General features: G+C 40.6%; 2 protein-coding genes across 9 annotated transcripts; one reads left to right on the forward strand and one right to left on the reverse strand.

Moving 5' to 3' along the window:
* Positions 1-4351: 4351 nt before the first annotated feature.
* Positions 4352-38244, forward strand: MSL2 (MSL complex subunit 2). Of its 2 annotated transcripts, none has more exons than XM_059663873.1 (2): positions 4352-4747; positions 34916-38244. In XM_059663873.1, exons 1-2 carry the CDS (start codon positions 4606-4608, stop codon positions 36508-36510), a joined length of 1737 nt encoding a protein of 578 aa, XP_059519856.1. In that variant the 5' UTR covers positions 4352-4605; the 3' UTR covers positions 36511-38244. The 2 variants fall into 2 exon arrangements, with proteins under 2 accessions (XP_059519856.1, XP_059519857.1); XM_059663874.1 differs by lacking the exon at positions 4352-4747 and adding an exon at positions 34779-34802.
* On the reverse strand, positions 24566-194698 carry PPP2R3A (protein phosphatase 2 regulatory subunit B''alpha). Of its 7 annotated transcripts, none has more exons than XM_059663871.1 (15): positions 194552-194698; positions 171079-171265; positions 151613-154057; positions 137256-137522; positions 130943-131046; positions 116093-116195; positions 108726-108800; positions 98572-98658; positions 95723-95879; positions 91395-91443; positions 90814-90903; positions 74769-74944; positions 73940-74058; positions 71844-71950; positions 24566-24590 (listed from the first exon to the last, which is right to left on the reverse strand). In XM_059663871.1, exons 3-15 carry the CDS (start codon positions 153602-153604, stop codon positions 24581-24583), a joined length of 3336 nt encoding a protein of 1111 aa, XP_059519854.1. In that variant the 5' UTR covers positions 153605-154057; positions 171079-171265; positions 194552-194698; the 3' UTR covers positions 24566-24580. The 7 variants fall into 7 exon arrangements, with proteins under 7 accessions (XP_059519854.1, XP_059519848.1, XP_059519850.1 ...); XM_059663865.1 differs by lacking the exon at positions 24566-24590 and adding an exon at positions 39894-42496; XM_059663867.1 differs by lacking the exon at positions 24566-24590 and adding an exon at positions 39894-42496 and having other exon boundaries at positions 171079-171232; positions 194552-194685.
* Between the last annotated feature and the right edge of the window lie 93660 nt (positions 194699-288358).

The raw sequence follows: 288358 nt of genomic DNA on the forward strand, positions 1-288358 counted from the left end.
GATCATTGTTCTTTGAAAGCATCACTACAACTACTTCTGCATTTACTTCATTGTCCACAAAGTGCAATCAATAAATATTTGTTGATGGATTATTCTGAGTGTTTCAAATCAATCCACACTTCTAGTTTTATTAAGGATTTTAGAATTGACATTGATTAAGCTGAAATAAGAACTGTCTTTAAATTTGCAAGACATTTTATATCTCTCCCCAAGGAAAAGCAAATAAGTAAACCTTTGTCCATGCCCATTATGCACCAAACACTGTACTGGAGGTTTTCTTTACAATATTGCATTCCTAGTAACTCATTATTATTTAAAAAATTACTTAGTGCCCATTATATGTCAGATTCTATCCTAGGTGATGATGATAAAAGGCAAAGAAGGAGAAACCCTGACCTTTTAGCAGTTTTAGTATAATGGGGAGAAGATAGGGCCAAATCAAGAACTGTCAAGAACTGTAATTACAACGAAAGAGGTAAGCACTTGGCAATACTGGAGAATAGAAATAAGTTTTAATTTAAAAAGAGTAGGTAATACAGACAATTAGAATGGAACATCTGTTTAAATGAAAATTTTCATTTGTCTGAATAAAAAAATTTTTTTTTTTGAATGACAATTTAACTGGATGCCAAGAGGAGCCTAAGGAGACATGATTAAATGTTGTAGGCCCTGGAGGTCATCCTGGATCAGGAAAATGATATTAGAGAAAAACTGAATAAATGTAAATAGAATATGGATTTTAGTTAATCATGTGTATTACTATTAGTTCCTCAATTGTGACAAATGTACCATACTAATGTAAGATATTAATAGGTAAAATTGGGTGTAGAATATACTAGAACTATTTGATGTATCTGTGTAATAATTCTGTAAATTCAAAACTGTTTTAAAGTAAACATTTCATTAAAATTCTTAAACTTGCATCTTGTATTTTTGTTAGCTCTGGCAACACTAACACTTTACTTCCAAATAATCATTAAGCATAAAATATAAAAAATAATCTTAAATTGATAATTAAGGGATTTGAGTTGTATATAATTTCTCCTAGGTATTTGATCTGAACACTTTATTTTTAAATATAATATTTATTGAAGTAAAGCACACATAGAGAAAAGAGTGCACTAAACATAAGTGTGCAACTAGATGAACTTTCACAAAGTAATCACACTAGTGTGTGGGTGTAACTACAACCCAGATCAGGAAAAGCATGTGACCAGCAGTCCAGAAGCAACCTCATGGTCCTTTCCTATTAAAGGTAATCATTATCATGACTTCTAGCACCACAAATTAATTTGCCTGTGTACCTAACATAAATGAACTCAAACAATATGGACTGCCAAACACTTTATTTTCTATACACAGTTCATTTGTTTTCTTTCTTTCTTTTTTTTTTTTTTTTGGCAAGGCTCAAGCAACCAAATAATTATTAGGGATTATTCTTCAAAGTAGGAAAAAAACTGGCTTAAGTCCCCCCGTCCAATGAACCATCAATAAAATTAATCTTAATTTGGCTTGTGTACATCTCAAGAGATTTTAAAAATACAGTTATGAGAAAATCTGCAAGGTTAAAGCCCTGCAAGTAATCACTTTCCTGGGGTGACTGCTAATTTATGCTGCCTGAATAGAAAACGGTGCTGATTATTTTATTCTTGCTGCTCCTTTGGGAAAGAACCACCTCTGTGTTGTGGAAGAAGACCTTAGAATTTGGAATAAAAATAGACATGTATACTGTAACAGTTTTATTTGAAGAGGAGCTTAGAAAAAATCTTTTATAAAAAAAAAAAAAAGATGGGGATTTTAAGAATGAGAGTGAATTTTAGAATATCTGCCGCTTTCCGGATACAAGACAACCAAACATATTTTGCTCCACTTTAATATCTGCTTTGTTGCGTAACACAACTAGGAAGTTAGTCCTTATTGCTTAATACTTAATTGTTGGTAATATGCTAGGCCTTATAAAGAAAACCTGTTTTCAATGGTAGTAGAAATGATATATCAGAGGTTTATACAGGTTCCCTCAACCTCTTCACTATTCATTTCTCCTCTCAGTGACAAGGCCCTGACACTACCATGTACGTGTGCCACGAGAGATTTCCTTACGTTATACATTCCATTTTGTAAACTTGCAGAGCATCTACTACGTGCACAAAATTATGCTGAATATCTCTGGTATGTCCAGAGATAAGAAACGGTTCCTATGCTGTGCTTCTACTTGTGCTAGTCAAAGGAGGTTTTGTGCTTTTACAGCGGAAGGGAATCCGGTTAAGTGAGATGTTTATTTAATCTGAGTCCTTAGTCTTCTGGAAAAAAAACCAACCCCGTCCCCCCCCAAGAAAAATAAAAAACCCCCCCACAAACCCATAAGGCAAAAGCTTGTTTAAAAACAGATTCTACTTTTAAGGATTTGGGTTCGTTCTAAAGCAGGACCGTGGATTCTTAAGGTTGATTTACACAGAAGGGCTAGGTCTGCCACCGGAGCTGAAAAGGGGGTTCGTGTTTTTCAAACTGGACTGTTCCACGGGGAGCTCCATGCGGCCCTGGACGGCGCCTCTGCAAGGCCGGGCGGCTCCCTTTCGCCTGACTCCCCGGACCAGAGGCCGCGGAAGCCCGGCTCTGGCTGGGGGAGCGGCCTTCGGTCCGGGCCTGCGGGCCCTCAGCCCCAGCCAAGGCCGCCCAGAGCCGCGGGCCGTGCAGCCACGTTGCCTGCGGCCCGCCCTCCCGGCCGGGCGAGCATTAGCGAGCCAGCCGCGGCAGCGCCCTTTCGCGGTCCAGAAGCCCGGTTCCGGGATAAAGGCCGCGGGGGCGGGACTTGGGCTGCGCGGGGCTGTTTCCTCTTCGTGTGGTCCGTCCGGGTGGTGAGAGGCCGCGCCGCAGCCAGGGCGGAGCGTCCCGTGGCGCGACCTCGCCCGGCCTGAGCTGGGGCGGGCACGGAGGAAGCCGTGTCGCGCGGGGAGCCGACAGCCCACACCGGGGAAAGATGGGTCAAGTGGCGGAGGTTCCACCACCGCCCACACGCCCGGGAGAGGGAATTTGAGCGCGCCTGGGGGCGGGGGCGGGGAGAGCGGGCGGCTCTCTGAGAGCATGCTCCGTGCGGAGAGTCTGACATGCGCCGTGAGCCCTGGGTGGGTTGGCAGCGGGTGGAGGGGGGGTGGCTGGTGCGAGCGGGCTGATGTGTTTATCCGGTTTTCTGGGTGGGCGGTCAAAGCGCACGCGTTCAGGGCGAAAGGCGGTGGGGCTGGGCGGCGGAATGCGCACGCGCTGAGCGGGCCGACAGCTCTGGGAGGGCGTGGAGGGGGCTCTGGGAGAAGCAGGGGAAAAGGGAAGCCAAGGGAAAGGGAAGGGCGGGGGAGGGGTGAGAGTGTGCTCTGCGCATGCGTGCGAGCGCCAGCGACGACGGCGGCGGGGGAGTCTCGGGGATGACAGTGGCTTTGCCCGTTGGGGTAACGGTCGTCGTCTCCGGCCGGGCTTGGGGCACCGCACAGACCGCAGGATCCATTAAGGCCGCAGCAGCCCGGGCCCTACCGAGCTAGAGGGGCGCGTGGAGTCGGGGTGAGGGCGGCGAGGCGCGGGGGGAGGGGCCTGCGGCGGGGCCTGCTGTGTGCGCTGGGCGGCGGCGGGCCTGGCTGTGTGAGCGCTCGTCTCTGCCGCGGCCGGGCGGGCTCCGTGGGCGGCGGCGGCCGTCGTGCTTGGCGGAGGCGGTGTCCGTGTGTGCAGCGCGGAGAAGATGGCCGGGCAGTGAGGGGCGGCGCTTGCGCCTGGTGACCTCGGAGCGAGCGATTAAGGAGCGAGGGGTGCCGCCGCGGCCCGGCTGGGCCTGCTCCCCGCCCCCTCCCGCCGCCGCTCCGCCGCCGCCGGCCCGCGAACTTCCTCCCTCCCGGCCGGCCCTCCCCCGTCGGGTGCGGGACGGACTTTCCCGCCTCGACGCCTCCTGGAACAGCGGGGCTGTAATCGCCGGGGCGGAGAGCCGGGCGCAGGCCGGGCCCCGCGTGCGATATGGAGAGCGCGGCGGCGGCCTCGGCCCTCCGCAACAGCCGCCTTCGGAGCCGCCGCGGCTTCGGGCACTAGATCGAGGAAGCTGACCCCGGAGCTGTCGTCCTTGCCGTCGCCGCTGCCTCCGCACCGGGCGCTGTGATGGAGTAGGGGCCCCGCCGCCGGTGAGAAGCGTGCCCGCCCCTCGGACCGGGCCGGGTCCCGCTCCCGCCCAGCTCGACCTGAGGAGATACCTCCGCGTCCGGAGATGCAGCCCGAGCGCAGGCCGCCCGCCGAGCCGCGGGGCTAGACTGTTCGCCGAGCCCCGAAGCCGCCACGTTCTGCGCCCGGCGGCCGCCTGGGACAAACTCGATCGCTGGTTCCTCTACTTTTTTTTTTTCTTTTTCCTTCTTCATCTGCAAGTCTCAGGGACGGAGGAGGGGCGCCGAGGCCCCATGTGTGGGAGGATTGCTTCAGCCTCGCAAACTTGCACGGATTTTGGTGACTACTTTGGCCAGTGGTTCTGCTCTGATTTCCTCCCAATTGTTGCAAATTCGCCATTCTTCCCAGGCTGCTCACAAAGTTGGATCCGGAATTTTTTTTCAACCGGGAGCCAACGGTGTCGAAGTGTCTGCAATGAACCCCGTGAATGCTACTGCTCTCTACATTTCCGCGAGCCGCCTAGTGCTCAACTACGACCCCGGAGACCCCAAGGCGTTTACCGAGATTAACAGGCTCTTGCCTTACTTCCGACAGTCCCTCTCGTGCTGTGTTTGCGGTGAGACACCTTTTATTGTTCCCTTTTTAGGCTTTTTTTTTTTAATACCTTTGGGCAATGGTAACGGGAACGGTTCGAGAACTTGGTAGTTTGCATTATTAAGCTTTTGTTATTTGTGCAGTGGTATACAGTCATTAGTTTTGACACTCCAAAGGACTTTCACCCGGCATTTCAGAAAGAATCCTTCCAAACCGCTTTGTACAGCGGTCTGAACGTTTGAAACTGTTTATTTCATCTTAGGTCACTTCCTTAGCATTTCTGATGATGGTTTTTTAAGTGACGTGAAATATGCATGTATCCTGCTGCCTTTTTTTTTTTTTTAACCTTCGGTACAAGAATTGATTTAATACCTAGCTTAGTTAAATCCGGTTAAAACATGTACATGTGGCGTGTTTGCATTTCCCCAAACTGGTGTTGTGTGTGGGTGCTGGTATAATGTGACGCGCCCACAGCTAGTGAACTCGGTGCGGAACTTGCCCCCAGGTCCTTCCACAAATGCTTTGACAGTTGGACGGTAAACAGTGCGCCAGGGAATACTTGATAGGGTACTAAATACTTTTTAGCTAGTGGGATTTTTACAGGATTACGTTTCGTACTGATTTTGTGGCTTTAATACATTGTGGCCTGGTAGAGGGTTATTTTAGGTATTTTTGTTAAAAAAATGTTAGTGTGGCCCTAGCTGGTTTGGCTCAGTGGTTAGAGCGTCGGCCCGTGGACTGAAGGGTCCCGGGTTTGATTCCAGTCAGGGGCGCATGTCCAGGTTGCGGGCTCGATTCCCAGCGCGGGGTGTGCAGGAGGCAGCCGATCAGTGATTCTCATCATTGATGTTTCTATCTCTCTCTCCCTCTCCCTTCCTCTCTGAAATCAATAAAACTATATAAAAAAAAATAGTATGGTGGGGAGGATATTTTCAAGTTATTTTTGAGAGATGGAGATGCTAAGTTGTTTAATAAATCGAAGTTTCTCAAAAGTAATAATTTGGATTAACTGCATGTATAACTATTACCCCCCCTGCCCCCCCCCCAAAAAAAAAGACACGATGAAAACGTTAATATACAAAGGAAAGGGCAGCTGGCCAAAAAAGCAGTAATATAGTCCACTTCGTATTCTTAATACGACACAAATTTTGAGGTTTTGTTGATCCACTCACTTGTTTAGTCAGTATTTCAGAAATTTAGGCATTTCAGGCTTTCAGGTTGTCTTAAATTAGATAAAGAAGTGTAATTTTGTGATTATTAATTTGAGATTCATCTAGCATTTTCGGCATAGCTCTGGGGGAAGGCACTGAAGGAGTGCAGAAGAGGTGAAGATTGTGTTTTTTTTGTACACCAGGTACTTAATCTCATAAAAATTTAAGTAACTCTGTTAGAAGGTGATTAAGTTCTACTGTGACTGGTTGAATCTTAACAACTTTATAGAGAATCACTTGCCCTGGGCAAATCACTAAACTGCCCTGGGTCTCAATTTTTTAATATAAAAAATGAGTTTTGGGCTAGATTTCAAGTTTCCATTCAGATTAAATTTTACTAATGTAAGCATTAGAATTTGATTGGTTTCAAGATTCCCTCTTACCCCACTGCGAATTTTTATGGAGTGATTTATTTATTTATTTATTTATTTATTTATTTATTTATTTTTGACAGCTTTTGATAGTTTGTGGACTGAGGAAATGGAGCTGCTATACCTTTCTTATCCACAAACCATTCTTGGAGGTTTGGGGGGTGGATTGCTGAGGTAGGGATGAAGTAGGGGAAAGAGTGGACATAGGGCTGCTGGATAGAACAGCAGTAGAGAGTGATGTTATCCAGGTAACACTTGAAGATCTGATAAGTCTCCTTTTTACTAGGTAGATGGGATTTAACTCTCTAAGGGGGGAAATGGTAGTTTTGAATTGTGTAGGTACTTGGATTTGAAGTTCTTATCAGTAGCTTCAGGTTAGTTGTGGTCTAATTGAACATTTCCCCCAGATTCTAACCTGGATTTAAAAAAAAAATTGCCATTAAAGATAAAATTATATTTAAAGAGTCCCCAGGTGTCGTTTTTAAATATTTTTTAAAACTAGTCTTGGCAACACAAGGGGAATTTTTCTGACAAGTGGAGCTTTGTAATTATTTTTTCTTGTTCACTTTCCCTCCCCCTCCATTCTATGGAAAAGATTTGTGGATTCTACTTCCTTGTAACTGAGTAGTTGGCATAAAATCTCAGCAATCTGGATGTAGCTTCAGGCCTCCCTCCTTGGTGCCCCCCCCCACTCCCATGTAGTCTGTGGTTATCAATAGATAGGGGAACAAATCAGTTATTTGAATTCAGATCCAGCATTTAATAAACTTTGTATCAGGTGCTACCCTAGACTCTCTTAGTTGAAAAACATAAACTCATTCAATTCTAGGGCCTGTGCAATTTTCTTTCATGAAGCTAAGTAAAAGTAAAGTGTAATTCTGTCTTGCTGCATGCTGTAAATAGGGAGTTTGTTTCAACAGGCCCTCCAACATATGATGCAGTCCTACCTTTTCAGCCTGTATTCAACTGCTCCCTTACATAATTGCTCTGCTTCAGCCAGGTTGATATTTTTTGCCTTTTGAAACATACATACATGCCTTATGTTTTCCTCTTTTCCCACTAAAAAGTTCTCTTTGTCCTTTGAATCTCTGTAACCTTTTGTTCCAGTCACGGGCACTTAAAACTCTTTCAGTGCAGTTTTTATTTTATTTTAATTTTTTTGTCGGTGCAGTTTTTATAACTAATTCTTCTGATACATTAGGGAAAATACCATGTTTTTGTACATTTTTGTGTTCCTCTTGCCTTATCCTTTCTCTCCTAGCAGTGACTTGCGTGTAGGTGTTGATGAGAGACAGGAAGAAAGTGAGAGTAGGTGAGGGAGGGAAAGTAAAAGGCTTACAAACTTTGTAGTTAGGTTCAAATCTTGATTCTTCTGCTTTTGTGTAGACAAGTTACTTTAAGTTTTTGCCTTAACTTCCTTTATCTACAAATGGAGGATGACTATACCTTCTTCAAGTTTGTTTCTCCAAATTTGTTATATGTGGGCTTGCTTTTTAGTGGGGAAAAACCTTATGACCCTATGAGAACAAGTCTATGGACTTGGTGTCTGGCACATATATGTACTTAATATCCCTTGTGCAGAAGTAGAGAGAGGGAGGAGGAGGTGAGAGAAGAGACTGAACTGTCAGGTCAATTACTGTCAAACTTAGACTATTCTCTGGAACTTCAGGTTTTATTATTGTTTGAAATGTAAATTAGCTATTTATCACGGTTTTGGTTTTTCAATTGCCTTGTATATTTAAACCTTCTGAAGCTTCAGGTGAATGGGATATTGCTTCATAGAATTACTGTACTTTCTAGGCCATAAAACAGAATTACAGTGACTACTACTACTTTTTGTGTCAGTTTTCCCCCCTTGCTCTAAATATTGGCACATGCTTTATCATGTAGCAGGAAGTATAATTTCTTTTCTTTTTTTAATGGCATGGAACTTAAATTCTGTCCTAGGGATTTAAAGTTTTCCATTAAACTTGCAAGTCCTCAAGTAATATAACAAGTTTTATATGTAGAATCAAATCCTTTTAGAGTTGGAAGGATGTGTTGAATGGAAAACTTTTACTTTCTGAGACATTTAGAGTCCTGTAAAGTAATCAGGATCAAATCTCTACTCATGAATATTTTCCTGGTGTTTTTATTTTTTTAGAGAGGAAGGGTGGGGGAGAGAGAGAGAGAAACATCAATGTGAGAGAGTTAACATGGATCGGTTGCCTCCTATATGTTCCCTGACTTGGGATGGAACTCACAACCTAGGTATGTGCCCTGACCGGGAATTGAACTTGGGACCTTCTGGTGCATGAGACAGTGCTCCAACAGAGCCACAGTGGGGCTCCTGGTGTTTTAATTAGAGTCTAACAACGAAGGGGTTTTACCTTTGGATTTACTTAATGTTTTTGGACCTTCTAGACCAGTGGTTCTCAACCTTCCTAATGCCGTGACCCTTTAATAATACAGTTCCTCATGTTGTGGTGACCCCCAACCATAAAATTATTTTCGTTTCTACTTCATAACTGTAATTTTGCTACTGTTATGAATCATAATGTAAATATCTGATATGCAGGATGTATTTTCATTGTTACAAATTGAACATAATTAAAGCATAGTGATTCATCACAAAAACAATATGTAATTATATATGTGTTTTCCGATGGTCTTAGGCAACCCCTGTGAAAGGGTGGTTCGACCCCCAAAGGGGTCTCGACCCACAGGTTGAGAACCGCTGTTCTAGACATTTAATTTCTCATTTACAAAATGGGGAGGGGCTGGAGATTAGTGTTTCCCATTGAAACACATAAAGTGATATAGACTAAACAAGTTTTTATTTTGAATGTGAAAGGACTTAAAGACAAAAGCCTATCTTTTAGGTAGGTAGGTACTTGGTTCCCTAAGGGTGAGAGCCTTGCTTGTTTTGTTTACTATAGTAGCCCAGTACCTGACAGTTACTGGTTTAACTTGTTGAATGGATGAAATTATTAAAAAGACAAAAGTTTCAAAGTAGGAAGGATATGCTCTCAAATGAAGTATTTGCCTTAAAACCAAATAGATTTAGCTTTCTGAACAACTACCTTCACTTTACTTATTTTTCTCTTTTGCCATTGTATGTACCCCACACCCCTGGAATTAGTGGAGTAGATGGCTTAAGAATATCTTCCAGTGTGGAATATTGGAATTAACTTTGGTTTTGACAGAACAAATAATTTATAAATAGTAAGAATCTTCTTAACTGGAATTTGAACATATAGCTTGGAGTATCTTATTGTAAACTACACATTTTTTATTTATTCTTAATATGTTTTTATTTATTTTTAGATAGGAAGGGAGAAAGGGAAAGATAGAAACATCAACTGCCTCCTACACGCCCCCCACTGGGGATCCAGTCCACATTCTGGGCATGTACCCTGAACCTCATGCTTCATGGGATGATGCTCAATCCACTGAGCCACACCAGCTAGGCAAACTACACACCCAACTCTAACAGGATTTGATTCTACAGATCAAATTTATTATATTATTTGAGGTCTTACAAGTTTGCACATTTAAATTAAAAGGCCATTTGAATAATTGTATGTGTTATATTAATATTTTATATTTTTGTCAAGCCTGGATTTATATTTTAACCTGGATTTTAAAAAATTTTGCCATTAAGAAAGAGTTCATTTGATACTTAAGATTTTATTTTTCTTCTACTTAAAGTCACTATAGTTAAAATTTTTTATTATTAGTAAACACATAATATAAAATTTGGTATCTTTTTTTTTGTTGTTAATCCCCACCCACGGATACTTTTCCACTGATTTTTAGAGAGAGCAGAAGGGAGGGGGAGAGACTGAGAAACATTGATTGGTTGTCTCCCGGAGGTACCTTGAGATTGATCTTGCAACATAGGTACATGCCCTTGACCGGAATCGAGCCTGAGACCCTTCGAGACCTTTCAGTCCACAGGCTGATGCTCTATCCAGTGAGCCAAACCAGCTAGGGCTAAATTTGCCATCTTAATAATAATTTTTTTTTAAACCTAAATCTCTGATGGTTAAGTGAACACATGAAATTTTTTAAAATTTATTTTTTGTTTTTACTTATTTTTTAAAATCGATTTCAGGGAGGGGAGAGAAACATCAATGATGACAGAGAATCATTGATCGGCTGCCTCCGGCACACTCCACTCTGGGGATCTAGCCTGCAACCAGGACATATGCCCTGACCAGGAATTGAACTGTGACCTCCAGGTTCATAGGTTGATGCTCAACCACTGAGCCATTCTTGCCAGGCAAAATATTTTTTTGATAGTAGCCATTCTAATGAGTGTGAGGTGATACCTCATTGTGATTTTGATTTGCATTTCTATAATGATTTAGTGACATTGATCATATGCTTGTTGGTCATTTGTATATCATCTTGAAGAATCACCAACTTTTTTTTTTAAATCCTCACTGGGGGATATGCTTATTGATGTTATAGAGAGGGGAAAAAAGAGAGAGTAAGAAGGGGGAGAGAGAGAGGGAGAGAAACAGCGATTGGTCACCTTCTGCATGTGCCCTGACCTGGGGATCAAACCTCAAACCTAGGTATGCACCCTGACTGGGAATTGAACCAGCAGCCTCTTGGTAGATGGGATGACACTCCAACCAATTGAGCCACAGAGATTCACCTGGCCAGGGTGAATCACTATTATTTTTTTATCTTGAAAACTTATTTCACCTACTACGTTTTTATTAATTCTGTAGAACCATTCATAAATTAACTTTATTGCATATGTAAACATTTTAGAAATTAGCCATAAATGAATATTTCCCTTCATATAATTTATTTTTGAATAGCTGTTCTGAGCATCGTTTAAGGACATCTGATTAGTGTTAAAGCAGAGTTGGTTTACCAGTTTTTTGGTGGGGAGGGACTTAAGTTCACCTGTTCTCTCTGATATGGGAAGAATTCTTTAGGTAGCATTTATCTAGTGGGCTGGTAAAGAGGAACAGTAGTTAGTAATTTGCTTGGTAGATGCACTTCTTTTATTTCACACATTTATTTAACCATTTGTTTGGTTTCTTTTCCTAAGAAAAATCTTTTTTTTAAAAATATATTTTTATTGATTTTTTACAGAGAGGAAGGGAGAAGGATAGAAAGTTAGAAACATCGATGAGAGAGAAACATCGATCAGCTGCCTCCTGCACATCCCCCACTGGGGATGTGCCCGCAACCAAGGTACATGCCCTTGACCGGAATCGAACCGAGGACCCTTCAGTCCACAGGCCGACGCTCTATCCACTGAGCCAAACCAGTTAGGACAAGAAAAATCTTTTTACAGTTCCTCTTTTAGTACTGTAAAAATTCTGAAAAGTTAATAATAGTTTGAATAATGGTTCAAGGCTGGCTGTATGGGATGTAGAATTAGGCAGGAGAAATTGTTTCAGTTTAAGTGAAATCTAGGAAGTATGGGGCTTGAGTGGGACCAAGAAAAATGGTGAAGTTAGTTGCTCTTTTTCAGTAAGGCTTGATGGAGAGAACAGTTGGCTTGTTGAGGTTGCAGAAAAGTTTATTTCCATGAAGGGGAGAGACTCCTTGCAGTATAGTGGTTACTCAGGGGCCTTTTGTGTGGGGACCTTTAATGCCAGGCTAAGGAATTTGACATTTATTTTGTAGATGTGTTTTTCTTTTCTTTTTTTCAAGTGTGTTTTAGTTCTGGCTGGATAGCTCAGTTGGTTAGAGCATTGTCCCAATTCGACAGGATTGTGGGTTCAGTCCTGGTCAGGGCGCATAGAAGAATCAACCAATGAATGCATAAATAAGTGGAACAACAAATTGATGTTTCTCTGTCCTTCTTGCTCTCTCTCTCTCCCCCCTTTCCCTCTTTCTCTCTCTCTCTAATGTTGATAAAGTTTTTTAAAAAAGTGTCTTCTATAGGTTGCCGAAATCAAATATAATCTAAAGGGCTTGTTAAAATTCAGATTCCCAATGATCAGACTGATTGAATTGGAATTTCTGTTGGTAGTGCCTTGAGTGCCTTGTAACCTTCATTTAACACCTCCCTCCGGTTTTGATATGGGACAGGGGATTTGTAAATCACTGTTGTAAGCATTTGAGAAACATTTTAACTAGGAGAGGGATGTACTTTAAATTCTGTTTTAGAAAAGATTGATTTAGGAGTAGAATATGGGATTGATTACTGAATAGTGGTGGCAGTGGTAAGGGAACAACATAGAAAATGCTAAGGGAAATTTTTGTCTTATGGTCATCATAATACTTTAATTCTTTGATGTGTACTTTATATATACTTTGTCATATTCCACTATAAATAGATTAAAAAAAATATGTTTGTATTGAGAGGAAGGGAGAAAGAGAGAGAAACATCAATCTGGGCTGCCTCCTCCACTGGGGATGGAGCCTATAACCTAGGCATGTGCCCTGACCAGGAATTGAACCAGCGACCTCTGTGTGCACGGAATGATGCTCAACCAACTGAGCCACACTGGCCAGGGCCTCACTATGAATAGGTTAAATGAGACATTTCCTATTCTAAAATTTATAAACATGTCTAGCACAGTGCTTTCACATAGCATATACTTGATAAAATGTTTTGAATTATATTTAAGAACTGACAAAACCTGGCAGTTTAATACAGATGCATGGGAAAAATTGCAGGAGTCAAAAGTTCATATCAGAAATGAAGTTTGGAAGGACATGAAGAATTTAGGTAGGCTAGTTTGAAATGATATAGGGACAGCCCAATTAAAATATTCTTCAAGGGTTTAGCAATTTGGTGCAGATTTTGGGAGAGGTTGCAGTTAAGATAGAAATTAGAGCAGTTCAGGTGTGGGCCTAAGGAGAATGAAGAGAAGGATGAGACAATGTCGAATAATGTGATGGTGATTGGTGTTTAGGGGTGAGGAAATATTGGAAATATAATTAGGAAAGGATAAAAAGTAATCTAAAAACTTTTATGCCCTTCTCTGGAAACTTTGATTTTAAAGTAATTTTATATACTATTTGATATAGTATAACAACATATCTTCTGAGTCTTGGGGTTGTGGTTATCAGTCCCTCAAGTTAATTTGAACATCCAGGTCTCCTTTCTTTGCATTCCTTATTTTCATATGAGCACTCATATCATATTGATAACATCCATAGCACGCCATCATTCGTTGGTTAATGCCTTATTGTATTGGCTTCTCTCAGTTGACATATCCCTCAGAGTCCACTTAGCTACTTTTATGTATGATTCATTTAAATTTGTTTTTTCGAGTTCTGATGTACTTTGTAAATTTTATCTTTTATTTTAAAAAGTGGTATTTCAAAGTTCTTATTCTAACTTTCACTTTTTTGTGTGTGTCCAGGAGTCACTTTTGTCTTCTTGTCCATTTAATTTCAAACCCTTACTCTTGTTTTTTTTTTCTTTTAAAGATATTATTATTTTTGTTCCCTTGTCAGGAGTAGACTTTCACCTTAATTACTGTATATCTGGCTATTTTCTTGTTCCGACTCGTTCATAATAATTTAGCAGAATTTCCATTCATTACCCTTTTACTCCAGAGATCTTGAATCTTTGCAGAGTTGGAATATCTTTTTTTTTTTTCAAGCTGTTTTAATCTAGTTTTACACCCAGTGTATTTTGTGTGTGCTGATTTTAGTTGTCTTATCAGTTAACATTTGTCTGTCTTCTTTGTTATAACCTACAGAAAATGTGCACTTAAGATGTTGCCTGGTCTATACCTTGGAAATTAGTATGTTTTCTGGAAAGGTGGAATGGTTTTAAAATTCTTTATGTAATATTTATACTTAATCTTAGCCAAAAGGCTGAGAAGCGATTCTTTATATAGTATTTAAAGGCATATCTAAAGTGGGGGTGTGAGTTTAGAGTGTAACAACCTAAGGACTTTGAGCCCCCTACCAATCCTTCTAAATGTTTTTCCCTTGACGTTCAAATCTCTGCCTAAGGTTCTGATATCTAGGACTCTGGCAATATGTAACACAGGAATCTAGGATTAGAAAGCAGCATTCCAATTCAGGTATTCTTGTGATGCATTTCTGAATCCTCTCTACAGTTAATCATTTGGTTGTCCAGCCTGTGACTGAACATATTCAGGATAGGACGTAGGATATAACTATATCAAACTTACCAGAAGCTGTGGGCTGACTCAGGGATCTCTATATGGTGTCACTGAGCCTACCAGCTCAATTTTTACATAGGTCTTACAAGGAAGATATTTACTGGGTTATTCTTCATGATGAGAATTTATAAAGCCTTAGGCATAAGGGATCATATATCGTACAGCTATTTCTTCACATCAAAGAATCCTTTCTGTAGTATTAAAAGTTCATCTAAGCCTTTTCTGAATACTTCTGGGTTAGGGAGCTAAATTCTACTCTGCAGAATAGCCATATCATTGTTTGATAACTTTTTTTTTTCTTTAGAAAAGTTGGTTTAAAGCTCTTCCAATTTACCCAAGTCTCCTTCTCTATAATTGTCTCCTCCTCAGTTTTTTTTTTTTTTTTGGTCCTCTGGACCAATTGAAAAAAGCCTTCGATAAAATTTTACCTTTTCAACTATTGGAAGACAGTTTTCATATCTTCTCTGAGAAGGTAGACATCACTAAGTATCTGTCCTGGAAGCACCCTGAATTCAATTTCTTCTAAAAGTGTGGACCTTTGTGTTCATGTCCAGAGTGTTTTAGATGTGGCCAGATGGTATTGTCTGCCTTGATAATTTGAACAAATTAATTTATCTTAGTTTTATTTTATTGGACTAAAGCAGAGATTTGGTTGTGAATTAGGCCCCCAGGCTCTTTGTTATTGTTGTTAATCCTTACCCGTAGATATTTTCCATTGATTTTTTAGAGAGAGTGGGATGGAGGGGCAGAGACAAAAACATTGATGTGAGGAATTGAACCCTTGACCAGAAGGAGAAATCACAAGTCTGCAGGCTGACTGACACTCTATCCACTGAGGCAAACTGGCTAGGGCCCCTAGGCATTTTTTTACCTTGATAAAAATTTTACTAAATTTGTTGGTCATAGTTTTAAAATCTAGCCTTCATATAAAAATCCAGATTTTAGGCACCCCTAGAAAACTGTAGGGTCTGGCATCAGTGGGTGTACACTTGCTCATGACATGGCATCACTGAGAGTAGTTGAGAGGGGGGTTCTCCCTTTTTGGGGTGGAGGTAAGTAAATCCTCTACAGTTTGCCCTTGGTTCCCTCCCAGCCTTTGTCACTTAAAAAAAAAAAAAAAAGAAACTTTACCTGCATAGCCCTCTAGACATTTGAATTTGTAATTCTTAGAAATAGAGAATTTTGTAAGGTCTCTCGTACTCTCGACATTATTTTGAACCATAAAATTCTACTGTTGGGATCTTGAATTATTTTGTGAACCCTTCTTACCTGGATAAAAATCAGGATTGCTTTACTTGTTTGGCGGTTGTTTGTTCACAATGTTTCTGGTCAATTAAAACATTTTCACAAATTGTTAGTGTTGTTCAAATCTTCTCTACCCTTACTGATTCCCTATTTATTTTGTCTTTGAGAGATGTTGAAATCTCTTAATTATAATTTTGTCAAATTCTCTGTGGAGTTTTAACAGTTTCTGCTTCATGTATTTTGAAGCTTTTATTAAGTGTATACAACAATTTTGAACACATGGACTCTAGTTTTAAGTTTAATTTTTATTGTTCTGCCCTAATTCATCTGTCATTTCTAGGTTATGTTGCTGTTTATGGGTGATAGTTTTCTATTTCTTTGTATGCCTTATTAATTTTTTGTCTTTTTAAAAAATATATTTTTTATTGCATATTGATTTCAGAGAGGAAGAGAAAGGGAGAGGTAGAAACATCATTGATGAGAGAGAATAATTTGATCAGCTGCCTGTTGCATGCCCCCTACTGGGGATGGAGCCTGCAACCCAAGCATGTGCCCTGACTAGGAATCAAACCGGTGACCTCTTGGTTCCTGGGTTGAAGCTCAACCACTGAGCCACACCAGCTGGGCTCATTAATTTTTTTTGGATGCTGGATATTGTGACTTTTACCTTGTCCGTAAAATTTTAATTTGTTGATAGATATTTTTGTTCTTTTTTTAAAAAAATATGTTTTATTGATTTTTTTACAGAGGAAGGGAGAAGGATAGAGAGTTAGAAACATCGATCAGAGAGAAACATCGATCAGCTGCCTCCTGCACACTCCCTACTGGGTATGTGCCCGCAACCAAGGTACAAGCCCTTGACCGGAATCGAACCTGGGACCCTTGAGTCCACAGGCCAGTGCTCTATCCACTGAGCCAAACCGGTTAGGGCTGTTCTTTTTTTTTAATATATATATTTTTTATTGATTTTGGAGAGGAAGGGAGAGGGTGAGACAGAAACATCAAAGTTGAGAGAGAATCATTGATTGGCTGCCTTCTGCAAGCCTTACACTGGAGATCGAGCCCACAACCCGGGCATACGCCCTGACTGGGAATTGAACCATGACCTCCTAGTTCATAGGTCAATGCTCAACCACTGAGCCACGCCAGCCAGGCGATAGATATTTTTGTACTATAATTATTGTTGAGCTTTTTTCTTGGGATGAGGTTATGTTATTTGTAGACAGTTGGATCTTTTTGAGGCTTGTTTTAGCTTTTATTAGGTAGGACCAAAGCAGCCTTTAGGAGCTAATTTTTCTGCAGTACTGAGCAAGATGATGCCTTATTCAATCTGATGCCTTATGAATTATGTTTCTCACTCTTGGTGTTGGGATTAGGAATTATTCTGTTGCCTCTGAATTACATTGGGATTTTCACTTTGTTCCTTTCTGGGTGTTCTTTCTTTAGGCTGAGGTAATTTCCTAATGTGCATAAGCTAATCGGTACTCAGCTGAAGACTTGAAAGGGACCTGGTTTAAATATCTGGAGCTCTTTCTCTGTGCAGCTTTCTCATGTCTAGTACTCTGGCCTGAAAAGTCCAACTGCCTTGGCCTCCAAACTCTGTCTTCTCATTTTAGGGAGATCACTAGGGTGTGTTTGGGCTCTCTTTCCTTGTGCTGCGGTCTGAAAATTATCTCTAGGTATAAGCTGGGGCAGTTGTAGGCTTAGCTTGTTTGTTTCCTATCCCAGGGATCACTGTTCTGTGCTTTCTGTTGCTCAATATCTGAAAACAATTGTTTTGTCCAGTTTTTTGGTTGTTTCAGGTGGGAGAGTAAATTTGATTATTCTCTTTTGTTTGGAAACAGAGTCAGGTTATATTCTAAACCTATGCTGTCCCATACAGCAGCCACCAGTGCTGTGACATTTTAAATTTTATTTAATCTTAATAAACATTCTTGGGCCAGATCTTCAGACATTGAGTCATTTTTGGAGTAGGCCACCTAGATGATTCTAATACTAACCCATGGATGAGAATAGTGACTGTTTAAAGGAATAGCTGTCTTGGAATATTCCTACTGTGAGGTTAATAAGTACAGTTAAAAAAAAAGTGTGCCAATAAATTTAAGTAATGCCATATTAAGCAAGTTTCTTGACAGCTGTAGTGTTCAGTTTTAAGACACTGATATTTTGAGATGACTCTCCAAGAGTGTATTAAAGCAAACCTGTAAATGCTTTCTGGTTCAGTGGAACACCAGTTTGGGAAATTTGTATTTAGATTTATTTTGATGTGATTAAATGTTTGAATGCTCAGCTATATATCAAGGTAATTGTACCTAATTTACAAGCCTGTATTATCTTATTGGTAATATTTTAATGAGACTATCATTGCTTTGTGAAAGTATGAAAATAATAAAATATTACATAAATGCTCTGTAACCACAAAACACTTTATGAAGGGCTACCCTACATAATTATTAAGAAGAATGATGCCTGGCATTCTCTTTTAATTCTTATTAGTATATGAAATGAGGCATGATGAGTTTATGAATTTGTTGTGGTCTCAGTGGTATATATAATTCATTTAATAATCTGTGGTGAGTGTTTGTTGTTTTTTAATCTTTTATTTGTTTTTTACTTTTTGGTTAATCCTTGCCCGAGGATATTTTTTTTTTCTCCTCATTGATTTTTAGTGAGAGTGGAAGGGAGAAACATTGATGTGAGAGAGACATATCAATTGATTGCTTCCCGCACCCAGCCTGACTAGGGCTGGGGATCAAGCCTGCAACCAAGGTACATGCCCATTACTGGAATCAAACCCAAGACCCTCCAGTCTGAGGGCCGACACTCTAATCACTGAGAAAAACGGGTTAGGGCAAGTGTTTGGTTTTTTAGTTTCTAATGGTAGTTGACTGGAGAAACTTACCTTTTATAAACAATTGATATCACTGAGAGTATCAGGAAGTAATTTTCATAGTTTTAGGTTAACCAAAGACATAAAAGTTAAAGAAACTCTAAAGGTTAGCCATTAGGATGTTCAATAAACAGTTGGCTTGAGTAACATTCATACTTTTAAAGTTGCAGTGTTCACTGATTTTCATTTTTCAGCAAACTAGTTGTATTCCTTTTCCCAACTGGAAACAGATTTTTGTCTTTTTTTTCCCCCCCTCATTCTTCACTCCACTCCCCTGGCATACATATTTAGTTAATGATTGGTCTCTAACATGGGTTGGAGAATCCCATGTTAAATGGCAGTGTAGTTAAAGTGATGTAATGAACTTAAAAAAATAATTATTTGGTTAAGTGGTCAAAATAATCTGTGTATCACTATTTTTTGTGATTAATGCAGATCTATCATATTCTCAGTTTTTATTAAAATGCATGTTTTCCTGTTATGATTATTTGTGCTAGATATTTTATTTTATTTTTTAAAATATATTTTATTGATTTTTTACAGAGAGGAAGGGAGAGGGTTACAGAGCTAGAAACATCGATGGGAGAGAGAAGCATCGACAAGCTGCTTCCTGCACACACCCCACTGGGGATGTGCCTGCAACCAAGGCACATGCCCTTTACCGGAATCGAACCCGGGACCCTTCAGTCCCCAGGCTGACGCTCTATCCAGTGAGCCAAACCGGCTAGGGCAATGTGCTAGATATTTTAAAGAAAACAGTTTGTTGGTTTTGGAATCCAGGTGATTAAAGCACAATGGTGGTCTGGGATATAGCTGCTTAAATATTTAGAGAACTAATAAATTTCTTTGAAACCTTAATTTGTCATTTGGATCTGTTGGATTTTTTGAGACATGTATTTGCTTTTTGGTTTACTATTAATAAACTTGTGTGGAAGTTTAAAGGAGTATATTCTAAGGGCTGCTCAATCAAAAATTTAAAAAAGAAAAACAGACCAGGGTTATGAAACCCTACCAGAAGGAAAATGGTGCTGTCTTCTTAGGAGGGTTTTTTCATTTAAAATTCATTTTTCTTTGACTTGAAGTTATTATTATAGAAGTACTCATAATAATGAATTTTGCCAAATCAAAACATTTTAAAGAGGTTTAGACTTCAACATATGCCTGCAAAAAACTATTGGGCACAGGTTCTGCAAGACTAAAAACAAGCTTAAAAAGAAAAGTTTTTTTTTTTTTTATATGTATTCTATTGATTTTTTACAGAGAGGAAGAGAGAGGGATAGAGAGTCAGAAACATCGATGAGAGAGAAACATCGATCAGCTGCCTCCTGCACATCTCCCACCGGGGATGTGCCCGCAACCCAGGCACATGCCCTTGACCGGAATCGAACCTGGGACCCCTCAGTCCGCAGGCCGACGCCCCATCCACTGAGCCAAACCGGTTTTGGCAAAAAAAGAGAAAAGTTTTAATTGTCCAAAAACTGTTATTTCATTTGTGCCCATTTGGTGACACATACGATATTTTTGTGGTGTTGTCATTTTTGTTCTTAGCTGAACCTAGATTATTTTCATGTGTATATGTATCTAGGAGATACTATTGTTTGAAAACTTTGGACTGTAATTTTGGTTCTGGTATTCAAGCTATAAAAAAGGTTGGAGAATCCCGTGTTAAATGACAGTGGCAGTTTAGCATAGTGCTTGGCATACAGCTGAACTCCAGAAATTATTTACTTAAGTGATTGAGGAAAACTACCAGGGAGATTATAAATGGCGGCAGAGTAGGTGGATGCTGCAGGAACAAGCTGGAATTACAACTGAAATATGGAAAGGCTTCCTGAATAATCAACGGAAAACTCACGGGAGAGAACCCTGATACCCAAGGACTGAAGGTGGAGACCATATAGAGACTGGTAGGAGGGGCGGAGGCGAAAAAGGGCTGGCCGGGTGCCCAAAGACAGCAACTGAAGTCCCAGAGAGAGATCTCAGCTGTGTGTGTGGGGGGGATGGTCACTGAGAACTCTGGGATCTAATCCCCAAGCTGGGCTCCCCAGCAGAGAACACCAAATCTGAGGAGGGTACCCATATAACATCTAGCTGTGAAAAGCAGTGGGGTGCTGTCTGCAAGGAGTTTGGGCACCCTCTTGAAGGGCCAATGCACAAAAATTCCCTGAGGAGCCACCCACCTTGTGCTCTGGCAGAGGGAGGGTGAAGTGGACTGGAGCTGTGAGAGCAGAACCCAGGATTGGGGATTCGGGGGGTAGAGCTCAGAAGGCAGACACCCCAAGTTTCCTGGGCTGAGTCATTCCCTCATGCAGCAGAGGACATCTTTCCCACATAGACATTTGCCTTGCCTGGGCGGAACATAGTCCACACACCCTATTGGAAAACACCTTGTCCTGAGGCCACTTAAGAGATTAAAAGAAACAATTAGCCTTTAGGCCAGTGGTTCTCAACCTTGGCTGCACATTAAAATCATCTAGGAATCTTTTTTAAATCCTGATTTCTGGGCCTCATCCTCCGGAAATTCTGTTTCTTTGTTATGGGGTGGGGCGACAACATTAGTAACAAAGAAACAGAATTTCTGGAGGATGAGGCCCAGAAATCAGGATTTTAAAGATTCCCAGGTGATTCTAATGTGCAGCCAAGGGTGAGAATCACTGTACTAGTCTGTAGACAGAGGTGGTCTCTGGAGGCTTTGAGTCTTTCCCTGATCCAATTTGTCAGAAACAGCCTTTAACACTGCTCTGCACTAGAGATTGAGAGGTGTAGAGGACCTACCTAATAGTACATAGTCACAAACCCAGAGAACCAAAATGAGGAGACAACCCCCAAATGAAAGAACTAGAGAATTCTCCAGAAGAAGAGATAAATAAAGCAGAGACAAGAAATTTATCTAAAACAGAGTTCAGAGTAATGATGGTAAAAGTGCTCAACAGTATGAAAAAAGATATAGTAACTATGAAAAAAGAACAGTCTGAAATAAAGAATGAACACAAATAAAGAACACATTGGAAGGATTACACAGCAGATTAGGGGAAGCTGAGGCTCAAATCAGTGAATTAGAAGACAGTTGAAAATATCACTCAGAGAACCAAAAAGTTTAAAAAACAATTAAAAAAACAGAAGGACAGCTTAAGGGAGCTGTGGGACAATATGAAACGTAACAATATTAGAATAGCAGGTGTGTCAGAAGAGGCAGAAAGGGACAAAGGAATAGAGAAGGTGTTTGAAGAAATAATGGCAGAAAACTTCCCTAACCTGATAAAGGAAAAAGACACACAAGTTCAGGAGGCACAGAGAACCCCAAACAAGAAGAACCTAAAACAGACTCATTCCCAGACACATCACAATTAAAATGCCAAAAATTAAAGACAAAGTGAGAATCTTAAAGGTAGCAAGAGAAAAGAAAACTGTTAACCTACAAAGGAACTCCCGTAAGGCTGACACCTGATTTCTCATCAGAAACTACAGGCCAGAAGGGAACGGCATGAAGTATTTAAGCCAAGGTAATGGAAAGCAAGGATCTGAGACCAAGATTACTATATCCAGCAAGGCTATCATTCAAAATAGATGGTCAAATAAAGAGCTTCCCAGACAAAATAAGGCAAAGGAGTTCATCACCATCAAGCCAGCATTATAAGAAATGCTAAAAGGATTGCTGAGAAAAAGAAACAGAGAGAAAGCTAGCCATACAGAATTAAAATGGCTATAAATAAATACCTCTCAATGATAACCCTAAATGTAAGTGGATTCAGTGCTCCAATCAAAAGGCGTAGGGGAGCTGAATGGATACAAAACATGACCCAACTATATGTTTTCTACAAGAGACCTACCTCAAAACAAAAGACACAAACAATGAAAGTGAAGGGATGGAAAATTTTTTTTCCATGCAAATGGAAAAGAAAAAAAAAGCTGGAGTAGCAATACTCATATCTGACAAAATAGACTTTAAAATAAAGGCCATCACAAGAGAGATCATTACATAAGGTCACTATATAATACTGAAGGGATCGATCTAACAAGAGGATATAACCCTGGTAAACATATTTGCACCCAGTATAGGTGCACCTAAATGTATAAGAAAACTTCTAGAGAAATGTTTTCTTAAATGAAGATAGCCTAAATAATTAACTCTTCTTTTGGAAAAAGTGGAGAATGGGAATATTTAGATCCAGTGTATTGGACTATGGAAGGATTATTATTTAGGCCCTATTTCAGGCTTTTGACATCAGTAGAAGAAGTTTATTTTCCTATTCTCTATATGTGCCTTGATATTGCTATTAGAGACTGAATCTAGGCTGAATGGATTATGACTCAGATTCAGTATAATCACTACAGGAATAGGGTATATGTATATATTGGGGTTGATCAGCATCAGTTTATTGCTACAACTAGAAAAAACTCATAGCAATAAGGTGAATAAATAGCTTGGCTGGTGTGGCTCAGTGGTTGAGTGTCGACCCATGAACCAGGAGGTGAGGGCAGATGCCCTGGTTGCAGGTTCAATTCCCAGGAGGGGGCTTTCTGGAGTCAGCTGATCAATGATTCTCTCTCATCATTGATGTTTCTATCTCTCACTCTCCCTTTCCCCTTTTCTCTATGAAATCAATAAAACCGTATTTTTTAAAAGATGAATAAGTAATGCTAACTAAAGTGACATCACTTTGGAAAATGAGCTCATTCTAATCATATGTGTTTAGTATGTACGTATTTATTTTACACATATATTATACATATATACACATATCTTTAATAGGTACACAGACAGTCTTTAGTTAAGATTTCTGATGCTGTAAATTCTTAGTCTGGTATATAGGTTGAGCTTTTTTTGTTGGACTTTCTTTACAAAGAAGATAGTACAATGCTATAGTATACACGCTCAATTGAAATATTTAAGATAAACTTTAAAAAACTGGTGTGTAGAGAATCCAGGCAGGCCTCTTTTGCAGGTTCAGTTTCTGTGGAGTAAAGATTTCCTGACCTCACAAAACTATTGAGCATCCATCCTCCATTTCCTCTCACTCTTCCTGCTCCACTCACTATCCATTATTGCCAGTACCCATTTCTGTTTCTTCTTCCTCCCAAAAGTTTTACAAATCTTGTGGTTTATTATTGCTTCGGCTGTGGCCCAATTTCAATAATCATTCTTTTTGATAAGTGGAAAGAAGCTAAAATCGGTGGATGCTATGGATTTAATAGCAGAGTTAGGGACAGTGTCGGATAACTAGAAAGAATACTCAGCTTCCATTTCTCAGTGCTAGTAACTAGCTATGTAATTTATGAATGTCCCTCTTGATTTAAATGATGCCTTGGAGCAAGTTGTTTTCCAAGGTCACTCTCAATTCTAATGTGCTTTTTATGATTCATTCATTTACACTTGTATTAAGTGCTGGTGTAAGTGCCAACACTGGTTTAAAGATACAGAGATAAATAACTTTCTGGCCTTGAGTAAGTGAATGGTGACAGTATAGGAGAATGTTCATAGTGCTCTTTGAACAAACTTAGGGGCAGGAATTAAGGAGGGCTTCCTCTTGGAGGTCATATTTGAGTTGATTCTTAAAGAATAAATAGCTGACTATGCCAGGAAGGAAGAAGAACATTTCAGGAAAAGCAAATCACAGAGGAATGAGTAAGCATTGCATGTTTTTGGAATGGTCAGTGGCAGATGACAGTGGAAAATAGAGTTTGTGAAGAAAGTTTAATGGCACTAAATAATTGGGTGGGGAGTTTGATGGGAGTCAATTCTGGCCTTATATGTTATCCTAAAAACTTTTGATTTTAAAGACTGAAGGTTTTTGTTTGTTTTGTCAGATTATATTTTTTATTATTTATTTTTTAATATTTCAAGAAAAACAGTCTCTATGTGGTCTCCACTTTCGGTCCTCGGGTGTCAGGGTTCTCTCCTGCGAGTTTTCCGTTGATTATTCAGGAAGTTTTTCTGTATTTTAGTTGTAATACCAGTTTGTTCCTGGGAGCATGTCCACGCAGCATCCACTTACTCTGCCACTATTTTTAATCTGAAGGTTTTGTTTTTGACAGTTTTTAGTTGTGCCTTTATAAAGGGTTTAGAAAAGAAGAAAGATACAATCAAACTTGTGTTTTAGAAAGGTCACTTGGTGGTAGTGTGGAAGATGGACTGATTGGAGCAGGTGAAGTTAAGGCAGGAAGTTAAGCTTGAAAATTCTTGGATTATTCAGGCTAAGAAGTAAATGAGGGTTCAGTAAAGGCAGGAGTAGTCAGTCATGGGGATAAAGCCTGAAGGTGGAATAGGCAGACTTAGAGGCTGTGTGCAGTGAGACTCTGGAAACTGGATGTGGAATGTGGGTGAAGAGAAGAGTCTGGATGGTATCAAGATAATCTGGCTTGATTTCTGAGTGGATGACACTGTCAGCATCCACTGAGAATTAGGGTTGTATTAGAAAGAAGTTTTAGAGGAGATAATTCATGTTGAGCTTGAGTTGTCTGTGTTATCAAAGGAGAGATGAGATTTCTGGTAGACATATATGTGGTTCTAAACTCAGGAAAGATTTGAGCTAGAGATAAAGATTTGGAAGATACCATTTATAAGTGGCAACAAAACCAACTTTATTGGCAAATCACTGTGGAAGGAGAGTGTAGAGCAGTTTTGGGGGTATTATCATATCTCTGCTTCATAAGGGGAAAAGGTTGATGATACCTATGAGATTCTGTGTACAATTCTGTGCTTATGTGTACCAGATTCTCAAAGGGATCTGTGACCCAGTAAAGATTACTATGGAATACTGGAATGGAGTAAGAAGGATACATCTTAATACAGAAGAAACATGGGAATACTGAAATTAAGGAGAGGACAGAAGAAAAGGAGTTGGAGGAGACAGTAGTGTTAGGAGAAAAGGGAAGAGAGCATTTCAAGAAAGAATGATCAACCAGAACTGTCCTTTGGTCTGGGATTAGCAATTTTGCGTTCTATTATAAGACTAGAGGCCCGGTGCAAGAAATTTGTGCACAGGGCGGTGGGAGTCCCTCAGCCCGGCCCGCACCCTCTCCACTCTGGGACCCCTCAGTGGATCGGGCCTAAACCGGCAGTTAGACATGCCTCTCACAATCCAGGATCGCTGGCTACAAACCGTTCGCCTGCCTGCCTGCCTGACTGATTGCCCCTAACCACCTCCGCCTGCCTCATTGTCCCTAGCCACCTCTGCCCTGGCCCTGCACCTGGGATCCAGGATTCCCTCCTCTGGCCAGCCACAGGCACCCAGGACCGGGGCTTCCCTCTCTCTGGCTGGCTGTAGGCACCTGGGACCCGGACAAGCTTTGCCCAGGCTGGCTGCAGCTGCAGGGGACCGTGGGTGAGCAACTTCTCCCTCTCCCTGGCTGTAGCCACAGGCACTGGTGCCTGGGACCGTGAGGCGGGTGGCTTGTCCCTCTCCCGGGCCACAGCTGTAGGCGCTGGTGCCTGGGACTGCAGGGTGGGCAGCTTGTCCTTCTCCCAGGCCATTGGCACTGGGGGCCGCGGGGCGGGCAACTTGTCCCGGGCCCGGCTTTATCAGGAAGGATATCCAGGTAGTCGGGAAGACGTCCGTTCTAATTAGCATATTACCCTTTATTAGCATAGATTGATTCTAGTGAAGTTACTTTAGCATATGAATAACTGGAGAGGAAGTTGCTATAGGAAAGGAAGTTTGAAGTAGAATTAAGAGTGAGTAAATTTAGATGGATATCTAGAGAGGGAAGATGGGAGCCAGAACAGTGGAGGGGGGAGGCTATCTTGAAGGGAAGAAGAAAAGCATGTGTGTGTGGTGGGGGAGGGGGGAGTAGGATGAGAGGTGGGGAGAGAGAGAATATATAAATACATACAGCTTCTGGTAAATTTGAAGGCATAAAATATGGGGTAAGTGGAAATATGCAATTGGATTTTATTTTGTAACTTATAGAAACTTTCAACATACAAAATAGAACTCTGTTATACCTATCACCTCAACAGTTAATGATATCCAAATGCAAGACTTTTGATACATTATTTATAGATATTGTCATAAAATTTTACAATCATCACTTAGAGCTGGAAAGAACCTGAATATTTAGTCGCTTTATAGCTTTAAGAAATAGAGGGTCAAGTCCCTTTTAAAGGTATATCATTATTACTTTTTTTTAACTCAAAATTTATCAGATTTGGACTGTTACAGAATTACTGATTATAGTGAATGCCATGTATGCACCACCCAAAACCCCCACTACAATACTAAAGGACTTTATTTCCTTGGTTACTGGGAGAGTTGCTGGAGCTGTCAGACCTCCCTGGAAATTTGCTTTGGCTGAAGAGAGTCACTCACTCGAGCTCATATCCCCTTCCTGGGAGTAGCCTGCGTCCAAAGACTAGGCCATTGAAGTCCTGACTCACTTGCTCAACATAGGAGAACCCTGTAAGAGCCATCCTAACCTAGCTTCAGAGATCCCTATGGGGTCATCTGAAGCCTTTTTTTGTGATTATATCCCAGCCTAACTAGTTCTTCCTCTGCCCTTTCCTTACCCCCTTGATAAACTTTCAGCACACTAACCTCTCTCCTAAGAGTTTAAGTGCTAACTTTCACCACTGATGAACTTTAAATTTTCTTTTGATTTGTAACAGATTTGCTACACTTTAAAGGGTTTAACATCTTCTAGCTTTTCATGTTTATGAGAAATGTTCAGGTAAATGTTGAAAGATTAGAATCATGTAATATGAAAGAAAATGATTAATTGTATAGTGCCAAAAACTCAGAAAAAAATCATCATCAGGACATGCTTTGGGATAGAACAAAAAGAATACCTACTCAAACATGTTGAACAAAGGTCTTTCTCCTTATTCATTGTTAGTGTTTCTGCTGTTTCATGTTTATTACCTTTTGTAAATTAAAGGTTATCCCCCAATCTCCAAACCCTGTTTGAGATCAGGCTCACGCTTTTATTGACTTTCTTAACTTGAGAAAATTTAAAATAGTGACAAGATTTTTTTTCTTTTCTTGGTCATAACTATAAAGAATGGAAACATCTGAAGTATATTTGAAACAAATATGGCTAGATTGAGTTTTTATAAAAAAAGTCTTGCCCTTACGTTGCAGAAAGTATTTGCCTAGTAGAATACAATACTATATTTCTGAAGATATTCTGTCTGCAACATTTGAGAGTGCCTTTCCAAGATTGAGTATGCAACTTGTCATCATTCAATCAAATGTTTTGTCATTGCTTAATACATTGTATGCGGAAAACGTATTTATACGTTTTACGTTGACTGGTAGTAGAGCACGGGACATGTATTAATATGTTTTTTATAGACTAGCGGTAGAATGCGTACGTAAACTAAAGTTATTGTAATTTTATTGAACGTTGCCATTTGTGCAAAAAATTAGCAAAAATGGCCCACCGCACCTGTTAGTGCGCGATAAAAACTACCTGCAAACAATGTGTTAAGCTACCATCCTGTCCTGTATCAAAGAACTTCAGAGCAATGTGATTTGGTTGGTAACAATTCTTTTTACTATTAATAAGGCCACCCCCCTCTTTCTTATTTTAAATTTCTTTCTGTATATTTGACTATTAGATATACTTAGGTGGCCAATAAAGTTACCTGGGCCATTTGGAAAGGAATAGCTGGCAAAAGTACATTATTTTAATAGCAGTTGCTGAGGAAATTGGTGTTAGAATCAATAACATAAGTGAACCCAGAAAACTTCCTATTTAAGAACTCTACTTTTCCAAATATCTTATGATAACTAGTTAGTACTATTTTTTAAGTCTCCCCCCCCCCTTTGGTAATGATTTTAAGAATATCTCATGGAATCCTATCTAATAATAGACAAACATGGTAATTGACTGTACCTTCGCCACACCTTCCATAGGCTAATCAGCACAATATGCAAATTAACTGCCAACAAAGATGGCGGCTAATTTGCATACTGCCGACAGGGCGGGACAGCGTCAGCCGCTAGCGCGAGCCGCCATCCAGGCGCCCCTGTGCGACCCCAGAAGCCTCCAGCCTGTCGTCCGGGTGTGCGGCCCAGCGGCCGGTGGGGCCTGCAACCTGTGTGTGTGGCCCGCCCCGCTGCCCTCCGGACCTGCAGTCCGTGTGCGATCTGCCTGCCCCGCGCCCTTGCCCGCCTTGCCGCCCACAGGGCCTGCTGTCCATGTGCGTGGCCTGGCGGCCCGCCCCACCCCACCGCCTGCTGGGCCTGCAGTCTGTGTGCGATCCACCTGCCCCGCTCCACCGCCCGCCGGGCCTGCTGTGTGTGGTGGGCAGTGGGGTGGGGCGGCGCGGCAGAGGGCCTGCCATCTGTGACCCAGCGCGGGATCCGGGCCTGCCATCTGCCCCTGGGGAGCCGGCCTAAGCCAGCAGGTGGTTATCTCCCGAGGGGTCCCAGACTGTGAGAGGGCACAGGTCCGGCTGAGGGACACCCCCCACCCTCCCCACCCCCTGCCAGTGCACAAATTTTTGTGCACCAGGCCTCTAGTATAATTATATTTGTGAAGCTTTGTCACTCTTTTCCTCCTTTTGCATTAGAGCTTCAATATGAGTTTCTGGCAGCTTTTTATTTTCTAATTATTTCTGATGTGAGTTCATTTGTTGGGAAGCAAACGTAGGCTGTGATGGAAAGCATATTTTACTGAGTTTAGTATGTTGAAATGTATCTTTTTTTAAAAAATATATTTTACTGATTTTTTTACAGAGAGGAAGGGAGAGGGATAGAGAGTTAGAAACATCGATGAGAGAGAAACATCGATCAGCTGCCTCCTGCACATCTCCCACTGGGGATATGCCCGCAACCCAGGTACATGCCCTTGACTGGAATCGAACCTGGGACCTTTCAGCCCGCAGGCCGACACTCTATCCACTGAGCCAAATCCCTTAGGGCTGAAATGTATCTTTTATGAGACCTCTTCTGTTTCATGTTGCTTGCATTATCAGCAAAAGCAGAAAACTGCTTCCTGTTTTCTATAGGATGCCACATATTTTACAGCTGTTGGGGTCTATACTGTTTTTTTAAAAAAAAACATTTTTATTGATTTCAGAGAGGAAGGGAAAGAGGGAGAGAGAGAGAGAAACAGAATCATTTGATCAGTTGCCTCCTGCATGCCCCGTACTGGGATTGAGCCTGCAACCTGGGCATGTGCCCTCACCTGGAATTGAACCATGACCTCCTAGTTCATTGGGCGATGCTCAACCCCTGAGCTACAACAATGGCTGTGCTGGAGTATATATTATTTCTACTTTTCTCTTTCATTATTTTGGTAAAACTGGTTGAGGTATTATTACAGAGATTTTTTTTCTTTTCCAGATGCTTTTTCATATAGTCCATATATCTAAATATCATTAGATTTGAGTCTTCTTGTGAATTTCCTGACTATTTAGCATTCTAGTTTCCAAGAATGCTTCTTGGAGAAATGTTATTATATTGCTTTTAATCATTAATGACCTGTCTGTGTGTATTTTTTCCTTTCTGAACGTGGCATTTCAGAATGATGTTCTTGTGAGTCTTGGTTAATTTTTCCTGATCCTCAAGTGTCATTTCATTAACAACAAATAAGGTTTATATAAAATTAGTTACATGATTTGAAGTTTTTGCTGTTGTAAAAAAATTATTACTGATTTTAAAGAGAGCGAAGAAGGGAGGGAGAAGAGGGAGAGACGGAGATATTTGTTCTACTTATTTATGCATTCATTGTTTGATTCTTGTATGTGCCCTGACTGAGGATTGAACCTGAAACTTTGGTATATTGGGATGATGTTCTAACCAACTAAGCTATCTGGCCAGGGCCTGATTTGAGGTTTTTGATTAGGCAATCCTGTTGCTGTAATAGAAGCATTACCAAAAGGAGGAATTCTGGAGGGGGGGTGGTGGCAAATAAATACAGTGTTTTGTTGGCTGGTAAATATTCTTTTTGTGTATATATGCCATTTAGGTTAGAATTATATAATGCATTTTTGTCGAGTGCCAAAATGAAGCCATTGAGATAGTTTAATTCTTTAAACCATTTTTATCAATTTTTACTTTACTGAAATTATTTTCTTTACTGAAATTAAAGTGTACACTTCTTTTTTAAAAAATATATTTCATTGGCTTTTTACAGAGAGGAAGGGAGAGGGATAGAGAGTTAGAAACATCGATGAGAGAGAAACATCAATCAGCCGCCTTCTGCACACCACCTACTGGGTATGTGCCCGCAACCAAGGTACATGCCCTTGACCAGAATCGAACCTGGGACCCTTGAGTCCGCAGGCCGGCGCTCTATCCATTGAGCCAAACAGGTTAGGGCTCAAATGTACACTTCTATAATACATCATCTATATATTGTACTGTGTATTCACCACCTAGTCATCTCCTTTCCTCACCATTTATTCCCCCTTTACCCTCTTCTGTCTCCCCACATTCCCCTTAATATAACTATCAGCACTGCCACCAACAATGTAATTACTGAAAACAAACAAAAGAGGATAAGAGGTTTAGAGTTAATATTCTGTGTTATGAAGTTATTTAAAGAAGTTAATATCTGACTGGTTGTATCAATTTGATGTAAAATTACAATTGTTTCATTTTGTTTTTGATTTTGAAGGATTTTCTTTAAAACGCTATAGTTGAGTCATCCCTGTTCACTTCACTTTGTTTAATTTCTCCTACCCAGTTTTAAAAAATGTTCTTACTGATTTAAAAAAACAACATTTTTATTGATTTCAGAGAGGAAGGAGAGGGAGAGAGAGACACATCAATGATGAGAGAGAAGCATTGATAAGCTGCCTCCTGCATGCCCCGTACTGGGGTTGGAGCCCGCAACCTGGGCATGCGCCCTGAACAGGAATCAAACTAGAGACCTCTTGGTTCATGGGTCAACGCTCAACCACAGAGCCACACTGCCTGGCTTTATTGATTTTTTAGGGAGAAAGGAAGGGAGAGGGGTGGGGGGGGAGAGAGAGAGAGAGAGAGAGAGAGAAACATTAATCTGAGAGAGAAACATTGATTGGCTGCCTCCCATACCCACCCTGGGGGACCAAACCTGCAACCTGGGCATGTGCCCTGACTGGGAATTGAACCCTGGATCCTTTTGGTACACGGGACAATGATCAATCATCTGAGCCACACCAGCTAGGGCAGATAATATTTTTTTAAGTGCATATGTACTAGTATATATGCCCTTCCTTAGATTAAGTGAAGGATATTCTAAGAAATTCCAACTACTGGGGCCTTGACTTACTGCTTAACCAACACCATGATATGAGAACATTTTCATCACCTCCAACACCATTACGTAAGAACATTTTCATTACCTCCAAAAAGTACCATTGTGCCCATTTGCAATTAATCCCTGCTCACACTGCTAGCCTTAGGCAGCCACTATTTCTCCTTTTCTGCCATTTGTAGACATTTTATATAAATGGGATAATACAATGACGTATTTGGCATCGGGCTTCTTTCACTTAGCATGTTTTTGAAGTTCATCATATTTTGGGATGTTCCAATAGTTGTTTTTTTTTAATTGTTAAACAGTATTCTATTGTATGAATATACTACATTTTATTTATGTACTCACTAGCTGATGGACATTTGGATTATTTCCAGTTTTTGTCTATTATGAATAATGCTACTATGCATATTCACATACATCTCTTTACATGGAAATATACTTTCATTTACCTTTGAGTAGGTTCTTAGAAGTAGAATTGCTGGTTTGTATGGTAAATGTATGTTTAACTTTAAAAAAAATTACCAGTTGTTTTCCAGTATGATTTACCCTTTTACATTCACACTGATAATATAGAAAGGTTCTAGTTTGTCCACATCTTTGCCAGCTCTTGGTATTATTTGTCATTTTGAATTTATCTGTTCTAAAAGGTGTATAGCAGTATGCCATTAGTTTTTACTTTTTGTTGTTGTTGTTAATCCTCACCCGAGGATATTTTTCCATTGATTTTTAGGGGGAATGGAAGAGAGAGGGAAAGACAGAGAGAAACAACGATGTGAGAGAAACACATCAATTGGTTGCCTTCTGCACTAGCTCCCACCAGGGCCTGGGCTGGGGAGGAGCCTGCAACCAAGGTATGTGCCCTTGACCGGAATCAAACCCGGATACCAAATTGTCTTACATATTATGTTGAAAATACTCACTTTTCTCTATTGAGTTATCTGGGTACTCTTGTCACACAAATCAGTTGACCACAAATGTCAACTGATTTGGACTCTCTGGTCTGTTCCTTTGAGTTATATGCCTGTCCTTTTGATTATCTTGATGTTTGTAGCTTTATGGAAATTTTGGAAATTTGGTAGTTTAAGTCCTCCAACTTTTTGTTCTTTTTCAAAATTGTTTTGGCTACCATACATCCTCTTTGATTCTAGTTGCTTCTAAGTTAGAGGACTTGCTGATTACACTTGGCTATAGCTGGAAGTACCTTCTTTTTCATACCTGAGTCTTAAATTATGGAATGTGTATGAGAAAACACGTGCTGCTGTGAGTTAATTACTAACCATTTGTCCTGAATTGGGAACCAAGGAGCAGTTACTATTTTGTTTTTCCCTTTCTGGCTCATATAAATAGGCCATTTGTAATTTGCGAGTGATAGCAAGTCTGGGGGATCACTTTTACTTTTATACTAGAGGCCTGTTGCACAAAATTCGTGTGTGTGTGGGTTCCCCTCAGCCCAGACTATACCCTCTCCAGTCCGGGACCCCTTGGGGGATGTCCGACTGCCGGTTTAGGCCTGAGCCCCAGGATCGGGATCGGGCCTAAACCGGCAGTCGGACATCTCTATCACAATCCTGGACCTCTGGCTCCTAATCGCTCACCTGTCTGCCTGCCTGGTCACCCCCAACTTCCTGCCTTGCTGGCCTGGTTGCCCCAACTTCTCCCTCCTGCCGACCTGGTCGTCCCTCACTAACCCCCCTGCTGGCCTGGTCGCCCCATGCAGCCTGCTTATTCAGTTGTTTGGTCGTGTCCCTCACTAACCCCCCTGCTGGCCTGGTCGTAGGCAGCCATCTTGTGAGGGCGTGAGAGTTAATTTGCATATTACCTCTTAGTAGTACTCCTTTTTTGCTTTTAATAAATGGACATCATTCTTTTTCATAACTCCATTTTGATTTTCTTAATTTTTGATTAGTATTTATGTATTGAAATCGTTTGAAATTATATCTTTCTGTGAAGATGCCTTTGTACTAACTGATTAGTACCCTCAAACTATGTTTAATGAGGGCGGGAGGGTGGGGGGGTGTGTTTCTTTTGCTCATATCTTTTTCTCATTGTCTAACACAGTGGTTCTCAACCTTCTGGTCCTTTAAATACAGCTCCTCATGTGGTGACCCAACCATAAAATTATTTTCGTTGCTACTTCATAACTGTAATGTTGCTACTGTTAGGAATCGTAATGTAAGTATCTGATATGCAGGATGGTCTTAGGCGACCCCTGTGAAAGGGTCGTTCAACTGCCAAAGGGGTCATGACCGGCAGGTTTAGAACCGCTGGTCTAACACAAAATAAACAATATGGGCCCTGGCTGGGTAGCTCATTTGGTTAGAGCATTGTCATGATACACCAAAGGTTGTGGGTTTGATCCCTGGTCAGGGCACATAACCAATGACTGCATAAATAAGTGGGATAGTAAATCTCCCTTTTTCTCTCTAAAATCACTAAAAATATAAATAAATAACATGATTTTGCTTAATATATTGTAGTATTATGTAGCATTATTAGGTTGATGTCCTAGTTTGTGCTTTTGGTGACTGATCTTTACCTCTTTATAGCCTTAACTGAAAAGTATAAGTGGATCAGAACATACTGTTTGGGGGAGAGACACAGAATCGAGGGAAATTCTGGTTTGATATAAAGGAATAGGGAATATGGCATGAAAGTAAAGTTAGCTACTTTTCATTTCCTGTAAGATGTACAAGATGGGGCAAAGTATGTTTTCAGTTATTTCTATGGAAAATTATACAATAATTAATAAATAATAATACAAGAATAAACTCATTGGCATACTCAGAACTGTAAACCTACTTTTTTTTTTAAATATATATTTTATTGATTTCTTACAGAGAGGAAGGGAGAGGGATAGAGAGTTAGAAACATCGGTCAGCTGCCTCCTGCACACTCCCCACCGGGGATGTGCCTGCAACCAAGGTACATGTCCTTGACTGGAATTGAACCTGGGACCCTTGAGTCCGCAGGCTGACGCTGTATCCACTGAGCCAAACCACTGAGCCAAACCGGTGAGGGCTGTAAACCTACTTTTGCCCCACCCTGTATTTTTTGTTATCTGGTCTGGTTGGTGAGTTTAACCCATCTCAATTTTAATAGCTTACTTAAAAATCTCATTCAGTATATGAAATTGTAAATTTATTTTACTAAAATCTATGCTTTCCTTCCCCCCCCCCCTCTTAGGACATTTGCTACAAGATCCTATTGCACCCACCAACTCCACCTGCCAACACTATGTCTGCAAAACTTGTAAAGGCAAGAAAATGATGATGAAACCTTCATGTAGTTGGTGCAAAGACTATGAGCAGTTTGAGGAAAACAAGCAGTTAAGCATCCTAGTGAACTGCTACAAAAAACTATGTGAATATATAACACAGACTACATTGGCACGCGATATAATAGAAGCAGTCGACGGTTCTTCTGATATTTTGGCTTTGCTTAATGATGGATCATTGCTTTGTGAGGAGACAGAAAAACCCTCAGATTCATCCTTTACTTTGCCTTTGACACATTCCCCTTTACCTTCGACCTCAGAACCCACAACTGATCCTCAAGCTAGTTTATCTCCAATATCTGAAAGCACCCTCAGCATTGCTATCGGCAGTTCTGTTATCAATGGTTTGCCTATTTATAATGGACTTTCAATAGATAGATTTGGTATAAATATTCCTTCCCCTGAACATTCAAATACGATTGATGTATGTAACACTGTTGACATAAAAACTGAAGATCTGTCTGACAGCTTGCCACCTGTCTGTGACACGGTAGCCACTGACTTATGCTCCACAGGCATTGATATCTGCAGTTTCAGTGAAGATATAAAACCTGGTGATTCTCTGTTACTGAGTGTTGAGGAAGTACTCCGCAGCCTAGAAACTGTTTCAAATACAGAGGTTTGTTGCCCTAATTTGCAGCCCAATTTGGAAGTATCCAATGTATCCAATGGACCTTTTCTGCAGCTTTCTTCCCAGTCTCTTAGCCATAATGTTTTTATGTCCACCAGTCCTGCACTTCATGGGTTATCATGTACAGCAGCAACTCCGAAGGTAGCAAAATTGAATAGAAAACGATCCAGATCAGAAAGCGACAGTGAGAAAGTTCAGCCACTTCCAATTTCTACCATTATCCGAGGCCCAACTTTGGGGGCATCTGTTCCTGTGACAGTGAAACGGGAAAGCAAAATTTCTCTTCAGCCTATAGCAACTGTTCCCAATGGAGGCACAACACCGAAAATCAGCAAAACTGTACTTTTATCTACTAAAAGCATGAAAAAGAGTCATGACCATGGATCCAAGAAATCTCACTCTAAAACCAAGCCAGGTATTCTTAAAAAAGACAAAACAGTAAAGGAAAAGATTCCTAGTCATCATTTTATGCCAGGAAGTCCTACCAAGACTGTGTGTAAAAAAACCCAGGAAAAGAAAGGGTGTAAATGTGGGCGTGCTACTCAAAATCCAAGTGTTCTTACATGCCGCGGCCAACGCTGCCCTTGCTACTCTAACCGCAAAGCCTGCTTAGATTGTATATGTCGTGGCTGCCAAAACTCCTATATGGCCAATGGGGAGAAGAAGTTGGAGGCATTTGCTGTGCCAGAAAAGGCCTTGGAGCAGACCAGGCTCACTTTGGGCATTAATGTGACTAGCATTGCTGTGCGCAATGCTAGTACCAGCACCAGTGTAATTAATGTCACAGGGTCCCCAGTAACGACGTTTTTAGCTGCCAGTACCCATGATGATAAAAGTTTGGATGAAGCTATAGACATGAGATTCGACTGTTAAATCAGTGGGTCCTTAAACCTGCCTCTGGTAGGGAAATAGCTACAGTTTAAGGCAGCTATGGTTTTGTTGGTTTAACTTGCCGGAGCTCCTGCATATAGATCACTTGTATCAAGTGTTTTCATTGCTAAGTTATATGTGTTAGTGTCGGGGAAATAGTTTGCAGATAATGGAGGAGTAACCCTACAACTATATGTCCTTAGTTCTTACAGAACCTCATAGTTTGAGAACAAATGCTGATGCAACTGATTTATACAAAATGAACTTTGGCAAGGAAGATAACATTAACCTCATTGTTTATGGTCATGCTTTGTGCATAATCAAAGTTTATGATTAAATGTAAGGAAGTGGTATCTAGTCAGTCCATAAAGATTGTGCTAAGTTTTTGTGAAACGTAGCCATTGTTTGATCAGGAGACTCAGTGCTTGCTATCTTCAGATGCCATTGATGTTTCTCCTGTTGAAAAGCTGATGTGTCTAGCTCAACCTATATGCTGACAATACCATTTCTGATCATGAAAATTGGCTACTGGTGTATGTAGCAGTTCTTAAATCAGCAGTATTATGAAAAAAATTTGCCCCTCATTAGAATGTTAAAGAAATCTGTCTTTTAAAGGTGAACAAACTGAAATTCTGTCAGACTGCCTATGTTTAGTTATTTATGCTACCGAAATTTTGTGAGTTGAGCTCCTTTTTTTAGTGAAGTCTGACTTATTTCTAGGGAAAAAATTCTTGATCCTTTCTTCACTGTGCGCAATGTTCTAATTAGATAAATGAAGTGGAGAAGAACAGTTTTATTCTGAAGCTGATTGAGTTTAGATTATAGTATGTGACAACTAAAAATATGTAAACGTTTTATTTAGAAATTGGGATGTATTTAAAATAATTTTTGAATAATGCCCCCAAATGTATCCAGATTTTTGCATTATACTTAACTGCTATCGGCCACTTTGATTTTTTGTTTCCTCAAATAGTTTGCCACAGATTATTTTAAATATGCTTTTTTTTTTTTTTGGGTGCTATTTGTTATGAAGGCTTCTATATAGAGGCCTAATAAAAATGCCTTTTTTAATGAAGCCTCTGCATTTAGGTAGGTTTGAAGCTAGGATGATTTTCTTTAGAATGCTCTTTTGCATGTAAAGCACAAACTATGTTTCAGTTTAAATGCACTTCTTCCCTTTAATTTTTATGGGGAAGACAAGTGAGTCACAAACATTCTGTTGAAGGGAAGTCTGGTCAGTTGCTTGAAAGAGCACAGCCCAAATAAAACAAGGACTGACTAGGTTGTAAAGAAATGACCTTATGATTTAAAAGAAGAGTTGCTGCTTTGACAGTGCTTATTTAAAGAAAAATACTGCTGGAAAACTTCCAATTTTTACGTTCACCATCTCTCGTGAGATCTGACATATGCTGAAGTTACGTTTTGATTTGGCACACAGCATGTTCAATGATGGTTACTCACCTAGGACAAGACATGGAGAATAAACCTTGGACACAGAGCAGATGACACCTCCTTCTGTTTTGTAGTGTATCCTGGTGTCATTTTCTGTGAGTGTGGTCAGGTAGAGTTGTTTTTCTTGTTGAGCTTTTTTTTTTTTTTTGTCTCGGTGGGGTGGGGGTGGGCTAAAGCCATAGGAAGAAAAATGTGATGTATGTGTCCAGTATGTACTATTTTGTTTTGTTTTGCAAGAAGAGTTGAACTATTTTTGATAACAAGAGTAAATGGTGGAAAATGCTTCTTAGTTGTCTTGTCTTTATTTGCTTTCCAAGTTTTGGAATTTTATTTAATTCCTCAAGTGTTAGCACTGTCTCATGAAACATGTATTTGCCTAAAGTTTGTAACAGTTTTGTGTTGAACCCAGATGCCCTGCTATATATATAAACTTGTAAATCTGTTCTTTATTCATTAATGATCACTGCAAAAATGACTAGAAATGAGATTGTACACATGGATGATTAGGATATATTTTGCAAATCTCCCAATCTTTCCTAATATTATGATCTTAAAAGTCATAGAGTACCTTATTGCTTCCCAAGTTTGATAATCTTAGTTTTATGTTTTTTTAATGCATGGGAGGTTGGCAATATAGAAAAAGTGGAAGTCTTTAGTATGTGAGGGCCTTGATTGTTATGTAATATTGCCAATGATGAATTCAGGTTGTTTTTAGCACAAGTTTCTCTTTTTTATGCTGGTATTCACACTGCCACATTTTGGAAACCTGTATTACACCTTAAATCTATCAATAAATGTTAGTTTTCTAATTCTATGTTGTAGAATACTGAAAAGTTTGGGATAGCATGCTCTGAATGGCCTATATTATATACATTTGGGGAAGTAATACAGTGCCTTGATTTTTACATTGTTTTCCTTTATACCATGAGTTACGGCTAACTAGGGATGATTAAGAAATTATTACTAAAGTAACTGGATTTACTTCATCAGGATTTGATACTACCAAAATAATAACAGCATTTAATATGACATGTTTTCACTTGTTCTTTTGAGTCTTTGTTATTAACATAAGTGATCAAATGATCTTTCATCTTAGGTTATAGAAATTTTAGAGCTGAGAGTTTATCCCTTTGTTAGTTTCATTAAGTGTACATTTTCATGCTGAGGTGTAAGGGTAAGAATTCCTTTTACTTTACTGTGTTCTATCTAGTTTGCTTAAAACAACTCTGCGGTGACCTTGTAGAAGAAAAGTAAGTTTTACAACATATGAAAAGTAAAATTTCCTTCCCCATATCATAGTAACAAATATAAAATGCTTTAAAAAATACTAAATTCAAAGTATGGTATTGGAATCTAACACTTGGATGGTATTTTAACTTTTCTCCCTCCCTTTAATAATGTTTTGTGTGTGTGTGTGTGTGTGTGTATGTGTGTGTGTATTGATTTCAGAGTGGAAAGGAGAGGGAGAGAGAAACAACCATGAGAGAGAATCATTGATCTGCTGCATTCTGCATCCCCCCTACTGGGGATCAAGCCTATAATCCTTGTGCCCTGACCAGGAATTGAACCAGCGACCTTTTGGTTCCTGGGTGGACACTCAACAGCTGAGCCACACAGGCCGGGCTTTCCCTCCTTTTAAAAAGTATTTTTAGGTACCTAAATAATCACATATTCTTTTAAAAGAATGTATTATATATAAGACTAAAGTTCTCTTTGATCCCTGTGAACCTCTCATTCCCAAACCCTGTTCCTTCCCATCCCCCAGAGGAAATCACTTCTCATTTTGAGGTGTTATCCTTACAGATCTTTATCGTTTTCTCAGGGGGCTCAAAGAGTTATTCTCTTTGAAACTCAAGCTTGTTTACAATGTTACTCAGACATAAAAATGAATTCAAGTGTGATTAAAAGCACAGTATGTAGTGATTATCTTAGCAGAATTCATATTTGACAACTTGTCTTTATTTAGTTTTCGTAAAAGGGAAAATAAAAACAAAAGTTAAGTCATGCAGGCTTTTCTATTCAAACATACCTTAACATTTCCAAAAGTTGAGCAAATGACTTATCTCATTTAATCAGTATAGAGTTTTATAAACACTTTGAACAGTATACAATGACGTAGATAAGGTGCAGGGAAAATACATAGAATTTTATTAGTTGATTACTTTGGTAACGTTATGCTATGAAACTCACTTTTTCATTGACTAGCATTAGGATTGCGATAAACTTCAATTGAAACTTTTATCATGGAGACTGGGATATTGTGACTTGAAATTCTCAGTTGGGCGGTAATGATTATATGCAGCATGATCTTTACCAGGAAGTCAAATATATACTTAGTTCCTCAGATTCACATTTCTTGCGTTCAACTCTAGGAAAGGAGTAGAGTGAAACAGATTCTTATGTCTGAAAACGTGATACTTTGGGGTAACCTAAATTAAAATAGTCTTACCTTAAATGGAATGATATTGGTAGCTTGCTTTTATAATAATTACAGACTTTTTGAAATCAAATACCAAAGTGAAAATAAGAGGACTTTAGTAAGAAACAAGGGAAAAATGTAAAGCCAAGTTAAAAAAAAATGTATATTGGAAAATTGGATTTTATTTTTACTTTTTGCTGAGTCTTAGAAATAGTTTAGGTCATTATGGATAATAAAACCTTTAAACCATATCTGGCTTCTAAAAAAAAAAGTAATTGCTTTCCTTTCCTGGTAAAGGTTGAATGGGATAGAATCCGATAGATGGTAAATTTACTATCTGATAGATGGTAAATTTTATGTACCACATAAATATTTTTAATCCTATTTATCAGTATGTTTAGGTTATTGCATGTAGTGTTTCCGCCAAATAGTCACTTTTAAGCTTTTACTTTGTGAATTATTAGATACTAAGTTTTAATAGTTACCATTTTCTTTAACAGTTAAATGGAAGATCAATTCTGATCATGGAGATAAAATAACAAGAAAGTGAGAGTATATTGACAAGGATTGCTTTTACACCAGTTGATAGTACATTTCCTAATTTTCCTTTTCTCCACGTTTTGCCTACCACAACTCAAATGTTTATTTCATCATTTGGCCTTAACACCAGCATGGGAACCAAGTCGGGGTGAGAAGGAAAGCTATTCTGACATTCAGGACTTTTGGTTAAAACACTAATAGGGGAAAAGTTGATGACTTTTCACAGACATGAATATTTTAAAAGGTGGTGTTTTTTTTGGTGTCTTTTATATTGTCAGAAATTTCCATCCTTTTTATAGTTTATTTTCAGTTTTATCTTGAAGGTTATCAGGATTTGGCTGCATCCTGACTTGCTGACAAATGTAGATATCCGTAGTGAATACATCGACCACTATAGTACATGAAATAGCTTTCTTTTTTGGGTGGCATCACTGTTTTCCTCTATTTCTGTGATAAATACTGAAGTGGATGGAATATTTGGAATAGTTTCAACATGAAGTAAGGAATAATGTTTAGATTGAGGCTTTTACTATTGGATTAGTCTGATATTAAGTCATGAAAGGAATATGTCTAGTAAGAGTTTTCATATATCAGTAAGTCTTCAAGAAGGCCTTCTGATAGGAAGTATAGATGGGGTATCGACTAATTTAGAGACTAATTCAATTTTCTACAAATAGTGGATGAGTTAAGAGGAAACTTTTTTTCAAGTATGAATCAAATTCTGTACTTTCATGTAAGAAGTTTTTTCTTTAGATTTTATTTAAGACCCACAGTCAAGATGGGGAAGGGATTATTCAGAGCTTGCCAGCAAAGTTGGAAGGCCCAGTGGTTACAATACCTGAGGATGTAAAGTGACTAGCAGTTTGGCAGGTCATTGTGAAATAATACATTAAACCAAGTAAGTTCAAGATCTTTGAACTCCAGTACACACATAATTAAAAGAAGTCTCTGAGATGTTTCGGCAGTGCTTTTATTACCAGGGCTAATTCAGTTCTGGAGGCCAGGCCCTTAATGCTTTTTCAAGTTCCAGAATTTTTTGACTCAAGTTTTCTGCAAGTGAAAGTTTCTTCTGGGCTCCACAGGAACCCTGAGGGGCCTCAGGGATGCTGGACAACACAGGCAACTCCTTATTACTGTGCTTGACACTGTCCCCAAGAGATCCTTGGTACATTCAGGGTGAAGAGTGCTGGTTCACAGACTTTGGAAGGTGATGTATATCATTGTAATTGCTTCTAAGGAAATCTCTGTAAGAGGTTTGAGGCAAACTGGAGTAGTCTTCCAAATTGAGTGTGTATATCCAGACCTATTGCTTAAAATTTTTTTAAAGTTCCCAGTGCCAATACACACTTGCAGAAATCAAAGCCTTCAAAAAGCAGTTTGCAAACTAAAGCATCTCTTCACAAGAAAAAAAGCATTTAAAATACATATCTCCTTTTCATTATAGACATTGGCAACTATTCTTCATCCACTGACTGAAGCTTTCCACATTTCTCAGAAAGGCTTGAGGTTGCTATTTTGCCTTTGTTTCCAATTTCAGAGGGAGAGGCAGGTTCCTCTGTTTCATAATCTTCAAAAGAACTGAAAGAAACAGCAAAAGTGATTTATTGATTTTTTAAAAGAAAGTGGGTAGAAGTCAATATTGTAAACTAGAGACTGAGCACCAGCTTGTAAAAGCTGTTAAATGGCAGCTATAAACAATTGAGTCCCCCTGGTGAAGGCTGTTCGGGAAGGAAAATATGTTCTTTAAAGCCCAAGTTCATGTTAGAATTTGTTGAAAATGTGCTGTATCAAGGTTTTCCACCCTGGTCGTATGGCTCAGTTGGAGCATCATCCCATATCTCGGTTGCAGGTTCAATTCACAGGGCACATACCTAGGTTGTGGGTTCAATCTTCAGTTGGAGCCCTAACCAGTTTGGCTCAGTGGATAGAGCATCAGCCTGCGGACTCAAGGGTCCCAGGTTCGATTCCGGTCGAGGGCATGTACCTTGGTTGTGGGCACATCCCCAGTGGGGAGTGTGCAGGAGGCAGCTGATCGGTCTTTCTAACTCTCTATCCCTCTCCCTTCCTCTCTGCAAAAAATCAATAAAATATATTTTTTAAAAATCTTCAGTTGGAGATCCAACTGATGTTTTTCTCCCTCTCAAAAAATCAATAACATATCTTTGTGTGAGGATTAAAGAAAAATTAAAAAGATAAAAAGGTTTCCTTAGGAGCCTGGTAGGAATGAGTGTTCTGAATAATGTTCCAGCTAGGTTAGGGAAGGTGTGAAGTCCATAAAGTCTGAGCTTTACATGAATGCTTTCCATGCAAAGTGGGGAACTTTCTTAACTCGCATTGCTTATAACTGCATGGCTTGCAAGAAGTACATTTAGTTGTGCAAGTGTGTACATGGAACAGACTGAAGCCATTCTTTGTAGAACTCCACAACATATTCCCTCTGCTAACTCCCCTTTTACTGATACCCCCACTCCCCTGTTCCATATCCTCCAGGCTACCCCTGAGGGTGGCTTTAGGCAGGAATGACAAATATTTTATCTCTTGGGGGTGATGGCAGCTTGAAGCATTAAAATGATAAATATTCTCAGGCTACACCTGAGCCCAGAAAAATACACATGATCAATGAGCAAAGTCTCTTGTAGTACTTGGCATAACTGGCTTAGCTTTGTTACTCTCTGCATGGGCTTTTTACAACATTTGTGCAGAAATTTCTGTACTTAATAGTCCTTTTACAAAAAGTACCAAGGCTGACTAGTGAGGGAAAATATGCTGAAGCAGGTATACCCCTTAGGTGGCACCTTCTCAACTTTCTAAAACCTTTTTGAAAAGAGGCTTTAAAAAAAGAAAAAAAGGCTATTTGATCTTTGGAAAACTTCTCCCCGAGTATCAGTTTTTGATTCTATCAAGTTATTTTAAAAAATTACAACTTAGTCATTTTGCAAAAATCCTCCAGTACATACTTAATTTCTGTTTCCACCTCTCAATGCTGGATAAGGAGGACAAAACATGGGAAGTGAAGCAGGGTTGATGGTAGAGACTCCATTTCTGGGAATGCAATTCTCAAAATTCTAGCAATGCAGTGTTAGACACTGTGGCTGCTGCTGTCTGTGAGCTCTTAATAAACACCTCAATGCAGATCTGGGAGTAAGTTAAAGAGTTAAGTCTGACCTTAGACTCATTCAATAAATATTTTAGCTCCTGTTGCTAAGCATGAGCCAAGTGCTAGAAATACAAATGATGAAAAGGACTGAAGCAGCGCCTTCCTTACAGTCAAATGGAGGCCATTTGGAATAGTGGCTAAGTGGTTTAGCTTTAGAGCATGGACTTTGGAGGTTCTAATTTCAGTCTGATCACTTAATGTGACTTCGGGTATGTTGCTTATTAACCCCTCCATCAGTTTCCTCAGTTAATAACAGCAGTTCCTATCTATCATAAGGGCTGAGTGAAGACTAGGTGAGAGAGCCTATAAATTATAAGTTCTTGGAAAATGTCAGGTATTATTCTCATGATTGAGAAGTGATAGGATGGTGGCACAAGCCTATATTGGGGGCAGGGTCACAATTTTTGTGTGTATGTCATTTGTGAATAAAAGTTTTATAAAAATACATACTTCTCCCCACTATAGCCTCATACCAGAAATGTGATTTCTAGCAATGGATTATTTATCTTTAACTATTTTCTATTGATTTCAGAGAGGAAGAAAGAGGGAGAGATAGAAACATCAATGATGAGAGAGAATCATTGATTGGCTGCCTCCTGCATGCCCCCTACTAGGGGTCGAGCCTGCAACCTGACCGGGAATCAAACCATGACCTCCTGGTTCATAGGTCAGCACTCAAACACTGAGCCACACGGGCTGGGCTCCCGCAATGGATCTGATATAATCTAGTACATGAAGATATTCCAATGCCCTGAAGGTTGGTTATACTGGAATGTTACCATTTCTTTTGCATTTTCAAGGCACCAAGAGCAGTACCATGCACAGAGATATGGGAGGAATCATGGATTGAGGGGGCTCACTCAGAACCTAATGTCAGTGTCCTTAGTGTTCTGGAGACTCCTCTTACTCTAACTCAGTGGTTCTCAACTGGGAGTGGTTCCCTCCCCTCCACCCCAGGGGACATTTGGCAATGTGTGGAGATATGATTGTCCCAATGGGGTGGGTCCTACTGACATCTAGTGGGTAGAGTCCAGGGATGCTGCTAAACTTCCTACAATGTGCTAGATGCCACAGAACAGAATTATTCAGCTTAAAAAAACATGCTGCTGTTGATAAACTCTGCTTTAACACTTGAGCCTTTAGTGTCAGTGCATCTCAGGGTTCTGGACAAGCTCTTCTCCTAAGTACTTTCCCGGTAATCAGCCTTTGTCATGGCTTTTTCATCTGTGGCTTCTAAATGTACATGTCCAGCCTCGGCCTCTTCCTAAGCTGGAAACCACCATGCATGGTTCTTCTGGTGTGAGAGCTTATACAAACCTGAACTTACCCTTCTCACACTCCTACCCACTCAAAGCCAGAAACCTAGCCATCCCAAATTCCTCTTCCCTCTTCCTGCCCCCTCCCTTCTTCAAATCCAGCCAATCTCTTCTACCACTTTCAGTATCACACAGATATAGTCCTGCCTTTTCTTCTCCATTAGCACTGATTTTTGTTTAGGGCACTATACTTTCATGCTTGGATTACTGTAATAGTTTTCTAGCAATAGTCTTCCGGCTTTCACTCTTGTCATAAACCCTTTGCTACTGCCATACTAGGCTATTTACTGTGTCAGAATGGGTTATGGTCTGGGACCTAATGCTACATGCAGGTTTTTCAGTGTCCTGCAGTGCCCTTCCCCCTTTGGTTTACTTGTGCTCATTTTAAAATCTGAGCTGTCATTTAAAAGTTCCTGATTCCCAGTACCTGAGCTACCACCATTATTTAGATATCTGTAATGGCTTCCTTATTTGACTCCTTGATTCTGTTCTTGCACCTCTACCAATCTAGCAGAGCAAGCTTCAAAATATGTAAGGGGATTACATTAGTCCTTGTTAAACTCTCAATAGTTTCCCTAATTTTTCCAACCACATTTCCTTCTGTTGCTCACTATACCCCAGCAACACTGGCCTTTTAAAGTGTTCTTAATACACTGTTTGTGTCCTGTCTCAGAGCCACTGCACATATTTTTTCCCTCTGCCTAGGAATTTTTGCTCCCTGCTTTTTGCACAACTGTTTCTTAACGTTCTCATCACCTCCTCAGGAAATTCTTCCCTCAGCACCCTTGCAAGCCTCTCTCCATTGTTGGTTCACCCTATTTGTTTCATTCATAACTGTATAATCAAATAGCTGTCTTCCCCCACTGGACTATAAAGTGTCCATTTTGTAACTCATCAATATCCTTGGGCTATACTGTAATACCTGGCACTAGCGGCTTAAAATGAATTGTTGAATGAATTGTCATGTCCTAATGCTCTTGTGAAATGATATGTCAAGTTGTTGGGGAAGCCTGGAATCATAAAATGGTGAAAGTGAGGAGGTGATCTTGAAGTCACTAAGGTCAGAACTAGAAGAGCCTTAATCTTTATCCTGCTCCCCAGGAATTCCTGGGGGAGTTAGTTTCTTGCTAAATGACCTCTTTCAGGTTTATTGGTAGGTCACTGGGATTCCTCTGAGTTCCAATGAAGGTAATTTTATGAAGTATTCTGTTAATTTAATGAGTAAAGCGTTAAAAAAAATAAAGCAGAATTCATAGGGTTCACAAATAGTTCACTGGAAATCCTAGTTGTCATATCCAGCACAAATTCTTTTAGTATAAACATAGTATTGTTAACATAAGGGAGAATGGTTTATATGTGTGTTTGCTAGCAATAAGACTGCATTTAGAAACCTGTTTCTCTAAGTTTTCCCTTTCAGATGAGCAATTTTCTGGGCAAACTTATAACAGCTGGAAAGAGCGGAAATAATGACTGGCTCTTATGTGGTCTGACAAAGGATTTGTATGCAGTTTCAGGTTATTGTCTGGGAGTTGTAGTTTGATTCCAATTTTGGGATTTGATTCTTTACAGGGGCAAAGAGATAGTATAGTTGATTTAGGGCTTGTCTGAGGAAATCTAACACGGTAGCTATAAGCATAGAATAAAATTTTAAGTAGATCTCTAATATGGAGTCTATAATGCTTTAGAAATAGTAGTAGATGAATTTTACCTGTATACTTTTAAATTTTACCTGTATACTTTTAAATTAAAAACAGCCACTGATTTAAGGTGGATTAGCTGAAATACTTGGCAAGTTGGATATTTGGCTAATGAATTTCCCTGCTGACCCATTCAATGACTAGGGAATTTTTTACTTTAACTCTTGTTAAAGTTTCCTAATGTGTGCCATTTTCCTGCCTCAGAAAGTTGATATCACTTCATTTTTGATGGCTGAGGATCTCTACAGTTCCTCAGTGTCATCCTTTTTTTTATTTGGGATGTAGATAGTCAAATACAAGTTTAAATATGATCTAATTATGAACTGGAAAGAAGTGATAGGGTTTCATTCATTTCTGTTATCAACCACTGCTTGGCCTAGAGTGGGTACCAGTGAATATCTATTGAAATAAATTAAAATTGGGCTTTGATTTGTTGAAAAAAATGAAAACATTGTATTAATAATTTAAGGTCCACATAAAGACTCTTTACTGAGCATTATGAAAAAATGACTCAGAACTATTCTACTTTGGCATATTAACTTGTTATTCCTTCTTTTTCTCTTCCCAGGCCCGAATATACACATAAAATGCTGTCACCTCCCTCCTCTGCCCCCAGTATCCCTGCTCCTCTGCTGAATTCTCTCACTTCACTGAGGACAGTCAGGCTCCACACAACCCCTGCTCCAGACTTGACTTTCACTAGCTACATTCTGGAAGATTGCTCCGGTGGGTTTTTGGCTGGCCTTCTTTGCCTATAGCGCCTTATTTTCCAGTGCTAATGGAAGTAAGTGTGGAATTCTTACAAAGAGTAATTCTCTATAGTCTACATTTAATATAAAGGAAAAAATCCACCATTAAAAATTAAAAAACAGTTCTAAACTATCTAAATGTCCAATAATAGAGAAATGGGTGAGTTATTGCTTGAGAGTACCCTGAAGCACTGACAGTCATGTGTATGAAAACACATCTGCGAGGCTCTTCCACATCCCTAACCGTCTGCCAGGTGCTGGAATCACAAAATGAATAAAACAAAGGTTCTTTGCCCTGGAGGAGCCCATGTTGTGATGGAAAGACATGTAACATTAAATGGCAAAAAGAAATATACCAAAGTGTAAATAATGGTTATCTCTAGATGACTGAACCAAGAATGACTTTAACTTCTACATTTTCCATTTTTTTTCCAGCAGCAAACCTGTACTTCTCTACTAATCAGATGAAGACTCTCAGAATAAAAATAATTACATTAATCTAGGTTAATAAAAGGTAAACTGTTGGTGAAATACCAGAATATCTTGTAAGAAAGTATTTTTAAGGTAATGTAAAAACCTCAACTAAATATCTGAAGTAATCAAGTACATATTAGTCAAATTGGCAGAAAAGCTTGTTTCTGATATTGTAGATCTCAGTTTCTTAAGATAGCAACTTGGAGGACCCTTTAGCCTGTTTTACCTCATTTTTAATTACTTTTATTGTAGAAATCCTAAAAATGTTAATGATACATTTGGTGTCATAATCTGTTGTCTTCATACAGGTGATACATCTAGTTGAAAAAATTTATGTAACTGATACCCTGTCTTTCTGGTTTCCCCTATGACCATTCATTAGCTTAGCTGAATTTATACAAACTCTGTTGTATGCTGTGATCATGTTGTGGTGCTGGATATAATGATCACAATGCCTGCATTCTCATACCTATGGAAACCTTTGGCACTCTTTCACCTCACTGAAATCTGGAGTTAATAACAGGTTAGTTATTGGAGACATGACCTAAGTACCAGCCTTGAATTAGGAAGTACAGACACTTGGCACAAGGCTCCCTATGACTGTTGTTAGATGGTAAAGTAGATGGAGAATTTCAAGTTGTTTTTGGAAGGTCAAGTCATCAGAACGCCTGCAGTTTTCCTTGTAGAAGGGCAGCTGCTGGATTACTGCTGCCTCCAGTGCCACTCAGTAAACATCTGCTGAGGCTCTTCCACATCTCTAACCGTCTGCCAGGGGCTGGGATCACAAAAGAACAAAGGTTCTTTGCCCTGGAGGAGCCCGTGTTCTGATGGAAAGACAAATAGCTCTGTTCCCTCCTTTACCCCCCCCCCCCCCCCGCCCCAACATTTGTATGCCAGACACTTATATTTTATACATTATCTCTAATTCTCAGTACAGTCCAGTTCATGCAACAGATATTTATTGTGCCAACTATGTGCCATGTTCTGTGCTCTGGGAATGAGGGGAACAATGTAGGTAGTGGAATGCTAATGCCACAGGTGATTAAATTCTAGTTCATCGGGGTTATGCAGTGTGGCCAAGGTCATAGAAGTGGTACTTGTAATTATTTGTTGGTTAAATAGGCACTATGCCTAAGGGTATAATATAAAGATATTATAATTAATAGGGTGGGGCACTAGCAGGTTTACAGTTGTATGTGAAACACAGAAAACCTTTTTTTTTAAAAAAAATATATTTTATTGATTTTTTACAGAGAAGAAAGGAGAGGGAATAGAGAGTTAGAAACATCCATCAGCTGCCTCCTGCACATGCCCTTGACCGGAATCGAACCCGGGACCCTTCAGTCCGCAGACTGACGCTCTATCCACTGAACCAAACTGGTTAGGGCCAGAAAACCTACTTTTGCCCCACCCTGTACATTGTCTTATTTAATCCTTAAAATAGCTTAGTATGGCAGGTGGTGTCCTCATTGTCATATAGGGGATGTTGAGGCTTGGATGCTTGGGATCACAAAGCTAGTAAGTGATATGTCAAGGATTTGAATTTATGAGGGTGTCTACCTCCACATTCTGTGCTCTTATCCATGATGTTATATTGCATCTCTTCCCATGCAAGGGCAGTAATAGTAGTAATAGATACTATTTATCAGGTATCTGTGTGCCAGGTGTTTATGTATATTATCTTAGAGTCTCACAACCACCTAGGAAGGTAGTTGCTGGTGTCTTCTGAAACTGAGCCTCAGGAGTCAGGTAACCTGCCCAGCTGGTGAGTGGTAGGTAGAACCAGATCTGTCTGGCTCCTAAGCCTCTGCTCTTTCCATGGGACTGGCATTCTTATTCCCTTTCTAATATTTGAGTCTGGTAATTTCTGTTTGCAGACTCACTCTGATTTCCTTGTAAATTCCTTTTATGATGAAGCTCTAGGTGGTATAGCCTTGGGATTCTGGTTCTGGTATTGCTTTTGAACCATGTCAGACAGCTATTAACTACTGTAAACAGTCCTTTTCCTCTGTTGCCATCCTAGAGCTCATCCTACAGGCTGTGACTATTCTAAGACTCCTCCTCTCCCCTCGGGACCTCATCACCTACATATGCGCTGTGTAAGCCTTATCTTATCTCCCACAACATGAGAAGAGGGGTGGCCAGCAGAAGCCTCTTATATATGCGGGTTGAATTTCGCTGCAGCTGGTCTCTACATTTCCTCTCATGACCCCTCACCCGTAGTTCTGTCTGCATCCCTTTGCTTCGCCTCTCCCCTCCCACACACTGGCACTTTTTCTGAGCACTACCACAGCTCGAAAAAACGTTAGTTTGTGCCAATTATTTATTCTCTTAAACTGCCATCAGTTTCTCTTCCTTTTAGACCACCGGTTCTCAACCTGTGGGTCGTGACCTCTTTGGGGGTCGAACGACCCTTTCACAGGAGTCGCCTAAGACCATCGGAAAACACATATATAATTACATATTGTTTTTGTAATCAATCACTATGCTTCAATTATGTTCAATTTGTAACAATGAAAATACATCCTGCATATCAGATATTTACATTACGATTCATAACAGTAGCAAAATTACAGTTATGAAGTAGCAAGGAAAATAATTTTATGATTGGGTCACCACAACATGAGGAACTGTATTAAAGGGTAGGGGCATTAGGAAGGTTGAGAACCACTTTTTTAGACTAATAAACTTTTAAGTGTTTAGGCCTGCTATCTCTATTTTATCCCTCCTTTATTTATTCATTAAAATACATTTTATTGATTTTTTACAGAGAGGAAGGGAGAAGGATAGAGAGTTCGATGAGAGAGAAACATCGATCAGCCGCCTCCTGCACACTCCTTACTAGGTATGTGCTCGCAACCAAGGTACATGCCCTTGACTGGAATTGAACCTGGGACCTTTCAGTCCACAGGCCAATGCTCTATCCACTGAGCCAAACCGGTTAGGGCTATCCCTCCTTTAAAGCAGATTACAAAACAATATGTAGTATAAATTCCATTTCTGTAAAACAAACTACTTACTATTTGCATAGAAATGTCTAGAAAGATATACTCCTAAATGATAAGACAGGCTGTCTCTGAGTGGTAGACTAAAGGTGAAGTTTTTATCACAATTTTCTAACTCTGCAGTGAATACATTACCTACGTAAACAGATAAAGGGGAATAACTTCTTTTTCCTGTTTATAAAAGTAATACAAGTTCATTAGATCAACTTTATAAATTATAAAACAGTACAAAAAGCCAAAATACAATCCACAGCTCAGAGTTAACCACTATTAATATTTTGGAACCTTTTAGCTTGTGTGTACAGGAAAACACATTTTTACTATGGAGGTTATATCACAAACAATTTTGCAAATGTGATTTCTCCATTTATGTTTATGTACAAGCACAAAATTTAAATATCTGCATAATGTGATAGTTAGATACCATGACTTATTTAACCACTCTATTGTATATTTGTGTTGCTTTGAATTTTTCAATTTTAATTACCTGTGACCAATGCTAACTGTTTGGATGAATAATTTCTATCCAAATTTCTGATTATTTACAATAGACACCCAGAATTAGAATTGGCAGTCAACAGATATAAATTCAGGCTATTGCTACATATCGTCAAATTACTTTCCAGGGAGCTTGGGCCAATTTGCAATGTGTGAAAGTGCTTGTCTTACTGCACAGTGAGCCGAGAGTGAGGGTGTCTGCAGTGTGCTTCCTCTATGGGAGAATAGTTAAGACTCTTTAATTGCATCTGTCTATTTTCCCTGCTAAGGCAGGAATCCTATCTGTGTTCATCATTACCCAACACTGCTTACTATACAGTATCAATGCAAATAGTTACTGAATTAATATTATCTTTTAAAAAATTGCTGCCAATTCAGTAAGCTAAACATTTTTGGCTCTTGTGTTTTTAAAATAGTTTTATTTGCCGAAACCGGTTTGGCTCAGTGGATGGAGCATCGGCCTGCGGACTGAGAGGTCCCAGGTTCGATTCCGGTCGGGGGCATGTACCTGGGTTTCGGGCACATCCCCAGGAGGTGTACAGGAGGCAGCTAATCGATGTTTCTCTCTCATCGATTTTTCTAATTATCTCTCTCCCTTCCTCTCTGTAAAAAATTAATGAAATATATTTAAAAAATAAATAAATAAAATAAAATAGTTTTATTTAAGTAAGATTTATATATTATAGAATTCACCAATTTACGTATTCAAAGTGTTTTAGTAAATTTTTAAAACTGCTCAACCATTACCACAATCCAATTTTAGAACGCTTTCATCCCTTGATCTGCCTGTCTTCTCCCTTGTTCCTGTCTGTATTCACTCTCCACTCTCATTCCCAGAACTAGCCAACCACTGATCTGTTTTCTAGCTCTATAATTTTGCCTTTTCTAGAAATTTCATATAAATGGAACTGTATAATATATAATTTTTAGTGCCTGGCATCTTTCACATAGAATATTATTTTTGAGAGATTCATTCATGTTGCACGTCTTAGTAGTTCTTTTACTTATTGAGGTATAACTGACATACAAAATTGCTCATGTTTAAAGTATACAGTTAATAAAATGACTTTAATATATACTTTAAAAGCATCACAACAACTAAGATCATGAAAATATCCATTCCTCCTTACCTAAGTTTCCTCATTCCCCTTTATAGTCATTGAGCCCTACACCATAGGTAATCACTGATTTTTTTTTTTGTCGTTACTGTTAACCCTTGAACATGGCTTTGAACTGGGCAGGCCCACTTATACCTAGATTTTTTTCAATAAATATATAGTTGCCCTCCATATACCTGGTTTTGTGTCCACGGATTCTAAAACCACAGATGTGGAGGAGGACCAACTGTACACAATATTCTATGCCATTTTACATAAGGGACTTGAGCACCTGCAGATTGTGTGTGTGTATGTCCTGGAACCAATTTCCCATGAAGGATGACTGTAGTTGATTTTGGGGAGTCAAAAGTTGTATATGGATTTTCAACTGTGAGGGGGGGGGTTGTGCCCCTAACCCAGGGGTGGGCAAACTTTTTGACTCGAGGGCCACAATGGGTTCTTAAACTGGACTGGAGAGCCGGAACAAAAACATGGATGGAGTGTTTGTGTGAACTAATATAAATTCAAAGTAAACATCATTACATAAAAGGGTACGGTCTTTTTTTTCAATAGTTTTATTCATTTCAAATGGGCCAGATCCGGCCCGCGGGCCGTAGTTTGCCCACGGCTGCCCTAACCTCTGTGTTGGTCAAGGGTCAACTGTATAGTAGATGTTTGCATTTTCTAGAATTTTATATAAATAGAATCATACAAAAATGGAATATACTCTTCTTGTCTAGCTTTTTTCACTTGGCTTAATTATTCTGAGATTCATACATGTTCTATTTATAGAGTTCATGCATCTTTCTTTCTTTTTTTTTTTTTTTTTTCTGCTGAGTAACTTGCCATTAGATGGATAAACGATTTTGTTTATCAGTTCACCAGTTTGGTGGATATTTGGGTTATTTCCAGTTTTTGGCTATAAGTACTACTACTCTAAACGTATATGTCCGAGTCTTTGAGTGAACACTTCTCTTGGGTAGATTCCTAGGAGTGGAATTTCTTTTTTTTTTCTTTTTTTAAAAAAAATATATTTTATTGATTTTTTACAGAGAGGAAGGGAGAGAGATAGAGAGTTAGAAACATCGATGAGAGAGAAACATCGATCAGCTGCCTCCTGCACATCTCCCACTGGGGATATGCCCGCAACCAAGGTACATGCCCTTGACCGGAATCGAACCCGGGACCCTTCAGTCCGCAGGTCGACGCTCTAGCCACTGAGCCAAACCGGTTTCGGCGAATTTCTATATAAATTTTAGGATCAGCCTGCCAATTTCTGCAAAAAAAGCCTGCAGGGATTTTGATAGGGAATGGATTAAATCAGTAGATCAATTTTGGGGAACTGACATTTAAACAATACTGAGCTTTCTAATCCAATTTATTTAGGCCATCTTTAATTTCTCTTAGCACTGTTTTGCAGTTTTCAGTGTGCAAGTATTATAGTTCTTTTGTTATATTTGTCCCTAAGTTTGGATGCTAATATGAATAGAATTATTCTTTTTGAATTTCACTATTTGACTTTTCATTGCACTGTATGGAAACACAACTGATTTTTTAAATATTAAGCCTGCATTCTGAGACCTTGCTAAACTCACTTATCAGATCTGGTAGCTTTTATGTAGATTTCTTAGTATTTTCTACTTAAAGTTTACATAATCTATGAATAGTTATATTTCTTCCTTTCCAATCTGAATACTTTTAATGTCTTTCTTGTCTTACTTCACAAGAAAGGGACTTCACTACAATGTTGAGTAGAAATGGTGAGGAATAGAAACATCCTTGCCTTGTTCCTGATCTTAGAGGCAAAGCGTTCAGTTTTTCACCAGAAATATTATGTTAACTATATATATTCTTTTTTCTTTGGTCTAGTTCAGTGGTTCTCAACCTTCTGGCCCTTTAAATACAGTTCCTCATGTTGTGACCCAACCATAAAATTATTTTCGTTGCTACTTCATAACTGTAATGTTACTACTGTTATGAATCGTAATGTAAATATCTGATACGCAGGATGGTCTCAGGCGACCCCTGTGAAAGGGTCCTTTGACCGCCAAAGGGGTTGCGACCCACAGGTTGAGAACTGCTGGTCTAGTTAAAGATCTTTTTAAAAAATTCTTTCCAAGGAACCAACCTTTGGTTCTATCAGTTCTTTCATGCTGTTTTCCTATTTCCTATTTCATGGATTTCTACTCTGATCTTCATTATTTCCTTCTTTCTACTTACTTTGAGTTTGGTTAGCTCTTTCTTTTTCCAGCTTCTTAAGCTAGAAGCTTATATTATTGATGTTAGACCTTTCAGAGCCATGAATATTCCTCTAAGCACTACTTTAACTGCACCCTCATGCATTTTTGTATTTTGTTTCAAGATAATTTTAAATTTTCCTGTGATTTTTGCTTTGACCCATGTGTCTTTAGAAGTGTTATTTTTAACTTGCAAAAATTTTGGGGTTCCCAGATTTCTTCCTGTTATTGATTTCTAATTTATTTCTGCTATGGTCCAACAACATGCTTCATATATTACGATGACCCATTTCAATTTATTGAACCTTGTTTTACTCATCTAATATATGGTCTGTCTTAGAGAAGTTCCATGTGCACTTGAAGAACATGTATATTTTCCTGTTGTTTTGTTGCATATTTGATCTCCATATTGATTAGATCAAATATGTTGACTATGTTTGAGTCTTCGATTGTCTCTAATTCTATCGATTACTGAAAGAGTGTTGAAATTTCCAATTATAATTGTTGAACTGTCTTACAATTTTTGTTCCATGTGTTTTGGGCCTTTGTTGTTAGGCACATATACAGTTAAAACTGTTATATCTGACCATTATATTTTAACTGTTGATGAAGTAAGAATATTCATGTTTATTTCCTGAGTGAAATTTATGTCTTTTGACTGTTTTAGAATTTGTCAATATTCATGTTATTACTATTGATTTTGAAGAATAAGTGTTATATAAAAGATCACTATTGGTTATATGATCCAACCCAGTTTGTCTGCCTTTTTTTGTGATGCAAAATTTGTCAATTTATAAATTCTAGTATACTTGAATTTATAATTTCCTTATAAATTTCTATTACCTTTATGCTTTCAAAGTCTATTTATATTCTTTTTTTAAAAAATATATTTTATTGAGTTTTTACAGAGAGGAAAGGAGAGAGATAGAGAGTTAGAAACATCGATGAGAGAGAAACATCAACCAGCTGCCTCCTGCACACTCCCCACTGGGGATGTGCCCGCAACCAAGGTACATGTCCTTGACCGGAATTGAACCTGGGACCTTTCAGTCTGCAGGCCAACGCTCTATCCACTGAGCCAAACCAGTTTCGGCTCTATTTATATTCTTGAAGATATTAGTTTAACATGTATATTTTTAACCTCACCACAAAGAGCCAACCTTTTATTGACTAATTGATCTTCTTTTGACACATTTAATACACCATCTTTATAGACTATATTGCTATGCATATATTTTCTTTTTATGCATGGAAATGATACTGGGTTTAATTACTATGGCTTTATAGTAATTATATGCTAACTCTCTTTCACACCCCATAATAACTTTGTTTCTTTTCAAAACTCATTGCTATTCTTATGTATTTATTGTTCCATGTGAAGTTTAGAATTAGTTTATCAAGCTCCACACATGTTTTGGGGGATAATTGGTAAATTTATTTTAACATGGCAAACGGTCTTTATATTTTTTGATGAAATTTTATATTTTCTTCATATATATTTTTCAAGTCACATTTTTTTCTTTTTTTTTTAAATATATATTTTATTGATTTTTTACAGAGAGGAAGGGAGAGAGATAGAGAGTTAGAAACATCGATGAGAGAGAAGCATCGATCAGCTGCCTCCTGCACATCTCCCACTGGGGATGTGCCCACAACCCAGGTACATGCCCTTGACTGGAATCGAACCCGGGACCCTTAAGTCCGCAGGCCGACGCTCTATCCACTGAGCCAAACCGGTTTTGGCAGAAGTCACATTTTTTCTTAATATTTTAGGATTTTTTCCTATTATATTTTTAACTGGTTGTTTCTGGGGTATAGGATTAATACCATTTAACTGTTAAGAAGGTATACTTCTTAAGTTTGCTTAGTTTTAAGATTTTTTCCAAACTAGAAAATACATTAAATTTTGTCATATTTCCCCCCCTCTTTTAATCTATTAATGACAGATCTTTTGTAAAGCTGAACCAGTTGCAGTCTTGGGCTAAAAACGACTTTTATATATTGGTAGATTTGACAAATCTGTAGTCCAGTTTTCATACCTGTAAAATGGGGACAATAGCATCTACAAAATATGTTTTTTTGTGTGAGCACCCAAGTGAATTAAAATATTGAGTAGTGCTTGGCACATAGTATGCTGCATGTGTGTATAAATTAATAGATTTATTTTTGTTTAAATAAAGTTTTTTTAACTTCTTCCTTCTATGTACTTTATTTGGTTCTGTTTTGTCATCCTTTTTAATGCAACTGCAGAGGATAGCCTAGTTCATTTACTTCAGTATACAGGTTATATATTTTCCCTTGTTCATATCCCAGAGATTTTACTAAATACAGGGTGTGTCAAAAGTAGGTCTGTTGTCGTGCGTAGGTGAAACAGTTTATTCTTGTATGATTTATTAATTATTGTATTATTTTCCATATGAACAACTATAAATCTACTTTTCCCCCACCCTGTATAATGTTTTCATTCCTGATTTTAAAAAGATTGTAATTTGTATTTTCTTTACTCATTTCTTTACTAGTTAATAATTAACTATCTTTTTCTAAATATGATTAGGAATTTTTCTATTTTATTTTTTTTCTTTTAGTGATTGATCTTAAATTTTTTTTTTTAAATATATTTTATTGATTTTTCACAGAGAGGAAGGGAGAGAGATAGAGAGAGTTAGAAACATCGATGAGAGAGAAACATCGATCAGCTGCCTCCTGCACATCCCCCACCAGGGATGTGCCCGCAACCCGGGTACATGCCCTTGACCGGAATCGAACCCAGGACCTCTCAGTCCGCAGGCCGACGCTCTATCCACTGAGCCAAACCGGTTTTGGCTGATCTTAAATTTTTAAAACATACTTTAACTCTAGCCATTCTTAGAGAAATATAATTCTATCAGCATCTATATTCTCCATTCTCATAAAGACTCAGCATATTTCTCTGGCCTCTTTCTACCCTCTTATGTTAGAGCCGTGGTTCTCAACCTGTGGGTCGCGACCCCTTTGGCGGTTGAACGACCCTTTCACAGGGGTCGCCTAAGACCATCCTGCATATCAGATATTTACATGACGATTCATAACAGTAGCAACATTACAGTTAGGAAGTAGCAATGAAAATAATTTTATGGTTGGGTCACAACATGAGGAACTGTATTTAAAGGGCCAGAAGGTTGAGAATCACTGTGTTAGAAGTATCTGTGATCAATACTTACCTAGTTCTAAGAAGAAGTTTTACTAATTTTGTTGCTCATGATTGCTTCTTGCATCCTAGTATTCCTCTAGGATCCATTTGCCTTCTTGCTGAAGAATATCCTTTAATATTTCTTTCAGAGACAGTTTGTGTGTAGTAAGCTTTTCACATCTCTGAATGTCTGACAATATCTTTACCTGGCTGTTACATTTAAACAGAGTTCTAGGTTCTAAGTTATTTTCTTTGCAGTATTTAAATGGTCATGCTCTACTTGTTTTTGTATTCATTTTGCGGGTAATCTCTTTTTTCTTTCTGATAGGTTTTCAGTTCTCTATCTTTTATGTTCTCAAATTTCATTCTAGTATGGGATTGGCAAACTACAGTCTGGGTCAAATCTGTCTTGTACAGCCAATGGTTTCACCTTTTTAAGTTTTTTTTTTAAAAAATATATATTTTATTGATTTTTTTAAAAAGAGGAAGGGAGAGGGATAGAGAGTTAGAAACATCGATCAGCTGCCTCCTGCACACTCCCCACTGGGGATGTGCCCGCAACCAAGGTACATTCCCCTGACTGGAATCGAACCTGGGACCCTTGAGTCCGCAGGCCGACGCTCTATCCACTGAGCCAAACCAGTCAGGGCACCTTTTTAAGTTTGAAAAAATATCAAAAGAAGAATATTTCATGACATGTGAAAATGAAATGAAGATATCTCAGTGTCTATGATTAAAATTTTATTGGAACACAGCCATATTCTTTTGCTTAAATAAAGCTTATCTTTCCTACTTTCACACTATAATGGCAGAGCTAAGCAGTTGGGACAGACCTGCAAAGCCTATTTAACTCTCCTTCCTTTCAGTTCCACGCCCGCCCCCAATATTCATCTCCTCCCCTTCCTCCTTTTATTTCTTATTTCAAGCTTTAGCTTTCTAGCTCTCTTAATCTCTGCTCTCCATTTCTCTTTTTCCTTCCTTCTCATCCTTCCTCTCTCCCTCCTCCTGACGTCTACTCTCCCTCAGATGGTGCCTCCCTCCACAGCTTTTCCCTTGCTCCCCCAAAGCATGTGCGTACAAACACACTTTATCTTTTAAACCATGTTGCTGTGGTAACTTTTTTATGTTTAGACACAAAAATAATCGCCATTTTATTTCAATTGCTTATTCAGTACCATAATAGGCTGTACAGTCTTGGAGCCTAGGAGCAATAGGCTATACCATATGGTCTAGGTGTGTAAGCTCGCTATAGCATCTAGATTTGTGTAAGTATAGTCTGTGATGTTTGCACAATGATGAAATGGCCTAAGGGTGAATTTTTCTGAACATATCCCCATTGGTAAGTGACACATGACTGTTTAGGATTTGGCCTAGCTGGATGCTTCTGGTCTCCCTCTTGCTTTTGGTCTCAATCAAATTCTGGTATAGATATCCTTAAATGCTGCTCTCTTTATCTGTAGTAATTATCTTCTGCACCCTCCGCATAGAACATAAGCTCTGGTTCCCTCTTCAATCTGATCCCATCTACTTTCTTTCTTTCCACGGGAAGTTTCTCTTCTTTAAGTGGTGTTCTGTATTTTTTATTTTTATGGTGTAAGAAATGGAAAATGACAGTATGCTTTAAATCAACCTCCTTGAGATGAAAAGCTGGCCTGTAGTATTACTTTTTAGAAATCCACTGATGTTTTGTTTATGGCCTAATATGTATTTAGTAAATGGTCTATGGATAAAGGTATTTTATCTATTTTCAGGGAATAGTTTATTATGACTGCAAATAATTTTTAGAGTCTTGCTTCAAAAATCTGATGTTATTCGGACAGTTTTTGTGTGTGCTCATTCTGTTTTTATTCAACCTTTGCTATCATTCCACAGTTGAACCCTTTTCTTTTAAAAAGTGAGTTTATTCCATTTCTTTTCACTGATCTAAAAATATTTGTCTTTTCTTATTTTTTAGTTTATGATGTGTGGTCTGTGTTTTTATTTTGTGTGTACAGTTTTTTTTTCTGATTGAATTAGAATATTTAGAGTAAGGCTTTTGTTTTTCAAGTGATTATTTTTAATTAATATTATTATTTTTTAAAATAGATTTTATTGATTTTCTACAGAGAGGAAGGGAGAGGGATAGAGAGTCAGAAACATCGATCAGCTGCCTCCTGCACGCCCCCCACTGGCGATGTGCCCGCAACCAAGGTATACGCCCTTGCCCGTAATTGAACCTGGGACCCTTCACTCCCCAGGCCGACGCTCCATCCACTGAGCCAAACTGGTCAGGGCTTAATTAATATTATTAAACTCTAAACTTATCAGCTTTAGAAGGTATCTGTGGAGGCCTTGCTAATTAAACTCAACATATATTTTCTTCTTCCTCTGTACATCCTAATTCAGTTAAGTAGTTATTTCTAGGATGTTACATATATATTTCTTCTTCCTCTCTACACCAGCTTTAGTTACATTATTTTACCCATAATAATTATGGTTCTGATAAATACCCTTTCTACATTGAAATGGATTGATTGCTCATTATTATTTCTTTTTAAACTAAATTTATTAAAGGGCAACATGGGTTAATAACATTATATAAGTTTCAGGTATACAACTTTATAATATGACATTTGTACACACTACTGTGTGCTCACCACTCAAAGTCTAGTCTACCTTCCATTACCATGAATTTGACCTTCTTTGTTTTGCCAATCCCTTTCCCTCTGGTAACCACCATTCTGTTGTCTGTATCTATGAGTTTGTTGCTTTTGTTTTACATCCCACATACGAATGAAATCATGTGGTTCTTGTCCTTTTTTGTCTGACTTATTTCACTTAGCATAATGCTTTCAAGGTCCATCCCGGTTGTCGCAAATGGCAATATTTCATATTTTTTATGGCTAAGCAGTACTCCATTGTATATGTGTACCACATCTTCTTTATCCAATCATCTGATGATGGGCGCTTAGGTTTCCATGTCTTGGTTATTGTAAATAATGCTGTAGTGAACACAGGGGCACATATATCTTTATGAATAAGTGTTTTCATAACTTTTTTTTTTGGGGGGGGATAGATACCCAGAAGAGGGATTGCTGGGTCATATGGTAGCTCTATTCTTAATTTCTTGGAGAATTTCCATACTATTTTCTATAGTGGCTGCAGTAACCTACACTCCAAACAACGATGTATAAGGGTCACCTTTTCTCTACATCTCTAATACTTGTTATTTCTTGTCTTATAGAAAATAGCCATTCTAACGTGTGAGGTAATATCTCATTGTGGTTTTGATTTACTTCCCCTTATAACTAGTGATGTTGAGCATATTTTCCTATATTTGTTGTATGTCTTCCTTGGTTAAGTGTCTATTCATGCCCTCTGCCCATTTTTTAATTGGATTTTGTTGAGTTGTATGAGTTCTTTATATATTAGCTCCTTATCAGAGGTATCATTTGCAAATATCAACCATTTTGTTGGTTGCCTTTTGTTTTGTTTTGTTTTTTTGATGGTTTCTTTTGCTGAGCAGAAGCATTTTAGGTTGATGTAGTCTCATTCATTTGTTTTTGCTTTTAATTCCCTTGTCTTTTGGGTTAAGTTCACAAAAATGCCTGAGGCCAACGTCCATATGTTTATTGCCTATATTTTCTTTTATGTATTTTGTTTCAGGTCTTATATTTAAGTCTTTAAATTCATTTTGAGTTAATTTTTATATATAGCGTCAGAGAGTTCATTGTTTTGCAGGTGGCTTTCCAGTTTTCCCAACACTATTTATTAAAAAGACTTTCTTTTTTAACATTGTGTGTTTTGGGCACCTTTGTTGCAAATTAGTTGCACATATGCATAGGTTTATTTATAGACTCTCAATTATGTTGCATTGGTCTGTGTATCTGTTTTTCTGCCAATGCCATACTGTTTTGATTACTGTAGATTTATAGTATAATTTGACATCAGGGAGTGAGATACCTCCAGTTTTGTTCTTTTTGTTCTCAGGATTGCACTGGCTGTTTGGAGTCTTTGGTGGTTCTATACAGATTTGAGGGGTTATTTTGTTTTCTTTTATTCTGTGAAAAATACCATTGGGATTTTGATAAGAATTACATTAAATCTTTATAACATTTTAATTCTTCCAATCCATGAACACAGAACAGCTTTCTCATTTCTTTTATTTTAAAAAAATAATTGTTTATTGTTGAAAGTATTACATATGTCCCCTTTACCCCCATTCCCCTCTAGCCTCCCCTCCCCTGCTCCCCCCCCCCCAATCCCCACGGCTCCAGGCCTTCAGCACCCTATTGTCTGTGTCCATGGGTTCTGCATATATGCATACAAGGTCTTTGGTTGATTAGCTCCCACCTATCCACCCTCCCCTGCCTTCCCTCTGAGATTCTGCACTGTGTTCCATGCTTCCATGTCTCTGGATCCACTCTGTTCATCAATTTACTTTGTTACTTAGATTCCACATATGAGTGTGATCATGTGATACTTGTCTTTCTCTGACTGACTTATTTCACTTAGCATGATACTCTCAGGTCCCTCCATGCTGTCTCAAAGGGTAAAAGATTCTTCTTTTTTACTGCTGCATAGTATTCCATAGTATAAATGTACCAAACCTTTTTTATCCACTCATCTACTGATGGGCACCTGGGCTGTTTCCAGATCTTAGCTATGTAAATTGTGCTGCTATGAACATAGGGGTGCATACATTCTTCTAATTGGTGCTTTGGGTTTCTTAGGATATATACCTAGAAGTGGTATCACTGGGTCAAATGGCAGTTCCGTATTTAAATTTTTGAGGAAACTCCATACTGTTTTCCATAATGGCTGCACTGTATTCCCACCAGCAGTGCACAAGGGTTCCTCTTCTCCACATCCTCGCCAGCACCTGTCATTTGTTGATTTGTTGATGGTAGCCATTCTGACAGATGTGAGATGGTACCTCATTGTCATTTTGATTTGCATCTCTCAGATAGTGACTTTCAGCATTTTTTCATGTCCGTTGGCCATCTATATGCCCTCTTTGAAGAAGTGTCTATTTAAGGCCTTTGCCCATTTTTAAATTGGATTATTTGTCTTCCTTTTGTTAAGTTGTATGAGTTCCCTGTAAATTTTGGATATTAACCCTTTATCAGCTGTATCATTGCCAAATATGCTGTCCCATACAATGGGATCTCTTTTTGTTCTGTTGATGGTTTATTTGCTGTGCAGCTTTTTTATTTTGATGTAGTCCCATTTGTTTATTTTCTCCTTAGTGTCTCTGCCTTAGGAGATATATCTGTAAATATACTGCTATGAGAGATGTCTGAGATTTTGCTGCCAGCTTTCCATTTCTTTATATCTTCTTCAATTTCTTTCAACTATGTCTTATAGTTTTCAGTGTACAGGTCTTTTACTTCCTTTAAGTTTATTCCTAGGCATTTTATTCTTTTTGTCATGATTGTATTGGGATTGTTTTCTTCATTTTTCTTTATGCAACAGATTTTTGTATAATGAGTTTGTATCCTGCAACTTGACTGTATTTACTTATTTCTTCCAATAGCTTTTTGGTGGACTCTTCAGGGTTTCCTATATCTAGAATTATGTCATCTGTAAGTAGTAACAGTTTTACTTCTTCATTCCCAGTTTGGAGGCCTTTTATTTCTTTTTCTTGTCTAATTGCTCTGGCTAGGACTTCCAGTACTATATTTAATAACAGTGGTAAGAATGGGCACCCTTATCTTGCTCTTGATCTTAGAGGAAAATCTTTCATTTTTTCCCCCAATCGAGTATGATTTTATCATAAATGGATGTTGTGTCTTGTCAAATATTTTCCCTACATGCATTGATAGGATCATATGATTTTTATCTTTTACTCTGTTAATGTGGTATATCACATTGATTGATTTGTGGATGCTGAACCATCCTTGCATCTCTGGAATGAACCCCACTTGATTGTGATGTATGATCCTTTTAATATATTGTATTCAATTTGCTAGTATTTGGTTTAGCATTTTTGCATCCATGTAAACTAGAGCTACTAGCTTGAAATTTTCTTTTTTGGGGGTGAGTTATTTTTGCCTGGTTCTGGTACCAGGGTAATGTTAGCTTTGTAATATGAGTTAGGAGTAGTCATTCTTGTCCAATTTTTTGGAAGAGGTTAATAAGGATTAGTATTAAATCTTTAAAAAATATATATACTTTATTAACTTCAGAGAGGAAGGGAGAGGGATAGAAACATTAATGATGAGAGAGAATCATTGATTGGCTGCTTCCTGCATGCCCTCTGGGTATCAAGCCCACAACCCTGACATGTGCCCTGACCAGGAATCCAACTGTGACTTCCTGGTTCATAGGTTGATTCTCAAGCATGGAGCTACACCAGCTGGGCAATATTAAAAATATCTTTTTAATGTTTGGTAGACTTCACTAGTGAAACCAAATGGCTTTGAACTTTTGTTCATTGTCAGTTTTTTGGGGTTTTTTTTGTAATTAGTTTCAATTTCCTACTAGTGATGGGCCTATTTAGATTTTCCTCCTAGGAAGGTTGTATACTTCAAATAATTTGGCCATTTCTTCTAGCCTATCAAATTTCATGGCATATAGTCTTTCATAGAATTCTCATGTAATCCTTTTATTTTCGTGGTGTCCATTCTAACCTCTCTTCATTTCTGATTTGAGTCTTTTTCATTTATGTAATATCATCTTCCACCTCTTCACTTTGAGCCCATGTTTGTCTGTGAAGCTGAGAGGAGTCTCCTGCAGGCAACTTATAGTTGGAGCTTGCTTTTTAATCTATTCTGCTACTTTGTGATTTTTGATTGGTGAGTTCAGTCCATTTACATTTAGGGTAACTATTGATATATAAGGACTTAACTATATCCATTTTATTTTTTGTTTTCTGGTTGCTCTTATCTCCATTGTTTCTTTCTCTTTTGATTATGTCTGCTATGTCAGTTTGGTAGTTTTCTGTGATTTTTTTTTTTTTTCTGTTTTCTTTTTTTAGGTTTTGTGTCTCAGCTCTGACTTTTTGTGTGTGTTTACCATTAGCCTCATGTAAAGTGCCTCATACATACAGTAGTCCTTTTTCTTCTGATTGCATCTTATCTTCATTCCCTTGTGAGTGGTCAGTCCTTTCCTTCTCCCCTTTCATGAATTTGTTGTCACAAATTATCTCTTTTTATATTGTACCAAATTGCAATAGCTAGTTATTTTTTAATGACATCCCATTCATTTAATCTTTATGTTTAAATTAAGTATTTAATATCTTATTCTGAAGTAGAGTTGCAATTTCCTACTTCTGTCTGATAGTCATCGTACTCAGTTTTATATACTTTATTTTTTGGGTTTTTGGTAGAAGAGCTCCTTTAAAAATTTCTTGTAAAGTAGGTCTTGCAGTAGATTCTCTCAGCTTTTGTTTGTCTGGGAAAGCCTTTATTTTTCTTCATAGCTAAAGGACAATTTTGCTGGATATGTTATCCTTGGCTGACAGTTCCTTTCAATATTTTGAATATTTCCTTCCACTTTCTCCTGGCTTATAATGTTTCCATTGAAAGATGATAATATAATAGAGTTTCCTTTGGCTGCCTTGAGAATTCTTTGTCATTAAATTTTTTTTATCCTCACCAGGAATATGTTTTTTGATTTGAGAGAGAGAGAAAGAGAGAGACATCGATTGGTTGGTTACCTCCTGAATGCACCTGACCAGGAATCAATCCACAACCTTTTGGTGTATGGGAAGATGCTCCAACCAACTGAGCCACTCGGCCAGGGCTTTGTCATTAATTTTTGATAGTTTGAATAAAATGTGTTTTGGAGAAGATATTTCTGGGTTGATAAAATTAGTTGTTCTGTTAGCTTCCTTTATTTCGAAAGTCCAGTTCGTTCTATAGGCTTGGGAAGTTCTCATCAATTATTTCTTTGGGTAAGCTCTTTGTTCCCTTCTCCCTCTCTTCTCCTTCTGGTATATCTATTATCCTTATGTTCCTCTTTCTGACGGAGTCAGATAGTTCTCGTAGAGTTCTTTGATTTTTAAACACTCTTCTTCCTTCTAGTTTCTGTCTTCGTGTTTGCTAATTCTCTCTTAAGCAATTAAGTTCTTCATCTCCAGATTTTCTGTTTGGTTCTTTTTGATAGTTTTAATCTTTTTGGTAAAGTACTCCTTATGTTCATTAATTTTATTTTTGAGGTCATTGAACTGCCTTTCTAAGTTCTCTTGTAACTCACTGAGCTTCTTCACAACTGCAGTCTTAAATTCTCTATCATTTAAGTGACAGTCTTCCATGGCTTCTGGAGGCTTTTCATTTTCTTTAAGTGCTCCCATGTTACCTTAGTTGTTCATGGTATTTTATGGATTGTTTCTCGGACACAAATTTGAGCTATTCAGCTATTTTCTTGTTTAGATACTGTTTTGATCTCAACAATTCAGCAGGTTGACAGGCAGGGTACTTTCCCCCCCAGTAGATGGTGTTATAGCACAAGTTTTTGTTTTCTCTTACTTGCACTATTTGTGCCTCTGGGATTACAGTGGATTGGTATTATTTCCGTTAAGGAAAATGCCATGTATGCACTGGGGTAATGGGTGTCCTCTGTGACTGGCTTGCTTGGGTTATGGGGCATCACCACTGTAATGGGGGGAATAGAGAACTGGTGTGGCAGGCAATGGAGAACTGGCTTTGTGAGCTCCTAGAACTATTTCCTTTTCACTAATGGTCACTGGCCCCACTGCTAATAGAATTGATGGGGCAAGGGAGGCAAGTAGCAATCTTATGGCTCTACCTCTCTGCCAGCAATCACTGTAGGCACTATTGTACAGCTTTCTCTACCTGGCTGTTTGGATGGGTGGGAAGTTTGCCATGTTGTGGCTCCATCCTCTGCCAGCAATGGCTGTTGGCACCACTGTACTGTCTAAGACTTCCCAGCCACTTCTACTGGGGTTTTCCATGATGGGAAGGGAGGAAGGGAGATGCCTTTTCTCTGAGGAACACTGCTTCTGAACCTCTTATACTCTAGGTCAGTGGTTCTCAACCTGTGGGTCATGACCCCTTTGGCGGTCGAATGACCCTTTCACAGGGGTCGCCTAAGACTATCCTGCATATCAGATATTTACATGACGATTCATAACAGTAGCAACATTACAGTTATGAAGTAGAAACAAACATAATTTTATGGTTGGGTCACAACATGAGGAACTGTATTTAAAGGGCCAGAAGGTTGAGAACCACTGCTCTAGGTGGTAGTGTGAGGGATCTAGCTCGACTTCTCCATTACTACCATTCTCTCTGGGGCTGCAGTGGGCACCCAACTGTGTCTGCAGCCATCATCTCTGTCCTTTTCCTTGTCTCGCTTCCATATCTCATTCCAAAAGGCCCACCTTTAGATGTACCATTGGGTAAATCATTCAGGTATGTTTGTGTGTTGAACAGGCAATCCTTTGTTGAGTTATAGTTGTCTGATTTGTTGTAAATTTAAGGATAGAAACAAAGGAATCTTCTTACTCTGCCATGCGGCTGATGTCACACTATTATTTCTTTTCCACCATGGCTGCTCTATGTCTGGGCTCTTTATTGGTTGGTTTCCTGGTTTTATGATTATGTCCTTTTTAAAGAAAAGCTCATGGATGCTATATTCCCTCCAGTTATTACATGTTTGAAAATGTCTATTTGTGTTTTCATGCTTGAATGTCATATTGGGTTAGTGTAAAGTTTCTGGGTATAGACTTTCTATCTCTGAGAAAGTTGTAAATATTGTTTCACAGTCTTCCAGTATTTATTTTTCTGTGGAGGTATCTGAGCCAAGACTGATTTTTGCCCTTGTCTGGTGACTTGCATTTTGAAAAATGAACCCCCTCCCCCATAAGCTTTTATTTACCTTTGAATTCTGATAAATTCACCACACATATCTGGGGTCAATAATTACAAGTATTTCCTAGATTATAAGAGAATCTTGTATAAGAGAATTTGATCTTTCAGAGTTACGTCTTCATTTCAAAAAAGCTTTTTTATTATCTTTGAATTTTTTCCTATTCTGCTTGCCCTATCCAATATATACACTTAGTGGCCAGATTATTATGACCACCCCATCAGTACTTCGTTGGGCCACCTTTTGCCTTCAATACTGAGGCGATTCTTCTTGGCATTGACTCCATGAGATGTTGAAAGTGATGCGAAGAATCTGATACCATGCCTGATGAATACCAGCTGCCTGATGGCTCTTTTAACTTTGTCCCACAAATGCTCAATTGGATTGAGACCTGGTGATTGTTGGGGCCACCTAAGCAAGGTAAAGTCTCCCTCATGTTCTTGAAACCACTCCTGCACAATACGAGCACCGTGGCATGGCACATTGTCTTGTTGGAAGAAGCCATCTCCATTGGGATACACTAACATGATAGGATAAACTTGATCAGCAACGATACTGGGTATTTGTGCTATTCAGATGTTTATAATGGTCTGGCCTTCTAGCAACTTCAGTGCAAAATTATAGCTAATTTGTCTACAAACGTCAGGTGGTCATAATAATCTGGCCACTAAGTGTGTGTGTGTATGTATAAGACCACCATCTTTGTTGGGTTAATTTGCAGAGTCACTCTGATTGGCTGGTGGGCATAGAGTGACACCAATTTGCATGTTTCTCTTTTATTAGTGTAGATGTCAGATCCCTTTTGTTTTTCTTACACTTAATTTTCTTTCTGATACTTATTTTGTTCATAGGATAATTTTATTAATCTTCCTATTAGACACTTAGATTGTCTCAGAGTTTTCACTGTTACAAGTATCCACACACGTTCTTAACAGCAGTGATGTTGCTTCATAAGATCAGTAAAATTGCCCTAATTCTGCCTAAGGATGCTCAGTGTCAAAAACCTTTAAATCAGGTTTGTGAATCCACTTGCCTGTCTTTTCTTTGTATGCAGTCTCGGGATAATCAATGAATGATGAATGATTTTAAGGGTTTCCAGGTCATTATCATAAAAATGAGACCCTAGTTTTGTGACTAAACATATTAAGGAAATCTTCAGATTAAAGAAAGTGGTTTGGTGATGGCTTCTTCATTACTCTCAAAAAAGATTTTGAAGGCTTAATGGTAGGGGTGACAAATGGTATGGTCTCTATGTAGGACTAACTGATGTTATCTATTGAGCTGGATATTCTATTTATTCCACTAGATCTACTCTCCCCCTAGCTCTGTGTCCGAGGAGGGTGACCAAATGGACCACAGCAGTGGGTTCTTATCTTTTGGTTTCTGGTTGGAAGCTAATGGAAAGTGCCAGCAGTATACAGTCAGGTGACTCTCTCCATAGTTACTATCTTCAAGTTCCAATGATGGTTTCATCTCCTTGTCCTTTTAGGCGTAGCAATGGAAATGGCTCCATACTGTTGCTAGTTTTGGATGTCTGCATCATTTCTTGTTGGTTTTTCTAAAATCCTAACGCTTTGCAAGTATGCTATGTTTGCTATATACACATCTAGTAATTTATCCTACATGAGTATAAAGTAACAGGTATATGAAATTATTCTTTGTGGCACACTCTCTCTCTGGGAAGCATGCCCACGCCATTCCCTTCCCCCTCTTCTTCGCCCACTTCTTCCTCATAGGCATGCATCTCATAAACTCTAAAGGACATCGGGAGACTTGCATTTAGGAGAGCAATAGGCAGCAGCAGCTCACCCAGGGCTAACCATATGAAACCATCTCCAAGGCCCTCTTTCCTCTGACTTCCCAGAGAACTAAGGCAGACCAGCCTAGGTCTCTATTGTTGCTTCCTCTATGCTAAGCACTTCCTTGTTTCACTGTCCCCAGCTTTTATAAATGTTCGCTCGTAGTAAAAAAAAAAAAATTATTCATTGCAACATATTTCTAAAGTGAACTATTAAAATATAATGTCCACATACAGAGGATTGTAAAATAACGGTATAACAACAAAGTGGACTATTATGCAACTGTAAAAAACTTAAAACATTCATTAGATATAGCTATGGAATAGTTTCCAATTTATTGGCTTGTTTTTCCCCTCAACCTTCAGTTATTCTTTTATTTTTTAAATATATTTTTATTGATTTCAGAGAGGAAGGGAGAGGAAGAGAGAGATAGAAACATAAATGATGAGAGGGGCCGAAACCGGTTTGGCTCAGTGGATAGAGCGTCGGCCTGCGGACTGAAGGGTCCCAGGTTCGATTCCGGTCAAGGGCATGTACCTTGGTTGCAGGCACATCCCCAGTGGGGGGTGTGCAGGAGGCAGCTGGTTGATGTTTCTCTCTCATCGATGTTTCTAACTCTCTATCTCTCTCCTTTCCTCTCTGTAAAAACTCAATAAAATATATTAAAAAAAAAAAATGATGAGAGGGAATCATTGATTGGCTGCCTCCTGCACGACCCATACTGGGTATCGAGGCCACAACCCAGGCATGTGCCCTTAACTGGAATTGAACCTGGGACCCTTCCGTCCATAGGCCAATGCTCTATCCACTGATCCAAACAAGCTAGGGCTGTGTGTGTGTGTTTTGGGAACATTTAATATGAGCTCTATCCTTTTAATATATTTCGTAAGTGTACAATACCATATTTTTAACTATAGGTAACTATGTTGTATACTAGCAGATCTCTAGAACTTACTCATCTTGTATAATAGAAACTTTATATTATGGAAAAGGCATGGTACCAAGCTGTGGATATAATATGCTACCATATGTGTAAGAGAAAAAATAAAAAATGTATATTTGCTTTTATATACATACACACACACGTGTGTGTGTGTATCTATCTATCCATATATGTACATACATGCAACAGAGAGTGAGAATGTGAAGAAGAGAGTATTTTTGGGTACAAAATAAATAATAACAGTGGTTGTTTTAAGGGAGGAAGACTGAATAGTAAGAAACTTTTGACTATTGTTTTTTTGAATATTAAATTATATGAATGTACTGCTTATTAAAAATGCACTATTTTAATAATAAGTATTCATTGAGAGCCTTAGAGAAACAATGACTAAAGAAGAATTAGAGGAGGAATGCCTAGGTGATAGAAAGAGCCAACAAATTATAAAGTTATGAAATGTTCTAAGCAGTGAAAGTCTCATGATTTAATTTCTTATCATGGTCCTTTTGTGGGATAATACACTATTATAAATTCCATGTAGAAGTTACTTCGTGTTCAGGGTTGAATGCAGAAGACCATATATGATAAAGATTTGTTTTAAACATGATCATCTTTTATTACTTAAAAAAGCTTTTCAGTTCTTCTGGCCTCCTTCCATATTTACAGAATTCACTGACATCACTAACAAAGTAGTATGACTGCACAACAATCTTAGTTTCCAGTGAAAGGTACAACTTCATTAAAGGAAACAGGACATGAGGAGACTCTTCAGGAAATTAAGAAGGAAAGAGAAAGACTGCTGAGGAAAATATTCATTCAACTAAAGTTGTTTAAAATCACTCATGTTTATGATACTCAAAAATTGTAAAAATAGGAAAGGATTACTAGCTTGATTTTTTAAGGTGGTTTTAATATTTCCTGATATGGGTACCTCTCCTAAAAAGGTTCTACAAGACACAGGGAGATTCACTTACCCTTCCTGGAACTGTGCTTGGGCAGACTCCTCCGCTACAAGCGTCTCATACTCCTCAGCAGCAAACCTGTCCCAGTCAGAGGGCTCAGGCATGTCATTCTCCACATCCTGATTGGAAAGAGTACCGCACAGAAAAGAAAAAATAATTAAAGACAAAGAACTGGAGATAGGTTTATGGATCACTGAAAAAAAAACTATCTGAAAATGTTTCATTGTTAAAAGAAGTGCTAAAGTAATAATACTCCTAAAGTGATTTTCCACACCTGCAATCACAAATTATAGTCTACTGTCCATCAGCTAAATTCTTTAGGTCTACATTCTTTAGCCTTGTAATCAGAGACCTTTTTCTAGACACTTCCTCCCTGGCACTTTGCCCAACAGCTATCTGGAGTGACCTGTGGGTTGCATATGACACCTGCATATGCCACCCCTTCCTCTGGCAAATTTTTACTGCTTCTTTAAAATCCAGGTCAGCCCTAGCTGGTTTGGCTCAGTGGACAGAGTGTTGGCCTGCGGACTGAAGGGTCCCAGGTTCAATTCTGGTCCAGGGCACATGCCCAGTGTGCTCGATCCCCAGTGTGGGGTGTGCAGGAGGCAGCCAATCAATGATTCTCATCATTGATGTTTCTATCTCTCTCTCCCTCTCCCTTCCTCTCTGAAATCAATAAAAATATATTAAAAATAAATAAATAAATACAATAAAATCCAGGTCAGATACCATGTCATCTCTGCTGTCTTCCTGGAAACAGCCTTTCTACCTCAAGTCATTGCTTTGCTATAGTATATGCTTGGTTTCCACCTTTTACTATTCTGTCTTTTTCATCTCTATATACCTATTCTTTATATACTAAGTCTTTTTCATTTCTATATAACCAGTGTCTCTTCAACAGTGTCTGGAGTTTAACTGAGCACTTTCTGACTAATCATTTTTTTCTTTTTTTTGCACATCAGAACAAATTTAATTAGCTCCTCCTATAAAGAAAAGTAAAATTTAAAGGTAAAATATAACAGTAAAATTTATAACACAAATAAAAGAAATAAAGGGGGGAAAGGCCATTTTCTTTTCCTTCTATAATATTGACATCATGGATTATATATTCCAGGTAAAATATGTTTTTCTATAATGATAATGGATTAGCATTTTCCTAGGATGTAGGGTTAATTATGCCTAGGAGAATGCAAATACCTAAAAATTGATCATACAATGTGTTAATTATTACACTTAATCCATTTTAGGGACTCCAACCCAACCTTTTAACATTCTGAAATTTGCATGCGTTTTTAGACTTACAATTGGCAATGAGTATTTGTATTTTAGGAGGTGATCTTTGTATTCTTACTACTATTTAGGTCAAAAGGTTATAAACATGTAGAAGGAAAGGAAAAGATTGTAAAAGTTTCCTGTTGTACTCCTGTATGACTCAACTGAAAGTCTTTTTGTATTAACATAATTTTTATTTTTAAAACAGGGGAATGAATGTTGAAGGGGAAGTGGAGATATTCTACTTTTTGTTTGTTTTTGGACATGGGTCGTATGTTCAGGTTTTCTGAGGGTCCATAGGTTTTTGTATAGGGAAGGGTGCTCATCTGTTTTAGGTGTAGAATGATTTCAAACTGATAGTCATGAACAGTGATCACTAACACTTGAAAAAGTGTTACATTATCTGAAGTTTGTTTATCATAGAGAGCTTCTAGTTGTCATTATGATGGGGAAAGCTATTTGCCAGGTCATCCCAGAAATGCATGATACAATTAAATCAAGTCCAATATACTTTCTAATACAGATGTACCTTTTGACATATTTTAAAATTAGAAGTTTTTTCAAACACATCTTTTTGTAACTCGTTTCTAATATATATGTAAATGCACATGGGCCATACAATTCACTCAATGACAGGCAGATGTAGGTTATCTAAACTTGATTAGCTGTCTGAAGAGATGTGCTCTAGGTCCTTTATGCTCTTTTCAGTATGTGATGAAATGTTTTCAATGTTACCTCTTTAAATATCAAGTTCTTGCAGACAGAAACCATATTTATCTGTAGCACACCGCCCCTGATATTACAACCCTCAAATAGAAGTTAAAACTATACTGTACCTTCTGGACTGCAAAGGGATCTCTCTGTTCATGGTCTAAGTATTTCTCCAGATTAAAGAAAGTGTCATAAAAGATGTGAGCCATTCTGCATCTCTTCAGATCTCGTAGAGTTATTTTGCCTATGTAAAAACACAGGGCGGGTAAATTCCAAGACCTGTTTTGGCAAGTGAAAAAAACTTCTACTGAAGTTTAAAAAGTATATGTAAACATTTATCTATAATAATAAAAGCATAATATGCTAATCAGACCAGTCGTCCTTCCGGACAAAGCCGGGGCTGCGAGGGAAGCCCAAGGTCCCCGGTGCCAGAGGGAAGCTGGTGCCAGCAGTTGGGGGAAGAAGGCCTACTCTTGCACGAATTTCATGTATCGGGCCTCTAGTTTTATTATAAAAGTCCCATTTCTTTCCTTTTTTGAGGTAAAATTCACATAACATAAAATTCACTATTTTAAAGTGTTTTAAGTGGCTTTTAGTACACTCAGTGTTGTGCAACCATCACCACTATTGATTTCCTTAAAATTTTCTTCACCTTTCAAAAGGGAACTCCATACTCATCAAGCAATCCCTCCTCCATCTCTTTTTACCCCCGCCCTCAAGCCCCTGGCAATCACTAGTTACTTTCTGTTTCCATGGGAAAAAAATCCCATTTCTTAAACAGGATTTGCATCAAGTGTTGGTTCCACACTAATAGTAAAGGAGAAACCTAAAAACTGTATTTTGGAAGCTTGCATGAAAGACTCTGTAAAGTTAAATAATTTAGGACAATCAGGATTACATGCCCCACGCTATTACAGAGATGACCAGTGAAAATGGCTCTTTATGCAATGTTACCATCACTGGCTGGCTTCACCAGGTCAAGCATCTGACACAGCAAATCATGGAATGGCAAGGGCTCGATGCCCATGGCTTCCATCCGTTCACACTGCTCCTCATAGAAATACTCCAGCTCGTACATGGAGAGCACACCATCCCCATCCACATCCATGCAGCGGAACCAATACTCGATGCTAGGAGAGAGGGACACTCATTAGCAAAGGTCCTTTATTCATTCAGATTTATTATTGCCCACCTTCTTTTTAAATAAAAGTTACATATGTGTGCGATTGCCTCACACCTGTCAGGCTATCATAAAAATATCAACAAACAAGTGTTGATGAGGATGTGGAGAAATGTGGAGAAAGGGAACTCTCGTGCACTGTGATGGGAATGCAGATTGTTGCAGCCACTCTGGAAAACAGTATGGAGTTTCCTCAAAAAATTAAAAATGGAACAGCCCTTCGATTCAGCAGTTCCACTTCTGGGAATATATTTAAAAAAACCCTGAAATACTAGTTTGAAAGAATATATGCTCCTTTATGTTCATTACAGCATTATTTACAACTAGAGGCCCACTGCACGAATTCGTGCATGGGTGGGGTCCCTCGACCTGGCCAGCAATCGAGGCCTATCAGGGTCAATCAGAGCCAGCTGGCCGGGGGGAGGGACTGTGGGAGGTTGGCTGGCCATGGGAGGTTGGCTGTGGGAGCGCGCTGACCAATAGGGGGCAGCTCCTGCATTGAGCGTATGCTCCCTGGTGGTCAGTGTGTATCATAGCTACCAGCTGGTCATTCGGTCGACCAGTCGTAACAGTCGCCTAGGCTTTTATATATATAGACTAGAGGCCCGGTGCAGAAAAATTTGTGCACTCGGGGGGGAAGGGGGGGTTCCTCAGCCTGGCCTGTGCCCTCTCGCAGTCTGGGACCCCTCGGGAGATAACGACCTGTTGGCTTAGGCCTGCTCCCGGGTGGCAGAGGGCAGACCCAATCCCTAGGTGCAGCCCCTGGTCGGGCTCAGAGCAGGGCCGATTGGGGAGTTGGGGTGCCGCCCCCTGTCATGCACAGAGCAGGGCGGATTGGGAGGTTGCGATGCCACCCTCAGTCATGCTCAGGGTAAGGCCGATTGGGGGGTTGGGGCACCGCCCCCTGTCACACTCAAGGCAGGGTCGATGGGGAGGTTGCGGCACCACCCCCGTCACGCACAGAGCAGGGCCAATCAGGGGGTTGGGGCGCTGCCCCCTGTCACTCACAGAGCAGGGCCCATCAGGGGGGTTGGGGCTCCGTACCCTGTCACGCACAGAGCAGGGCCAATCAGGGGGTTGGGGAGCTCCCTCCTGTCATGCTCAGAGCAGGGCCGGGGTTGAGGAGCTCCCCCCGTCACTCACAGAGTAGGGCCGATAGGGGAGTTGGGGCACCACCCCCTGTCACACACAGAGCAGGGCAGATCAGGAGGTTGGGGCGCTGCCCTCTATCACCCACAGAGCAGGGCTGATCAGGGGGTTGGGGTACCGCCACTGTCACACTCAGGGCAGGGCCAATGGGGAGGTTATGGCTCTACCCCATCACACACAGAGCAGGGCCCGTGGGGGGGGGGGGGTTGGGGCACTGCACCCTGTCACACACAGAGCAGGGCTGATCAGGGGGTTGGGGCGCCGCACCCTGTCACACACAGAGCCGCAGGGCAATCAGGGGGTCGGGGAGCTCCCCCCATCAGGCACAGAGCAGGGCTGATCAGAGGGTTGGTGCGCCTTTCCCTGTCACGAACAGAGCAGGGTGGATAGGGAGGTTGTGGCCCCGGCCCCTGTCAGACACACAGCCACAGGGAGATCAGGGGGTTTGGGCGCTGCCCCGTCACGCTGATCCCAGTGCTGGGAGGCCTCGCAGCTCCGCTGATACCGGTGCTGGGAGGCATATTATCCTTTTACTATATAGGATAGAGGCCTGGTGCACGGGTGGGGGCCGGCTGGTTTGCCCTGAAGGGTGTCCTGGATCAGAGTGGGGGTCCCGCTTGGGTGCCTGGCCAGCCTGGATGAGGGGCTGATGGCTGTTTGCAGCTGGTCACACCCCCTTCAGGGTGGGGGTCCCCACTGGGGTGCCTGGCCAGTCTGGGTGAGGGGCTGAGGGCTGTTTTCAGGCTGGTGGGTGACTGAAGCTCCCAACTGCTTCTTTTTTTCTTTTAATTCTGGGCCAGCTTTAGCTTTGAGGCTTGGTTCCAGCTCTTAGGCCTCCGCTGCTGAAAGCAGGTATCTGGTTTGTTTGGGTTCTATAATCGAAACACTGTTTCAACCCCAGCTCTAAGATCCCGGCTGGCTGAAAGCAGGTTTCTGGGGTTTTGTTTAGCTTCTATATTTGTAACAATGTTTCAAACTGCAAGCTCAGAGGCCGGCAGCGGCAGGCGGGGAACGTTGGTTTCCTCTGTCACTGAAGCAAGCAAGCCTCATGTTCGCTTCAAGCTGCCTGGCTGCCGGCCGCCATCTTGGCTGGCAGTTAATTTATATATTGCCCTGATTAGCCAATGGGAAGGGTAGTGGAGGTATGGCTAATTACCATGTTTCTCTTTTATTAGATAGGATAGCCATGATTTGGAAACAGTGCAAGTGCCCATCAGTTGATGAGTGGATAAAAAAGCTGTCATACATTTATACAATGGAATACTACTCGGCTATAAAAATGAAGAAAATCTTACCTTTTGCAACAGCATGGATGAACTTGGGAGAGTATTATGCTAAGTGAAATAAGCCATTCAGAGAAAGACAAGTACCATATGATTTCTCTTATATGTGGAATCTAATGAACAGAATAAACCAAGTGGAGGCATACTTATGGATACAGAGAACAGACTGATAGCTGTCAGAGAGGAGGAGTGTAGGAGCCTGGGTGAGAAGGGTGAAGGGATTAAGCAAAGAAAAAAAAGAAAGACTTATGGACACAGATAACAATATGGCAGAGGGAGGAGATAGAAGAAGGAAAAAGCGGGATAAATAGTGACAGAACACTTGCCTTGGGGTGGTAAACTCACAATATACAGATGATAGAGTTTAGACTTGTATACCTGAAACCTGGATAATTTTACCCCAATAAATTCAATTAAAAAAATAAAAGTTACATATGGGTATAAAGTTCAGACTCAGAGAAATAGTTTTATAAAATTTGTAAGGAGAGTGGAATCTAAGTAACAAAATAAACTGATGAACCAAGTGGATCCAGAGACATGGAGAGGGTGAGTGGGTGGGAGGTAATCAACCAAAGACCTTCTATGCATATGCGTGTAACCCATGGACACAGACAATAGGGTGCTGAAGGCCTGGGGTGGGGTCGGGGGAGGGCTGGAGGGGACCAATGGGGTTAAGAGGGGACATATGTAATACTTTTAACAATGAAGATTTAAAGAGAAAAAAATTGTAAGGAGAAATGGCAGACCCATTCTTTCCTTTATTTTTCCTTCCCCAGAACCAACCACTTTCTACACCTGATTATTATGGTTTTTATCTTATATTTTCAGATAAGAGGCTTATATTACTCCTCTCTTACATTTCTGTTTTAAGAACTGTATATTAATTTCACACTATGAAAGACGAGGTTTCAGCTTTTTTACCACTCATCCCACTTTACCTACATGCCCTTCCCAATCTCTTATTTTAAATTACTGAACATTCAGAATGTATAACTATATTTTATCTCGTATTTGTTTAGTTTTCTGTGTACGTATTACTAATTTAACCCCCCCAAAATCTCTGCCTGTTTTCTACATCCATAATTAGTCCCATCATGTATTCCACTAGTTAGATTTTCTTGATGAAGTATTTCTTGGTTCCTTCTGACCTACTCTAATTTGAACTAGCTGATCTCAGGGATTGGTTCACAGTTTCATTCTAGGGATTCCTTTCACCTTTTTCCTGTTTCTTGTATCGCAATTTTCCTCATTCTTAGTTTACTTCCTTGTTTAGTGTAAACACATCCTTCAGTAGCATGGCAGGTAAATTTTTTGAGACTATGAATAGTTGTAAATACCTTTTATCTGCCCCCTAACTTGGTTGGTATTTTGGCTAGTTATAGAATTATAGCTTGGTGGTGGCTTTTCCTTCAGAATTTTAAAGGCACTGATCCATTGTCCTCTATCTATCTAGTATTGTTGAGAAGTCTAAAGCCATGTTGATACCTGATCCTTTGTAACCTGTCTTTTTTTTTAGTTTTTATTTTCTTTGAAGCCTGTAGAGGTTTCTCTGTGTGGCTAGTATTTTGAAATATTATTAAGTACCTTTATTTGGGTCTAATTCACCTATTTTGCTGGGCTGAGAGCCTGCTCAATCTGGAAACTAGCATCCTTTAAGTTCTTAGATATTTTCTTTTTCTTTTTTAAAAATATATTTTATTGATTTTTTACAGAGAGGAAGGGAGAGGGATAGAGAGTTAGAAACATCAATGAGAGAGAAGCATCGATCAGCTGCCTCCTGCACACTCCCTACTGGGGACGTGCCCGCAACCAAGGCACATGCCCTTGACCAGATTCGAACCCAGGACCCTTAAGTCTGCAGGCCGATGCTTTATCCACTGAGCCAAACCGGTTAGGGCTTAGATATTTTCTTAAAGTATTTTATTTCTTCCCTGCCTAGCATCAAAGAGAAAAATGAATGAAAAAATGAGGATAGTTTAAGGAACTATGGCACAACATTAATCGGAGAAACACTCATATTATCAGGGTTACAGAAGGAGCAGAAAGAGAGAAAGGGGCAGAAAACTTATTGAAGACATAATGGCTAACTTCCCTAACATGGAGAAGGAAACAGACATCCAGATCCATGAAACCCAGAGAGTTCCAAATAAGAGGAATCCAAAATACCCACACCATGATACATTATAATTAAAGTGTCAAATAGTAAAGACAATGAGATAACCTTAAAAGCAGCAAGAGGAAAAACAACTTCATATGTATAAGAGAATCCCGCCGCTCCCCCCAAATACTAGCAGCAGAATATTCACCAGAAACTAGGTAGGCCAGAAGGTGGCACAATATATTCAAAGTGCTATAAGAAAAAATAATTCCAACAAAGAATATCTGAATTACCTATCTGGCAAATATGCCAATCAGAATTGAAGGAGAGTTTTCCAGATAAATGAAGCTAAAAGAGTTCATCACCACTAAACTGGCCTTACAAGAAATGACAAAGGGACTTTTTTTTTTTTCCAAAGGGACTTCAAGCTGAAAAGAAAGGGTGCTACAGTAGGTCCTTGGGTTATGTTGGAGATCCATTCCTACGGCGCGATGTAATGCAATTTTCGCCGTGATGCGGAACCCACCTACATAAGCACCTACGTCACTCACATGGAGCACATACATAGCAGTAATTAAGTGAAACAGTAAAAAAAAATTAAAAGAAAGATAACAATTCCTGACCTTTACTTGTGGTAAATAAATAATAAAAAACATACAGCACATATGTACATATGTTGAAATAACAGAACTTTTTTTAAATAAATAAATGGGAGATGGTGACATAACCACAAAATGACATACGTCGAGTCCTATGTTACCTGAGGACTGCCTGTAATTAGTAATAAAAGTATAAATCTCACTGGTAAAGGTAAACATATAGTAAAGGTATATTAATCACTTATAAAGCTAGTATAAAGGTTAAAAGACAAAATTAGTAAAAATATAACAAATAATTACTTAAGGGATACAACAAAAAGATGTAAAATATGACATCTACACTAATAAAAGACAAAGATGCTAAATAACCTTACCTTGATACGCCCAAGCCATGCCCACCAGCCAATCAGAGCGACTATATGCAAATTAACCCAACCAAGATGGGGGCCAGCAGCCATGGAGCTGGAGCAAGCAGGAGGCTTGGTTGCCCCGGTGATGGAGGAAGCCAAGCTTCCCACATGCTCTGGGCGGCTGTGGCCTCCGCAAAAGGCAATAAAGTTTCAATTATAGAAGCTAAATAAATCCCAGATACCTGCTTTCAGCCAGCCTCCACTGGGAGCTTGGGTGGCTGGGGGCTGTGGCCAGCCTGAAAACAGCCATAAGCCCCTCACCCAGGCTGGCCACACCCTCATGGGGTAAGGGTCCCTGCTGGGGGGCTTGGCCAGCCTGCAAACAGCCATCAGCCACTCACCCAGGCTGGCCAGGCACCCCAGCGGGACCCCCACCCTGATCCGGGACACCCTTCAGGGCAAACCAGCTGGCCCCCACCTGTGCACCAGGCCTCTGTCCTATATAATAAAAGGATAATATGCAAATTGACCCTAACAGCAGAGCGACTGGGAATCGCTGGTCACTATGACATACACTGACCACCAGGGGGCAGACGCTCAATGCAGGAGCCCCCTGGTGGTCAGTGTGCTCCCACAGGGGGAGCTCTGCTCAGCCACAAGCCAGGCTGACAGTTTCCAGTACAGCGGTGGTGGTGGGAGCCTCTCCCGCCTCCTCAGCAGCGCTAAGGATGACCGACTGCTGCTAGGCCTGCTCCCCGCTGGCAAGTGGGCATCCCCCGAGGGCTCCCGGGCTGCCAGAGAGATGTCTGACTGCCAGCTTAGGTCCAATCACCCTGGGGAGCGGGCCTAAGCCAGCAGGTGGTCATTCTCCAAGGGGTCCCAGACTGCGAGAGGGCATAGGCCGGGCTGAGGGACCCTCCCGAGTGCACAAATTTTTGTGCACCGGGCCTTTAGTCTCTCTGTATAAAAGCCCAGTAACCTTTTCAGCGGAACGACCAGAACAAGCAGTTGCTATGATGCGCACTGGCCACTAGGGGGCAGACACTCAATGCAGGAGCTGCCCTCTGATGGTCAGTGCATTCCCACAGTGGGAATGCCGCTCAGCCAGAAGCCGGGCTCACAGCTGGTGAGTGCAACAGCGGTGGTGGGAGCCACTCCTGCCTTCACAACAGTGCTAAGGAGCGGCGCGCAAAGTGGTAAGAAGCCAGCAGGCAGGCAGAAGTGGCAAGCCAAGCGATAAGGATCGAGCAGGTGGGCAGTTAGGAGCGAACAGGCAGGCAGTCAGGAGTGAGGGGTCCCAGATTGCACAGGGTGCAGGCTGGGCTGATGGTCCCCCTCCGCCCCCCCGCCCATGAATTTGTGCATTGGGCCTCTAGTAAAACATAAAAAGCAGAAGGGGGAGAGTAAAAATCTAGAGCATTAGACTATGTTCAAGCTTAAGTTCTTATCAACTGAAAACTTTTAAATATAAGCTTTTATAGGTAAGCCTCATGGTAACCACAAATCAATGATTAAGTATGGTCATCAATAGATGCAGAAAAAGCATTTGACAAAATTCAATATCCATTTATGAAAAGCTGGAAGCTTTCCTGTGAGATCAGGAACAAGACAAAGTATCCACTCTCACCACTTTTATTCAACACAGTACTCGAAATTCTAGCCATTATAATTAGGGAAGAAAAATAAGTAAAAGGCATCAAATTGGAAAGGAAGAAGTAAAACTGTTACTATTTGCAAATGAAAATCCTGAAACATTGTTAGAACTCAAAAATGAACTCAATAAAATTGCGGGATTCAAAATCAATTACAAAAATCTATTGCATTTCTATAATTAACAACAAATTAGCAGAAAGAGAAATTAATATCTCTTTATAATTTCAACAAAAAGAATAAAATACCTGGGAATAAATTTAGCCAAGGAGGTGAAAGATTTGTACACTGAAAACTATAGGGCAGTTATGAAAGAAAATAAAGAAGATACACATAGATAGAAAGATAGTCCATGCTCAAGGATTGTTGGAATATTGTTAAAATGTGCATACTACTCAAATCAATCTATAGATTCAATGCAATCCCTATCAAAATTCCAGTTTTAAAATAAATGCAAACCATGAAAGAATGTGAATAACCAAAGCAATCTTGAGCAACAAGAACAAAGCTGGAGGCATTGAACTACCTGAATTCAAAATATACTACAAAGCTTAGTATTCAAAACAGTATGGTATTGGCAGAAAATCAGAAACATTCAATGGAATGGAATAAAGAGCCCAGAAATAAACCCACACATATATGGTTAACTGATTTATGACAAAGGAGCCAAGAATACACAACGAGGAAAAGGAAAGTCTTTTCAATAAATGGTGTTGGGAAAAGGACAGCCACTACTATCTTACTCCATACACAAAAATTAACTCAAAATGGATTAAATATATGAATGTAAGACCTGAAACCATAAAAATCCTAGAAGAAAAGAGGTGATAAGCTCCATGACATATGTCCTGACAGTGATTTTTAAAAATCTGACACCAGCCAAACCGGTTTGGCGCAGTGGATGGAGCATCGGCCTGCAGACTGAAAGGTCCCAGGTTCGATTCCGGTCAGGGGCGTGTACCTTGGTTGCGGGCACATCCCCAGTGGGGAGTGTGCAGGGGGCAGCTGGTCGATGTTTCTCTCTCATCAATGTTTCTAATTCTCTATCCCTCTCCCTTCCTCTCTGTAAAAATCAATAAAATATATTAAAAAAAAAAAATCTGAAAGGGGGAGAGAGACCAAGATGGCGGCATAGGTTAACGCCGGAGATTGCAGCCTCGAACAACCAATTCAAGGGTACACCTAGGGGACGGAGCGGACATCATCCAGAACCACAGGAAGGCTGGCTGAGTGGAAATTCTACAACTAGGAGTAAAGAGAAACGCATACCGAGACTCAGAGGAGGTGCAGTGCTGAAGTCAAATACTGAGGTGCGGAGTGCGCGCGGAGCGGGCTGGCGGCTGAGGGCGCGATTGGCATTTTCAATCGGGAGGGAGTCGCAGACTCTGAGCTCCAGATCCAGGCGAGTCTTTAGGGACCCAGACTCAAACGGGAGAAGCGGGACTGTCTGGCTTTGGTCGGAACTCGAAGGCAACTTTCTCTCTGAAGTTTGCAGTGGTTGCTGGGACTCAGAGAGGCAGAGCCCCTGGGGACAGGACTGAGAGCCGGCATAACTGCTCTCTCCGGCCCACCCTGTTGATTCTGTGCGACCCGCCCCGCCCAAGCCCTGCACAGAGGCATTTGCCAGATAGCCTCAGGCAAAGGCTAGATTAGCACCACCCTAGAGGACAGAAGTTCTCTCACTGAAGACACAGCTGATTCTCACAGCCAGTTGGCCTGGAGGTCAAATCCCCCCCAGTATTACCTACAACAATCAAGGCTTAATTACAACAAGACTGCGCACAAAGACCACTAGGGGGTGCACCAAGAAAGCATAAAAAATGCGGAGACAAAGAAACAGGACAAAACTGTCAATGGAGGATATTGAGTTCAGAACCACACTTTTAAGGTCTCTCAAGAACTGTCTAGAAGCCACTGATAAACTTAATGAGATCCTCAAGAAATCTAATGAGACCCTCGATGTTGTGATAAAGAACCAACTAGAAATTAAGCATACACGGACGGAAATAACGAATATTATACAGACTCCCAACAGCAGTCCAGAGGAGCACAAGAATCAAGGCAAAGACTTGAAATGTGAAGAAGCAAAAAACACCCAACCAGAAAAGCAAAATGAAAAAAGAATCCGAAAATACGAAGATAGTGTAAGGAGCCTGTGGGACAGCTTCAAGCGCACCAACATCAGAATTATAGGGGTGCCAGAAGATGAGAGAGAGCAAGATATTGAAAACCTATTTGAAGAAATAATGACAGAAAACTTCCCCTACCTGGTGAAAGAAATAGACTTACAAGTCCAGGAAGCGCAGAGAACCCCAAACAAAAGGAATCCAAAGAGGACCACACCAAGACACATCATAATTAAAATGCCAAGAGCAAAAGATAAAGAGAGAATCTTAAAAGCAGCAAGAGAAAGAAACTCAGTTACCTACAAGGGAGTACCCATACAACTGTCAGCTGATTTCTCAACAGAAACTTTGCAGGCCAGAAGGGAGTGGCAAGAAATATTCAAAGTGATGAATAGCAAGAACCTACAACCAAGATTACTTTATCCAGCAAAGCTATCATTCAGAACTGAAGGTCAGATAAAGAGCTTCACAGATAAGGAAAAGCTAAAGGAGTTCATCACCACCAAACCAGTATTATATGAAATGCTGAAAGGTATCCTTTAAGAAGAGGAAGAGGAAGAAAAAGGTAAAGATACAAATTATGAACAACAAATATGCATCTATCAACAAGTGAATCTAAGATTCAAGTGAATAAATAATCTTATGAACAGAATGAACTGGTGATTATAATAGAATCAGGGACATAGAAAGGGAATGGACTGACTATTCATGTGGGTAAAAGGGGTGTGGGAGATACGGGAAGAGACTGGACAAAAATCGTGCACCTATGAATGAGGACAGTGGGTGGGGAGTGAGGGTGGAGGGTGGGGCGAAAACTGGGAGGAGGGGAGTTATGGGGAGGAAAAAGAGGAACAAATGTAATAATCTGAACAATAAAGATTTAATTAAAAAAAAAGAAAAGATAGTGTAAGGAGCCTCTGGGACAACTTCAAGCGTACCAACATCAGAATTATAGGGGTGCCAGAAGATGAGAGAGAGCAAGATATTGAAAACCTATTTGAAGAAATAATGACAGAAAACTTCCCCCACCTGGTGAAAGAAATAGACTTACAAGTCCAGGAAGCGCAGAGAACCCCAAACAAAAGGAATCCAAAGAGGACCACACCAAGACACATCATAATTAAAATGCCAAGAGCAAAAGACAAAGAGAAAATCCTAAAAGCAGCAAGAGAAAGAAACTCAGTTATCTACAAGGGAATACCCATACAACTATCAGCTGATTTCTCAACAGAAACTTTGCAGGCCAGAAGGGAATGGCAAGAAATATTCAAAGTGATGAATAGCAAGAACCTACAACCAAGATTACTTTATCCAGCAAAGCTATCATTCAGAACTGAAGGTCAGATAAAGAGCTTCACAGATAAGGAAAAGCTAAAGGAGTTCATCACCACCAAACCAGTATTATATGAAATGCTGAAAGGTATCCTTTAAGAAGAGGAAGAAGAAGAAAAAGGTAAAGATACAAATTATGAACAACAAACATGCATCTATCAACAAGTGAATCTAAGAATCAAGTGAACAAATAATCTGGTGATCATAATAGAATCAGGGACACAGAAAGGGAATGGACTGACTATTCTTGGGGGGGAAAGGGGTGTGGGAGATGCGGGAAGAGACTGGACAAAAATCGTGCACCTATGGACGAGGACAGTGGGTGGGGAGTGAGGGCGGAGGGTGGGGCGGGAACTGGGAGGAGGGGAGTTATGGGGGGGAAAAAAGAGGAACAAATGTAATAATCTGAACAATAAAGATTGAATTAAAAAAAAAAATCTGACACCAAAAACAAAGGCAACAAAAAGCAAACACTGCTCAGCCGGTGTGGCTCAGTGGTTGAGTGTTGACCTATGAACCAGGAGGTCATGGTTGGATTCTTGGTCAGGGAACATGCCTGGGTTTCAGGCTCGATCTCCAGTAGGGGTCGTGTAGGAGGCAGCTGATTGATGATTCTCTCTCATCATTGATGTTTCTATCTCCCTCTCCTCCCTTCTTTTCTGAAATCAATAAAAACATATTTTACAAATATTTACAAAAAACAAATACTGAGTTGGTCATATAATTTTTATCCATCATTTTGTTAATGTGTTATATGACATTTATTGATTTGTGTATACTGAACCATCCTTGCATCCTAAGGATAAACTCCACTTGACCATGGTGCATGATCACTTTAATGTGCTGTTGAATTCAGTTTGCTAGCATTTTGTTGAGGATTTCTGCATGTATGTTCACCAAGAATTTTGGCCTGCAGTTCTCTTGTAGTGTTCTTGTCTGGCTTTGGTATAAAGGTAATGCTGGTTTCATAAAATGTTTGGAATAGTTCCACCTTTTAAAAATTTTTTGAAAAGTTTGAGAAGGACTGGAATTCTTTAACTGGTAGAATTCTCCTGGGAAGTCATCAGGTCTTGGGCTTTTCTTTTTTGGGATCTATTCCCTTACTCGTTACTGGTCTATTCAGATTTTCTATTTCTTCATGCTCAGTCTTGGTAGGTTGTATGTTTCTATGAATTCATTCATTCATTCTACTATGAACATATATCCAATTTGCTGACGTATGTTCATAGTAATCTCGTGATCCTCTGCATATCTGTGGCATCCTTCCCTCAGGGGAAGAGTGTCTTTCTACATGCTGAGCAGCCTGGGCTTAGGGGATGATTTTCCTTTCTACCTTCTTCAATGCATTTTTTCTTATTTCTGTGCTCCATCTGGATGCTGCAGCCTCTCATCTGGAATCCTTATATCTTGTGAAGGTATTTTTGTGCATCGATAGTTAAAATTGATGCTTCTGGGAAGATATGAGCAATGGAAACTTGTACACTGTCTACCTTGCTGATATGCCTCTTATGGCTAAATTTTAAAATTACACATATCACATTTCAATTTCCAGTTACGTTATTTTTTGGACTGCTTCTCTAATTTTCATATCTTGCCTCTATTTTCTATTGCTTCTTTTTTCTTTTTCTTTCTGAAAGGTTTTCTTAACTTCATCTTCGGAACCGCCCCCTCCCCCCATTTCTGCTATCATAATTTTGATTTTCCAGAGTTCTTTTTTGGCTACCCAAATGTTCTTTTTATAAAAAGTATCATTCTGTTAATGTTCTGTGAATGTAATTTCTCTTATCTCCCTGAGGATATCAAAACAGTTGTCTTGCCTGGCAGGTGTGGCTAAGCGGTTAAGCGTCGACCCAAGAACAAAGAGGGTGCCAGTTTGATTCCTCGTGGTCATATGCCCCAGCTGTGGGCTCGATCCCTAGTAGGGGATGTGCAGGGGGTAGCCTATTGATGATGTTTCTCTCTCTATCCCTCTACCTTCCTCTCTAAAAAGCAATAAAAACATACTAAAAAACAATTAACAGTTGTCATCATTATTGTTGTTGCTGAGGATTTCTTCTCCCTGAATTCTGCTTCAGCTAAGTTACTTTCCTCACCTTCTATTAGTTTGGTTTCTATCTTTTATGTAAGAGGCTTTACTTAGGTATTTAGTGATCCTTTGTTCACTGCTAATATTTAAGAGTAAATGCTAAAAAGCTGAATGAAAGTTCTAACCTATGGGTTTGTGGACTCTGAGCTTTACTGTACAGTGATCTGGCTGGATTGTTTCCTTGGGGATGACCTGATGTCATATCTTCTGTTTTTTATTCTTGGGCTAGTCAGATGTTGCAGAAAAACATCTTTTAGTCTTCTGCCAGATTTAGGATTCTGTAAGTTGAATGAAGAATGAAGACTGGGCATCTCAGCAATCACTACGCACATATTCATCTCATGTGTTTTCAATGTGGACCAATACCTTTAATTGTACCTAGTGCTCCCCAGTCCAGAGGCCCTCTTATTTTACACTCTCCAGGAATAACGCACACAGTCTTCTGCCTCAGTAGAGGAGATGTTCTAGAGATCAACTGTTTCTTTAAACAACTTTCTATAAACTCTCTGATTTTTGGCTCTATCTTTACCTTGCCCCCACTTCCAATGTTTTTGATACCCCCAAGTTCTGACTGTTTGGAGGTTTTTGCTGGGTATATCTAGTTACTTCTTGGTCCTTAATTCTGGTGGCTTAGGATTCAGAATCTGCTAAGTGTATTTACTTTCCAGTTTGCAAATCTTTTTGTTGTTGTTGTTAATGTTCACCTGAGGATATTTTTCCATTGATTTTTAAGGAGGGTGGAAGAGAGAGGGAAAGACAGAGAGAAACACATCTACTGGTTGCCTCCTGCACACACCCCGACCAGGGCCCAGGCCAGGGACAAGCCTGCAACCAAGGTACGCACCTTGAATGGAATAGAATCCAGGACCCTTTCGTCCATAGGCCGACACTCTAGCCATTGAGCCAAACTGCCTAGGGTGCAAATGTTTATCGTTATCTCTTCTCATTTGTTATTATGGATATATTCCTTGAAGAAAATTCTCTTTACTGTCATTAAAGTGAAATTTCAAAAGAGGCCAAAAGTACTACATGTGGTTAAGTTGCTATCTTCACCAGAAGTTCATTCACACTCTATTATGGCTACGTTATCATTTAGCACTGTCACTTAGGATAACAAGTATAGCCATGTCATCAATTAATCACAGAATATGAAGCCAATAGCATTAATTGGTAACAAGGAACAATATCCTATCTAATAACAGACAAACATGGTAATTGACCATACCTTCGCTACACCCCCATTGGCTAATCAGTGAGATATGCAAATTAACCGCCAACAAAGATGGTGGTTAATTTGCATACACAGGCGCGAAGTGGCAGAGCGAAGACTGAAGGCGGCTCTGGTCAGAGCAGCGAAGGCTTAAAGGTAGGCTCCAGCTGGAGCGAAGGCCTGGGTCCCGGGTGCCGGAGGAAAACCGGTGCTGGCAGCCAGGGGAAGGGAAGGCCTATTGCACGAATCTTTTCATGCAACAGGCCTCTAGGTTTTCTATAAAGAACTACTGATTATGGCAAAGTAAAACTTCCCAAGAGAAGATTCTTGAAGACCCTTGATTAAATTCCCAGTTGTAAGCCTTAAGATATATTAAGAGCCTTCATACATTTAATGGTTTTTTAAACTTGTTTGTTTTGTTAATCCTTACTGGAGGATATTTTTCCATTGATAGAGAGTGGAAGGGAGGGGGAGAGACAGAGAGAGAGAAACGTCAATGTGAGAAAGACACATATTATTTCTTTCATGAAACTCGTTTTTTCCACCATGTCTTTCATAAGCCACAAACCTGATTTCTTAAGTGTTGCCTACTACATTTTGTAAAATAAAACTTTGATTTTGATGTAGAGCTATTTTCTTCATTATGCTACAAGTGAAGTTTAATGGTCTTCTGCTCATATTCTGCTTTAGGAAAGCAATGTGAAGTAAAGCACTGAGAACAAATACACTGGGTGGCTAGTAAGTACCACTAGGCACCAAGGAAACAAAGATCAATAAGTCAAAATCAGAAGTAACTTTCTTCTATGATTGGCCACATTTTGAGTCTCTTAAGCAATAAGGAATTTCAGAACACCAAAAGAACTCTCTTTTAGAGATTCCACAGCCTATTTGAGAAGATAGGCATGTAAACATGCTGTCTCGTATGATGAGCTATACATTATAGTGATAAAGAGCCCAGGATTTGAAGTCACACAGACCTGGATTTGAATCCAAGCTAGGTCACTTATTAGGTGTGCAATCTCTCAGAATTCTGTTTCTTCAACTATAAAATGGAACGACTGATACCTCAACTCAGTGACATGAAGATTAAATAAGCTACTGCAAATGAAATATTTGTTACTGGACAAAAAGTAAAACCTCAACAATATGTTAGCTGTTAGGCAGGAGAAAGGCAACATGAAAAGGAGAAAAGGGGCACAAAGAAAGCTTTGGTTCAAAATAACCTCTTTTGACAAAATTTTCTAAGTAGAGATCCAGTGATGTATCTCAAGGTCTGAAAAGTTGATCTGCTTCTGGTAATGACGAACTGAATATTTTGCTTAATCCTCTCTATTAAGAGAATATAGAGGAAAAATTTGTTAATAAGAAAGGGAAAAATTACAGCATCCAGATCTAGAAGGAAATTCAGAGAGAAAGAGCCTAGCATTTGAGATCATCTTTCCCTGGGGGCATCTGCTGATTCTGGGGTCTGAGAAGATGAGAAGTTGAACTTGGACTTGCTAGTTTTTTGGGTCTATCTTCATGAGAGATGCTAATCTGTAGTTTTATTTTCTTGTGTTTGTCTAGTTTTGGTATCAAGGTGATACTGGCTTTATCCACAATTTGCTCTTCTTTCCCTCTCCAATTCACTACTGAACCCATAAAGATCATAAAACAACAGAAACTCACAGTACCTATTCCCACATTCCACATAAGTGCTTGCTAGTCCTACTCATCCCTCAGGATAGCTCACATGCCACTTCACCTTTGTTTCTGGGGATAACAGCACTTTTCTTGATACGCTGTGAGACTCTGGATTCAGTCTGAGAGGAGAGACCAAGTCTAATCCAACTTGGCACCCTGAGGCTGAGTTGGCAATGACTAGGTATACATCATGACTTTTTCAAACTTTGTTCCTGTGTTTAACATCTTGACAAAGGAAACTTAGAAGTCATACCTGGTGGGGTTCCTTTTATCTTCCTCCGATATCAAGAACCAAACAAAATCTGCATAGCTCATTCTTCCCTCTTTCTGTACTGTTTTTCCCCTGGGAAAGGAAAACAAAACACAAGGTTTTAAGTTTCCTGAGTAATTAAATAAATTTAGTAGGATGATAGATAAAGAAATAAGTAATATCTTCCTTTGGAAATTAAGTTAAACTTAAAAAAATAATCACCAGGATCAATACTGCTACCTGCATTTAGATAAAGGCCTAATGCTCATATATTGAAAAATTAATACTGTCTTATATGAAGCCATGACTGTATATATTGCAGAAAGTCTTGTTACAGTTTTACTTGTAGTTCATAAAAAAAAAAAAAACACCTCATTGGAGGATATGTTTTTATTGATTTGAGAGAGAGAGAAGAAAGGAGAGAAACATTGATGTGAGAAAGAAACGCCAATCAGTTGCCTTCCTTACAAGCCCTGACCAGGAATCGAACCTGTCACCTTCTGGTGTACGGAACAACACACTGGCCGAACCACAGTGGCCAGAGCACTTGTAGTTCATTTTTTATTTTCAGAAAATTTTCTTACCTTGTTACTGCCCCAGAGAATATCCTTTCAATAATTCTGTTTGATGAAGCTAAACATAAATAAGAAAGTACAAAGTTAGTTACAAACATGCTCCATAAAGGTAGTACTTTTGGGAAATTTATTTTTAGTAGTTACAAGCTAAAACATAATCATCTTCCACAACAGGAGTAGTTAAAATTTTACTTATGCATCATTTATACTTAAAAAAATAAGAATATGAGGTGGCTTAATCAACAAATCAATAAATCATTTAAAAAAAGAACAAGAAAATGGATGTGCCTGACAGCTAGGATATATTTATATAATTGAACACCAAGTTAGTTTTGGACATCCTGACAACTAAGACAAAAATGTATTGGTTGTTTTATCAAATAAGACAACTTTTCCTCTAAAACAAGACAAATCTTATCCTAGCATTCATTTCAAGGAGGAACTGATCATCGGCTCCTAATATAAGGGATGTTGAATAAAAAAAGGAGATTGTTTTTAAGTAGGATTTTACAAAATATACCAAAAGATACTATAAACATGTATTTCTTAAATTCTCATTCTATAAAAGTCCAGGGTATATAACATGGTTTAATGTATAATTTTTAGAAATTCCATCAGTTTTATTTGAAGAGAGAGACAAGTATATCTTGAGAAAGTATGTTGCTTTTGATAATAGATCCTGGAGTATAGAGTAGCATACCTCATTGTGGGTTCAAAAAACCCCCAAAACATTAGTTTTTTAAAAAAGAAGATGACAATGGATATCAGACCTAGGGATATGGTAAGGACATATCTCTTCTTTTAACAAGTGCCCCAGACAATGGCATGCACACTAAAATTTCAGAACCAAGGATAAGGTCATTAGAGAGCTAGCAGCTAGCAGCAGCTAGCATAAACTTAGGTACAATTAGCATAAAGGTAAATTAGTTTGGCTAAAGAATGTTGAGACTATGGGTGTCAGTACAGTCATGTCTGGCCACGTACTGAAGCTTATATAAGGACCCTCTAGACTTGTTGAGCATTGGTTTATGCAGTTAATAATTTGAACTAGATAGAACAAAAGAGGGCTGAACAGGAAAGGCAAGAATATTTAATTCCAAAGCTAAAGTATTTTTTGAAAGTCTATTTTTTTTTCTTTTCTTTTTTTTTTTAATTAAATCTTTATTGTTCAGATTATTACATTTGTTCCCTTTTTTTCCCCCCCATAACTCCCCTCCTCCCAGTTCCCGCCCCACCCTCCGCCCTCACTCCCCACCCACTGTCCTCATCCATAGGTGCACGATTTTTGTCCAGTCTCTTCCCGCATCTCCCACACCCCTTTCCCCCCCAAGAATAGTCAGTCCATTCCCTTTCTATGTCCCTGATTCTATTATAATCAACAGTTCATTCTGTTCATCACATTATTTATTCACTTGATTCTTAGATTCACTTGTTGATAGATGCATATTTGTTGTTCATAATGTGTATCTTTACCTTTTTCTTCCTCTTCCTCTTCTTAAAGGATACCTTTCAGCATTTCATATAATCCTGCTTTGGTGGTGATGAACTCCTTTAGTTTTTCCTTATCTGTGAAGCTCTTTATCTGACCTTCAATTCTGAATGATAGCTTTGCTGGATAAAGTAATCTTGGTTGTAGGTTCTTGGTATTCATCACTTTGAATATTTCTTGCCACTCCCTTCTGGCCTGCAAAGTTTCTGTTGAGAAATCAGCTGACAGTCGTATGGGTATTCCCTTGTAGGTAACTGAGTTTCTTTCTCTTGCTGTTTTTAAGATTCTCTCTTTATCTTTTGCTCTTGGCATTTTAATGATGATGTGTCTTGGTGTGGTCCTCTTTGGATTCCTTTTGTTTGGGGTTCTCCGCGCTTCTTGGACCCGTAAGTCCATTTCTTTCACCAGGTGGGGGAAGTTTTCTGTCATTATTTCTTCAAATAGGTTTTCAATATCTTGCTCTCTCTCATCTTCTGGCACCCCTATAATTCTGATGTTGGTACGCTTGAAGCTGTCCCAGAGGCTCCTTACACTATCCTCGCATTTTTGGATTCTTTTTTCAATTTGCTTTTCCGGTTGGATGTTTTTTGCTTCCTCGCATTTCAAATCATTGACTTGATTCTTGCGCTCCTCTGGTCTGCTGTCGGGCGTCTGTATAATATTCGTTATTTCAGTCCGTGTGTGCTTAATTTCTAGTTGGTTCCCCAATATAAGATCGAGGGTCTTATTAGTTTTCGTGTAGATCTCATTAAGTTTATCGGCAGCTTCTAAACAGTTCTTGAGAGACCTTAAAAGTGTGGTTCTGAACTCTATTTCTTCCATTGACAATTTTGTCCTGTTTCTTTGTCTCCGCATTTTGTTATGCTTCCTTGGTGCACCCCCTAGTGGTCTTTGTTCGCAGTCTTATAGATAAATCTGGATTGTTGTAGCTAATTCCAGGGAGGGTTTGACCTCCAGGCCAAGTGGCTATGAGAATCAGCTGTGTCAGCAGTGAGAGAACTTCTGTCCTCTAGGGAGGTGCTAATCTAGCCTTTGCCTGAGGCTATCTGGCAAATGCCTGTGTGCAGGGCTTGGGCGTGGCGGGTCGCACAGGATCAACAGGGTGGGCCGGAGAGAGCAGTTATGGCGGCTCTCAGTCCTGTCCCAAGGGGCTCTGCCTCTCTGAGTCCCAGCACCCGCTGCAAAGCTCGGAGAGAAAGCTGCACTCGCTCTGACCGAAGCCAGACAGTCCCGCTTCTCCCGTTTGAGTCTGGGTCCCTAAAGACTCGCCCGGATCTGGTGCTCAGAGTCTGCGACTCCCTCCCGATTGAAAACAACAACCGCGCCCTCCGCCGCCAGCCCGCTCTGCGCACTCCGCACCTCAGAATTTGACTTCAGCACTGCGCCTCCTCTGAGTGTCCGTATGCGTTTCTCTTTCCTCCTAGTTGTAGGACTTCCACTCAGCCAGCGTTCCTGTGGTTCTGGGTGATGTCCCTTCCGTTTTTTGGTTTCACTTTTGAAGTAGTTGTTCAAAGCAGCAAACTCCGGCGTTAACCTATGCCGCCATCTTGGTTCTCCTTTTTTTTTTTTTTTTTTTTTTTTTTTAGATTTGGAAGATTTAGCCCTCTGAAACTGAAGATCATGTTGTCCCATTAAGAACAGGTCAGTGGGTGGGCAATTATGTAGTTTCAGTGGCCCATTCATTATGCAGGTCCAGATGCCTGTTTTTCAAGACTTCATCCCTTTAACATGACTATATGAATTGCTATGTGTAGATATACAATATTTTGGGATGTAATGAGTATTATGTCAGTCAGAGAGGGTGCTTTAGAGCCCCTAGGCTTTTTCATGACCTCTAGCGGCTGGCTCATATTCTACAGATGACCTGACACTGAGAAGGTAATTAGAAGGTGCATCGCTAATAAAGCTGACCCGATGCATAGGTCCATCTTTTTGGTGACAGGAAGGTTATGAGTACTTGAGGAAGTAGTACTAAAATGCTTATCAAATAAGTACATTTGAATATTTTCCTCTTCATGCCTGATGGGCACCTGAGAATCTGTGAGGTAGAACTGTTTCTTAAATATGAAAGTTATATGAAACTTAGTATCATATAGAATGAATCTTTTCTTAAGATGTATACAGACATGCCAAATAGAAGAAGCAAAGTTCAATGCATTTATTTAAGAGTTGTACTCTGCTGCATCTAAAAGGCTTTTAAGGTTGATTTAAGAAAAATCAACAGTGCCTGAGGAGACATTTAAAAACTGAACAGGGACAATCTTATGAGAGAAGAATGAACCACTGTATCTTGGTTAAAGATATTAAGTCACTCGGTTCTAAGTTTTCTACTGGTAAAAATGAAGCAAAAAGGCGTATGTGATATATAATTTTTTGTTTTCTGACAAAAGAAAGCACAAAAAAATTCATCTGCAAAAAATATATATTTTCTGAACTAAATTCCTAAAAGTAAGCTTTTATAAGAGTCCTTCAAAACATTGGCACATTAGAAACATTATTTTCATCCATGGGTGTGTATAAATACTATAAAATGAGAAATTTATAAAGGAATATACATACTCTCTTTCAAATAAACTTCAATTCAATTCATAATCAGAAAGTAAACATCACAGGCTCTCCAATTCATCAAAACTAAGACTCTAATTGCTTACTTACCTCCAAACTCCTTCTCCAACACCTGGCTTCTAAATAAAAAAAATTAGTATTTTCACTTATTCCCACTTAAAAATTCTTGGCCCTTTAGGTTACCGAATTTAAAAAATAGAAATTCTCCATAATGAGGGGGGACAATTTATGTAACTGTTGCCTTCTTCAAAACAGTTAAGTATCAACATCTATAGAAACTCACCCTGGTCATTGTATCGAGACAGATCGGCCTGGCTGATGTAGAGGTCATGATCACTATCTAGTTCCCAGAATTTACAATAAATAACATAAAAATGTTCATAGGAAAAGTAGTCTGTGATTTGGTTTATATCTTCCTCTTCTTCCAAAAGCGCTAGAGTCTGAAATGGTATGAATAAAGAAAATTTATTTATTTTTATTTATTTATTTTTAAAATATATTTTATTGATTTTTTACAGAGAGAAAGGGAGAGGGATAGAGAGTTAGAAACATCGATGAGAGAGAAACATTGATCAGCCGCCTCCTGCACACCTCCTACTGGGGATGTGCCCGCAACCCAGGTACATGCCCTTGACCAGAATAGAACCTAGGACCTTTCAGTCCGCAGGCCGACGCTCTATCCACTGAGCCAAACCGGTTTGGCTTATTTTAAAATTATGAAAACCCAGCTTTGGGCATTATATAGAATCTAGTAAGTTTTTCTTTTAAATTGAATTTAAAAACTTGGTTTTGGTATCAAATCAGGAACTTTAATAGGTAACCTCACTCTCCCTTTAATCACCTGATCAATCTATAAGCATTAATGAGCTCTGTAATATGCTCAGCAAAGGGTTAGATGCTATGGAGGATTTAAAAGCAAGGGAACTGCAGCCTATCCGAGGCCCCCACAGAACAATTAAACAACAGGTTTAGTTACATGGCCACATACTGACATGCTTTTAACTTTTCAGTTATGCAGTGACATCTATTCTATTTCATAATAGAATAGTGGGCATCCACATATAGGGTTTTTCTTTTCTTTTTTTTAATCTTCACCTGAGGATATTTTTTCCACTGATATTTAGATAGAGTGGAAGGGAGGGAGGGAGGAAGGGAGGGAGGGAGAGAGGGGGAGGGGAGAGGGAAGGGGAGAGGGAAAGGGAGAGGGAAGGGGAGAGGGAAGGGAAAGGAAGGGAAGGGAAGGGAAGGAAAGGGAAGAAAGACATTGATTGGTTGCCTTCTTAACTTGCCCAGACCGTGGCTGGGATTGAACCAGCAACCCAGGTATGTGCCCTAGACAGGGAATCAAACCTGGACCCTTCAGTGCTTAGGCCAATGCTCTAACCACTAAGTAATATTGGCCAGGTTGAAACCTGTATGGTTTTATTAATCAATGTCACCCTAATAAATTCAATAAAAAACGAAACACTAAAAAAAACCCAAACACCCAAAAACTCAAAAAACCAGTCATACAAAACCATATAATACATATATGTATGTCTCTATATATGAATAAAACCACAGATAAATGGGTTCCCTCTAGGGACAAGGGGGTGAAATGGCAGGGTGATGAGATAAACAGTGACTTCAGATTATTATTCTAGATATGTTCATGTTATTAGAATATTTTATGAGCATATATTCATGTATAAGAGGAAGGCTAAGGGGGAGGTAGGGAAAAATAGAGGAAAATAAGTCATACTCTAGGAAGCACAACACTTGAGTTCTAGTTCTAATTCAGTCACTTACTTGCTGTTTGATCTTATCTAAGTCATTCTATCATATTTGGGCCTCACATTTTATCACAAGTTTAAAAAAAAGTACTATAATGATTCAGAAACTACGAACTCTAATATGCTTCAGGAATGTGAGATGTAAGGCCTCTTTTAGGGAATTGCCATCTAAACCCAATCCATATTACCTACTGAGAGCCCAGGCATACACAAGGTATGCAATAGATATTAATAATACTGTGATGATTACTGTTCATTTTAGAATACAAAAAGTTTGTGTATCTATTATGGGCTGCAATTTTGCCAACTCTACATTACTTTGTCTCAGATAAAGACAGAAAAAACATAGATTAAATAAGGGTGTCTTAGCCTAAACTACATTTAGTATAATTTATTTTCAAGTGTGAACAATTTTACCTTCTTCAGGATAAGAGGCTTGAATAATCCGGCATGAAGATTATCTCGGTAAAAGGCTCCCACTAGTGGTCAGTACTTTCTCATAAAATAAATAAAATAATTGAATAAAATGTACTCTTTGTTAGAAGGAATTTTTAGTACTTTTCTCCAGCAGGAGCTGGATAAAGAGTCATTGTTGAAACGATCAAGTTGAAATTCTTCTATTTCTTTTGCAAGGCCCTTCCCAACCCCGCTCCATCTCACCCCTCAAGCCTCATCACTGGTCACTCTCTGTGGAGCCTTTGGCCACTTAAGACTGTCCTGTAGTTCCTGAACGTGACACTTTCATGCTTCTGGGCCTTGCGTATGCTGCTTCCTTTATCTGCCCTTTTCTTCTAATTTCTATCTTGGTAAACTCCTGATATCTCCAAGGTCAAGATCACATGCCAGTCCTTCTGTGGTCTTCTTTACATAGTTATACTTTTCTGTGGAATTTTTCAAGTCAGGTGTGGCAGTGCACTTTCTTTCTTTTTTTTTATAATATATTTTTATTGATTCAGAGAGGAAGGGAGAGGGAGAGAGAGATAGAAACAACAATGACAATAGAGAATCACTGATTGGCTGCCTCATGCATGCCCCCTACTGGGGATCGAGCCCACAACCAGACATATGCCCTTGACCGGAATCGAACCCAGGACCCTTAGAGTCCGCAGGCTGACGCTTACCCACTGAGCCAAACCAGCTAGGGCAGTGCACTTTTTCTCTTTTGCTCTGCAGTGCATGTGTTGATGTAAAAATCCCTTGTTATTCATCTTTGTCCCTCCCAACATATCCCAGGTGTCTGATAAATGCATAATGACTGAAAGTAGTGACAGAGCTTCACATACAATAAGCACTCAAATATTTGTTAAATGAAGTAAAATTATTAAATTGTTCCTTATATATGAATTTTAGAGAGGCATACTTGCAAAAAGTTGCTTTTTCTTATCTCTGTCGAAGTAATTTTCCCACTCCAAGATCTGTTCACTGTGTAGAATATCCTCTGAATAACCTGGGCCCAAAGGAAAACAAAACCAGATAAAAACATTAAAGATATCAATTACTTCACCAAAGGCCACTGAATCTTATCAACATACTTTAAATCTGATAAATTTTGGCTTTTTGATGATGTCAAGTATCATTTCTAGTAAAAATTAACTCTTTAAAAAATCTACAGCTATATAATTTGCATCTGCCCCTATCAGTCCAAGAATAAAAAAATGTCTTTCCACAAGTCTGCCTTTGCCCAGCTGCCTACATGTCACTTTCTTAGTTTACCTTTCATCTTATACTGTGATGCCTGATTCAAGTAGTACTGGATGTTTTGGGAAGGTAAATGAGGTGGGAAATATATAGTGGGTTTGCTTAATAATTAATGGGTCAGAAGAATGGCTGCCAGTGTGACAGGATTTGAGAGAGCATTATTTGGTTATTACAGCCTAATTCATTGGAGTCCTTAAGACAGTCTTGCAGGGTCTCTATAAATTCAAATACACTGTAATAATTTACATCCGAATCCTTATTTGGGCTTTAACAATTTTGTTAGCTAGTGTTTTATTGAGTTGAACAGATATGAAACTATGGAGAAGATATTGGACAGGATGGGGCTGGGTAGCAAATGTGTATGAGATTGAGGATGTGTGTGCTGTGGTTTAGGGGATAGTTGGAAAAGAAAGACAAGGCTGCAATGGAGGTAGGAGGCCACAGTGCATTCTTAACAATTTTACTTGGGGTTATTCATACCCATTTAATTTTGATCTATTAGTTATTGTATTTTTTCCTCCAAAAGGAAGCAGAGATGAGGACAATTTAAGCAGATTTTTTTGGGGGTACTTTGGTTTTAATTTTAATTGTCTAAATAACATAGAAATCCTGTATCCTTAGTGGTTTTACCATGAAAGAGGTTAGATTCTTTTAGTTTATTTTAATTTTTAAAAAATATTTTATTGATTTTTTACAGAGAGGAATGGAGAGGGATAGAGTTAGAAACATTGATGAGAGAGAAACATCGATCAGCTGCCTCCTGCACAACCCCCCACTGGGGATGTGCCCGCAACCAAGGTATATGCCCTTGACTGGAATTGAACCCGGGACCCTTCAGTCCGCAGGTCGACGCTCTATCCACTGAGCCAAACCGGCGAGGGCTTATTTTATTTTAATTTTTGTTAATCCTCACTCGAGGATATTTTTCCATTCATGTTTAGAGAGAGAGGAAGGGAGGGGGGAGAGAGAGAGAGAGAGAGAGAGAGAGAGAGAGAGAGAGAGAGAGAGAGAAACATTGATGCAAGAGACACATAGATTGGTTGCCTCCTACATGCGCCCCAACCAGGTCCAGGAATTGAGCCTGCAACTGAGGTATGTGCCTTTGACCGAAATCAAACCCAGGACCCTTCAGTCCGAGGGCCAACACTCTATCCATTGAGCCAAACTGGCTAGGGCAAGGTTAGATTCTTTTAAAATGCTATTTTAGTACAAGAACACAAAAGGAAAGACATTTGAACACCTATCCAAAAAGATCTACTGAGGGACTAAACTACCATTCTGCTTCTGGATTCTTTAGCAGAGTAATTCTCAAACAGAACAGGAAACAACTAGCCTCAGAATGAAGGTCCAGACTTCTGCTACCCAGCATTCCTCACCCCACCCCTGCTATCAGTGCAAACTCCTTCTGACCCTTCAGAATCTAGCTCAATTGCCAACTCCACAGGAAGCCCCAGGGCAGGGGCTGGGGTAGAGCTCCATCTTCTGTGCTCCTGCTGTCATCTGTCTCCTTCAGTCACCCTGTGCTTATATTCTAAACACTGGTGAACCTGACCATCATCACCTCTAAACTCTATTCCATGCAAGTGCCTGACATGGTGCTCTGTTATGTCAGATGGTAAATTGTTTGATAATTTTTTTTAAATTGAGGTTAACTAATATACATTAGTCAGGTGTACAACATAATGATTCAACATTTCTATATATTGTTAAGTGACCACCACAATAAATCTCCTTAACACCTGCTACCATACATGGTCACAGAATTTTCCCCTACTTTGTGATGAGAACTTTTAAGATTCACTCTCTTGGCAACTTTCACATCTGCAATATGGTATCACTGACTGTAGTCACCATGCTGTACATCACATCCCCAGATCTTATTTTATAACTGCAAGTTTATACTTTTTGACTCCCTCCACTCATTTGTCTTTAGTTCTGGCAACCACCAATCTGTTCTCTGTATCTATGAGATTGGTGTTTTTTTGTTTTTTTTTTTTAAGATTCCACATATAAGTGAGAGCATACAGTATTTTCCTTTCTTAGTCTGACTTATTTCACCAACCCTAATGCCCTCCAGGTTCATCAATGTTATCACAAATGGCAAGACTTCATTCTTTTTGTATGGCTGAATAATATTCCATTGTGTGGAATTTTCTTTATCTATTCATCCATTGATGGATGTTTATGTATCTTGGCTACTGTAAATAATGCTGCAATTAACATGGGGTACATATATCTTTTTGAATTAGTGTTTTCATTTTGAGTCATATGGAAATTATATTTTTGATGTTTTATTTAAATTTTTAAAATTGATTAAAGGAGAGAGAGAGAGAGAGAGAGAGAGAGAGAGAGAGAGAGAGAGAGAGAGAAAGAAATACGGAGAGAGAAACATTGATGTGCCAGAGAAACATCAATTGGTTGCCTCTCGCATGCGGCCCAACCAGGGATCAAACCCACAACCTGTGCATTGTGTATGTACCCTGACTGGGAACTGAACCCGCCATCTTTTGGTGCACGGTATGATGCTCTAACCGAGCCACACAGGCCAGGGCTATTTTTAATGTTTTGAGGGACCTCCATACTGTGTTCATAGTGGCTAGACCAATTTACATTCCAACCAACAGTCCACAAGGTTTTCCTTTTCTTCACTGATACTTATTATTTCTTGTCTTTTTGATAATAGCCAGGTATGAGGTGATACCTCATTTTAGTTTTGATTTGCATTTCCCTGATGATTAGTGATGTTGAGCATCTACTTTTTCATGTACTTATTGGCCATCTGTATGTCTTCTTTAGAAAATTGCTTGCTAAATTAATGAGGTAGCATCTCATAAAGTTTCAATGATTTCATACCATTCCTTGACCAACTTTCAGTGGCACACAGTGTAGACTTTTGTGTTACATTTGTGATAGAAATATATGGGTTGGATTCATAGCTAGTTGAATAACTGTTCAGAGTTAAGAATAGAATGGATGCCAACCCAAGAAAAGTCTCTAATTAGTATTTTATATAAAGCAGTATTGTTTTCTATGATTTATAGATTGAATATACAAAGTGTCTGATTTATAGATTGAATATAAAATGTGCAGAAAGGGTTAATATAGTCTAAATTATTGTGAAAGATATTACTAATGTAGTAATGCTTACTCTTGAAGAAAAATTACAGTGTAGATGTGTCCATGATCTGAATGGCTGATTATCAGGTGGAAGAAATGGATAGAAATGCCCTTACACTGAAATGTTTCAATATAAGGAGGAGTTTCCTAAAATTAACTCTCTGAAGCAATGGGCTGTATGAAGAAATGAAGTTTCTTTTCACCACTATTATTTAGGCAGAAGCTGTCAGGATTCCTGCATTAAGTGGGAGATGGAACTGCCTGGCGTTTAATTTCCCAACTGGCCCCAATCACTCCAACTCTGACTGAGGTGTTTCAGGGCAGAGAATGTGTCTTACTTAACACTGTATTCTTAGCACTAGCTTGGCTGAAGTTCATATACAAAAGCTGGAGGACTTTTAGCATAGAAAATATATATATATATATGTATATATATATATATATATATATATATATATATATATATATAGAGAGAGAGAGAGAGAGAGAGAGAGAGAGAGAGATATTTTCATTTGTTGACATATTTTTGTGCTTATTTCTCAATTTTGAATATAAATTTATCTTAAAGTCTAAGTTTCCTATCTCTATAAATTTTGTACTTATATACTCCTCAGATATATTTTGTCTTTTTTGTTTTTATTCTTTCTTTTTATTTCTCCTCAGATATATTACTTATGGAATACTATTACAGTTAAAATTATAAATCTTTAATGTGCATTTTTGCTTCTTATATTACTCCTTTCTTGTTCTATTTTTTGTTTTTTTTGATAGAATTTTTAAAATTTGCAAACATTTATACTGTTAAACATTTCCTATTTTAGCCTCTTCTAACCTAAATATATAGTGCCATAAAAATGTACCTGGAAAAAAAATGTATTCTATTTTCCATTGCCTAAATCTCCTTATTGAATGGCCCCACTTCATCAGCACATTTATGTTTCCACATTACTGATTCAGCATTTTAGCTTACCGAGGTAGGGGCACCATCTAGGGGTTAGAACATGTAGCTGCTGGTTCTACATACATTTTTCCTTCTAATTTTGGTCTACGCTTTTAAGGGAAGTAAAAAAGAAATTACTTATTAAAAAAGATAGAATAAAAATTTAAAGTTAATAATAATAATTATTTACTGCCAGTGAGGGGAATGAAATTTGACAATTTTTCACTAAGAGATCTCTAGTCAACTTGATAGATATTTTGAATTGCAAGTCAGTTTCCTTTCTTTTTCTTTATCTCTGCTGAGTTGGAGACCTCTAATTCACAATTGTAGATCACCAGAAATGGGAGTACATGTTTGGTGGGTCTGTCAGATAGTTTTTGAGGAGTAGATAGAATGCAGACACAAGTTACTGAGAGACTGCTCACTTGAAAGCAGATAAACATACTCATATGTTGGAAGTCTGGCTCTTCTACTTGGCAGGGTGTGATGAATGGATTCCTGATCCACTCTGGTCAATATGGCTCTGAAAAGTACTTCTCCATGGTATCCTGCAGAATTTGAACTTAAAAAAAAATCTACCTAATAAAAATCAGTTCTTTCTTTGTCAAGAGGAAAAATTCTCAAGGGGAAAGAGTTAAACTGTTAGTGGTGAGCAGTCTCCAGCACAGTTTGGTCATCTCAGGAAATACCCGTACCTTGTCCTCAACAATTAAAATCTTGGCATTTCAGTCAGATGTGATGGATTCGGGTCAATTAAGACACTGAATACATCATTAAAACACCATCTGGATGAGCCACAGAAATATCTTTTTATTGTTAGCACCAATGTCATAAAGAAGTATTTTCAATCTCATCACTTATTTTTAAAAAGCTCATGTGAGCACCTCTTTCCTCAAAAGTCAGCATATGCCAGTTGGGATAAGCAGTCTCTTATTTACTGGCAATTTCTCTGCACAGCATGCAAACTCAAGGGCTACAATTTGCTAGTATTTCCAATTTTCATTTTCATTTGCTATCAAGTGGCTTACTTCTCCATTGCCAACTCTTCTCTGGAAATAAAGGAGAACAATGGAGTGACACAGGTGCAAGCTCTTATTTGGGTAGTGACGTCCATATTTACTGTGTGCACAGTTGGTGCTGTCTTTCTAGCCTAAAAATAGCTACAAATAAACAAACAAAAAAACTTTTTTTCCTATAGTATAGGTTTCCAGTGATAAATAGAAAATAAAAGTTGCCCAACTATTCTTCATTGTATATGTGTCACATATAAGCTAATACTGAGTCATACTCTTGTCATCAGTTTCTTCCAACCATAAAGTAAAATAACTGAATAACTCTATCATGCAAACAAAATATACAGGGTGGGACAAAAGTATGGTTTACAGTTGTGAGAACATGAAACACAGTTTATTCTTGTATTATTATTTATTAATTACTGTATTATTTTTCATACCAACAACTGTAAACCTACTTTTGCCCCACCCTGTATTAACTGTTCTACACTGTGTGTCACTGAGATTACATAACATTCAGTAAGGTCATATGATAAATTAATTTTGCTTTTTCTGAGATATTTATCATTAATTCTGAGGCTGATCTTTGTAAATACATTGGGAGTAGAGTGATCTCATCTGTTTTTGCCATGAGAAGGGTAGAGAATTATGCCTCACTAATTTGGCCACTTTTATGCCTTTAATGATAAAATAAATTAATTTTACACTAGAAGGCTTATTTTATATTTTTCTAGAAAAACTCACTGTACTCTGAAATAATGTAAAAGTTTCAATGACTGCATGCCATTATCTGACCAACTTTCATAACAGAAAAGGCACTGGAGAGAAATGATAACCAGTCCAATAACATTTTGTTTTCAGATATTCACTGTGATACTTTTTATTTGTACTTTTCTTTTAATGGATGGTAGTATGAGAGTATCACAACAGCAGATACACTTATCTCAGTACACAGAGATTCACATTCTACCTTCTCAACTGGATCTTGTTTACTGTTTATGTTATAAGTAGAGGCCTGGTACACGGATTTGTGCAGAGATGGGGTCCCTCGGCTGGCCTGTGGGGGTCGGGCTGAAACTGGCTATCTGACATCCCCAGAGGGGTCCTGGATTGCGAGAGGGCAGTTCTCGGGTGATGCACCCCGGAATCAGGCTCCCTCCTCTCTGGTTCCGGGTACATCACCTGAGAACCACAGCTGCCAAGTCGCCACAGCTCTTGTAGCTCCTGCATTGAGTGTCTGCCCCTTGGTGGTCAGTGAACATCATAGCTACCGGTCAGACAGTTGAATGATTGGCCGGTCACTTAGGCTTTGATAGATAAATAGATAGATAGATAGATAGATAGATAGATAGATAGATAGATAGATGCTGTTTTGAAATAATTATCATTATTTCATCATAAGTACTTTATACTTTAATACTACATCTAAATAATGGATTCATTTCTGTGGATCTGGGGTAAAGCAGTATAATACGAATAATAAAGTATAAATTTTAAAGATGTAAATAATAATATACAAATGCGATTGACCAATGTAGTCCTTTTTGATGAATAATTAACACAATAGAATTTCTCAGAAAATGTGAATTCTATGTGAATAAAGTTGTTTCATGGCTTTTCACTCTGAAATTATAAAACTTCCTTGGGGACACTTGCTAGATGACCATCAGACTTAAATACCAAACTAAAAAGTGTAGAGAAATAAAAATTATCTCTACTTTGTGATTCTGTTCTTTACGTCTTTTCAAAGAACAAATTTCAATAAAAGGTCCTCTATAGAGAACATTTTCTGTATTGGTAGAAGTTTGTACTAGATTATCTCAAATTCTTATCCAATTCTTAAGATCCTAGATTATGCTACTAATATACCCGAGTTTATGGAACTGTCAACAATTAGGACCCAATAATTCCTTTTGGGATTGTAGCCAGAATTACTGTGTAGAATTCTTAAGCATGAATAATTTCACTATTCACTCAATAAATATTTACTGTGCATCTATGATGTGCCAGGCACTATTCTAGCTATTGGAAATACAGCAGTGAAAATATAAAGAAGTCCCTGTTCTCATGAAGTTTACATTATAGAGAACGAGATGGACAACAAACAAATAAAAAATTTAAATATCAGACATGAATTCTATGTGAACAAAAAAGAGCTAAGAAGGAAATAAAGTAGAGCAAAGGAACAGGGAGTAAAGGGGAAGGGAGCAGAGGAAGAAGAAGGGCAAAGAATGTAGAGGTGACCAGGAAAGGCCTCACTAATAAAGAAATATCTGAGCACACATCTGGATGAAGTAAGGGAGCCAGTCATGTGGAAATCTGTAGGAAGAGCATTCCAGGCAGAGGAAGGAATAAGAACAAAGCATCTGAGGCAGAAGTTAGTATTTTCCAGACACTGAGGAGGCCACTGTGGCTGAAGGTAGGGCGGTAGGAGATAAGATTTGAGGGCAGGGCATGTGTGGGTGGATTATGGAGAGTCTTGGCAAGGACTTTAGTTTTTACTCAGAGTGAGATGGCAAACCAGTGGAGGGTTTGAGCAGAAGAGTGATATGATCTAATTTACATTTTCAAAGGATAACTCTGCTTTGTGAAGACTAGACTGCAGGGCAGGGGTCCTCAAACTACGGCCCGCGGGCCACATGCAAATACAAATATTGTATTTGTTCCCGTTTTGTTTTTTTACTTCACAATAAGATATGTGCAGTGTGCATAGGAATTTGTTCATAGTTTTTTTTTAAACTATAGTCCGGCTCTCCAACGGTCTGAGGGACAGTGAACTGGCCCCCTGTTTAAAAAGTTTGAGGACCCCTGCTGTAGGGCAATGAGGGTGTAAGCAGAGAGACCAATTAGAAGTAATGCAAGTGAGAAAGAAGGGTGACTTGGCCCAGGTGATTGTGGTGGAGGTAATTTAGTATAGTGTGGTTTACAGGAAAAAATAACTTCTGAAACAGTCTTACATGACAGTGACACCTTCTGGCTTAAAGTCTCGCAAAGTTTTATTGCAGATGAAAACAAATTGTGAAAGTCAAGAATGAAGTTCCTACAAGGATGGAAAAAACCCAGCAGTTTTCTTTAACTCAACAGAATGCAACAAATTCATGGCAAACAAAAAGTACCTTAAGAATGAGAGGGTTTTCCTCAAAGGAGACTGGCATATACTGGGGAATCTGAGCCAGAGACAAGGGCCATCTCACTTGAGTGTGGCCATGAATGTGAAGTGTGAGTGGGGCTCATCTTTGGAATTCCTTTGAAGATAACCTGGGAACTAGGACAGAGAATGCCTGACGTGGCTGCTATATGCATGGCAGGCCTGTGTGCTCTCATTCATAATTCATGGCCTGCCTGTGACTGATCAAATGAGCACACATCTGGATGAAGTAAGGGAGTGTGTCATGTGGAAACAGAATGAGAGAGCACCTCAAAGAAGGAGATTGTAATTATGTTATTGTAATTCTTACATGATTTGTTTTCTAATTACACACAAGCTATTTTTTAAAAATATATTTTTATTGATTTCACAGAGGAAGAGAGGGAGAGAGAGATAGGAACATCAATGATGAGAGAGAATCACTGATCGGCTGCCTTCTGCATGCCCCACACTGGGGATCGAGCCCACAATCCTAAATGTGCCCTGACCGGTAATCAAATCATGACGTCCTGGATCATAGGTCGATGCTCAACCACTGGGCCAAACTGGCTAGGCCACACAGGCTATTTCTTAATACCAAGTCCACTTCTAACTCTGAGGTACTACAGATACATCTTTTTCTTGAAAGACTTGAAAATTCTTTTCAGTATTATATGCAACTGGGTATCAATATTTATGACACAGCAAAAGGTATACTTCTTAAGATCAGACAGAATGAATATATTACTTTAATTTTGTATACAAAAGATCTCTTAAAGCACTGGATACATATAAGAAGGAAACAGATCACCTTCCTTCCTTAAGGTGATCTTAAAATAATCACTATAGCCCATGTTACCTTTTGCATAAAAACCTGAAAGCTTGGATAACAGGTAGTGATAAAAAGGAGACTCATCAACACTAATAAAAGAGAAAAATGGTAATTGGCGTACAAGCTACCCTTTTCATTGGCTAATCAGGGCTATATGCAAATTAACTGCCAACTAAGATTGGCAGTTAACTGCCAACTAAGATTGGCAGTTAACTGACAACAAGATGGCGGTTAATTTGCATATGTAGGCACAATGCAGGGAGGCGAAAGGGAAAGCAGGAAGAAGCCCCCTGCCACTGACAGTGATCAGAAACCCAGGGGGGAGCTAAGAGCTGGGGGGCAGGGCAAAGGCGGCCCTGGGGCCGCCTTTGCCCTGCCCCCCAGCCATGATCGGAGAATCAGGTGCCTTTTCCGCCCTGGCCAGTGATAGCAGGAAGTAGGGGTGGAGCCAGCGATGGGAGCTGGGCACGGTCGAAGCTGGCAGTCCCAGGAGCTAGGGGTCCCTTGCCTGGGCCTAAAGCGAAGCCCACGATCGCGGGGCCGCTGCAGCTGCAGGTCCCTGCTGCCCGGGCCGGACGCCTAGGCCAGAGGCGTCAGGCCTGGGCAAGGGGCCGATCCTGCGATTGGAGGGTGATGGGGGTCAATGCCTGAGGACTCCCAGTATGTGAGAGGGGGCAGGCTGGGCTGAGGGACACCCCCCCGCCCCCCCCACACACACCCAGTGCACGAATTTCGTGCACCGGGCCCCTAGTAGAGTTATATTAAGACAAAAGAGGACTCAGCTTACCGTGGTGATGTAGCGTGAGTGGAATTCTGGAGCATCTTTCAGGAACGTGAGGCCAGGGTGTGTATCCACCACATCCTGAAAAAGAACAAAACCAAAACTAAATTAAACATATAAAACTCCACTAATATGCTTCTTCTTCCTTTCTGTAGAAATATGCTTCCTTTCTGTAAAAATAGTGAGCAAACTCACTATTTTAGAATATTGAACAATGCACTTAAAATTTAATTAATACTTTATTAAATTAAAATTTTATCACAAGCATACTTATGTGTGTTTTCAATATGCATAGTACATTTCAATAAAAAGTTAAAATTTTAATTTAGCTACATTTGGTGATTTATGAATCAAATATTTTAGAGGTCGGTATATACCAGTGATGGTGAACCTTTTGAGCTTGGCGTGTCAGCATTTTGAAAAACCCTAACTTAACTCTGGTGCCATGTCACATATAGACATTTTTTGATATCTGCAACCATAGTAAAACAAAGATTTATATTTTTGATATTTATTTTATATATTGAAATACCACTTAACAAAGAAAAATCAACCAAAAAATGAGTTCGCGTGTCACCTCTGACACGTGTGTCATAGGTTCGCCATCACTGGATATAGTAGTTCTAACATCAAGAATGTCAGGGAAATTCATCCCACAGATCTTGGTAGAGACTGATAAATGAAATTTACACAGAAAGGATGACAGACACAAGCCAGCTGACAGAAATTTTTTGGGGGAAAAAAAGCCACATAACCAAGTAGCTTGAAATCTGTGTTAAGTTGTGTGAGCCAGCTAGCTAATGTCCATCAAAATAACTGTGTGGAGAAACCTGTTTTCAATTTCGAACTTTATTTATTTTAAAATCTGATAATTACCCTGGTGAGCACTGGCCCACTACCGAAGGGTTGCAGGTTCCATTCCCGGCCTCAGTTGGGGCACATACGGGGGTGACCAATTGGTGTGTCTCATATCAATGTTTCTCTCTCTCTCCCTCTCCCCCTTCCCTTCCACTCTCTCTAAAAAAAAAAAAATCAAAAAAAAAATATGAACATGAACATAAGCACTGCAATACCACAACAGTCAATCTGATAACCAAGATGGCTACTAAGTGACTAATGGGCGGGTAACATATACAATGTGGATATGCTGGACAAAGGGATGATTCATGTCCAGGACAGGCTGGCATAAGATTTCATCATGATACTCAGAACGGCCTGCTATTTAAAACTTATAAATTATTTATTTTTGGAATTTTCCATTTAGTATTTTCAGACTGTGGTTGAGCATGGCTAACTGAAACTTTGGAAACCACAAATAAAGATGGGGGACTACTGTAACTCTCTAAGGAAATAGGAGATAAATTTCCTTAATTAAAAAAAATATATACACACATATATATTTTTTATTTCAGAGAAAAAGGGAGAGGGAGATAGGGATAGAAACATCAATGATCAGAGAGAATCGTTGATTGGCTGCCTTCTGTACGCCTCACACTGGGGATCGAGCCCACAACCCACACCTGTGCTCTGACAGGAATGGAACCGTGACCTCCTGGTTCATATGGCAATGCTCAACCACTGACCTACGCCGGCTGGGCAACTTCCAGAGTTTTTAAATATCTTTATTCTAACCTTTTATTTGACTGATAGCTTGGCAGGACATAGAATCCATTTCCCCAGGTTTGCCAATGAGAATCTAATACCACACTAATTCTTGTTCCTTTCTTAAGGTAATTTTTTTTTAATCTCTGGGAACTTTTAGTATTTTCTCTTCATCAGTGTTTTTCTAAAATTTCAAGAGGACATATTTATGTATGCCTTTTCTTATTCATTGTGCTTGGCACTCAGTGGCTCCTTTCAACCAAAAGACTTGTGTACTGTATTTGATTCTGTAGGCAGTGACTAGAGAGAGCATGAGAGGCTGGTGTGAAAGGGTCATATTCTATTTTTAATCAGCCACTTGTTACACAGCGTGCTGTGTTTTCCCCAAGGAGGAAAACAGGAATTCCAAGAATTCGCACTGGGTACCTGCTCTGTGGACCTACCCTATCACCCCAATCTCTCCATCCTGTATTGATGATTCTGTATTATAATTTGACTAGAGGCCCGGTGCACAAAAATTTGTGCACTCAGGGTTGGGAGAGGAGGTCCCTCAGCCTGGCCTGTGCCCTCTCACAGTCTGGGACCCATCAGGAGATAATGACCTGCTGGCTTAGGCCTGCTCCTGGGTGGCAGAGGGCAGGCCCAATCCCTAGGTGCAGCCCCTGGTCGGGCTCAGAGCAGGGCCAATTGGGGAGTTGGGGCGCCGCCCCCTGTCATGCACAGAGCAGGGCGGATTGGGAGGTTGCGATGCCACCCTCAGTCACGCTCAGGGTAGGGCCGATTGGGGGGTTGGGGCACCGCCCCCTGTCACACTCAAGGCAGGGTCCATAGGGAGGTTGCAGCGCCACTCCTGTCATGCACAGAGCAGGGCCCATCAGGGGGGTTGGGGCTCCGCACCCTGTCACACTGATCCCGGTGCTGGGAGGCCTCGCTGCTCTGCTGATCCCAGGACCAGGACGCCTCTCGGCTCCCCTGATCCCTGGCCTGGAGGCCTCTCGGCTGCTGATAACCATGTCCTGTAGGCCTCTCGGCTCCGCTGATAACTGGGGCCTGGAGGCCTCTCGGCTCCGCTGATCTCTAGCCAGGAGGACTCTCGGCTGCTGATAACCTGGCTGGGAGGCTTCTCGGCTCTGCTGATCATGGGTCCGGGAGGCCTCTCGGCTTGGATAATAACCGGGGCTGGGAGGCCTCTCGACTCCGCTGATCACCTGGGCTGGGAGGCCTCTCGGATCCGCTGATCACTGGGGCCGGGAGGCCTCTCGGATCCACTGATCGCGGGGCCGGGAGGCCTCTCGGCTGGGATGATAACCGGGGCTGGGGGGCTTCTAGGCTCTGCTGATAGCGGGGCTGGGCCGACTCTCGCCTCCCTGATTGCGGGGCTGGGCCGACTCTGGCCTCCGCTGATCGTGGGGCTGGGAGGCCTCTCGACTCTGCTGATCCCAGGCCCTGAGGCCTCTCTGCCCTGCTGCTTCAGGGCTGTTTGGCTTCGCTCTGCTTGGAGCCTGAGTATGCAAATTAACCGCCATCTTTTAGCTTCTATAATTGAAACATTGTATCTTTTGGAGTTGTTGCTTCAGGAGCTCAGAGCCCCGCAGCTGCGGGGATCCTTGACTTTCTCCATCGCTGGGGCAACCAAGCCTCCTATTCTCAGCTGCCTGGCTGCCAGCCGCCATCTTGGCTGACAGTTAATTTGCATATCTCGCTGATTAGCCAATGAAAAAGGTATCGGTCGTATGCCAATTACCATTTTTCTCTTTTATTAGTATAGGATAAGTTCCTCCTCTCCATTTTTCTCCTTCTTTCTTCAGACTCCAGTAAGTTAGATGTTGAAACTCTTAAATCGGTCCTCTATGTCTGTCTCTTTCTTTGCTTCTCTCCCTGTGTGTTTGTGCATGCATGCATGCGCATGCCAGAGATATCCTTAACTTCAGTTCCCAGGCCTTACGTTGAAATTTTAAATTTTGATATTTATATTTTAAAGTTCTAACAGCTTTTTTTTGTGTGTGGTAGCATTCTGTTTTCATAACATTCTATTCTTATTTTATATAATATCTCAAAATATAGAAATTATTTTTTAAAAGACTTTAATTTTTAGAACAGTTTTAGATTTACACAGATAATTGAGCAGATAGTACAGAATTCCCATATACTCTGTACCCAGTTTCCTCTAGTATTAACATCTTATATTAGCATTAGTTATAATTAATAAAACAGTCTTGATACATTATTATTACTATTATTAAAGGCTACACTTTATTCACATTTCCTTAGTGTTTACCTAATGTCTTTTTTCTGTGCCAGGATCCCATATTACATTTAGTTGTCATGCCTCCTGAGACGCTTAAGGCTGTGACAATTTCTCAGACTTTCCTTGTTTTGATGACCTTGACAGTTTCGAGGAGTACTGGTCAGATACTGTCTAGCAGTCGCCAAACGGTGGTCTGAAAGGTTGGCGGCCGTTGGTCTACGAGGTTCCTCTATTAAAATTTGTCTTAACATGATTTATTGTTTGTTCTGTTGGTTTGTTTATGTTTTTAAGTACATACCAGGCTATCCTTTATATTTGGGAACCAGGTAAGGAGTCAACTGTCAATTATTCTGTACACCAACCTTCAATGAATCCCCATGTCAAATACTTCTCATTAGATCTACTAACACTGCGTTTATTGCCTCTCTGGGATCCTAACAAGCAGTGTAAAGCAGAGTAGCTCTCTTCTCCACTGCAGCCCATGCACAGTACCCCATTCTGGGCTGTGGTTTCCTTAACCTGCATCTTCTTTCTAAGAAATACTGAAATCTCTTCTACATTGATATTTTTTTCTCCTCTGTTCTTCTCTACCATCCCATTCACTTTCATAGGTTTATTCCTTTTAAGTTTCTATATTTTAACTACAGATTAGTTTAGGAAAATAAATGGAAGGAGAATGTATTTATTCATTCCGTCACCTTTCACCAGAAGACTCCACAATTCCACTTCTTAAATAATAATAAAAATTCTCCTCCCTAGATGGTGTTGCTTAATTGTTAGAGCATTGGCCCATCCACCGAAGGGTTGTGGATTCACCGAAGGGCACATCCTGGATTGCAGGTTTGATCCCTGGCCCTGTGGGAGGCAGCTGATTCATGTGTCTCTTCCACATCGATGTTTCTCTCTCTCTCTCTCTCCCCGCCCCCCCCTCTCCCTCCCCCCTCTTCTTCTCTCTCTTTCCTCCCCTCCCTCCTTTCCACTCTCTCTAAAAATCAATGGAAAAAATATCCCTGGGTGAGGATTAACAACAGCAAAAAATTTTCCATAGACTTAAGGAAATATAAATGTCCACTAACTCATAGTTTTGTTGTCTGTTTGTAATTCTCTTGGTAAAGGCTTAATTTATATTCCTGTCAAAGCTTCTGATAAAACTCAGTCAAGCAGGGAAAAGAATTCACCAAAATGAACCTTTCATGAAGGGACTAAATGCAGAGTCATGGGCAGGTTAAAGGAACAAACAAGGGGATAGTGAGGAACTGAGAAGGAGCAACATAATAATACTGTTACCATCCTAGGACCAAAGGGACAAGAGGAGGAATAGAGTTATGGGAGCTGATACTCTAATACTATGGAGAAGGGGCTATATATAGAGATACAGTTACTGTGCTGAAACAGAAAGTGGGGGAAATGCCAACTTATCTCTCCTCTCCCCTCTCAACTCTTGGCAAGCTATACTTTGGCCAGACCAACCCAGAAGCTAGTCAGGAAAGGGGACCCAAAAGATGGAGTTTGTAGGAGTCAGAGCAGGGCCAAGAATGAATCAAGGGATAAGAGTAGGGGTCCTCAAACTATGGCCCCGGGCCACATGCAAATACAAATATTGTATTTGTTCCCGTTTTGTTTTTTTACTTCAAAATAAGATATGTGCAGTGTGCATAGGAATTTGTTCATAGTGTGTTTTTTTTTTTAAACTATAGTCTGGCCCTCCAACGGTCTGAGGGACAGTGAACTGGCCCCCTGTTTAAAAAGTTTGAGGACCCCTGGGTAAGAGTAAGAAGTGGATTGAAAACTGGTATTAAAACAGAACATTTTAGCCCAGGCAGCGTGGCTCAGTGGTTGAGCATTGACCTGTGAACCAGGAGGTCATGGTTCGATTCCCGGTCAGGGCACATGCCTGGGTTTCACGCTTGATCCCCAATATGGGGCATGCAGGAGGCAGCTAATCAACGATTCTCTCTCATAATTGATGTTTTTATCTCTCTCCCTTCTTCTCTGAAATCAATGAAAATATATTAAAAAATAAACCAGAACATTTTATTAGAAATATAGTTTTAAAATTGAATATTTGAATTTCACAAACTATAAATAGGAATATGCAATGTTGGATATCTATATAATAAAAGCGTAACTGACTGTTACAATGGAACGGCCAGAATGACTGGTCGCTATGATGTGCACTGACCACCAGGAGGCAGATGCTCATCACAGGAGCTGCACCCTGGTGGTCAGTACGTTCCCACAGGGGAAGTGCTGCTCAACCAGAAGATGGGCTCACGGCTGGCGAGTGTTGCGGGGGTGGCGGGAGCCTCTCATGCCTCCGTGGCAGTGAGCTGAGCGGTAAGGAGCAGCGAGAAGGTGGGCGGTAAGGAGTGAGGGGTCCCAGACTGCGACAGGGCCGTCCGACTGCCGGCTTAGGCCCAATCCCTGCGGGGAACAGGCCTAAGCCAGCAGGCAGACATCCCCCGAGGAGGTCTGAGACTTCAAAAAGGTGCAGGCCATGCTGAGGGACCCCCCCCCCCCAAGTGCACGAATTTTGTGCACTGGGCCGCTAGTGATGTATAATGGTCTTGGTTAAATGTAAAAAATAATTAAGAATCCTCCTTCTCATGAGCATTTTTTCAAAGGAACAAAAACATGTAGTAGATGAGTTTAAGGATAACCAGACCCTCATGAAAATTAAAACAAGCTCAAAGACCCTGAATATAAATCATAACCAAACTTCATATTCTAAACATGGGAAATTGTTATTATAATTAAAAATCTATTTCATATGGTGTTAGAAGTCAGGATAGTGGTTACCTTAAGGTGGCAGTGAGGGCACTGGTTTTGTTTCTTGATAATGGGTGCTAGCTATACAGATGTGCTCATGTTATGAAAACTCACTGATTGGTGCATTTGTGATCTATGTGTACATGTTTTTGTGTGTAAATACTATGTTAATATATTTTTCTGTCCTTCTTTAAGGTATCCCCACTAATAGTCAACAGGATTTATCGGCACCAAAAAAAAAACAAAAACAGAAATGAAAGGCAGACCTAGCTTCAAGGAATTTATAGTGAGAAACTAAGAATGAGCAACAGAATAATACTGTTCCTATAGATACAGTAACTATATCTCTCTTTCAGAAAAAGACTAGCGCAATAGGTGTTGATAGGAACCACCTCTTATTAAACCAAATATTTAGACATAAAATTAAGAATATTAACAAGCAATATATCAGGTTATGAAGAATGCTATAGTAAAAACAGATCCTGGTTATAGAAGGTGCTTCAGTGACTGTGGGTGGGCAAAGGAAAGCTGAGTGGCTCCTCTCTTCTGCTTCAGTGGGAGTAGCTCTGTTTTATACTATAGGTTCTGTGTTAATTTTCATTTAACAAAAGGATTTTGCTACTAAAACAATTCTCCTAGAAATATGACCTCTAGATTTGTATACCTCAATTGACATATATTACAGTTGGAAAATTTTAAATAACCTCTGAAACTCTAAGAGTAAAACCCATTTAAAAAAGGAAATGAAAATTACCTGAAGTAAAGGGATAAAATCCTCCTGTTCTAGAGAGCTGCAGCTGGGCTTTGCGAGAAGACAGATAAACTTAGAGGCATCATCATGATGATTATTCAGCAACCTATAAAAGAAACAACTGCTTAGGAAGATCGGCTATGATGAACAATGACTACAACAACAGCTGGTAATTTCAGTCTGATCTGGAAGCCATTTAGATCAAGAATCAAGTGCTTTCCTTTCAATGATTAAATAAAGGGAAAATTCCATTCTTTTGATTTTGTCAAAGAAACATCTAAATAAAAGCTCAACAAGATGGTATATTATTTTTGTAGAATGCTTCTGGGCTGAGACCACAGAGTCAACTGCACTAATGCAGATAACAATACATTGCAGGAGAATATTCATTCAGGTTTAGCACAGAACACCTGGGACCAGAACTCCAGCACTACCCATCAGTCAGGAAGGGCCATTGTGAACCACATGAGACAGAAACCTCTGTTTTCCTAGACTGGCAGACATATTCAGGGCCAACCTGATAGGTGGCTTTTGAAATTACACTTTGAAGGATCAGGCTTAAGACAGAGAGAGATGGGGGGGGGGGGGGGGAGAGAGAGAGAGAGAGAGAGAGAGAGAGAGACACTATATTAAGGCTTTGAGGTCCAAGAATGCCTCACATCCAACTAATTGCTGAACATTTCCATTTGGATTCTATGCTCTGATAGCAAAGTCAAAATATCAAAAACAAAATTTAAAACCTTCCTCCTAAAGTCAGTCCTTTTCATGGATGTTTATTTTTGTTAACGGTGGTACCATCCTGAGTCATTTGGGCTTGAAATTATTTTAGACTTATTTCTCATCCTTATTCTCTATAGCCAATTAGTCACCAAATTTTCTTGTTTTCTTAATTATTTATTGAATGCTAATTGCGTGTCAGGTACTTGTTTGGCCTTGAGGATACTTGGGATACTAAGAAAGTAAGATGCAGTTTTGTACCCTGTGAAAAGCTTATAATGTAGGGAGAGAGCTACACAAATAAGGTTATACTCCCGTGTGACAGCCATGACAGAAGTAATAAGCACAGGGTGTCATAGAAGGACGCAGAGGGCCAGTGAGATTCCCTAAAAAGGGGAAATAGGAAAGGTTGCTGTGGGTCACGAGGGTCACATGTAGATGCCTAGTGTGAGAGTGCACGGAATATGTGGGCAACTACAAGTGCTGGAGTGGTAAGAGATGGGGACACAAGCATGTAGGATCGGATGCTGGAGGCCCCTTTTATGTTAGATCAAGATGCCTGCACTTTAGCCAATTTCACAGACGAATTTTAACTGGACAGTGACATGACCAGATATATTTTTTAGAAATATCAAGCAAATATTTAACCAAGGGTCTGAAAATGGATACTGGGGTGGGAGATAGGAAGGGGACAAATGTGGTTGAAATGAAAGAATGTAGTAATTGCTAGGGGAGTGTGCGGAGCATGGGGTAGGGAGTAGAAGGGAGAAATCCATGATGACTCCCAGGTTTCTAGCTTGGACCACGAGGTGCTTGGAATACAGGATGGGAATACTGGAGACCTGAGGAATATTTCCTCAAAATGTTTTAGGCCAGTGGTCGGCAAACTCATTAGTCAACAGAACCAAGTATCAACAATACAGCAATTGAAATTTCTTTTGAGAGCCACATTTTTTAAACTTAAAAGTATATAGGTAGGTACATTGTTATTAACTTAACTGGAGGCACGGTGCACAAAAATTTGTGCACTCGAGTGGGTCCCTCAGCCCGGCCTGTGCCCTCTCGCAGTCTGGGGCCTCTCGGGGGGCCCCTTCCCCTGGCTGCTGGCACCAGTTTTCCTCCGTTGCCCAGAATCCAGGCCTTCGCTCTTCACCGGGAGGGGCCAGCACGGCAGGCAAGGGGCTTAGCTCCTTGCTCGCTGTGCATGGGCTCCGGGGGTGTGGCAGAGGCCAGCGCACGGCAAGCAGCGAGGAGCTATGCCCCTTGCTGCTGGCCGAGCTTGGGCCCCGGGGGCGTGGCGAAGGCCAGCGCAGCAGGCTTCCCTCTTTGCTCTTCACTTGCCATGCTGGCCTTCTCTCGCTGCTCCTGCCCAGGGCCAGCTGGCTTCGCTCCATTGCTTGGCGCCTATGTATGCAAATTAACTGCCATCTTTGTTGGTGGTTAACTGCCATCTTTCTTGGCAGTTAATTTGCATATCGCCCTGATTAGCCGATGGGAAGCATAGTGAAGGTATGGTCAATTGCCCTTTTTGTCTTTTATTAGATAGGATTAGGGTACTCCTAAGGCTTAGGAAGAGCCACATTCAAGGGGCGAAAGAGCCGTATGTGGCTCCCGAGCCGCAGTTTGCTGACCATGGTTTTAGGCAACTATTCCTTCCTTTCTATTTCCATTGTACCCTCAAGTCCAATTTTCATTATTTCATGCTGAGACTGCTAGAAAGTATGAGGGTCATAGAAGGCTTCACTGTTCACCTAATCTGTATTTATTTATTCAATTATTTATTTTATTGCTTAAAGTATTACGAAGAGTATTATATATGTCTCCTTTTTTTTTCTCCCCTTGACCCTGCCCTAGCCACCCATGCCCCGCAGTGTCTTGTGTCCATTGGTTATGCTCGTATGCATGCATACAAGTCCTTTGGTTGATTTCTCACCCCCCACACCCACCCCTCAACCCTCCCCAGCCTTCCAGCTGTAGTTTGACAGTCTGTTCGATTTTGCTCTGCCTCGGTATCTATTTTTGCTCATCAGTTTATAATGGTCTTAATTATCCACAAATGAGTGAGGTCATGTGGTATTTTTCCTTCATTGACTGGCTTATTTCACTTAGCATAATGCTCTCCAGTTCCATCCATGCTGTCACAAATGGTAAGAATTCCTTCTTTTTTACAGCAGCATAGTATTCCATCGTGTAGATGTACCACAGTTTTCTAATCCATTCATCTGCTGATGGGCACTTAGGTTGTTTCCAGATCTTAGCTATGGTGAATTGTGCTGCTATGAACATAGGGGTGCATATATCCTTTCTGAATGGTGTTTCTGATTTCTTGGGATATATTCCTAGAAGTGGGATCACTGGGTCAAATGGGAGTTCCATTTTTAACTTTTTGAGGAAACTCCATACTGTCTTCCATAGTGGCTGCACCAGTCTGCATTCCCACCAGCAGTGCACGAGTGTTCCTTTTTCTCCATATCCTCTCCAGCACTTGTCGTTTATTAATTTGTTGATGATAGCCATTCTGACAGGTGTGAGATGGTACCTCATTGTTTTGATTTGCATTTCTCGGATGATTAGTGACTTTGAGCATGTTTTCATATGTCTCTTGGCTTTATGAATGTACTCTTTTGAAAAGTGTCTATTTACGTCCTTTGCCCATTTTTTGATTGGATTGTTTATCTTCCTTTTGTTAAGTTGTATGAATTCCCTATAAATGTTGGAGATTAAACCCTTATCAGTGATAACATTGGCAAATATGTTCTCCCATGCGGTGGGCTTTCTTGCTGTTTTGTTGATGGTTTCTTTTGCTGTGCAGAAGCTTTTTATTTTGATGTAGTCCCATTTGTTTATTTTCTCTTTAGTTTCCAATGCCCTAGGAGCTGTATCGGTGAAGAAACTGCTTCGGCATATGTCTGAGATTTTGTTGCCTTTGGATTCCTCTAGTATTTTTATGGTTTCCCGTCTTACATTTAAGTCCTTTATCCATTTTGAGTTTATTTTTGTGTATAGTGTAAGTGGGTGGTCTAGTTTCATTTTTTGCATGTATCTGTCCTATTTTCCCAACACCATTTATTGAAGAGACTGTCTTGACTCCATATTATGTTCTTGCCTCCTTTGTCAAATATTAATTGAGCATATTGGTTCGGGTTGATTTCTGGGCTCTCTATTCTATTGCATTGATCTATATGTCTGTTCTTGTGCCGGTACCAGGCAGTTTTGAGAACAGTGGCTTTGTAATACAGCTTGATATCTGGTATTGAGATCCCACCTACTTTGTTCTTTCTTAGGATCACTGCAGCTATTCGGGGTCTTTTTTTATTCCAGATGAATTTTTGGAGATTTCGTTCTAGGTCTGTGAAATATGCCGTTAGTATTTTAATGGGAAGTGCGTTGAATTTATAGATTGCTTTGGGTTGTATGGACATTTTAATGATGTTGATTCTACCAATCTAAGAACATGGTATGTTTTTCCATCTGTTTATGTCTTCCTCTATCTCTTTTTTCAACGTCCTGTAGTTTTCTGAGTAGAGGTCTTTTACCTCTTTAGTTAAGTTTATTCCTAGGTATCTTAATTATTTTGGTGCGACGGTAAATGGGATTGCTTTTTTAGTCTCTCTTTCTGTAAGTTCAGTATTGGTGTATAGAAATGCCATAGATTTCTTGGTGTTAATTTTGTATCCTGCTACATTGCCGAATTCATTTATTAAGTCTGTTTTTAGGGTTTTTTTATGTATAATATCATGTCATCTGCGAATAAGGACAGTTTACTTCTTCTTTTCCAATTTGGATGCCTTTTATTTCTTCTTCTTGTTCAATTGCAATGGCTAATATTTCCAGTACTATGTCGAACAGGAGTGGTGAGAGTGGGTATCCCTGTCTTGTTCCTGTTCTTAGGGGAAATGGTTTTAGTTTTTGTCCATTGAGTATGATGTTGGCTGTGGGTTTGTCATATATGGCTTTTATTATGTTGAGGTATGATCCTTCTATTCCCACCTTGCTGAGAGTTTTTATCAAAAATGGGTGTTGGATTTTGTCAAATGTTTTTTCTGCATCAATTGATGACTATGTGGTTTTTTCTTTCAATTTGTTTATGTGATGTATCACGTTTATTGATTTGCGGATATTTACCATCCTTGCATCCCTGGGATAAATCCTACTTGGTCATGGTGTATGATCTTTCTGATGTATTGCTGGATCCGATTTGCTAAGATTTTGTTGAGTATTTTGGCATCTATGTTCCTGAGGGATATTGGCCTGTAATTCTCTTTCATTGTGTTGTCTTTACCTGGTTTTGGTATTAGGGTGATGCTGGCTTCATAGAATGAGCTGGAAAGTGTTCCTTCCTCTTGAATTTTTTGGAACAGTCTGAGGAGGATAGGTTTTAGTTCTTCCTTGAATGTTTGTAAAACTCCCGTGAAGCCGCCTGGCCCTGGGTTTTTGTTTGCTGGAAGCTTTTTGATGACTGCTTAAATTTCTTCCATAGTTATTGGCCTATTGAGATTTTTAGATTCTTCCTGATTGAGTTTTGGAATGTTGTATTTTTCTAGGAATATGTCCATTTCCTCCAGGTTGTCTAGTTTGTTGGAGTAGAGTTGTCCATAGTATTTTTTAACAATCATTTGTGTTTCTGTGGGATCTGTTGTTATTTCGCCTCTATCATTTCTGATTTTGTTTATTTGGGTCCTCTCTCTTTGCTTCTTGGTGAGCCTGGCTAGAGGTTCATCAATGTTGTTTATACTTTCAAAGAACCAGCTCTTGGTTTCATTGATTTTATGTATTGTTTTTTTGGTCTCTATGTCATTTATTTCTGCTCTAATCTTTATTATCTCCTTCCTTCTGCTCACTCTGGGCTTTTCTTGTTGCTCTCTTTCTAATTCTTTGAGATGTAGAGTTAGATGATTTACTACCATTTTTTCTTGTTTTTTTGAGGTAGGCCTGTAGAGCTATAAACTTCCCTCTTAGGACTGCTTTTATTGTATCCCATAGGTTTTGGATTGTTGTGTTTTCATTGTCATTAGTTTCCAGGATGTTTTTAATTTCTTCTTTGATCTCATTGGAAACCCAATCAATATTTAATAACATGCTATTCAGCTTCCAAGTGTTTGAGTGTTTTGGGTTGTTTTTATTGTAGTTTATTTCTAATATTATGCCATTGTGGTCTGAGAAGATGCTTGGTATGATTTATCTTCTTGAATTTGGGGAGACTTTGCTTGTGACCCAATATGTGGTCTATTTTTGAAAATGTCCCATGTGCACTTGAGAAGAACGTATATTCCGTGGCTTTGGGGTGAAATGTTCTGAAGATGTCAATTAAGTCCATCTGATCTAGTGAGTCATTTAGGATTGATGTTTCTTTGCTGATTTTTTGTCTAGAGGATTTATCCAGTGATGTCAGTGGTGTATTAAAGTCCCCTACTATGATTGTATTGTTGTCGATCTCTCCCTTGATATCTTCCAGGAGTTTTTTTTATGTATTTGGGTGCTCCTGCATTGGGTGCATATATGTTTATCAGGGTTATATCCTCTTGTTGTATCAATCCCTTTAGTATTATGAAGTGGCCTTCCTTATCTCTTCTTATGGCCTTCACTTTGAGGTCTATTTTGTCTGATATAAGTATTGCTACCCCAGCTTTTTTTTTCATTTCCATTTGCCTGAAATATATTTTTCCATCCCTTCACTTTCAGTCTGTGTGAGTCCCTTATTCTGAGGTGGGTGTCTTGTAGACAGCAACTATATGGGTCATTTTGTTTTTTATCCATTCAGCTACTTGATGTCTTTTGATTGGAGCATTTAGTCCATTTATGTTAAAAGTTATTACTGAAAGGTACTTGTTTGTAGCCATTTCTATTTTTTGTGGCTGTTTTCTTTCTGAGCTTTTTATTTCTTCTTTTTACACCAGTCCCTTTAGCATTTCTTGCATTGCTGGCTTGGTGGTGATAAACTCAGCCTTTTTTTTTGGTCTGTGAAGCTTATTTCCCCTTCAATTTTGAATGATAGCCTTGCTGGATAGAGTATTCTTGGATTCAGTCCCTTGCTTTGCATTACTTTGTAAATTTCCGTCCATTCTTTTCTGGCCTGATGTGTTTCTGTTGAGAAATCGTTTGATAATCTAATGGGAGAGCCCTTGTATGTAACTTTCCGTCTCTCTCTTGCAGCCTTTAAGATTCTCTCTTTGTCCTGAACATTTGCCATGGTAATTATGATGTGTCTTGGTGTGGGTCTTTTCAGGTTCATCTTCTTTGGGACTCTCTGTGCTTGTGTGACTTTTTTCTTCCCCATCTCAGGGAAGTTTTCTGATATTATTTCTTCAAGTAGGTTTTCTAACCCTTGTTCCTCTTCCTGTTGTTCTGGCACCCCTATTATTCGTATGTTGTTTCGTTTCATGTTGTCCCATAGCTCCCTTGGGCTCTCCTCCTGTCTTTTAATTTTTTTCTCCAATTGCAGTTCAGTTTGGGTATGTTTTGCTTCCCTGTCTTCTAATTCGCTAATTATGTCCTCTGCTTCTCCTAGTCTACTGTTGAAACTTTCAATGGTGTTTTTTAATGCAGCTATATCACTCTTCATTTCTTCTTGATTCTTACATAAGTTATTGATTTTTTTCATCCATCTCTTCTTGATTCTTACAGAAGTTGCTCATTTTTTTCATCCATTTCTTCTTGATTCTTGCATAAGTTGTTGATTTTTTCCTCCATGCCTCTGTTTCACTTAGCTGCTTTTCTGGTGAGTCCTTTCCTTTCCTTTGGGGGTTCCTTTGTCTACCCATGTTTGATCTCACTGACAGATCTAGATGTTGAGTCATTCAGGGGCTGCTCCTTGGGTGGCAGTGGCTCCTCGGGCTGTGGTTGCTCCCCGGGCGGTTGTGGTAGCAGCTGCTCCTCAGTTGGCAGCAGCTCCTCTGGTGGGTGCTGTTCACAGCCGTGGTGGCTCCTCTGGCTGGTGAGGGGAGGCTTCTCACACAGCTGCTTTTCCTCAGACAGAGGGTGTGCTGATCATGAGGCTGCTGTTCCTTGGATGGGGGCAGGCTACACACGCAGCTGCTACTCCTTGAACTGGGGTGGACTGCTCAGGTGGCTGTTGTTCCTTGAATGGGGGCTGGCTGCACGCTGCTGTTGTTCCTCTGATGTGGTGGGCTGCTTGTGGGGCTACTGCTCCTTGACTTGGACAGGTTGATTGCGCGGCTGCTGCTCCTCGGACGGGGGTGGGCTGCTTGCGTGGCTGCTGCTCTTCGGACAGGAGTGAGCTGTATGCGTGGCTGCCCCTCCTCGGATGGGGATGGGCCACCCACCCGGCTGCTGCTCGTCGGACAGGTGCAGTCTGTGTGTGGCTCTGCTCCTCGGACCAGTGCGTGCTGCGTAGGGCTGCTGCTCCTCGGACGTGGGCGGTCTGCTCATGTGGCTGCTGCTCCTCGGACCAGGGTAGGCTGCTGCTGCTCCTCGAATGGGGACGGGCTGCTCGCACAACTGCTGCTCCTCGGATGGGGGCTGGCTGTTCACACAACTGCTGCTTCTTGGATTGGGCAGGCTGCTTGGACGGCTGCTGCTGCTTGGACGAGGGCAAGATGCTTGCGCAGCTGCTACTCCTCGGACTGGTGCAGGGTGCGGGCTATGTGCAGCTGTTGCTCCTCAAATGGGGGTGGGTTGCGTAAGGCTGCCTCTCCACAGACATAGGCAGACTGCTCGTGCGGCTACTGCTCCTCAGATGGGTCGGGCTGCTTGCGTGGTTGCTGCTCCTCAGACGGGGGAGCTGGCCGCTCACACAGCTGCTGCTCTTTGGACAGGGGCAGGCCACATGAGGCTGCTGCTCTTAGGCCTGGGGCAGCCTGCTCACGGGGCTGATGCTCCTTGGACAGGAGCTTGCTGTTCACGTGTCTGCTGCTCACGTGGTTGCAGTGCCCTAGACTAAAGCGTTGGACTGGTCGGAGGGGAGCATGCTTCAGAACTCACAGGAACCTGTGCCCGGGGTGGCTGGAGACTTTGTGACCGTGGGACCACAGCCGAGGTGTCAGGTCCCTGGCAGGGGTGGCTGTAGAGTACCAGGTGTTACCTGAGGGCACCCTGGGTGGAGGTGAGGCTGGGATCTCAGTTACATCAGCTCTCTCCTTCGAAAAGGCGAGGCCTCTGAAGAAGAGCTGCCCTCCTGGTCCTGTTTGCAATGGTAGCAGAGGCTGCCTAGTTAGGCTAGCCAGGTTAGCCTGCCCCGGAAGGTCCTGCGGGGTCTGTGCCTCATTCACACACACACACACACACACACACCCCACACACAACCACACACTCCTCTTTTGCTCCCTTGCTGCTGCCTTCTTCCTGCCTCTGTAGCTGGGTCTAGGGTGCAATTGACCTGTTTGTTAATGAATTTTCCTCTCCAGGTGTCTGGTTATGTGGCTTGCTCTCTAGCACTTTAGCCAGATAGGATAAAATTCACCTTAACAAGACATGACCCAAAGGGAACAAAGCATGAATGTACTCACGACACCGATAGCCCCAATGTAAGTGACCACCTGAGAAAAGAGAATTAGGGGAGAGAAAAGAGCACAAATGATATCTAAGAGAGAAAAAAAAAAGATAGGAGAGAAAAGAAAAAGGAGAATATATATATATGGAGAAAACACCACAGAACCAATAGATAAACCAAACAAATATAAACACCAAACACCCAGTAAAGAGGGTGGGGGCAGAATCTGTAGAGGCTGAGCTGATATACAGGAAATAAGGTTAAGAATTGGATAAATATGAGGAGGACCTCACTTCAGTATAGAGGAAGTACAAAAGGGATGAGTGGATAAGAAGAACTCTGCCCTTCCCGGCTGCAAACTGTCTCACCAGCTAAGTATCCTTTGCCAATTCGGGGTGGATGTTATTTGTTTCAGCTGTTCATTCTATTTGCTCCGGGACAAGCCTTGGGACGTGGCTGCCTATTCTGCCGCCATCTTGTTTCTCCCCCTGTTCACCCAATCTTATATAGGCAATTCTTCATTCTAAAGCATCCTTTGACTATGTAATTCCCCTTTTCAAAAATGTTCAGTAGCTATCTACCACTTAGAAAAGTTTAAATGCCTAAGTTGGATATTTAAGGCCCTTTGTAATTAGGCTGCAGCCTGCCTATCTACCTATCTTACTACTTTGCTAAATGAAACTTAAGACTCCAGGCTGCGGGCCTGACCCACTATTCTCTGAGTGCTTCACGGGCATTTTTGCCTCTGTGCCATTTCTCATCCTGTTCCCCTCTCCTAGAATACCACCCCTTACAACTCTGTTATCTGAATGCTGGACATTCTTTAAGGTCCAGCTAATAACCCACCTCCCTCTTCCAAAAAGCGTTCTCTGACAACTAAATTCCTTAGTGATCTTTGTACTATTTAATTTACATGTATTATCTATACCATGGTACTGTTAGCTTTCTTTTATCTCTCTGGCACCTAAAGGGCAGGCAAATTTATAGCTCTTTTTTCCTTTAGCACCTAGCACAGCAATGTTCACACAGAAGACTCTCAAAAATGTTTGTGATCTGACTAGCAGATGTATACATAACTAACTTCATTTGTTATTATTAAAGCTATAGTATGATATTTATATTTATCCTCCTTATCATTCTTCAGCATGTTCAAAGCCCCCAAAGTTAATAAATATACTTTCAGAAAAAGATTAGTGCAATAGGTGATGATAGGAACCACCTCTTAGCATTAAAAAATGGGTGGGATGATCACAGCAAAAAGGCAGTGCGGTCTTTGGAAAGGAGTATGTTTTAAAGAAAGAACAGCACTACTAAATAAAGCCCGTACAGACATGACACATGAGAGATACTATGAAAGGGAAAAGCCAAGTCAGGTATGGTCTTTTGCTATTAGAAACAAAGATAAAATACAAAGAAAAGGTGAATTACAGCCAATGCTAGTGGCTGGTGAACTCTATATGGCAGGAGAAAAGAGGAGATAAAAGTTGTGAAAGCATGTAGTGAAGACCTGGGGCGGGGGGAGAGAGGGAGGGGGAGAACGGGTGTGGGTTGGAGGGGGTCAATGGGGAAGAAAAGCAGACATCTGTAATAGTTTCAACAATAAAGATAAGTTTTTTAAAAAGTCGTGAAAGCTGAAGAAAGAAGGTAAACATAGTGATTCTAAACTGGTAATTTCTAGAACTCTTAAGAATAAAATATTGTTTTATTAATAGACAAATGACATATTGTCATAAAAAGGAGAGAAGTGCCGAAACCGGTTTGGCTCAGTGGATAGAGCGTCGGCTTGCGGACTGAAAGGTCCCAGGTTCGATTCCGGTTAAGGGCATGTACCTGGGTTGCGGGCACATCCCCAGTGGGGGATGTGCAGGAGGCAGCTGATCGATGTCTCTCTCATCGATGTTTCTAGCTCTCTATCTCTCTCCCTTCCTCTCTGTAAAAAATCAATAAAATATATTTTAAAAAAAAAAGGAGAGAAGTAAAGCATAAAAATATGAACAATATTACTAACTTCATTTGAGAGGATCTATGCCACAAAGCTGGTAAATCTAGGAACTCAAACAACAAAATTGTAGAGCAATGTCTTCCCCCTAAAAATGTCCTTATTATAAGAAAAACATGTCAGAGGAGAAAAATGAAATGGGCAGTAGAGCAGGGAAAGAAGGGAGGGCAGAGGCATGGGAACAAGAGCCCATTAGATGTCTACCCACAAACCACCTGGAAGGGGCTAGTAACCATCCACCCCAGAAGCATTGGGACAAGAGGGAAATTATTTCCTGTTATGCTGTGACTTTTGTATTTGACTTTTATTGGAAGTCAGCACACATATGTGTATATCACTATGCTTTGATTCTGTATCATTATTTGCCAGTTATTTTTTGTACTTGAAAGTTTAAAATACTACAGTTTGGTCCAAGATACTTTCTGGAAAGGGTACAATTTGCAAAAAAATTACAAAAATAAACACGTCTTTTTCAAGGTCAGTGTGGTAACTCAAACTATCACGCTAAATTGCTTAATCTCCCAAAATAACATACTTAGGGTCTCCCTTAAAGTACCAGGCGTTTAAAAGGCTTTAAGAGCTCAGAGAGGAGTTCCCACTAGAGGGCACTCTAACCATTTTATATCTGGCCAGGAGATAAAGCTTTACTACAGTCGTTCCACGGGTTTGGTTGATTTGCATATTAGGCTTTTATTATACAGGATAAGTAGTTTCTTCCAGTTCCTAAAATAAAGATTTGTGCTTCATGTCTTTTCCCTCCTTTTGCCTTCTCTTTTCCCTAGAGATACAATTAAAATGATTCATCTCAATAAAGGAATACATTGGTTGCGGCTGCTGCTGCTCTACCTACCAACATAAATATCCATCCTATCTCAGTGACATAGTCTTAAGACAAAAACACTGGCTATTACTTTCCTCAATATTATGCAGCTAACTGTAGGTAAATCAAGCTGGATACTAGTTTTCCTTTGCTACAGTCAGCCTCAGGCTCACAAACATAGGGTCTGAGAATATTCAAAAATAACAGAATATAAGTAGTTATAGTTCTCTCTGGCTCTAATCTTTTACAGAATAGACTATTTCTTTTTTTCAATTTCCCAGCTTTCGCAAAATTTTCTCTTAAACAATCATAATTCACTTCTTGTTGCTTTCCCAGATTGCTAGATGGTTTTTGTCAACAATGCTGAACTCATTGGCTGAAGACACTTCTGACAAATATCTCTATGCAATATCCCTATTTCTTCTACCCTTGAGTAACACTCCAGCTGAGGTCTTTTCAGGCCTGGTACCTACCAGGATGAAAGTATTTAGCTGAATGAAAGCTAGAACACCTACACATTTCAAGTTCCTGAATTCTCCTGTTATACTGTATGCTGATTTAAAATAACAATAATAGTGATTAATAGACAATCAGAGCATCCAGCTGAAGTCCTGGCCTTTTTTTGTGTGTGTATTTTTTCCATTGATTTTGTTAGAGAGTAGGAGGAGAGAAAGGGGGGGGGGAGAGAAACAGTGATGTGAGAGAGACACATCGATGGGTTGCTTCCCACATGCACCCCGACAGGGGTTGGGAAACTATAACCCAGGTACATGCCTTTGACTGGGAATCGAACCTGTGACCCCTTGATTCTCGGGCCAACACTCTAATTGCTGAGTGAAACTGGTCAGGGCTGAAGTCCTAGTTTTAATGGTGGGGAAGAGGGAGGGAATCCAAGCCAACCTCCCTACTGTTCAGACCCTAGGCTCTATTTTCTTTCCCCAGGTTCTGCTGGAAATACTCTAAGGGCAAAGAATAATTCCTTTGCTGATTTACTCCTGGCTAATTAGTATTTTGTTTTTGGTATTTCTAGCCTCAAAATAATTCCCTTTTAGGACTGCTTATCCACACATTAAAAAAGAAGACAGTTGTAGATTTACCCAGCAGTTTCCGTTTGCTATAGGAGAGGTGAAATGGTGATAATGACTCTGACTTTGGAGTGTCATCCTGATGGTGTATGAGGAATGATTCTCCTAGGGCCCTTTCAGTCCTTGGTATCTGAACAATTTAGAACTACTCCCTGTAATAAGATGACTAAAATCCACCTTGAAAACATGAATCATTTGTAACTTTTAGCTTTGGTGTGGTTCTTCAAAAGTTCATGAACCAGTAGTCTTATACCCCCTGATTACTTTAGCAATGCACAAAGAATTTGGTCAACTCAACTTGCTGCTAGATTTTAAAAAATAAGAATACATTTATTAATCACCTAATATGTTCTTAAACATTATACTACTAAGGGCTTTTAGGTGTCATGAAGGGATTAGAAAGTATCTGTAAGCTGAATTATGCTGCTATTACTGTATATGTGAATTTTATTTTTTACTTTTTTAAATTCAGCTGTCAGTTACTCCCATGACCTTGAGTTGGGGGCTTTTTTTTTTAAATCCTCACCCAAGGATATATTTTCCATTGACTTTAAAAATATATATATTCTTATTGATTTCAGAGAGGAAGGGAGAGGGAGAGAGTGATAGAGTCATCAATGATGAGAGAGAATCATTGATTGGCTGCCTCCTGCATGCCCCCCGCTGGGGTTCGAGCCTGCAACCTGGGCATGTGCCCCTGAGCAGAATCGAACCTGGGACCCTTCAGTACACAGGCTGATGCTCTAGCCAAACCAGCTCTATTGATTCTTTTAGAGAGAGTGGAAAGGAGGGAGGAGAGGGAGAGGGAGAGAGAGAGGGGGAGAGAGAAAGAGAGAGAGAGAGAGAGAGAGAGAGAGAGAGAGAGAGAGAGAGAGAGACATTGATGTGAGAGAAACACATCGATTGCTTGCCTCCTGCATGTGCCCTGATCAGGGACAGGGATCAAGCCTGCAACTGAGGTAGGTGCCCTTGACTGGAAATTGAACCCGCGACCCTTCAGTCCACATGCTGATGTTCCAACCCATGAGTCAAACTGGCCAGGGCTATATGTGAATTATTAAATGATGATAATGATAATAGGTGAATAGCATTTCCCAACAGTTTACCAGGAAGGGTATCTAGACCAGAAAAGGTGAAAAGAACATAAAGAAAGTTGATCAGTTAAAAGAGGTAGAAGGAGCCAGCTGTGACATGCTCTTATATAAAATAAATCAAGAAATAACTTCTAAAGAAGCAAGCAGGGAGGAAAAAAAAAGAAGAAAGTTGGGTTTGAATTCAAGAAAATTTGTCAAGATGTTCAAATCTAGGAGAGTTTTGATATATGTACTAATTGTTTGTTCCTTAACTGGAGCTTTCAAAAAGTAACAATAAACATTTTTTACAATTCAGTTATTTTTAATGAATCAACTGGACACAATTCTAAATTGGATCATATGAGAATGGAAGCTGTATTTGCTTGTGATACATGTGGTTTGCTCTTACGTCACTATGACAAGAGTCAAATCCTAAGACTCAAATTTAACAAGTAAAACTGAAACTATCAAATGGTTATTTTAGAGGTATTTCTGAAGATCTAATTTACTGCTTAGAGACATATAAGATAAAGGCTTATGAAAAGGATTTGTGTGTGGGTATAAATGGCTGTGAATCATTGAATTTTACTTGTGGAAATAAAGGGTAAAGGAAAATTAATAAATGAATAAAATAAGTGTGCTTTATAAAGCATGTCATGAGGACCAGACAATTCTTAGCCTAGCCTCAGAGAAACTGCTCACATACTTACTTTCTCCACAAGGCAATAAATGACTGTGCTGACACAAATCCTGTCTTCTCTCCCCCTGCAGCCCTGAACATGGGAGCTTTCCAATAGAGAGGACAGCCACAGACCTGCAAATAAAACATAAATACAGTGTAAGCCAAGGGGCAGTAAGAGATAACATGGCCAAAGAAAGGGCTTTTACTCTTCAAGCCATAGTGGACAAAAGGGACCTTGGGGGAGCAAAACTGAGACAGAGACACATTTCTCAGGTAGAGACAGGGGAAACAAAATAGAGGGATGTTTAATGAAGAAAATGGAATTCATTGAAACCTTTTCTCTAAGTTCATTTATAGTGATGCTTCTTTCTCCGATCCTGACATTAAAGTAATCAGTCTTTCCCCTTCCTACCACTCTTACATCATATATTTTCTACCTTCTAGGAAGAAGAAGAAATGATTAAATGTCATGGCTGTGCATGCCCTTCCTTCCTATGGCAGAAAACTACAATCACCTTTATTACTTGGTCATTTGGTGTTAATACACTCCACTTCTGTCTCCCACTCTCTCCTTTGCATATTATGTTAGGCCCCACGTTCAAGAACAACCAGAAAAGCCGTGACTGCTCAAGAAAGTAGCTATAAATCTATTTGAATGGTTATAATTCAGGTAAAAGATAAAAGTTAAAAATCAAAATGCTACAGTTTATTTATGTATTAGAAGCTACCACAAATTATAAAAGCTACCTCATATCATAAAAGCCTTAAGAACTGGGAATGAATACAAAGCAATTACAATACCCTAAAAAGAAAATATTTTATTCCTCAATAAAAAGCTCTTTCTTTCAATTAGATCTCTAAATGTTACCAATTTTGTATACACATGTAAAACATATTCCCAAACCTGGAACTCTTCAAAGAGACACATCTTGCTGTTAAAGAAATTCTTATTATTCATATTAGATGTAGGACCTGTTGAGCCTTCATCACTGAGTTTCTCCATTGGAGGCTGACAAGATGTGAATCCACATTAGGTGAAGTTGTGCCTATTGTGAGGCCTTAGCAAAGGGGGAGCTCTACAGAAGACTGAAGACTAATCCCAGCCTGCGATTAGTTATGCTGAGAAAGCCCATGCCTGCTGGGTTCATGTCAGAGAGGAGGATATGGAAGGTGAGATTCAAACAAGGGAGGTACGTACAGGACAGAAATAAGATGCTTTACCTGCCAAGGCCACTAAAGCATGTTCTGCAAGCAGGAGGGAATTTAAGATTTCATAAGTCCAGAGTTCAAATACCTCCACTGAGGTCAAGAATGAGGGAAAAGTGTTGCTTAGCAACCAAACAGATTGTTTATTGTATAAGTTATGATTGCCAAGGTCCAAAGCTCACAATTAATATATTTTGGGTTGTAAACTGTCAAATCCACTTTCCCCAATCCAAATCCTTTCATGCAAAATGGTGGTTTGCCAAGAAAATGCTCTCAGATGTGACAGGCAATTGGCAACTGCTGGGGAAGCTGAAAGAATAGCCTGTAGTAAGAAAGTGGGGTTGCAGAGCCACAAACAGCAAGTACACAGAGAGATTGGAACTGACTTGCCAAAGTTCTTGAAACTCCCACCATTAGTCATTCATGGATTTTTCAGAATTGGAAGGGACTAGGAATCTTTTAGCTCAACCTTGAGAAGTGGTCACCAGCCCAAGCTGAACACTTCCAAAGGCTGTGTGCTTATCACCTCCCATGCAGCTATTTACAACATTTATTCCCTTGGACTCCTATTAAAATACATATATGTCAGCTTATAAGGAGTAATAAGCCACCGAGATTAACAAACATTTATTATGACCCAAAGGCAAAATCCTAAGAGAGAAGGTAGAGAATGGGTGTTTTAAAGTAGATTGAAAAGGGTTGACCTAGTTTTCTCATAGTGGGGTATCCTGAGCAAACAAGTGTTAGGGTATCAGACCCCTGGAGAATATGCCACAGGAAAAAAATGGGAAGGGGCAGTGAATGGCAAGGACTATAGACATTGTACCTTGGCTATTAAAAAAAGAAGTATGGTTGGCCTGTATCTGCTTAAAAACAAAGAATTAAGATAAAGGTAATCAGGAGATTAATAAGAATCTAAAAAAGTAAATGATATTCATATGAGGGCAACAGAATACAGCCTTTTATAACAGAGGAGAGAACAAGCCAGGGTCAAGACTTTTTACAAAGGAAGAGGATGGATGACAAGTGGGGGTATACAGGGAAATACAGAAAATGGGTTTAGGAAACTTAGGTTTATAGGAGCAGGCAAGAGTCAATGTGGCAATCAAAGTCATTGGAACAAAGGAAACACAACACCTATAATTTGATCTAAGAATGGCCTAACAACATAAAGAGCTGAAAGCAAGGTTGTCTAAATATACACAGGAAAATACAATCACCAATATTTGCTATGTTCTTTAACATTTTAAAATGTCTCCTCTTGTTACTTCGTTTGGTCCCCATGTTGAAGAGGGCAGTGTTTTTTTTTGTTTGTTTGTTTTTTAATCACCTAAGGATATTTTCCATTAATTTTTAGAGTGAGTGGAAGGGAGGGGGAAAGACAGAGTAACATTGATGTAAGAGAGACACATCGATTGGTTGCCTCCCACACGCGCCTGATCAGGGCCAGGGATTGAGCCTGCAACCCAGGTATGTGCTCTTGACTGGAATCGAACTCCATCAATTAAGCCAAACCGGCTAGGGTGAGGGCAGGTATTTTTATCCCATTCTTCAGATGAAGAACTAAAGGTACAGAGGGTACTTTACAGGCCAGAGGTATGATGAGTCAAGATGATGCTACATCAGCCCAGCTGGTGTGGCTCAGTAGTTGAGTGCTAGAGGACCCATGAACCAGGAGGTTGAGGTTTGATTTCCAGTCAGGGCACATGCCTGGGTTATGGGCTCAATTCCCAGTAGAGGGCAGTCAGGAGGCAGGACATTCACTGCCCCTTTCTTGTCATTGATGTTTCTCTCTCTCTTTCTCTCCCTCTCCCTTCCTCTCTGAAATCAATAAAAACATACTTAAAGAGAAAAAAAAGATGATGTTACAACAGCTGGAAGAGGAGCTGGAGGGCTTTGTATGGTTCAGAAAACAGTTACATTCTTTTCCCCCAACTTCCTGCTAGAGGCTCAGTCTCTGACAAATGCTTTTCCTACTGGTCCTCAGTATCTGTTCCTGCACTGCCTTTGCCCCTCTTAGATTCATTCTCTCATTACTTCTCCATCATCACTTAAAGCTGTGGAAAGAAGCATACACTACACACTGAGCATTTAATCACAATGGGCATTAATCTCTCCAGTACTATTTGAGGTTCAAGGTGAATAAGCTAAACTTCACCAACAGATGCAGACTTTATGAACACAGAGATTTCTTTGCACTTAAAAAAACAGACCACAGCCTCTAAAGCTATACTTAAATGTCACTAAAAGTATATTGCAATTCAAGCTGGCCTTCCAAATAACTTTATAAACTACAAGAATCCATAAAAATGTTCATTTATTGCTCCAAACACCTCTCCCCTCAATCTCCTTTAAAGGTTATCTTTCTTCTCCTTTTCACATGACCACATCTTGTGAGAACACAAGCATAAAGAGTGCAAGGTATGCAGGTGCATAGTTCCAGAGAAGAGCAGTCAGCACAGTAAAGAATGGCTGAAAATAAGAATGGCTTAGTGAGTGCTAAGAGGACAGCCACAGCCAAGTAAAAGCTGGTTTTATGGGGATTAGCTAACTGGAAGACACGATTAAGCGAATTTTTAAAATAGACAAAATCCAATAACATGCGCTGATACAATAATCCAAAACAAAACAATGCCAACCAATGCACTTGTGTGCAATGTTATTTTTAACTTTTTAAAGGTATGAGCACTTTACCTTGCTACCTCAACCGACAATTAAGGTCTAAGAGCAATGAACACCAATGCTTGGCACTCATACGTGGAATTTAGGGCTACAAGCAAGTACAATTCAGACAAGTTAATCAGCCATGTATGTATATTGGCTACTGTGCCACATGATGGTTACGTATAAAGAGCAAATTGTTATGTAAATGACTGTTTACTAAACAAAATAGTTTTCTAGCTTTTTAAACTTTTCTATGCTGTCAGCTTTAACACTGGCAGTTTTCCTGACATACAGATTGATCCTCACTGCCTATAAATAGCAAAGTCCTTCTTCTGACTCCCCAGCATGCACAGACCTATCCTTGACTTGATTATACTCTTTCCTGTACCTCCTTTGACCAACTTAGGCTTTCTGCTCTCTCCTCTGAATCCGTTGAGTGCTAGAGGGCCACTGAACCGTTGAGTAGGGGCAGGAAGGCCAAAACAGGCTCCTCAGTCAGGGGTTGGGAATATTCAGAGGAGGAAGGTCAACCCAGAAGACCTGAATTCTAGACAGAGTAGGGAACAGGTCTCTGACAGTAAGGTGCTAATCACCTGGACTGGCTCTCTCTCCAGGTGTGGTGAGCCCAGCACAGCACCAGGGAACAACTATGTCCCTTAATCTACACAGTCTCTCCTGGTTTGCCTGTCTGAAGCAGTCCAGGAAAAACGCCTGTCTCTCTCACACACTGTTGCCATGTTAGAAATACCGTTTGGCATTTATTTGGTTAACATGTTATCTCCAGATGCAGTCTTCATTCATCCTTGCCAAATTCTATCTTTTGGGTTTAGATTCACATTTCTAGCCCATTTAGATAATTCACCATTTTGGTTCCTACAACAGCTATTTCTCAAAGCTTCAGGTAAGAAAATGCCAATGCCCTGAAAGAAGTAATAATTTATTAGGGTGGCTATAACGGGAAGTTAGCTAATGGTATGTTAGCCTATGTTCAGGTGAGATAACATATGGCAGAAATAGCACAGTGCTAGGAGTTAGAGGACTTGTCTCCTGACATGCACCAATTAATTCTGTGACTTTAGGTAACTACTTCGGGACTTCAGTTTCCTCATATGTAAAAGAGAGTGAAAACAGGTGAGCTCTTATTTCTGGAATGAGTCTGTTTTTCATTAGAAACAGCTAAGGGATCAACAAATAACTTCTAAGATTAGGAGTGAAGAAAGGGGGAATGAAATAATTCCTTTTCAGTTATCTTAAAATCACTCTATTTGCAAAGTATTTAACAGCAGTAACAAATGTTCTAAAGTTAGAGGTAGGGGAGAAAACAGGGCACGACAGGAGTGGGGATTTAGGGACTTCTCCAAAGACATACTGGAAGCTAGGTCTTACAGGATAGGTGACATGGGGGTTGGCAGGAGTGGAAACCCATTTTGGAGGGGAGAACTGAGAGCCCAAATGCAGAGATGTGCCTTGGGAGGGCAAGTGTGTCAGACTCACACACAGAACAGTAGTTTGGGTTTTATCCTCAATATCAGTTTTCAAACTTTTAAATATTATTCCTAAAAGCAGGGGAAATCATTCCCAGTGTAAGTATGCATGGGGTCTTGGGAGCTCCCACTTGGTCTCCTACTTGTCCACATGCAGCTCTTAGCCTACCAAACCCCTCTGTCTCTTGAAGCACAGCCTGAAATCACTGCTAAATTCCCAGGCATGATCTGACTCTCCAACATATGTGCGTGATAAAAATAAAACCCAACCAAAAGAAAGCACTGCTATGAGTGGTAGGAATCCCTGAATATTGCTGAGCTGGGAAATGGCATGATCAAATATAATGTGATGGTCATGCTCAGTAGTAACTGTTCTAGGAGAAGGATAGAGGCATATAATCCAGTTACTAAAGATTTTATAGTAGTCCTGGCATTAGGAGCTAAGAACTTAAAAGCAGTTGGATATACTGGAAAGTATCAAAGAATTGCTTCTTAGGAAAAATCCATTTATTTCTGAGTAGAATTACAGTGTTGAGCTGGCCTAGTTGTTCCTGGTCTGGCTTTAGGACAAAGAGTTATGATTATTGGGTGAGAACAAAATATAAGATTTGTATTCAACACAAGAGACATATGTCTAACAAGTAAGGCTATATTTAATGATGAAATAGGTTTCTTGGTAAAATAGTGAGTTTCCTGTCACTGAAAGCATTCAAACAGAGAATGAATTTGTATGTCAGTGATATCATGGATGCAATTCCTATATTAAATGAGAAGCTGGACTAGAAGTCCACTAAGGTTTTCTTCAAACTTAACAGTTCCATGTAATAGGACCATAGCTAAAGATATATCAGGATCAAACACATTTTTTCAACATGGGAAGAAAAGCCCTATGCATGCTTAAAAGCAAAGAGCAAAGAGGCAGTGAAGAGAGGGAGATTGGGACTGCTAGGGTAAGGGCAAATATACATCACTTAGTAGTTGTATTACCTTGGCAATTTTTCCCATTTCATAAATATCTGCTTTCTGATCTTCAATATCCATGAAAGCAGCTTCAATCCTGCTTAGAATCTGTTCATGGTTACTGCAGGCATCTGGGAGTCCTTCAGGAAAGTAGAACTGTGGAATGTTTATGGACAATGGTGCGTTCACAACCTTATTCACATGAGGAACAGGAGAGAGAGGCTGGGGAATACTTGGAAAGGTGGCTGGAGGTGGCAATGGGGTTCCAGGCTTCTTTTCTGGTTTATTTTGAATCTGGAAGGAAAATCTGAGTATGAGACACATAAATTATAAACAGCATATATTTCTTGAAGTTCTCACCAGTAATAAGAGGTTAGGCATACATAAGCCACAATTAGAGACAGCAGAGATTAAGAGCTCACTCTACTCTAGAGGGTGGCAAGCATGTTTCTAGGGAATGCTTATCCATACTAAATATATTAATATATCAACCATATGTCAATACCTGAGTTTATATAAATTAATGCTTAAAAATCCTACATTTCCCATAAATTATATGGCAGGCATCTTTTAAAAATATTTTTTTTATTGATTTCAGAGAGGAAGGGAGAAGGCTAGAGAGATAGACACATCAATGATGAGAGAGAATCATTGATTGGCTGCCTCCTACATACCCCACACTGGGGATAGAGCCCACAACCTGGGCATATGCCCTGACCGGGAATCGAACTGTGACTTCCTGATTCATAGGTCAACGCTCAAACACTGAGCCATGCCAGCCAGGCTATGGCAGACATTTAAGAGCAATGCCAGCTGACATATTAAGAATCTCAAGATGTATTCTTAGTCTTTAGAACTGGATTAGTAAATTCTTTTTGAAGACTGTTCTTGGTCTTTTAGTGCATTTCTCTCTTCTTTAATAGGCAAAATAAATTTTTAATTATGTAGATCTAAAATCTATTGGAGGGAGTGTCCTTTCACTTTCTTCTCTAGTTTAAGTTTGTCTAGGTAAAATCACTGCCAGCCCTGATGCAGAGAAAGTCTTTGTTAAGAAAATTAAAGCATTTTTTCTTGTATTTTATTTATTTTTTTATTGCTTAAAGTATTACAAAGGGTATTACATATGTGTCCTTCCCCCCCCCCCCCCCGCCCTTGACAATCCCCTGGCCTCCCCTACCCCCCAGTGTCTTATGTCCATTGGTTAAGAAAATTAAAGCATTTTTGTTTTGGAATGTCTTCTACCAGGCCAATTTACTTGCCACTAGAGGTATGCCATTTATTTTCCAAGATACAAATTGCTCTCATTTTTGGTACATTCTAATAGGCAAGGATCATGGTCATTAATTTCATCACAGCCAAACTTCCTTTACTGTTTATTAACTCATTTATACTTTATATACTTTACAGCAAGGGCAGTATAAAAAGGGGGTGGAGAGAAATAGGGAGATGAAGATTATCCATTTAGTTAGAGAAGTTTATTTTATCAATGAAGACTAAATTTAGTTCAGAGAGTCCTAGAAGAGAAAGCAAAAAGATTCCATGAAGATTTTCAGAGTTTAAGTTTCTACTCTTAATTTTGACTGACACTGTAATAGATGCTGTATAAAGTATAAAAGATGGCATGATTGTTGACCAACTAGATTTTAAATTCACTGTGAACACAAAGTATTGCTTGAGTGTTTTCCTTAAATTATCCTAATGCCATTCCTAAAGTTTGAATAATAATTTATCTGTAAGTAGATCTGACTATCATATTTCCTTTTGACATAAGGGCTTATAACATGATATTTAGATTCAGGACAAAAATCTTTGTTACCTTTGAAAAACATGAGTATTATAGGAAGATTCATTCACATAAATACATGATGAATAAGATTGAATCTCCTTTTTTGTTATACCTGACCCATTTCTCATGTTAATACCTGATATTAATACAAAGAGTGGAGTCTACTCATATATTATAATACTACTGGGGCTATGAAGGCCAGTTGGTCACACCGAGCCACTGCTGCACTATCAGGATGTCAGCCATGTAAAGTAGAAGTATAGGAAGAAATTGCATAGAGGGAAGTGGTACCAATGAAAGATGAAAAACTTAACAGAAAAACAGTGATGGCTTACTAGCCCTATGACCTCAGGAAAGTTACGTAATCTTTCAGAATTTCAGTAATAAAACAAATTAAAATCCTTACTTCTTAGGATATTGTGAGGATTAAAGGAAATTACAGGAGTAAAAAGCAAGGACCTTACACAGGTAAAAGGTTCAAAACAGTGCTGGGTACGGTATGTCCTTATTTAAGCTAAAGGGTGGGGAATCTTAAGACATTAAACATAACCTGGCATGGTTCTGCAGATTCAATAATAAATAAAATAATCACATTTATAAAGAATTTAAAGTTTACAAACCACTTCTGATTTAACAAACTGATAATCTATTCTAAGTAAACATTTCTCTCTGCCTTGGTGCTAAATCTGCAAATATTACATAGTCTTGAGTCAATGACAATAGAAAGTGTTCTTAAACTTCTAAAATAAGGCATGTAATTCTTCAGGTCTTTACCTAGGTTACTTATATTAGTGTTATTTCCTTTCTATTATTCTATGCTAAAAAAGATTTGTGAGACAAGTATACAATCATCAAAATTATTTTTTGGTTTCCCCAAAATGTTTCCCATGTGTGACATCCAGAGCAGTTATAACTGTAGGATTAAGACCACTGGTGCCAGTGAGGATGAAACCCAATAGTCTAATGAACACATGCTAGTGGGGAAGGTTTAAAGGAAAGCCTTCAATGTTGACTCTACACTTTTGCTCTGATAGAAATAAGTGACATTCAGAACAAACCCTGGCTATCTGTCAAAGTTTTTATTTGAATGAGAAAATATTTGATTATATAATAGTCTATTTTACTTTCCTTAAGTGTACCTCTTAACACAGAGAAATTTATGGATAGGCAACTATTTATTAATTCATTGGTTGATACACATTTAATAATAGTGATGTTAATATTTAAAAGGGGAAATATAAAGAATGCATATTGTGAACTTTTGGTTGTATCAATTTACTTTCCATTGAATTTAAACTTTAATGTAGTTTAATAAAACTGACTTTTTACTAACATTATAAAACAAAACACAGTAATATAAATTTTGCCAGATTTACCAGCAAGTTTAGCATCTGCTCACTTTCAATAAGATTGTTTCACTCAGATCTAGGAACAGCACTAAAACAGAATTAGCTGGGTAAAAGTATCTCAATTCTCCATTTCAGTTTTTCCCTTTATAAACACAGTATCATTTAGAGATTTCTTCTGAATAGTATCCTTATACCATTCTACCACTGTAGCATTTCCAATATTTGATAACTTTTGAGCTATTAAAAAACACCTTCCAATCAAATAATATGGTCCAATTAAATAATTTGAAATTACTCTGGGTCAGAATAACTATGAAACTATGGTTTGTTGCTGGGTTCTGGATGGCCATCATTTGTATGGCCCTTGATTTGTACTGTAGTCAGTGTTAGGTACTTGTTTGGTGAGGCACTGGCCATAACAGTGTAAGCAAGTTAGCAAGGACTCTGCAAAGTAGTCATTGCGGGCAGAAATGATTCAATCTCACAGCTTGCTGAGGGGGACATTCTTTCACCACCCAGAAGTTAATTGCCACCCTTTATTACTCTTTAATAAAAGTGATGTTAACATTTAAAAGGGAAAATATCATACACACAATTGTCTAAATATAAAACTAGTTCTTCCTTCAAAGAAAAAAAGGATTAACAGGATCTATAGTTAAAAAAATATTCATTACAGATGTATGCTATTCAAACATAGCCTATTGATTCAAAGTATATACAGGACTTTTAACACAGAAATTCTACACCCCCCCCCCAAATTGTAAAATATGTGTTAAGTTGTATTTATTCTCTCTAAAACCGATTCCCTCTCTACAGAGAAAAATGTGAGTACTGTACTCAGGTCCAGAAGGTCTATTTTTAAACCTGTTGGAATCTCTCTACAAATAGCTTTCTGTAAATAGCTGAATAGAGCACACAGATTAATTCCTTGATCTAATATCAAGTGAGCTGTAAAATTACTTGTAAGTTAGTTCATTGGGTGGTTTTATTAGTAATGAAAATATTTTAAAAGAAACACCCAAGTTTCAAACCTGTGTCTGCTGAAATGACTTTAGCCGCTTCTTAAAACGTGACGGGAGAACAAAATCACAGCCCCTTGCCAGAAAAGCTAACTCTCCCCTTAAATCCGGGTCCCTTCGTAGAGATGTTTCCTTGATCATCATTTTTGAAAAGTGGATGTTTACTTTGCAACTGTCCAGCACACTTCTGAAGATAGTCAGGTTTAATACGTTGTCAATCTTGTCAGGTAGAAAGGTATTTTTTTCTTATCTTCCGAAGAAATTAAGCTCAAGCATTGTGTTCTCCCAGCCTCCAGAGACCACAATCCATGCTTGTACTGACATGCAGCTGGTTCCCAAATACAGCCTGTGGCTCCCAATACCTGCTCATAATTTTCAAGTTAGAAATATGGCCTGTAAATGGGCCCGTTGCTCCTCGTAGGTAGCTTTATGTCAAATTGACCTGCACATGGTGAGAATACAGAGCCTTATGGGAAAGGAAGCACCCACTACTCTGAGCGCCAAAGTTAGAAACATTACAGTGGACCTAAAAATAGCGACTTCTCAGATAATGCTACCTTCTTAAACCCAGAGTATGTGAGGTGTCAATTCAGATAGTTTCTCCTCAAACTAGAAGAGAAAGAACATTTTTGATTTTGCTATTTAATATTTTATGAAAGAACAAGCTGCACTTCAAACTGAAACTATTATTTTAAGAATAGTTTATTTCTTATTTGAAGGGAAGCAAATATCCAAAACTCTCTAGTTATATCCAGTCAAAATATGGAGATAAACAAAATTTCATCCTCAAATGGTAACATACAAAGATATTCCTTGGTGTCAGATCTAAAAATAAAATCCTTTTTGTTTGTTTACAGAAGACTATGTTAATCATCAAAAATACTTTTTGGAAGTGATTCTAGATCAGGATACATTTGAAAATATATTGTCAAAGTGTTAGTTAGGAAAGTGGAACAATTGATGCCATAAGAAAGCAGCTTTTGGTACATATAAATGAGTGCAATTTGGCTACCATTAAGGTACAAAAGCTGATCAAATAGCAATGACATATTACATTTTTTTAACCTTTTTTGTTCCTTTTAAACTGAGCAACTCACTTGGTTGCTTTTTCGACATATTACATTTTTAATTTATGGCTGTTTTCCCCTTCAATGGGCTTTAAACAAATCATCTCAGATTTTTAAAATATTCTATTATTTTTTATCATATATTAAAGTTCTGCCTCGGAGAGTTATTTACAAGAGACTCTTCAAGTACTCTTTCATGTTTAACATTTAGACTTCAATATTTATTTTTGATCAACCACATTATTCAGTCAATATTTATTTTCTACTTCTAGAAAATATAAACCAAATACCATTACCAAGTAAACCCCCAAACCCAAAACATCTCAGAACTCCATTCTATTGAACCTTTGTCTAATTTAGAAGGAATTAAATTCAATTGTTTCCCACAACTTAAGTTAGCTTTTTTTCTTGATTTCCTTTCAAGACATCCTGACAACACTTTATAATGTGTACATTTGGCTTATATATTTAAACCTGAGGTTTTCAAATTTCTTTTTCCTTTTTAAGGTATGTAATTCTCCACTCAAACAAAATCTTACCTGAAAGCTTCCAATATATACTACAGTTGAAAAAGGATTACATTGGAAACCACTGGCTAATGCTTCAATGCCCCCCCCCCCCCGCCCCCCAATTTTCTCTCACTGGGCTTAAATGTTCACTCTTTGAGCTAGGTATCTTTCCTGTTTTTTTCCTTACAGTTTTGCCTAGAAATCTATTTTCCTCCTTCATTATTTACTTCCAAATTAAAACACCAAAAAAAAATTTGTTATGAATGCCACTAGGACTTTTGGCTTATGACGTAATTAATGCTTTTTCAATTAAAGCACACCAGCTTCTTCCCAACACCAACCTGTGGCTTCAGGGGGTGACTTTTCATCCCCTTCCTGAGAAAGTAGATTAGTGATTGCCAGGGGCTAAGGGGTTTATAAACTGCTAATAAATACAGGTTTGAAGGTAGAGGTGGTGAAAATGTTTTGGAATTACATAGTGCTGATGGTTGCATAATCTTGTTGAAAATACTAGAAACCAAAAAATTGTGTACTTTAAAAGTGTGAATTGTATACTATGTGAATTATATCTCAATTTTAAAAAGCCTTTCTTACCTTGGCTCTGTTAGAGTAGATTAAAAAGTTAATTACACGGAATTATAGACTTTGTTTAAAATATCATTGTAAATAAGCTTTGAGAAGAAAATGATTACAAGCTAATTAATCTTTATCCTAAACTTTACCATCCTTCTCTTTATGCTCTAACCTGGTGTTTTTTAAAAAAAATGTTTAATTAATAGCTTGTTTTGTGTTATTAATGTTATTTTACTCTTACAATGATACACTGGAGTAGGGGGAGAAGGCCATGTGGTAGTGTTTATCTAGTTTCTTTGCTCCTGGCCTAATCCTTGAGGCTTACTGGTAACTTCACTGGTTGCAGCAAAACAGATCTAATAAGCACTTCTGTGTCTTGCTTCAATTACCTCCAAATGATAGGAAAACATTCCATGACTAATAACAGAAAGAATCCATAAATATAGTATTTTTGTTTTTGCCTCTCAGTGTTCCTAAAACTTGGGGAGATGTTCTAGGAGCATGTATGATGATTTGTGCATTGATAAAGAAGCAGCAGCAATATGATTGCTTTATGGTAGCCTATTGTAATCAATACAACTGTTTCACAATAGCATAGACTATACACTAATGAATGGTTATAAAATTTTTATGGCAAACAGTATTATAGTCATATTTATAATACAGCATTGGAAACACTGTTTATTTCTAGAAAAACCACTTACTTGTAATGATAGGCTGATTCCCAATTTCTCCAATTATTAGAGAGGTATACTGTATGGTAATGTAATTTTTTTGAAAGCAAAGTTACAAAACAGAAAGTGAACACATTATTTTATATTAAATATTACTCACTTTATACCTATGTAAGGTAGACTATCCACTGCCATACAAATCTTGCACATGATGTTCTAAATGATGAATAAGCAATGATGATGATGACACAAAAATGTCTCATACAGTTGTTGCCGTAGTTATTAGATTTTCAATGAAGACACATTATACACAACAAAACATTTAATGACTCTATGATGAGTGAATATTTAGTGTTCATTTAGTGGACTTGGATCATCATAAAGATCTTCATCTTTGCCAGGCCCGTGTTGCCCAGTGGTTGAGCATCGACCTATGAATCAGGTCACGATTCAATTCCCAGCCAGGGCACATGCCTGGGTTGCAGGCTTAATCCCCAGTAGGGAGTGTGCAGCCGATCAGTGATTCTCTCTCATCATTCCTCTCTCTCTCCCCCCCTCTTCCTTCCTCTCTGAAATCAATAAAAATATATTAAAAATTAAAAACTTCATCTTTGTCTTTTTCATGTTGAATAGGTTAAGGAGGAGGAGGAAGAGGAAGGGTTGGTCTTGCTATCTCAGGGGTGGCAGAGGTGGAAGGGGAGGCAGGAGAGGGGCAGGCACACTTGGTGTAACTTTACGGAAATATATTGTAGTTTTGTCTATTTTGCTTTGTCATTTCTCTAAAAATGTTTCCATATGGTACCAATCCTCCTTCCACCATATGCTTTAGTTTCAGTGCCTGTATCATAGAAGGATCCATATAGTAAAGGCCAAAAGCAGTCTTGAATAATCAGAAATCTTCTGCCTGCCTGTCTGATATCAACTGTTTTCTGGCTGCTGCTTCTGTCTTCTTCCTCATCGTCTGGCACTGGTTCAGAAACACTCAACTCCACCAAGTCGTCTTCTGTAAATTCTTCTGGTGTGCAGTCTATGAGCTCTTGAATTTCTCCAAGATCCACATCCTGAAATCCTTCAGCACCCACCTTTGCCACATCCACAATCTGCCATGATTTCCTTGATTGGTTTTGTCATAAATCCTATGAAGTCATGCACAGCATCAGGGCAGTTTCTCCAGAAGGAATTTATTGTTTTGGGCTTGATGGCTTTTACTTTTTGTATAACAAAGATGGCATCTTCAATGGTGTAATTCTTCCAGACTTTCATGATGTTCTTTCTAATGGGGTTCTCTTCTGTAGCACTGACAATCCTTAACATAGAGTACCATGTGGTAATGAGGCTTAAGGGTCCTTATGACCCCCAAATGTAGAGGATGAATCAGAATTCGTTGGTTTGGGGCAAGCAGACCACTTCAGTATCTTTGGTGTTGAACTCTTGGGGTTTTGGGTAGTCAGGGGCAATGTCCAATAGCAAAAGAACTTTAAAAGGCAGTCTATTAGCAAGGTACTTCCTGACTTTAGGGACAAAGCATTGATGGAACCAATCCAGCAAAAGGATTCTGGTTGTCCAACCCTTCCTGTTGTATAACCAAAAAGCTGGCTGCTGGTGTTTGTCTTTTCCTTTTAAGGCTCGGGGGTTAGCAGCTTTATAGATAAGGACAGTTAATCAGAAACCCCACTGCATTTGCACAAAACAATAGAGTTAACTTATGCATTCCTGCCTTAAATCTTGGTGCTCCCTGCTCTTCCTTACTGATATATATCCGTTGTGGCATTTCCCTCCCAGCAGAATAGAGCCCTTTTGTCTGCATTAAAACCTGTTCAGGCAGGTATCTTTTCTCTTCAATGATTTTCTTAATGGCACCTGGGAACTTGTCTGCTGACTTCTGGTTGGCAGAGGCTGCTTCTCCTGTTATCTTGACATTTTTTTTTAAGTCAAACCGCTTTATAAAAGTATCAAACCATCCTTTGCTAGCATTAAATTCTCCAGCTTTAGGTCTTTTACCTTCCTTCTGCTTTGTCATATAATGACTTTGCTTTTTCTCTAATCATATTAGAGTATATAGGTATGCCTTTCTTATAGAAACCCTGCACACATATAAAAGCTGCATTTTCAATATGAGATAAAAGGTATTTCACAAAAAGTGCAGGATTTTTGTGCCTGCTGGTATAACTGCAGCAACAGCTTCATCAATTTCCTTTTCTTCTACAATGGTCCTTAGACTAGATTCATTTATCTTGAAATGGCAGGTAACAATAGCTTGCAGACCTCAATCTCCAGTACATATCAAGCAATTCAACTTTTCTTGCAATGTCATGACTTTTCTTTGCTTCTTGGGTGCACTTCCAGCATCACTAGTGGCATTTCTTTTGGGTCCTGTGGTGCTATTCAAGGTTTACGGTATTGCATTAACACGAACAATAGGCAAGAACTGTGAAAGGTCAATTTTTACTGTGATATGCAATATACTGGAGAAACAAACTGCTCACGTGGAGATGATTAACATCATGGGCATTTTAAGCGGATACTCGCAACACTTGGGCTCACCGCAAGAACAACAGGAGGTATTTACAAAATTATTACAGTATTACAGCATGTACTACAATTAATTTTATGCAGTAACGATTTAATAGACTACTGTTTACCAGAAGCCTTACCAATAACATGTAATGTTTGTTTACATGTCTCTTGACTGCTAATGGCACCGTGTACATTCTGTAAGTGTGTGCGGAAGTTTTGATAAATTTTAACCTTTTATAATTCAGTTGTGTATATTTTATGGTAGTAAATGGTAGACTAGTATCTACATATACTTAATGCATTTATGAAATACGTAAGTTTTTCTTAATTTTTCAATATTTCTAAGCTTTGTAGTTCATCTGTGAATTTTTTCAATTTGTCACAAATCTCCAAAAATTTTTCCAATATGTTTATTGAAAAAAATCTGTTTATAAGTGGGTCCACACAGTTAAAACTAAAGGATTATTAAAAGGGTAACTACAATATTTACAAACACAGGCACAGGAGGTCAGATATGGCCTATGGGCCACAGGTTGCTAACTTCTGATCTAGACTAATATCCTCTTTATCACTCTTTCAATATCCTCCTAGTATCTTCTAATTGGCTCCCTCTCCCAATACAGGTTTGCATTGTGGATAACAAATACTGATCACACTTGTGTAACTATTTGAAAACATATGTCAAACCTATCCCAATGCCTGCCTTTGTCAGGCTTGGAGCTAAGAATAGTTTTATATTATTCAAGGATTGTTTTTTAAAGGCCTGGGGTGGGGTGGGGTGGGGTAGGGACCAGGTAGAGGTCAAAGGGGGAAAGGGGGGACATCTGTAATGCTGTCAACAATAAAAATAAATTAAAAACAAAAAAGAAAAAAGATTTTTTTAATTTTTATTTTTAAGTAGGGAGAACTGAGTCAAAGAATGGTTTTGTTTTCTTGCATTAAATATTATGTCTCTTTAAATTAGCTTTTCATGAACTACTTTTTCTACTTTTATCAAGAAGAAATCTCATCAAATTTTATGCTATTCTATGATATGGGAACTTATTTAAAAGACTGATGGGAGAGTCTTTTAATAAGATTTTGATTTCAGTCCATAGTTGTTAAAAAAATGGGAAGCTTATTTAGAGCCCTCTGTGACATTTTTAGGTAGCTGTATTTATTTAATTTTATTTTAAATAATTCTTTGTTGTTGAAAGTATTACATATGCCCCTCTTTCCCCCCCCATTGACCACCTCTAGTCCACCCCAGCCCTTTGGACCCCCACCCTCACCACTCATTATTAGTGTCCATGGGCCATGCATATATGCATACAAGGTCCTTGGTTGATTACCTCCCACCCATCCACCCCCCCCCCCACCTTCCCTGAGATTCCATACTCTGTGTTCCATGCTTCCATGTCTCTGGATCCACTCCGTTCATCAGATTATTTTGTTACTTAGAGTCCACATATGAGTGAGATCATGTGATACTTGTTTTTCTCTGACTGACTTATTTTACTTAGCATGATACTCCCCAGGTCCCTCCATGCTGTCTCAAAGGGTAAGACATTCTTCTTTTTTACTGCAGCATAACATTTCATGGTATAAATGTACCACAGCTTTTTTATCCACGCATCTGCTGATGGGCACTTGGGCTGTTTCCAGATATTAGGATTGCAAATTGTGTAGGTAGCTGTATTTAGATTGGGGTGGTACAGGGGACCTGTTCATGAGCCAGGGTCAAAGGAAAGGTGCCACATGAGACTTTTTCTTGGCTTCAGGTTCACATCTTCTGCTTTCTACAGCCCATCTTTTAGAAGAATTTTGTTTCTTTTTTTTCCACAAAAGATGAAAGCAGAGGGTGAAATAAAATTAAAAACTCCATATTTAGAGTAAGAGTTTCTGTTAAAATGGTTGTGAGACATTGAAATAAGACATCAGAGAAGGTGGACATTTTTAAAAAAATGGGCAAATAGGATATTGTGGGGGCAAAATAGTGAGATAATACATCTAAATGCCTTAGCCTGCCTTAGCTCACAAGAACTCTTAGCTCTTATTATATTATGATCATTCTGAGGTTGCTATATAGGTTTTTCATAAAATATTAAGCATATCAGTATTGCCTGTGTACATGAAAAGACTTTTTTCCTTATTTTTGTAATTAATTTCCACAGTTTCACCCCTCCGCATTAACTCAAGTTAAAAGATATTACCATTTGTGAATCAATAATTGAGACTCACACATAGATTTCACAGAAATGTTCAGAGAATGTTTGAGGATATTTAGACCCAAATCATCATCTAGTAACCTTAAGTATGTACTGTTTTAAACTTTAGTGTCACTGGTAATTAAAAACGTGCATGGAACAACAGCTACAAAACAAATATGAGGCAAAAATTATTCATCTGATCACAATATATATTTTTCCTTCTTTAATAAATATTATAATGAAAATGGTAAAATATGTAATTGGTTTTTCTTAAAATATATTTTTATTGATTTCAGAGCGGGAGAGAAGATAAAAACATCAATGATGAGAGAGAATCATTGATCAGCTGCCTCCTGCACACCCCAGGGCTATTGGGGAGCAAGCCCACAACCTTGGCATGTGCCCTGACCAGGAATCAAACCATGATCTCCTGGTTCATAGGTTCAACCACTGAGCTACACCAGCCAGCCTGTAATCGTTTTTTAATCTGGCCACATATATACCATCTCTAATAACCGACTGTTTCTTAAAAACTTAATGTTTAAGATATACAAAAAGGCATAAAAAATAGGACAAAATACTTATAATCTACCAGATTATAAAATAACATTACTAATACTACTGAGGCTGCCTGTTTACCCTCAGTTCAATCTCTCTCCCTTCCCTCAGGGATTCATCACTATTCTGAATATTGGTATTTGGTGTATCGATGTATTTTTTTTCCTAAGTTTTGTACGAATGGACATATCAACACAAAATTCATATCATTATTTTACAATTTGCTTTGTTGATTTGCCTTTGCCTGAATTCACACACACTGACATATATGGTTTATTCATGTGATAGAGATACTGCTCACTGAATATTCTATGTGCTTCCCTGTGTTTCTTAGCCTTTAAATCGAAATCACTGGAATGTAAGCAGAAGGGAAGTGTGTCATGTGTAGAACAAGTTGGTTAAAAGCACCCTCTCTTTCTTCCTCTTCCTCAGTGAACTCATAAGCCACATATTCCAGATGGGGCCATAGGGCAGCTGAAGGAACATGAAGCATCCATCAGCCTGGGACCTTGAGTGAGGGGGAGTAGAGTTTCTAGTTAACCCATGTTGGACATACAAAATGAATAAGAAGTAATCCTGTTATGCTAAAACAAACACAAATGAGATTTTTTTCTAGGAATATTCAAAAGCAGTGCTGTCAGTAGTGAGGTAGATTCAAAGCCTTTTGAAAATACTTCTATCCAACCCAAAGACTGAGAAACAGCGATCAGGCTATCAATCCCCAGAAGGAAAGTAGGGGAGGGTGGGGGTAAGGGGAAGAGATCAACCGAAGGACTTGTATACATATATATAAGCCAAACCAATGGACATGGACAACAGGGGGATGGGAGCATGAGTGTGTGGGGCGGGGGGGGGGGGGAGGGGAAGGTTGGGGGTTAATGGGGGGGATGAGGACACATTTGTAATACCTTAATAATAATAAAAAAAAAAAATCAAAAAAAAAAAAAAAAGAAAATACTTCTATCCTATGACTCTAGAGCAGGGGTGGGCAAACTTTTTGACTCGAGGGCCACAATGGGTTCTTAAACTGGACCAGAGGGCCGGAACAAAAGCATGGATGGAGTGTTTGTGTGAACTAATATAAATTCAAAGTAAACATCATTACATAAAAGGGTACGGTCTTTTTTTTTCAATAGTTTTATTCATTTCAAACGGGCTGGATCCGGCCCGCGGGCCGTAGTTTGCCCACGGCTGCTCTAGAGTGATATTTATTCCCACTTGCATAAAGAAGCGAATCTCACTCAGCTGGTGTGTCTAAGTGGTTGAACTCAGACCCATGAACCAGGAGGTCATGGTTCGATTCCTGGTCAGGGAACATACCAGGGTTGTAGGCTTGATTCCCAGTAGGGGGCGTGCAGGAGGCAGCCGATCAATGGTTCTCCATCATCATTGACCTTTCTATCTCTCTTTCCCTCTCCCTTCCTTTCTGAAATCAATACAAATATACTGGGGGGGGGGGGGAGAGAAGCAAATTTCATATACTCTAGTCTTTACCTTCTTTGAAGATTGATTGAACTAACAATACTTTCAGAGTAGTGCCCTACATGTTCACGTACTGTTAAATTTTGTTTTTGCAACCTAAGTATGTGCCTTCACTTGGAATCAAACCCGCAACCTTTTGGTACATAGGATGACGCTCTACCTAACTGAGCCACATTGGCCAGGGCTCCCCAATTAGATTTTAAGCTCTTCAAGAATCATGTCTTCTTTTCTTTTGTAACCCAAACTGCACCTAATAGTCTACACAGGCATGTAGTAATGAATGGTCTACTGCTTGACTGGGGAGGATGAGTACTAATATTAAATGCCCACTTTGTTTAAGGCACCTTGGCTGTGCTTCACATGTTGTCGTGATCCTTACTATTTCCATTATGTAAATGAGTATATTAAGGCTAAGTAACTTTCCTTTGGTCACAGAGTTAGGAAGATGAAGGGTGTGGGAAGGGCAGCTGAAACCAGTTTGCTTGACTTTATAGCCTTTGCTTTTAAGTTTTTCCCACTGAACTAAGTGAGAGCACACCTAGAGTAGGGTAGGAAATTTAGAACAGAGAATGGGTAACAAAAATAGTTTTTGTTTATAAATTTTACAAACATTAAAACAGTTCTTTGGACACTTTTAGGACACAAAATTGTTGGGTCTTACCTTGATCACCTCTGGAGTCTGCTGAATCAAAACCACTGAAGTAGTATCTTTCATTTTATCACCAACAGGATTTCTACAGACTGATAAATTGGCCTGGGAAGAAGTTGTCAAGGTTTCCTGTAGAATTTGCATCATTTCCTTTTCTTGTGATAAGCTCCCTCTGCCTGATTTGCATTCAACTAGTTCTTGAGCAAAGTCTTCAATGCTTTCTAGGATTCGTAGCAAGAGGGCTCGATCCTCTTCCTCTATTTTGTGTCCATTGGTTTCAATGATCCTTGTTAGACAGGAAGGTGAGACTTTTTCCATGGGTGAAGAGAGTTTAGATTTAGGCTCAAGGTTTACAGGGAGCTGATCAGTCAACTGACCATGATTATTTAGAGAGTTAGAGTTTTTACCTTTGGCAAGTGGCTCTCTTAGAGAGGTCTCCATTCTCTGTGAAAAAGATTCCAAATCCATTAACAACTTATCTATCTCTTCCTTACTGTTAGAATTCATAAAATCTCTGTGGTCTTCCTCTTCACCTTTAGGAACTTTTGACTTAAGATCTTCCTTAGGTAGATTAACTACTGGTTTCTCAAATATCTTACCAATTTCATTTTGTCCTGAGGCAGGACATTTTTTAAGATGACTACCATGGTCTGAAAATTCTGCTCTATCTTCATTTACCTTCAACAATTCCTGATTGAGTCCATTCTCTGTCCTTTGTCCTTTACGTACTGCTTTCTTTCCATCTGACTCTTCTTCAATATAAAGGGCTTCCATTAGGTCACCAGAAGAAACATTTCCTAAAGCATTCACAGTTAATGACCGTGACTGAAGCTGGACATCTTTTAGACTTCTGGGATCATTTATCTCTAAGTTATATAAGGAATTTGTGGAGTTGTTTGGAATGGATTTTACAGTGTCTGTGTTCCTAGAACTATGCTTGTCATCTTGTAATTCCATAGTTTGAAACTGTCCAGGGTCAGAGGCTGAGAGCTGGACAACATCTTCATATTTAGGGGGCTGCTCAGTGCCAAATATTGGGGAGAAGGGAGTCAGCTGTAAACTAGGCATATTACTGATCAGTTCTGTTAAATCTATAGCCTCATTATTCCCAGATTGCATGAATTCAAATGGTAGCTTTTTCAGATAGGATGCTAACCTGGTCATTACATTCATATAGACAATTTCAGAGCTAGAAACTGCATCATTACCATTTCCTTCATTGATGCTACTCCCTGACTTTTTCTTTATGCATTGTTTTATAATGTCTGTGCACTTTTTCAAATCCTCAGAGCATTTCAGCAAGATGTCCAAGCACACCTTTATATCTGTTCCAGAAGAAAAATTTTCTATTTTATGTTTTTCCAAAATCTGAGTAACCAGGTCTTCTTCAGAGAAGTTGTGAAGAAACATTGAAGTCAGGTTCATATCAAGTGAGTTTCTATGGGACAAAGATTTTTCCTCAACTGAGGAACTCCGGAGTAAACCAAAGGATGGTGAGTTCCCATCATTGTTATAATGGCCACAGAGCAAGTCAAAATCAACTGACCTCCTATTAAATGAGTCAGACTTAACTTTCCTTCCCTTTTTGTAAGCTGCATGGTTAGAGTTTTTGAGTTTTTCAAGGGAAAATTCTTTTATTTTCCCACTGGCAAAACTGATTGCTTCTCCTGCAATGTCCTTAAAGTTACAGGTATTCTGAAATGTAGTTCCTTTCTTGACCCTGGGTATGCCTGCGAGGGCCTGATGGGGATAGTCACTTTCAGTTGAGGAAAACCCATTTTCGTGGGGTAGAAACATGGAGTCCAGATCCACATCTTTGAACTGAGACACAGGGATGTGTAAGTCTGCACAGACACTACGATGTACCACAATGCAGTCAACTCCATGTGCGAAGGTGTGACAGGTTCCAGTGCAATAATGTATAGCTTGCTCAAAACGCCGGTCTATCACCACACTGCTGTAGTGGTTCACAGTACTAACCACAAGTCTGTAAGTTGCTGCCATAATATTAAATTCACTTAGTGGTGGGACTTGGAATTTTCTAGAACTTGTTTCAAGTAAATTCTCCTAAAAGACACTCAGATGAAAATATATTTGACAATGTTCAGTGGTTTCTTGTAATTACAACAACCTTTCCCACAAAGGGAAACCATCCAAATTCGAGGTTTGGTAACTGTAAGGATACAGTAGCTATTGCACATATGTGCTTGCAGTAGCAAGTCTAATAATTTAATAATTGTGCTTTTTTGTTTTATTTAGTAATATCATGATACTATAGGAGTATTTTTATAAAAAATATTCTTTTTTATATTAACTGTTCTTCAGCAATTCTATGATGCAGAAATTTACTGTCATAAATTTATTGTTGTAAATCTTAGTTGGTAGTATAAAAGTGTTGTGATAACTGAGTCCTCCAAAGGTTTAAATGATCCATTTTTCTGTGAATGAGAAAAAAACCTGTAAAGAAAAAAGAAAATAATTAAAAGGAAATACGATATTTTAATACCGAGAGAACCTTTTATTTCCTCTTCTTTGCATCCTTATGTAGTTAATTGTCAAGCCTTATTCTTTGCCATATCACTGACTGCTGATCTTTGATTCATGCCTTTATTTCATCAAACCCAACACTCCTTACTACCTAGAGAAGTATTACCTCAACTCTGCCTTGTTACAACTGCCTCCCAGTTGGTATTTCTTATCCCACACTCCTTACCACTTTACACGAAACTAACAAGTACTTCCATCAAAGTACTTGTTTGACAACACAAATACTTGTTCTTGATCTAAACGTCCTCTATGCTTGAAAATTATTCTCCCATCATCCTCTCTTCTCTTATTAAGAAAGAAAAACAAACATATCTTCATTACTGTTCTTGATCTCAGACTCTCAAATCCTGCCATATACAGCTCTCTCTCTCTCTCTCTCTCTCTCTCTCTCTCTCTCTCTCTCTTTCTCACATCAAGAGTATAAAATTTACTTAAATGTTCTCTTACTTAAAAAAAAAAGGCTTCTAAATCATGTTGTAGTCGCTTTCCAAAAAGGTTCAATCAATGTATCAATGTACTCACTCAATAAATATTGAGTGCCAGGCACTTGCTAAATGCTATGAATATGGAGCTTAAACATATAACTTAGATGGTAATATGTGCTATGGAGAAAAAGGAAGTGGGGCAAAGTGTTTAGAAAGGAAGGGAGGATGCTGTGTTATAAAGGGCAGTCAGGGAAAACTTCACTGACTCATTAACAGGGACCTGAAAGAAAAGAGGAGGTATTTTGGGTTAAATCATACTAGGCAGATTAACCATTAAGTGCAAAGGCCCTGAGGTGGGAGCATGCTTGATTTACTAAAATGACAAGGAGGCTAAAGTGACTGGAGCAGAGAAAGCAAGGGGGGCAGTGTGGGCGATGAAGTCAGAAAAGAAAGGTGGGAATCTAAAAAATGCAGGGTCTGTAGACTACTGTGCGGAATTTGGCTTTACTCTGAGCAAGCTTGGTAACAACTGATGACTAGTGAGCAGAGGAATGACATGAATAGACTTACATTTTAAATTGGTAATTTTGACTATCGTGTTCAGAGGAGATTGTAGAGGAGCAAGATAAGAAGCATGGGGAAAAGTTAGGGGCTATTACAATAAATTAGGCAAGAAGACAAGGGGATTTGGACCAGGAGAATAACAATAGAGATGTTTAGATGTAGTATATATTTCTAATGGTTTGCTGAGGGACAGAATGTGTGATACTACTGTATCAAGAATGATGAAGTTAGGCAATGAAATCAAGGAGATGATGACAGTAAAGAAGATCAATAGCACCAATGCACCATCAATAGTATTGATGTTTCAACAATAAAGCTTTTACCCATTTAATAATGAAACAGAACTTCACTGCTTTCATTTTTATTTCTTTAACCCTAGAAAACTGTTTTGCTTATTTTATTTCTTCTTTGGTAAATTGTTCATTGCTCATTTAGGCATTACAGACTTAGTAAATACAGATTCAATTAATGCAATTAATTCAAGAAGAACCCTTTCTTTTGTTGAATTTTTATACTGGTTAATTTCCTGGCTTTTTGGATCCAATGATTACTCTGTTTTTGTGCCAGTCTTACACTATTGTAATTACTGTTGTCTTACGTAGTTTTATTCCAACAATATTCCTTTATTTCTCTTTGTGGTTTTCTTCAGGTAGGTTACCATCATTCTTCTTTTCCTTTAGTGTCTTAACTTTGTTGCTATGTCTCATCCCCCACTTCCTTGATGGCTCATTAAACAGCAGGATGGGTGAAGTTGAAGCAGAAAGAAGTTCCAGAGTAAAGAAAGTGCCCAGTAATTCGTAAGTAAAAATACAAAGAAGCCAAAGAAGAATAGTGTTATGGGACAAAAGACTAGAACATGGCAATTAAAGGAATTACCTTCTTAAAAGATGCACATCCAGAAGACAGGGAAGAAATTGCACCAAATATAAAAAACTATAAACCTTTTCAGAAATCCAAGATTTTGAAAGCGCTTTGTGTAAGGATAAAAAGGCAAAGAAAGCCCTAACCGGTTTGGCTCAGTGGATAGAGTGTCGGCCTGTGGACTCAAGGGTCCCAGGTTCGATTCTGGTCAAGGGCATGTACCTTGGTTGTGGGCACATCCCCAGTAGGGGGTGTGCAGGAGGCAGCTGATCGATGTTTCTCTCTCATCGATGTTTCTAGCTCTCTATCCCTCTCCCTTCCTTTCTGTAAAAAAGCAATAAAATATATTTTTTTAAAAAGGCAAAGAAAACAGAAATGATACTGTCAAAAAAATATATTAGGATAAGTCAGTGGTCGGCAAACTGCGGCTCACGAGCCACATGCGGCTCTTTGGCCCCTTGAGTGTGGCTCTTCCACAAAATACCAACTTCTGCGCATGGGCCACGAAGTTTCAATCGCACTGTACATGCGCGACCACACGTGGTATTTTGTGGAAGAGCCACACTCAAGGGGCCAAAGAGCCGCATGTGGCTCGCGAGCCGCAGTTTGCCGACCACTGGTTAAGTGAATGAAAGATATTAGGACTATATCCTAATACAGGTGATAGACAATACAGGTGATAAAACTGATCCAGGAAAAATTTAAATATCCAGATATCTATTAAAAGGCATCAGATAAATTCCTAAATTGGCATAAACCTATTTCTATAAAATTTGAGAAATTAAAGGGAAGTATTTATCTAGGTTTGAATATAAATAAAACAACTGGTTGATAACATGACAGAAAATATAAGAAAGTAATCGTGTAATATTAGAATTTGAAATAGTCCAGGAAGAGAGAACACTGGCTAAAGTCAGACATGTGCTTTTTGACCAGTACTGCCCAATAAAACTTTTCTGGGTTGGAAATATTCTGTCTGTGCTATCTGATAGACATGGGACTATTGAGCACTTTAAAAGTGAATAGTGTAACTGAAGAACTGAATTTTAATTTTATTTAATTAAAAAATTAATTTTGAAATTATTTTAGAATCAGAAAAAAGTTGCAAAAATAGTATAGAAAGAGTTCTGGTGTACCCTTACCCAGTTTCCCCTGCATTACCATAGTACAATGATCAAAATCAGGAAATTGATATTGGTAATATAATCTGAGCACCAGCTTTACATGCACTCACTCTTTCCTTTGTCATCCTTCATCCCTTCCTTTTATAGTAACACAAACAAGATATAAACTGTCCCACTGCCTCTGAAAAACCCCTCATGCTACCCTTTTGTAGTCACACGGTTATCACAATCCTAATTCTTGGTTACTGCTGGTCTGTTCTCCATCATTATAATCTTGCCATTTCAAGAATATTTTATGTATGGAATTACACAGATGTAAGCTTCTAAGATTGGCTTCTCTCACTTAACACAATGATTTTGACAGTCATTCACTTTACTGCATGTATCAATACTTCATTCCTTTTTATTGCTGAGTATTCTATTGTGTGGATTTATCTCAGTTTGTTTAGTCATTCATCCATTAAAGGATATTTATGTTGTTTCCAGTTTTTGAATATTAGTGCACAGTTTTTTGTGTGTACGTAATTTTCATTCTCGAGGTAAATACACAGGATTGTGACTGCTGGATTGTAGGGTAAACATATCTTTTAAGAAACTGCCAAACTTTACCAGAGTGGCTATACCATTTCACATTCCCACTAGCAATTGTATGAGTGAGATAGCTGATTCCACATCCTCTTCAGCATTTGGAGTTGTCAGTATTTTCTATTTTAGCCATTCTAATGCGTGTGTAGTGTTAGTGCATTGTGACTTTAATGTACATTTCCTCAATGGCTAATGATGTTGAACATCTTTTCCTATGCTTATCAACCAGCCCCATACTTTCTTTGGAGAAGCATTGTTTAAGTCTTTTGCCCATTCTAGTTAATTTTAACTTAAAAAGCCACATGTGGCTAGTGGCTACCATACTAAATAGTGTAGTTGCAGATAACAGAAATGTAGCTTTCAGAAACTCTGACTTAAAAAACAGCAACATATGAAGGAAAAAGAAGATAAGGCAAAAATTAAGACTGATAAGTTTTAAAAATGCAATCTGATGAACTTGTCATAAGAAATCTTACCAAGAAAGAAAAGTACTGGGAAGAAGAGTTAAAGAACTTATTACAAACTTAAGTCTTTGAGTTTAAGTATTGAAGGGATAGGAATAGTAGAGTGAGGGAGCACTAACAAAGCCAAACCCCAAGGGGTGGCACCAATTTCAATGAGAAGTTTACAGTGGAAAATGATTTAAGATGTGTGTGTGTGTTTTAATGGCAGAGAAACAAAGATTACTTGCCTGGCATTTGGTTCAGATCTGTGGGTGTCAAATTCTGCCTTTTTATTCTGACCATGATTCAACTGATGCCTAATTGTTCAGCTAGAATCCTAGACATGGAATCTAATTGTATCTCAATCAGAGATACAATCTAACTGCAAACCAGGATACTACCTTATGTCTCTAAGTGAAAGCCAGGCTGCATGAGTTTAAATCCCCACACTGTTGTTTACAGCTGTGTGGCCTCACATAAAAGGTGGTTAACTTTTGAAGCCTGTTTCACCTGCAAAATGGAGATAATAGTACCCATCTCAAGAGGATTAGGTTAACATGTCAAAAGCTTAAAACAATAGGTAAGACACAGGAAATGCTCAATAATTATTGTTATAATGTACTCATCAAGTATTTTCTACTCTGAACCAGGCCCTGGGAGAATGATACTGAATAATTTATCATAGTGGCCCTCAGTGCACTTATTGCTTAATGGGGTAATGAAAGAGGCAGGCACAGCAGGTATCAGGAGTACTAGGGTGGGGCTTCTGTTTTTCCCCATTATGCTCACAATTAATACATGCTCTTTTCAAAAAGATTAGAAAATATTCACAAGTACAAAACATTTTAATTACCCATATAATCATTCAGAAATAATCACTGTTGATATTTTTATGGATCTACATCCTAACATTTTCTTTTCTTAAATATATTTTTATTTTATTTCAGAGAGGAAGAGAGAGGGAGAGAGATGGAAACATCAATGATGAGAGTCTCCTGCACACCCCCTACTGGGGATCAAGCCCACAACCTGGCATGTGCCTTAACCAGGGAATTGAGCCGTGACCACCTGGTTCATAGTATGACATTCAACCAGCCGGGCCTGACATTTTCTTATGAAAATTTATAAATGTATATGTTTTACAAATATTGGACCACACTATGGTCTAATAACTTACTTTAGGTTAGCAATTTTCATAAACATACTTCCATGTTGAATCATTTTAATAGACATAACATTCCATCATATGAATAAATTACAGGGGTGGGCAAAAGTAGGTTTACAGTGGTGAGTATGGGAAAAAGTTTATTCTTGTATTATTGTTTATTAATTATTGTATTATTTATTTATATTATAACTATAAACCTAATTTTTTCTACTCCTGTATTTAGTCATTTGCTATTGCTAGACATTTAGGTTATTTACTATTTTTGTTTCAAAATAAACCATGATAAACAGTCATATATATACACACACATAGTTATCTAGTGTTTTTTTTTATTGATTCTGAGAGAGAGAAAAAAAGTTGATTTGTTGTCCACTTATTTATGTATTCATTAGTTGCTTCTTGTATGTATCCTGACCTGAGATGAATCCTTAACCTTGGTGTATTGGGAAGATGCTCTAACCAACTGTCCAGTTATTTTCTTAGAATACATTCCAAGTAGTAGAATGTGGAGTCAAAGGGTAGGGTTGTGTGTGTGTGTGGGGGGGCGTACTTTATGTTTTATTTATTTCAGAGAGGAAGGGAGAGGGAGATAGAAACACCAATGATGAGAGAGAATTGCTGGTCAGCTGCCTCCTGCATACCCCCTACAGGGGATTGAGCCCACAATCTGGGACCTCCTGACTCAGGTTGACACTCACTTTTTAAAGGTTCTTAAATATATAGGGTCAATCTGTCCTCCAGAAAAAAGGACAAATTTTTACTTCCAATATTAGGGTTAAAGGCTCATTTTCCCACAGTCTCCTTGAGTGACTAGCACTCTTTAAATCTTTGCTAATTTGTTAGACTGAAGAAATGGAAGTGCATTGTTTTAATCTGCACCTAAACAGCTTTTTATTTAGTAGACATTTTGTTTTGTTCATTTTTGGGAAGCCTTTCTTCATGTTCTTTGTCCATAGTGAGAGAGAGCATCTAAATCAGACTGAAGAGTCTGGAAAGGTTTCCCCAAATAAAGGATATATGTACCTTATTTTGAAGGAGTAATAAGGATTAGACAAATAGAAAAGGAATAATACTCTAGGAAGAGGGAAACATATATGTGAAGGCTTAGAGGCCTAATATGGCACAGTGAGTTCAGAACTATCAATAGTTCTGGCTAATTTTACTAGGGGGAGTGTACAGACAACAAAGAGGGAAGGAATGCAGAGGACAGCAGCAGGAACTAGACACAGATGACTGCTTTGTGTGCTAAAATGAGGAGTCTGAGCTTTATTGAAAACTATGGGAAAAACAAAGACTTTTGGGTTGGGGAGTAACATGATGGGATTCATGTTTTAGAAAGATCATTTTAGCAGCTGAGTGGAGACATGGAAATCAATTAGGAGGCTACAGTAATGATCTGGGCAAGAAATGGTGAGAACCTAAACCAAGAAGGTGCAGTAGTTAGCAAAGGGGAAGGCACTGATAGTCAAGGAGGAGGGAAAGTGCGAGGGTGGAATCTTGGATTTTGGGTTGGGTATTGGGGGCAAGTATGGTTACTCCCAACACAGACTTTGTGTGTGTGTATTTTATGGAAGGTGACCATAGAAAAAACAGAGTTTTATTCTGAATGTGCTGTTTGAAGAGGTACCTGTGGAAAATTCAGGTGAAGATAAAAACCTGGAAGTCAGCAAAAAGATCTGGACTGGAGATACAGCCCTGAGAGGTTACCCAGGGTGACTGCAAACAGCGAGAAGACTCTGGGCTGAGGACAGAGCTGAGGATCACTGACATTTCTGGGTTAAACAGAGGAATAGAGTTTTTAGAGGGAGGCTAAGAAGGAAGAGGAAGAGCCAGTAAGGTAATATGGAAACCAGGAGAAAGCAGTTTCATGCAGGCTGAAGGAGAGACTTTCAAAACGGAGCCATGGGTGTTGAATGCTGCTAAGAGGTCAAGGAAAAACAAAAATTACCCACTGGATCTGTCAATATGAAGGTAACCTTATATTGGCAAAGGGTAACCTTAGCAAGTACGATTTAAAAATAAATCCCAAAGCTGGTCCCAAAGACTATGTATGTATAAGAGTGACACATCATTTAAAATATCTGTCAATATAAGCTTAAAAGAACTCTTTCCAAAAAAAAGAAAAGAAAAAAAAAGTTCTGAATGATAAGAAAGCATGTATCATAGTCTGAGTTTTTTCTCTCTTAATAGCACATGAAATGATGTCTATTTTACAATTTTGGATTTAATGAAATATGGTGAAAATTTTCAGTCTAAACATCTATGTTGTATAGGGGTAGAGAGCAACATATTATAAACTTCCTGGCAAATTATAGTTAACCATTCTGAATGTTTACATTTATCCCACCTCAGGTCTTGTTGTATGGTGCCAGCCCATTGCCCAAGATTTTGTCTCTCCTGATTTCTTTCATTCCTGCAAGGGACAGAGTCTATTTTCCCAACTTCTGCCTATGTGGCTCATATGCAACTTCCAGAGTTCATTCAATTCTTACTATCACTTCCACTTTAAGCAATTTATGATTACTGTAACAAGTACTTCCCAGTGGCTCCTGGTATTACTCCATAGTAAACTGCTACATGGCTATGCTGATGAAATGGATTTGTTGTGAAATAAAGGGACAGAAGCAGCAGACAAGAAAATGGTATAAGACTGAATTTTGAAAGAGCCTTACTAGGTGAAGAGGGATTAAACTGGACCTTGTAAAAATAAAATCTATAAAGGCATAGAGACATGAAAAGACCTTGTATGTTTGGTATTGCTGAAGTTGAAAATTTGCAGTATGGATTTTACAGGGTTTTTTTTCCCCCCTCGATAAGGTCTCACATCTTTTTGTGGATAATTGAACTTGGGGCATGTTGTGATTTTTTTTTTAAAAAAATAAATCTTTATTGTTCAGATTACTACAGATGTTCCTCTTTTTTCCCCCCAGAAAGAGAGATTATAAAAACAATCCCGTTTACCATCGCACCAAAAAAATTAAGCTACCTAGGAATAAACTTAACTAAAGAGGTAAAAGACCTCTACTAAGAAAACTACAGGACGTTGAAAAAAGATATAGAGGAAGACATAAACAGATGGAAGAACATACCGTGTTCATGGATTGGTAGAATCAACATCATTAAAATGTCCATACAACCCAAAGCAATCTATAAATTCAACGCACTTCCCATTAAAATACCAACGGCATACTTCAGAGATCTAGAACAAACTCTCCAAAAATTCATCTGGAATAAAAAAAGACCCCGAATAGCTGCAGCAATCCTGAAAAAGAACAAAGTAGGTGGGATCTCAATACCAGATATCAAGTTGTATTACAAAGCCACTGTTCTCAAAACTGCCTGGTACCGGCACAAGAATAGGCATATAGATCAATGGAATAGAATAGAGAGCCCAGAAATCGGCCCGAACCAATATGCTCAATTAATATTTGACAAAGGAGGCAAGAACATATAATGGAGCCAAGATAGTCTCTTCAATAAATGGTGTTGGGAAAATAGGACAGATACATGCAAAAAATGAAACTAGACCACCCACTTACACTATACACAAAAATAAACTCAAAATGGATAAAGGACTTAAATGTAAGACGGGAAACCATAAAAATACTAGAGGAATCCAAAGGCAACAAAATCTCAGACATATGCCAAAGCAGTTTCTTCACCGATATAGCTCCTAGGGCATTGGAAACTAAAGAGAAAATAAACAAATGGGACTACATCAAAATAAAAAGCTTCTGCACAGCAAAAGAAACCATCAACAAAACAGCAAGAAAGCCCACCGCATGGGAGAACATATTTGCCAATGTTATCACCGATAAGGGTTTAATCTCCAACATTTATAGGGAATTCATACAACTTAACAAAAGGAAGATAAACAATCCAATCAAAAAATGGGCAAAGGCCGAAACCGGTTTGGCTTAGTGGATAGAGCGTCGGCCTGCGGACTGAAGGGTCCCGGGTTCGATTCCGGTCAGGGGCATGTACCTGGGTTGCGCGCACATCCCCAGTGGGAGATGTGCAGGAGGCGGCTGATCGATGTTTCTCTCTCATCGATGTTTCTAGCTCTCTATCTCTCTCCCTTTCTCTCTGTAAAAAGTCAATAAAATATATTAAAAAAAAAATGGGCAAAGGACGTAAATAGACACTTTTCAAAAGAGTACATTCATAAAGCCAAGAGACATATTAAAACATGCTCCAAGTCACTAATCATCCGAGAAATGCAAATCAAAACAATGAGGTACCATCTCACACCTGTCAGAATGGCTATCATCAACAAATCAACAAACAAGTGCTGGAGAGGACATGGAGAAAAAGGAACACTCGTGCACTGCTGGTGGGAATGCAGACTGGTGCAGCCACTACGGAAGACAGTATGGAGTTTCCTTAAAAAACTGAAAATGGAACTCCCATTTGACCCTGTGATCCCACTTCTAGGAATATATCCCAAGAAACCAGAAATACCAATCAGAAAGGATATATGCACCCCTATGTTCATAGCAGCACAATTCACCATAGCTAAGATCTGGAAACAGCCTAAGTGCCCATCAGTAGATGAATGGATTAGAAAACTGTGGTACATCTACACGATGGAATACTATGCTGCTGTAAAAAGGAAGGAACTCTTACCATTTGCAACGTCATGGATGGAACTGGAGAGCATTATGCTAAGTGAAATAAGCCAGTCGATGAAGGAAAAATACCACATGATCTCACTCATTCATGGATAATAGAGACCATTATAAACTTTTGAACAATAATAGATACAGAGGCAGAGCTGCCTCAAACAGATTGTCAAACTGCAGCGGGAAGGCCGGGGAGGGTTGAGGGGCAGGAGGTAGGGGGGTAAGAGATCAACTAAAGGACTTGTATGCATGCATATAAGCATAACCAATGGACATAAGACACTGGGGGATAGGGGAGGCTAGGGGACTGTCTAGGGCGGGGGGATAAAATGGACACATATGTAATACCCTTTGTAATATTTTAAGCAATAAATAAAAAACAAATTATAAAAAAAAATAATAAATCTTTATTGTTCAGATTATTACAGATGTTCCCCTTTTTCCCCCCATATCTCCCCTCCACCTGGTTCCCATCCCACCCCATGCCCTTACCCCCTGCCATTGTCCTCATCCATAGGTGTAAGATTTTTGTCCAATTTCTTCCCACCCCGCCCACATCCCCTTCCCCCCAAGAATTGTCAGTCCACTCCCTTTCTATGCCCCTGCTTCTATTATATTCACCAGTTTATTCTGACTTAATTTTTAGGTTCACTTGTTGATAGGTATTTGTTGTCACTTTGTTGTTCATAATTTTTTTATTAATTAAATCTTTATTGTTCAGATTATTACATTTGTTCCTCTTTCCCCCCCATAACTCCCCTCCACCCAGTTCCCACCCCACCCTCCTCCCTCACTCCCCACCCACTGTCCTCATCCATAGGAGCACGATTTTTGTCCAGTCTCTTCCCGCATCCCCCTCACCCTTTTCCCCCCCAAGAATAGTCAGTCCACTCCCTTTCTATGCCCCTGATTCTATTATAATCACCAGTTCATTCTGTTCATCAGATTATTCACTTGATTTTCAGATTCACTTGTTGATAGATGTGTATTTGTTGTTCATAATTTTTATCTTTACCTTTTTCTTCTTCCTCTTCTTAAAGAATATCCTTTAGCATTTCATATATTCCTGATTTGGTGGTGATGAACTCCTTAAGCTTTTTCTTGTCTGTGAAGCTCTTTATCTGACCTTCAATTCTACATGATAGCTTTGCTGGGTAGAGTAATCTTGGTTGTAGGTTCTTGCTATTCATCACTTCGAATATTTCTTGCCACTCCCTTCTGGCCTGCAAAGTTTCTGTTGAGAAATCAGCTGACAGTCGTATGGGTACTCCCTTGTAGGTAACTAACTGTTTTTCTCTTGCTGCTTTTAAGATTCTCTCTTTGTCTTTAGCCCTTGGCATTTTAATTATGATGTGTCTTGGTGTGGTCCTCTTTGGATTCCTCTTGTTTGGGGTTCTCTTCGCTTCCTGGACTTGTAAGTCTATTTCTTTCACCAGGTAGGGGAAGTTTTCTGTCATGATTTCTTCTAACATGCTTTCAGTATCTTGCTTTCTCTCTTCTTCTGGCACCTCGATAATTCAGATGTTGGTACGTTTGAAGTTGTCCCAGAGGCTCCTTACACTATCTTCATATTTTTAGATTCTTTTTTCGTTTTGCTTTTCCAGATGGATGTTTTTTGCTTCTTCATATTTCAAATCTTTGTCTTGATTCTTGGGATCCTCTAGTCTGCTGTTGGATCTCTGTATTTTACTTTTAATTTCAGTCAGTGTATGTATAATTTCTGACTGGTCCTTTCCCATTTCTTTGGCATTCTCATTAAGATCCTGGAAGGTCTTACTAAGTTCCTCGGAGGTCTCACTAAGTTCCTCAGAGGTTCGTAGAAGATTCTTGAGTAACCTTGTAACTGTGGTTTTGAACTCTATGTCCTCCATTAGTTTGCTTTCCTCCATTTCTTTCATTTGTGACATGTTTCTTTGTCTCCCCATTTTTGGCTGACTGCGAGGACCCATTGTGTCTATAGTGGAAGAACTGCTGTGCTGGAGACACCCTTATGGAGCAGGACTTGCTTCAGTGGGGCTTTGGTGCTCACTGAGTCTGTTTCTTGAGTGTGTCCCTTATAGATGTGAGGAGTTGAAATCTGGTATCTAACCAGGGGTGCCCTGGCTCCTGGATCTCCAAGTCAACCACTGTGTGGGTCCACCCAGCAGGAGCTACAGCAATAACAACAGATTTCTCCTCTTTGTTTGGAATTTGGAAGTTTTGGAGCTCTCTGACACAGCTGCAGTTTGTTGGGATAGGCTGCAAAAACACAGGTGGTTCCTTGTGCCACTGGCACAGCTTGGGCGGGGATGTAAATTGAGTGGGGCAGGGTCTCAGAGAATCATCAGGGCAGCGCAAACAACAATGGTTGTCGTCAGCGTCTCCGCGATTCAGACTCCATGTCTCTGCGTCCCGGAGTCCCACGCCCCCACGGCAACAATGATCCCTGCGAGCAGCTCTGCGAGAAAGCCACCCTTGCTTTCCGACCCACTGCAAGACAGTCCAGTTTCTCCCCCTAGGAGTCTGGGACCTCAGAATCTCCCTTAAACGAGCTCAGTGCGTTCGAGAGCTTGTCTCCCCTTCCGATTGAAAAAAACTGCGCATCCAGGTGCAGCCCGCCTTGCGGGCCTTCGTACCTCTGTTCTTGGCGCCTCTGCACCTCCTACTCAGTCTCAATGCGCTTCTTTCTTTCCTTCTAGTTGTAGAACGTCCACTCGGCCAGCTTTCCCGTGGTTCTGGAAGATAGCTGTTTTCTTATAGTTGTAATTTCAGTGTTGTTGTGGGAGACAGCACGCACAGGTTTATACCTTATGCCGCCATCTTGGTTCTCCCTGGATTTTACAGTTTTAAGGTCTCCTCCAAACAGTAAGTACAAAATTAAGAATGTAAACTCCATCTTTAAAAAACCTAGGAGACACAGTAACTCCAAATCACTATATATGATAGAAAACAGAAGCAGGAATGGTAAATGACTTAGCAGAGTAGAGGAGGAAGGGATATTGACGGCATGCAAACCAATTCACCCTGCACAACCCAATAAAGGTCCAGATTTGGAGGTACTAGGTATCATAGAAAACGGGCTAGTGTGGAGGATTGAGTATAGGGGGATTGTTTGAAATTTTACAAAGGAAAGAGACCTCCCCACCTACACTCCACAAACTCAAAAAATCATCCCTTCTTCATCCCGCTGAAGACAGGATATTTATTTGATGGTAAAAATAAAAAATAAACCAGGAAAGCACCAATCCCAGGAGATAACACTCAGAGGTTGGTAAAAGACTGAAAATTAAAATAGGTACATTCTTGTATTATTACATTCTGATCAATAAACCCATCAGCCCTACCCAGGTCAAGGTCACAAGAAACCAAGCTTATTACCTCCAGCTCCCAGTTCCCATTGTGGATTAAAGAATCCTTTTCTGGAGTTCAGAAATACCATCTAACCACATGATCACCTTATACTGAAGCCCACTAATTGACAAATGCTACTTTCATTTTAAGTCAATTTTACTGATGCATAATTTACATACTCTAAAAATGTACAGATTTAGCGTACAGTTCAATTTGATTTAACAAGAACCATGTAACTACTGCCCTAAAAAAGACAGAACATTTACATCACCCTAAAAATATCCCTCTGAACTTTCCCAATTAATTCCCCTAACCCCCAATATCTGTCAATCACTGATCTGATTCCTATCACTATAGATTAGTTTTGCCAGTTCTAGATCTTCATATGAATGTAATGATAGTATATAGATACTTTTCAGTCTGGCCTCTCTCATTCAGCACAATGTGGTTTTGAGATTCATCCATATTTCTGCATGTATCAATTGCATATTTCTAAGCAGGTATTCTACTACATGAATATACTAAAATTTGTCTTACCTATTCACCAGCTGATAGACATTAGGGTTGTTTCTAGTTTAGGCTATTATAAATTAAAGTTGCTATGAACAGGCAAGTAAAAGTGTTTTTGTGGATATGTGTTCATTTCTTTTGGGAAATTAACAATGGAATTATTGAGTCATAATAAGTGTATGTTTAACTTTATAAAAACCTGTAAAACTGTCTTCCAAAATGGTTCTACCATTTTACACTCTCATCAACACTTGAGCTCTAGTGGCTCTACATCCTTTTGGATATTTGTCATTTTTAAAATTTTAGCCATTTTAGTGGGTGTGACTTTAATTTACATTTCCCTAATGACTAATGATGTTGATGAGCACTTATTCATAGGCGTATTAGCAATTCATCTGTATCTTTTGTGAAGCGTCTTCAAATTTTCTGGATTGTCTTTGATTACCCAGTTCTAAGAATTCATTTATATATTTTAGATACAGATATTTTCTCTGGTCTGTGGCTTCACTTTCCAATTCCTTAGCAGTAGAGGTTTTAATTTTACTAATTTTTATTAAACTAAATAATCAATTTTTTTTTTATAGTTAATACATTTGTATCCTGTCTTAAAAATCTTTGCTTATGCCAAGGTTATGAAGTTTTTTTTTTGTAGTTCTATATTTCCAACTCTTATGTTTAGCTCTATGATCTACTTTAAATTAATTTTTATGAACGGTATAAGGCTGAGTTTGAAGATCATCCAGCACTATTTATTTATTCAAAAGACTGCCCACTGAGTTACATTGGAACCTTTGTTGAAAAAACAAATGGCCACATATATAAGTTTATTTCTAGATTCTCTATGATCCTGGGATTTTTTATTGGAATTTCAATGAATTTAAATCTCAATTTGGTGATAATGGAGATCTTAATATTATTAAGTCTCTAATCCAGGCAGTCTCCATTTATTCAGATGCTCTTTAATTTTTCTCAGCAATGTTTTTGTAGGCCTTTCATTAAATTTATTCCCAAGTATTTTATGTTTTCTGATGCTAATGCAAACAGTATTGCTATTTTATTTGCATTTTCCCTTGTGTTTATTGCTGGTGTAAAGAAACACAGTTAATTTATGTACACTGTTCTTGTTATTTGGTATTTTGCTAAATTCACTTATTAAGAGTAGTATTTTTTCTTTTTTTGGTAAATACCTTGGGATTTTTTTTTAAAGACAATCATGTTGTCTGAGAAGAGATAGTTTTACTTTTTTCTTTCTAATATTTACTGCTTTACTTCTTATTAATTTTTATTAACACACTGGCTAGAATCTCCATAACAATAATGACTAGAAGAGGTGAGCCATAAAGTATAATGACAGCTGTAGGTTTTGATATCCTTTATAAAGTTGAGAAAGCTCTCTTCTATTTCTTGTTTGCTGAGAGTTTTTAAAAAATCTCATACGGTTGTTTAATTCTGTCAAATACCTATTCTGCATCAATTGAGATGATCACATATTTTTTACCCTTTACTTTGTTAATGTAGTAGAACAGGGGTGAGAGAACTGAAATTCATATCAGGAAGGCAAGACTTAGTGTTTAAAATTTACAAATGAAAAAAAATTGTGAATGATAAATTTACAATATGTATGCATTTATAAATATGGAGGTAAAAATGGAAAAGATTGCTAAAAAAATGGACAGTGGTTGTCTCTGAGGAGCAGCCTACTTGGAAACTGATATATTTTAAAAGTCTTTTAAGCCTTGACACTTTAAATATGAAAATTAATATATAATATTAGTAACAAATTTAAAAAATTAAAAGTGGGTTCTGTGAAGGTGTAAAGATAAGACTGGGGGCAAAGGTGTAGGGGAGATGAATTCAGCTTTAGAAATAGGTTATTTTGGTGGGACATCCAGGAAAAGGTATTCCTCATGCAGATGGATATATGTGGCAGGGAAGCAATAGCAGTTGAAAATAAAGGTCTGGAATAAGCATCAGATAAAAGTTTTAAAGCCACAAGAGTGGACAACACAGAACATATATAGCATGAGAAAAGGATCAAGGACAGAATTCTGAGAAAGGCTGGCATATACGAGGTGAGAAGGGTGCCAGGAAAGACACAGAGAATTAATTTTCAAGTGGCAGGAAGAGATCCAGCAAAATATGACACAGAAGTCAAGGGATGAAAGTGTTTCATTCCTCCAACATGCTGAATTCCAAAGATTTTGTTTGCCAATTAACATTAGAGCTGTAGTTTTCTTTTACAACTATTTCTTCCTAATTTCATGGAAAATTTTGTTAAGTTAATAAAACCTTAGACAACATAAGTATAATGATGGAAAATAGAGAATGGTGTTACACGTATTTTTTATGTTGCTATTGTGTTCTATTTCAGGAAACATCTGGAACAGAAAGTATGAGGTAAAGAACTTCCATCGCTTATTTCAACTGATGAAAGGGTTCAAGAAGAAAATGATCAACATAAATCTTGTAGACACAAGAGAAAAGTGGCTAAATATCCATGTCACTTAGATGGGGCATTTGAAGACAAGAAAGAGGAAAAACTGTAGAAAAATTACTAAAAGCTTTTATTTAACAGAGTACACAAGGTGTGATGATTCAGAAGTAATGAGTCATTTAGAAATAATAAAACTATTAGTTTGCCTGGAAAACACAGGCACTCTCTGGTGGATGACTCAGTATGAAAACGGATCCCAAGAGAAAAATGTAGAGGATCCATAAAACTACTTGTAGGGGAACAAAAGGAGACCTGGAATATTTTATTTGTTGTGTTCACTACAAAAATAGTTGAGAAAATAAATTAAGAAATTTCTTAGGCCCTAGCTGGTTTGGCTTAGTGGATAGAGTGTCAGCCTGCGAACCAAAGGGTCCTGGGTTTGATTCCAGTCAAGAGCATGTACCTTGGTTGCAGGCTCCTCCCCGGCCTGGGCCTTGGTCAGGGCTTATGCAGGAGGCAACCAATCAATGTTTCTCTCACATCGATGTTTCTCTGTCTTTCCCTCTCTCTTCCACTCTCCCTAAAAATCAATGGAAAAATATCCTTGGGTGAAGAGGGGAGAGAGAGAGAGAGAGAGAGAGAGAGAGAGAGAGAGAGAGAGAGAGAGAGAGAGAGAGAGAGAGAGAGAAGAAATTTCTTAGGAGGGAAGATTTTTCTAATGCTCAAAGAAATTATATATATGAATATTGAAAGAATGATTAATGTTTAGGTTTAGGGCTGTCTTAATAAGACTAAATGTAAAATAAGGACATTTCATTAACAGGCTTGATTTGAGCTTATGGAAATTAAAGTGCTTAAAACTTACTTTTATTTTTACTCCAGTGGAGAAACAGAAAATGTGCCTGAGGGGTAAAGCACCAGGTGGCAGTCGGGAGCTCCTGTCCCAGCTTCAGCTTCTACACTGACCAACTGAGTAAGTTGGTCAAGTCACTTCCCTCACTGGGATTTCACCTTCTCTTCTGGAAAAACAGAATGAAAGATGGTTCTGGGATCTAGGGAACATGAGAAAAGCAAAAAATTTTTTCTCGGTTAGAATTTTTAGAAAAAGCTATATTTTACCAGAGAACTATTTTGTATTACTTGATGTGGGAAGCACAATGAACTGGCTATTAATTTTCAATGCATGTAATTTGCAAAGCTACTGGTTGTTCTGAGTACTGGCTCTGAAAGGAACCTTTGGGGGTTAAAATTTTACTATTTTAAACAATTATTACATACCAAAACATCAACACTAGTTGTCTGTCTGCTAGTAGTATTTTAAGTTAATTTAATTCACATATTTTCCTTTTCTAAATCTTTTTCTTATTCTGGAGATACATAAAAATCAAAATACATTCTATATTTAAAAATCATTTGGACAGGTTATATGTATATAGTGCAGCTTAATAAACTTTTGAGTGCCACTATAAGCCAGGCACTCTTCAAGAAGAGTAAACTATAATCAATGACTTTGCCTTAAAGCAGCTTACAACGTGAGTGGGCAGAGAAAGAGGATACCTAACTTCTACATCAAAGAAAACATTCCAGAGAAGAAGACTGCCGAGCCCAGTTCTGGAGTAGAGCAAAAGTAGTTGGCCACAAGAAGAAAGGGAAAATGGTTTGTGGACAAAGGGAGCAAAGCAGGAGGTGGCTGGGATGTTCGAGGAGCTGCCAGGAGTTTGGTATTATTCCAGTGTCAAGTGTGAAGAGAGGCTTCTAGGAGCTACAGTTGAAGGAGTGGGGCAGAGGCAACTTAGCATCAGAGCCCTGAGAAGTTTCAGTGGAGGAAGGAGGGGACAAGGTCAGAATTACTCTGTAGGTGGAGGACAGACATAAACTTGAGGAAGCAAGATCAAAATTAGGTAGGTCAGATAGAAGGCCTCTGTAGAATCCGGAAAAGAATCAATGAGGCTACAGATGAAGGCAGTTCAGGGACTTAAGTGACTAATCCGTGATCACAAATCTATGAGCAAGATCTGAATGTCTTCTATCTTTAAATCCTGTGCTTTTCTATATCCCTGTAAGAACAAATTCTGACTGAAGCTAAAAGATCTTAAATTTATTTTTATTAAGTTATGGATTTAAAAACTAGGCTTTATTTGCCTGGCCAGTGTGGCTCAGAGGTTGAGCATCAACCTATGAACCAGGAGGTCATGGTTAGATTCCAGGTCAGGCACATGCCCAGGTTGTCGGCTCATGCCCAGTAGAGGGTGTGCAGGAGGCAGCCGACAGATGATTCTCTCTCATCGTTGATGTTTCTCTCTCTCTCCCTCTCCCTCTCCCTTCCTCTCTATGAAATCAATAACATTAAAAAAATACTTTATTCATTTATTTATATTAATTACCTATGTTAAGGGCAATACAAAAAACAAGCAAAGCTTGTCTTGTAAGGAACTTATGGATAAAAGAAATGAGACAAAAAATAATAGATTAATTAATTCACAGATATTTATCCTCCTCCTCGGCCAGTGGAAATTACATTTTAGTAACAGTTAGTTTTAGAACATAATTTTTACATCTTTTCAGGGAACGAGGCTCTTCAGAGCCAACTGGACAATTCTAGAAAATGACCAGGAACCTGGTGTAAAATCAACAGAGCATGGTCAAGGGAAAACTTGCTTGAATGGGATGATAAGAGAACAGGGAAAAAAATCCCAAAGGATGGTATGGATGCCAGAAAGCTGAGGAGGGACCTGGAATTGCCTTCAATGCAGCTTAGATTTGACAGCTCAAAGTTGTTTATTTTTTAATCTTAATATAAAAGTAATGATTGCATAAATAAGACATGCCTGAAGAGAGAGAGAGAGAGAGAGAGAGAGAGAGAGAGAGAGAGAGAGAGAGAGAGAGATGCAAAGATCACACCTAGATATAGTATCAATGTGAACATTTTTGTAAATGTCCTTTCTGGCTTTAAAAACACATAACACAGAGCTGGGGATTTTTGTGAATATCGTGTGTGTGTGTGTGTGTGTGTGTGTGTGTGTATAAAACAAAGTGAGATTTAATTATAACTTATTACTTTCTTTTTCTACTTTCCATGAAAATAAAAATCTACATATCTTGTATACATTGTGTGGATATACCAAATTTACATATTCAGTCCTCTACAAAGGCGCATTAGACTGTGTAAGTAAGGTGCAGAAAGGAAGCAAGCAGCAAGCAAATGATAAAACTGACTTTAGCTGTGGCAGCATTTTCAATATTCTAAAGGTAGAAAGAGGTAAGACATGTGGAAGCTCTTGAGATTTTAGTGTTCCAGACATAAGATGAATAATGTCTGAATCTGGAATTCTTTGTGGATGAAGAGGAATTTCCAAAAGGGAAACAAAAAAGCTTGCAACCCAACACACACTAAAAATGAAGTAATTTCAAATCTTCACATCTGCAGAACAGATAGAATGTCAAAGAAAGCACTCAGACAACTAATAACAGTGAGTGGACTGCCAGGGAAAAACCAAGTGTCATTCTAGTGATAATCCACAACCACAGCTTTCCAAGGAAGTTACAGAGATCCCCAAACTGTGCTCTAACAGAAAGTGCACTGAGCCTTTCTTGTGAGATGCTAGGTGGCCTTGAAGACTTCATGTGTCCTCTCTGGGCCTCTGTCCTTTGGCCTGGCTCTGTGAGTTACAAACTGTGCTTGTCAGAGTTCCCTTGGAAGCTGCCAATACTAGGCATTTCCCACTGCCCCCAAAATAGCTCTGCTTTTATCTGTTTTATATATTAGATCTCCAAAACATCTTTTATTTGAAAAAAAAAGGGACAGAGTTTAACAGCTAAAAATATCCTTAAAATCACAGGATTTAAAAAATTATCATTCACTCTTTGGATATTTGATAACTACAAAGGTAAAAATGTAAATTTATAATAGAGGAATCTGAAAGTCACCACCTTAACACCTTAATAATCAGATTATATGTACCTATTGATATGATGCAATGTATAGAGTATCATTTATGGAGTGTTCTTGCCAAAAATATTTAGCTTTAATCAATCTTTTAGTGCTAATGTCCAATTACAGCAAAAACAGGCAATAGAGAAATAAGTTAATCAATACCATCAAGAAACAGAAATTCATGATATGGGTCGTTCTATACGACAATTAGCCTGGTCTCTTCAATAAGACAGTATCATGAGGGAAAATGTGTGTGGCTACACTGGCAGGAAGAGATGGAAGGAACACCAACTACAAAGGCTCTGAGGTGGAAGCATGTCTTGAATGTTTTAGCAAGAGTGAGACTAGACTTTGACTTTGAGATAGGAAGCTACTGAAGAACTGTAAACAGAGAAATGTAATGATCTGAATTAATTTTTAATAAGATCATTCTGATTACTGTGATGAGAATAGACTACAGGGAACAAGAGTGGAGAGACCAAATTTACCTGAAATAATCCAGGCAAAAAATGATGCTGGTTTGGAATAGGTGGTAGCAGGGGAAGGATGAGAAGTAGTTAGACTCTCTATCTCTCTCCCTTTCTCTCTGTAAAAAATCAATAAAATATATTTAAAAAAAAAAAGATATGTGCAGTGTGCATAGGAATTTGTTCATAGTTTTTTTTTAAAACTATAGTCCGGTCCTCCAACGGTCTGAGGGACAGTAGAACTGGCCCCCTGTTTAAAAAGTTTGAGGACCCCTGCTTTAGAACATCTAAAAGTATATTTTAATAACCATATATCTGAAGGAGTATTATTTACCAAAAATGTACTGGTAAGTTCAATGTATGACCACCCCTCTGCAGGCCTCTACTGGCAGTTAAGGAAATGGTCATACATCAGGCATGAGACCACCTGCTACAGAAATTCATGCTACCTACCATCATCCTATCTAATAAAAGAGAAAAATGGTAATTGGCGTACGACGATACCCTTTTCATTGGCTAATCAGGGCTATATGCAAATTAACTGCCAACTATGATTGGCAGTTAACTCCCAACTAAGATTGGCAGTTAACTGCCAACAAGATGGCGGTAAATTTGCATATGTAGGCACAATGCAGGGAGGCGAAAGGGAAAGCAGGAAGAAGCCCCCTGCCACTGACAGTGATCGGAAACCCAGGGGGGAGCTAAGAGCTGGGGGGCAGGGCAAAGGCGGCCCTGGGGCCGCCTTTGCCCTGCCCCCCAGCCATGATCGGAGAATCAGGCGCCTTTGCCGCCCTGGCCAGTGATAGCAGGAAGTAGGGGTGGAGCCAGCGATGGGAGCTGGGCACGGTCGAAGCTGGCAGTCCCGGGAGCTAGGGGTCCCTTGCCTGGGCCTAAAGCGGAGCCCACGATCGTGGGGCCGCTGCAGCTGCGGGTCCCCGCTGCAAGGGCTGGACGCCTCAGCCAGAGGCATTAGGCCTGGGCAGGGGCGGAGCCTGCAACTGCGAGGAGCTGGGGTTCCCCTGCCCAGGCCTGACACCTCTGCCAGAGGCCTCAGGCCTGGTCGAGGGGCCGATCCGGTGATTGGTGATCGGAGGGTGATGAGGGTCAACTCCTCTGGCCAAGGCATCAGGCCTGGGCGGGGGGCTGAGCCGGGGATTGGGGGGATATGAGGGTCCCCTTGCCCAGGCCTGAAGCCTGGGTCAGAGGCGTCAGGCTTGGGCGGGGGGTGGAGCAAGCGATCAGAGGGAGATGGGGGTCCCCTGTCCAGGCATGATTCCTGGGCCAGAGGCCTCAGGCCTGGGCGCTGGCCAGAGCCAGTGATCAGGGGGAGATGGGAGTCCCCTGTCCAAGCCTGACACCTCTGGCGGAGGCGTCAGGCCTGGGCAAGGGGCCTATCAGGCGATCGGAGGGTGATGGGGGTCTATGCCTGAGGACTCCCAGTATGTGAGAGGGGGCAGGCTGGGCTGAGGGACACTCCCCCCCACACACACACCCAGTGCACGAATTTCGTGCACCGGGCCCCTAGTCAACAGAGAACAAGAAAGGGAGAACTAAGCATGTTTCCTTTTTGAGGCCTCTTAGCTTGGGCTTACATTCTTTATATGGGGAGGTGTAGGGGGGAGGTGTATGGGTGAAGGACTGGGATCCCTCTTGGGCTCTCAAAGGGAAGATTAATATTATTACATTAACATTTTTAAAATGCTTTGATGCTGGTAATTGTACTGACCACTTAAATTTATTATTTAATTTAATTCTTATGCAACATTGAGATTAGCATCTCCATTTCACAGATGAAGAAACTAGGGCTAAGTTAAAAACAAAACAAAAAACTTGATCTTATTACACACATACAAAGTGGAGTAACTGATTTGAGCCCAGGTACCATCAAAGTCCCACTGTCCTATACCATGTCTGTATTAAGGCTAAAGGAGATAAGCTAAGTCAGTACCTGAGTCCCTGCCATAATCTCAGAAGTCTCAACTTCTAGGGAAGGAAATGTCTCAAAGTATTGGTAGGCTCCTGTAAGAAAAAGGAAGGAAGGACAGAAGGAAGGAAGGAAGGAAGGAAGGAAGGAAGGAAGGAAGGAAGGAAGGGAGGGAGGGAGGGAGGGAGGGAGGGAGGGAGGGAGGGAGGGAGGAAGGAGGTAAGAAATCTATAGAATACTGAAGTCATTGTAGTGACCTGGGTAGAAAGAGTTTTTTAACCACAATTTGGATGAAATTTTTTTATTCATTACCAAGACAGAAGTGTTGGGGAGGAAGAGGAAGCTGGGGAAGAAAAGGGTGTTGGGAAAAAGAATTCTGACATCAGACATGAAAGCAGAGTTGAGAGCAAGGTTCAACTGCAAGACGCTAAACAAGGAGACATGATGAAGGTCCAAACCAAAAAGCCAGAAGCCGGTATGGAAATTGAGCACAGTAAGCCTACCTCACCAACCTAAGACTGTCATTCAGCCTCAAGGATCCTGAGGGGTAAGCGGAAAACCCTGGGACACTGTTTCCTGAGCGGTATGAGGAGAATCCTGAGAACCCTGAAGACCTGAGACAAAGTTCTTCATTCAGCTGACATGTACACGTGTGACTGAAGAGTCCCTATAATCTGCAGGTGATGCCTAGCAAGGGTTTATTTGTTATTAATTACTTACTGTATAGACCAGTGATGGCGAACCTATGACACGCGTGTCAGAGGTGACACGCGAACTCATTTTTTTTGGTTGATTTTTCTTTGTTAAATGGCATTTAAATATATAAAATAAATATCAAAAATATAAGTCTTTGTTTTACTATGGTTGCAAACATCAAAAAATTTCTATATGTGACACGGCACCAGAGTTAAGTTAGGATTTTTCAAAATGCTGACACGCTGAGCTCAAAAGGTTCGCCATCACTGGTATAGACAGACAACCAGATAGCTTGGTTATATACAACCAGAGTACCTTATTGAGGCAAAAAGACCTTTTACAAGGTACTTGTTAGGTGTTTGGAAGTACATAAAAATGCAATGACCATCGGCCATATTTGTAGGCCACACACAGAATAAACTCAGAAGACCTGACAATCCTATCTTTGAAATCTTTCTCAATTTTCCACTTCTCATTATTTCCACTGCTAAAATCCTGGCCCAAATTACCATCCCCTACCACCTGCACTACTGTCACAGCCTTCTAAACTGGTTTCTCTGCTTCCACTCATATTCCAGTCATTCTCTAAACAGCATGATCAGAGTAATACAAAAATTGGGGCAAAAGTAGGTTTATAATTGTTTGTACAGAAAATAACACAATAATGAATAAATAATATAAGAATAAACTCCGTGTTTTGTGTATTCACAACTGTAAACCTACTTTTTATCCCACCCTGTAAATTATAGCAAATTGCTCTCCTGTTTCAGGTGTTCTAATAATTACCCACCCCATTTGGACAAAATCTAAACTCCTTACTTAATATAGCTCCAGAAATTTGCCTTCACATCCCTTACTTCATCTTGCACTGCTCTCCCGCGGGCCTTTTTTTAATTTCCTCCAACAGCCTCTCCTTCTCCCTTGACCAAGGTACCAGCTCATTGTTCTCTATCCCATTATTCAGTTTAACGTCTAGTATAGCACTTATCCGTACCTGAAATTATTTTGATAGTTTACACAGTTACTGTATTTATCCCTACAATGTACACTCCTTGAAGGCTATTAACCATTTGTATGCCATAAGCATCTATAGATGCAAGCGGTGGATCTTTTCTAATTACATTCAAAATATCATGGCAATTAACTGGTTAAAGGGAAACGGACTTTGGCCCAAGGTATCTATCTATACCAGACAGATATTATATTAGAGATCTTATGAAAATTTTTGGTTATATTCCAAAAGTTAGTATTTTCTTCATCTCACCTCCTAAGACCCCCAACTTCTGTTGGGTGGGAATCATCTGTAAAGATTAGTAGGGCAACAAAGCTGCCTAGAGCTACAGAATGGACAGTGGTTCATGTAAACTAACCCAATTTTCCTTTCCTACTATACTCTTAGCATCTTTATTTTTTGTGTATGTGTGTGTGTGTGTGTGGGGGGGGCTGTACATATTTTATACTACTCCCTCCCCCAGAACTCAGAGCACCAATTATTTCCTTTTAAAACAAACCTTTCTAAACAAGTAATGCCACTACTTCTTACAGACCAGCTTTGTCCACAGGCTAGATGGGACAACTCCATGTGTCACATGCTTTCTAACCCCTCATCAAATTTGGTTGGGACAGTAACTTAAGCAGGATAGACCCATCATATCTCACCTGGAAATTTGCAATTGAAGTGCTAAGACATTGTCAATTAGCTGAAAACTCCGGGTTTTAAAGGTCCTAGAGATTTGATGGCTGAAGCCACTGTTTTGGGGTACCCATGCTAAGCAACATGACAGGAGAAAATGGGGTTAAGAAAACAGAGGAGGGAGGGAGGGAGAGAGAATGTTTAGTTTCCATGATGGCTGACTGCACTAATAAAACTAGAGTGAATTGATGTATTCTTTATTTTTACTATAAATAACCTTTTTACTTATATACTTTAAGTGGATATTTATTCCTTAAAACCAATCAACTTCTATGACATGCAAAAATATACATCTTCACTGATAGTCTGTCTCCTTCAGTTTTTCTTTAAGCTCTTGCTTTCATAATACTATACCTCCTTCCATCTTTTGGTCTCTCATTTCATCTATAGCCAAAACAACTTCATCACATGTAATGGATACTTAACATAATTTTTTAGCTGTCCAGATCATATAATAAAGAATGGGTATCTACAACATAAAAACTATAAATAAATGAGACAAGTATTTTTTTTATTTTTTTATTTTTTTAATATATTTTTATTGATTAAGATATTACATGTGTCCTTGTCCCCATGTTACCCTCTACCCCGCCCCCGCTCGTGCCCTCACGCCCCCCCCCCCCGTTGTCCGTGTCCATTGGTTAGGCCTATATGCCTGCATGTAAGTCCTTTGGTTGATCTTTCCCCCTTTCCCCCACCCTCCCCTACCCTCCCTCCAAAGCCCGACAGTCCAATCAATGCCTCTCCGTCTCGGGATCAGTCCTTGTTCATCAGTTTATGTTGTTCATTATATTCCACAAATGAGTGAGATCATGTGGTATTTATCTGCTCTCCAGTTCCATCCATGCTGTGGCAAATGGTAAGAGTTCCTTTTTCTTCTTCCTCTTCTTAAAGAATACCTTTCAGCATTTCATATAATGCTGGTTTGGTGGTGATGAACTCCTTTAGCTTTTTCTTATCCGTGAAGCTCTTTATCTGACCTTCTATTCTGAATGATAGCTTTGCTGGATAAAGTAATCTTGGTTGCAGGTTCTTGCTATTCATCACTTTGAATATTTCTTGCCACTCTCTTCTGGCCTGCATGGTTTCTGTTGAGAAATCAGCTGACAGTCGTATGGGTACTCCCTTGTAGGTAACTGACTGTCTTTCTCTTGCTGCTTTTAAGATTCTCTCTTTGTCTTTTGCTCTTGGCATTTTAATTATGATGTGTCTTGGTGTGGTCCTCTTTGGATTCCTTTTGTTTGGGGTTCTCTGCGCTTCCTGGACTTGTAAGTCTATTTCTTTCACCAGGTGGGGGAAGTTTTCTGTCATTATTTCTTCAAATAGGTTTTCAATATCTTGCCCTCTCTCTTCTTCTGGTACCCCCATAATTCTGATGTTGGTACGCTTGAAGTTGTCCCAGAGGCTCCTTACACTATCTTCATATTTTTGGAATCTCTTTTCTTTTTTCTTTTTCAGTTGGGTATTTTTTGTTTCTTTGTACTTCAAATCTTTGACTTGATTCTTGGGATCCTCTTGTCTGCTGTTGGATCTCTGTAAATTATTCTTTATTTCAGTCAGTGTATGCTTAATTTCTAGTTGGTCCTTTTTCATGTCCTCCATGGTCTCACTATACTTATTGAGGGACTCATTAAATTTATCCGTGGTTTCCATAAAATTCTTGAAAAACCTTATAAACGTGGCCTTGAACTCTATATCCAGTCGTTTGCTTTCCTCCGTTTCTACCATTTGTGACCTATTTCTTTGTCTCCGCATTTTGGCTGCTTCCCTGTGTTGATAGAATGGCTTTGTGTGCTAGGTGTCCTGTAGGGCCCAGTGGCTCAGCCTCCCCAGTTACCTGAGGTGGACACTCTTGGTGCACCCCCTTATGGGCTTTGTGCACAGTCTTGTTGTAGCTATGCCTTGGTTGTTGTAGGCTCACTGGGAGGAATTGACCTCCAGGCCAATTGGCAGTGAGAATCAGCTGTGTCTATGATGGGAGAACTTCTGTGCTGAAGACACCCTTCTGGGGCAAGACTTGCTTCAGTGGGGCTTTGGTGCTCACTGAGACTGCACCCTGAGTGTGTCCCTTATGGATCTGAGGAGTTGTGATCTGGATGGTCCCCCTCTGACCACTGGGTACAGTGGCTCTTGGATCTTAGGATGTGCTAATTTAGCCTCTGCCTGAGGTTACACAGCAGGAACTATGAAGAGAACTGCAGATTCCCCTTCCTTTTTTTGGAGTTTGGAAGTGCCCTGATGATGCTCAGCTGTGTAGCAATGCAAGCCGCTGTGGGGCCTTGGGCCTTCTCTTGGAAGCTCTGGGTCTATCTGGCCCGGCTGCGGTTAGGTAGTTACAGGTTGCAAATGGCCGGAGCATTCATATGCAAAAGCCTCTGCCGCAGCCTGGGCGGGGCGGGGCGGGGTCTCAAGGAATCAAAGGGCGGAGGAAGCAGCTATGGTGGAGCCTCAGCCCCGCCCTAAGGAGTCGCGAGTCCCAGTGTCCCAGCAATGGCTGCAAGCACCTCTGAGGGAAAGCTGCCCTCAAGCTCGCCCGCTGCCAGAGAGACCAGTTTCTCCCCGTATGAGTGCTGTGTCCCCAGAGACTTCCCGGAGCCGGATTTCAGAGCCGTGGGGAGCTTGTGTCTCCCTCCGGATTCAAAAAGACAGCCGCGTCCTCAGGTGCCAGACCCTTTCCGCGCGTGCGAGCCTCCGTACCTCTGCACTTCACCTCTGCAGCTCCTCTGGCTCTCAGTGTGCTTTTCTTTCCTTCTAGTTGTAGAATTTACACTTAGCCAGCTCTCCTGTAGTTCTGGATGAGTCCGGCTTGTGTTTTTGATGCATTTATCAATTGTTGTGGGAAGCAGCAATTTCCCGGTGTTTATCTATGCCGCCATCTTAGTTTCCTCTCCGAGACAAGTATTTTTATGCTGCATATAACATAAAGCCGAAAACAAGAGTGCTCAAACAAGATACAAGTTAAATTTCTCTCTTATGCAAAAGAAGTTGAGGGCTGGAGCTGGGGTTCCACAAAATGCTCAGACACCCAGGTGTTCTGGCTTACTGAACTACCTTGATGGTCCTCATGGCAGTTCAGTGAGCCAGATGGTCCAGGATGGTTCAGTCTGGGGAGTGGGGTAGGGAACACCCAGCGTCCTAAGAGGTCTGGGAAGCAGAGTTTGAAACAGAAGGGGCACAGGGAGTGCTGAGAAAAGTGAACTTAGCAAAGATCTGAAGAAGGTAGGGAGGGAGCTTTGTAGATACTTTATTAGGGGAAAGCAAAGGTCCTGAGGCAGGAGCACAGCTGGTTTGTTGGAGAAAGAACAAGGATACCATTTGTGACTGAGACAAAGTAAGCACAGAGGAGAGTAGTAGTAGATGAGGTCAGATGGGTAAAGAGGGGGAGGTTAGATTATGGGGCACCTTGTAAGTAAGTATAAAGCCTCTGAGCTGAGAACTTACTTTAACAGGTCCCTCTAGGGCAGTGGTTCTCAACCTTCCTAATGCCGTGACCCTTGAATACAGTCCCTCATGTTGTGGTGACCTCCAACCATAACATTATTTTTGTTGCTACTTCATAACTATAAATTTGCTATTGTTATGAATCGTAATGTAAATATCTGATATGCAGGATGTATTTTCATTGTTACAAATTGAACATAATTAAAGCATAGTGATTAATCACAAAAACAATATGTAATTATATATGTGTTTTCCGATGGTCTTAGGTGACCCCCGTGAAAGGGTCGTTCCACCCCCAAAGGGGTCGCAACCCACAAGTTGAGAAACGCTGCTTTAGGGGCTGTGCTGAGAACAGGCTCTAGGAGAGCAAGGACAGAAGCAGGGAAAGAGGCTACAGAAATAATCTAGGTGAGATATAATGGTTGTTTGCACACCATTTATAATTGGGAGTTTGTACCTTTTGACCATCTCCACCCATTTGGCACAGTTCCACTCCCACTCCCACCCACCCCCGCCTCTGGAAACCACCAGTCTGTCTCTGTATCTATGAGTTTCTTTGTTTTTCTTAGATTCCACACATAAGTGAGTAGATACGGTGGAATGTGACCAATTCTAGATACATTCTGAAGGTAGAACCAACTGGGTTTGTGGATAGACTGATTGTAGGGTGAAAGAGAAAGAAGAGAGTCAGGGATAATGCCAAGGTTTTTGGCCTGGACTACTGGAAGAATGGAGCTGCTATTTACTGAGATGGGACAGGCTGTGGGAAGAGCAGGTATTGGACAGGAAAATCAGGAGTTCAGTTTAGAGATGTCTATTAGTTTTCCAAATGGAGATGTCAAGTAGACACTTTGATATCAGAGTATGAGATTGAGAGGAGAGGTCTAACTTGGAGATAAAATTAGAAGTCACTGGTGTGAAATTGTTGCTGTATAGATGGTATTTAAAGTCATGTGACTAGATAAAATGCCAAGGAAACAGGATTAATAAGGAAAAATAGAAATTTGAGGAGTAAGCAGCACTCTAACTTTGGAGGTCCGAAAGGTGATGAGGACGTAGCAAAAACACTATATAACAGCGGTTCTCAACCTATGGGTCCCGACCCCTTTGGGGGTCGAACGACCCTTTCACAGGGGTCGCCTAAGACCATCGGAAAACACATATATAATTACATATTGTTTTTGTGATCAATCACTATGCTTTAATTATGTTCAATTTGTAACAATGAAATTGGGGGTCACCACAACATGAGGAACTGTATTAAAGGGTCATGGCGTTAGGAAGGTTGAGAACCACTGCTATATAAGAACCTCCATAAGGTAGGAGGAAACCCAGAGAATGCAGTGCTCTGGAAGCTAAGTGAAGAAAGCTTTGCAAAGAAAGAAGAATAATCAACTGTGCAAATGCTGCTGAAAGATCAAATAAAAGAAAGACTGAGAACTGACTGAATGGATTTAGGAATGTGGAGGTCTTCAGTGGGGGCCTCAAGAGAGAGTTTGGTCCTGTATTATTGTATCTCTAATATCTAGTACTGTGCCTGTCACATAGTGATAACTCAATAAATATTTGCTGATTGAACTAGGGTCACTAGTCACTGAACGAGGAAAGTCTTATTTCTAGAGGCTTACCAGCTGATACAGTGAAATGTGAGGATTCTTTATTTTATTGTTGACAGTATTACAGATGTCTCCCATTTCCTCCCTTTTTGCCCTCTTCCACCCAACCTCCACCCCATCCCAGGTCTTCCCCATGCTATTGTCTGTGCCTATGGGTTATGCATATATGTTCTTTGGTTAACCGCTTCCTAATCAAACTCCCCCTCCCCCCCCCCCCCCCCCCGCCCCCAGGTCTGTTATTCTGTTGCCTGTTTCCAAACTGCTGGCCCTACTTTATTTGTAAGTTTATTTTGTTCTTTAGATTCCAGTTATAAGTGAGATCATGTGAATTTGTCTTTTTCTAACTGGCTTAGCTTGCTTAGCATAATAAATATAAAGAACTGCCTTTACTCTCTCACTATGCCTGAAAACACATTAGTTTTGAAAATTATGTCTTACACACCTTGAACAGATATTCCCAAATTTGAGAGGAATAGCAATAGAATTTGACAAACACATGCCCTACAAGAAAATACACTTTTAATTCTGGATGGATACAATCTCTACAATTACCTCTTGCATCTGGGGCCCTGTGACTTTGTACTCAGAGGTACAATAAAGATCCCAGTCCTCTAGCCTAATCTAATAAAAGAGAAACATGCAAACTGACTGCACCTCTGCTACGCCCAAGCCACGCCCACAAGCCAATCAGAGTGACAATATGCAAATTAACCCAACAAAGATTGTGGCCTGCAGCCACGGAGCTGGAGCAAGCAGGTGGCTTGGTTGCCCCGGCGATGGAGGAAGCCCAACTTCCTGCCTGCCCTGGCTGGCTGTGGCCTCTGCTCAAGGCAACAAAGTTTCAATTATAGAAGATAAATAAATCCCAGATACCTGCTTCCAGCCAGCCTCCACTGGGAGCTTGGGTGGCTGGGGGCTGTGGCCAGCCTGCAAACAGCCATCAGCCCCTCACCCAGGCTGGCCAGGCACCCAAGTGGGACCCCCACCCTGATCCGGGACACCCTTCAGGGCAAACCATCCGGTCCCCACCCATGCACCAAGCCTCTATTCTATATAATAAAAGGGTAATATGCAAATTGACCCTAACAGCAGAACGACTGGGAATGACTGGTTACTATGACACACACTGACCACCAGAGGGCAGACACTCGATGCAGGAGCTGCCCCCCTGGTGGTCAGTGCGCTCCCACAGGGGGAACTCTGCTCAGCCACAAGCCAGGCTGATGGCTGCCAGTACAGCAGAGGTGGAGGCCTCTCCTGCCTCGTCAGCAGCTCTAAGGATGTCCGACTGCAGCTTAGGCCTGCTCCCCGCTGGCAAGTGGACATCCTCTGAGGGCTCCCGGGCTGCCAGAGGGATGTCTGACTGCCAGCTTAGGCCCAATTCCCTGGGGAGTGGGCCTAAGCCAGTAGGTGGACATCCCCCGAGGGGCCCCAGACTGCGAGAGGGCACAGGCCGGGGTGAGGGACCCCCCACCCTGAGTGCACAAATTTTTGTGCACCGAGCCTCTAGTTATGTCATAAGTCACTATGCAGTAAAATGGAAGACTTTTGGTGGTTGCTGAAGGACACTAACTTATAAGTGCTTTGTACAAATAAAAGCTATCTGTGGCAAGCCAATAATTATCACAAATATTGCTTAGTGATTTATACCTTTCAAAGTGATTACACATATACCCTCTCTAATCTCACAACTTTGTGAGGCAAGTATTTTTATCACTTTCACTTAATAAAAGAGAACACTCAGAGTCTGAAACATGCATAAAAACACACATTTCTTTCAACAAATAGTATTGAGAAAACTGAATAGCCACATGCAAAAGAATGGAGTTAGACCCTTACCTAACATACAAAAATTAACTAAAGATGGATCAAAGAGCTAAATGTAAGAATTAAAAGTGTTAACTCTTACAAGAAGAAAACAGTGGTAAACTGACATGACCATGGATTTGGCAATGATTCTTAGATATGCACTAAAAATATAAACAACAACAAAAACAAAACCATAAATTAGACTATCAGAATTAAAAGCTTCGTGCTAAGGATACTATCAAGAAAGTGAAAAAGCAACCTACAGTATGGGAGACAATATTTCCAAATCGTATATCTGATAATGATGGCCTAGTATTTAGAATATACTAGTATAAAGAACTCTTACAACTACTCGACAACCAAAAGACAAGCAGACCAAATGGGCAAAAGACCTGAGCAGACATTTCTCCAAAGATATACAAATGGCCAACAAGCACATGAAAAGATGCTCAACATCATCAGTCATTAGCAAAATGTAAATCAAATTCACAATGGGTATTACTTCATACTCACTAGGATGGCTATAACCCAAAACAAACAAACAAACAAACAGAACCAGAAAATAGCAAGTGTTGATGAGGACGTAGGGAAACTGGAACTTTTCAATAGTTCTAGTGGAAATGTAAAATGGTGCAGCTGCTGTGGAAAAGTTTGGTGGTTACTCAAAAAGTTAAACATAGAATTACTATTATGACCCAGCAATTTCCACTCCTAGGTATATACACAAAATAAATGAAGCAGGTATTTGAGCAAAAACTTGTACACATATGCTTGTAGAACCACTATTTACAATTGCCAAAAGGTGTAAACATCCCCAACTTATTAGTGGATAAAACATATGTGGTCTATCCATACAGTGGAATTATTATTCAAAGAAAGGAACACATGCTACAACATGAATGAACCTTGCAAATATTATGTTAAATGAAAGAAGCCAGACACAAAAAGTTACATATTGTGTGATTCCGTTTATATGAAATGTCCAGAATAGGCAAATCCGTAGAGACAGAAAGTAGATTGTTTTCCAGTGAATGGGGGAGAGAAATGGGGAGTGACCGTTTATGGATACAGGGTTTCCTTGTGGGGTGATAAAAATGTTCTGGATTTAGATAGTGGTGATGGTTGCACAACACTGTGAATGTATTGAGAGTCACTGAATTATACACTTTGTAATGATTAATTTATGCTATATGAATTTTTAAAAATATATTTTTATTGATTTCAGAGAGGAAGGGAGAGAGATAGAAACTTCACTAATGAGAGAGAAGCCTTGATTGGCTGCCTCTTGCATGCCCCCTACTGGGGATTGAGCCCGCAACCCTGGTATGTACCCTTAACCAGAATCAAACTCGTGACCCTTCAGTCCGCAGGTCGATGTTCTATCCACTGAGCCAAAGCAGCTAGGGCTATGTTATGTGAATTTTAACTCAATAAAAGTAAATAACTCACACAGCTCAGACTTGACAGATCCAAAGCCTTGCATCCAAGAACTGACTGCAAGTCCACACCCCACTCAATTATCATGTCTCCTCTACAAATATAAGAAGCTCTGGACCACTTTTCCCTCCATCTACCACCATCCAAAGTACCTAAGTATTTTGTGGTGGTGGTATTCCTACAATTGTCTAAGCACAAGAGTTTCTAAACAAAATATTTTCTTTCTCATCTTAGACTCCCAGTACAAACCTTTATAAACCAAGGTTTGCTATTCATGTCACAAAGTCATCTGTCATACAGAAGTTAACCACCAACCACTTAACTGAAGAGCCAAAGGTAGCTATGAAGGCTAATCCCTCACAAGATGATACTCCTATTTGCAAAAAGAGTATAACAGTGGGGCTTATGGCCTCAACTAGTAAACACCATTCTTCACTAATAATCATTGGCATTGTGCGACCCCATGGTTTTTTGTTCTGCTGGTAGATCACAGCTCTTAGAAACATGAAGTGCAGCCCAGCTAGCATGGCTCAGTGGTTGAGCGTCTACCTATGAACCAGGAGGTCACTGTTCAATTCCTGGTCAGGGTGCATGCCAAGTTGTGGGCTAGATCTCCAGTGTGGGGTGTACAGGTGGCAGCAGATCAATGATCCTCTGTCATCACTATCATCATTGATGTTTCTCTCTCTTTCTGCCTCTCCCTTCCTCTCTGAAAGGAGATATATATATGAAATATAAAGTGCAAAACTGACCTTTAAGTCCTTCTTTGCCAGGTTAAGGTTGCCAAGGGGGCAGAAATGCATAAGAGACAGATAGGTAGTGGCCATCTGCAATGACAACCCACTCTAGAGAGTTTAACACAAGGTCTTCAAGGTAACTGCATTCACACAACCTTTTGAAAACCAGTTTGTTCACTGCTCTCTTCACCTTCTCTCTGAGCCCAACGAGGTCCTATTCCTCCAACTTCTCTCTATACCTTTTAATCACCGTCAATGAAAACGTTTCAAAGTATGAGAAATTTTGCATGCAACTGGAAAACCAAGTTACAATATCAAGTTATTTGGGAAAAATACAGCTGCGAAAAACACTCCTGGAAATCTGACAGCTAGATACATATTCTCCGACATAGCCAAGTATTCCATTTTCAACATGCCAACAATCTGGTCTTTGTTCATCAGTTCAATGAGAGGATGATGTCAGGGTCACTGGAGCCCAGATCACTGCTGGCCTTTAGGAGCATTATGGCTTTCCAGATAAGAAAGAGACTAAGGGCCTAATTTCTAACAGCTGAGTCTCAAGAGTTCTGGCAAAATATCTCCTTAGTGAAAAAACACAAAATCTCCAAAACAAATACAAGCAAGACCCCTCTGAAATGAGAGACAGAAGTAATCACGCACCACTGAGTTACCTTCCTAAAAAGCTAGAAGTGTTTGGGTAACCAACACACTCTGAGCACCTATCACAGAGACATATAAGACACCCGTCCTCTCACTACTCCTCTTTTCACATAAATGTCTCAAAAGATTTTCCCAACATTTTCCATTTCCATTTCCTTACTTCTTACCCATCTCAATTTGTTTTCTGCCTCTTCCCATCTAAAATGGTTCCTGCTGAGGTCAAAGACTTCATCTTGCTAAATCCAACAGATCATTTTCAGTCTTCAAGCATGTCACGAGCGGACCACAAGTTTGACATGCTTGGTCTACATCTTCACTTAACTCCTATCTTTTTTGAAATACTCTTTTCTTGCCTTTTATGACACATCTTTAAATATGTGGGGGTTTTTTTCATTGATTTCAGAGAGAGGAAGGAAGAGGGAGACAGAGATAGAAACATCAATAATGAGGAAGAATCATCGATGGGCCACCTCCTGCACACCCCCTACCAGGGACCAAGCCCAAAACCCAGACATGTGCCTTGACTGGGAATCAACCTGTGACCTTCTGGTTCATGGGTCGATGCTCAACCATTGAGCAACACCGGCCAGGTTTATGACACATCTTAAACTGGAATTAGATTCTAAACTTTAGATCTAAAGTAAACACCTAAGAAAAAAATGAAGTATAGCTTACTCTTGAAAATCCTTTAAATGGCTCATGAAGTAAAGCATGCCTGTTTTTGTGTGTGCATAACATCACATAGTAAATGAACAGCATATATATATATATATATATATATATATATATATATGCAAAACAAATAGTAATTATAGATGCAAACTAAAACTTCATCCTTTCTCATCTAATTAAAAACACCTTTAAGTGTAATGGGTTAAGTTTGCATGTCTTAATTGCAAGCAAGGGACCGTTCCATTCCATTGTACCTCTCTGGCCACTTATCCCTTTCCTGGGTCTGCTACACTCCTTTGAAATCCTGAGCCCCCTTCTCTTCTTAATCTCTATCAATGGTTCTCAATTTCCAGTGCTCAGTGGAATTGCCTGACGAGCCTTAAAAGATCCAAGGCTATAATTTGGACCAAGTAAACAGAAATACTATTTTTTAATCATTCAGTGTTTCCAATGTGCAGCCAAGATGAGAATCACTGTTCTACACTCTTTTCCTAGAGCAGGGACCACACACTTAAATGCCTTCAGGGTCTGAGAATTAAATGAGCAAAGCAGGCCAAGCATAAGTTTTAGGAGTGGTGGGCTCTTTGCTGAACTAGAAAGCAACTGGAATCAGCTGTGACTTAGCTCCAATCAATTGTTGCCAGATGGGAAAGCTGGCTCAGTAGAGCCACATCTTCTCATTTATAAAGAAAAATCCCAAATCTGGATTTTCATGGGAAATCTTCAGATTTTAAATTACTGGCAAAGAGTGTCAGCCCATGCACCAAAGGGTCTCAGGTTCCATTCCTAGTCAAGGGCATGTGCCTGGTTTGCTAGTTTGATTCCTGGTCCCAGTTGGGACGCACTGGGGAGCCAATCAACTGATGTCTGTCAGTTTCTCTCTCCTTCCCTCCCTCCCTTCCATTCTCCCTAAAAAAAACCCCAAAACACAAAACAAACAAAAATATGGAAAATAATATCCTCGGGTGAGTATTAACAAAAAACCAACAAAATATTGGCAACTAACTCAAAATTAAACAACAAAAACCATTGTATTGGAAAAACAAAACACATCTGTAAGCCTGATTTAGCTGTGGGCTACAGGTTCGCAACCCATTGCCCTTGGTAATTCCATTCACACCTTTCAATTTACACCTAAAAAACTTGTGTCCCCAGTTCAGTCCGCTCCTCTGGGCTATCGATCTGAATTATCAAATGCTTATATGACATTTCCACTTGAGGGGCTCACCAGTCCCAAAGTGAAATCTGATTTAAACCCACCTTAACACTACTTATCCTTCCAGTGTTCTTTGTCTCAGGCAACAACTCCTCCACCATTCTCCTGGTTGGGCAAGCCTGACTCAGGGAGTCATCCTCACACTTTATTTCTCCCTCCCATGGCTTGTGCCATATCAGTAATCAAATCCTATCAATTATGCCTAAATATATCTCCTGTATTCACCTACTTGTCTCCATCTCCTCTGCTATCATCATAATCCCAGCTACCATCTTTTCTCTCCTACTTTTCCACAGTGTATTTGTTAGCTCAGGCTGCTATAACAAAATCCCATAGATTGGGTGGTTTATACAACATAAATTTATAGAATTTCCAGATCAACATCCAGCAGGGTCAGTTTCTAGTGAGGACTCTCCTCTTGGCCTCTTACTGTGTACTCACACGGCCTTTTCTCCTTACTTTTCTTATAAAGCCACCAATTTTATCAGGTTAGGGTCTCATTCTGATGACCTCATTTAATCTTAATTACCTTTTAAAGACTATCTTCAAATATAGTCCATTGGGGATTAGGGCTTCAAAATATTAATTTTGGGGGAACACAATTTATTCTATAGCACACAATTTAATTAGGGTCAGTTGTCTCCCACATTCACTCATTTCCTTCTAAACCCTTTTCTCCAATTTGACCAGAGTGATCTTTTACAAACACAAATATTTACAACTGTGTGTGTGTATACATTTGACTCAACAATTCCACTTCTAGGAATCTATCTTACAAATATATTCACACACATAAACTGGTATAAGCATAGTACAGTTTGTTATGGTAAATTATTGGAAACAATTTAAATGTCCATCAAAGAGTGGTTAAATAACCTGTGGTATATCCATGCAATGGAATATTACAGTCATTCAAAAGAATAAGGAAACTATATATTGAAATGGAAAGATTTCTAAGACATTGTTCAGAGAACAGAATAATGTTAGTATGCTACCATTTTGGTAAATAACAGGAGGAAAGAAGAATATGCATTTGCTTTAATGCCATTTGTTTAGATATATGCCTCCTAAATATATATCCTATGTCCATCTTCTTCTTACCCTCTCCTCTGCTACCACCTGAGTTCCAGCTGTTTGTTACAATAAGTTACTGGAAACTAGTAGCAGTGGTTACCGCTTTGGAAGGTGTGGGGAAAATGGCAATTAGGGAAGGAATAGTCCCACGGCAGACATTCTGATTGGAGAATGGCCCAGCGCTAGTTTAAGTTCTGTTTGTGGTTCTAATGAGCAGACTGAACTGAGAACTGTGCTTGAGGTAGCCTTCACTTACTTTCCCCAGCTTCATTTTATATCATCCTGCTCCTATCACTCTCTATGCTCCAGCCACACTGGCCTCGGAATTCCCAGAAAGGTCCCGTTGATTCTGTGGGAATGTGGTCCCTCTAAGCTTCACCTTATAACTTCTATTTATCCTTCAGAGCACAACGCATCTTAAAGTTTGTTTCCAAAGAAAAATTTCCTAGTTTCCAAACTAGGTCAGGACCCCTGTTTTATGTACTCAACGCACCCTGTACTTCTCCCAGAATTTATCACAATTGTAATGAGGTAACTATCATTAGACATACATGCATCTGTCACTCTTTAGATTGCAATGTCCAGGAGAGCAAAGACCACATTAGTTTTTTTTTTTGTTTTTTTACCTAAATAGTGTCTGGCTGGCAAAAAAGGCCCCTCCTCAGGCATTTGTTAAATACATGAGTAAGACTGCTCCTGCCCTCAAGCTTAGCATAGTAGATAAAATCAACACATAAGCAAATGAGGACAATGTAGTGTCACTGGTGTTAAGGTTGCAGTCTGTTTAGAACAGTGGTTCTCTGGTGGACATAATATGGGCTTTCCCAGGGGACTCCTGGCAATGTTTGGAGGCATTTTTAACTGTCACAACTAGGGGGGTGAGAGGCAATACTGGTTTCCATTAAGTAGAGGTCAGGAATGCTTCTAAACATCCTATAATGCACAGGATAACCCCCCACAACAAAGAACTATCTGGTCCAAATGTCAATAGTCCCAGGGAAAAAACCCCTTTCATTTAGAGAGAGAATGATAATGCCCAAAAGGGCTATCAATTCTACTCTAGGTGGTGGAGTTTATTTTTAGGAGGGGGGGGGGAGATATATGTCAAGAAATTTCAGAGGGAAAATATACATAATATTATCTGCATATTGAAAGGTGGCGGGGGCCATGTCCTGGAGATTGTCTGCCGGAGAACATGAGGCGCCTCTGAAGAGTTCAAAAGCAGCGTATAGCTTGAACAGGTGCCTCTTTAGTACCCCACACTCCCAAATTACTCATCAACTTTATTCCCTTGTTGAAACAAAAGTTTCATTCTCTTAGGGCAGCTGGTTTCAGCTAAACATTAAGGCCATATTAATTCATCCCAGGATAAAAGTCTGATAGCCCCTGCACACTCCAGAATGTTAACCGGCATTTAAAAAATATGCAAATACTTATGAATACTCAGGTTCTTAATGGATAAAGCTATTTTTGAACCCAACAACCAGGTTAGTCCTGGTAAAATTTTCTGTTTTTAAAAGACGGAACTTTTGCTTCCCTTCCCCTCGCTTTCTGAGCTCCCAGATTTATTAAAAAGATCCAAGTTCTTCCCCCACAAGCATCTCATGTTATAAGTTAATTCTCTGCCAGAGAGGATAGGAGAGTCATTTGGATACAATAAATGTGAATGAACTGTATGTATAAATTAGGAAGGGTCTACAGGTTTTTCAAAGGCTTTCACTGACAGTCATGGATACTACCGAAAGGAAAGAAAAAGATTCTTTTAATGGCATCGTCAAGGAAGAAAAGAGTTTTACTACAACACAAGCCTGCTGCCTACTGTGCTGGATGCACAGGCTTCTGACCTAGTATGGCAATTCTCAGGGTCTCAGCACTGGGTGCTCTGTTTACAAGAAGCTGAGGACTGAAACTAATGAAGAACAAAGAAAAAAAATGCCTGGCACCAAAGGTGGGGGGCTGGTTTGTACATGAATGATTTGGGGAGGAACACTTCCTCGGTTTCGGACGGCACCACAAATCACGTTTTTGCTTACGTGTTAAGAATTTTTATTCCGTGCTTGTCAGGCCGTTTCCTAATAAGAAAATACCTTATAATTTACAAACAGCCATTTAGACTCCCTGACATTTGCCGACCACTAAAGCGGGATAACGTTTCCTTAAGCTCTTCCAGAGTCGGAGGCTTGGGAACAGTAATGTGAGCAGAACCGAGTTCAGATGCAACAGCAACGGCGAGCGCGGCCAGCTGGTTTCCATCGAGCGGTCCCCGCGGAGCAAGCCCCTCGGAGGCGGCGGCCGGGACGGCGAGGGAGGGAGGGAGGGAGGGAGACCCACCGGCGCGGCCCGCGGGCGGCCGCAGGGCTGGGCCGGGCCGGGGTCCGGCCGGCCTCCGGCTACCTTTGTCTCAGGTGCGCCCGCGCCCAGCCGGACCGGGGCTCCCGCCCGAGGCCCCGAGCTGGTGACACATCCTTCTTTGGCCAAGTCGGGCCGAGGCTGGGCAGGGGGCGGGGAAGGAAAAGAAAGCCTCGGCGCCGAACGACGTGACTCTCAGTCTTTCCAAAACGTTGGCCCGGGTGTCTCTGCCCAGCTTTCCGGTGAACGATCCCGAGGGCTGCGCGGGAGGACTGGCCTAGGAGCCCGGCAAGTGGGAGGGAACAGGCCGCCCGCCGCCTTCCCTCCTCGGTGGGCGCCCCGGGGGTCAGCGGGTCCCACGCCTCCCGGGACCGAGCTGGGCGTGCAGAGGCGCCCGCCTCGCCTCGCCTCGAACCCCGACCTCCACAGCTCCGCCCGCCGCGCCAGGGCAGCGCGGCCGCACCGACCCCTCCGGCCAGGCCGGTCCCCGCCCCTCGGCTCCGGCCCCGCCCGCCCGGGCCTCCGCGTACCGCCCCCCCGGCCTCGCCACTACCCTCCGGCAGGGCCGGGGCGCTAGGGCTGCAGGCCGCGCGGCGGGCGTCCCCGCGCCTACCTCAGTGCCCGCGGCTCCCCCGGTGGCTGCTGCCTCCGCTCGCGGACGGCGCGGGAGGTGAAGCTGCGAGCGCGGCGCGTGAGGAGCTGAGGCCCGAGCGCGCCCCGCCCAGCCGCCCGCCGGCCCCTCCGTCCCCCTCGTCCCACCCTCGGCCGCGGGCTCAGCGCCGCGCCCCGCCCCGCCCGCCTGGCCCCGCCCCGCCCAGCGGACCCCAGCCAGGAAGGGGGCCGCCAGGGGCGCTGCGAGGGCCGCAGCCGCCGCTGCGGGTGCAGTCCCCTGTTGAGTGGCTCCGCGGAGACGGCTATTAGTATTTGCTATTATTTGGAGATGCGAGTCTCTCGCATTTGCTATTATTCTGATCGTTATTATCATTATTGTTATCGTCATTGGTTGTTTGGCCCTCCTCCAGCAGACTAGATGGTTGCTTTGAGGCCGGAGGCAACGGGAAGGGTAGCCCTGCCGCTGACTGGGTGGGTATTCCAGGGGGGTCACTCCGACCCTCACAGTGGCCCGCACTTGCGCCACTTTTCTTTGTGAAGCAGTGAACCAGTTGGAAGAGATACTTATTTTTAATTGTTATAATTGTTCGATAGAACACAAATACAGAAAGCCATATAAAACCAATGCACAACTTAATTATTGAGACATTCCCCCTTCCCAATGAACACCGAGTAAAATGGTCTGATTGAAAAAACAAAACAAACAAACAAAAAAAACCCTCCTCAAAAGCCAGGAAGACACAGCCTGGGAAGGGCCTCCTAAAATTGTCCTCCTGCCTAACCGGTTTGGCTCAGTGGATAGAGCTTCGCCTGCGGACTGAAAGGTCCCAGGTTCAATTCCGGACAAGGGCATGTACTTTGGTTGCGGGCACATCCCCAGTAGGGGGTGTGCAGGAGGCAGCTAGCTGATCAATGTTTCTAACTCTCTATCCCTCTCACTTTCTCTCTGTAAAGAAAAATCAATAAAATATATTACAAAAAATAAAATTGCCCTCCTCCTAATGGTCACAGGAACTCAAAGACCACCTGTCCACAATTATGTGCTCTTCAAGAACACATTGGTAAAATGGAAATTTTCCCAGAATTAGGAACCTCCAATTAAGAATTTGTAAAATTCTCAATTAAAAAGATAAATAATCTATATAATCCTATATAATAAAAGGGTAATATGCAAATCCACCGAATGGCTGAATGACCTGTAGGCCGGGGTTGGGGCCCACAAGCAGGCAGAGCCAGGCCAGCCAAGGCACATGCCAGCAGGTGGAGGGAGGGGAATGATGAGGGGGTGGGGGGGAGACAGCGGAGGGGCAATGGAGGTGGCAGGGCTGGGCCAGCCAGCCAGACTTCGGTTGTCAGACATACCCCGAGGGCTCCCCAGACTGCCAGACATTGCAGGCAGGCTGAGCCCCCAGTGCATGAATTTCATGTACCCAGCCTCTAGTAAATATATATATATATATATATGCATGTAAATAACTTAATAAGTTAATCAATCATGAGACTGAACAGCATGAGTAAGGAGCACCTAGTGGTGGGGGATGGGAGAAGAGCCAAGGAGTAGATGGCCTGTGAAGATTGGTTCTGGGCACGTGGACTATCTTCACTGTGTCACTAGCACCTAGCACAAAGTAGGTGCTGTGTGTGTATTTATAGTGAAGGGAAGAAGAGATATATCAGGTTTTGCCTGCTGAACATTTTCATCCAAGGTCAATTCTTCTAATAGCTAAAATGATGAGTTCTGTGAGATGACTTGATGCTTTGGAAAGAGTCCATTGTACCTTAAACTTTATACTGCTTTCCAGTTTTAAAAAAGCCCTTTCAAATGCATTATGGTATCTTCTTTGAGACTGCCAACAAAAGTTTGTTGCCACCAATCAAAACCAACAAGAGTCCCCCAGTCTAGGGTGCAGTAAAAGAAGAACTTTTATTCAAGTAAAATGCCTGCAAATAGGACAGAGCAGCCTCTGGTGGAAACCCTGAGACAAGGGGGAGACTGACTTTTATAGACAAAGCACCTGCCCTGGTCCCTGATTGGTCTATTTTTATGCAAATGAAGAATCTAAATTTTTGCAGTTTGATTGGTCCAAATAGCATTATCTTGATTGGTAGCTATGGAGCTGCTGGGATTAGTCAGTAAAGATGCAAATGAGAATATAGTTTCCAAGCTCTGATTGATTGGGGCAGGTCTCAGCCCATTGACTGAGAGACGATTTTAGGAACTCTTTTATAGAGATTTGTTCAGCAGCAACTCAATGCAGAAGGCTTGGCAGCTCAGTCTGACTTTTCCCTGATATACAGTGTACATGAGAGGCCTCCGTCAGCAATGGCTGCCAGACTCTGGTTATGATTTGAGGCCCAATTAACCAGGAAGAATCCTCTTTGGCAGATATATTCCTTCTCGGGGTTCACAAGATTTAGAGCCATCTCTTGAGAAAGGCGGGGCAGGACAGAAGGACTTTCCAAAGGTCACAGGACAATGCTTACTCGAGAAATACATAGTTAACTATAAAGCAATTCAGTACTGCTGACCCGGCCAATCCCTGCTGGATTCCTGGTTTGTCTCGACAGTTTTACTGCCTGAGTTTTTACATTAGGACTTCTTAGGCTCCTTTGGAATACATTTCTATAAAGGACACAAGACCTAACTGGAAATTTGATTCGATGCGATAGAGTCAGCCTCTTTATCAGGAGCACATTGGTAAATTGTAGCTAGAGAGCTACCAGTTTGCCATCATGTATTGAGCACTTTGGCTCTCTGGTTGGTGGTGGAAATACGAAGAGCAGAAAATGAGTAAGGCACAATCTTTGCTCTCAAGAGTCTAAGCCAAATTAGGGAGAAAAATTGTCAATAAATGAAATTTTAATTTATTTGAACGGTAGGAGAACGAGCACGATTAGGTGTAGGGAGAAAGTAGGGTAATTCTTCTCAGAAAAGAAAAAAGGATTTTTTTTTTTTAAATTATGAGAAAATGTCAAGTATTGCAAAAGTAGAGAGAATAATATAATAAATTACTATGTGCTCATTATTCAATTTCAACTATTATCACCTTATGGCAAATTTGTTCCCTCTGTACCTCACCTTCTGGATTATTTTGAAGCAAACTACAAGCAGCATATTATTTCACCCATAAATACGTATCTCTAAACAATATGGTCTACTTTTTAAAACACCCACAAAATCACTAAAATGGCTTTAAAAATTAATGAACAATTTTAAAATATCTAGTTAGTGTTCAAATTTTCCCAATTTTTTCATAGATGTTTTATATAGTTTATTTTCACATCAGGACCCAAACAAGGTCCTCACATTGCATTTGGTTAAAATCTGTAAAACCTTTTTCTTTCCTTGTACTTTATAAGTTGAAGAAATTGATTGCTTGTCCTGTAAAGCTTCTCACATTCTGCATTTTGTTGATTGCATCCCTGAGATGTTGTTTAACATATTCTTCTACCTTTATATTCCTTATAAAGTGACTTTAGAACTAGAAACTATCAGATTTGGGACAATGCAGTCCATAGTAAAAAGAAAAGTGAATCAATCTAAAACAAAACTGTTACATAAGTTAGAATTAGCAGACAGGGACATTAAAACAGTTACTGTAACTCTATCCTAACCATTCACAAAGTTAAGCAGAGACATGGGTGATATAAAAAAGACCCAAATTGTATTTCTAGAGTGGAAGATTACAATGTTCAGATATAGTCTTGGTAGCATTAATGGCAAATTTGACATTGCCAAAGAAAAGATTAGTAAAGTTAAACTCACACCAATAAAAAGTAACCGAAATAAAGAATACATAGGAAAAAAAAAAGATTTAAAAAATGAGAAGAGCATGAATGACTTGCGGGACAATTGTCCCAAAAAAATGTATACACACTTTAACAGCTGATAGCACAGTTTTGAAAATGAAATGTATTTTAATAATCACTGCCTTTATAGTCATTCAAAGTGCATACATACATTTTTTTGGAACACCCTATATCTGTGTAAATGAACTCTCCAAAGGAAAGAGATGGGGACAAAAAATATTTTGATAAATAATGTGACCTTCCTTTCTTCCATCCTTCTGAAACAGCTTAATAAAGACATAATTCACATACTATATAATTCTCCTTTTTAAAATGCAAAATTCAATGGTTTTTATATATTCACAGAGCTGTGCAATCATAATCAAAATTCCCTTGAGTTTCTCCTTTGTAGACAATCCCTTCTCCTTCTTTCCCAGTCCCAGCTCCTGGGAACCTATGATCTCTGTATAAATCTCTGGAGATTCATCCAAGTTGTTGCATGTATCATTAGTTTGTTCCTTTTTATTGCTGAATAATATCCCATGGTATGAATGTACCACAATTTATTTGACTATTTACCTGTTGAAGAACATTGGGTTGTTTACAGTTTGGAGCTATTATGAAAAAAACTATTAGGAACTTCATGTACAGGTTTTTGAGTGAACATGTTTTCATTTTTTTGTGTGTAGTGATAGGTTATTGTGCTTAAAATTTTATTTCCCTAATGGATAATGACATTGAACATCTTTTCATGTGCTTATTTGCCATCTGTTTATCCTTTTTGGTGAAATGTCAGTTCATGTCTTTAGCCCATTTTTAATTAGATTATTTTTCACTGTTGAGTTTGCGATTTCTTTTTTTTTTTTTTTTTTTTAAATATATATTTTATTGATTTTTCACAGAGAGGAAGGGAGAGAGATAGAGAGTCAGAAACATCGATGAGAGAGAAACATCGACCAGCTGCCTCCTGCACATCTCCCACTGGAGATGTGCCTGCAACCCAGGTACATGCCCTTGACCGGAATCGAACCTGGGACCTTTCAGTCCGCAGGCCGACGCTCTATCCACTGAGCCAAACCGGTTTCGGCAAGTTTGCGATTTCTTTATACATTCTAGATACTAGTCCTTTGTTGGTTATATGGTTTGAAAATATTTTCTCCCAGTCTGTAGTAGCTTGTCTTTTTTTCTCTTACTAGAGGGTTTTGTTTTTTGTTTATTTTCAGAGTAAAATTTTCTAAATTTGATGAGGTCCAATTTATAAATTTTTCCTTTTATGGATTATGCTTTTGGTGTTAAATCTAAGAATTATTTGCCTAGTCCTAGATCCTGAAGATTTTCTACTATGTTGTTTTTCCTAAGTTTTATAGCTTTATATTTTATATCACATTCATGATTCATTTTTGAGTTATTTTTTTAAAACAGGATATGAGCCCTGGCCGGCTTGGCTCAGTGGATAGGGTGTCAGCCTGCGGACCGATGGGTCCCAGGTTCAATTCCGGCCAAGGGCACATGCCTGGGTTGCAGGCTCAATCCCCGGTGGGGGGCGTGCAGGGGGCAGCCGATCAATGATTCTCTCTCATCATTGATGTTTCTATCTCTCTCTCCTTTTTCCTTCCTCTCTGAAATCAATAAAGAAATATATTAAAAAACAAAAAACAAACAGGATATGAGTTTGAGTTGAGGTTCATTTATGTTTTTATTGTTGCTATTTTATTTTTTGCTTATGGATGTCCCATTGTTATAGCACCATTTATTGAAATATATTTAAATAAATGTTATTCAAGATGTTAATAATGAAGGAAACTTGGTGCAGGGTATATGAGAATTCTTTGTACTATTTGCTTAATTTTTCTGTAAACCAAAAACTGTTCTAAAAAATGAAGTCTGCTTTAAAATATCAGTTGGGTATAGTTGTATGGCTCTATTTCTAGGTTCTCCTTCTGTTCCATTGATCTATTTGGCTGTCCCTCTGTCAATACACAGTTTTGATTACTGTTTGGTATTATCATAGGGACAGCTTTCTAGTAGGCCTTAATAATTGGGTAGGGTTTTTTTTGACCATTTTTAATTGTTTTCTTATTATTGAATTTTGAGAAAGTGCCAGTACACTAGAGAGAAATCCACTGGCTGCAAGTACTCAGTGTGTCTTGGAACCAGTTGGTAGGTTTTACAGAAGGAATGGAGAAAGTTGGTCTAATGGAGCGGTTCTCAACCTGTGGGTCGCGACCCCTTTGGCGGTCAAACGACCCTTTCACAGGGGTCGCCTAAGACCATCCTGCATATCAGATATTTGCATTACGATTCATAACAGTAGCAAAATTACAGTTATGAAGTAGCAACGAAAATAATTTTATGGTTGGGGGCCACAACATGAGGAACTGTTTTAAAGGCCCAGAAGGTTGAGCACCTCTGGAATGATTTGGTTAAGTGAAAGTTGCCTATAAAAGCTTCTATTATTATATCCCAAAAAACCAGAAACACCAATCAGAAAGGATATATGCACCCCTATGTTCATAGCAGCACAATTTACCATAGCTAAGATTTGGAAACAGCTTAAGTACCTATCAGCAGATGAGTGGATTAGAAAACTGTGGTACATCTACACAATGGAATACTATGCTGCTGTAAAAAAAGCAGGAACTCTTACCATTTGCAACAGCATGGATGGAACTGGAGAGCATTATGCTAAGCAAAATAAACCAGTCAGAGAAAGATAAATATCACATGATCTCATTCATATGTGGGATATAATGATCAACATAATTTGATGAACAAGAATAGATCCAGAGACAAATTGTAGGGGAGGGGGCGTTAGAGGGCAACCAAAGGACTTGTATGCATGTGTATTAGCATAACCAATGGACACAGACACTGGGGCAGTGGGGGCTTGCCCGGGGTGGGAATGGCTGAGGGGTGTGGAGGTTAATTGGGGTAAAAGAAGACATATGTAAAACTTTAGACAATAAAAGAAAAAAAAAACTTCTATTATTTTTGTTTCTAGTTTCCTTCCCAGGGTTGAAAGGACACTTATCCAACTGAATTAACATGAGTTATTTGGTGACGTTGTGGGACTGCAATATATTTACAGACTTGGGTTAACTGCTGGAGGTTAGGGTAACCCAGATCCACTGGACACTGAATCTAGGTTAACCTTCTAGATATATTCCTCCTGACAAACTAGATCCCTACTTATATAGTTTGGCTTTTAAAAATGAGAATTCCTAAGGCCATGCCTTTCAGCTAGAAATTAACGTGTTTCATAATCTAGTGAATTGCATAGCCATAGTCCATAGACATACCTGAAATTATATCTTTACCCTCTCTGCCTTTATCCCCCCAAAACCTTTTTAAAATGCTTTTTGATTTGTGTTGACGGGATTCTGTACTCCCCCAACTTGTCTCCAGTTGATTAATTAAAAGGTTTTAACCCTTCCTCCAACCCAGACCCCTTTGGCAGTCTGATGAAGCCTATAGATCTCTTCTTGGAATAATGTTCTAAAGTCTATTTCATAAAATACATAACATCACAAAGGAAGCCAATTATTGAAATACAGTTATCAAAATATTAAAACAACTTGTAGTATATTTATATATACTTCTTTATAAACAGATTAAGTATCAAGATCTAGTGACAAATTTAATTGCTATCATAATTTAAAAGTAATGATGAGCAAAAACGATACTTCAAGGTATTTGCAACAACCATAAAGTTAATTGAAAACATCTGTGAATTCTATCGATGACAAAGTCCTTGGTACTAATATTGCTGTGGTGTATTGCCTCCACTTATAATAGAAGGAAGTGCTAGATTTTCAGTTACAGGTTAGTGAAAATAAGGATGTGATTTTTTTTTTTTCCATCTGAGTTCATGGCTTAATGGAATCCCATATCTGTTCTGTGAGATTTTCACCCTTTTTACATTTTACCATTTTTTAAAAAATCCTCACCTGAGGATATGTTTTTATTGATTTTAGAGAGAGAGAGAGAGAAAGAGGAAGGGAAAGAGAAAGAAATATCGATCCTCATGTACACATCCCAGGGATCAAACCCACAATGTAGGTAGGTATGTGCACTTACCAGAAATCGAACCCACAACCTTTTGGTGTACAGGATGACGCTCCAATGAACTGAGCCACCCAACGAGGGCCCACATTTTACTTTTTTTTTTTTTTTAATCCTCACCTGAGGATATTTTTCCATTGATTTTTTAGAGAGAGTGGAAGAGAGGGAAAAACAGAGAGAAATATTGATGTGCGATAGACACACTGATTGGTTGCCTTCTGCACGCACCCAACCAGGGCCTGGGCTGGGAAGGAGCCTGCAACCAAGGTACTTGGTCTTGACCAGAATCAAACTGAACTCGGGACACTGAGGTCCGCAGGCCAACCCTCTATCCACAGAGCCAAACCGGCCAGGGCCCACATTTTACATTTTTAATTGTCACATCTATTACCATGTTCTGTTCATTTTTATTAACCCCTCTGAGGCAAGTTTTAAAAGGAGAGTAAAGGGTGTGAGGGATATCCGCAAATGCAGACTTGACTCCTAAAAACTGCTGCCTGTCACTGCCTCCCACCCTTCTCTTACTCCTACACTCAAATTTCTGCCTCCCTGGCCCAGCCAGCTGTTGCAGGCAACTCCCCAACCATGAAAACCAGCCCTAGTCACAGGGCTTGGACTCTGTGTGGTTTCTCTGTTTTGTTTATTTATCTGCAAGACCTTTCCTCAGCTAGTTGTTTTCTCCTTATGATCCTGAAGCTTGTTGTGTTGGCAAAGTGTTTTGCTTTAGACATCCTGAATCTGGGCAGGCCCTTTGGAATGTGTGAGAATTCAAATGGTTTTCCAGTTCCAACCTCTATAGATCCGAGAATGCAAACTAGAAGCACACATTTACATCTTACCAATAGAGCAGAATATTGACTTTGCTATGGGAAATGAGTACTCAAGGAAATGAGCAACATATTGCCAGCATTGTGAAACTAAACAATGAAGTCAATCATTTTATTAAAGTGGGGACATTTATTTAGCCTCTGCAACATTTTTGTCTCTTCAGTTTCAATGCCTGGAGACAGGCCGTACAGTGGGACTCTCAGTGGTGAGAACAAGATGTGTTTTCGGCCTTTGGTGACACTGCTGTTTCTAAAGTGCTTTTCCTGCTGTGGGACTCTTGTTGATTTCTGCCCCAGAGGTCAAGGGCAGAGATGTTCCAGTTCTCTTGAGGAGTTCCCAGGGGACTGGGAGTGGACTGGATTCTGGCCAGGGTCATTTATTCTTGAAGAAATTAGAAACCAGTGCAATATTGCTCTGCTTATGCAGGAGGAGTAAGAAACAAACCAGTATGTGACAGGGCAAGGAGGTTTATCTCCATATAGACAAACTTTTATTTTTATGGGACTGTAGAGGTGATAAAAATGAAGGCCAGGAGAGCAGAAATGGCTGGTATATGACATGAAAGAGAGAGAGGGGGAGAGACTGATAAAGCAAGTGTCTAAGCAGCAGAAGTTATTTTCATGTAGAGTAAGGATTCTTTCTCTTATTTTCTCTCACAGTTCTTTTTTTTTAAAATTAAGAAATTTTAGAATATATAAAGATACAGAAAATAGAGTTAATTATATAATAAACATCCATGTAAAGACCACCCAGAGGAGGCAAACATTACAGATACCTGAAGGGAGAGGGAAGCTTTGATGAGTCAATGAATGTGCCCAAAACGGAAAAGGTCCGTTAATCATCTTCCTGACTCAGAGAATGTGAAGCCACCAGCCTGGTAAGAACTGGTATATCTTATTCTCTCCTTGCCGCCAATCCCCTACCATTTTGGGGGGAGAAAACCCTGCAGGTATTAAGTGGGCTAGGAAGACAGGCAGGGATAGCAGAGAGCAGAAGGCCCTTTTTCCCTTTTCTATTGCAAACAGCCAGGCCTTGGCTGATGAAGGAGGGAAGTTTTATCACTAAGTGAGCTTGGGAATTTTCATTATTGCAGGGGATTCTGCATTCTCATTGCTAAACTGAGACTGTGTTTGTGACTTAAAATGCCTGTGGGATTTGTCCATTATTTAAGAGAGAACAGAGAAACCATGGGACTCACAGAGTTTTTTTTTGTTGTTGTTGTTCAGGAGCAGGGAAGGTGTCTTCCACTGAATAAATATGTTTAAAGGAAACAGTGGGAGACAAAGCCAAGTTGAGTTTGATTGCCAGGAGTCATGCTTATTCCACATACCACATGGAAAACATTTAGCCGAATCTAAGATGTCATCGAGCTAAGGCAAATTATAATTTTAGATGCTGCCAAGAAAGAAAAAAAATTACTACCTATGACACATCAAAATTAAGGCAAAAAATTGTGATGGACAAACCACTAAATTTTAAATAAAGACAAGGTCAGTATTGCTAATTTTTCCTTTTGCCTCTGGGTTTAGCATGTCTCACTATGGCATTGTCACTAATATTTATTTACACTTTCGATATTTTGTTCATCATGGATTTTTTGGGGCATCAATTTTGGTTTTGAAAAATATTCATGAAATACATTTATCTTGATTTTCGAGGTTTTTCTGATTAAGCAAAATTTTTCATCTAAGGCAAGTGCCTCACTCATCTCACCTGCCTCACCCAATTCCTCTGGGAGATAGTGATAGAAAAAAAAAAAAAAAAGGAAGAAAGAAACAAAGAAACAAAAAAAAACCCCAACTAGATCCTTTTATTTTCTTGCCCATGTAATTGCAAATGGGAGAAATAGTTTCATAAATTTCCCAAGTTATTTATATAAACATTTAAGTTCTTTTTATAAACATTTTTAAATTTAATTTATTGGGGTGACATTGGTTAATATTATTATACAGGTTTCAGGTGTAAAATTCTTTAATATATTGTCTGTATATTGTATTGTGTGCTTACCACTCCAAGTCAAGTCTTCCTCCATTGACTCTTCTCCCCCATTTACCCTCTTCTGTCTCCCCCACGCCCCTTTCTTTCTGGTAATCACCACACTATTGTCTGTGTCTATGAGTGTTTTTTTTTCTTTGCTTAATCCTTTCACTTTTTTCACCCAGCCCCCCAAACCCCCTCCCCTCTTCAGCTGTCAGTCAGTTCTCTGTATCTATGAGTCTGTTTCTATATAGTTTGTTTATTTTGTTCATTAGATTCTTCATAAAAGTATTTGCCTTTCTCTGACTGGCTTATTTCACTTAGCGGAATAGTCTTCAGGTCCATCCATGCTGTCACAAAAGGTAAGATTTCCTTCTTTTATACAGTTGAGTAGTATTCCATTGTGTAAATGGAATACTCATTATTTATCCACTCATCTACTGATGGCCATTTGGGCTGTTTCCAAATCTTGGCTGTTGTAAATAACACAGCAATGAACATAAAAGAGCATTTATTCGTTTGAATCAGTGTTTTGGGTGTTTTCTGCTACCTTGTCTTCCAAATCACTGATGCTATCTTCTGTTTCATCCAATTTAGTGTTTATTTCTTCTAGTGTGTTCTTCATTTCAGGTATTGTATTTTTCATTTCTGAATGGTTCTTTTTTGTGGTTTCTACGTCCTTTTTTATGCTTGCTATCTCTTTGTTGAAGTTCTCACTAAGTTACTTGGGCATTCTTTTAACCATCTTTTTGACTTCTATATCTGGTAAATTGCTTGCCTCCGTTTCATTTAGCTCTTTCCCGGAGATTTCTACTGTTCTTGCACTTGGAGCTTGTTTCCTTGTCTCCCCATTTTGGTTCTCTCTTTGTGTTTGTGTCAATGTAGAAGTAGATCTGCTATGACTCCCAGTCTTGGTAGGGTGGCCTTATGTAATAGGTATCCTATGGGAACCAGTGGCACAGTCTCCTTGATCACCTGATCTGGGTGCTCCAGGAAGTTCCCTTATGTGGGTTATGTGGGCCTTCCTGTTGTAATTGAGTCTTGATTGCCATTGGTCTGTTTGTGTGTGGGGTCAATCCTCAGGCTGGCTGACTGTGACTTTTGACCTGTACCTTAGTGCATGAGCTGCTGTGTAGGTGCTGAGCACACAAAGCAGAATTTGCCTCAGCAGGGTCTGGTGCCTGCCAAGATCTCCCTTTGGATATGCCAATATGAAGCTAGCTAAATCTTGCTCTGATGTTGTCTGAAGCTGACCACTGGGTGTGTTTGTTCTGGGACCTCTTGGGAGGGACTCTGGTGCAGGCCAATGCCAGGTGCTGCCTTTGACTGGCCCTGGCAACCTTTTGGAGCTACAAAGCAATCCAGTTTGTGGTTGTCTCTGCTCCTGCATGGAGGGGACCAAGCTGTGCACTAAGGCCAGCTTTTACCAATACTGAGCCCAGGGGTGGGTCAGTAAGAGTCCCGAGGCACCCTGAGATCTGCCTTCACCTGCCTTCACCTGCCGGCTACCTGTTAGGCTCAGTCACTGAAAGAACCTCTGGCAGGACTTGAGTTGCATTATGTAGATTTCAGTGAGTCACCAGGTAGGATTGGTACAAGTTCAAATTCTGTGCCAGTGCTGGGTCTGAGGCAGGGGTGGGCAAACTTTTTGACTTGAGGGCCACAATGGGTTCTTAAACTGGACCGGAGGGCCGGAACAAAAGCATGGATGGAGTGTTTGTGTGAACTAATATAAATTCAAAGTAAATATTATTACATAAAAGGGTACGGTCTTTTTTTTTTTTTTAGTTTTATTCATTTCAAACGGGCCGGATCCGGCCCGCGGGCCGTAGTTTGCCCACGGCTGGTCTGAGACTACTCAGCAAATGTCAGGGGCATACGAAGTCTAGCTGCTATCCAGTGGGTGTTCACACAGCTTTGTGGAGGGGCAGGATCTCAGGGAGGCATCAGGGTGAGGCCAGCAGGATTTATCAAGCTCAAACAGACCAAGATTTTGTTGTGTGAAGGGACAGCTCTGCACTGCTCAGGCATGTGAGGGAAAAATGGCTCCTGTCCTAGAGTCACACAACTCAGACTCTCCCAGATTCTGACAAAAGCCCGATCTCAGTAGAGTGGGTCCACCAGGAGTCGGGAGGATGGGGCTAGTAGCTCTCCTATGAGGGGGAGGTGCTGGTCAGGCTGGGGGAAAGGTGGGAGGAGTTGCCCCCATCCCAGAGCCACACAACTGAGTCTGTCCCAGATTCTGCCCAGACCTTCACAGGGCGGAGCCACCATTAGTCAGGAGGGTGGGGCCACTGGGAACTCAGAGAGCGGCACTATCAGATCTCCTCTGAAGAAAAGGCGCCAGTCAGGTTCACAGGAAAGTGGGGGAATGGCCCCCACCACAAAGCCACACAACTCAGTCACTGACACCCTCTGAGTCTGCCCAGACCTCTACACCTTGGTCCCGGGCAGCTGACTCCTCAACAGGGTGCAAGCTCTACAGGGAGTGCAGAGGGTGGAGCTATTGCATACCGCTCCCCACCTCCCCCACACCCCCACGGATGTCCTATGGAGGGGAATGTTCCACCACCAGAGAAAATGGTGTGGGAGAGGGACTCAGCACAGGTATCCTGGCAACTGTCCTCTTAGTTCTCTCCCCAAGCCACAAACTCCAATCCAATCTCTCCCCATGTGAGTCTAGTCCTCACCAGTCTCCCTCTGCCAGAGCCTAGGGTGAGTGGCTACAGACAAGATGTTGTGTTGGCATTTGAAGAGGGCACTTGCATCTCTAGCAGACTCCTGTCTCTCTGAGACAGACAGAATCCCTGCTGATTTTCACAGCCAGATATTTTGTGAGCCCCTCTTCCTGGCTCTGGTGCTCTGCACTTGGGATCCTAGCTTGGGGTTGAGACCTCACAATTCTCAGGAGGAACCTTTGCAGCCGAGATAGCCCTTCAGAATCTCAGCTGCTGGCCGTGGGAGTGGGACCAGCTCTTTTCCTGTTTCCGCCTTTCCTGCTTGTCTCCATGTGGCTTCTTCTGTAAATCCTTGGTTATAAGGCTTCTCTTCAGCTAGTCTTTAATTGGTTATTCAGGTTGATTGCTGTGTATTTTAGTTGTAATCCCAGTTTGGTCCTGGGAGGAGGTGAGTGTAATATCTACCTACTCTACCGCTATTTTGAATCTCTGATTTTAAAGTTCTTATTATAAAATATGAGATGATCTAATGGATACCCCCATATAACACTGAACAGGGGAGCTCTGATCTTTTTGAGAAGACTCCAATTTACTGTCTGGATGACAATAGTCCACAATAACCAGCTAAATTATTGTCTCAGTGCTGTTGATATTAAAGTTTGAAGCAAAATTTTTGTATTTCCTCATTCCTGCCATTTAAAGAAATTCCCTCTTGTACCAAATTCATCATCTCACTTAATTCTCATAAATATTCCTCATTCGATTCCCAAAACTACCACAGGTGGTAGGCAGAGAAGTTATTGCCCCATTTTATGCACAAGGCATCAGTGTCATTTCTCAGACAAGGCTGACCCAACTGAATGGGAAACAGAACCCTGATATCTCTACTTCAAGGACAGTCCCCTTCCTGTACAGTGCTGTGTGCCACTGAAGACATGTGGAGAGACACTTTTTAAGGGCCACGTTTAAGGGACTGCAGCTATAATCAGAGCTGGTTAGCAGCTGATCTCCCTGAGGCTATATCCACTCTCTTAATGCTGTTTCATATTAAACAGGTTTGAGAGTGAGTCACTTTGGTTGGCACGAACCAGCAAGTGATTGCTTCAGCACTGCTTTGAAACTTGAAGTCCTCCCTTTGCCTGAAGGTAGCAAACTCAATGCAAACCTCAGCTATTAAATTGCAGCCGCTCTTGGGCTGACTTTGTGTTTCACTTATATAATTTCAGGCTTCATTTAGCATTCATCCGTTTTCCCTTTCCATGCTTACATGGTTTGGTACAGAGTGCTCTTATGCTAACATCTTTGTTTAGATGATATTTGACTAGAAAAAAGACACACCCTGCCCAGGGAGTTCTTAGTAAAAAAAAAAATAAAGGAAGTCCTCCATTAGCCCAAGTGGACTGCTGCCTGACACACAGGTGAGCCTTAGTGGCGATAGCATTTTGATCAGTTTGAGGAAGGAATTTGGATTTTCTGCTGCTTCTTGTCTAGGACTAAGGAGATGGCTCTTGGTAATTGATTTGGGAGCTAAAGAAAAGAAAGAAAAGAAGGGAGAAAGGAAGAAAGAAAGAAAGAACAAAAGAAAGAAAGAAAAAATCCTCTTCTAAGCTCCATTGGCCTTATCGCTGAGAGAGCAGCTGTTTGTCCTGGATAGTACATAGGGCCTAAGTAGATGAGACAGTGAAAGCGGATAGGAGATAGATTAGAATAAAATAGAAGGACCCATCATTTAGCAGTCTAAATGAAGTCAAAGAGTAGTTGCTTTTGTTTATTTTCCCTAAAAGAGAAAATGGGAAATGGACCGGCGATGGGTTTTGGTGGGATATTAGAATCTACGTAGTCAGAGTTGAAACAGTTCTGGGTAATGATCACGTTCAGAATGTAGTCGCAGGAGTGGCTAGTGAAGTGGAGAGGAGGTGGAGGTCCCCTGTAACCCTGGCAAGACTTAGAGAAGAGAATTAGATTGAGGTCCAGTGAATGTGGAGTGAGTGACCAAGAGAAAGATAGGTAGCAACAATGACCACAACAAAGGGTAGAGCATTTTATAACTGAAGGAAGAGTGTTTGGATATAGTGATATGGAGCGGAAGAATAAGTATGTCCCTTTTCCCAAATAGCCCTGGGATGTGTGAAGAATGGAAGAATAACCATCCTCCTTCCCAGGAGGGAGCAGGAAAGGCAGAGTCCTTCAACATAGGTCCTGCTTCAGTTAAGGCGAGAGGAGAAAGAAGCCCAGTGGGACAGACTTACATTGTAGAGAAGGGAGTTTATCAATGGATGAAGAGGGCTCCAAAGGGCCAGCAGGAAGGGTTGGGCTGTGGAGCCAGGAAAACTAAAAGGATGAGCAAAGGGGAGGATGGAGGTGATGGTAACAGCAAAAGACAGCCATGAGAGAGGCTGACATTCAGGGTGGAGGCAAGGCATGCCAGTAGTGGAGAGGTAGGTAAAACAAAATTAACTAGGGTGGAGAGTCTGTTTGGGACTCTGGCATAAGGGGTTTCTAAGCCCTGGCAGAGAGGGTGCCAGGTGGTGTCTGAGTCTAGGTGAGCGGTTCTCAACCTGTGGGTCGCCTAAGACCATCGGAAAACACATATATAATTACATATTGTTTTTGTGATTAATCACTATGCTTTAATTATGTTCAATCTGTAACAATGAAATTGGGGGTCACCACAACATGAGGAACTGTATTAAAGGGTCGCGGCATTAGGAAGGTTGAGAAACACTGGTCTAGGTGCTGCCCACCCTTATGGTCTATTCCACAATGAGAGGTTTCTTCCCAGGGCTCCAAAAGGATGCATCATGGCTCTAAGGTTGTTCTGTGCTTCAGCATGAGCCAGCCTCAGGTAAGGAGGATAGAGTTGTTAGACCTGAATCAAAAGGAAGTGAGTTATACATGATCCCAGGCTTTCTGGGGAAGTGCATCTGGGCATGGGTCCTGATAAATTAGCCAAACCTCTCTTCATGTTGGTGACATGCCTTTCTCTCTGGTGTCTCCTCAGAGGCCTTGGGTCTCAGCCATAGAGTCCTCAGGTTTAGGAGCGAGAAGGATTCAGCACCTAAACTCCTTGGCCAACCCAACTTGACCTGGTGACCATAAGATAAAGCTGCTCCCAAGAGTCTTAATCATGATTGGCAGTGAGTCTTCCCAACACTGCTTCCCATTGCTAGGGTGGGCAGGAGGCCAGTTGCTGGAAATTTACATATGAAGCTGGGAACTTGGTCAAAGAGAGAAAAACTGTAAACTCAGGTTTTGGGAAAACTGTGATATTAAATCAAGACAGGAAAAGCAGCAAGATAAATGCACTGCTGAATCAGTTGAATGGCTGATCTAATCTTTATGTAACTCAGATGTCAGTTGGAGTTACCCTGTCCCTTAATATCTGTTAGGATTAAATCAAATCCCATGGCGGGGGTGGGAGCAGGGGGAGAGTACATGCCTTCCTCAGGTTCCTGCACAGTGCCATGGACTAACAATTGTCTTAGTTCCTCCTCCTCTGATTTCCAACTTTGGCTGAGTTCTTCTCCATCCCAAAGTGGATCTAATCATAGGCTCTGTCTCTTTCTCCTTGGTCTCCTCCAAAAGCAGTACACACAGCAGGTAGAAACATGTTTTAAGAACTTCTCCTACTGAAGGGAGCTACATATCAGCACTAGGCAGCGACTGACGTAGAGTTAATAGCAAATAGTTCTGTTCTTAAAAAATACCCTTTGCACCCTAACCAGTTTGGCTCAGTGGATAGAGCATCAACCCGTGGACTGAAGGATCCCAGGTTCGATTCCGGTCAAGGGCATGTACCTTGGTTGTGGGCACATCCCCAGGAGGAGGATGTTTCTCTCTCATCGATGTTTCAAACTCTCTATCCCTCTCCCTTCCTCTCTGTAAAAAAATCAATAAAATATATATATTTAAAAAAATACCCTTTGCCATTTCTGCCACCTCTCAACTCTAGACTCCACCGCATTGCCTCTCTTTCTCCTCTTCTCTATCCCCATCTCCTTCTTCTCTTCTTCATTCTTTCCCCACTCCAAGTCCTTTTTCATTTTTTAAGGAGAGATGTTTATGGGTTTCTTTGTTAATCTCTGCCCACCCATCCCAGGGCTCATCCACCTAGCTTTTAAATATATTTCCTAAACAAGATAGTTCATTTTCTAAGACAAATTTTGGAGCAAGGTGGATAAAAGTCTTTACTTACCTATTTTTATTGCTCCTGTCTCCTAGAGTCTGTAATGAGGCTTAACCTTCAGATTCACTTTCAGTGGTTTCTGATACAATGGGCAGAGGAGGTGAGGAGTAATACTAGTAGACAGCTCTGGGCTTTCCCAGTGTCCTTCCCACCCAGTGCATGTTTCTTACATGTTCTCAACATTGTGGCTCCCTGAGCAACTTCTTTCATGGAAACTCTCATGCTTCCTTTTGGAAAATGCATCCGCGTGTTCACTCTCTTTGAGGTAACAGACTGGCCCTCCCTCAGCTCTCTCTCTCTCAATGCCTAGCAAAGATACCTGCCTCCCTTGCCTCCAGGAGGAGGACAGACACAAAGCAGTTCATTGTTTAGGACTTGACTACTCAGTGTCTCTTTTCACCTAATTAGAAGGAAGTATTTTTCCATTCACTTCATTTTCTTACTGGAATTTGCTAACTGGAGTTGCGTGGCTTTGTTTGCATGTAACAAACATTTGTTCATTAATTAACAGCCTCCAGGCCACCTTGTCCTTATCAAAACTTAATATTTAACTCAGCACTGGCTAAACCGGAAAGAGTGCTTGAAGTTGCTGGTCGGTTCTGCTATGATGGGAAAGGACCTCCAAGGTGGGGTAGCAGCTCTTTTTTTCTCTGCTGGAAGCTATTTTGAAGACTAAGACCCTCCAAGGAGTGTAACCTGAAATGTGTGGGGAATCCTTGACAGAGATCACAGAGGTCAGGGATGGCCACCACTTCGCCAGTGTCTTGTAAAGATGGACTGAGACAATTGACCCAGGATGCTAAGAGACAGAAAGTAGTCAAAAGAGTTTTAAAAATTATTTTTTCCCAACGAGTCCTTTTTATTTTTTCTCAAGAAAGCAGAGTAATTGCCAGCTATTGCCTCACTGGTTTCTCCATCCTCTGGTATCTGGTTGTAGTAGGCAGGATAGTGGCTCAAAGGTGTTTGCTCCCTCTAATTACTCCCGTGCTTATGCTATATTAATTGGCAAAAGAGATTTTGCCGATGTAATTAAGGTTACTAATTAATTGACCTTAAAATAGGGAAATTATCTGAGTGAGTCCAATGTAATTATGTGAGCTATTAAAAGCTGATGGCAGAAGAGGAAAGCAGAAAGGTTCCAAGCAGAAGGATTCGGTAGGCTGTTGCTGGATCTGAGGTAGAGGGGTTATGTGCAAGGACCAGAGAGAGGCCATTTGAAGCTAAGGGCAGCCCTCAGTCCTACAACAGCAAGGAACTGAATTCTTCCACAGAGCCTCCAGAAAGGAATTCAGCCCTGTCACCTTGACTTGGGCCTTGTGAGACCCTAAGTAGAGAACCCAGTTGACCTGCAGAAACTGTGAGGCAATAAATATGTGGTGATAACTCATTGCAGTAACAGAATATGATTACATGGGATTTCTGTCCTTTGTTCAAAAGGTGAGATTCTCCTTTCTTAAGAGGAGCTGACTAAGCAAGGGTCTTTTCGGCCAGGTAATGTGGACAAACTTGGTTGCAAGTTTGCACTTGAACATAAACTGTGTTCAGAGGTGGCCTGGCCTCTTGTTTTACAATCTAGATCTGCACAGTCTACTATGGTAGTCACTAGCTACAGATGGCTTATATTGAAATTTAAATGAATCAAAATTAAATAAAATTTAAAATTCAGTTCCTCGGTTATATTAGCTACATTTTAAGTGTTGACATGCTAAATGGCTACAGAATTGGAAGGCACAGATATAGAACATTTCCTTTATTGCAGAAACTTCTATTGGATGGTCTGGTCTAGATGGTTAACAGTGATGACATTCAATTACAACTGTTCTTTTTCTCCTTTGGGGCACTGAGAGGTAGGATTCCTCTACTCTGTAGTAGAATTATTTCAAAACAGAATGCATGTAAATTTCCCCCAACTGAAGCAAGAAATGTATGAATTTTGTGGAGACTCATGTCCCTTGTTTATTCCCTTATCACTTGCATAAATTATCGCCTGAGGATAGAAAGCCCAGGACTTGCAGTAGAACACTCTAGAAATACCAGAGAGAGTGTATCAGGCCCCACTTTTTTCCCCCCAGTGGAAAGGGTTTACCATATAGTAAATGGTCAAGAAGTCCCAGCATTTTTCAAGGGTTTCCTCTTACTGTAAGACAAATGTAGCTGCTGAGTCAGAACATTAAGTTAACTCTGAAGCAAACAAACCCAAACAGGCCACAGCTGTTGGACTTGCCTCCCTGTGTTGGTTTCTGATGCCAAAGGTGACACTAACCAGTGTGGGGCGCAGTTACGGTGTTTTGGCCAGGTTCAAGCCTCGGACTAATGAAAGGACAGGGTCCTCTCATTGCCACATGCAAGTCCCAGCTGGAGGGCAGGGCCCTCCCAGCACAATTATAGCCAACAGCTATGGTTGTAAGCTTGAACCTATGGTCCAAACACGTGCCTTTTGATAGAGTTCGGGTACATGTAGTTGAGTGAGGTTGAAACTCACGAGAATGCTGTAAACAACATGATCACGCCCCTACTTTGCCTCGTGGCATCTGCTATAAAATAAAGACACGGCTTGTGGGCACTGTCGTTGTCTCCTCATCAGGGAGGCAGTGTCCCACTGAGACCCAGCTATTATTCTCTTGTCTGTCTTTCCTTAATCCTTTCACCCCCCCCACTCGGGATCACCCTTGGTCCTGCTGGTGAGGCACAAACCAGTAGAGGAAAAAGAGGCTTGTTCTCTCAGGAGACAAGCATCTAGCGCCAGGGGTGGGCAAACCTTTTGACTCGAGGGCCACATGGGTTCTTAAACTGGACTGGAGGGCCGGAACAAAAGCATGGATGGAGTGTTTGTGTGAACTAATATAAATTCAAAGTAAACATCATTACATAAAAGGGTACGGTCTTTTTTTTTTTTTTTTAGTTTTATTCATTTCAAACGGGCCGGATCCAGCCCGCGGGCCGTAGTTTGCCCACGGCTGAGCCTCATAATCAGACTTCTGTCTCAGGCCCAACTAACACAAGCGAGAATTAAGATTTCGTGGCCAAACTTGTAACTGGTAGTTGTACATTAGGGCTTGCAGGTGATGATTTGAAGAGATATGGCACAGGCCAAGGAAAGAGCTTGGGTTTTGGGTTAGAAGACCAGAGTCTGAGTCCTATATCCATTTGTGGTGTTTCCCTGAGCTGGTTAATAACGATTTCTGAGCCTCAAATTTTTCATCTGTGAATGCAGATGGGGTTTTTGAAGAGCTGTTGTGGGGTTAAAGGGGAAAATTGCACAGCTTGTGTGGCACACAGGAGTTTCCCAGGGAACAGTAGCTAATGTTGTTACTCACGCGGAAATATCAGGAATGCCCATCCCTCTGTTATCCTGGTCAGTCTCATGTGTAATCTTGTCTCCATTCCCACTTTAATTATTGCTCCTATTGCCATACTCTCAAACCAGTCATTTCAACAATTTCACTCCCCACAAAAAAACCCCCCATATAATTCCAAATGTCCTACTCTCTCACTTCTACCCAGTATATTCTTCTGAACATCAGATTCCCCAATTCTCACATATCACTGATACCTCCAATCCATTATTGCACTGAGAAAATAGAAGCAACCAGAAAAGAACTTTCATGAGCCCCTACCACCACATCTACCCACCTCTGGCATCTGTGCACATAGACTCTGACTTGCCTCCTGTTATTATAGGTGAACTGTCTGTGCTTCTATCTAATGGCAGTCTCACCATCTCCGCACTGGATCCAGCCACTTTTCCCTACTCTGAACTTCACCTCACTTGTCCATCATCCTGTGTCATTAAATTTTCCCTTTTCACTGGATCATTTCCATTGCATCAAATATACAATAATATGCCCTGGCCGGTTTTCTCAGTGGTTAGAGCATCGGCTCATGACCTAAGGGTCGGTATTTGATTCTCTGTCAACAGCACATACCTCAGTTGCAGGCTGATCCCCGGCCTGGGTTGGGGTGGGGGTGGGGGGGCGGGGGGAGGACATGAGGGAGGCAACCAATCAATGTGTCTCTCTCACATTGATATTTTTCTCTCTCTCTCCCTCCTTACTCTCTTCCACTCTCTCTCTAAAGATCAATGGAAAAAATATCCTTAAGTGAGGATTAAATATCTACACTAATAAAAGAGAAAAATGGTAATTGGCGTACGACGATACCCTTTTCATTGGCTAATCAGGGCTATATGCAAATTAACTGCCAACTATGATTGGCAGTTAACTGCCAACAAGATGGCGGTTAATTTGCATAGGTAGGCACAATGCAGGGAGGCGAAAGGGAAAGCAGGAAGAAGCCCCCTGCCACTGACAGTGATCGGAAACCCAGGGGGGAGCTAAGAGCTGGGGGGCAGGGCAAAGGCGGCCCTGGGGCTGCCTTTGCCCTGCCCCCCAGCCATGATCGGAGAATCAGGCGTCTTTGCCGCCCTGGCCAGTGATAGCAGGAAGTAGGGGTGGAGCCAGCGATGGGAGCTGGACACGGTCGAAGCTGGCAGTCCCGGGAGCTAGGGGTCCCTTGCCTGGGCCTAAAGTGGAGCCCACGATCGCGGGGCTGCTGCAGCTGCGGGTCCCCGCTGCCCGAGCCGGACGCCTCAGCCAGAGGCGTTAGGCCTGGGCAGGGGCGGAGCCTGCAACCGCGGGGAGCTGGGGGTCCCCTGCCCAGGCCTGACACCTCTGCCGGAGGCCTCAGGCCTGGTCAAGGGGCCGATCCGGTGATTGGTGATCGGAGGGTGATGAGGGTCAACTCCTCTGGCCAAGGCATCAGGCCTGGGCAGGGGGCGGAGCCGGGGATTGGGGGGATATGATGGTCCCCCCTTGCCCAGGCCTGAAGCCTGGGTCAGAGGCGTCAGGCTTGGGCGGGGGTTGGAGCAAGCGATCAGAGGGAGATGGGGGTGTCCTGCCCAGGCATGATTCCTGGGCCAGAGGCCTCAGGCCTGGGCGGGGGCCAGAGCCAGTGATCGGGGGGAGATGGGGGTCCCCTGTCCAAGCCTGACACCTCTGGCTGAGGCATCAGGCCTGGGCAAGGGGCAGAGCCAGCAATCGGAGGGGTCTGGGGGTCCCCTGCCCAGGCCTGATGCCTGGGCCAGAGGCATCAGGCCTGGGCTGGGGGCAGAACCAGTGATGGGGGGAAATGAGGGTCCCCTGCCCAGGCCTGACACCTCTGTCAGAGGCGTCAGGCCTGGGCAAGGGGCCGATCCTGCGATTGGAGGGTGATGGGGATCAACGCCTGAGGGCTCCCAGTATGTGAGAGGGGGCAGGCTGGGCTGAGGGACACTCCCCCCCCACACACACACCCAGTGCACGAATTTCGTGCACCGGGCCCCTAGTATATATAATATTTCTCATATAAAAAAAATCCTTTCTAGGCCCCTATTCTTTTTCAACTGTTACCTTTTTTTTCTCTGCTACACTTTACAGTGACTTTCACTGGTGTTTTTTCATCTTCCTAAATTCTAAATGCTGGAGTGTCCCACCATTTAGTCCTCAAAACTCTACTCTTCTGTCTATACTGTATGGGGGTGGGCCCTCCATACAGTTCCATGACTTAAAACAGCTTCCATATGCTGCCAAATACCCTGCCTGGACCTCTCCCCTGAAGTACAGACTCATATATAACTAGAAGTCTGGTGCAGAAATTCATGCACAGGTGCCGTCCCTAGGCCTGGCCAGGGATCGAAGCATGAGCGTCTGGTGTGAAAGGGCAGGTCCTAGTTGACCTCTGGGCCCTGGGCAGCACCTGGACTTCTGGCCCCCTGCGTGTCCCCCTCCTCCTGAGTCATTGGGCCCTGACTGGCTCCCTCAGCACCTGGGAGCCAGGCGGTGGCCTTGCCCCCGCCATCACCGTCTGCAGGGTGATTGGCAGGACAATCAGGCCCCACTCGCACCACCTTGACCTGGCGCTGCCTGCTCACCTGCTCCACCATCCCGTGGTCCTACTCTTGTCGGGGCCCATCGTGGCAGGCAGCACCTCCACTGCCGCCGCTACCAGTGCTGCGTCGCCGACACCCACCATGTTCCATGCCACCCCCTGGTGATCAGGGCATGTAGCGAGCATTCAAACTCCTTGTCAAGGGGACAATTTGCATATTAGGCTTTTGTTATATAGGATTGCCTACTTGAAATCTCCACAGGATATCCAATAATAGTCATCTTAAAAATGTATGTTAAAAAAAATAAACTGTCGATTTTCAGACCCAAACCTTCCAAACTGCTCCCTCCCATAGTTGCCCATGACTCAATAAATGGAACTCCATTCTTCCATTAGCTCATGCTAAAAATATTGGTTTTACCTTAATCTCTCTTTTTCTTTTACAAACCTCATCTGCTCTATCAGAAAGCAAAGGGAGATCAAGAATCTGAAAAGCCTATTTCATCCAGGCCAGAGAAAAGTCCTGCATCATCAAAGAATACTCCCCTCTAGTGACCAGAATTATTACGTAACCTAGGTGTATCCACCCTCCAGCAAATTTATTTGTAGCATTTACGATGTTCCCGGCAATGTTCTAGGTGCGAAGGATATAGCAATGAGCAAAAACAGGCAAAATGTCATGGAGATTACTTTTTGCTGGAAGGAGACAGAAAACTTGTCAGATGATCGAAGACAAATACTTTCAGGGAAGGGGACAGAAAGTGATGGAAGGAGGCTGTTTTAGATTGGGTGGTCATGGAAGCTTCTGCGAGAGGTGACATTTAAGTGTAGACATTTAAGCATGAAGCAGACTCAACCATGCAGATATCTGGGAATAAATCATTCCAGCAGGAGCGGGGTGTGCAGAGGTCCTGAGGCAAAAGCATTCTTGGGGTGTCCCAGGGGCAGGATGAAAGAACCTGTGGCGAGCGTGGAATGAGTGAGGTGGACAGTGGCATGAAATGAGATCATTGAGAGAGCTGGGGTGAGATCATGTAGGCTTTGTAGCCCAAGAAAGGGATTTTGGATTTTATTCTAACAGGCAGGAAGCCAACGGAGGGTTTTGAGCAGAGGTCCATCATGATCTGACTTACATTTTAATAGGACCAGCCTGAAATCTTGGTGAAGGATGGACTGTAGTGGGGAGAGAGTGGAAATGGGAAGACCAGTTAGGGGGCCTATGCCATCAGTTCAGGTGCAGAAAGATGGTGCTTGAATTTGATAGTGACTGTGGAGGTGACAGGAAGTGCTGGATTTAGAATTCATTTTGAAGAAGAGCTGACAGGTTTGCTGAGCACATTGGGTGCACAATTTATATTTGTTGAGTCACTGGATACACTGAGTATTCTGGGGTGAGGCAGGACTTTTCCCTGGTCTGGATGAAACATCCCTGTCATTCACACCCCTCCTCCCCCGCCCCCCTTCTCTTTCCTTGCTCATTTGCAGCCCTCTGATGACTAACACTTTGTTCCACATCCCCTCACTATAGGGAGGAGTGTTCCTGAACATTGAACACTAGGACATTGTCACTGGAAAATATCCACAACTCCGGTAAATTTGGTTTCTGGATTATTTGTAATTCTCTCACCAATTTTCCTTAAACTGACCATCTCTCTTTGTGCTGATAAAGTTGAGCTCCAAACCTGAAAACTTGAGGCACAAACTCTGGGACATGGTGGGCCCACATTGTCCTTTCACACTGTCAAGCCCATTCTGGGCCGTGAAGTAGACTCTTCTTAGCAGTACATGCATCTTATTACTCTTCAAACTCAGGTTGTAAAATTTCTAATATGGAGAATGAATATCCTGGGATAGAAACCCAGTTCTCACTGTCAGAAGATTTATAGAGTTCTTTACTTTGAAGTTCTTTTCTTCAATTCCAAGGGTAGCAACAATGCCTATCAGGGCCGGGACAGGGATGAGGCAAGTGAGGTGCCTAGGGTACAATATTTAAGAAAGCACTCACATTCAGGGCCTTGTAAGTACAGAGTGAGAACCTGAGAACAAGGGCCTCCTTATATGTTGTGCTCTGGACACCAGGATTGCCTCACCCTAGTCCTGGCCTTGCTGCTTAGAGAGAAGTGTTTTGGTTTATTAACCAGGCAGCTGGAGCATTAAGAGTAGGACCAGTTCCCCACTGTCTGGCTATGACTGTGCAACAGAAAGTTGATTTCAGAGAAAGCAAATGGCATGGAGAGGAGCCATGTTCGGGAAGCTCTCCCAATCTAGAAATTAAAACCAGTGGGAAAATGTAGACGAACATTATGGAGTTTTGCTTCATAATCAACTCAACAAGCCACTGGCATCCCATTTGTTGAGGGCTAATTGGATCTATTGATCACATCTATAGCATTTCTATCTTGCTTGCAACTCCTCAGATACTGCATTTAGAGAATGTATATTCTCTATGATGTGTCTTTTTTTTTTTTTTACATATTACAAACATTAAGAGAACAAATAGTGGCTGCAATGTAAATGGTTTGGACAATCAGTTAAGGGCTTATTTTTAAGGTTGGGTTTACAAATCCCATTTTCAAATTGAGTCCAAATTGACTGAGTGATTCTAAATTAGGTCTTTAGTTTTTACCCTTAACTGCTGATAATGCCACTATTAATTTTAATTATTTAGAGGCAACATTAATTCGTGTGAAACACGAACGGCAAGAAAGTCAGAAAGGAATAAATTACTTGCTGCAGAACGGAATGACATTTTGACTGGCACAGAGATTTTTTTCTTTCACACACTTTGTGCTTTGACATTTCACTTGGCACAAACATTTCACAAATTCTTGACCTAATCTGACATACTGTTGTTTAGCAATTGCTGACATGACATGTTTTAACCTCAAGCTCGCTGGATTCCAAATGTTACCTTTAACTGTCAATCAGGGATGGATGACCTCCCAAACACAGTTGAGGTAAGGGTCTATGTACCTGGGAAGTTAAGTGTATTTGCCTAAAATGAAAAAAGAACAGCTTGGAGTAGGAGTTGGGGGAGGGGTGGCAGAGGAGTATCATTCAGGGCAATTCAAGAGATAGCAGCTCCAAACGTAGAATACCTAAGACTAACCCTAACAAGAAATAGGTGGGACACATATGACAGGATATATAAAACTTAGGGATAGCAGAGATGTAAATAATTTACATCTTTCTAAAGAAATACATTATCTTTCTAAAAGGGAAGACTGTATTGTATAAAAATGTCACTTCTCTAATTGTTTTTTACTTACAACTTGACTCTGTCTAGGCCTCATTGCCTGTGGGTATTAGGAAGAGGTCACATTCACAGGAATACCCAGATTTTGCCAGCTCATTAGCTTGTATTGACATCTGCCTCTTCACTCAAGATTAAGCCAACTCACAATGTTCTGCTCTGATCTTCTTTTTTAAGGGCTATCTCGGTTAGAAATGCTTTCAGCTGCAAGAAATAAAACCCCTCCATCAACAGTGGTTTAAACAATAAAGCCGTTTAATTGTCCCGATCATTAGCCACGAGGTGGGCAGATCCAGGTGTGATGCATTGGCTTATTCACAGAGTCAAGGACCCAGGCTCTTTCTATGTTTCCACTCTTGCAAACCTGGGAAACCTGCTTTTTGTCCCCAGCCTGTTTCCTTGTGGATGCAAGTCGGAAAAAAGACAGCTCCAATCGTAATATTTATACATAACCATGTTCAAAGTCAGAAGAAGGGGCAGAACCATCTGCAGCCTACTCCCTCTTATATCTCATTGGCCAAAGCTGGGTCACAGTGCCCACCTCCAGGCCAATCATTGGCCCAGCGGGACTGCAACTGCCAGAACGGACTTTGATGAGATTTTGATTCGTCCAGTTGCTGGAACCATGGCTGCCAGAACAAAAGTGCACTTCTGTTAGTGATGATGAAGGCGACATAGCTGTTGGGCAGGCAACCAACAGCATTTGCCCAAAGATGCAATACCCACAGGCATTTGAGGGGGCCTCTCACAAGACCACTACTCTGCTGGCTGCTCCAGACTCCTCTTTGATCTGCAACGCATAGACCCTTTTCCTGGCGGTTGCTCCTCAAAGTGTCAAACCTGCTTGGCTGTCTGCAGCAAAGAGGGAGAGAGTGACCTCCTATGCAGTGTGCACCGTGTTGCCTGGATCCCACAGCAACACTCCTTGTGACCAGCCTGCTACAGGTGCTCACAGAAACAGCTTCTGCAGCTCCTGCCCTGATCCCTCTTTCATGGTGGCTGTGTAGCAGACCCTACAGGTAGGTTCACTCAACGTCATTCTCTTTTCCCTTCTCCCACCTCCATTCTAGAGGATGGAAACTAAATACCATCTCATAGCCTCCTTTGTAGGGGAGGGTAGTCATGTATGTGACAGTTTTGGGTGATGTTATTTAGGTAGAAGTTTGCTAGGGGCTTCTGGAAAAACTTTTGCTTTCCTGGTAAAGGCCTTGGCTTCAGCTTGGATCACTGTGCTACTTAAGTTTACCATGATCTAGTCAAAGTATTAATATGATTTTTTCAAGTATATTTTATTGATTATTTACAGAGAGGAAGGGAGAGGAATAGAGCTCTAGAAACATCCATGAGAGAGAAACATCAATCAGCTGCCTCCTGACCACCCCCTACTGGGGATGTGCCAGCAACTGAGGTACATGCCCTTGACCAGAATTGAACCTGGGACCTTTCAGTCCACAAGCCAATGCTCTATCCACTGAGCCAAACTGGTCAGGGCCTTTAATATGATTTTTAATGGGAATGACAGCAAAATTATTCTAAAATTTATCTGGAAGAGTACACAGGTGAGCATAGCTAGGATATTAGCTTTATTTGGGCAAGGATTATATAAAAGCAATTTCCTTTTTGTTTCTTCCAATGCTATTATGCTTTGAAAAGACTTCCTAATTTTGAAATCCATTAAATATTTATCTTATTTTTTTCTGGTTTTATTTTTTCTATTACTAAAAGTATGTATCAAAAACACCATAAGTGTCAGATGGGTACCACTTCATAAGTTATATAAATGTCTAATTGCTATGTTGTACACCTGAAACTAATGTAATATTGTAATTGAAAAAAGTTCTAAAAATCACCAGAAGCAAACGTATGAGGCAAGCAACAAATTGGGAAAAATATCGCAGTTTCAGTATAGTGACACTGGAGGCCTGGTGCACAGATTTGTGCACAGGTGGGGTCCCTCAGCCTAGCCTGCACCCTCTCGAAATCTGGGACCCCTTGGGGGATGTTGGACTGCCAGGTTTCAGGGATTGGGCCAAAACCCAGCAGTCTGACATCCCCCTGAGGGATGTAGCAGTGCCAAAGAGGCAGGCGGCTGGGAAGGACCCCCAGCCAGGGCTGGGTGCAGCTCCACTGCTGCTCATGCCAGACCTGCTGCTGCAGAGGTGGAAGAGGCTCCTACCGCCTCAGCTGTGCTCACCAGCTGTAAGCCTGGCTTCTGGCTGAGTGGCACTTCCGCTGTGGGAGTGTACTGACCACCAGCCCCCTGATGGTCAGTGTGTGTCATAGTGACTGGTCAACTGGTTGTTCTGGTTGTTCAGTTGTAACGGTAACTTAGGCTTTTATATATATGGATAGGAACATGCTATTGGAGGTAGAGGTGAGAGCCATGTTACTGGAGTATGGGTTCTCCTTTATACCACAGGCTGGTGATATTATTATCTCTGTATACTGTTATTGTTATTTATCTCCATTTTATCAATGAAGAAATTAAGAAGTTAGTTAATGCCCAAATAGGATGGACTGAAATTCAAATCCAGGTGTTTCTGAGGATAAATAGCCAAAGTCTGTGCTCTTTCTACTATGTCCCATTGCTGATGAAATCTTAACAGAGAAAGGTTGGCCTTCCAAGTAGATTAGAACTAATCGAAGGAGTGGGGCACAGGAGGACAGTTTGAAAGATATGGAGAGCAGGAGGTATATATTAAAGGGGAAAGATGAAAATGAAAGTTTTCTATATGCATTGTCCAAATTGGGTCTAGGATCCTTGGGAATGGGCACCTAGGATGAATGGACCCCAAACCCGTGTTGCCTGTTAACTGGACTGAATTCTTGATCACACAGTGAAGGCACTGTATCATGGAACGTGCACAGACCTTTTATATCCAATAGATCTTTGTTGATCCCCTTTCATCACTTACTAACCACATGTCAAAATGAGGATAAAACTGAATCCTTAAGTAATCCAACCAAAGCCTCCTTCACATTGCAATTTTCTCTCCTTCAAGATACTGAGGTGGAACTCTTGCTCCCTGTGTTCTGATTCCTGCCAGATTGCACTCCCAGACGCCAGTGGGATAGTTCCAGAACTACATTTAAAGCTGTAGGTGTAGCAGTGAAACTATTTGGCAACAGGAACCCAATAAGCACAGTTTTATTTTGATTGCAAGTATCCACCCATATTTAATGCATCAAATATTCCACACTGTTTTCCTTGGCTTGACATTGCATTAAGATTCTCTCATCCAGAGAATAGTATTTTTTAATAGGTGTTTTATATTTAAACAGGAGTGGCTATTGTGTACTGACAAAGGTCGTGTTGTCCATGTCCATGAGTTTTTTTAAAATTTTTTGCTCAATCCCCCTCCTCCCAGACCCATTCCCCCACAGTTGTCAGCCAAAAGTTAAATCTAATTAAATGAAAATGATTATGCTTACCATGGATAATTTCTATCTGTACTATTCAAATGGCTGAATAATAAAATCCATGATGGAAAAGTTCCATTTAAAACTAATGTTGCTCAATTTATGTTTATGGCCAGCTTTTCAAAATCTTAACTTCGATCACTTTCTTACTCAACATAATTATAGTCATAAATAGTTTGAATTGATTAAATTTGAAAATAAAAAATTCAATTTATGAAAGGTTACAAAGCACAATAAAATGTAGCAAATTTTTATTTATATGTACAGATCAGATAGCACATGGAAATTGGTTTACATTGTTTGTAAAGAAATTCTTAATGCAAGTAATCTGATAAAACAGCAGCTTATCAAATTGATCAATATGTAGAACTGAAGATTATCAGAATACTTTTTTCATAAGTAAAAGTGACTGATATGAGAATTAATATTATTTATCCTCTGATATTTAATAATGAGCAAGAATACTCAATTAAAAATTGTCACATGCTTTTCTTCAGTTAATGTATTTAATTTTTATTTTACAATTGCTCTGAGCTGTTGCTTTGATGTCTGTAAAAGCTGGAATTTTGCCACAAACCTTGAAATTAATTTAGAAACAATGCGATGTCCAATTTTTCAGTAAATAATTAGAAAACAAGCAGGTAAAACTAATCACAGTGAGCATATTTAAAGAGTGTGGGTGGAAAAAAACATTCTTGCTTTTGTGAAAGACATTTTTCACAAATGGTTCTTAAATATTTGAAATACCGTATTTATATAAGACAATTTCTGGTACACGTAGATGCTTAGAAATGTTTGTTGAATAAGTAATTAGCATACCTTGCCAAACAAATAAGTGTACATCACTATGTCATAGACCCATTCTTCAAAAATTAGGAAATCTTTAAACATTAAAAAAATTATTCTAATGATGTGAGGTATATTTAGTGGAGAGGTTAAGGCACACATTTTTTAGACAAATGTTACCTCACATCTGTTTCGTATGTTGCACAGCATGTATGTTGCACAGCATTAACTACCTTATCCAGACCTCCTTCCATTTCTGCACCTGTGAACTTAAACTCAAATATTGTTAGAAAGGTTCCATCCTCCCGCTAGGGAAGCCACAGTTCCCACTTCTTATTTTAGAAAGAATCTCTGTTGGATTAGATGCACTTGTACAATTTTCTCTGGCTTTTCAAAACTTCTTATAAAACGTCTTTCATTGTGGGCTCACAGACCTGAAGGAACACTCTATACTAAATCCTACTTTCATTTGCTAGTTTATTCTACTGCTTCTTAGGAGGTCATAACATTTTGGTTTCCTACATTCATTTTAAGTTTCTCCCAAATCCATATAATTTTGTCTCATGCCTCATTCTAATTGTTTAGTAAATATCCAGTCAATCCAACTGCAAGTCTAAATTACTAGAGTTAAAAAGGACTTACTTTTTGCTATAGGTGTCCTTGTTTGAGGACACGGAAGATACCACTCCTGCAGGGAGTGTCATCAGGGACCACCAGGGATCCTGGAGCAAAACAGGCTGGGCTGGGGATAGGTACAATGAGCAGGGCCTAGAGCACCCTGCTTTTGTGAAAGACATTTTTCACAAATGGTTCTTAAATATTTGAAATACCGTATTTATATAAGACAATTTCTGGTACATGTAGATGCTTAGAAATGTTTGTTGAATAAGTAATTAACATACTCAGCTACGAAGAGCTTACCTCTATTGCTTGAATAGAATTTACCCAAGACTTTTATTTTTGCAGGGGGTTGGGGAATTGAGGGAGTGTAGTAATGAGAAGTGTCACATTATGGACTACATGGCTTCTGCCTCTCAGCTTCTCTCCTCCTGAGAACACCCAGGTAAGCCCAGACAGTGCAGTCTGCTCTACCCAGCCCCAGTGACTGGATGCTGCATTGCTTACCCATTTCCCCATTCACCCTTCCCAACAGGCCCACCTGGATTTAGGTACCCCACTCTTCTTTACCACTCACTCCCCCGTAGCCTATTGCTCAAGGGAAGCTGACCCTCCCTCAGTTCCAGGTCTGGGCCTAGGCAGAGGCGGAGGGTGAATGCATCCCAACTTTCTAACCTATAATTTAGGAAGGCGGTCTTTGTCTTTTCCCTATGTCCCATCCTTCCATGAAGAAGGACTTAAAAAAAAAGTTGTGATAAAATATACATAACATAAAATATTGCCACTTGAACTATTTTAAGTGTGTAATTCAGTGGCATTAAGTAGGTTTTCACTGTTGGACAGCCATCACCACTACCCATCTCTAGAACTTTTTCATCATCCCAAACTGAAACTCTGAACATATGAAACATGAAAGAGACTTAATCAGGCTGAAATCCAGGGTATAGACTGGACCCTTTCTTCCCAGGGAGGAGGAAGTCACTCTGGGTTTAAATGTCATAAACAGGAGTGGCTTCCTCTCTGGTTTTTCCCTCCCATCCACATAGCAGGAGGGATGAGCTGTGTCAGGGCCTGTCTCCAGGGGGCGGTCTGGACATCTTGATCCTCCACTTCCACTTTCATGAGAAAGTACTGAGGGCAGGGGATTGGTTAGATTAAAAAAAAATAACTTGTTGTCTATCTGAAATTCACATTTAACTGGTAATCCTATGGTCTTGTTTGCTAAACCTGGCATCCCTAGGTAAGGAGAATGCAGCCATTTGACTCCAGGCCTTGCAGGACCCTTGGTAACAGTAGTGGACACCAGTGTTTGGCAATAAGGATCTAGCAAGAAGCTGGGTATCTGGGCAGAAAATAGCCTGGAGAGAGGATTGTGGGCCCAACGGACACTCCATTTCCTCATTCCTGTTTCCAGAATGGGGTATACTCTGCACCTCACATCCCACCTGAACTGTCATTACAGTTGGGGCGGGGGGAGGAGAACAGAGAGCGATTCCTAAGCGGGTTGAGTATTAACACAAAAGGACCTGAGAGAAAAAAACCCTGAAAGTGGCTGAGTTGTAAAGATTAAGCAGAAATGAAAACTTAAGAACTAAGGTTAGTTATATGTAATACAGTCCCATTGTTCACATTGGAGTCTGTGAGTGAAAATTCGTACCTGCTACAATAGAAAAATGGGACTGATGAGATTGTCTTCAAGGTTCCTTCGGTATCGTCAATTCTGCAGCTGTAGAGATGAAGCTTGAAGGCCTTGAAGGAAAAGGAAGACATGGGTTCGGCAAGGGTGGGAGCATTTCGAAACCCCCTGTTGAGTGCTTGGTTACAGGAGACCCAGCGAATGGGCAGGCGTGGGAAGAAATGCGAGGAAAATAATGACCTGTGTGTATGCTGTCCCCGTGCGATTTGATTTTGCTGCTTCTTAAACATTTAAAATTGAGAACTTGCTCGAGTTAATTATTATTAACAGTGAGAGGTGGCTGATTTGCACTGATTAAGCTAATCCAAGAGCTGTTTTCTAAAGGGAACTATAAATGGGCTGTCTTGGGAACCAACTGGTGAACAAGCATGTTTTTTCAGGGAGCGCCCGAAAGGACTCTCCACCCAGGGAATCTGAAAGCTGAGAGAGAATTGTTGCAGAATGAGCCACCTTTAGCTTCCCTGCTAAGCAAGCAGTGCATGCAGCAAGCACAGTGGGTGCTCCCTGCTCACAGAGCAGGTGAAAGGCTTGAAGGGGGACTCCCTCAACCCTGCAGAAAAGAAAGGGGGCCTAGGCAGTGGGGAGACACACGCCAGGCAGGAACAGAAAGAAAGCCTTTCTAAGAGTGGAGTGGGGTTAAGCCAATATCAAGAAGCTTGAGAGGAAAGCGGTATCCAGTGGAGGGCCTGGTGGAAGAGAACCAACTACCCCGGGGCCAAGGAGGCAGCCTTGCGCTCCTCCCCAGCAGCGACCTACACTCACCAACAGTCAGAAAGCATTGCCTTGAAGGGCACTGGTTGGAGCAGGAGCAGGAGCCAGCAAGGCTGTTCCCACCCAGTGAGGAAGAGGTGAGTCACAAGTGTTTTTTGATCAACTCCCTGACTGAGGGAGCAAGGGTAAGCTGTCCTGCTGGACTGGAGCGGGCAGGCAAGCAGGAAGTGGCTGACACCTACCAGTATGTACAGATGCCACTGATCAATATTCCCAGCCACAGATTTACATAGGAAGGTGTGAGCATTGGAAGTAGAAGCACCTGCCGTAGGTGTCTTTATGGGCTTTGAGAGTCCTTCTAAAAAACAAAGAAGGCTAGAGTAGAGGGGGTCAGAGGCCATGGACAGTTCAAAGGTTGCCCCTTGTGAAGAATAATGAGAAATGAAAATGGAAGTGTTGGCCGCTCCTGCTGTTAGCTAGCAGCTTCGGTTTTCTAGATTATGGCTTTTGATACCAGTACTCTGGCAGAGATTGCCAAGTGCTTTGCACTAAATCTGGGAAGACCTGTTTGACAGGAAATACCTACCCAATTGAAAGATTCCACCCCAAATCAGAAAGAATGAGGAAAAATTGGTCTGAAAAAAACAACAGCAACAACAAAAAACAACCATCTCACAAAACCAGGAATCATGAAGGATAACCACATAACAAAAGGAATATGAAACCAGAGAAATTTTCAGGTGGAAGTATCCAGGAAATGGGTTAAGAAATGTCCAGAGGCTTTGAGAGCTATTCAGTATGGTGCAGAATTCAGGAAACCACCAAAATGTATTTAACCTTTTCACACAGTGAGGTAAACATAATCCCATAGAGATGGGATGCAATAGGAACCAGTGGCTGGCCCAGGCCTGTCATACCCGCCAGAACAGTGTCAAAGGCTCAGAACAAGCCAAAGCTTGTGGGAAAGAAAAGAAAAATGCTAAAGATGAGCACAAGAGTTTTTTTTAAAAGCTGTGTTTGGAGCAAGAACAACACGGAAGGTGTAGGCCTGCGGTTTGGGAAATTTCGTGCAGTGTTTGCAGATGATAAAGACCAAGGGACGATGACTCTGAGTGTTGCTTCTGCCTCCTCCAACAAGAGGATGCTTTTCAAGCTCCGTGGAGCCCCATAATACACAGAAGGAAAGGGAAGATAAGGGAAGTGACCCAGGCTTCAAATACCTGTCAGGAATGTGCTTGCCGGAAAATTGTTAATTAACTTGGTGCAAAAAAATGAAGAAGGGCGAGGAGATAAAAAAGACCTCTACACAAAGGGATTTGAGTACTTATTTTAGACAACCCCCTTTATGTAGACTACCCTCTCCCAGCACTCCGGGGAGTTATCTGCTAAGCTTAATGGGCTGGCCTGCCTTCCCACCTGCAAACCTTCTTAATGCCAGGTTCCAGAGAAAGGCCCTGAGTTAAAGCTGCAGATTACAGATCAAGGTCAAAAGCCCTGCCAACTTCCCATTCTCAAAGGTAGGTACATGGAGCAGAAAAGGTGGGAGAGCAATAGGAGGTCCTCAGGTCCTGGGGGGAGGGGAGGAAGCCACCTTGTCATTCTCTGCTAAGCTGACACCTGTTCCCAGCAGGTGACTTAATCACCAATCCCTTAAAATAGCAGCCTGTTCCCTAAGCATTCTGGGTTCCCAGTAAAAAAAAAAAAAAAAAAAAAAAAGCTCTCCAATAGTTTCTTTTAAAGAGCCATACACAGCCACAGTATGAAATTGGGAAAAATATTTTGAAAAGCATAGAAGAATATTAAAAAAATCAACTTTGACCTTATTTTCTAGAGATAGCTTCTGTTAACATTTTCTTTCATAATGTTTACTATTTTTCTCTGATAAGGGCATACATAGTATTAAAATTTGGAATATAGAAAAAAAGCTTAAAGAATAAAACAAAAACCTCCTGTAATTCAACCACTACTGATATTTCAATGTTCCCCTTCCAGTCTTTTTTCTTTGCACACACACATACATACATTTTAATAAAATATGAATCATCCTATATATGTAATTTTGTAACCCTTTTTTTGCACTTAAAATTATATTCTGAGCCTTTTAAAAAAAATCATTAAATGCTGTTCAAGAGCATGATTGTAATGGGCCATCTGCTATTTTACTGTGCCACAGTCCATCTAACCATTACTTGGCTTGTTTCCAGTTCTTCACCATTTGAAAATAATGTCATTATAAACATCCACGTATGCAAATCTTCACTTAGGATCAACTTCTAAAGGTTGAATTAGGTTAAAGACCGTGGGCATTGTTGAGGGTTTCAATGTGTAATGCTGCCTTCTTCTCCCCATCCCCATCTCCAATGCACAACCGCGGGCCTATTTGTTGTCAAATTTTATGAGATTTGCAGTGTCTGTCAGGACGCCTCAAGGCCTCCCTGCTTTGTGCAATCCCATCGCACCACTGCCCTCTTGTGTTCTTCCTCTCTGGCTTTTCCAGGGAGAGGGGATGTCCTGAATCCTTGGAATATTTGAAATGCTCTTTCTACATTCCTCTTGAGACATTTATTACTGCATGGCTACGTTTATGTTTGCTTTGAGGTGATAACTCCTAGCTGTCTGTCTGCACTCAGCTCAGATCTTGTCTCCTCTGCAAAGCTTCCTCTGACACTCCAGGCTGGTTTAGGAGCCTCTCCTATGTATTCTTCTCAGTCCTGCCCCCTTCAAAGCACTTGTCACATTGTACTGGGTGCTCAGCTGTCTGCTCTCCCAATGTGAGCTCCCTGAGGGTAAGGACCTGTCTTTTTTCTACTGTATTTTCAGTGCCTGACACTGCATGAAACAGACATACATATTCAATAGATGCTGAGTAATACTTTATTTAAAATTTTTTGAAAGTTCACCTCTATTTCCACACCTAGTAGTCTATCCCATTCTCCCTAAATATTTACTGAGATTCTTTTGATTACATAAGCATCTAGTAGTTCTGTTTATTTATGTATTTTATTTAAGTCTTCAGTTATTGAGATATAATTGACATATAACATTTGTATAAGATTAAGGTATACAACATGATGATTTGATACACATATATATTGCAAGATGATTACCACAATAAGGTTAGTTAACATATCCACCACTTCACATAATTAGCATTTTTTGGTGTGTTGTGAAATATTTTAAGATCTACTTTCTAAGCAACTTTCAAGTATAGATACAGTGTTATTAACTACTAGAGGCCCAGTGCACAAAAATTTGTGCCCTGGGTGGGTGGGGGGGGGCCCTCAGCCCAGCCTGTGCCTTCTCACAGTCTGGGACTCCTTGGGGGATGACCACCTGCTGGCTTAGGCCTGCTCCCCAGGGGATTGGGCCTAAGCTGGCAGTCAGACATCCCTCTGGCAGCCTGGGAGCCCTCAGGAGATGTCTACTTGCCAGCAGGAAGCAGGCTTAAGCTGCATTCGGACATCCTTAGCGCTGCTGAGGAAGCGGGAGAGGCTCCCACCACCACCGCTGTACTGGCATCCATCAGCCTGGCTTGTGGCTGACCAGAGTTCCCCCTGTGGGAGCACACTGACCACCAGGGGGCAGCTCCTGCATTGAGCATCTGCCCCCTGATGGTCAGCGTGTGTCATAGTGACCAGTCATTCCCAGTTGTTCTGCTGTTAGGGTCAATTTGCATAGTACCCTTTTATTATATAGCATAGAGGCCTGGTACATGGGTGGGGGCTGGCTGGTTTGCTCTGAAGGGTGTCCCGGATCAGGGTGGGGGTCCTGCTGGGGTGCCTGGCCAGCCTAGGTGAGGGACTGATGGCTGTTTGCAGGCTGGCCACAGCCCTTTCAGTGTGGGGGTCCCCACTGGGGTGCCTGGCCAGCCTGGGTGAGGGGCTGAGGGCCATTTACAGGCTGGCCATACCCCCTTCAGGGTGGGGGGGTCCTTCTGGGGTGCCTAGCCAGTCTGGGTGAGTGGCTGATGGCTGTTTGCAGGCTGGCCAAGCCCCCCAGCAGGTACCCTCACCACATGAGGGTGTGGCCATCCTGGGTGAGGAGCTGATGGCTGGTTGCAGGCTGGCCATGGCTCCCAGCCATCCAAACTCCCAGTGGAGGCTGGCTGGAAGCAGGTATCTGGGATTTATTTATCTTCTATAATTGAAACTTTGTTGCCTTGAGCAGAGGCCACAGCCAGCCAGGGCAGGCAGGAATCTTGGCTTCCTCCATCGCCGGGGCAACCAAGCCTCCTGCTTGCTCCAGCTGCATGGCTGCTGGCCGCCATCTTGGTTGGGTTAATTTGCATATAGTCGCTCTGATGGGCTGGTGGGCATGGCTTGGGACATAGCAGAGGTGTGGTCACTTTGCATGTTTCTCTTTTATTAGATTAGATAGTCATCAGGCTGTATATTAGATCCCCAGGATTAATTTATCTTATAACTGGAAGTTTGTAGCCTTTGACTAACATTTTCCCATTTCCCTCACCCCTTAGTTCTGGCAACCACCATTCTATTCTCTGTTTTTAAAGGTTTGACTTTTAGATTCCATATGTAAGTGAGATCATACAGTATTTGTCTTTCTATGTCTGACATTTCATTTAGTGTAATGCCCTTAAGGTTCACGCATGTTGTTGCAAATGTCAGGATTTTCTTTTTTTGTCATGCTAAGTAATATTTCATTGTATATATACACCACATTTTCTTTATCCACTCATCTGTCAATGAACCCGTAGGTCGTTTCCATGTCTTGGCTATTGTGAGTAATATTGCAATGAACATGTGAGTGCAGATATGTCTTTGAGGCAGTGATATCACCGGAAGTACCAAGCTGCGCGCTAAGGCTTGTTTTTTCCAGTACAGGCCCAGGAGAAGGTCTGCAAAAGTCCCAAGACACACTGGGACCTGCCTTTGCCTGCCTCCACCTATGGCTGCCTGTTAGATTCAGTCATTGAAAGAGCCTATAGCAGTATTTGAGTTGCATGAGGTCTGTAGTCAGTGAATCACCAGGTAGAGGTGAGAGGTGTTTACCAGATTGATACAGGTTCAAACTCATTGCTGTTGCTGGGTATACCAAGTCCCAGGGTATACCAAGTCTAGCTGTCTCTCACCAGGTGCCCATAGATCTTTGTGGTGGGGCAAGGTCTCAGGGGGTCACCAGGATGAGGCCAGCAGACCAAAATTTGGCCATGTGAAGGGAGGGTTCTGCACCAATCTGATGTATGAGGGAAAAATGGCGACCATTCTGGAGCCACACAACTCAATCTATCCAAGATTCTGTCAGGAGCCTAAGCGCAACAGGGTGGGGCCACTGGGAGTTGGGAGGATTGGGCTGGTGGATCTATTGTGAGGAGGAGGTGCTGGTCAGGTTTGGGGGAAGGTGGAAGAGTGGCCCCCCAGTCTGTCACAGATTCTACCCTGATCTCCATACAGAGGGGCCACCAGGAGTGGAGAGGGTGGGGCTACCTGAAGCCTGGAAGGTGGGGTTAGTGGATCTCTTGTGGGGGGAGGCACCAGTTAGGTTCATGAGAAAGTGGGGGAATGGCCCCCACCCCAGAGCAACAGCACTCAGTCACTGGCACACCCTGAGTCTGCCTAGTCCTCTACACCCCTGACTCAGTCAGCTGACTCTTTGTCAGGGTGTGAGCTCTGCAGGATGGTGGGGAGTCTAGACAGTGGGGCTATTGCATTCCCCCAGGCTGATGGCTATGGATGGGAGTGCTCCATTCAAGAAAGATGGCTTCTATGGTGCCAGAGAGGGACTTAGCACAGGGGGTCTGGAGGCTGTTCCCTCAGCTCTCTCCTGATAGCTGCAAACCCCAGTCTTTCCTCACACTACAATCTGCTTTGCCCTCCCTCGGCTGGGTGAGTGGCTGCAAAGGAGATTTTGTGTATTGGCCCTTTAGGAGGGTGCCTATTTCTTTAGCAGACTCTTTTTCTTCCTGGCAGACAGTCCCCACTGATTTTCACAGCCAGATGTTAAGTGGATGCCTCTTCCTGGCTCTGGGCTTGGGAGCCTAGTGTGGGGTTGAGATGCTATGCTCTTCAGGTTGAATCTCAGCCTCTGCCTGTGGGAGAAGCTCTTCTTATCAGTCTCCATGTTGCTTCTTCTGTCAATCCTTGGTTATAAGACTTCTATGCAGCTAGTCTTCAGTTGGTTATTCAAGTTAGTTGTTCTATATTTTAGTTGTCATTGCAGTTTGGTCCTGGGAGGAGGTGAGTATAACATCTACCTAGTCCTCCACCATCTTGGATCTCCAAATGCCTCCCCTTTCAGAAAACTTCTCCAATCATCTCTTCTTACCCCTCCCACCATGGACCTTAATTTGTACTTTTCTATACTATAAACTCTACTTATACTAGTATTGTAGTTGCCTGTGCTCTAGTCTTATCTGTTCCCCTAGAACTGTGCTCGCCAATATAGCAGCCATTCATTACATGTGACTGTTTAAATTAATTAATATTAAATTAAATTTAAAATTCGGTTTTTCAGTTTCACTAGCCCTATTTCAAGAGCTCATTAGCCCATGTGGCTAGTGGTACCTGTATTGGACAGCACAGATAGAGAACATTTCCATTATCTCAGAAAGTTCTATTGGACAATGCTGGGACCAGATGTCGTTTACTCCTTCTTATGTTTATTGAATAAAATTTGTCATATTGAACAAATTAGAATTTTATTGGTAGTTTTTTTTCTTGATTTTCCACTCAGCACTGGAGCTATATGTTTTTAGCTTTTTTTTAAAATTAAAAAAATTGTATTTTTAGCTTTTAGGAAGGTATTCAGTATTACCTGTTCCTGCTCTCTTTTTTGAGGATGCACTATGTTCTTCTGAGGTGAAGCCCCATCTCCTCTTTCTGTGAGTTGCCTTCATTACAGGGCCTTTCTGAGAGTTGGTTAGTGTACCATCTTTCTCCAAGGTGTGTCCCAGGTCACTTTCCATGGCCGAACCCTGGAAGAGCATCCCTTAGTAAGGAGGCCTCTGTGTTGGGGGAAAGAGCAGGGGCTTCCAGGCCATCCAGGAGCGGCGCTGTCCTTCTACACAGACCCGCATGCCTGCAGGAGGCAAAAGACATGGACACAAGGACGTGCATGACAATTAGCAATGGCGTTTTGAGGGATCCTTTCTCATTAAGTTCTTGCAAAAAATCAATTGCATATGAAGAGGCTTCTGGGAAGAAACCATAAGGCCAGAGTGACCACAAGAGGGCACCAGCGCACCTTAAACAGCCTTTACTTTGAAAAACCTCAGTAAGGTTTCCCTGTGTTGCAAGGGGAGATCAGAATGAATACATATTAGATCAGAAAGGAATAGAAAAAAAGGAAAAAAATCATTACATTGTTATGTCTAACTGGAAGGTCTTCTTACCATATATTTATGCATCCAAGGTCTCCTTAAATACAGAAATCACAAGACCATTAGACAATAATAGGCAGAAAAGGGATTAGATTGAAAATACTTCAAATGAGGATGTGAATAGGTCGGTAGACTTTAAAACAGAATAAACCTCACTTCGAAGCAAGGTAGCTATGGAAACATTACCAAAATCATTCTGTTACTTCATGGCTACAGTGGTTTCTGCAGCCAGGAAATGCTATCAAGGGAGTGCAGAATATTATTTTCTTATAAATAATACAACACAGGATCCTATATGGAAAGTTGCAAGAAATTAGATTTCAGAGGTAGAGATGTTTCAACAAAAATACCGAACCACTTTAATTTGGTTTCTGATAACTTAGCTCTGGGTTTGCAGTTGTTAAGTTTTTCTCCATTTCTATTTTCTGTTGCAGAAAGGGAGCCTGTGAGAGATTTTTTCACATGTATCTGGAAATATTACATATACACATATGAGTGCAAATTTAGCATGGCAGATAAAAGTCATCTGTTCATCCCCGGTATTCCCCAGATGAGGGCAGGTGACCTATATTTACACTTAGACAAGGGTTTTGCTTTCTTGTAGGGGAAGCACCTGGAACTATGTTGCTTAAAGCCACAGGGCTCTGCCACTGATTCTTGGACTAACCACCCATGCCCTTGAGCTTCTTGGCAAACCCCCACGAGCACATACTTGGCTGTTCCCTGAACATGCTGATCATGTAGATGGAGTTGTTGGTAAATAAAGTAGGTTGATGTAAGAGGGGTAAGTTTTTGGTAAGCAGGGTAAACCTGCCCTGAAGATAGGGTAAATGTCATGCTAGTAGACAAAGAGTGAAAATTGGATATTATTATGAGGCCATTCAACCAGGGGCCCACATGCCCCCGTCCTGGCCTTACACAGACCCTTTCTCCCCACAGAGTTTCAAGGGAGCTGTATATGCAAAGAACAATAACAAAGTGGGAACCAAATACCCAATATGACACTGAAGCATGATCTAGCTAGAGATGAGTTGTCCATGTGCCTGAGGTCTCAAAATGAAGTAAGATCTCCTAGCTCCCCCTGAATCTAAATATTGGAATGTTACCTGTACCAAGCTGGCCGCATAGAGAAAGGAAGTCAGAGAGGTGGGGTAGGTAGCAATATACAGAGCTGGCCATGGCTTACCTACATGTGTGGAGAAAGAAGAAAGAAAAAGACCAGAGTAGACCTGTGTATTGTTTAAAAAGATGTGGTACATATAAGCTATGGAATACTACTCAGCCATAGGAAAAGATGAAATATTGCCATTTGAAACAACATGGAAGGATCTTGAGAATAGTATGCTAAGTGAAATGTCAGTTGGAAAAGCTAAGAACCATATGATGCCACTCTTCCGTGGGATATAAAACTGAAACTCATAGACACAGACAACAGTATGGTGGTTACTAGAGGGAAAGGGGTGTGGGGGGGTAGCAAAGGGTAAAGGGGGCCAAATACATGGAGATGAAAGATTATTTGACTGTGGGTGGTGGGCACAGAATGCAATATAGACATCATGTGGCATAGAAAGGTTTACTTGAAACCTATATGAGCTTATTAACCAATGTCACCTCAATACATTTAATTAAAAAAAAGAAAATGTCCCATTCAATATCCTGGTGGGGATAGGGTAGGAATTTTTCACAGTCAAACTTGTCATAGGGAAAGAGATCTTAGGTTCCTCCTTGTGCAGAGAAGTGGATCTAACACTTTAGTGTGCATCAGAATCACCTACGGGGCTTATTGAAACATGTTGCTGGGCTCCACACTAGAGTTTCTGATTCAGTGGATCTGGAGTGGGGGCAAAGAATTTGCTAACAAATTCCTGGGGTGGGGGGGGGGCTGATACCTCTGGTTCAGGGACCATGCTTTGAGAACCACAGCTCTAGAACATTGTCAGTGGTCTAGGGAAAAGTATCAACAATGTAGGTATGATATAGATTTAATTCTGTTCCTGAAACAGAAACCTACCTAACAAAGAGCTCTTTAAAACATTTATAGTTCTTATATCATACAATGCATCATTTAAAGTGCATAGTTCAATGTTTTTCGTATGTTCACAGAGTTGTGCAACTCTGTCGGATAACTTTCATCGCCTTCAAAGGAACTCCATTCCTCCCAACTCCCTAGGCAACCGTTAGTCACTTTCTGTCTCTGTAGATTTGCCTCTTGTGGACAGCTCATGTAAATGGAATCATGCAATGTGTGTGTGTGTTTTCTTTTTTGTGTGACTGGCTTTTTTTGTTTTTACTTGGTATAATGTTTTAAAAGTTGATCCATGTTGTAGCATGTACCAGTAAGTGCTTCATTCCTTTATGTTGCCTAATATTTCATTGTATGTGAATATAGCACATTTTATTGATCAGTTCAGTCGTTGATGAACTTTTGGGTTGTTTCCACTGTTTGTGTATTATGAATAACACTGTTATGAACATTCATGTGCAAAGTTTTGTGTGCATACATGATTTCATCTTTTTGGGTATATACCTAAGAATGGAATTCTCTAGGTTATATGATAACTCTATATTCAGCATTTTGAGGAATTGCCAACTTGTTTTTCAAAGTGGCTGAGATTTTACATTTTATATTCCCATCAGCAGTGAGAGAGCAATTTCTCCACATCCTCACCAATTCTTGTCCTTTAAAAGTTACTTTATATTTTACTTACATCACCATGTATCCCCCATATACCCTCTTTTACCCCCACAATCACCACCCTGTTGTCCTCATCGATGAGTTCTTTCTCTCTTTTTTGCTCATTCCCTCTACCCCCCAATACCCCCTCCCATTCTAATGGCCTTAAGTAGCATCTCATGTTGTTTAGATTTTTATTTCTCTGATGGCTAGTGATATTGAACATCTTTTCATTTGCGTAGTGGCCATTTGTGTATCTTTTTTGGAGAAATGTCTCTTCTGATCCTTTGACCATTTTTAAATTGGGTTATTAGTCTTTTTATTGTTGAGTTGTAATACAGTCATGCACCACTCGACGGGGATATATTCTGAGAATAGTACCCTACTAAGGGATTAGTTGCAAGAGTGCTCTCTTGTGAACTAAACCTTCCCTTTTGTTTAAGATCTCTGTCCAGATCTGCTGGCTGACCACCAAAATCTTGTCTTCCCTTCAACTTAGTAATAAGAAGCAGTTGCCCAGACAGAGACTATATTTCCCATAATCTCATGCAGTAGTTGGGGCCATGTGACCAGTTTTCACCAATGGAATGTGAGCGGAAGTGATGTGTACCACGTCTACATTGTGGCCTTTAATAGGCAGGTGGACCATCTCTGTAAACCTTTTTCACTGACTAGATGCAGAAGTTGCAGAGGATGATGTGGCTCTGGGAATGGTGTAGCCAAAAACTGGAAGGAGCCTAGATCTCTGAATCAGTGGGCAGAGATGGCACCTGATCCAGGGAGGGTCAATGGGACCTGAGCTTGTCTATCAACTATGTCTGCCCATGAGCTGAGGACTGTAGGCCCCTCCATAGACCACAAACAGAAACTTCTTGGTTCAACAGCATGCTTTTTTTTTAAACTAAAAGAATAAAGATTTAAATTAAGCACTGTAAATAGTATTCAATAATCTTTAGATTTACCTCATCAGAATCTAGCTACAGTCAATCAAACTTGGCAGTAGTTTATTCTTACACAATTCATGAGTTAGGGCAAAACTCCCACCAACTTACAGTAAGACATTAAGATACCTACTTAACTCTTAAGGGCAGGGAGTGAGGAGCTACACCATATTTCTGATCAATAGCAAGCACACCAACTGTTAATGGAAAGAGACATTGAATGAGGCAGAGAGAATTCTGGGATGATGGCATTGGCCATAATGGTCACATGCTTATTAGTGAATTTGGGCTCAAACTTTACTGAGAAAAATAAATAAAGGCATATTCACTTTAAACAAGTCAAAATAAGTAAGAGGTGAGGTGAATTTTGGTAAGTGCAGGAAATGGTGTTAGTCAACTAATTTTTTAAAGAGTTTGGTAATTTCAAAATGAGAAATCTGCCTGTGACCTCACCTGTGTTTGTGTTTTTCTTACTATTTTTTCCCCTAGAATTTTTTTTATAAAAATTTAATTTTCCCTCCACTTTTTTCAGCAGGACTCAAAAAAAAGATGCTTATTAAAATGTAATCCAAGATGGGTAGGAGGAGCAAACTGCAAACTGCCACCAGAATAGATATGATGCTGGCAGTCCCTTAGAGAAGTACAGGGGCTGGAATACATGAACATAGGGGCCAAAACTGGGGGAGGGTTCTCATACCCTACTGGAATATTCCTCACAAGCTTTTGTGCATGCACATTAAGTGTGTGTGTGTGTGTGTGTGTGTGTGTGTGTGTGTGTGTGTGTATGTGCGCGCGTGCGCATGTGAGCGCGCTGCTGATGTAAACTTTTTATTTGGAAATAATTTTAAACTTCTAGTAAAGCTGCAAGAATAAAAATATAAGATACCCATATACTCTTTCCACGTGTTCACCTATTGTTAACATTTTGCTGAATTGCTTTATCATTTCCCATACTTGTGTACTTTCTATAATACATACATGCTCACACGTAATTTTTTCATGAACAATTTGAATGAAGGTTGCATATATCATGGCCTTTTACCTCTCAAGACCTCAGCATGTATTTCCTAAAAATAAGGATAGCCTCTTAACCACAGTTATCAATTTCATTAAATTTAACATTGATACAATACTGTGATTTAATCTACTTCTGGATTTCAGTTTTTTCTGTTGATCCAATGATGTCCTTCATAGCATTTCCCCTCCTTTTCCAGTAATGGCTCCAGTCTAGGTTCAGGCATTGCATTTACTCATTATGTCTTTTTAGTCTCCTTTAATCTGGGACATTTCTATAGCTTTTCTTTGTCTTTTGAGAACATTGGCATTTTTTTGAAGAATTCAGTCCTTTTTTCAAAAAAATAGAATGCTCTTAATTTTGGGTTTCTCTGATGTTTCCTGATGGTTAGACTCAGGTTATGCATTCCAGGCCTTCAGGTAGCACCAAATCTGGAGGCATGCAAAATCCATCTGCCTTTCATTGGTGATGCTAGTTTTGTTCACCCACCTTTAAGGAGACCCCTTAAGACCATGCAGATATTCTGTTCCTCATCAATATTCTCCTCTATGTTTAGCAACCATGGATGATTCTTGCTTGAGCCAATCTTTGCCCTGATGGTTGCAAAATGATGATTTTCCAACTCTAGCACTCCCCACATTTGCCAGTCAGCATTTGGCATTCCCTGCAATTTTGATTCTGTTATAAGAGTAACTTTTCCTCACAGAACTCAGAAAGAACTAATTCCCATGATGCACAAATTTGAATTCTGCTTCTGTAACTCCAAATAGGACGTTTTACCCTTATAGCTGACAACCTACTAAAATAAGATATCATAGAAAAACTTCCCTTAATCTTGGTTTAAAAATATTATGTTCTGTTGAAATATTGTGTAGGTAGAAGGAGGAATGTGAGTTGATTTGGAGGTATTTAGCTCTTATTAAGCAAACAAACAAGTAAGAAAGCAAACAGTTGACTCTCATGGACAGAGGGGCTGGTTGAAGAAGGCCTCCCCCTTTGTGTCAAATCACCCGTTTTCACTAGTAAAGGAGAAAAGCTACAGCGTGTGTGTGTTCCACACCACATACAGTATGTGGCCTGAGTCTAATCGCTTTTTCTTCTTGTCTGTTGGCAAATGCTGTGGAGTAGAAGGTCAATCTCTCATGCAGAAGATCAGAATGTTAATTAGAATGCTAAGACTGCAGAGGGCACCTTCTCACTGATAAGCTGTGTGACGGCAGCTAAAATTGTGAAAAGCTGGAGAAAAACCGTATGGAATATTTGTTGGTACCTAAATCTCTAATGCCCTGAAGGAAAAAAAGAAGCCAAGTATCAACTCCAAGTAGGATTTAAATTCTAAGGAAAAACACAGGGTAAATTCTAGTTTAAATTTAAGAAAGTGCCAAGATTATATTAAGCACTGAATGATTACTGTTAAAGGTAGTAACAATGGTAAATGTATTTCTTTAAATCTTGCTCTAAATGCTGCAATCAGTTTTATCTATAATAATAAAAGTGTAATATGCTAATTAGACCGGACATCCTTCCTTCCACACAAAACTGTGGTGGGCAGGGACCGAGGCAGAGGCAGCAAAGGCCTGTGGCCCCTGCGGCGGTGGGCAGGGGCTGAGACAGAGGTGGTCGCTGTGGCAGTGGGGACCAAGACCCTTGCATGAATTTCAGGCATCAAGCCTCTAGTCTATAATAATTTGAGATAAATTGTTAAGCTTTGTTAACTTAATAAAGTATTCTATTTCTATAGAAAAACAGAGGTGTAGAAAAACATGTTAACTTCTTTTTCTGGTGGGAAGCCTTTTGTTCCAATTGAACAGTCCAAGGCCAGGTCTGCTCTAGGAGTAACCTGCTCAAATTATAGTCATGGCTAGAAGAGGGAATAGTCTATATGCGTGAACTCCAAAACCCAAACCTACAAAAGAAAGTAGCAAGCAAGTTCCTTGGAGGAATGGGAAGAATGAGAGACAATGAAAGGGGCCATGAAGGTCCTGGGAGCCCATGGAACCAGGATCCTGCCCTGCACACCTAATAGGCTGATGGGGCTCTGAAGTCAGGGAGATAAACATCAGTTGAAAAGTTGGTAAGGCCTTGAACACACCATCTTTTTCTTGATGCCTCCTATTCACATTGCAGGGCCAATTTCTTGCCATTTTCCAAATCCCTTCTGCTATGCGCTTCTTGATGTCACACATTCTAAACTGATAAGGACTGGGGCCCTGTTAAGAGGATATTTCCCCCAAAGTGTTAGTAAAAGGTAAAGAGATTTCCAGAAGAGATGCCTTGGAAATGGTTGTTATACTCTGCAAAGTATGGAGGATGAGCATGTAAGGTGAAAGCATTGGCAAGGAAAGTGTTGGGTTTAAATCACAGCCCACCATTTCCAAACTGGATGATCTTGGGTATTAGTGAATCTCTCCAAATGTCAGTTTTGTCATTCTCATCACAGAGTTAAAACTATTTACCTCTTGGGGTTGTGAGGAGTAAATTTAATCCTATCGAATAATCCTATCTAATAAAGACAGAATATGCAAATTGACCATCACTTTGTGACAAAGATGGCAGTGCCCACAGCCAATAAGGAGGGAATATGCAAATTGACATGACAAAGATGGTAGTGGCCCGGATGCCTGTGTTGTCACCATGCATCCGGCCTCTCCGGGCCTATGGGCAGCTCATGAAGGCAGAAAGGCAGCTCCGGCCAGAGGGAAAGCACTGCCGGCAGCCAGGGGAAGGAAGGCCTATTCTTGCACAAATCTTCATGCATCAGTCCTCTAGTAATTTATATAAATGTGTTTGTCCAAAGCTTGAAACATGGTCAGCATTAAATAAGTGTTAGTAGCTATTATTGTCATGCCTATATTACTGTGCCTGATATTAAAGTTCCTGTGCAATCTGCCTCCAGCCTGCCTACTTATCTTGATTCTGACCATTCATTCGTTCTTGATTCCTGCAGTAATGTTTGTCATGGGCACACACCAAGCTCTAGGCAGGCCTGTGCCAATTTCTTGTCCTTATTCTCACCTTTGTCCTTACTGTGGCTTCTGAATGAAGTGCCTGTTCCCATTGATTTCATCCCACTCCCTGAGGCTCAACTAAAGTCCCATTTCCTCTCTAAAGCCCCTTATAGCTATTTCTGCTCTCTTTGGGCTCTTCCTTTTTTTGAATCACTGTTGTAATTACTGTTTGTGTCACCAAGTTTTGTGCTGAATTATATAGAGAAGAACTTTCTGTGATGATGAAAAGTTTCTATTGCTGTGTTGTTCAATACAGTAGCCACTAGCCACTATTGAGCCTTTTAATGTGGCTAGTGTGATCGAAGAAGTTAATTTTTAATTTTATTTAATTAACTAATTAAACTTTAAACTTGAATGGCCATCTTGGTTTAAAGTGTTAACCATTTACTCTGATAAAAGCTCTTGTGAGAAGTAATATACCTGTGTTCCCACTTGCCTCCTGGGGTCAAACCTATCTTCCCATGAGGTCCCCTTTGCCCATAGAAAAATGAAGGGATGGACTTGGGGGATGAGGAAAGACATGGAGTAGAGGGGCAGTGCTCAATAAGAGGGGCTTGGTGCGAGTTGGACTAAAGTTAGTGAAGGGGACCCAGTCAGATGCTCCCCATCTGTTTATGAGTAATCCTCTAGAACTGGCTGCACTGTTCAGCAGGATTTACAGGAGCCCTGTCCTGATGATCTGGCAGTCTTTGCAGCTTCACATATGAATGAAATCTCTACTGGGGGCCCTTGAGTCATTGTAGCTGACCTGTGGACCTGACCTGGAGTCCTACTGTGTCATCCCATCAGGCCTCCACTAGGCCTCTACTTGACCCTTTCTTGGAGAATCCTTTTACCTTGTCATTCAGCGTGGGCTCCTGATTTCAGACTCGACAGAACTGCCTCTGACTCCTCCCTGCCTATCTTGAGTTTATTCTGTGTTTCCTAGTGGTTCATAAACTAGTAGAAATCACAGATCCCTTTGAGAAGCTGATGAGTCTAACGGACACTTAGAAAAATGCACATGGCCACATTCTTATGCAGTTTTGCATGCTAATTCAGCAGTGGCACAGAGCCCTTGAGGCCCAGGCCTCGGTCTGAGACCCTTGGTTAAGAATGCTTTCTTTAATCTGACCGTAGGAGCTTTATATGCTATTCCCTTTTCTCTTACTAGCACCAGCTCCACTCTAACTAATTTTGTACTCACTGGGTAATCTTTTGATGATTGGTTCAGGGCTCTAGTTACCTTAATAACAGAAACAGTCACTCTAAATAGCTATGGGGAGTATTTCAGTCACTATAAATATCTATCCCCCTTGGTAGGTAAATATATTGACATTATGGCTTATAAATCCTCCCAACCCAGTCCCTTGCAGAATAGTTTTTAGAGCCTGGCTATATCTAGGTGAAATAAAAAATTCATAAAACAGCAGTAGTGAGCTCCAGACTCTGGATTAGAGTGCCCTCCCCATTCCTACTCTCATCATCTCCAGTTAATTAGAAGTTTGCAGTTCCGGATCTGTCATGAACTATCATTTATATCCTCAACTGAACTTTGAATTTGCATCTCTCACTCCCCTGGGCTTTCATCTGATCTGGCCTGATCTCTTGGCTCACAAAAGTTTAGAGTTAGAGGATACATTGAGACCATTTCTTGCAGAGGCCTGGGGAGGGAAGTGGCTGGTCCAAGGTCCCACAGCTGGTGGGTGATAAGGCAAGGCTGGAACCCAGCTGCTTTCTATTCCAGTTCAGTCTCTCCTTTTCTCTATGCTCTATGGCTGAGTAGTTTTCGAGTTTTGGATAAATGACTTAGGAAGTAGAGCTTCTATCATATGTGTAGGGAGACCTTATTGCATGCCCTAGATATATTCTTGTAAACTTGATAATAAAGAGAATTTCAGTAAATTATATATTTTGTCATGTGTTTCAAAGATTAGAGCTGTAATCCTTCTGTAAAAGCTTTCAGTCTTATACACTTGGATATAATAGGAAAAATTATGTGCTTAGAGGGAAAATAATTTTCTTATGAAGTAGTAAAATAATGTTCAGAATAAATCAACAAATATTAAAATGTGATACAGCAATCTTTTTATCTGGAGGAAGATATAGTCTGTCTGTTTCTTTCAATTTCATATGCATTTTTCTCTATCCACAGGTAAATAATTTCCTTTGAAAAGCTCCAACTTTTATTTTTTCTCTCTAAAGGGTTTATCTTGCGTGATCACTATTAGCTGTTTATTTAACAGCTTAGATTAGCTTGCTGCAATGTTTGCTTAGTGTCTTGTGTAAATTCTTTACCATTAAAAGTCAGTTTCCCTCCTGGTATTATTAAGATTTATTATTTCTGTGAGTACGACTTTCTCGGAAGTGGAGTGTCTATAAGCAAAATAGATAAAAAAGAAGCAGTAATTTTGTTTTTTACTAGCCATAAGATAGTCTATTTTATAATTTAATAAGAATAACTCTACAAGGGTGCATGAGGTAACATAAAGATTCTTTAAGGAGGAAGTCTGATGTCCATTTTCTTTCCTTAGTTACTTGCCATGATCATCTTTCCTCTGGCCAGTACCATCTTACTAGCCCCCTTAGCCTAGTCCTCGGTCAGTACATTTTGTGCTAAAGATCATTTCAGGGGGAAGTGCTTAAACAAATACGCTGCAGAGACAGTCCTCACACTTTATATTATTTAATCATTTTAGCCTGCTCCCCCACTGAACTTTTATGTAGAGCAGCTACTAGGGAGCAAATAAATGGGTTTAAATGTCACCTCTTTTGGTTTTCTCTATTCACTCTCTGGGAAAAGGAGCTAATGAGCAGTGAAATGGCCAGGCATGACATGCCAGAGAGGAAGGCCTGCCTGTGGAGCCCGCTGGCTGTGTAATCGGCTCCTGAATTATCACCAGGTGCCCCACAGTTTTATGACAATGTCTAAAATATCCAGGATCCAATGTTGAGGGGAGTGAGGAGAAGAAAGTGGTATTCCAGTTGGCATGATATCCACTTTGTCCATTGGACTGGACTGGAGCTGTATCCCCAAAGAAAGCTCTTTAGAGAAAAAATAATAACAGAAGGCCAATGGTATGCAAAGTACAACAAACCTGTTAGTGTTTACAGTACAGATGCTGACACTGCTTAACCTAATAGCAAGCTGTTGCCTAAGCATCTTTCAGAGGAAAATTAAAAGGTTCCTAGATGGACTGAAACCAATTATATTACAATTTTATTTGTAGGGTGTGCTCAAGACTTCAGGTAAACACATCATAATTCATAATTCCACTGAAGATGTCTTCCTGTCACAGGCACCAGGGATGCTGCCGAGGAGATTCAGATTAAAGACCAGGGCTTGGTTACTAAGGCTTGGCCACATTACTTCAATGAGGGAAGGAAAAAGTTCACTATCATAACATTAAGTAGAAATTAGAAGAAAGAACCAGTTATTCCTTTGGGGGAAAAAGAAGCCCAAAGAAACAGTGTGGGCCTGCCTGAAAAAGTTCTAGTATCAGAGGCCTAGGAAAATCAAGGTTGAGAAGGCTCTGAAAAGAGGCTTTTTTTCTGGACAGCTGTATTCTTCAGGCATAACAAATGGGTGATGTTGGCTGTTATGTTTGTACTTTATGGAAAAAAATCTACCAGATCAATCTGGGTGCCCCGGCTGAATTCCATAAGAGATGCTTCAGAAGAGCCAGCTGTTCATTCTGAGATGGCCACTGGCTGGCTCCGTGGCCTCAGAGAATCCACTTTCTTACTTTGAGCATCAGTTTCCTAGGACCTGTAAAGAGAAAGGACCATGTTAGCTCTAAAAAGAGTTGATCCTAAGGTAATAATATTTTGGATTCAGAAAATGCCTCCTTCCCTCCCCTCCACATTTAGAAAATGCTGTCAGTACTTAAAACCCCTCTGTCATTCACAGGAATTAATTTACTCTTATTGCAGTTGGAGTCAGGGGGAGTCAGGAAGGCAAGTGGCAGGCACAAGGTGACCTTGTCACCTTTCAGAGGAGAATGGAGAACTGTATTCCTGACTTGTAGGGAACATGAAAAGGAGTCTGATGAAATTGATGTTTGGTGTTTTCCTTAGTTAACTACATCAAATCAAGCCAGTCATATGGGTCTTTTCTTTTTCTTAACTAGGCCTCTCTGTCTTTTTGTACTTTGACCAGAATTTATCAACAATAGCTAAAGATACCAAGATGGAAATGATGTCATTTTTTGGGTGTATTTTTGTATGTGTGTGCTACATCTGTGGGGTGGAGAATGTGACATGAGAGCCTGTATATGAGAACTCACGTGTCATAAACTTTCTTCCCAGGAGGATCTATTAACACCCATTTTTGTATTGTCCCAACCAGGGCTGTATCTAACATCTGTATGAAGAGATGCCCTGGGCTGAAAATTGGGGCCCTTTGGAAGAATGTATCATCAGCAGCTCTCACTCATGTTTCTTAGCCCCACTAGTGAGAAAAAGCCACAAGTCAACATTCTCCGTTCTAATTCTCTGCCACTGTCCTTACAAGTGGCTCTGGGAGATCCTGGGAGCATCTCAGGAATGGCTGGCGTCTGGGCATTTGATACTTTTACCACCTACTCTCTCCAGCTCTGACTTATAGGATGCTGACTCTTGTCACTGCTGTTCTAGGTCTTGATATAAGTCCCTGGGCCTAGAAATTAGGATTATTGAATGTATCACTTCTACTTGGGCCTGTTACTCTTGAAGCAAACCTATGTACCTCCTTTCTCTCTTTTCTCAGGATAGGACTTACTCTAGAAGATCTTTAGTTCTTCACATGAACAGACCCCTCATGATTGAGTCTTCAGGCTTAAGCTAAATTTCTCACCCCTGTGGATTCTGGATATGAAGTCAAAGCTGACCTACTGGCTCCTGATATGAGGGTCCATGATGCCTAAAGACAAAAGAGAAAACCCTCAGCTCACTCCTCCCCTTGGTGTGAGATCTCCCATTATGGGACAGTAGGGGTGGAAGGTATTTGTGATTCTGTGGCCTTGCTACCCTTCCATAATATATCCAAGGTGAAAAGTGGAGAACTAGCCTTTGTTACAGGGCTCTCTTCATTCCCTGCTTCTGCCTCTTCAATGCCTGTTACTAGAAGTGGAATGCTCTAAGCTCCACCTGCCTGCTGGGCCTCTGCATGGTGTTGCATGATCTTACTTGACTGCCATAGACAGGACCCTGTGCTGTGAGCCTCTCTTCTTTCTTTCTTCCCTATCAAAGCTTACTTGTCCAGGGTGCCATTCCATCAAGAGCTTATCTTTTCTAGGAAATAATAAATCACTTTAAGCTGAGATGTTGGATAATGATAATGACTTTGCAATACCTCTTCAGCAGCTGTTCCTGATGGAATGTAATCGAGCTGAGAGGTCATACCCATCTTTTGGATTTTGGGACTAAAGACTAAGAGCCTTGCCATGAACATGAAAATGACAGGGAGTTGGTGGGGCCCCTGCCTGTGGAGACAATTCACACAGGTGGCCCTTCACTTATCTCCTCTTCATCCTCCAGGGATCCTGATAACCAAAAGTTATGGTTGGATGACTGTTTAGATCCAGAACATGCTATCTATTTGAAAAGGCACCTTTGCCTGATGATATTTAAGCAAATACACTATTGTCTGTCTGCAAGAGTAAGAATGGCTGACTGAGGAGATCAAGTCTGGGGCTTCACTCAGTTTAAGGTGGAATAATGGAGTTAATATGGTGACCTATGGAAACCGTGGAAGAGAGAGCATTGGTTGAAGATAGAAGCAGACAGAAGAGAGTATTGGAAAATTTGACCACAGTTATCTTAGGGAGATCTGGGTTATGAGCATGTAGACATTTAAGGAGAAGTAAGGCAAGTAGGTTGGAATAGACATTTTTTCCCCCTTGGAGAAGATAAGGTTAAGGTCATTGTTAGATAAGAACAAGGGCAGTGGTACTCCTCTGGAAGTTCTGGATGCTCCACACCCACAGCAATCCTTGTTGAGCAGATGGAAGAAAGGATGCCTGAAAGAATGAATGAATACTGCCAATATATTCTCTGTGCTTACAAAGACTTATTGGGTGAATCAGAGTTAGTCATATAAATAGTTACAGTGGCAGTGACAGTCTTATTTTAAAAATCAACTTTAAAATCTATTCTAAAATGTTCTAAATCCTATGCACATTCTCTTTTGCATTCCTTTGAGGCCTCAAGTCTGTTATTTGCAGTGTTTATTACTTTTAAGCATATGGGAGTACATATGATGTCTGTCCACTTTTTCTAGAGCTAGTAAACAGACTGGGAACAGGACCAATAAGATCATATTCACTTTTTCATTGACCTTGTGCAGGATCTTCAAGGTCAGTAATGGTGGTTGGATTTTTGGTCAGAATTGACTTGTATTCAGCAGGAGCTGGGTCTCCCGCCTACTAACATTTGTAATCTTTCCTTACTATCTAGCCTGCTGTAAAATTACTAGTACAGTTTCCCCAGGCAATGACTTTGTGATTTTCTACTTTTTTTATTGATCAATAAACAGTTTTAAACCAAAAAACCCCACAGTGAGAATAGCAACTTATTTGGTGCTTGTAACTACCTGCCTTGGAGAAGAAAGAGGGATTGCAAAGATAAGAGCCTCAGGCTCCTGCTGCCTTCTTGGGCCAACAGCACTAGAGGAAAACAGAAAAATGCAACCATAGGTTAACAAAACAACATCTGATTACACTATGCTAAAGAATGGATTGCTTCCTGTGAAATTAACCCATCGTTTCTTTGACCCCTGCACATATGCATCACCCTCCATAAACTTTAAGAAAGCAGGTTTGGCTACTGTGTTCTCTGCTGTTTTTCTAGTGCCAAGCACAGAGCCTGGCATAGATTAAATGTCCAGGAAACATTTGTAGAATAAAGGATTGAAATTAAATAATATAGTTATATAGGCTTGAGAATAAGAAGGTGAATTTATTTCTTTGTTATATTGAGATGGGTTTCTACTGGTAGTAATTTCTATGCGTAAGTCCGACGTCTCTAGCTAGACATAAGGAGAGACCCTAGGCCATATGTGTTTTATGTTTCCTGTGGCAGTAATTTTAGTTTATGACCATGGAAATAGCTTTAGGTGGCAATGACTAGGTCTCCAATGGCTATGGCTTCCCATCATCATATTTGTTTTCTTTCGGTTTTGTTTTTGGGTAAATAGAATTTTGAAAATAAATTTAGAAAATAAAGCAATATTTTTAGTAAAACCAAATCAATAGGCAGCTAAGGATAACAGAAAATTTGTGATCTAAATTGAAAACTGTCCACATGGGCACATTTTGAAGCCTGGGAGAGGTTTCTTCTCATATTTGTTGATATCATTTGTTTTATCCAAGGAGTGTTTGGAGAATGGATGCAGTTAAAGTGTGCTCTTTTTTTTATTTTTTTTTTAGTAATGTCTTTTCTGATGAAAATGTTGAGAAACGGTCGACTTTTGCTTTTCTTGTTTTCCATGGTGACAGCAACTGACCAGCACTTGTTGTCTGTGTAATGATCATGACCCAGGGATGGCAAATTCACTGATGATACAGGCAGGGTATCAAAGAAAAAGGGAAGGATAGGAGAGCTAGTTTATAGTTCACAAAAACAAGTACATTCTTTTCACAAATCCCCCTTAAATAAAAAAGGTGCTTTAATTCATCAAACATAGCATCACAGACATTGGACCTGGAAGGGCTTTGGGAACCACTTTGGACCCTAGCCATGGGTTGTGATTAGGGATCGCAACCCTTGGTTGTCCTCCGCAGTGACACCCATAGGAAACGAATACGTGTTCCAACTCCAGATGGAAGCTCAGGTAGCCACTTCCCCTTGCTTTGCTGGTCTGTTCCCTCTCAGGTGGCATCCTCTGATTTCTGGGTATCTTGGGCTCCAGGGAGGTTCTTTCCAGGGCATCAACAGAAAGTCTGAGGGTGCAGCTGGGAGTGAGGTTCACTGCCATTAAGCGCTCGACCCGCTCCCCACACCAGGAAAGTTGTTCAATGCCCATGGGCTCTGGGTGTCATGGCTCTAGCCCAGTATACCCAGTAGCATAAGGCTTTTCATTCAGTCAACTGATAAAGACTCTGTCCTTTTCAAAATGTCCCAGAAAGCCAAAATAACTCATATTTCCCACGCAACGTTAGAGCAGATTTATGCCCCTTTAAGAACACATGTGGTGTAAAAAGATGAAGGAGAGAGTGCCTAAAATTTTACATATGGCACCAAGGTAATCCTAGCTGAGTTGGCTTCTCTCTGGAGAGCGCCTGCAGGGTATAATTAGAACAGAGATAGCCATCCCAACAGATCTATACTTGAGCAAATCGTGGCTTAGACAAAATTGGAACCAAGGCTAAATTTATCAATAACAGGGTTTTAAAAAACGGAAAAAAGACAAATGAAGTTGAAATTTCTCCTTGTTTATTTTAATGTGCAAAACACTTTCTAGCTGATTGATGCCACGGCTTCAGTGTATTTTTCATTTTTTATTTATTTTGCAGTTAATTGGATTTCCAGGCTTTGCGGCCAGTCACTGCAATTGATCCCTGAAAAGATGGATTTATTGCTTAGACAGGCAGAATTCTGACAATCTTCAGAGGATGGAAAATAAAAGAAAACAGCCCATACACAGAGCACTGTGGGTCACCATTGGGTCAGACCGGCGAGATATGTTACAGCTGGCAGGTTTATGCCAGAACTTCAGCACAAGTAATCTTGTTAAGTGGGCAGCACCAGGACCCAGCAGAATATTTTGTAGGATATTGTCAGTGATCCATGCTTAGGAGAAAATGTAGCCTAGGTTGGCGGACCCAGTGTCAGATTGGACCCATGGAAAATGAACATGTGTGGGCCAGGCAGTGGTGGGGAAAAGAGTATTTTAGGAGATGGAACAGCACATGCAAAGACTAGAGTACACTCTTCAAAAAAAGAGAGTTGAACATGACTGAAATGTGGAGGGTGAAGGAGAGACTGGCATGATATGCAGCTGGGGATAGAGTGGAGGGGGTGGTGTTGGGGTCATGCAGAGCCTTGCGAGTTGTGTTAATATTAACCTTTAGCCTCACCAGAGCCGCATTTGTGGCCGATGCCTGTAGTTTTCCGTTTAATTAGTATGTTTCCATTGTGACTTATCTCCAGCTCCTGTCTGCCTATCTGAGGGCCTAACTTCTCTGAGACCTCCTTGTGTTCTGTTGGCATTATTTTGGTGAGGCAGATGCACAGGCATAGACATCTTGCTGTATGAGTCATGTGCTTTGCCAGGACCAGCTCCAGTTCCTCTGCCTTTCTGGTGGTGAAGTAAGTCCTGGCTTGTCCAAGCTCCTCTCTGGGATTGCATCCAGCAGAACCTAGGGGGAAAGGTCAATGTGGCAGAGACTGGGAATTATCCCCTCATCTGTCTTCACCTTCTTCTACTTCTAGGTTGGAGATATTTCCCAATCTCCTTTGCAGCTCAGAAACAGGCTTTTGTCCAAGGTCAGGCCAATGGGATGTGAGAGGAAGATATATATACAATTTCTGGGACATGCACTTAAAGAAACAGCCCCCCCCCCCCCCCGCCTTTCTGCGGGCTGGAATGTAGAGGCGGTACTAGGGGAGCCATTTTGGACCAGGTGTACTAGGGCCGGCAGAAAGAGTGACTGATGGGGACTGCTTCCATCTGGAAAGTTAGGTGAGAGAGAAATACATTTTTATCTTACTCAAGTCACTATTATTTCAGTCTCTGTAACCACAGATGACCTAAAGCTTAATCCAGCAGTTCTCCAAGTGTGGTCTCAGATCCCCTGGGGGAGGTGGTCTCTGAGACTCTTTCAAAAGGTTCACAAGTTCAAAACTATTTCATAACAGCACTGAAACTTTGTTTGCCCTTTTCACTCTCATTCTCTCATGAGCGCATAGGTGAGTTTTCCAGAGGCTATTTGATGACTGATATCACAACAGATTGAACGCAGAAGCTAACATTCAAATATGGCTATCTTCTATTAAGCCAGATATTATTAATAGGTTTGCAAAAGTGAAAATAATTGCCAGTCTTTTCAATAAAAGTTCCTTTGAAAATGTAGTTTTTTAAAAATAAAATATTCATGTTAACATGTTTACTACTGTTATTTTTAAACAGATTAAAGAAGAAACACATTTTTATTTCTAATGGTGAATATGGAAAGATGTAACCCACATATATAAAAGGACTTTGGGGTTGTCAATACGTTTTTAGAGTATAATGAAGCCCAAAATGTTTGGGAACCACTGTCCTAATCCAGGAACCTGGACAGTCCCTGCTCTAGGTCCCATGTACCTGTTATTTTGGAGATCTGCTGGGGTGACCATCACATCTTCCTCTTCTGCACCCTGCTTTTGATTTCTTCTCTCCTGGTTTCCCCTGGTTCTCTAGGATTTGACTTTAATTGACATAGGATTCACTGGCTACTTCCTCCATTCTTCATCGATTCATCCATTCACTCAACAATGAAGCTGTTAATATGGGCTAGGGTTTGTGCTTGGTGTGGGGGTCAAGGATGACCGGCATGGTTCCTACCTTGGTTTACCTCACCATCTAGTGGTGGAGAGAGGCTGTGAATAAATAGTGGCAGCCCAGGGCTCATCAGCACAGCAGCGGGCTGTACAGGGTATGAAAGTGAGGCAGAGAAGAGGATGATCAGCTCCTCCAGAGGGGGGGAGGAGGGGGGGTCAGGAAGGTTTTAAGGCAGAGGTGGCTTTGAGGGAACCTGACAAATAAATATAAATTAGCAAATTTATATGCAAGGAGGAGGAAGAGCACCCAAGCAGAGGAAGCACCTGGGGCAAAGGTGCTGTGACTTCCTAGGACAGGCTGTTTTTGGAAAAGTCTAAATGGTTTATTATGGGATGAGAAGCTGGAAAGGGGCCAAGACCCATTAAATAATGATAAACAATTTGGCTTTTAGCCTTAAGGTGGCAGGGAATCATGGAATAATTTTAAGCAGAGTGGCGTGATTGTATTAGGTTTTAGAAGTGTAGCAAAGGTTCTTCAGCTTGGGTAGGGGTTGTATTCATTTGCTTCCAAGAAATGTTGCTATGCTGGGGCATGACTAGGGGGTGGGGCCAGGCTGAAAAAGAGCCCCTTCATTTTTGAGGGGAAGTAGGGGACAAATAATTCTGAGTATGAATGGTAAAGTATATGTTCTTTTGATTCATCTGTCTGCCTGGACCTCCCCGCCCCCACCCCCCGCCCCAGGCATTAGTGTCTAAACTTTAAAGAGGGAGGGGCTATACAATACTTAGAAAGTTCTGTTTGTATCTGTAATTGTGACTACCCACGACTTTTAACTAATTATAACTCTATAAGTTTGAAACTAATTATAAATACTTGTGAGCACTTAATATGTGCTAGGCACTTTTTATGCATGCTATCTGTATTAATCCATGTAATCCTCACAGCAGCCCCTTCACTGCCTTCTGGTCAGGGGCAGGGCACTCCCTGCAACAAGCTGGGGATATGCAGGAGGCTGGAGGGCCTGCAAGATGTGTTCATTACTGTAATAACTTTTCCCTTCTCACCAAGGCCGGAGCGACTGGAGAATGCATGAGTTAGAAGTCCAACCAGCAGTTTCAGCATTGAGTAAGAACTTAATAGAAAGGCAAATTCTTGGGCCCTGCCCCAGACCTAGTGAATCGGAAACTCTGGAGTTGGGGCCCGGCAAACTGTTTTTAAACAATCCTTTCAGGTGATTCTAATGTATAGTAAAGTTGGAGAACTACTGGATTAGAGATAAATCCCTGGGGGTGGGGTGGGGTGGTGATGGATGTAAAGGGAGGGGTGGAGAATAGATTGAAGGGAGAGACCGGAAGCCAGCAAACCATTTCTGAGATTGTTGCCATCACCACGGTAAGAAATCAGAGCCTGAGATCAGATTCTCAAACAGGACAGCACTTCAGAGTCACTGGGGAGCTTTTAAAACATACCAGTGCACTGGCTTTGCCCCAAACCTATTAGATCAGAATCTCTGGAGAACAGAACCCTGGCATCAGATTTTTAAAGACTGCTTCTTCTCCAGGTGATACTAATGTGCAGCCAGAGTTCAGAATCAGCGAAGATACATCAAAATCTCCTGGAGGGCTTGTTAAACAGAGGCTATTGAGCCCCACTCCCAGAGTTTTTGATTCAGCAGGTCTGTGCTGGAGCCTGAAAATCTGCATCTCTAACAAGTTCCCAGATGATGCTGACATTGCTAGTCCAGGGACCACACTTTGGGAATCTTTCTAGCCTTATATTTCACCAATAGCCCTAGCAGGCTAAGCTGGGGCCAGAAGCTGGAGGGGCCCTTCCATGTGTCAATGTGTCTGTGATGTGATTTATCTCAGTGAAGAAGGGAAACATTTTAGTTAATTATCTAGATATTTTTTTTACCTGCGAGACATGTTTATTACTTAAATTTGTAGACATAAAATTCGTCTTTCCCCAGGACAATAGTGGCTTGAGATTTGATTTAAAAAAGAAGCCTCCTTTTCAGACATTTCTCCGTTTTCCCCTTAAAGGATCTCCCCTATGTATGAACTTGCAGAATGCAAGTGCTCTGAGGGGGATGCTGAGGTTGGAGTCATCATTTGAGATCTGTAGTCCGGAATCAGGCTTTTAGAATGATCACAGTCATAGGGCACTCAATATAATCCTCATTGCTCAAACAACTTCTGAAAATAGTCCAAGGCAATTTAACTTTTATTTCCTCTATAGAGCTTGTCACCATTTATTAATCTTAATTTCCCTCAATGTCGCATATCAGACGAGAGACCAATTTTTCTCCTCTGTTTCCATAACATTAATATTTAAATGGCAGAGTGTGGCACTCACAAACAGCTTCAGAGGAGAGGGATGATATTTCTAGGAAGGAAAACCGTGAATAAATGCCACATCAAGGCTTCTTCCTTAAAAAAATGCTCTAAACAAAGCCAAGACGCCATGCAGGTGCACCTTGCAGTACAGAACAGAAAGATAAAAAGGCATTGCCTGTGAAATGAATAACATTACATGAAATGAATAACATGACGTAAAATGCATAACATTGTTTCAGAGACTTCTGTTCTAAAACTGAAGAAGCATTTGGGGAGGTGGAGGCGGAAGGCTGTGCAGGTGGAGATGCTGGCAGAAGTCTTTCTACTTTGAATGCTAATGCGGCCCACAGAAGAATCCAAAACACGTTCTCTGCTTGGTTTGTGGCTCCAGGAGGGAATTCAGTCTCATTACTTTAGATATCTATTTGGCATCAGTCGTGTGCTAGGCTCCGGGCTACAGGTGGCAGGACACCAAGATGAATGAGGCACAACCTCTGCCTTCAAGCAGCTGGTGAAGAGGATCAGACAAAGACCCAAGTCCTGTGAGACACGTGCCAAAGAAAGATATAAACAAAGCGGTCAGGACGTCATGGAGGAGGTGGAGGTTAGGAAAGCGTTGAAAGGACTTTTGAAAGATAGGATTTTTAACAAATGGAGATCAGAGATTTGGATGGTGGGAGCAGCACTGACTCACTATACATTTCCAAAGCATTCATTGAGTCCTTACCTTATGTCAGGCACTACAGTGGGCCCTGAGAATAGAAAGATAAATAAAACTTTTCCCTTCCCTCAACAGGCAGGTCAATTACAGCTCAGCAAAAACTTCCTGGAGGAAGTGTGGTCTAAGCTGAATACAAAAGGATGAGTGGGGGCTACCCAGATAAAGATGGGAAAACGTGGGGATGGGAAAGCACAGTACTGACAGAGGAAACATCACAAAAACTTGAAGAGAAGAAAAACCAGGAGGTTGTGGAACTGCAAGGACCTGGGATGGCCAGAGAGTAGTGTGTTAGAGCAGGGAGAACAGGAGATGAGGCTGAGGTGTCATGGAGGCCAGATAATAAAGGGCTAACTTTTAGGCACTTGCCCATGTAAAGGGTTTAGGTTTTTTTCTATAAATCATGGGGAACCCCTAAGGGATTTTAACATGTGTGAGAAGATTTAAGTTTAGAGAGATTTTCCTGGCCATGGCATGGAGGAGGGTTTGGTGGAAGGCATGCAGGTAATGATGTGGGAGCTAATGGCAGGAAAACAGGTGAGAGATGGAGTTTTATAGAGTGGGTAGAAAAAAGGCTTGGGTTAAAGTGTTAACAAAAATGAATCAATAGGACTTGATGGCTGAGAAAGTGTGTGGTAGGAGAGACAGAGTCAGAAATGACTTCACATTTTTATTTTATTTTATTTGGGCCACATAAAGATGGTGGTGTCATTGATAAAGTTAAAAAATGAGGGAGGAGTAGGCGTCAGTTGAGAGATGAGAGTTGATGATGAGTTTGGGACAAACTGAGTTTGAGGTGCTTGTGGAACATTAAGATCAAGAGGTACAGAATTCATAGTTGGATATACGAGCCAGGATGGAGATCTAGATAGTGATTAAAGCCACCTAACTAGAGGAGCTCACCCAGGATGAGTGTGTAGAATGAAAAGATATAAGAAAAGAATGCTCTCTGTTACTGCTTCTTTTTACCACTATGTTGACGGTTGTAGACAGTTCAATAAGGTAATGTTAGAGGTACAGGGATTGAAAAAGAGGAAATAAAACAGTCTTATTTGCAGATCAGATGATAATTTACCTAAATTATTCTACAGACAGTTTACTAGAAATAATAGAGTTTAGTAAGGTGGCTGAATAAGATTAATATAAAATCAGTTGCTTTTCTCTATACCAGTAAAAATATAAAACAAAATTAAAGAGAAAACAATATCTACAAAATTATCATAGAATATAAGATAAGCTGTAAAAGACCTCTACAGGGAAAATCAAAACCTTATTAAGATATATTAAAGAAGATCTGAATAAGAGAGGAAGATATTGTGTTATGGGTAAGGCTTAATATCATAACATTTTAATTATCTGTACATTCAATATATTTCTTATCAAAATTCCATAGTTTTTCACAGTACTTGATAAAATGATTCCAAAATTCATATGAAGGGGTAGAGGGCCAAGAATAGTCAGTATATTTCTGAAAAGGAGGGGCAGGGAAGAAGGACAATGTGGATTGGTTCAGGGACAGACAAATAGACCAGAGGAACAGGTTAGAGAACTATATATGAAACTTTTATATGTGACAGAGGTGACAATAAATAGGGTTGGGCTGGAAAAAAAGTTATCCATTATCCATATGGAAAAAGATAAAATTGGATTCTTGCCTTACACTATATCAACTCCAAGTGGATTAGCTTTAAAGAAATGTTAAAGTGGAAACACAAGTTATACACTTCAGAAAAATATTCATAATATATAGAACAAAGGATTAACATGAAAATATGTAAAGAGCTATAAATCAATAAGTAAAGCACACACACACACACACACACACACACTCCAATAGAAAAATGGGGAGCCCGGTCAGCGTGGCTCAGTGATTGAGTGTCTACCGGTGAACTAGGAGATCATGGTTCAGTTCCTGGTCAGGGCACATACCCGGGTTGTAGGCTCAATCCCCAGTGTGGGTGTGCAGGAGGCAGCCAATCAATAATTTTCTCTCATCATTGATATGTCTATCTCTCTCTCCCTCTCCCTTCCTCTCTGAAATCAACATAAATATATTAAAAGAAAAATGGGAAAAAAACATATAAACAGAAAAATTATCATATGACCAATAAACTTGTAAAATAATGTCAACATTATTAGTGATCAAAAAAATGCAAATCAGAGCCATGATGAGATATCATTTTACATCTATTTAATTGGTTAAAATTAAAATGTCTGACAATGCCAAGTAAGAGTAAAAATAATTTTCGAAAAGAGTTGACATCATCTCCTAAAGTTAAACATGCAGTCAGTTTAGAGTTTAGCCTTGTCTTCTAAAGTTGAATATTCACATTTCTCATGGCCAGCAATTTAATTCCTAGGTGTGTATATATCCAAGAGAAACTCATATACATGTACAACAGGATTCATATACAAGAATGATCACAATAGCAAAAACCTGGAAACAATGTAAATGCCCAACATTATGAGAGTGGGAGAATAAATGGTAGCATGTTCACACAACAGATTATTTATTACCTGCTATTATCCAAAAATAAATGAATCACAGTAACTTGCAACAATATGGATGAATCTAAATAACATCATGTTAAAAAGAGTAGTTTTCCAAATATTAGTTACAGTATGACACTCCCTTAAAACATAAAGTTAAAAACAGTAATATGTATGTACATATATGTATATATAATATGTGTGTATGTATATATATATAATAACATTAAATGCAATAAAATTGAAATACAAAAAAAAGGAAGGGAATGAACCTGGGTGAGAAAAGAAAGCAGGAGGATGGAATGAGGGGAAAGGGAATCATATGGTTAGGTGTAGATCTAGTTTTATTTTTTATCAAGGTTCTAGTTTTATTTTTTGAATGATGCATTTGGGAATGCTTAATATGTTATTAAAAATAACTAAATAACAGTAGCTCAGACATGGGCCAATGATGAGAGGATCATCAATCAGGGGTTATGATGATCCAATTCTGTGCATCTGAGGTTCAATTAGAGACAAATAATTTTCTTGAATGAATAAATTGATGAATGAATGAATAGAAAATCATCAGTGACAGTGATCAGAGGGAAACCTGATACAGGCAGGCCTTCATCACATTACTGAATTTTCTAAGAGAATGGACTTGCTGGGGCATTTCTTTAGGGGATTATAAGTGAACTCAAGGAAATTTTGGAAAAAGAAGTTATTAGGTTAGCATATGCTTTGTCTAAAAATGTCCCTGGGTCATTCCTAAAATTTATACCATTTGCCATTCTCATAGCTTTGGGCATGCAGTCCTTTTATGCTTTCCTCTTGTGTTTTTCCCTGCAATTAAAGTGAGCTGCTATTGGACAATTTGCAGTTGAGCTGTTTGATCTAAGTCACATGATCCAAAGGAGACATTTATTTATTTATTTATTTTTTTGTGTTTTTTTTTAAATTAAATCTTTATTGTTCAGATTATTACATTTGTTCCTTTTTTTCCCCCCCCCATAACTCCCCTCCTCCCAGTTCCCGCCCCACCCTCTGCCCTCACTCCCCACCCACTGTCCTCATCCATAGGTGCACGATTTTTGTCCAGTCTCTTCCCGAATCTCCCACACCACTTTCCCCCCCAAGAATAGTCAGTCCATTCCCTTTCTATGTCCCTGATTCTATTATAATCACCAGTTCATTCTGTTCATCAGATTATTTATTCACTTGATTCTTAGATTCACTTGTTGATAGATGCATATTTGTTGTTCATAATTTGTATCTTTACCTTTTTCTTCCTCTTCCTCTTCTTAAAGGATACCTTTCAGCATTTCATATAATCCTGGTTTGGTGGTGATGAACTCCTTTAGCTTTTCCTTATCTGTGAAGCTCTTTATCTGACCTTCAATTCTGAATGATAGCTTTGCTGGATAAAGTAATCTTGGTTGTAGGTTCTTGGTATTCATCACTTTGAATATTTCCTGCCATTCCCTTCTGGCCTGCAAAGTTTCTGTTGAGAAATCAGCTGACAGTCGTATGGGTATTCCCTTGTAGGTAACTGAGTTTCTTTCTCTTGCTGCTTTTAAGATTCTCTCTTTGTCTTTTGCTCTTGGCATTTTAATTATGATGTGTCTTGGTGTGGTCCTCTTTGGATTCCTTTTGTTTGGGGTTCTCCGCGTTTCTTGGACCTGTAAGTCCATTTCTTTCACCAGGTAGGGGAAGTTTTCTGTCATTATTTCTTCAAATAGGTTTTCAATATCTTGGTCTCTATCATCTTCTGGCACCCCTATAATTCTGATGTTGGTACGCTTGAAGCTGTCCCAGAGACTCCTTACACAATCCTCGCATTTTTGGATTCTTTTTTCATTTTGCTTTTCCCGTTGGGTGTTTTTTGCTTCCTCGCATTTCAAATCATTGACTTGATTCTTGCGCTCCTCTGGTCTGCTGTCGGGAGTCTGTATAATATTCGTTATTTCAGTCCGTGTATGCTTAATTTCTAGTTGGTTCCCCAATATAACATCGAGGGTCTCATTAGTTTTCTTGTAGATCTCATAAAGTTTATCGGCGGCTTCTAAACAGTTCTTGAGAGACCTTAAAAGTGTGGTTCTGAACTCTATATCTTCCATTGACAATTTTGTCCTGTTTCTTTGTCTCCGCATTTTGTTATGCTTCCTTGGTGCACCCCCTAGTGGTCTTTGTTCGCAGTCTTATAGTTAAACCTTGATTGTTGTAGCTAATCCCAGGGAGGGTTTGACCTCCAGGCCAAGTGGCTATGAGAATCAGCTGTGTCAGTAGTGAGAGAACTTCTTTCCTCTAGGGAGGTGCTAATCTAGCCTTTGCCTGAGGCTATCCAGCAAATGCCTCTGTGCAGGGCTTGGGCAGGGCGGGTCACACAGGATCAACAGGGTGGGCCGGAGAGAGCAGTTATGGCGGCTCTTAGTCCTTTCCCCAGGGGCTCTGCCTCTCTGAGTCCCAGCACCCGCTGCAAAGCTCGGAGAGAAAGCTGCACTCGCTCTGACCCAAGCCAGACAGTCCAGCTTCTCCCGTTTGAGTCTGGGTCCCTAAAGACTCGCCCGGATCTGGAGCTCAGAGTCTGCGACTTCCTCCCGATTGAAAACAACAACCTCGCCCTCCGCCTCCAGCCCGCTCCGCGCACTCTGCACCTCAGAATTTGACTTCAGCACTGCGCCTCCTCTGAGTGTCCGTATGCGTTTCTCTTTCCTCCTAGTTGTAGGACTTCCACTCAGCCAGCGTTCCTGTGGTTCTGGGTGATGTCCCTTCCGTCTTTTAGTTTTACTTTTGAGGTAGTTGTTCAAAGCAGCAAACTCCGGCGTTAACCTATGCCGCCATCTTGGTTCTCCTCTCTGTGTGTTTTTCCCAAAGGAGACATTTAAAATGCAATCTTTCTTTTTTAAATGGTTTGAAATGGCTAAAGCATTAAGAGAATGAACAGAATCCAAATTTCTAATATGAATTAGAATTTTCAAAGAATTTTAAATTTTATACAAATCATTTTCCTCCTCACCATTAATATCAACCAAAATTTAATCCAGCTTAGATTCTATTCCCAGGGTTTTATTGGACTCTTTTTCACCCTGCATCTTGTAATGTTGCAGTTGGACCGCTTAGTTTTAACCACTCACTATGTCCTGCCCACTTCATGTGACCAGCAGAGACCTTAATAATGGGATTTTTCTCAACTCATGGAGGTGCAGGCTAACTGTGCTTGACTGTTGAACTTTATGAGAACAATTCAGAAATAGTTTTCTTGTTATGAAATAACACTTGCCCTTTACTTGCCCTAAAGACTTGTTCAAAAGAATGAGAGACTAGGAATGAAAACACTTCTTAAGGAAACAGACTTAACCATTCATCATGTCATTTATCCCCACAGGTTCCTTTCCGTAGAAACTTTTCTCCTTAGGCCATAATAAACTAAAATAAGCTCATTCACACACTTTTGCCTCTACCTCTCTCATTTGGAGGCTAAAGTGTGTTGGGAGGTGGGAACCAGGCTTTGTGTATGGTGGCTGTCCGACACCCTACTGGGTCTGGACCTTATCATAGTTATATACATCTTGGTTCTGAGCTTTTTCCTTCCATTAAAAACAGCCAGTCAATCACCGGCTGGTAGTTCCCATTTCTCCAAAACTATGCCTGGACATTTTGTCCTTGTCATAGAATTATATCCGTTAGTTGCCCATTAATTTTTTTCCTTTTACTAGTTAGTTACTGAGGCAGAGCTAAAACAAAAGAGAGTCCTAAGTTCACAACACAGGTGCTCTGACCTCACTGTGCAAATTCCCAAATTTCCACAACCAAATCCCTTTTAAACCTTACTTAGATTTCATATCAAGTATTCTCTTATAAAGGATAAAAGCTCTTTCAGCTAATAACAATGGAAACCCCACTTCCAAGGTAGAAACTGCTCCATTAGATTGTAAGCTTGTGGAGGAGAGGGTTGTACTGCACACATCTGCCTCCTTGGTGCCCAGCACCATGTAAATTTCAGAGATTTAGAGGTGAGATTTTGGCTAATGTGACGATTTCATAGCGTGGATACTCAAGTCTCACACTGCTAATCTTCCCTATTTTCCAAGGTGTTCCTGGGGAAACTGATGAAAAGTATTACTCGGGCAAACACCCAGTAACTCTAAGGTTAGGACTCTCATAACACTGGGGAGACGTGGCTTACGTTTGAGGAAAAAGTGAGGCCTCTCACCTACCCAGCACCCCTTAACTTGAATCTTAGGATTATAATGCTCAGGCATGCCAAAGACAGAGTGGCTTGTCCCAAAAGGGAACATTTCCAAATCAGCCCTGGGGGTAAAAGAGGAAGACTGAGAAGGGTGGCTGACCCACCTCAAGCACCAAGACCTACCTGGTCTGAGGCAGAAAGGTAAACACTACACCCAAGTGCTGACTTCTGGAGCAAAGCAACCCTGCCCACTAGTAAAAAGTGGCCCTTGAATGTCTTGATCAATCAAGCTTAGTAATTCCTCCTCTTTAAGGGGAGAGCTAATAAGAGGAGCAGTGGAACAGGAACAAAGATGGTGGAGTCCCTTCCCCCATGATGAGTACTCAATAGGATTTGTTAAAAGGATGAATAAAATCAGGAAGTGTTGCTAGGGAGTTGTTACTATGAGAAATGCCATTTGCATGCACATTTTTACATTAATAGTCACTATGAGCCTCTAGCAAGGATGCTGGTAAAAAGGGCCAATATGCTCCTGCTTTTCTGAATAAGATGTGGATGGAGAGGAACATCACTGGTATTCTGCAGAAGCCTGAAGGAGAAGTTATGCTCAAGACTATGGTGTCTGGTAGGTAAGTTCTGGAGGGACTACAGAACCGGGAATGAGTTTCATGTGGAAATTCAGAATATTGGATTTTCTCTTCCCTTCTCCAAACCAGTCTCCTTTTTCCCACAAATGGAGAAAAGAAAATCTAGGCCATAGCTTTGATGAGATGCCAAACTGAGCCAGAGCTATTTGTGGTGTTTGGCATCCACATTTTATAAGCTATTAGAAGCTGGAGACAAACCAGGAAATAATATGCAAATGATTAAAAAGTTGGGAAGGACTCGGAGTGGAAGTTATATCATGCAGGGGGGAAGGTAGGAGCAGCTCGATCTATTTGGGAGAGTCTTCATCTCAGCTGAAAACACAGTAGAAGAAAAAGTCTGAAGTTGCATCAAGATAAGTTTAGGATTGGGAGAACTTTCTGATGTAAGGATTATAGAACAGGAAATCCCCTTGCATTTCCACTCTAGTGCATGGTGCTTTGAGAGGATTAAAAATGTTTTCTGAGTGAATGACCAGGTCAGAGAATCATCATCCTTGAAGACTTTAATGACCAGTACACATTGCTTTGCATTTTTTAATGTTTAGAAAGAATAAAAATTGTCTAGATGATTCTCACATCCTTCCAGTTCCTTAATTTTACAAATGCCCCAGATTGGTTGATTATTCATTCCAAAAGACCCTAAGGAATATCTAGAGGCCACAGGTAATCTCATTTTTGCAGCACGGATACACATTCAGACCTTGGTTTTCCACCAGAAGCAGTTAGACTTTCTTCTCTATTGGGAAATTGCTGTCATTGTTTCCTTTCTATAGCGCCATTACTTATTCTAATCACCGAGGCTGTTACTCGGGTACCTGTGACACACATCAGTGAAAGTTATCCATGTTCTGCAAGGAAGGGAGAATGAATCTCTAAGCTGTAGCCAAATTGGTTTCCTAAACGATGCTGCACGCCTTAACTTGATTTTGTGTGGTATTCTAGTGGAAAAGAAAGTTGGGGGCGGGGGAGGGGTAGAGGGAAGGGTTCCTTTGGTTTTCAGGCTGTTAGCTGTAATTAGCCTGATTTCTGAGATGTAATTATCTTGCAATCTCAAAGCAAACACCCTGGAGGAAATTGCACTGTTAAAGACAGCATGGCATTAAAAATAAATTATTACCCTGGTGTCTGCTATTGCTGCCTGTGCCTTGTGATTTGTCAGGGTTTCCGTTAGCAAGTGCTTGTTTAGGGCTGGAGCTGTGCAGCCATGTTGCCAATGTTTGTGCTAGAGAGGCAGGAGGCGTGGTTTGCTTAGTTGTAATAAGGGTGTGAAAATTTACCATTATGGTGGTGAAGGCTGGTGTCCTACCATCCATAGTTTTCTCACCCATTCTCAGTCACCAGAACAATGGTCAAGGAAAGAGAGCACTGAGTCTTTAGTGGTGAACATTGATGGATGAGTGGAATGGAGCATCATAATCCAAACCTCAGGCAATTCACACTATTCACAAAGAAAAATTCAGATTGTTTAGAAATGACTGATAGGAAACAAGCAAAATTCTAACCATTGTGGGGACAAACACTGAATCATGAATGAGCATCAAATCACAGTGGTTGGAAAGACCATACCATGAGCCTTGGAATCAGAGACTTGTGGGCGTGAACATATTCTTGCGCAGGTTGTACACTGCACAAAGGCTCCCCACCGAGGGGAGAAGTGGAGGCTGAAATCCTGCCAGTGCCCCCGGACCAAGCTGAGTGTCTATGGGTCTGTGCCCACCCCAGGGGAAGGGCACATTTTTCCAATTTGTCTACCTCATGGGAATGCTTTATAATATTTTTCTGCCCAGAATATTTTACAAAGATGTTATATAGACAATTATTTATACTCTGAGTGACCTTGATCAAATTACTTATTCTCTCTGAAACTCTGCTTTCTCTTGTATAAAAAGGATAATAATGATAATGATAATAATAATAATAATAATTCTCAGGATTATTTTGTGGACTCAAAACTGAATCTGAAAAGCATGTGTTCAATAGATGTCAGGAGTTTGATAATAATGATGGTTATAACCAAGACAATCATTATCATCAAAGATAATGATTTAAAGATTGGAGCCAGCCCTGAGCCAGTCATGGGAACCTGCAAGAGTTGTAAGAACTTGGCTCCCTCTCCTACAGAACTGAGGGTTTGGTTGGAGGATGGAGTCAGCAATAGGTAATTAACTGTGCCATACTTCTGTGTGGGTTCTGTAGGGTAAAAACTCTGCAGCCTCTGTACCAATTTATCTTTGCTGTTAGATCACTGCTTGGGCTGGCTTTTCTTACATATCAGAAGGAAGAAAGGGAGGAAACCCTATAGAATTTGGAGTTGAGGATATGGTAGTACAGAAAGGGAGGAAATGGCCATAGCAAAATATAGGAGGATGAAAGGGGAATGTGGGCACTATCAATAATTTAAAAAACACACAAAAAACAAACCAAACCAAACCAACCAACCAAACAAAAAAACCACTGAGTAACTAGAAACATTTTTCTTCCAATGAGCCAAGCTGATTTGTATTAGAAATAATTTGAATAACTGAAATCCTCAGATTTTTATTGTAAACACGTCTTTTTTTTTTTTTTTTTTACCAATATCACTATTTTCCCCTTGTTAAATTTCATCCACACCTCTGATGTTTCACTAAATAAATTATGAAATGGAAGGCAAATGAAGTCTACCCAGGTTTATATTTCACCATCCGGAATATAAAGTTAAATTTGCTCAGAGCTATTAATCGTGAGTTATTAACAAAATAGACAAAATACCCACTCTGGTTTTACGAGCTTTATTACTAGAATAGAATAGTGCCCAAAGACCATTTTGTAGGTTGCTTTAACTCTGAGAGTGACCATATTGACCCATTAGATGCCTTATATGATTCTTTAAGAGTGAGGGGCAGGAGGAAACCTCACAATTTCCCCTTCAAACAAATCCAGGGCAGTATTTAATATAGTTTGAAAAGAATTTTTTAGTGTCCAGCCAAAATAAATTTTTTTTTCTTTTTTGGTAGGTTCTTTGAAAAAGAAAATTCTTTGTAAATTAAAAAAAAAGTCCCTGCTCATTTGTTTGACTCATATAAATTAATAAATAATGTTGCTTGTCCAATGATATGAGCAACAGTGCAAATTACAATCCATTCTTCCATTTATGGCAACTCAGTGAACTTTATTAACAACCTGAATTACCCTAAAAGTCTTTTCTGACAACAAAAAAATTAAAATATTTAATAAAATAGAATGAACATTCTTTTAAGTGAATAGCAGAATTCTCAGGAGGTTAGGAAAAGAAAGACTCAGAGACCATAACATGAAAAGGAAGGTGAAAATTAGAGTAGCAAAGTAGGTACTCACTTCAGCTGTCCTAGGATGTGTTGCCAGTCTTAGTAAGCAGGTAGCTTCAATTTAAAGACTGCAAAGAATTAAGGTCTTGAGTATTCTTGCAGCAGGGTGTTTGAACTGAGACCCTAACCCCCATCTTCCCCATTTAAATCCCTGAAAGGTCTGCACTTTTAGTGAAATGGTGGCTGAAAATATTTGCCTACGGGTGAAAAACAAACCCTATAAACCCTATAAAGACACTTGGCTGGTTTTGCCTAGGGGGGGAAATGTGTCTCATGAGAACTCACAAGACCATCTTATTATCCTTACTTGCATGATCCAGCAAAGAAATCCAAGAAAAGAAGTTAATAGGAAATTAGTAACAGACTAATTAAACCTATGGGATACCACTAAGGAAAGGACATTCCTTAAATTCAGATTGCACAAAATTCCTGCAGCTAAAATCCTGATAAACTCAAGATCATAATTCAAAATTACAACATTCACAAAGAACCAATCCACTACACGTGGACAGCTCACCACAAGGGAAAAAAGAAGTCCCTAAAGCTACAGAATTATTGGATATGTCCTCTAAATAAAGTTGTTAAATTGATTAAAAACACAAAAGAAGGAATAAAAAATATGATAAAGAAATAGAGTCTATTTAATTATCAGCCAGTTTTGTAAAGAATAGAATAGAACTTCCGGAGGTTAGAACAAAATAATAAAAAATAAAAAAACAGGATAAGTAGGCAGGAGTGAAACAAATAAGAAAATTGGAAGATTTTTGAAGAGAGATAAAAAGAAGGAGAATATTAAGAGACACGGAGAATAGAATAAGACATACATAAAATTGGATTTTTGAAGACATAATAGAAAAAAAGCAAGGAAAGGTAATATTGGAAGCAATAATGCCTTGTGAATTTTCCAAAATGTTTTAAGACATAAATGTTCAGAGTCAGGAGATAAAGTAAATTCTAAACACTTTTATTTTTTAGTAAAATTAATTTCCTATTCAGATACATATTAATGAAACTTGGAAATCCAAATGACAAAGAGAACATAACCACTATAAAGCAAATGAAGATTGCATACTAAGGAACAAAATTAGAATGACATCAGACTTCACTACAGGGACTACAGAAACCAGAAGACACTGGAATAACATCTCCTACTTGCTAAAAAAAACAAGTCAATATAAAATTTTATATTTAGCTTCATCATACTTCTGTGATGAAAGTAAATATCTTTATAAACGTTTTCAGGCAAAAAAGAGAAGAATTACTGCTAAAAGAACTTTGCTGAAGGACTTTCTAAAACAGAGGCACTTAAATCTGGCTGCTCATTGGAATCACCAGGAGAAACCAAAATATTGATGCCTGTGTTTACTTCCAGATATTTATATTTCATTGTTGTGAGATACAGATTGGGAATTGGGGTTAAAAAAAAATCCCTGGTGATACTAGTGTGATGTCAAGTTTGGGAACCACGGTATAAAAATTAAATGCAAGAATAAAATTAAATGCAAGAAGTAATGATGAACAAATAATTGTTAAATATATGCATAAATCTAAATATTTATTGTCAATAAAAAATAATAATATTGACTAAGAGAATATAAAAGCATCTTAGAACTAGATCACTGGACAGAAATAACATGTAAGAGGACAAGAAGGTGATTGGAAATTCAAGGCATTTAAAGTCCTTTTATTATTCAGAAGGAGGATAGATATATTGATTAACTTTGTTAAGTAACCATGTTAAAAATTTAAGGGTAATACAAAAAGAGTAGGAATACAACATGTAATTGCTAAACTGGAAGAGGCATTAGTTTGGTAGGAGTGTGAAAAGGGGGTATAGAATGTAGGGAGGTCTATAATCTATATATATAAAAGGCTAAGCGATCGTCTGACCGTCTGACCGTCCGACTGGTAGCTATGACATGCAATGACCACCAGGGGGCAGATGCTTTGAATGGTAGCTATGATGTGCACTGACCACCAGCGGGTAGATGCTCAACACAGGAGCTGCCGAGCTGTGGTCACTTGGCAGCGGTGGTTCTTGGGTGACACACCCTGAAACCAGAGAGGAGGGAGCCCAATTCCGGGGTGTGTCACCGGAGAACTGCCCTCTCGCAATCTAGGACCACTCAGGGGATGTCCGAGAGCCAGTTTTGGCCCGATCCCTGCAGGCCAGGCCGAGGGACCCCACCTGCTGTAGGGACCCTCACTTACTCTGCATATGCGCTTTGAGCCGTGGCTGGGGAGGGACTGTGAAGGTTGGCTCCAGGGTGTGCCCGCCCTGCTGGCCACTACCCAGGACTGCCTGCGTTAGTCCCTGCACCAGAGCCAGTCTTCGAGCCGGAAGACCCGAGTGTGAGTTTTCTTTCTTTTTCTTTTTCTGCCCCTCGCCTCCCCTCACTCCGCAGACACCCTTCGAGCTGCAGTGCCGCCCTAGGAATTCTAATTAATTTCCTTTCGATGTGCACAAATCGGTGCACCGGGCCACTAGTAGATTTAATAACATGTATCAGGCATGCAGTATAAGGATTCAATAAGGCAGGGCAGTGAAAAGAGAAGTGGGTGAGACAGATGCTACAAATTAAGAACGGATGTGACCTGGTGACTAATTTGCTAAGGGTATGTAGTTGGAGAGGGTAGAGGGAGGACAACTCCACCTTCAGCACAACATGCCAAGGTTTTAGTCAGGGTGACAAGGAAAATTAGGGCAAGAAGATTGGAAGTCAAAGGGTTGAACAGAATTTGTGATAAACTGGCTTCACACATTGGGAGATAGCATTTAGGTGGTAATGTTTGGCAGCTGAATTGGATCCCAGGAAAGCAATGACTGATCTAAGTGGAAAAGAATTAGACCATCTATCTAAGAAGAGGATAGAGAGACCAGAAGGAAGAGCAGAGGACTGAATGTGGGTTTCTACATTTCGGAAGCACGGGGAGGAAGTTACACCAGAGAAGGACATAGAGATTAACTTTGGTTCACATAAAAGGGGATTGTGTGCATTGAGGTCATATTCAAAGCAAACCTATAACATGGAGAATACATAGAACTTCCTTCGAAAGATTTAGTTTACATCACTGATTGTAAGTACTTAGAATGTCACCACTTACGCTACTCTAACTTTACTTTTAAAATTTTTATTTATTTTAAATAATTTTTAAAATCCTCATCGGAGGATATGTTTTTTATTGATTTTAGAGACAAAGGAAGGGAGAGGGGGAGAGAGACATAGATGTGAGAGAGAAACATTATTGGTTGCCTCCTGTATGTGCCCTGGTGGGGATCCATCCCACAACCTGGGCATGTGCCCTGACTGGGAATTGAACTTTGACCCTTTGGTGCATGGGATGATGCTCTAACCAACTGAGCCATACTGGCCAGGGCTCTAACTTTATTTTTTAAGTAAAGAAGTAGTTTTGAATTGTTATTTTAAAGAAAATAAAAAGGCTACCAGGTGAGAACTCTTTTATTGTTTTCCTTCTCTACTTTACATACCATATCACTTCATCCAGTCTCATGGTGGATTTGTGGTGGATTAAACATGGCTGCAAATCCTTTGATACTTTTCTCATCAAGAGATAAGGTTCATTTTCTTCCCCTTGAATCTGGCCTGGTTTGTGTCAGCCTTGCCCAATAGAGTGTGGGCACAAGAGACATCATGCCAATTCTTGGTATAGAGTTTAAGAAGTCTGGCAGTTTCTGCCTTGGTCCCTTGGAGCCCTGAGCCTCCGCACAAGAAGTCCACCTATCCTGAAGTCACTATGCTTCGAGAAGTTCAATCCATATGGAGAGAACCTCTATGCTATGGAGAGAGAGAGAGGCCAAGGAGCATAGAGGTGCTACACGTGTGAGTGAAGAAACTATCTTGTAAGTGGATCATTCTGTCCCAGTTGCGTCAGCTGAAAATCTGTGGATCAAAGGGAAACAGCCCAGTTGAGCTCTTCCTCTATTTTTCCTCTATAATATCAAATGAGAGCAGAACAAGAAGATTGTATTATGCCACTCAATTCTGGGGTACTTGTTATATAGCAATACAGAATCAGAACAAAGCTGCTCCTTTCAAAGGCTAATCACAACAGGGACCTCAGAGCCCACTGCTAGGACCATCACTACTTGGCTTCTTTAATCTTCTCTAGTATTTTTTTATTCTCTCTCTCTCTCTTCATTCTTTAAACTTTTACCCTCAGACTACATGCACAGCTCAAAACATCTCCCCCATGGTTTTGCTATTGCCTTCACCTACTGAAATGTCTCTAACTCTTCTCATTGGAAGAGTTGCCATTCTTACCACTTGTAGTTCAAGTTTCATTGACTAAAATCTTGTTACATCAGCCTACCTGCTACATCATTCATTCTGGAATGAATCAGAATTTGTGAAAAAAGAAATTGTAAATAAATGTTGTGCTTGTAATATAGACATTTTTGAAGGAATGCAGTTTCTATTTGCAAATAACACCGCAGTCCACGTTAACTGCTAAGTGCTTTTAAGTTGACATTTGTCTAAGCTTGCTGTAATGAACAGATAACTCATTTATAATTAGCAGTACCAATTAATTGTCATGCAAACAATTAAAGTGATTACAGTACTAAAGTTCTTCAGAACAGTTTTTCCTAAGTAGGTTATAGACAAACCCTCCCTGACCCTGCATCTTGTTTTCATGATTAAATTGCTGAGGAAGTCTCTCTTTCTAGATAGCACTTGAGGGAATTTTAACTCGGCCGTGATCAGATAGCTCTGATTTGGAATAAGTGAGCCCCACTTATGAAGAATTTATTGTATTCTGATGTTTCAAATGAACACTTTTAAAAAGAAGTTTAAATTATGCATGTTTTTCAGCCTCCTGCTATAGATTACTCCCCCCACCTTTCCCTGCTACCCCACTTTAGCCACCACATAGGGCCTCAGGAAACTTGAAGCAGTCAAAATCCCATCCAGATCACTTCTCTTTTCTAGTTCTTTTATCTATCTTACACCCTGGAAAATAGACAAAAAGATGGGGTTCTATTTTAAATGGCTGTGCCTTGCACTTCTGTGGGTCAGGTTTTGTCCTACGGGCTTTACATATCTCAACGTGTCCAATTCTCAGGAGAGCCTGTAGGTATTTCTACTTTATTATGAGGCTGAGAGAAGTTTATTGAATTTCCAAGGTTTCACAGCTAATAGGTAATGGGGACCCAGATTTGAGAGATGGCAATATTGAATGGTTTTCTATTACTTTCTGTTTGTGTCTTAGGGTGCTGGCTGAGACCCACTTCTCCAAACAGATCACTACTGAAGAACTTGCTAGTCCTAGGCTTGCTACTCTCATTTGTATGCTCCCATCTCCTTCCCCTATCCTTACTTATCTCTGGTTCCTTTGGTTGCCAGAGTAGAGTGTGGGGTGTGGGTGGAGGGCATGCATTGCTGCTGGCTAAGAGAAGCAGCAAAAGATAGAGGTGCAGGCAAGGGTCCCAGAGTCTGTGTGCTTGAGTTGGAATCCATTGAGCCTCCCCAGACAAGTCATAATCCCAACACTTAATTAGCACCTTTGTTTTACAAAGAGCTTTTTCATTTGATAATAAGAGAAGCATACAAGACATTTCTATCTCCATTTTATAACTGTGAATACAGAACCTTTTCCAAGGAGACTATCTTATCAGGTCTTCCAATTCTGGTTCCCGATCTCTTTCAATTACCTTCTAGCTCTCTCCTCTGGAGAATAAGCTAAGAAATGCCATTCTGGGATATTGAAGCTACAACAGTGAAAACACGATGGCTTGGAGCAGTGAGTCATAAGTCATTGTGACTGGGAGATGGCTTTCCTTGCTCATGTTCTGGGAAGCAGCCGTCACAAATGTAGCTAATGTAGAACAAGTGGTAATCTAGGAAATTGTAACATGAGATCACATAATGGCAGTGGCCTTTGAAAGATAAGGTAACCGATAAGGAATATTGAGAAAGGAACACAGGAGACTAAGAATTTGAAAGATGAAAGACTTCCTCTAATGCTGCCCGAAGAGAGCGTGATCTGACTTCAGATGACCTGCACTGGTTCTTCAGACTAAAATTCCTTTCAGTGGAGAAAGGCAATTCATCAAGCAACCAGAGCTGAAAAGTAATTCTCTGAAAGAACATCAGCTGCCCTGGCTCATGTTCTTTGCTCACCTAGCAGAGAACTTGCCATTGGCCTCCTGAGTGCTGATGACCAGCATGGGTTCTCTCAGGGAGGACCCTCCTGCTGGGAGGTAACGTGGGATATTGCTCTATCAATCACTCTGGTGAGTTCAGCTCTCACAGCGCAGTTTCTTGTCGTCTGATCACCTCTGCTGGAACTGATAAAGATCCTGAGCCTGCTCAGATTTTTGGCTTTGCACCCCCACTTTTGGTGCAGCCACACTTGGGAGGCCCTCACCTGAAGAAGACAGAGTCTTTCCATGATGTGGCCTTGGTAGCTTGTGGGCACCATAATCTTGTTTTGTCCAGGAACCCAGCATGTTCATCTAGTCCTAAAATTTCAAAGAACAGATGCTTCAAAGAACATGGGTATGTGTTTGAGCAATAATCTTGCAGAAACATTTCTAAACACAGGCTCAGTGTGAGGATCTGAAACTTACTCAGGTTTGTACCCCCAAGTAGACATGGAATAAAATTTCTTACTATCAGATTAGGTGCCTACGAGGCCCCTTGGGCCTAGGGTGTCCTGAGGCTTTGAAGGAAGGACCTCACATGGGTAGCCTGAAGGGGAAGAGCAGTATCGCAGGGGGCAAGCTGTAAGTATTTCCTTTGGGCATCAACTAGTCAGGACCTGGGGCAGACGGGAAGGAGAACAGCATAGGGGGAGGAGAAGAAAACATTCTCCTTGGTCTGGAGTCTGGAAAGTTGGTTGGTGAGAATACCAGTCAGATTTGGCTCCTGTGTGCTCTTTGCAGAGATCCTTCCCATGGTCCACTCACGTAGGCTTTGCCCATTCCCCATTGTGGGCGATTCCCTGAGAGAGGCTGGATTGGGGGAACAGACCCCTAATCAGTGGATATAGCACTCAGAGATTCCATCACAAAAAGGTCACAAAGTGAGTGGACCCAGAACTCTGGCTGGATGTTACCTGACAACCCAGATAGGTGGGCAAGGGAAAGAAACTAGATGACCTAGTTGCTAAGGTGGTATATTACACAGTATCCTGTTGGCTTAGTAGGGTTTGGTGAGCCCCAATATAGTGACAGGAAGGAGTGTCTCACCTGTTGGCTGAAGTTGGTGAAAAGTAGGTGACACCTAAATCAGATGGTATCTGTATCAGGGCTCCACACATTCATCAGGATTAAATGAGATAATATACAGTACAGCCTTACCGGTATACTATGCCTGGTAAGTGCTTACAGCGGCAACCACTATCATCATCATCACCATCTTACATAGGACTCTATACTCATGTTCATGTTGCATTCAGAAAATCTGATAGTTGACTGTAGAAATTAGTGTAAATTATATTATAGTTGTACTCAATTCAGTGTTGGTCCATGATAGAGACTGGACCGTCAGTGGCTTCTCAGAGTTAGAAGGATCCATGAAGAACCAAGGGTCAGATAGTCAAGATCAGGGTCAAGCAGGTAAAATGCATAAGTTATTCAGGGTGGTGTAGCATAATAGGGAAGGCTGAGGACTGCGGGGACCTGGGGAGTATATGCCAAGCCTAAGGGCAGTGGCTCCTCAATTCTAGCAGGTTGGTGCCATGCAGTGACCAACTAGAATCGAACACAGGGATTCTAGCTCTTCTGATTATTTATTAAAGAGAGATCCAGATTTTAAGGTGAAATTTTACAGTTTAAAAATATTATAAGCCAATAAATGTTTTTGTAGGCTCTGTGGGATCTGTTAGCTGTCCATCTGGGACATTCATCACTAAAGCTGGAATCCCCTCGATAGCCCTCCTGCCCCATGGTCATCCAGTGAAACCCCCGTGGGATGGTCTGATTGTTCTTTTTAAGTCCTACTTCTATGGCAGTGTGACAAGTTCCTGAAGTCACACATCTGGAACAGGGTCAACAGGGCTGTAACTGCAAGCACTCGCTATTGCTTACCTGCTGCTTCAACAATAATTGGATTGGACACAGATTCTTGCCCTCCACCCAGCATCACCCACCCCAGGTCTGAACTCACATTATAGCAATTGAGAGAGTTAGTCTTCCTCTTTTTTTTTTTTTTACAACCTTGTTGCTGACACAAGCTGGGGCTTAACCTTATAAAACCTGCAGAAAACAGGAGTCAACTTGAATCAGCAAACGCTGGGCAATGCTGAAATGTAAACGCAGGACTGGCCCCATGGATATGCAACTTGTGTGGTTGCACAGGGCCCTGCACTCGGAAGGGCTTCACACTTGGTTGAATGTTCTGCTCTTGCTGTCTTGAGGACCTATGTTTTCATTTTGCACGGGACCCCATAAATTATGTAGCTGCCCTGCATGAATGTGATCAGAGTTGGAAGCAGATCATGTGGAATTCTTTTTGTTGTTTGGAGCTTCTTACAACGTGATGAGTTTGCACTTTTATGTGATTTGAGGAAATGTCATGGAAACCAGGGAGCAGAAACATGCTTTCCTGACCATTATAATAGATGGGGATGTTCTCCCCTGCTTTATGGTGAGTGCAGAGGGTGGGGAAAGATTTAATTTCCTGTGATGTGACCCCCCTTCCCATGGCTTTTCTTTCTTGTCTCAGGTGTTAGGCAAAGGAGATACAGGTGGGTATGGAATTCATTGTGGGGATAGCTGTTGTGTTAGCATTAGGGGAATCTGGAGAATAGACAACATCCATGGGTAGGAGAGCAGGAGATTCAAACTTTTTCCCGATCATTTTTAGGTCAGCAGAACTCTGGAATTGCGAAGGAAGGGCATGCTCTGGGCATGAGAACAGTTTCACTGGTGCATTTTAGTTGGTGCTACAAGATAAAAATACAGGGCACGAAAAGTTCTCATTGAACTTCTACCAGAGATTCGTTGGTGCTGGAACCATAATTAATTCCATTTCTATTGCTCCCTTATTCATTATACATATGGTCTGTTCCGGAGATTCAATTGCAGGACTTTCGGTACAGTGGGAAAGTCCAATAGAGCAAACCTGAAAAACGAGGGCTTTGCGCTTTGGCTTTTTAGCTAAGGATTCAGGGACTGCAGCTATAGAGCCTGTGCTTAGTGAGGGAGGAAGCAGAACTCGAGGGAATCTATTGTACTAATGCCCTCCCCACGTCACAGAGAGTTGCAGATCAAGAAATTTCTTTGCAAATTTGGCAAACCAGATAGGATGGCCAACTAATGATGAACAGAACAACCCATAAATCTAGGGCTCAATCAGTACAAGCAAGTGTTACCCTGGATAATCACCCCTCCCCTCTGCAAACACGAACACCCAAATGATTGGGACTAGAATGACATTAATTGTATAAATGATTTTGGTGAGAATTGATATCTTTACTGTAGTGAATTCTCCTACCCAGGAACATAGGATATTTCTCAGCCGATTCAATTCTAATTTTTATGTCATTTCATGAAAACTTATGATCCTTTTTATTTAGTCCTGCATATTTGTTGTTAACCTTGCCTCTGGATATTTTATATTTTTCAATGTTATTTTGAATGTCATCTTTTTTCATTATAGCATTTACAAACTAGTTAACTATCTCTTACTGGTATATTGGAAATCTATTTTTTGTATCTATTTTTTTATGTTTGCCAATCAACTCTGATGTTTTAGATCTTTTTTTTTTGGTAACTAATCATGTGATATAAAATCTGTGGCATAAATTCTGTAAATGTTAGTGGCAGAAATCACTAATTGATCATCTCATTGAGCCTGGGCACAGTAAATTCTTCTCAATCTGTACACTGTTGGGAGACAACTCTCTATGGGTTTGTCATGTTTCTGCACATCTTCTGAGCCTATTGTTCTGAACCATCTTTTCAAGGTTGTTTGTATCGCAAACAGCCTTGGAAGATATAGCGTCTCATTCCAAGCAAAGGACAAGTTTGCTTATAACCTTGGAAGATAGAGATAGTGTCTTCCTCATGAGCAAAGGGAAAGTAAGTTAGTAAGGATGAAAGACTCAGATTCGTTAAGCTGTAATTGCATGTCCTGGTGTCCTCTGGCTCTCTTCAAACCACCTGGTGGGAATTGGGGTTCAGGGAACTGGTGCAAAATGTTGTTATTCTGGCTTGCTATTGATGTGAGGAATAAATTATCTTTCATCTCTGATCCAGGAGTCTTGGGTCTCCTTCCAGTCTCTATGAATAGGTGTCAGGCTAGCTTGTTAGCTGATAAGTAGGGTAAAATATCAGACCCTCTCATTTCTTAACAGTTTTGTTCATGAGGATGGGATGCTGAAAAAACCCCCACACATGACTTTCTGGAAGAGGCCATATGAGAGCCTTATGGGCTTAAGAATGGATTTGAGGAAAGTCCGTAAAATTGCTAGCAAACATATTTACTAAATTGTGTGGTCACTGGGACAATAAATAGTCCTCATTGTTGAGGAGAAATTGGGGAAGTGGTTATAGACTAAGTACCAGGAAATAAATTAAAAGATAGCAGCCTGAATGGTGCCTGATTATTGCTTATTCTTGCCCAGAACTTTGTCACCAATCCAGTGGTCAATCCCAAATCCACTCCATTGTAACAGCCAGTATTAAGATTCATTCCGAGTGGTAAGGAGATTCCATTCCTTCCAGACAACAGTTACAGAGATGCACACAAACACTGAGCAAGAAAGGAGGGAAATGTGTGATTGCTATGGGCAGAAATCATTAAAACTTTGGCTGGTCACTTGGGTGATAAGGGGTGGTATGTATTAGAGAGAATGGCAATAGCTGAGATATATGGCTTAACCTCCTCTGCAGTTTATTATGTCCAACTTAGATCTCCTGGAGATAAGAGTGAAAGGTCTCCGATTTAAAAAAAAATTTTTTTTTACAGTGGGTTCTGGCTGCTCTAAGGGAGCTTTGGCCTTCTTAGGGAGAGGACATTTTCCTGAGAAAGACAATCTGCGGTGGGAAAGCACAGTTGAGACATTGACTAGTATTTGGGCTCTTACTGCCCTGAATTGGGTTTACAATGCTAATGAAGATGACCTACTTGAGAATGAGAAACTGAAACAGAGAAATCAAAATTTTTCCAGCCCCAGAACCCTGGAACAATCTTCCTTTTGTTAAAACTGGGTAGGTCTTAAGGGATGTTATCTTGGTAATGGTGTAGCACAGAGATCAAAAAACCTTTTCTGTAAAGGGCCAAGAAGTACATTTTTTAGCCTTTGTGGGCTGTACTGTTTCTGCTACAACTACTCACCTTGGCCACTGTAGCACAAAACAACCACAGGCAGTATGTAAATGAATGACATGACTTTGTCCCAATAAAAACTTTTTTTGGGGTAATCCTCATCTGAGGATATTTTCCCATTGATTTTTAGGGGAAGTGGGAGAGAGAGGGAAAGATAGAGAGAAACACCAGTGTGAGAGAAACACATCAATTGGTTGCCTCCTGCACGAGCCCCAACCAAGGCCCAGGCCAGGGAGGAGTCTGCAACTAAGATATGCGCCCTTGACCAGAATCGAACCTGGGACCCTTTGGTCCGCAGGCTGATGCTCTATCCACTGAGCCAAACTGGCTAGGGCCCAATAAAAACTTATTTGCAAAAGGAGGCAGCAGGCTGGATTTGATCCACAGCAATTTGCTGACCCCTAGTATAGCACATGCTCAGATGATGGTGGCATCCTCAAAGAAGGTTGATATTGTGCAAGCCAAGCCCGAGTCTGTAAGAGGGGGCAAGCCTTGTAGCTCTGGCCAAAAGGCAATGTGGAAAAGAAGCTGCTGAATGAAGGGGTTCCTAATACTGAGATAAATGGCATCAACCGTGAGGACCTTGCTGCCTGACACAGAGTGTTAGGTGAGCAGGAAACACTGAAAGTTCACTGAGCCATGAGCTGCTGCTATGATGCTCAAAATCAAAAGTAAATGAGAAATCTTGTTTAATGACATGACATAATTTCATTCCACCACAGTCCCTAATCCCCTCTCACTGTATACCCTGACCTCAGCTACTTGAAGGAGAAAGATGATTAAAGGTGGGGCCAAGATCTCTCTATCTTCAAGAGAGATCAAAAGTGATACACACACCCTCTGACCATGCTGGAAAATTTTAGGAAGGGGAAGGACTCAGATTTTTATGACTCTGCTGAATAAGAGTGCTTGTGGGAGGAAAAGGCACCCAGATTCAGCTACAGTATCTATTACACAGACTGATGACACTTGGTATATTGTCTTAGACATTGTCAACATTTTCTTTTTCATACCATTGACATCTGAGCTTTAAGTTCAACTCATATTAACATGGCAAAGTCTCCATCATATGTTAGTAGTATTCCCCCAGGTATACCCAAACTGCTGTGCCCTTTGCTACCAGAATTTAGTGAATATAGGTCTACTCTTTCACATCCACAGCTTTCACTATGTGGATGATGTCCCATTGGTTGGTGTTATGGATTGAATTGTGTTCACTCAAAATTCATATGTTGAAGCTCTAACTCTCAGTGTGATTGTATTTGGATATTGTATTTAAGAGGTAATTACAGTTAAATGAGGCATAAGGGTGGGGCCCTAATCCCACAACACTACTGCTGTCAGGGTGTCCTCATAAAAAGAGGAAGAGACTCCAGTAGTCAGAGTGCACAGAAAAAGGCCACAAGAGGACACAGTAAAAAAGGCAACTATCTAAAAGTCAAGAAGAAAGGCCTCAGGAGAAACCTGCCAACACCTTGTTCTTCTAACCTCTAGAACTGTGAGAAACAAAGTTCTGTTGTTTAAGCCACCCAGTCAAGGGTGTTTTGTTATAACAGCCCTAGTAGGCTAATACATTTGGCAAATTAGAAGTCTCCGACTCAAAGGCCCTGACTGCAATGTTATCATATCTCTGCCACCAGGAGTGGTTGATGAACCTTGAAAAATTCAGGGATCTTCTCACAAAATAAAGATTCTTGGGACTATGTTGGCAGATTCACAATGTTGAACTTCTCTGTCAAAGAGAACAATCAAGGAAAAACTGCTGTTTCTTCTGCCCCCATTATAAAAAAGAAGGCCCTTATTGGACCCAGACTTTCACCTTAGGAGTGGCCATAGACCAGCCGTGGGCAAACTACAGCCCACAGGCCGGATCCGGCCCGTTTGAAATGAATAAAACTAAAAAAAAAAAAAAAAATTTTATGTAATGATGTTTACTTTGAATTTATATTAGTTCACACAAACACTCCATCCATGCTTTTGTTCCAGCCCTCCGGTCCAGTTTAAGAACCCATTGTGGCCCTGAGTCAAAAAGTTTATCCACCCCTGCCATAGACACTTTCAAATGTTTAAGGAAATATCACCAGTAAATAATGTAGTCGTCAGACAACTATGGTGATTTCTTCACAGTAGAGCAGGGGAGCTTCCTAGAAGACAACTGAGTGGTTACTTAATAGACACCGTGAAGTTATCCCTATGATGGGAGTCATCCAATAGAAAAGGTGGTATAAAACCTACCTCTGATGTTAGCTAACGCGATTAGTGACACCACCTTCGCCCCGAGTGGCATTCAGATTAGCTTCAACTTGTTGGCCAGGGTTGTTACAGTCGGTAGAATTGCCTTAGTCTTCCTCCTTGTCGGCCAAGGTGAAGTCTGTGCAATCACCACCCTGCTTTGCCTGAATCAATATCTTGGGCTGAGTTGAAAGGTTGACACAAAAACTTAAGGAGAAAATCACCTAGTTTTCTAAGGTGGGCCCTGGTTTATGGGATTTATTTAGCTGTCTTGGTCTGTTACTTGGAGTCCTGTGATACTGGCCTTTATTAGGTGCTGTTGGAGACAAGTGGAATGAACTCGGTCTCACCTTTATTATGTCTGACTAATTGAAGTGGCCAAAAGAGTGGTGAAGATTTTCCAGAGGAGACGACAAGATGTGTAAATGGGGGATGGATATTGTTCTGAGACAATCCTCCCTCTTGCAGTTGTACATGTCTCATGAGTGATAAGTGCTCACTGCACTTAGTTTTTAAGAATTCTTGTATAGTGACCAGCCTTGGTAGATAAAGTGTCTCCTTCCAAGCACAGGACAAGTTTGCCTACATCTTGGAAGATAGAGAAGATAGTGTCTCTCTCTTTCTAGAGCCAAGAGAAGGCATGCATAAATCCATTAAAAAAGGTTTGGGTTCCCTAAGCTCAGGGCTCCTCTTCTGTAATGCAACTTATTGTATCTGCAGTGATCACCTGGCTCTCTTCAAGACACCCTGTGGAAATTGAGGCTTGGGGAACTGGTGCAAAAATGCTGATATTTTGGCTCTACTATTGCTGTGAATAACAAATGACCCTTCATCTCTGACCCAGGGCTCTCATGTTTTCTATTATCTTTCATAAAACGATGGCAGCTTAACTTATTAACTTGCAAGACAGATACAAATCTCAGACACTGTTCAGTTCTTGCCACATTCCAAGGATCCACTAACAAGCAGAGTTGGCATCTGAGATGAAACCAATTTTCTATCCACAGCCCAGAGAGCGTGAAGAGGGCAAAGGGCATGCGATAGCTCAGAAAAGGCCTGGACTAGCAGGTCAACAGCAGTGGAGGAGGACAGAAGAGCACAGGGGCATGGCCATGACAGTAGGTGCTATGATAGATGATTCTGTCCCTAGGTATGTTACAGAAAGATTTTCACATAATATGAAACAGGATTCAGCCCTCACTTCTTCCAGCTTTACTCAATAGAGTAGTTTTGTTTGACCTATCTTCAGTCTTGTTAGGGACAAGCAGGTTTCCAGGAGGGGATTTAGGAAAACTTGTCATCTTCCTCCAACTCCTGCTTTTGTCTCCTTTCCTCCTTTGTGCCCCTTTCCATAATGAAAACCAGTTTGCATGGAAGAACCCATTAACAGTCAATTACAACCTCGTGTTGATTTCCATTGTCAAAGTGTTATATATCTTAGAAAACATCTTTTGAACGCTAGATGCATTTCCAGAAGAAATGACTCTTCCACATGGAAGACATGTACAGAGCCATTAGGATGGATTTTCTGGTGCCCTTGGCATTGTACCACATCAGCAGCAACTCTACTCCATCTATCAGACAGATAGCGGTGCTGATGGCTGGCTCCTCGGTGCACTTCCCTGCTATACACAATCTTTAGTCTCCTAAAATAAAGTTACATTAACCTAAAACTGTAAAGAAAATAAATCTAGGTTTATTTTAGTTCTTTGCAAGTCTCTATCAGCTGGAAAACCTCAGATCTTAATTTTCATACTAAGGTTTTTTCCCCCCAGAAACTTGTAGAACATCTGAAGGAAGATAGATTTTTTAAAAAGAGATCTTCATGCCCATTAACTCAGCTCATTTTTAAGAAATGGGAATGATTATCTCAGAGATGAATTAAGATTGCTAAAGGTGATAGTGGACTAGAACCCAAATGTCCCCATAAATGATTCTCCCTTGGTTTAGAATGGGCAAAAGGGCAGAGGTTATTAAAGTGAATGAAGTCGTAGCCTTATACAGGTTGATGGCACCCTTTCATTTGGCAGCAGCAGGTAAGAGAGAGGAGGAGAAATCTTTATTGCCTTCGCATTTGGATGATATGGTACATTCCCTAATGCAATATGAAATATCATCCTAATGAATTTAGTCTTAAAACACGATGCTCATCAGAGTAATGAACAGAGTGCCTGGAAGTCCAGGGCTGCTCCTACCAGTGACATCAGAAACCATCCAGGGAAAGAAGTCATCATGCAGTGCCTCATCTCAAAGGCCTTCATGGCTCTGAAAGGCATGGGGAAGAATGAGTTCATACCTGAGTAAGAAATGCCTCTGAAACGACTGAGTTTTTATTTTTGATTAGGGAGAAAAATATTGTCCATCGCTCCCCATACTCCCTGATCTTTGGGTTTAAAGTGGTGGATCCTGAAACAACCCAGAGATTGGCTCTTTCTAGCTCACTGAGACCCTCAGATCACACAGTACCTGGGACTACATCCTAGGGATAGGCTTGTGAGGATTCAGTTCCCACCCTTGTCTCTTGCCCTGGATAAATATTTCAGAAAGCGCTGTTCCTCCATAGTGACTATTCAGAAGGAGTCATGGTCCACTGAGGAGTCTTTCCCTGGCTTTCTTGACATTCTTGGATTGTTGGGGAGGGGCGCCCCATGTGTCCCTTACCTGTTAACTAAACTGACTTTGTTCAGGTGCCAGCTGTCAGTTGTTGGATCTGTCCTGGGCCCCGAGAGGTAAATCTCTATTAGTGCTCATCAACCATGTTAATTACATTCTTTTTATCAGTGATTGTTTTAGGAATAAACATGCGATGGAATTCTGGCCAATGAGTTAGATGTGAAGTGTGTGTGTGTGTGTGTGTGTGTGTGTGTGTGTGTGTGTGTGTGTGTAGGGGGTGCTTCTGGGAATATTTTTTTTTTACTCTTAAAAAGAGACATAGAAAAGGATCTTCGCTCTAGGCCTTTGGACATTGTTGAATGAGGACATGATGCTTGGAGCTGCTGCAGCCACCTTGCCACCATGAGAGTTCAAGCCTGAAGACAAACAGCAACATGTTGAGGACCGATCCCAATGACATAACTGAGCCAATGAATTACGCTAAATATGCCCTAGCTCCAAACTTTATTTGGTCCTGGAGTTGGTTTGATCTTATTTATTTAAAAGCTTTTTAAAAAATATCCTTACCTGAGGATATATTTTTATTGATTTTGAAGAGAGAGAGAGAAAGAGAGGGAGAAACATATATAAATTGCTTCCACACATGCCCAGCCAGGGATTGAACCCACAACCCGAGCATGTACCCCAACTGGGAATCAGATGCACAACCCCTCAGTGGGTGGAATGACACTCCAACCAACTGAGCCATACTGGCCAGGGGTCAAAATCCTTTTTGAGTTGTGTTCTCTTGCATTCAACGGAAAGGATTCCAAACTGGCGTACAGTCACCATGTTTGCCTGCCTTCTCATTTCCTCACTTTACCCTCTTTTATGAAGTTTTATTTCTTAACAAATAGGTGACACTTGCAAGCTCAGGCATCCACATAGAGCCCACAGCACCTAATCCCCCACCCTCCCACAACCCCAAGACATATATGGGATAGGGGTTCTCCAAACCTTCTTTGAAACCTCCTTGATGGCTCAGAAAGGCATCTTTAACATAGAACCTGAGCCCGGCTGGTGTGGCTCAGTGGTTGAATGTTGACCTATGAACCAGGAGGTCACAGTTTGATTCCTGGTCAGGGCACATGCCTGGATTTTGGGCTCAGTCTCCACTAGGGGGTGTGAAGGAGGCAGCCAATCAATGATTCTCTCTCATCATTGATGTTTCTATCTCCCCTTCTCACTTCCTCTCTGAAATCAATAAAAATATATAAAATGGCAAGCTGATAAATGTCAGGTTCACCCTTCCTTTAGAGTAGAGCAAGACATTCATGAAACTTCAGAAGAATGGCTAGGAGCAGAGCACCACACGGTGGCCTGTCTTCTGACTGGGGGCCCAGTGTCTCATGCTGCAGGACTCTGCTGGCCTGGGAGAGGGGAGTGTGTACTGTAAGGATGGGAAGACATCAAGAATTTTCATTTCCTAGAGTTTTTTGCTTTTTCTTCCCTAAACTGAAAAAAAAAAAAGCTGAAAAATACCCCCCCACACACATATTTCTAAAATTCTTTTCTTCTCTAGTCCTCACATCTCTAAATATATCCAACATGATAATTTTATGAGCAACCAAGTAATACATAATACATTTTATGTTCTTAAATGTATCAAGTGATTTTAGATCTGCACAGGATGCTAAAAAACAAGAACAGACAGTGCCCAATTTGTAAATTAATTTGGGAGTATAACTCTTTTTTAAAGTGAGTTGCTTGAACTCAGCCTTGTCATTTACTAACCATACTAATGCAGTTAATTTAACACTTGCCCTGCCTCTTATGTGCTTGACTCTTTACTCCACCTTTATACATATTATCTCAAGGATTTGAGGATTTGAGTCTCACAACCCCAAGTCAAAGGGAACCAAAGCTCAGATAGCTTAAGTAACTTGCCCAGGGACACACAGCATGTACATGGTAAAACCAGGACCCTGTGATCTCTCTGGTCCTGGAGCTGGTTGTTTTCACACTCACCCCTGCTCTCCTGATGGATCTTAATCACCATCTGCATCAACATTTCTATGGGAAAATGCATTCCCAATTCTAATTGCAATGCCAAGAGCACATCTCAGCTCTGGCAGCTAAAGCTCCATTTACCCTTCCAATTTTCCTGTTTTTCTCTGAGAGAGAGAGAGAGAGAGAGAGAGAGAGAGAGAGAGAGAATCAGAATTAGTGTGATCGGTTGGCCTGCATGAAGGCCTCATACTGTCATCTGTCCAATAGCCTGTCTCACCTCTGGCCTTGCCCATCCTCCACTGGCTCCCCCACCCTCATCAGGTAGCTGAGCTGGAAATGATGCACACACTCTTCAAGTTGTTCTGGTTCTTTTTTTCTTAATCCTAACCAGAGCATGTTTTTTCCACTGCTTTTAGATAAAGTGGAAGGGAGGGAGGAAGGGAGAGACATCGATGTGAGAGAGACACATTGATTGGTTGCCTGTCTCCCACATGCACCCCGACCAGGGCTGTGGATCAAACCTGCAACCCAGGTACGTCCCCTTGACTCGGAATTGAACCCTCGACCGTTTGGTGCATGGGCTGATGCTCTAACCACTGAGCACACTGGCCAGGGCATTTCTGCTTCTTTTAGCACCTGTTTACAGCCCAACCATTGACACAGGTTTGATAAAAGGGTTTGGTGATTATCCAAATCCCAGCTTGGGCCAGAACTTCCTGTGCAAGCATTCAATAAAATGTGAGATTTCACCTCCCTCTCAACACTCTACCCCACAATTGGTACCTCACCTGGTGGGGACCACCATAACCATCTTTATGCCTCATCTCTTGTTTCTAGACCTGCCATCCCTCCTCCCACCAGGTTAACCTCTTCTCTCCCTAGTATTTCTGAAAGTTGGGGATTTTTAAAAATCAGCCAAGCTCTCTCTATGCCTCCAGTTTGCCTGCATCTGTACTCTAACCTTATTTATTTCTTATTTTTTAAAAAAATCTTTCAATCAAGTTTTGTAGTTTCTCTTGATAACAAGTTCCACTGCACCCCTTTTCCTTAAAAGCAAATCCTAATTTCTCCTGCTACTTTGTAACTATCTCCTCATTATCCTTTCCTGTCAGGAAGACCTTACCCTTCTTGCCTGTGGTTATTATTAATATTGTGCTGAGGACTCATAATGTAGATTGTGGAATATTTTGGACCTGGCTCTCTGCTCCTTTTCCTTTCGTTTCCCGAATTCTTCCCTATAATTTCACTGCGTTTCTGTACTTCTGCTCAGGGGAGAGACACAGCACAATGCTGGACCAAGGCGAAGCTGTTGCTGCTGACTGGCTGAGAGGAGGTGTTTCCATCCTCCTTGGACTCTCATTCTCCTGTTTTCACAGATAGTTGGGAATTGGCTTTATAAAGTGGAAATGACACGAGAAACAAAATTGAAAGACATTATCAACATAACTGACATTGGAGATATGCACAATCTAATGAGTTCTTGGGTAAGAAATTACCCAGGATTTTTAGGAAATAAGGAATGATCTAGAATTATCACCAGTATGAATGAAAAGTGTTTCCTTTGGGAGCTGAGCATCCATGGTCTCCAAAGACCTTCGCTGCCATTAGTTGATTAATTCATTAACACCTCGTGGAGCCCAGGATATCGACTGTATATGGCTCTGAGCAGGCAGTCTGATTTCTTTAGAAAATTTCTTTTATAGGAAAGCACAGAAATAGTAAATAATTAAGCTCTAAGCTGCCTCATTGTGATCTTTTATTGATCAAGGCAGAGATTGGAGAGGAGGAGGGCTTCAGGCAGTCACTCTAAACAGACTTTATTTGCCCCAGGATGACACGTTACTGTGAGATGCCTGGTCCTATTATAAAGCCTTTAGGAAGGAAACAAGCTCACAGCGTGTTTATGGCTCCAGTTACTTCTGTCAGAGGTTAATCGCCCCCATCTTGAAGACTGAAGCATTTCCTGGTGGACTCCCAAGAGGCCAGAGGAAGTGAGATGACGAGTGTGCTGCCTGCTGCTTTCTGAGTCCTGGCTTCATTAAGCTGGGTTTTAATGCCTTTTCTTTTCTTTTAATAAAGCTATTAGGACAATGACTTATGATGGTGCTGCTCAGTGAGACCTCCAGGGAGTGAAGGTGGGGGCATGAGCAGAAGGGCTGAGCTTGGATCAATGGCAGGGAAAGTGGTCTGAGCCACGCTGCTGGGTGGGATTTTTGCTGCTTCTCTCCCAGGGTCCTGTGTCGTCCCTGGCTTCTGTCCCCCATTCACCAGCCAACGGCCCTTCTCCCCCAAGGTCTCCAGGTGGATCCAGGTGGGAGGGAGGGATCAGCAGCCGTTTCAGTGTCCCACATTTCCCCCCGCTCTTGTCCTGACCCAGTTCCCCTCACTCCCATGTGTTCCTTCAGGTACTACCATCTTTCTCTCCTCTTGTCAGTAGAGCTCCTTGAAGGAATTATCTGCACCCACTACCTCTACCCCTGCCTATCTCTACCTCCCCTCTCATTTCCTGGGCACCTCCAATCTAGGCTTTCTGTAGCTTCTCCTTGGTGACACAGCTCATCTCACTTCTGTGGGGGTTAATTTAATCAGCAGTCATATGCCATATCTTCCTGCCGGGCTTTGGAAATTGTCCACAACTCCCTCTTCTTTTGGCTCTTGTGACAACCTTAACAGTGTTTTTCTGCATAGTCCGTGTGGCAGTCATGAAG

The sequence above is a fragment of the Myotis daubentonii genome, chromosome 14, assembly GCF_963259705.1.
Source record: "Myotis daubentonii chromosome 14, mMyoDau2.1, whole genome shotgun sequence".
NCBI classification, from domain to species: domain Eukaryota; kingdom Metazoa; phylum Chordata; class Mammalia; order Chiroptera; family Vespertilionidae; genus Myotis; species Myotis daubentonii.

Coding starts and splice junctions, on each gene's coding strand:
- PPP2R3A (XM_059663865.1), bottom strand. CDS start 153,604: ATGGCAGCAACTTACAGACTTGTGGTTAGTACTGTGAACCACTACAGC. Junction 137,523..151,612: donor AGACTCCAGAGGTGATCAAG/GTAAGACCCAAC, acceptor TTTTCCTTCCAG/ATTCAAAATAAACCAGAAAA. Junction 71,951..73,939: donor ATCCCTTTGCAGTCCAGAAG/GTACAGTATAGT, acceptor CTTTCCAATCAG/GATGTGGAGAATGACATGCC.
- MSL2 (XM_059663873.1), top strand. CDS start 4,606: ATGAACCCCGTGAATGCTACTGCTCTCTACATTTCCGCGAGCCGCCTA. Junction 4,748..34,915: donor CCTCTCGTGCTGTGTTTGCG/GTGAGACACCTT, acceptor CCCCCCTCTTAG/GACATTTGCTACAAGATCCT.